This window comes from Mirounga angustirostris, unplaced genomic scaffold, assembly GCF_029215605.1.
Source record: "Mirounga angustirostris isolate CCGP_5_RB_7025 unplaced genomic scaffold, mMirAng1.0.hap1 SCAF_15, whole genome shotgun sequence".
NCBI lineage: Eukaryota > Metazoa > Chordata > Mammalia > Carnivora > Phocidae > Mirounga > Mirounga angustirostris.
Genome location: NW_026991723.1, coordinates 91469115 through 91737315, shown reverse-complemented (window position 1 = coordinate 91737315; position 268201 = coordinate 91469115). Strand labels below are relative to the sequence as shown.

The 268201-nt window shown below is 58.8% G+C and overlaps 2 protein-coding genes across 3 annotated transcripts; both read right to left on the bottom strand.

Moving 5' to 3' along the window:
* Nucleotides 1-93204: 93204 nt before the first annotated feature.
* Nucleotides 93205-100707, bottom strand: LOC123849275 (ficolin-1-like). The gene is given in 8 exon segments (XM_045881894.2): nucleotides 93205-93693; nucleotides 94231-94385; nucleotides 95235-95344; nucleotides 95807-95937; nucleotides 96998-97081; nucleotides 97599-97652; nucleotides 98236-98349; nucleotides 100605-100707. Coding segments are annotated over 8 exon segments (999 nt in total). The 3' UTR covers nucleotides 93205-93445.
* Nucleotides 100708-112213: 11506 nt separating this feature from the next.
* On the bottom strand, nucleotides 112214-261947 carry COL5A1 (collagen type V alpha 1 chain). 2 transcript variants are annotated; one of them, XM_045883480.3, is made up of 66 exons: nucleotides 261425-261947; nucleotides 224493-224660; nucleotides 216430-216643; nucleotides 215006-215168; nucleotides 198874-199005; nucleotides 197935-198072; nucleotides 197302-197541; nucleotides 196199-196357; nucleotides 195985-196041; nucleotides 192094-192135; nucleotides 191814-191876; nucleotides 184161-184235; nucleotides 183247-183339; nucleotides 181975-182031; nucleotides 181044-181097; nucleotides 180653-180706; nucleotides 178275-178328; nucleotides 177375-177428; nucleotides 176290-176343; nucleotides 174255-174299; nucleotides 171746-171799; nucleotides 171194-171238; nucleotides 170587-170640; nucleotides 170330-170374; nucleotides 169532-169585; nucleotides 165229-165273; nucleotides 164313-164366; nucleotides 160899-160943; nucleotides 159169-159222; nucleotides 156782-156889; nucleotides 156014-156067; nucleotides 153613-153666; nucleotides 149203-149247; nucleotides 149040-149093; nucleotides 148051-148095; nucleotides 147565-147618; nucleotides 146600-146653; nucleotides 143880-143933; nucleotides 143059-143166; nucleotides 142305-142394; nucleotides 142156-142209; nucleotides 140771-140878; nucleotides 138489-138596; nucleotides 137547-137600; nucleotides 136637-136690; nucleotides 136431-136538; nucleotides 135228-135281; nucleotides 135032-135139; nucleotides 133875-133928; nucleotides 132975-133082; nucleotides 132313-132366; nucleotides 131966-132019; nucleotides 130726-130779; nucleotides 130033-130086; nucleotides 129233-129340; nucleotides 129105-129158; nucleotides 128964-129017; nucleotides 127903-128010; nucleotides 126391-126444; nucleotides 125339-125374; nucleotides 124876-124929; nucleotides 124033-124288; nucleotides 123635-123747; nucleotides 121482-121550; nucleotides 117733-117966; nucleotides 112214-112913 (listed from the first exon to the last, which is right to left on the bottom strand). In XM_045883480.3, the coding sequence occupies exons 1-66, from the start codon at nucleotides 261537-261539 to the stop codon at nucleotides 112767-112769; spliced, it is 5514 nt and encodes a 1837-aa protein (XP_045739436.1). In that variant the 5' UTR covers nucleotides 261540-261947; the 3' UTR covers nucleotides 112214-112766. The 2 variants fall into 2 exon arrangements, with proteins under 2 accessions (XP_045739436.1, XP_045739437.1); XM_045883481.3 differs by lacking the exon at nucleotides 121482-121550 and adding an exon at nucleotides 121351-121419.
* Between the last annotated feature and the right edge of the window lie 6254 nt (nucleotides 261948-268201).

The following is a 268201-nucleotide window of genomic DNA, read 5'->3' as shown; positions in this document are numbered from 1 at the left end:
TTCTCTGTCCCATTGTTTAGTGTTTAGCCCTTGGAAAGTAAACTCTGTGAAGAAGGCTGCCAGGGGTCATACGGACGGTCCAACCCTCTCCCATCACAGGTGGGGAAAAGGGAGCCCTGGTGGGGGTTACTAACATGTCACCCAGGGAGGTGCAGAGCCAGGACGGGATGCCAACCCCCAGCCTGTCCCCGAGCCGCTGGGTGCTGGAGGAGGCACCCTCCGGGCGGAGGGCGAGGAACTGGGCTCATGCACCTTGAGAAGAGAAGGTGGTGGTGGGGCCACCAGGCCTTCGCTCTCTGAGCGGCTCTGCCATGGAGGAGCCCTTGCTCTCTGGGGTCTGCCCTCCAGCAGGGTGGTGGCCCCACGAGCAGCGAGAGGAGCCGCCATGGGAGCTCTCTTCCTCCACCCCTCCTCCTCTTTCATTGAGTGTTCTCATTGCCCCTGGCCCCTCAGCAACTGGAGATGGCTGGGAGGGGCTGCATGTGGAGCTGGGGGGAAGGCTGCTGCACGCAGAGCTGGGGGGCCAGGGTCTTGTCCTGACCCTTCCAGGGAGTGGCTCTGAGAGCTTCCACTCCTGTAGGACAGGAATGAATGATGCTGGTACCAGCCCTTGCAAGCTGTTGAAAAGACCAAACACAGGACACGTCCAAACATTTTGTAAACTCAGAGGGACCAGGAGGGAGGTGTTGAGGGTTCACTGAGCGCCTTCAGTGCCCCGGGCCTGTCGCCTGAGTGTCCCCTTCAGCTGAGTCTGGAACAGAGGTCCGGACATCCGCGTGCATGGCACCCTTAACCACAATGGCCAAAAAAACTAAACAACTCAGGTGTCCCTCGACAGAAGGTGGATAAACAACGTAGTGTGTTTGCATGCTGAATATCACTCAGCTTTAAAGAGGGAGGGCATTCTGACAGAGGCTTGTGGATGAACCTGGAGGACATCGTGCCGAGAGAAGTAAGCCGGACCCAGAAGCGCACACCCTGTAGGATCCACTCCCACCAGGCCCAAGGGGAGTCGGGCCATCGAGACAGAAGCAGAGTAGAGGCTCCCAGGGGCAGGGGGAGCGGGGTGGGAAGTAATGTTTTCCGAGGACAGAATGTCTGTGTGGGGTGATAAACAAGATCTGGACCTGGAAAGAGGTAATGGCTGCACAACATGGTGAATGTGATCAATGCCACTGAATTGGACACTTAAAAATTAAGAAAATTTTTGGGGCACGTGGGTGGCTCAGTCAGTGGATCATCTACCTTTGGCTCAGGTCATGATCCCAGGGTCCTGCGATGGAGCCCCATGTGGGGCTTCCTGCTCAGCTAGGAGCCTGCTTCTCCCTCTCCCTCTGCCCCTCCCCCGTCCGTGCTTGTGCTCTCTCTCTCTCAAATAAATAAATAAATAAATCTTTTAAAAAAATCATGATGATTTTATGGTCAACATACACACGCACATAATTTTTTAAATAACAACATACCGAAAACCATTGTATTGTTCACTTAAATGGGTGAATCGTGTCCTATGTGCCTTCTATCTTAGGAAAGCAGGGTTGTTTTTTTTTTTAATTATACACTTGTTTTTGTATTGCTTTAAGAAAATAAAATGTAAAGAAGAACATAACAGCAAGAACCACAGAAGCCTACTACCGAGAATAACCAGTGTCATCACCGGGGGGGCCATGCAGGCACCTGTCTGTGCAGGTGTGCAGAGGAAGTAGAACGTGGAAGTGTAAGACCGTGTCCCCTAAGACCAAGTTCCAAGTCCCAACCTGCGACATGGACACATCAGCGTCCCGGGCCCTGCCCTCCGAGCCCCTTCCTGCCCGCTGGGTGCAGCCGGCGGGCCACGGCGTGGGAGACGCCTGGGACTGTGCCTGGCACACACATGCTCAACCGCTAGAAACAAGGGGGAGAGATGAGCTGGCACCGATGCGAAAAGATGAGGTCATCCCCCACATGCTCTGCAGCCTGGAAGTATTAGATCGAACCTGAACTTGACAGAGGATGGGAAACCAAAGAGAAGCAGAAGACACTGGGAGCTAGAAGCTCGTTTACCTCCACTGCACAAGTACCATCTCCTGGAAGAACCTGCGAACCAGGAGAAAGAGAAATCCCTGTGGACCGTTAGCTGTTGAGCTGGATGCGTTTCCAGCCCAAGTTGCCATCCTGACCCCATCGGACAGGTCCTGGTTGAAAGACCGGGCAATTTTCATTTCCTCTTCCCCTGGCCTCCCCTCCCGGCTCTGCATTTATTTTTAGTGCTTCTATTATTTTTACATTGTCAGGGTTTATACTATTTATATCAGGTCCTGCATCAAAATCCCCTTGGGAGGGGCGCGTGGGTGGCTCAGTTGGTTAAGCATCTGCCTTCAGCTCGGGTCATGAACTCAGAGTCCTGGGATCGAGCCCTGAATCAGGTTCCCTGCTCTGCGGGGAGCCTGCTTCTCCCTCTCCCTCTGCTGCTCCCCCTGTTTATGATCTCCCTCCACCCCCCCATCAAATAAACAAATAAATAAAATCTTAAAAAAAAAAAAAAACCCTTGCGATCTGGTCCTAGTTCTGGATCTAAGTGGACCTGGCGCCCGCGCCCCTGCCACCGGCAGGTTCCCGTTGGGCTCCTTTCTTTGATTCACCCCTTTTGGGCTGACACGACCAACCTCTCTGCTGACCAATGCAGATTCCTGTCTTTCTTCTTACCCCCCCAGCCTTCCCGCCCGGGAAATCACAAGGAGCCTGCAAGCTGTGGCTCCAGGAGGCGGTGGGCGCGGGCCCTGGCTCTGAGGGTCCTGCCCGCCCTGCCCCCTCACACCAGCCCGGAGCCCCTGAGCTGTGCCGGGACGTGGCCCAGGGGGTGTGGTGCCATGGGGCGCAGCTTTGCTCTTCAGCTGGGGTGGTAGGTCTCGTGGTACCTCCCCCTCGCTGTCCTCCTGATGGAACTCAGCCGCGCCAGTGAGCGCTGGGAAGGAGCTGAGTTCCTGCTGAGACCCCTCTGGAAGGCAAATCGATTTGCTTCATGCTCCTTTAAGACAAGCCTCCTTCCCCTGCCAGCCTCATTACAATGTGACAGAGTGGTTGCCAGGGCAACGGCACTAACTCTCCCCTCTCCTCTCTGCAAATTTCCTAGCAAATGGGGCTGCTCCCACGCAAGGTGCTGCCTGTGCTCAGAGCCGGCCGGCTGCCCGGCTTCTTCTCGCTCGTCCAGGCGCTGAGCCGAGTGCACCACCTTTCCTTCCCAGCCTCTCTGGGCCCTCGATGACCTCGCTTGCACTGACTCCTGACTCCCAGGAATGACAGGTGTTGATCCAGAGCCCACTGTGTGACAGGCGGGCCAGACAGAGGGCCTCCCCGGGGTGTGGGCACCGGCCCGGGGCGACGGTGACAGGCTCTCACCACGACCCAAGGCCGACTTCCCTCATCAGTTGCAAGTCTTTGGGGAGGAAAGGGTGCCGGTCCTGCAGGGCCTCCTGGCTTCGCTCCTGGACTCGGCGCCCTGTCACTGCTGAGATGCTGGCCACGACAGCAGGAGACCACGCCGCCACAGCATCCTTAGGCCTGAGGGGTGTCTGGCCTGTGCTAAGAGCTTAAACGCGTCTGTCACGGAATCGCGGGGCCTCATGGGGATGTGATGCTCCTGCCCCTTCCCTCTCTTGCAACAGCTTCCCTCTTCCTTGTCCAGCCGGGGAGCCGGGGGCCACGCAGGAGCCACTCTCTGTCTCTAGGGAAGGGCTAAAGAGAGGCCATCCACCAGGGAGCCTCTGCTCCACCCGGGATGGACCGGACGGAGGGTGCACAGCGCAGCATCGCTTTTGGTGCTTGCTCAGAGGGCGTGCGGAGAAGGGCAGCAGGGTCTGCATAGCCTCTGGCCCTCTTCCCTCCCCCTGCAGCTCGAGCCACAACTCCACCCACGGATAGAGACGGTTTACTTCCTCTCAGATCGGTGCGGAGTTACTTCATTCTTCTGCTGTCCCTCTTGCAATGACCAGGACCTCCAGTAAATGCCAAGTGGACGTGGGGACAGCAGGGTCCTTGCCCTGCACCCGGGCTTACGGGGACAGCATTCACCGCAGTGAGGATGATGTTACCATAGATGTTAGTAAACGGGAAGCACTGGTATAAGAACCGAAGCTCCAATTTGGGGGTCTCGGAACTGGGATTTGGGGGAGCCACCCCATTGTGTCCCAGTGAGGAGCAGAAGTCAGCGGTCTTTGCCAGCAAAGTGCGGAAGCGTTAGGAAATGTGCACAAGATGTTTCCAAAAGTGACAACTGGACACAGAATGACATTTCCCGCCTTCTGGTTTCTGGGTGCACTGTGTCAGTGCCTGGGAAGATACGCTTTGCAGGGTGTCCAGTTTTTATCACGAGCGCAGAGGCTGCAGTCCCATGTGTGGTCACATGCACTTGCCCAGTTCAGTAGTTCAGTTCCTGTCCCCAAAACGGGATGAAGTTTTAGTGCCGAAATAGAGCCTCACATGCTCAGAAGTTTTCCGTGGGTTCACAGAGCTGTCCTCGTGGTTCTCTTTATTCTTAGTTGGCTGAGAGTTTTATTATGATTGGAAATTTAATTCTGTCCAAGGCTTTTCCCTGTGTCTACTGAAATAAGCATCTGGTTTTTCTCCTTGATGTTGTTAATATTGGTCAGTTACATTAACCGATTTTCACATGTTAAACCATCCTTGCATTCTGAGATAAACCCTACTTGGTCATAACGGATCATCCCCTTCCACAGGCTGCTGGGTCCCCTGAGCTGTTCATACGCATCCAAGTCCGCGAGGAATATTGCTTTCCAGTTGCCGTTGTTGCTTTTCTTGTGATGTGTCTGTTTTTGTACCATGATTATACTGGCCTCATACAAGTTGGGAAGTTTCCCCATTTTCTCTGTTACCTGAAAGAGTTTGCGAAATTTGATGTTATTTCTTCATTGACAATTTGATGGAATTTACCAGTGAGACCATCAGGGCCTTCAATTTTCTTGGTGGGGAGCTTTTGTTTCTAGTTTAAAAACTCATTTTAAGAAAATGGCTATAGAGATACACAGACTTTCTCTTTCCTCTAGTGCAAATTTTGGCTACTGGTGTTTTCCAAAGAATTTGTCCTGTTAACGAGAAGGAATTTATCAGATGCATAAGTGTGAAGTTATTAATGATACTCTTATCATATTGTTAATGCTGTTGAATGTATTGGCATGAAGATATTAATAATATTTTCTCGTGTTTTTAAGATCTGAAATAGCAGGTTGTCTGGGTAGCTAAGTCGGTTAGGCGTCTGACTCTCAATTTTGGCTCAGGTCATGATATGAGTTGTGAGATCAAGTCCCTCGCTCAGCAAGGAGTCTGCTTGAGATTCTCTCTCTGTCTCTCTCTCCCTCCCTCTGTCCTTCCCCCTGCTCACGGTCTCTCTCTCTAAAATAAATAAGTACATCTTTTTCAAAAGCAATCTGAAATAAGCAATTTTTTTCATTCCTGATATTGATCATTTGTGTTTTTTCTCTTTTTTTTTTTTTTCTTGGTCAGTCTAGCTATGGTTTTAATCAACTGATGTTTTCAAAGAATAGCTTTTGGCTTTGTTGTCAATTTTTCCTATTTTTTTGTTGGTTCCTTGTTTCTCTGATATCTTTTCCTTACTCTTTTCTCCGTTCTACTTACTCTGAGTTGACTTTGCTCTTTTTTTTTTTTTTTTAGCTCTTGAGTTAGAAACTTTGGTGATTGATATTGGACCTTTATTCATTTCTGACAGAAGCCACTAAAAGCTATGGATTTCCCTCTATGCCCAGCTCTAACTGCTAACCCCATAAATTGTCACCTGCTGTGTTTCTGTTATCCCCTCTGTGTGAAATATTTTCTAATTTCCATTGTGTTGTCCTCCTCGAGCATGTTAGATGTTATTGGCATCTGTATGTTTGGGAGTTTCCCAGATCTCTTATTGTTGATTTCTAATTTAATTCTGCTGGGGCCAGAGAGCACACTCTGTCTGACTTTGATCCTTTTACATTTGGTTTATTTGCTCCATGGCTCAGAATGTGGCCTGTCTGGCGAGCAGATCGTGTGCACTTGGGAAGAATGCACATTTTTCAGTTGTTGGGTTTAGTGTTCAATATCAATTTTGTCAAGGTGATGGATAATGTTGTTCAGGTCCACTATGTGTCTATTGACATTTCTCTCCAGCCCCCCCCCTTTTTTTTTTACTATGGGTGTGGACTTGTTTTTCTTCTTTTAGTTCTACCAACAAGTGTTTCATATATTCTGAGACTCTGTGCTTATTTCCTCTTCCTGGCAAATGGACTCTCTTATCTTTATTAAATGTCCATCTTTATCTTTAGCGACATTTTGTGTCTTGGAAGTCTATTGTATTTGATGTGAATAAAGCTACTTTAACTTCTTATCCTTCCTGTCTTCATACTTAAGGTGCTTCTCTTGTAGACTGTACTGAGTTGGGTCTCACTTTTCATTTTATCCATTCTGATAACCTCTGCCCTTTTAATTGGAGTACTTACTTATTCTATTAATAGAATTAATAAGTGTTAGGTGTGTTGTTTTATATTTGTTTTTTTTTTTCCTGTTTTTTTTTTGTGTGTTATTCTTGTTCTCCTACTTTCTCACTTTCTTTTGGCTATGTGACTGTTCTTAAAAATAATTCCATCATAATTTGTCTCTTGACTTTCAAGTTATGCATCTTTGTGTTATTTTAGGGGTTATTCTAGGGACGCAACATATGCTCCCTAGTTTTTCAGTCTACCTGGGTTAATGGTCTGTTCACACCTTCATCCTTTATGTGATCATCATCAAATGTATTACTTCACATGCATGATAAACCCCCAAGACAATGTCTATGTTTTGCTGTAGCCAGTCTTGTGTGTTTCTAAGAACTTAAGGGGAAAATACTCGTTTTCTATTTACCCATATACTTGCCACCGCTGATGCTCTTCATTCATTCCTGAAGACCCACATTTCCACGTGTCATCATTTTCCTCTGCCTGAGGGAAAACCTTTGCTGTTGCTTCTGCTGTAGGGGAAGAGGATTCTCTTAGCTGTCCTTCGGGGGAAATGTCGTTATTCTTCTTTGTTGAGGCTACTTTCATTGGACATAGAATTCTTGGCTGAGAAGGTTTTCCCTCAGCACTTTCAGATTGCTAAGGTGCTATTTATTTCCCCGGTGTTTTTCTCCCTCTTCTTCATATCGGGTGATTTCTAACATCTGGTCTATATTCTAGTTCACTGATTCTCTCCTCTGTCACGTCCAATCTGCTAATTAAGCCCAACAGGTGAATTTTTTCATTCATGATATTTTATTTTTCAGTGCTAGAATTTCCATTTGGATTCTTTTTACATTTTCTGCTTGATTTTCTATCTTTCCATTGATCATGAAGGTGTTTTCTGTTCCTTCATGGAGCATAGTTGCAAATGGTTGCCTTGTCTAGTAATTCTGATGTTGGGTTTATCACAGGGTCTTTTTCCTTGCAAATGTGTCACATTCCTTACTACTCAGGTGTTGAATACTTTTGGAACCTATTGCCTTGTTGTGAGATTCTGGATTCCGCACATCACTCCAACTTACTTGCATAGACACAGCCTGCACACTCGGTCACACCTGTGGATGGCGGGAGTGCACATCTCAGTTACACCCACTTCCCCCCTTCCTGGTGCCTGTGGCTTCAGGGTCCCTCCAGAGAGCTAGTATTTATAGCTGCTTCTGTGGAGAAGACTGGTTTGTGAGTTTGTCTACACTGGAAATGGAACCCCGGAAGCCATCTGTTACTTGTAGATGTGTTTACCATCCAGAGGGGCAGAGAGGAGAGGTTATCTTGTCTTCAGATGCAGCCCATCCCGGGCCCTTATATGGAGCAAGGCCAACCTTCACCTCCTCCTTCTGCTTTGGCATTTTGTCATTGGCCGCCACAAGCAGCCAGGTGGCACTTTAAATATTCTATCTGGAGATTCCTTCAGTAGCTCATGGAGTTTGCTGAGTTTATTTATTTCTGATTTTCAACGAAACCACAGGCAGACTTCTGCCTTGAAATAACAAAGAGTGTGTGGCATCCATTGATGACCCACACCCTGGCTGTCAGTGCTCTGTGGCTCACCAGGCTCTCACATGCCTTCTGCCCCTTCCATGCTTCTCCAGCCTTCTCTTGCTGCCTGGGACCAAAGCCAAACTCACACCTTTAGGTTTGGGTTATGGCAGCCCCATCCACAAACCACACTCTGCCCCATACCTACCATGCATAAGGTCATTCCAACCTGGTGCTTAAATAGCATTAATTGCTTACTTTGCTCACAAATTCACCATTGTAGCAGGGCTCAGAAAGGACAGCTTGCTTTTGCTCCAGACAGTGTCAGCTGGGGTGGCCTGAAGGCCAGAGAAGACTCGAATTCTGGTGCTGGACTCCCCTGAGCACTCGTCACTCACATGTGGGTCACTGATGCTGGCTGTCTGCTGGGGACCCCGCACATGGCCCCTCCACGGGGCTGCTTGGCTTCCTCCCAGCATGGCAGCAGGGTGCCAAGGGAGGCTGTGCAAGAGAACAAGGTAGAAGTAAGGGCATGGTATCATTTCCTCTTTACCCTATTGGTTGAGGTGGCACAGAGTCTGCCAAGGTTCAAGGAGAGGAGACACAGGCCTGGCCATGAGATGCTCATAAGGCCACCATCATAGTATAGAAGGAGCCCAGGAGATGGGATATAGCAGGTGACCACATTTGGCAAATCGATCTGCCACAGGGACTATCTGATGAATGAGTAAATGTTAATAATTATTAATGAATAAGCAACTATTCTGCCTTCTGCTTTAAAGAGCTCAGAATGGATTGTGCAAAACAGTCACTTTTCTAAACAAACAATTTGTTTACAGCACTGTGCTAGGAAGGTATTCCTCAGGGTTCCTGTTCTTCAGCCATTAATAGTAACCAGTTATTACATAAAACAGTACTTCCATAGTAATCACTGTGTGCTGGGCCCCTTTAAAGGGTTTTATAGACGTTAACTCATTTAGTCTTGTACCTGTCAGTTGTATTTGAGATCGACAACCACTCATTCCAGGGTGTGAAGTCTGAAAACCGTGTAGCAGGTGAAAGGCCCCCATGTGTAATTAGGGATCCACATTTTCCACACCAGTGTCCAAGTCACCATGCTCCTCTTTCCCTCATTGTCCTGAGTGTCTGGTCCCCTGGTGGTCTCATGACTCAAAGCACGCAGGACCCAGTGCCCCAGCCAGAGCAGGGGCAGGTTCCAGGGCAGGCCCGCCTTAAATGTGCTACATTTGGTGAGGGCTCAGGGTGAGCAGAACAGGGTCCATGGGAAGGCAGAGCAAAGTGTCAGGTGGGAGGGGCACTTACCTGAAAATACCTGGATGATTCTTCCCAGCTCTCTAATCTGTTCTGAACCAGAACCAGAGAGACCTGGCTCTTCTTGAGTTGGCTATGAGTGGGAGCATTGCACACTGTGGAGGTCGGGCCGTTTTCACCTGCTCGGTGTTGGGCCCAGTGCCTGGGATCTGGAGCGGGTGCTGACGGAGGCTTGCCGAATCAATGAGCACGCACCGGGGGACAACACCTGTCATGGTCCCACAGACTCCTCTAATGTTGCAGGTGCTCGTCCTGGGAGGACCAGGAGCACGGGCTCATCTCTCTCATCCCGCCCGTCCCGAGACTAAGACCGGGACAGAGGGCCTCATTACAGTCACCTGAACCCCCGCAGTGCACAGAGCCCCTTTCTGTCCCTCGCCCCAGTCCATGGCCACCTGGAAGGGGTCTTCCTACCATTCTGGTTTGCACATCTTACTCTTTACTTCAGAACCGTGTCCTGCTCTCTGTGTGCCCAAGGTAAGTGTCGCCCTCCACACCCAGACCTTGTCCCAACCTTCCTGTCCTGGAGTGAATGAGAGAGACCCCACCTTCCCCTGCAAGGGATCGCCTCCGTGACCTGGGCTCCGTCAACAAATGTGCATGCAGAAGCGGTCTGGTGGCCACCCTTGGTGGGTCACGCCTGCATCGCCCACAGCACTATGGCTGCTTCTCTGGGGGGGCGGGCTGCCTGCTCTCTGGTCTCGAGGTCCCCACTCGGCTTTTAGCCTTGCACATGAACCAGAAATTGGGGAGGTGGGGGCCGCTGATGGCGGGGCCGTGCAGTCAGGTGGGCAAGGACCAGCACATGGAGGTGCCCCTGGAGTATTCTGTCCTGCCCATCCTTCATGGACATGATATGGAGGAGAGGTTTGGGGATAGGACTTATTTGTTCCTGGAAATGGGAGCAGAATGAGCATGAACCCCTTGTGATTCCACCAGGCCCGAGGTCAGCAGAGCCTGCCCAACCTCGCTTCTGCAAATAGCAGCCAGACGGGCTCCAGGACCCCATTCCCAGGTCCGCGTCCAGGGAGCGGCAGCCGGCTTCTGTAACAGACTGTGTTTTGTCCCAGAGGAAGAGTGTTGATTGAACAGCTGAATCCTCCCAGCAGGCGCGGGCCAATCCATCCCCATTTGCTGAAAGCGGGGTAGTTATTCTTTTAGCGGACGGTGCTCTCTAACCCACACCACCGTTGGGGAGCAGGCGCATTTGTTGGTCGGCGGGCTTTTCTCCCTGGCCTGTCCCTCAGAGCCTCCTGTCCTCCAAACAGCGGAGAAAGTAGATGTGTGAATTGTCCACCCCGGCAAATTTGGGAGTGTGGAGAGAGGAGGGGAAACAAAGCCATTTTTGTGTCCTTTTGTATTAACTTTTTATTCATGCACTTTTCCTATTTGTTCTATTGGGTTCTTGGTCCTTTTTTAATGGATTTGTAAAGGGACTTAAATGTTAAGATATTAACCCTTTGCGGTATGTTGAAGACACGTTATTCTCGGTTCACCATGTGGTGTATGACTTTTCCTGCCCTGTGAAAAGATCACATTTTGGGGACTGCATGGTTCTGCATCTTTCCTTTCACGGCTCCTTGCTTCTAGGCCCTCCGCACTCTAAGATCATAGATAGAGACGCAGCTGTGCCCTCGAGGTAGCCCTGCAACCCTCAGCCCGTGTGTTCGCCTGTGTGTGGGGACAGGTCCCTGCCCCTGCCTCCGAGGACTTCTCCGCACCGCATCCCACCTACAGTGCCCAGCTCGGTGTGTGCGGCCCAGCTTGGACACCAGCCCCGGGCGGTCAGGCAGCTCTGCAGCCTTGTGGTGGGCACCAAGGAGCTCCAGGACACACGGGTCCCCTGGGCTCTCCAGCCAGGCACCATGTCCCCTGCTCTACTCAGGGGCCACCCCTGGTCCACCTCAAAGCTTGCCTGTCCCGCATTCCAGGCCCTCAAGTGACCCAAAAAGCTCTGTTCAAAGGAGAGCGTGGACTTCTCAGAAATGACCTGTAAGGAGGTTCTAGGCCCTGGGGCGGCAGAGGAGGATCTGGTTTGGACAGGAACACCTCTCGGCACCCTTGGTGACTGTCCACTCCCCATCAGTGCTCCGCAGGCCTGCAGAGGGAGTGGGGACGCGGCTCTGTGCGGTTGTGCCTGTTCATCTCCAGCACATCCCGCCAGCTGGCCCAGCACGCAGGTGGGGGACACACCTGAGAGACAGCAGTGACCGTCCCTCAGCCCATCCCCTCCAGCCACGGTCCTGCCCAAGACCAGCTATTCCCACCAGCTCGCCGCCTGTGACAGTCCCACCAGCAGCAGCTCTGACAGCCGGGGAGCAAACTGGCGCAGGTCCCCCCGTGTACACATCACAAGGGCACTCAGCTCAGCGTGGTGGCCCTCGATAGCAGCTGGCAGAGGCTGCATGCACCTCCTCCCACAGCACAGAGGGGCAGCTGGCCGTTAGGCTGCCTGCTGCCTCCCTGCTGTCCCTGCTCCGTCCACGCCACCAGCCTGGGCGGCCCCGGGGCCTCACACCGACCTGTCCTGAATCATTCCCATCGGCGCAGAAATACGCTGAGCCTCCTGTACCACGAAAGGACAGGGAGAAACGCAAACAGAATCCGTCCACTGCCCGTCCCCCCAGACTACTCCTCTGCCCCTTTTCTACCCCAAACCAGCTCCAGAGAGCGTCTGCCTCACTGACCCCGCTCCCTTCTCTCTTCGCACGGATCCCCTCTGCAGCCCTGCACCCCCCGACCCCTCTCCCTGGCCCCTCCTTGGTCAGAGTCCTGTTGGCATCGGACTCTTTCCAGGGTCATTAGGAACCTCTCAGGCGGCGCTCAGGACATAACTTGCTTGTCCCCACCCTGCTCTCTCCCTCCTTCACTGCTTTCTCTCCAACAGGGGACACCCCCGACCTGCCCTGCCCTGTCCTTCCCCTCTCCCAGAGCCTCTGTCTCCGGGACATGGTCCCTGTCTCAGGGCCTTCCACACCAGTGGCATGGTGGCCACTCCTGGTCCTGTCTGTCCAGCTGGATGTCTGCACTCAGCCCCACTCCCTGGCCCGCTCCCTGCAGGGAACGCTGGCTCTGACCCTCCAGCTGTTGGGGCACAAACCTTAGAGTTGGTCTTGCAGCTTCTCTTCCCACAGCCAATCCACGAGCAGCTCCCCGGTGGCGTTCCTGTCACAATATGTGTCCACCTGCCTCCTTCCACCGCCACCCACTCCGCAGGCCGGCCTCACAGGTGTGCAGCCTGCGAGGCCCCTCCAAGCGCAGGGCCCTGCTCTTGGCTTAATGCTCTCTGGTTGGAGTTTTGAAATTCTTCATGATTTTTGAACGAGGGGTCCTGCATTTTCATTTTGTGTTGGGCCCGAAAACTATGCAGCTGGTCCCGCATGCCGGGGATAAATGACCCCCGCCCTCGTGACTCATCCATTGCCCTCCCAGGGGACACCCCTGCTGTCCAGGCCCGATGCGGCCATCAGAGTGGCCGTTCAAGGCCGGCGTCACGGCCGCTCCCCTCTGCCCAGACTGTCCACTGGCTTCGCATGAGGGAAAAGCCAAGATTCCTGCCATGACTTCACGGCCCCTCAGGACCTGGTCTCCACCCACGTCCCCCGACTCACTCGGCCTCCCCCCACTCCCCAGATGTGCCAGCCCCGCAGCCCCAAACACACAGGTCATTGCCCTGCTCTCCCTGAGCTCCAGCGCCCTGCCCCAGCATCGCCCCCACCCACCCACCCACCTGTGGGTCACCTGTGTTATCCACCAGGTTGTGGCTTCAAACAGCAGTTTATTCCCCACGGTTCCAGCCGTCAAAGTCTGGCATCGGTCCCATCGGGCTGCAGTCAAGGCACGGGCAAGGCTGGAGGCTGGGAGAGATCCAGATTCTCTGCGTTTGCGGGCACTCGTTACAGAAGCCCGAGGAGGCTCACGTCTGCCTTGCTGCACGTTCCACCTGTTTCTCTTCTCCCCCCAGTAGAATGCAAGCTAATAGAACAGGATTCTGGGTCTGTCTGTCCGTGGCTGTCTGCCTGGCGGTACCAAGAACAGCCCTGCTCACGGTAGGCATGCAGCGAGATGTTGTTATTCGAGCAAAGTGGAATGGGAATGAGCCGTAAGAAAATGCGCTCAACCACAGCCTCATCCTAGCGATGCAGACTGCAGGGGCAGGAGGCCCAGTCCTCGGCTCCCACGTGGACACAGTCCCAGTCTGGGGCACCCAGGCTGCCAGCGGGTCGGCACGGAGGTAGCCGTACTCATACCGTGTTGGTGGGGATGTGGTGTGGGTTCAGTTGTGTCCCCCAAAGAGACGTGTCAAAGTCCTAACACCTGGTGCTGGAGAATGTGCCTGTATTGGGGAGGCCATTGAATTAAGGTGAGGTCATTAGGGGGCCGAATCAAAGATGAAGGGTGTCCTTATAAGAGGAGAGAGGTGCTGGGGAGAAGCCTGGCAGTGGAGGCAGAGATGGGCGAGGGGTCTACAAGCCAAGGGACCCTGGGGGTTGTCGGTGACGGCCAGAATCTGGAAGAGGAGAGGACAGATTCTCCTCTGCAGGTTTCAGAGGGAGCACGGCCCTGCTGGTGCCTGGATCTTGGACTTCTGGCCTCCAGAACCCCGAGACGCGCCATTTCTGTTACCCTGGGCTCCGTTCGTGGTACTTTGTCACCGTGGCACACAGTGCACAGTCATGCAGCCCCCGTGGGGAGATCTGGCAGCATGCGGCAGAATACGCCGGCCCCAGCAGGGAACCGTGCAGGCACAAGCCTGCGGGAAGGACGGGGCAAACAAAGACAATCTCTCTATCCCACCCACAGGCCACCAGGACACGTCCAGGCAGAGAAGGGAAGATGTGCGTCCCCAGGCGCACAGCCCCCCGCCGTCTGAGAAAGGGGCTACGGTACAGATAACACTCAGTACACACCCATGTAGTTGCCTACGTTTTACCGTGTGGAAGGGTGAATTTAACAGTCTGGGGAGGTGGTTATGCATGGTGGGAAGAAACGGGGTGGAGGGGCTGGTGAGGGAAGCAGCCTTGTCTGCACGGGCCCTCCTGGGACTCACTTCAGAGAACTTGAGCACAGGATCTATGCCCAGTGGGACATGACTCTTACATCCTCCGGGCAAAAAGACTCAAAGCCATCAAACTGCTTTTGGCGACTGTGTTGTTAGTGAGAATGTCGACCTTGTCCCTCTGAAGGCATTACACGTGTGTGTGGGAGGTGCACGGCCTCAGGGTGGGCGCTCAGAGAGAAGGTGAGCAACGCGCGAGGGGGACACAAATATAAAATGACAGAAATGACACACAAAGCTTTGAGTCGGAAACGTCACTGTGAGGTTGTAACTATTTTCTCACCAAGTTTGCGTGCGAGAGAGAGATTGAGAGAGAGAGTCGGAGCAAGCACAGCGCCTGGAAACAATGACCAGCCCCGCGGCAACCCCGTCCACGCGCCACCCCCCCCCCACCGTGCACTCACCCCCCCCCGTGCACGCGCCACCCCTCCCCCCACGCGTGTGCACGTGCCAAGAGCGATCCGCACGCACCGTTTTCCCACTAGCAGGATCCCAGGGCTCCGGAGAAGTGCTGGGCCCGTTTGGCTCAAGAACTATTCGGGTTGACCCTGAGCATCAGGCTGAAAGCAAGGGGCGTGTGGAAGACTCTAGAGTTTCTTTTAAAAGGACCCAGCCTGCCCTATCCTTCAGGAGTAGTTACATCCCCACCCTGTATTTCCATCATTTTCCCTTTTAATCAGTTACCAGACCTTGAGTCACACAGAGAAAAGGACATTGTAAAGCTGCAAGTCTCCTTTTTTGAGGAAGCCTCTATGTGAAGCATGTTAATCCACCATCCTTAGGTGACCCCGAGAGAGCAGACTTGTGCCTTTCGGGGACAAGCTTGGGAGAGAGGGGCTACGGGGACAGGCAGGGGAGGAGTCCACACAATGTCTCTGTGTGCTGGAAAAGGCCAGCTCAACCATGGCGCCCCTCCATCTGGGGGGCTGGGAGAGACGTGGTGAAGAGGAGGAAACAGGAGAAAACCCAAAGAAGGGGGGCCAGGACACCAACCAGAGCTGCCCTCCCTTCACCGCACGGGGGATACAGATCAGAAACCAACTATTTCAACTCATGGTGTGCGGGCCGGGAGAAAGGGACCCACACATTTCCGTGTCTACGTAGTGCTAGCAGATTTTTTTGGAGGAATTTGTTATGAATAATTAATGTCGAGTTTTTCAGTTTTATGTAATGAAAACATTTTTTGGTCTGTCTTTTTATAATCTTGTTTGTTGGTATGTGCTACAGATTTAAAATGTATGCATATTCGTATTTCCCTTTTTGATATGTTTTTTTTAATCATACTTAAAATAAAATTCTGTACCACAAATGAAAGGAAATAACTTGGTACTTTTCATCTATAAAGGAAGACCGCTAACTAGCATTGCACGCGTGCGTCCTTCCTGCTGGCTTGAGGACACATACTTCCGGCAAAAAGCAGGCACCGAGTAGAATTTGGGGTGATGGTTGAATAGACACGTAACCTGAAACATACCACCCAGAAATCCCGGAGTCCTACATGGTTCATGAGCCGTCACTCTTATTTGGATTGGATTCTTATTGGAAATCCAATCAAAGGAGGGAGCAGGTGAAGTGGGTGGAGGATGGGATCTCTGCTTTCCAAATAAGAGGTCAGCATGCGTTCCAGGTCCTCTGGATCTGGCTGCCTGAGTGGAGGGTCTCAAGACAAAAAGCATGCAGGGCTGACCCTGGAGGGTGATGGCTTCCTCTGCCTCAGGGACTGTCGAGAGCCCCTCCTGAGGTGTGCACCTGGCAGGTGCCTCACCTCTATGCGGATGGAGGCCGGCAAGGAGTCTTCATCTACCCTGACTGCATCCGGTCCTGGGACAAGCCAAGAGCCTGCAGGTCTGGGCAGCCGTGGCTAGTGGCTTGCACATGCTGCCCAGTGACCCGTGGTGTGTTGGGTGTGGGTGTGTCTGGGGCCCACATGCACCTGTGTGGCGTGTGTCCTCGTTCCCTGCACTTTGCCTCCGGCTGGGGACGCAGAAGCGGGAGGGCAGCAGAATGGACTGCCGGGTGTGTGGGGAACTTGCGTGTCCTCAACCACTTTTCTAGAATCTTCTACCCTTAGCTCTGAGTTGTGAGTCGGAGGGGGAGTGAAGTCACTGTCAGCTCCCAGCTGTTCCTGTTCTCCATGGGAACCTGCAGGTGGGAAGTCGCTGGGCTGTGGTCTTGTGGTGGCTCCTTCTGGGCACATCTGCCAAGTGTCCACCGTGGCGCGTCTGCGTCCCTTCCCCTGCCCAGGGTTCCCAGAGGAGGATGGGACTGGGGAGCCTCCGAAGACCTATCCCAACAAAGCTACAGACCCTACAGGGTGACCACAGTCCCCTCACAAAGGACAGCAGGAAGATGCACAGCCGGGACTCTCCTGATGGGAGCAGGTGTTTACCAGGGTGAGAAGGTGAGGCATTCTTTGTTTGGTTAATGAAACCCTCGGAGAGATTATATATAGATAAAGCCTTCATGTGAGACCTGGCTTAATCGTAACCACTGGGCTTTGCCCGGGTTGGAGATGTGCCAGCCACTGCCTCTCCTTGCCTAATTCCCAGAGGCCACATCCTCGGGACCACGGAGCTGCTTCTGGGAGAACCCAGGTTGGATCTTCTCGGCCTGGCCCTGGAGGTGGGCCACAGGAGAAGGAGCACTGAGGAGCCAGAGACATTCAGAGGGACGCAGCATCCATGGACTGGATTGGGGACATGGAAGAGGCCAAGGGGCCATGGGAATGTGACCCATGCGTCCCCATCGGAGATGGGCTTTGGACAAACTGAAAATTCATTCATAAGGGAGTGATACAGATTTTTTTAAAAACAAAGCATTTCTCAGAAGGACACAGCTTGCAAGTGCACCCACTAAGCGGATGATGAGACATTTGGGGCCCCAAAACAACTGTAGACACCAAAACGACTGACACACACCAAATACGTGGAGACCAATGAGCTCAGAGCTATGCCGGGAAGACCATCCTGGTCCTTCTGGACGTGGGTGAACACCGAGGAGAGCCAAGCGTCCCTCTTCCCTTTCCTGTGGGGGCCGAGCCTCGGTGGGAACGGAGCCGGAGGCTGACGACACCCTGGCTCCCCGGCGCCCTGGTGGGGTACAGACTGACCCGGGCCGTGCTCGGCGGTGCTGCCGGACCCTTGGGAGGAAGGCTGATGGGTGTGTGAGAACAGACGGGGCTGATGCCATCTTGGCCCCCAGGAAGGGACAATGAGACGTCAGGTGCCCCTTCCCAGGCAGTGCGGCAGAAAGTGCCCAGTCCCCTGCCCAGGGCTCTTGTTGGGACTCTGGGTCAGAGGACGGTCCAGGAAGGACAGGGGATAGAGGAGCACGAGATGCAGTCAGCAGGCTCCGGGCTTCAGGGGACCCCAGGGGACAAGCGATCCCATTCCTTCAACCAAAGACAAAGGCAAGAATACCACCCAGCAGAGGGGGACACCTACTGACTTGGGGGGCAGCCCGAGCAGCAGAGGTTGGTGTCCAGATCCGGGTCAGGCGAGGCTCTCTTCCCGGCCTGTGTGCTCACCTCGCGGAGAGCGAGCGAGAGATCAAGCAGGCTCTCTGGTGTCTCGTCTCATGAGGGCACTAATCCCGTCACGGGGGCCCCACCCTCAAGGCCTCATCAAACCCTGATCACCTCCCAGGGTCCCACCTCCTCACGCCATCACCTTGGGGTTAGGGCTTCAACATATGAGCTTGGGGACGGGGGACAAAAACAGTCTGTCTAGAACACCTACGTGTTGAAGGATTCCCCAGATTCCCCAGAAACCTGTCGACAAATCAGTGCGGAGTTTGGATCCTAATTCAAACGTACCCACAGCAGAGAAATTTTGGAAACATCAGGAAATGTGAGCACCGTCTGTCAGATGACAGTGGGAGCCTCTGTGGCCCGGGCCTCCCTGTGTCCCCTGCCGCACCAGCAGATACCGGCGGTCCCCTCCCCTTCCCAGTGGCTCGGACTCCGACTTCAAAGCCCCACCACTGACTGTTCCTTGACTTTGAGGGACAATGTCCCCCCGAGGGTCAGCTTCTCATCTCAGCACTGCTTGGTGAGGTAAGGCTCCCAGCTCCCGGGACAGAGGTGGCGCTCGCCAACTCTAGCAGAGACCGCGTGCGTGGGCCTCGTGCACGCAGCTCTGGTGGCCACCCTCCCCGTCCCCTTGCCTGCCTGGGCGGCTGGCCCCAGGGAGGTGCCATCTGTGTGGTGTGGCCTGGGGCGGGAAGGCACCTGCGAGGTTTGTGCTAATGGGCCAGGGGTCCGCATTTAGGTCAGAATCTCAGGATCCTGAGGGCCGGCCCCCAGACCCCTTCACCCCGCAGCTAGAACCCCGTCCGCAGTGTCCTCCTGCTTCCCCAGCGGCCCTTCCTCAAAAGGGGCGCAGCACTTCCCGGCCCCAGGACCAGTGCAGAGACATGACGAGAAGTCCAGAGGGTCTCCTTCGCGGGAGGCTGCAGTCCGCCGTCTGGGCCGCCGAAGACTGGCCAGCCTCAGACGGGTGGGACCCTCATCCCTGAGGGCGTGAGAGGACAGGCACTGTTGGGACCCAGGGAGAGGATTCACAGGTGTGCACGCATGTATACGGGTACGTGCGAGCAGGTGCTTGTATATACACGTGTGTGCCCAGATGTGCACACCCACGTGTCCCAGGCAGCGGAGACCGTGCAGGACCGCACTCCAGCCCCGAACTTTGCTTCCTGGTAGCACTGCCAGTGAGGGCTCGGCTCTGACGCTGGGATCAGCTTGAGAGCCTCTGGTCCTTCTCACCCTGTCCTTCCCCATGGCCAGTGGGACAGACTTCCAGGGGATGTGTAATATACAGGATGGATGCACCAAGCTCTTAGCCACGGAGGCTCCCTCCCACCGTCCTTCCCCCAGAAGGCGAATCCCTGGCCAGCTGAGAATCCTGCGATGACTATTTAGGCCAAGACTTGGGTTGTCCGAGGTGTGCACCCCAAATACTCATTCCTGGGGGAGCCTTCTCCAAACACAGGGGATGGGGTGCACATGGCTTTGGAACAGGTAATATCCCACCATCCCCCCAGCGGCATCTCTGTCCACTCTGATCCCAGCCGTGAGCGGGGCTGGGCGCCGGCAAAGCTGATTAATTCTGGACACTGCAGTGTAGCCCGTGGGGTAAGCCAGCACAAGAAGGCAGAGTGGTTTGCAAATCAAGGTCAACGAATTCATTTATTGATCCAAGAACTGCCTTTTACTTTCCCTCCCATCAAAGATCCTTCCCTTTCTTTGTCCTAAAAGGTCCGCCGGGGTCTCTGGGGACAGGTGAAGTCCACCCTGCCCGCTGCCCCTCGCCCACCTGGGGCTCGCTCCCCTGGCCTCTGCCAAGTTCCTAGACGGCCTTGCTCCGGCCTGGCTCTGATTGCCCGAAGCCCAGATGTGAGTTCTCTCCCCTCCTCTGCTCTGTCTGCACGCCTGTCTCCCGGTGCTCCACAGCTGAGGGTCCTCCCCGGACCCCAGCCACTGGCTGTCCCTGCTTATCAGCCTGAGCCTCACCCCCACCCTCGGTGGTGACCACTAGCTGGTCCCCCCCACACGGTGATGCTCATTCCTTCACGAGTCATTCATTTATTCACCGTTGTGTGCACTGGACAGGATGAGACTGAGGGTGTTCTTGGTGAGACAGGAAGGGTCCCCACTGGGCTGGAGGCTGGGGTCCGGCTTGGGGCACGTCGGGCGCTCATTGGCCATGTGACATGGGACACCTCTAGCCTCCTCTGACCCAAGCGTCCTCTCCGTCAAATGGGATAATGGAAAGATAAAAAGTTAATCCTTCCCCATCTGGGGGAAGAAGAGTCCAGGAGAATACACTGAATCCCAGGAGAGGCATGAGAACAGCAATTAGCAAAACCCCCAAAACAGGCAGTAAATGGCAAGTGTGGCCAGGCTGAGGGGGTCCGGAGCCCTGCGTGCGGGGCAGGCGCTCCGTGGTGCGGCCGCTGCTCACGCCTCCCTCAGAGCATCAGAACGAAAGCTGGCATGCAAGCCTGCCGTCCCACGTTTGTCCCCAGGAGAATCGTAGCAGCGCCTCGCATGGATCCTGGCACACCCACGTTCATGGCAGCAGGATCCACAGCAGCGGAAAGGTGGGCGCGCACCCCGGTGTCCAGCGCTGGGTGATGGATGGATGACACGTCTACCTGACGTGTGTGAGTTTCGGTGAGTCCACACATGGAAGGACTGGACCCACCCTCACTCGTGGTCATTCCTGCAGCGGCTCCACGGAGGCTGCGTGTGGACCCAGGATGTGCGTGCGGGACGGGGGTGGGCGCTGGGGAAGGCACCCTGGAGAAACAAAGTCCTGTGGCGCAAGGTCACCTTCCTCTCGCATGCTTTGAGCAGGCCCAGGAGAGAGGCTAACACCTGACCAGCCCCGTTCGCAGGAGGCCTGTCCTCTGTCACGAGGACCATGCCCCCTGCAGCCTGGACGTCACCCCAAGAAGTGACACGAGTGACCCTCATCTTCCTCGTCCATGGGGTTGCTGCCTGCCAGGCTCTGCACCCAGCGCCCACCGCAGGTCTGCCTGTCCCGGGTCATGCCGCACGGGACAGAAGTCCCTAGAGGACCAGGTCCCCCCGGCACCGCTGAGCCCATGCACGGGGCCGGTGTGGTCGGGGCCCCTGGCGTCACCATCGCTCACCCTAGGGGTTCCTGGTCCCCAGACGCTTCCTCCTTCTGGCAGGTGGTTTGGGTTTTGTGGGTGCCGTGGGTCCCTGCCCAGTCTGCTGCTGGAGCGCTTCACGCCCACAATTCTGGAGTGTTCTTATGTGCAGGACGGGAGCCCAGCGCCCCGATCTGAGCCCATGAAGGGACAAACTGTGTGGGTTTGGCATGGCAAACTCCCCAGGCTGTCGGGGGCGAGGCGAGGAGATAAAGGGTTTTGCCCGCCAGAGGCAGACGCCCCCTGAACGGCACTGGCACTGGCTGTCCCACGACGGTGGCCGGGATGCCAGGCGACGTGGGAGCCTGGTCAGGACCTGACCCCCATCTGGTGGTGGAGGGAGTGCTCCCACTGCGGCAGGAAGTGTCCCTTTAGCAGGGCGGGGGTGGACGTAGCCCCCGCCCAGGAGAGATGGCAGAGGTGGGGCAAACCCAGGCCTGCGCACACATAGGACACCCCGTGTCTCTCGTGTGCCCCACACACTCGCCATGGGGCGAACCGCCAATTCCCCAGACAGAGAATTCGATTGCCCCCCCGCCCCACCGGCCGATGAATTGTCTGCCTCCGAGTGGTTGTCCATTCTCGGCCCATTTGGCTTTTGCAGGAGGCTATTGGAGAGGAGAATCAGAGGCCTAACACTGTGTCTTCTAGAAGCTTCTGGCAGAACTGCAGAAGCTGCTTTGAGGTGGGCCCGGCTGTCTGCATCAGGAGGCAGACTGGCTCCAGCATCTGGAATAGGAGTGTCAGGCACAGGTCCTTGGAGCAAAAGCTCCCCAAAGTGGGGGAGGCACAGGGGGGCGAGGGGCTCAGGGCACCCCAAAGCTGGCGTCCCTGCACCCCGGGACTCTGCGCTATGGACGGAGGTCAAGGTGCTTGCCTAGAGAGGGTTGGACTTGACAGAGGCAGTCTCCATGCATGTGCGAGGCCCCGGTGAGGGCGAGGGCACGGGTTTGCTGGTCGCAGGGCAGGAGCGGCAGAGCTGAGTCTGGGGACCGAGCAGCCTCGCAGTTCAGGCCCTGACACCTCCGTGCCCCCCCATCCAGGGCCAGGCTGGGGTGAAGAGCAGGAGAAGGGGTTCCAAGGCAGGTACCCCCCCCTCCACAGACCCTGACCTGAGCAGTGCTCTGGAACCTCTGGGACCCACAGCCCCTTTTCATTGGGACTTAGGCCACTTGCACTGCAAGGCGGATGCTGCAAGGGACAGCTTCTCGCCTGGATGTGTGAGCATGTCCACTGGCATTGCTAAGGCCGCCTGGGAGCAAGCCTTCCGGACGGACCCTTGCAGCTCTTTCCTGCCAAACTCAGTCTCCTGCACCTCCTCCCCAGTATGGCGGAGCCCCAGTTCCAGCCCCGCTCTTTTCTTAACCTTTGTCCAAACTCACCCAGCTGCCCTCTCTGCCTGCAGGTGCTAAGCGGCTGTCACACGGGGCATGGGGTGCGCTGCCTGTCCCACATCCGGCCCGGCTCGCCCGAGGAAGGAGGTGACGAGCTCCCGGGAGAGGGGGAGGGATCGGGGCATGTACAGGTATCACAGCCCACGGGAAGCCAGTGGGGCTCCGCAGGGAGGGAGAGCAGGGTGGCTGAGGGCTTCTCGGAGGGGGCGGCCATGTCGAGAAGCCCGGCAGAGAGGGTCGCATCTGTTGGCCAGTCGGGGCAGCGGTGGGGGACTGCGGAGCATCTTATCTCCGTGCTGACATCTGGGACTTACCCTTGGAACCTTCTGGAGACAATATCTGTGCCCAACTAGATTTCAGGCAGGCATGCTGTGGGGTCGGAGCACAGAATTTTTACTTGGAAAAGATCTTGTGGTGCCTTTCAAAGCACAGCCTGTTGCATCTTTTGAACCCATTTGCCACTGGCAAAGCTGCTCCAGCCGACCTTCTCCCCGGGGGCAGCGCTGACGGGAAGCATCCCATTTCGACTGCCCAGTGTGATGCGGGGCAGATGCAGGACGGGGCAGCTCCAGCCCACGGTCACGTTCAAACACAGTGCGTGCAGATCCTGCTGCAGCGAGTGCCAGGGCTAACGGATACCCACTGCCACTCCCTCTGAGTCCCAGGAGGACTCGGCAAGTGTGTGGAGGACGTGCAGAACCGGACGCAGGAGCCTTTCCTGGACGAGGCTGCTCGTGGCAGAAGGCTGGCCAAAGCCCATCCCTGTGCGTCTCCAGCAGCCCGAGATGCTCGGGAGGAGGGCGCCCTGGCGCCACTCTCTGGGATTTCCAGACCGTGGAGTGGCTGCGCAGCATCGTGTGTCCCGAGCCTGTCCACGTGGCCCTGGGCAGGGACAGGCCGTTCTCCTTGAAGGGAAGTCGCCATGCGCCGCCTGCCCTTGCTGGAGTGAGGGTCAAGCAGCTACGGACATTATTCGGGTTTCTTCTGCAGCTGTGTCTCTTTTCCCCAGTTTATCGGTTGGTTCTGTCATTTCTTGGGTCTGTGTGGCCTCATGCATATTTATTTTACGCTGGGAGATACAACCAGATACTGCTCGGCTGCAGGCCCTGCCCTCGAAGCGCGAGCCAGGGCGAGGCTTGCTGTTGGGGGAGAGGCCTCCGGACTCACGACACCTCTAGGTCCTGCAGCTGTCGTTCACTCGGGCACCAGCCCCTCTCGCTTCCACAGTGAAGGGGAGTTTTCCTTCTGTCCCTGACCTGCCGCCCCCACACGCCGAGCCTCTCCCAGGGATGCCCTCTCCCTGGCCCGCCCTCCCTGCCAGGACCCGGCCCCGGAGCCCCGGGGGCAAAGCTCTCTGGGACCCTCCAGGCCCACAGCAGCTGCTCAGTAAAATGCACATTGGCTTCGCGGAGACGGGGCAGCGCACATTTGTCAGAAGTTCTGGGAACGAACGCCCTTCACGTTTCTTTAAAAATGCAGAGCCAGTGTCAGGGAAGGCGGTGCCGGCCGACACCATCTCTGCGCTCGCTTTGAAGCACGTAGATCAATATTTCCATTTCACAAAGGCAGCCGCCCGTTCTGTTGTTATTAAGCGGGGCGCGGAGAGCAGGTCGCAGGCCCTGACCGTGGCCAGCCGGGGGCGGGGTGCTCCCTTTGGAAGCACAAGAGTGAGCACGAGGCCCCAGTTAGCAAGGGCAGCCGGGATGCTCTCTGCAAACAGGGGGGAGACGGACGGGCCAGACTCCGGGCTAGAAAGTGCACCCAGGGCTGCTTTCTGCGCTGGGACCCCTGAGGGGCTGAGGGGCGCAGGATAGGACAGCAGATCCTGCTCACGTGGCACCAGAACCGTGCCAGGCAGGGGCCGTAGCAAAGGTTCAAGTTGTTGACGGGCTTCCCGATTTGACAGTAATACACAACCCTGGTAGAATTTTAGAAAATACACACATGGTGTAGAGACGAGCATGAGCTTATAATCTCACCCAGTAGCCTGCGCATGGCTGCCGTGGACTGAGGGTGTGTGAACCACACCAGGCACCATCTCCTGGTCCTCCCCAAACTGTGCAAGGGCTCCTTAACCTCCCTGGCCTTGAGGTACCAGTGAGGAGACTCAGAGCTAGGCCGGGGAGGCACCCCGGTCGCAATCGGACCCCTGGGAGGGCGTGCAGAGGGCTGGATCGCAGCCCATCCCTGCGGACCTTCACCGACTCAGCCCAGGAGGCCTCCGGGGTGCCTGCACTCAGAGCTCGGCCCACCCTGTCTGGTCCTTTCCCTGCCGTGTGTGCATGTGCGTGTATGTGCGCACGTGTGCGTGTGTACACGTGCGTGCATGTGCCTTGTGTGCAAGTCTGTGCCTGTGTGTGTGCGTGTGTACACGTGCATACATGTGTGTACATGTGCGTGCACGTCTGTGTGTGCCTGTGTGTGCGTGTGCACGCCTGTGCATGTGCGTGCGTGTGTACACGTGCATACATGTGTGTGCGTGTGTACACGTGCGTGCATGTGCCTTGTGCATGTCTGTGCATGTGTGCGTGCGTGTGTACACGTGCGTGCATGTCTGTGTGTGTGCACGCCTGTGCATGTGTGTGTGCATGTGGACACGTGCGTGCATGTCTTTTCGTGCATGTCTGTGCGTGTACACGCCTGTGCATGTGTGTGCACGTCTGTAGACACGCACATGTGTGTGCATGTGTACACGTGCATGCACGTCTGTGTGTACGTGTACACGCCTGTGCATGTGTGTGTGCGTGTGTGTGCATGTGTGTGCGTGCGTACACGTGCGTGCATGTGGCTGTGTGCGTGCCTGTGCCTGTGTGTGCACGTGTGTACACATACATACGTGTGTGTACACGTGCGTGCACATCTGTGTGTGCCTGTGTGTGTGTGTTACAGAGCTCAGATCTCCCTGCATATACATCACAGATGTAATACCCTAACATCCGTGCATCCTCCCAAAGATCACAGCGCTGCTGAGGGGCTCTGGGTGTGACCGTCCCTGGCAGCCTCCTCCTGCCCCGAGGCCAGCACTCGCGGGGATTCCACACACCCTGCGACTTCCTGGCCGTCTCCTTGCCCAGGTACAGGCACTCATGGAGAGTCTGCGGTGGAAAGACGAGGCCGGCATTTTCCCGGGAAACCCCTCGGTCCTCGTGTGCCAGGGAGCGAACTGACAAATGCTTCGGGAAGGGGTGCACGGCTTCCGCCTCCGAGCCCTGCTTCCCGACGCATGTGTGCACCTGCCCCTGGTGCCAAGGGAGCAGCGCTAGGCCCTGGGACCCGCGGGCACCGTGGAGTGGGTGAGGCTGCAGGGAGGGCCCTGGGGGGAGAGAAGCACCATCTCCTCAGAATGAAGACAGGGGCGTCTCTGAGGGTCCCCAGAAAGGACATGTGCCCCCCATCAGATCAGGGGTGCAGCATGAAGTTCAACTGCCTCTAGGACTAGGAAGACATTGCTGCCCACAAGCCCTGGTTCCCCAGGCAGAGGGGCCCCCTAGGGGTATCTGGGCAAGGGCTGCCTTTGCCCTGGGAGCAGGGAGGAAGAGGAGGCCCTCGCCAGCCCTCTCTCCTGGCCGCAGGGAGCCCCGCTCCAGGGAAGAAGGGGCCACCAGACAACAGCATCCTGGGGGCAGGGCCTTCAGCAGAGCAGGTGAACTCTCCCAGGGCGAGGGGGAGGATCTGCGGTTCTGACTCCCCTGCTCGTCAAGGTGGTTTCTGAGATGCCCCTGGCTCTGACCAGGAGGCCAGGGCCACCACCGCCCCTGCCTTCACCCTCCCTTGCCAGCCCAACTTTGGGGTATGGCGGGAAGTGGGTGGAGGGCTCCCAGCTGAGCCTGAGTCAGAGACGTAGGCAGAGGACCGGGAAGACCAAGAGAGGGCCGGATGTTGAGGTCCCAGGATGGGTGGAGGGCCATGGGGGTGGGCAGGGATCGGGCCTGGGACCCCAGTGCCGGAGCTCCATCCTGCGCACATGTTAGGCCTTCTCTCTGCCCCTGGGGTTTCCCGCCTCTTCTTCATGGTGGAAGCCGTCATGCCTCCCACATGTGTCTCCAGGGCCTTCTGCAAGAACGAGACGAGATGAAGGATGTGTAAGTGCTTTTGTAAGCCATCAAGCACCACACCAACGTGAGCTAATATTACTATTATTGCTATAATTATTGTTATTCCAAGTGCACAAGGATAACGGATGGCCTGCCGGTAGAGTCCAATCTGCCAAGAAATCCTCATATTTCAGCACCAAAATGCTTTGAAATCCATGGAGGAAAGAGGCTTATAACCAAAGGCATTTGATTATCATCGTATTTGAGCGAATGCATGTAAGACCTAACTTCATACAGGAGGAAGTCGTCCACAAAAAATTGAGTCGGGTTTTCCCCCATCCCTTGCCATATTCAGACTCTGAGCTCAAGAGATAAAAGTGTGGAATGCAATCAGAAAGAGGCTTTCTGCAGCCAGCAAACCACCCTTTCCCCCTAACAGGATCGAGCTTAAGAGAAGGGAACTATGAATTATTACTAATGCCCTTCCAGGGCTAGCTCCCAGGGGCTGCTCGTGGGTGTCCCCGCACCACCCTGCCTGGTGACCGCAGGTGCCTGGAGCCACAGTTGACGGGGTCTGAGCTGCAGGGCCAGGCTGTGGGTTGGGCCCTGGGATGCCCACCACCCATCTCAGAGCCTGAGCTGAATGTTCTCTCCCTGCCGTGCATCCAGCCTAACCATGCAGTGAATCCTCAGGTGGGCATCTGGGGCCACAAAACGCCTCCGTGGCCTGGGACAGGTGTTCACAAGCGTCGCCCACCTCTGGGGATTTGAGCTGAACTGGTTCTGGGGATCAGGAAGCTGTTGTGGGGAGTGTCACCCCACGTTCCAGCAGTACTCTCGCCATCTCCCATGACCCCAAAGCCCCAGCCCCAAGGACCCCGGGGCAGGGCTCTGTCCTTTCCCCTGTGCCCAACCACATGCCCAATCATTTGGGTCCCCGATGACTCGGGGAAGCACCACGTGGACAGGTCACTGAAGGGTTGGACCAGCTGGGGCACTATGACCAGCCCCCAGACGCCCACCAGGAAGCCCAGCCAGCCCCTCGGTCCCCACTGCCGCCATCCCCCTCAGGTCTGCTGGTACCATGGGAAGGTGAGTAGCTGTTCAGAACTCTGTCCGGACCACACCTGGACCACAGCCCCAGCCCCGGACTCGTGGTGCAGCAGGCTGGCTTGCACTGGGCTCCCAGTGCTGCCCAGACTTCTCTGGGCTTTTTTGGGGGAGCCAGCCTCCTGGCTCATCAGCTGTCCGTGCCTGCAACTGGGAAGCCCCCAGGCCATCGGGACAAGACAGACGTCCACTCGAGCCCCAAGAGGCTTCCCCCCAGAACAGTGTTGGCAACAAAGCCCCACAAGCCTGGGGCTTGATCAACGGGAATTGATTATCTCCCATTTGTGGAAGGTACAAGTCTGAAATCATGGTGTCACAGGGCCGAGCTCCCTCCGGAGGCTCCAGAGGAGGGTCCTGCCTGCTTCTCCCAGCTCCTGGTGGCCCCGGTGTCCCTGGGCTGTGGCCGTACCTTCCAGTCTCTGCTCCCTCTGCCCGTGGCTTCTATTCTGGGTCAAGTGTCCCTCTGTCTCTCTCTTATAAGGGCCCTTGTGCTAACACCGGGGCCACCTGGATAATCCAGGATACCCTCCCCATCTCCGCACCCTCAGTCACACCTCAAGGGCCCATTTCCACGTGCTGTGGCATTTACAGGCTCCAGGGATTGGGATATGCTATGGGTGGGCGTTACAGGCAGGCTGGGCTGACCCTATTAATGTCGAATCCTGACAGCACCCCAGTGCATATTTCTCTGCAGCCATTTTTCAGTTTAATTGGTTTGAAATGAATTTGGCTGGAAGGGATGTCCCAGGTAATAAATTGATTTAATAACCCCTCACCGTGAGAGTCTCACACACCGGCTTCCGGAGCCGACACACATCTGTTACCTCTGCAGCTCTCCGCGAGCCATGCAGGGGGCTGGGCACAGCGCGTCCCACCTGCCGGACGAGCCCCCTGAGCCAGCGGGGGAGGACTCAACGTGGGGCGGGGGCGAATGGCAGTCCCGGCTGGGACCCAGCAGCCTGCCCCCAGGCCAGCGTCGCCCCCAGGGACGCACCCTCCTCTCCTGACTGTGTGGATTGGATTTCTTTCCAGTGACGCCCCACGGGAGCCTTAACAGAGGGCACCACAGCTCCAGTGACAAGGGTGTCTGAACACCTGCCAGGACCTGCCTGGGAAGGGGCTGCCCCTCCGAGCCCCGGGCCGGATCTCCCACACACAGACCCATCCACAAGTGTCCACCTTCAGCCCAGACCATCGTGGACGGCTGGGGACCTGGAGATACAGCTCCCTCTGGACATGTCCTCTTGAGCATCCTTCTTCAGGGGGCAGGGACCAGCCCGAGGCACCTGGCACCCCAGCCCGCTGGGGCCGCTGCCTTCCCAGGAACAGGCCTGCGTGTGAGGGCTGGGGGTCTGCAGTACACAGCCCAGGCTCCCGCCCCTGCACTTTGATGGGCCCGGCCCCCCGGACCAACTTAAGGGAGGCTTGTTCCTCCTGCAGTGAGGAGGGGCCATGGATTTGGACTGGAGGAAGCGCTGCTGGGGATGCACCTCTGAGAGGCTGTAATTTCCTGCTAAGGGGTAGAAAGTGCCCCCCAGGAAAAGGTCGTTTGAGAGGGGAGGTTAGAAGCACTTGCAACACTTCTTCTGTTCCCAGGAGGGTCGCCTGGCCCCGAGTGAGGGGCCTGGGCAGAAAGACCACTGGCAGCCCCCAGTCCTTGTCCACCTCACTCACGTTGAGGGGGACAGTGACCCAGGACCGTGTGGACAACATGGGTTTCTGCTGCTCAGAGAGAGGCTGCGGGTGGGTCTAGAGATGCTTTCTGGGTGACGCATGTGACAGAGTCACAGGCAGTGGGACCCTTTGACCCGTCTCTCTGGTGACCTCAGTTGTCACCTGCTGGCCACTCAAGGACCTGACAGGGTCCCCAGAGAGGGAGGTGGCCCTTGGTCTGACAGGATCTAAAGGCCCACAGGAGGCTTTCCGTGAACGAGGATGGCGGGGCTGCGCCCTCTGCATGCCCAGTCTTGTCCGGGAAGGGCGGCTGCTGAGAAAGGTGGGGACACGTGGGCTGGTTTCAGGGACCCTGTCACCCCAACAACACAGTATAAAGAGCGCATGACTGGGCGCCTCGGTGGCTCAGTTGGTTAAGCGACTGCCTTCAGCTCAGGTCATGATCCTGGAGTCCCTGGATCGAGTCCCGCATCGGGCTCCCTGCTCGGCAGGGAGTCTGCTTCTCCCTCTGACCCTCCCCCCTCTCATGTGCTCTCTCTCTCATTCTCTCTCAAATAAATAAATAAAATCTTAAAAAAAAAAAAAAAGAGCGCATGACTCACAGGGCGACAGACGTGGCCCGCACTCCTGCCACTCAAGTGCGAGCTCCCGCAGCCAGGCCCCACAGCTCCGGACGCTCGTTAGCTTAACCGCGCAGGGAGCACCGCGAATCCCTACCCATGCCTTTAGCCGCCATAGCTCCCCGCTGTTGGGGCCCCACATTCAACCCTTCCCGCCTGGCACCGCCGCGGTGGTGTGCGAGCTGGCCTAGCCACTCCAGGCGGGGACCTGGGGAGTGCAGAGGGCCGCTCCTGGGGACGTCTCGGCAAATCAGTGCGGGGAGGATGCGTGTCGGGGCCAGCTGTCAGCAAAGCCGGCTTCTCCCTCCTCGTAGCTGCTTCTTGGAGAATCACTGATGCTTTCCTTTCTCCGCTCAGACACCAGGCAGCGCTTCCTAAATACTGCTTGCCTCGCTCTGACCACAGGGCAAGCGTGCCGCTGAGCCTGGGCGCCGCGGGGGCATGGACACGGAGGCACGCGCCCCCCCCGCCGCAGCCCTGGGCCACCCCCAGATCTGCCCCCCGGTTCCTAAGCTTCCTGCTGGTGTCGCCCCAGCTGGCTCCCCCTGGAGCTCCACCAGCCTCCCAGGCAGGGGGATCCAACCCTGGCCCTGGGGACGCCGAGCGGGAGGGCGCTGACGTCTGCCGGGCGGCAGGTGCATCCTCACGAGGCCCGCAGCTCGTATCTCCGGCTCCTTGTTCCCACCAGGTCCGTGAGGAGAGGAACCCCGTCGTCCACGCTCATGCTCCAAGCCCTCGCCCCTGACCTCAACCAGCCCTTCCCAGTCCGGCCGTCAGCCAGCGCGTGGTCCTGTCCTAATCACGCTGTGAGGCGCTAGGCTCACACCTTGCACCCCCCACCAAAGGGTTAAGCCCACGTGGGCAAGTGGCAGCTTCCCGGAGCTCCGTTTCCTGGCTTCTCTGTGAAGCGTGGGCAAAAGCACCTGCTCCCCCCTCCCGCTGCCGTGCTGGGGACCCCCCCGGCTGTGGGGCTGTGTTCGGAGCAGAGCTCAGGGCCGCCCTGACTCTCTCCCCTCCTGCAGTGGTGCACATAGAATCCGGCTGGCTGTTTTTAACATGTGCTCGGCGCCCATTTTTTCTCCTCTAACAGGTGCCTGGGGTGCTTCCAACTTCAGGCTCTTCCTAATCCTGCCACTCTGAGCGTTCCTGTACGGATTTTGGGTGGACAGTTTTTTTCGTTTCTCTTAGGTGGAGACGCAGAAGTGGAATCGCTGGGCCACGTGGCTCAACTTCAAATTTAGCAGAGTCCTGGACTTTGGTCACTCCGGGCCCCGCCCCCACCTGTGTCTGAGGCGGGTGGGGGATGACCCTCCCCGCTGTGCCAGCAGGCTTCTCCCCTGGGACTGGAACCGGAGCCACCTTGGGAAGAAGCAGAGGCAGGGGCTCACAGGTGGCTGTCCCGTCCCCGGCTGCTCGCGAACCTGTGCGCGGGCCCCTCGAGCGGCCACTGCCTGCACCTGCCCCAACTCTGGGCAAGGTGGCCGGCGGGAAGTGGAGACCTCTGTCCCACCACGGTGGCCCCTGGACCCCGGGCCAGCCTCACCAATGGGACAGGAAACAGGCACGTTCCGTCGTCCGCCCTGGGCCCTCACAAGGAGGCCCCGTGAGGAGGTGAGCACAAAGCAGGGAAGGAGTGTCCTCACACCCCTGAGCTGTCTGAGCCTCCCCGGGCGGCTGGAGCACCGTGCCCGACGGCAGCTCTAACCACAGGCTTACTCCCTCCCAGTTCAGGGGCTGGGAGTCCAGGGCACGGTGCGGGCAGGGCTGCTCCCTCCTTCCTGGGCCTGCAGTTGTCACCTGCCTTCCTGCGGTGACCTCACCCGGCCTTCCTCTGTCTGCCATTGTCTGGGATCCCACTTTGTGTCCCAGGTTCTTCTTCTGATGAGGACACCTGCGGGATTGGACTCGGACCAGCTCTAAGGACCTCATTTGGACTTATTACCTCTTTTTTTGTTGTTGTTTAAGATTTTATTTACTTATTTGGGAGAGAAGGAGAGCGCAAGAGAGCATAAATGGGGTGAGGGGCAGAGGGAGAAGCAGACTCCCCGCAGAGCAGGACCTGAGCCGAAGGCAGACGCTCCACCGACTGAGCCACCCGGGCGCCCAGACTTACTGGTGACACGCTGAGGTCCTGGGGGTCAGAACTTCAAGATGTGGATTTGGGGGACAAAATGCAGCCCGTATACAAACCAAACCGCCAAGTGGCTCCAGGGCTGTTAACGAGGGAAGGGCTGTGTTTCTGAGAAGGAAGAGGATGCTGGAAGAGACCCCTGGAGGCGCGGGGGGCGGAGCATGATGCTGCCCAAGAGAGCGCACATGCCTGGCACCCGGCCTCGGAAGCTCTGGGGTGGGGGTGGGGGCTTCAGTGCTAGACGAGGGCCTTTCTAGATCCAGGATGTGAGAGAACAGCGCTCGCTGCCGGCAGCCCCTCCCTCTTGTCCAATTAAGGGCTGTGGGGAAACAGACGGCTTCCTCCCTCGTTCAGCCCCCGCCTGTCCTCTGTCACTGTAATTGAAGTTGGGGCTAGCCAGGCGTAGACTGTGCCATATTACCAGCATTAAACCAAGCACCCGTTTTAAGATGCAGGCCCCCTGAAAGTGACAAACGGCAGCACTGAGAAATAAATACTTGAAAAGGGCAGGGAAGCCATGAAACCGCACAGAGCATCATCAGCCTGGATTCCGGCACCAGGCGGCTCCATCCCTGACCTCTGACCCACGTCACCTCCGCAGAGCCCGAGGTCCAGGCAGAGGTCCTGGGAGAGGGAGACCAATGGGGCGGAGGGTGCGGGGGGGAAAGCGTGAGGGGGGCAGAGGGTGCAGGGGGCAGAGGGTGCAGGGCAGAGGGTGAAGGGGGCAGAGGGTGTGGGGCAGAGGGTGAGGGGCAGAGGGTGCAGGGGGCAGAGGGTGCAGGGGCAGAGGGTGCGGGGCAGGGGGCAGAGGGTGCAGGGGGCAGAGTGTGCGGGGGCAGAGGGTGCGGGGGGCAGAGGGTGTGGGGCAGAAGGTGAGGGGCAGAGGGTGCAGGGGGCAGAGGGTGCGGGGCAGAGAGTGCGGGGGGCAGAGGGTGTGGGGCAGAGGGTGAGGGGCAGAGGGTGCAGGGGGCAGAGGGTGCAGGGGCAGAGGGTGCGGGGCAGAGGGTGCAGGGGGCAGAGGGTGCGGGGCAGAGGGTGCAGGGGGCAGAGGGTGTGGGGCAGAAGGTGAGGGGCAGAGGGTGCAGGGGGCAGAGGGTGCAGGGCAGAGGGTGAAGGGGGCAGCAGGTGTGGGGCAGAGGGTGAGGGGCAGAGGGTGCAGGGGGCAGAGGGTGCGGGGCAGAGGGTGCAGGGGGCAGAGGGTGCAGGGGCAGAGGGTGCGGGGCAGAGGGTGCAGGGGGCAGAGGGTGCAGGGGCAGAGGGTGCGGGGCAGAGGGTGCAGGGGGCAGAGGGTGCAGGGGGCAGAGGGTGCAGGGGGCAGAGGGTGCGGGGCAGAGGGTGCAGGGGGCAGAGGGTGCAGGGGGCAGAGGGTGCAGGGGGCAGAGGGTGCGGGGCAGAGGGTGCAGGGGGCAGAGGGTGTGGGGCAGAAGGTGAGGGGCAGAGGGTGCAGAGGGCAGAGGGTGCGGGGGCAGAGGGTGCAGGGGGCAGAGGGTGCGGGGGCAGAGGGTGCAGGGGGCAGAGTGTGCGGGGGCAGAGGGTGCGGGGGGCAGAGGGTGCAGGGGCAGAAGGTGAGGGTGAGCAGGTGCAGGGTCGCCTGTCCCGGAGACAACAGCCGGCGTCCCTCATCTCTCCGTTCCCACATCTGCCTGACGTCGGCACACCAGCCACAAGCGGGACATCTAGAGGCCATGGGGAGCCGGCTGTGACGACCTCCCAGGACAGAGCCCTTCTCAGAACCCCCCTGCCCCCTGCCCTCGAGCCTCTCCTGTGTGCTCACCCCACAGCACAGGAAGGAAGCCCAGCCGAGAGGGTCCGGCCCTGCCTGCAGATCGCAAGGAGCCGGCGGGGTCTGCTGGATGCAGAGGACAGCGCCCTTTGTGCAACGCCCCCCCCCCCAGCCACGTTCAGTGGTCATGGAAGTGAAGGGGCCGCTGTGTGTCTCGCTGCCCTCTCTCTTCCCGCTGCCAGGCTGCTCATCACTGACCGGGGGAGGGCCACAGTCAAGGCTGCCAGCCCCACTGCCCAGAGGCCGGCTTCCCCGGGCCAGGGAGGCAGACGGGGTCAGTGGTCACATCCTGGGGTCCTGGGAGCTGGAACAGGATACAATGCCACACGGCACTGGGGGCCAAGGTCGAGCTTCATGCTGCAGAAATATGTCCCAGCCCTTTGTCAAAGATGACTCTTCTCTTGGCTTTTTCTCCCCTCTCGGCAACACAGCAAAGGCTGACATTACTCTCCTTTGTTAACATCCTTCCTGCTCTTCCATGGCTCCTGTGGCTCCCGCTCACCTGCAGGAGGGGAGGGGGCAGCCCTGCTCCCAAGGGCCAGGCGCCCTGCCCCCTCACACTCCCCATGCACACACCGTCCACCCCACGCAAGCCTAAGCCCTCCCAAAGACGTGACATAGCCAATCAAGCCTGTGAGGCCCCTGTCTCTGCTCAGTGGAGGATATTTTCAGCCAAGCAAAAAATACCTTTGTGGGAAGGAATCTTTGAGATCTCCAAGAAAAATAATAATTGCACAGTGCATCTGTTGTGAAGTCTATTTTTGGAGAACTTTTCTGGTGCTGTTACTCCCACCTTAACTAGGGATTGTAGAAAAGCGATGCCTATTTGCTCCTCTAAAGGGAAAACCCTAGCACATTCCTGCACGGTGTACCTATTCGGGGCAAGCAGAAACCTGGGGTCAAGTACACTTGCCATTACCTACGACTCAGCAGAGGAGGACCATTAAGTCCCAGAATCAGGATCCAGAGAGCGACGTTAGGCCACATGGAGGGTGACAGCCACGGCCTTCAATCCAAGTGCTGAAGACAGCCGGCTGTGGGGCCTGGAGGGAGGCATGGGGGCGGTGGGGCTGGGGAGGGAGAACCTGCAGCCAGGGTGGGGCTGCCCCCCTCCACCACCCCCACCCCCACTGGTGCAGACCTCAACCAAGGGAAGGTGGGGGGCTGCCATGTCTCCAGCAGCCTAAGGAGGAAGGGCTGGGCCGCTTGCAGGTTCCTTTATGGGTGTGCCTCGGTGGTCCCTCTCTGCTGACATTCCCCACCTGGTGTCATGATCCTTGGGTCCCACCAGACTCCAAAGGTGTGAGCCAGCGCTGAGCTTTCTCAAGTCTCCCTGGGTGATGCTAACGTGCCTCCAGCTCGAAAGCCTGGGCGGGATGGAGCGGGGGTTGGGGGGCAGACAGGGGCATCATCCTCTGCTCTCTGGATAGGTCCCTCTGGATGCTCCATGGGTATCTCCGATCCACCATATCGAGAATGTTCCTCCCGAGTGCTGCTCTCCCCAGACTCCTGTAATCCATGCAATGGTTCCCAACCGCCAGGCCCCCCAGACAGAAATCAGGCGTCACCTCTCACTCCTACGCCCTCCACTCCCCACATCCATGGCCATGTGTAGCTCAGAGCTAGCCTCTGTGAGCTCCGCAGCCTCCAGAACTCCATGAGCTGGTCCTGCTCTGACACAGTCCCGCTCCCCTGCCACCTGCCCAGGTTTGAGGACTCAGCTTAGAAGCCACCTCCTGGGGAGAACCCCCTGACCTTCTCAGGCTGGGTCACACTCCGGCCCCCCCTGAAGTGCTGCTCTGGCTCCCCAGGGGTCAAGGCCAGGAGCAGGTATCCCAGGGCACCCGGCACGGAGCAGGGCCACCGCAGGTATTTACTGAACAGACAGGAAATGGATGACGTCTGGCAAAATTTTGATCCCCAAAATCCAGGGGTGCCTGGACATGCGTGGTCTCAGGTGCTCAGGTAGGGTGAGTAGTAGGGAAGACTCAGTTGAGGTTCTTCTGTCCTCCGTCCCCTACTGATGGAGCCTCAGGCTGAGCCCTCCTGTTCCGTGTCCCTGTCCTCGGCTGCCATCTCTTTGCTCACTTGGGCTTCTTCCCACACTGCCGGCCTTCCAGCTGGAGAAATGCTCCGGGGCCCGTGATTTCTCCAAACCTTTAAATGCTGATTTCCTGGGGCACGTAAAAATCCCCATACAAATAGGAATTGGCAACAAGCTTCCTGCTATTTGCTTTGTGGTTAATTACTTGTCATCTCAAAGCAGAACTGGGACAGCACAGATTGAGCCTGGAATTGTCCTCAAAAGCTCAAACAAAGGTCCCTCCTCTGCCCACGGAAGCCTTGGAACCATTGGAGGGAGGGCTGGAGACCCGGCCGACGAGAAGGGAGGCGTCTGGATGGGACCAAGAGGGACAGGGGGACCAGAGCGCTGCCCCCCGACCCGCCTGCAGCCCTGCACACACCTGTTCTGCCCCAGCTGTCCAGGGCAGGAGGGGTTCACACGGTGCTAACGGCCCCTTCTGCCAGCTTCACAAGCTCCTGGGGGCTGCCACCAGGGACCAAAAGATCTTTCCTACCAAAGATTTTCAAACTCTGCATCAGAATCTCACACAGTACGTGAAGGAGCAAACTTCCCTTCCCCCTACCCTCCCTGGCAGGCAGGGTCACCAGATTTAGCAAATATAAAGACAGGATGTCTAGTTAAACTTTAAGGTCAGATAAACAATGAATAATTTTTTTTGTATGAGTATGCCCCATATAATATTTAAGATATGCTTACATTAAAAAATTAAAGTTATTTATCTGACAAAAAAATCCGATTTAATTAGGAGTCCTGTGGAGGCGGCCTCCACAGGACCCTCCGGATCCTCACAGCACTGCTTGAAATAAACCCCTGCCCTCTCTAGACCAACTATTCAAGTGGGGAAGCTATCCTAGAGAGTCTAATTGACCTTCCAAGAGCCAAATAACTAGTTGGTGGCAGACAGGGCTATAGGCAGCTCTCCTGATTTAACTCCTACCTATCTGTCCGTTCATCTAACCACCAATATATCCATCCAACCATCCATGCGTCCACCCACCCACCCATCCACCATCCATCCATCCACCCAGCTATCTAACCATCCATCATCTATCCATCCATCCACCATCCAACCACCCATCCACCATCCAACCACCCATCCACCCACCATCCACCATCCATCGACCCATCCATCCATCCATCCATCCATCCATCCATCCATCGATCCATCCATCCATTCATCCATCCACCCACTATCCATAATTCATCCGTCCATCCATCCAACCACTCATCCACCATCCATTCTTCCACCCAGCCATCTATCCATCCATCACCTATCCACCCCCATCCACCTATCCACCATCCACCTTCCATCCATCCATCCACCCACCCATCCACCATCCATTCCCCTACGCATCCATCCAGCCAGTCAGCAAGTAAACACTTTTTCAGAGCCAAGTAGGCTCTGGGCCTTGTACAGCTGCTGGGGAAACAGAAATAAACAAGGTGGAGTTTATGCGGCCAGTGAGGTTCATGAGCCATTGAAGGGGCCGACTGTGGCCTGCCGCTAGCCTAAGCAGCAAGTGTTCTGGTGTTCTGATCTCAGTGGGCGTGGAGTGCCCTGGGAGCCCTCCGGAGAGTCCCAAGCTCTGGTGTAGGGAGGGGTGGTCCCTGCAGGTGGTCCCGGGGCTGTCTCTTAAAGGAGGAGCATCTGCTAAGGAGAAGGGAACCAGGAGCAGCAGGTGAGCGCAGCCTCAAAGGCTGTGACTCCAGCGCTGGGGTCCGGTCCCCAGAGGCAGCTGGGCTGTCTCCAGCATCAGACATTATATTCGGGCAGGGATTCTCCCCCTCAACACGACTGACAGTTTTAGACAAGATTCATTCTTGATTAGCTGCATCCGGCCTCTACCCACCAGATGCCAGCAAAATTGAGGTAACCAAAAGTAACTCTGGTTACCCTGAGTTTGAGGTTAGAGAGGCAAAGATGAGTATAAACACACTCCTTTCTTCCAAGCGGGTTGTGGTCTCCCCAGAAACTCCGTGGTGCTGAAGACGGTGGGCCACAGTTACGAGAAAATGATACAACACACCCACAATCGCAAGGATCGTCATGGCCTCTACATTGCTCTAAACCACAAGCAAACGCCTCGCACACGTACGCCTATTCACGAAGGGTTAACAGCATGGGTTGGACTGCTACTCTCAAACGTGCATCAATAATACATATGTGTACTGTGTCAACAGACAATAGGAACATACGGAATTTTTTTCACAGTTTATCCAGCATCATCTGCAGCTGGTCTGTATTTGATTAAATACCACCATCTTTTATGTACAAGTTACATAAGTAAATAGAAAAATCATTTACAGTCTGCCGCCCCATGAAAAATTAATCTCAGGTCTGTCCTGCACGCGTATCCTGAGTCGCTGGGGACGTCTGGCTAATTGAATATGGGGAGGGGACAGGGTGTCATCTGAGCCGCTGTGAACCTCATTTCTCCATTTTAATAAGTTGGAGGCCTCAAGAATTTTCTGCAGATGTGTGGATTAAAAACTATACTCGATGGTTTTTTAATCAAACAAATCTTGCCGAAGCGTCAAAATAACAAAATATTTAGTACACTGCCAGACAGGAAGCTCCTCTTGGGAAATTATTTCCTTAGTTACAACATCACCCAAGTTTGAAAGCAGGTCCTCCTTGTCGGTGCGGGCCCACCGCACGGGCTTCCGTCTGTGCCTAGTGAACGCTGCTTCAGCTTCGGTGTCGGGGAAAAAGGAGGTGCCAGGCTGCCCTGGGCCGGGAGCACCTCTGCAGGGCCGGGCTCCCTCCGGAGGCTCTGGGGAGGGTCCTCCCCGCCCCTCCCAGCTCCTGGTTGGCCCAGGTGTCCTTGGCTCGGGGCGGCGTCCCTCCCATCCCTGCTCTGTCCTCACACAGCCTGTCGTCTTCTTCCTGTGACTCTGCTATGTCTCTTTTATAAGGACACTTGCCACTGGATTTAGGACCACCCTGACCCAGGATGATCTCACCCTGAGACCTTTAGTTAAATCTACAGAACACTTTTTTTTTTTCTTTTTTTCCATTCCCAGGTCCTGTCTGTCCTTCCTTGGTTCTCAGGGTTGCTTTCGTGGCCTCCTATCATATGCCTGACAACCAATTCCTGCACCCCGCTCTCTGCTCAGGCGCCAGTGCCCCGCCCCCCCCAGAGAGTCCTCCCTGGAACTTGTGGCCGATGCAGCGGGAAGGTGTCCGAAGCTGCCCCGGCTCCCTGGCTCACTGCTCGCCGTCCCCAGTCCCAGTGCCCTCCGGCACGGCCTCGAGATCGGGGTTTGTGGTGGTGATGCGCTTCCTCCACGGGGACTGTGAACTTCTCCCAGGTAGACCCGCTGTGTCCACATGTCCTTCCAGCCCGGTGACTTTGGAGGCCGTGGGGGATGATGGCAGCCACCCGAGAGGGCCGGCCTGGGCCCCTGAGTGCCCAGCCCGAGAAGTCGGCCCAGCAGCCGCATTCCTAGCCTCACTGAGTGAGATGCAAGCACGTTGGCACTTCAGGTGCCCAGGCTTCCGTGCGTGCCCTCGCCCCAGGCCCTCCGGCACTGGGTGCTGTGTGCAGAGTGCTCTTTCCAAAAGGTGCTGTGCATCATGCTGCCACGTCTCTTTAAAACTCTGATGCTGGGGCGCCTGGGTGGCTAAGATGGTTAAGCGTCTGCCTTCAGCTCAGGTCATGATCCCAGGGTCCTGGGATCAAGTCCCACATCGGGCTCCCGGCTCAGCGGGGAGCCTGCTTCTCCCTCTGACCCTCTCCCCTCTCATGCTGTTTCTCTCTCGCTTGCTCTCTAAAAAATAAATAAAATCTTAAAAAAAATAAATAAATAAAACTCTGATGCTGAGGAGCAGCCAGGACAAAGCAACGCTAATGATGTGGGAGAAATACTCGTGGGAGTTCAGTGAAAGCCGCGGGCCGTGTAAAGACCAGGGGGAGATGAGGTTGTGCTCTCCCTTCCTCCACTGCTGCTTGGGTCCCCTGCTGCTGTGCCTGGCCTAAAACAGCCCCGCTTCTGCCTCCCACAGTGCTGGGTCAGAGTCTGAAGTCGAGGCGTCTGGAGGCTCCGCAGAGAACCGCTTCCTTTCTTTCTCCAGCTCCCAGAAGTACTGCATCCCTTAGCATGAGGCTGCTGCCTGTGACCTCCACGTCATCCCGGGGCTCTCATCCCCCCCACCAGCCCCTCCGTTCTTGACCCAGAAACGCCACAGACCCGAGCCCTCTCTCACACCGCCTCCTCCAGGAAGCCCTCCATCTCCTCCTGCTCACTGGCAGCCCCTCCCTCTGCTGGGATCCCAGCTCCCTGTGGCTCCCCGACATGGACACCGGGCCAGAGTGGCACACACAGCCCAGCCCAGCGGGGATGCGGGCCCAGCAGCTCCTGTGCTAAGCCCGGCTCAGACCCCCCCACGGCTGCCGTGGCTGGGGTTCCCTCTCTCCTCCTGCAGCGGCCTCCCGGCCACCGTCCGCCCCCCAGGGCCCCACAGGACTGGCCAACGGAGCCCAGATCAGTGCACTGGTCCAACACCTTCCAAAGCCTCCACCTGCACTCTGGAAACCCCAGGTCCTTGCACAGGTCCCGGGGCAGCACCCCTCCCAGCCAGGGTGAAGCTCTCCTCTCCGGCCACCTGCTCAGGGACATCGAAAGCCACCCTCGCCCAGCTGGTCACTTCCAGGTCAACCTCAGGTCGTCTCCTGGCCCTTAACCCCTGGGGAAGTTGCCTTCTTCATCCCATGGTGTGCTTACTCTTGTCCCTTCCCCTCCTACCCCTTCCTACCTGTCAGCCCGCCCACTCCCTGCTTCTTGCCCCCCTGCTTCCCTGCTCCCCTGCTCCCTGCCCCCCTGCTCCCTGCTCCCTGCCCCCCTGCTTCCCTGCTTCCCTGCTCCCTGCCACCCTGCTCCCTGCCCCCTTGCTCCCTGCCCCCCTGCTTCTCTGCTTCCCTGCCCCCCTGCTCCCTGTCCCCCTGCTTCCCTGCTTCCCTGCTCCCTGCCCCCCTGCTTCCCTGCCCCCCTGCTCCCTGCCCCCTTGCTTCCCTGCTCCCTGCCCCCCTGCTTCCCTGCTCCCCTGGCCCCTGCTCCTTGCACCCCTGCCCCCCTGTTCCCCTGATCCTTGCACCCCTGCCCCACTGCTCCCCAAACCACGAGCTAAGGAGGAAAAAGAAGAGGCTTTAATTTGCTAAAAGCAGCTGGTTTGGCTCAGTTCATGGAGGCCTGAGCAGCTTTAATTAGCACCATCCAACACTGTTCAGATGAATTTTGCAAACTTAGCAGCTCCTGGTTTTTCCTCTTAAAGTCACAGAGATAAAGTCACAAGAGGAGGCCCAAGTAGAGCCCCCAGGGTAACCCTGCACAGTGCCCTTCTCCGTGTGCCCTGCGTGGCCTTGGGCAGCTAAGCAGACTCTGCAGGCTGAGGAAGGAGGGACGGGCGGGCCCTGAAGTGAAGGCGGCTGGTGGAGGCTAAGGACGCTGGGCTCTGCCCACGCGGGGCCACGGTCAGGATGCCTGCAAGCCAGACCCCGCTCACTCACTGCTCCCCGCCGCTGGGAATCTTGCTGCTCCCACCCCACTTGTGAGTTGGGGAAGGTCACATCGCTGGTGAATGGCCAGGCCGGGTGCCCACCCCTGCCCCGAGGACTATCTGCCAGGCCTGGACCCACTCGTCCTTGTATTTTGTCTGGCATTGACTTTCTGCTCAGCCTAATCCCTGCCCGGTGCTGACTCGGCCGCCCAGACGGGGCCTTGGCAGGTTCGTACTTCTTGATGTCTGTGTCCTGACTGTCGGCCAGGAGTCTGAGCGGGACCTGTAATGGGAGCCAGCCAGGGCACTCACACCGAGTGCTCCCTGCGTGCTCCCTGCGTGCTCCCTGCGTGCTCCCTGAACACCTGTGCCTGCAATCCTGCCCAGGGGGCAGACGGCTCCCTCCCCGCCCCCCCGGCAGCAGTGACCACCTCGTCTCACACCTCCTTGTACCCGGGGCTCTGCAGAGGGTGGCTTGGGACTTACGTGTGTATGTCTGGCTCCCGGCAGCCCTGGAAGGCACCAAGTGCGTGGGTCACCGTATTCACGTCCAGATCCTCGGTGCCTGTACAAGGACATGCCACAGGAGGTAAACTCAAAAAGATCGGGGCACCGATTTAAAAAAAAAAACAAAACAAAAAAACAGCGGGTGGTCCCTGGTGGCCGGGGATGTTCTGAGCTCTCTGAAAGACTCTTGGGCAAAAGGAGGAGCAAATGTCCTGGGGCCCACCTGCTGATGCTCTTGTGACCAGTGCAAAGCGACGAAGCATTCATGTTCCCTGAGGACCCCTTTCGGCAGCAGTGAGGCCCACCTCCTGCTCGATGCCCTTTCCAAAGGCCCAGCACACTGGGCAGGTGTGGCCTCCCACCTGGCTGTAGACTCCATGCCGGGGGCCCCGGCTCCGCATCCCCAGACACAGGAAGCATGAAGGGAGACTTGGCCGCTTGGCTGGGGGCCCTGGGGGCTCTGGGGACTTGGGGGCTCTGGGTCCATTTGTTTTCACCTGTCCTGTCTGGTCTCCGTGGCTCCAGGAGGCAGAGACGGGCTCTTCTCTGTTCTTCTGGTTCCTCAGCAGCTCGGTCCCTGGGCCTCGAAGGGCAGTACACAGACGGGTGTTTCCGACTCCAAGGTCCAGGCACCTGTCCTGAGGAGCTCGCCAGGCTGCCAACCTGGAAAGACCCCTCGGCTGCTGGGTGGGGAAACTGAAGAGGCAGGGAGCGGTGGACGGCCCGCCACGGGCCTCGAGGGGCCAACGCCCTTCATGACATTCAAGGCTGTTTCTACGGGAACATAAACACACCCTGGGACCGCTGGGGAAATCTATTTAATTAAGGATTAAGTCTTTAAATTAAATTATGAAATCCGTAAATCCCTTTTGTACAAATTGGAATGAGGATGCAGCTGCAGCAGGGGGTGAGCAGCGCACTGCGGAGCTCTGGGATCCTCCAGGTCGTCAGGGGTGCGGCCCCCAGACGAGGCCCTGAATCAGAAGAGCCCCCTCTCTGCGGTGGCAGCTAGGAAAAGCGAGGGAATAGTGGAGCTTGGACGCTGGCCGTGCCCCGGGCTCCATCATCACCCAAAACCTCGTGCAGCAGGTCCCGTGAGCCTCCCCGAGCACAGAGAGAACCGAGGCCCCAGGGGAGAAGCAGCACCATGAGGGGCCCAGGGAGACACACGCCCCGCTGTCCCATCCACGCTGGGCTGCCGCATGGCCCCTGGGTCTCCCTGGCGTGCCCTAAAAGGCAGATGGCTCTGGCTTCGATGACCAAGTCTGTTTTTCAGAGTGAAGCCGCTTGAACCGAGGAGGGAGAAGTGCTTGTTCTCCCAATGCTGTGAAGCCCCTGATCTTCCACCTCTGTTCTGGAAGCGCCCACCCCGCGGGTGGCCTGGAAGCACGGCGGCAGCAGGACTTGCTGCTGCAGGTCAGGGAGGCGCCCTCGGCACCCCCAGTGCAGGCTGGGGCATGCAGGCAGCCAGGGAGGGGCTGCCATGTGCCGGGTCCCTGGCCCCCCGCAAAAGTGCAAGCGAGCTCTGGGCAGGGAGGGGGCCCCATCACCCTCCTCTCTCTGGAGCGGTGGAAGGAGGCCCTGATGGGTTCGGGGTGGGCTCCAGCAGAGGCTGGGGACCCGCTGGGGGGACGGGGCCCACCAGTCCCGTGGGAAGTCGGATGTGGGTGCCGCCCCTGGCAGTAGGGCAAGGGCTGGGCCCCGACTCGGACAGCTCGTGACACTGCAGAGCTGATAGCAAGGCTGGAACCAAATCACAGAAAACCCAACTTTCCATGCTGAAAACTTGTGCTTTATTCTGTGCGTCCGGACCCAGACCCGTGAGGCCAACAGGGAGCTCCACCACCGGGCCACACGGACGGACAGACCACACTGTGGGCTTTCGAGGGGAGGAGGGCAGAGGAAGCTGGTGGGGCGGCAGCAGAGGCTGATAGAAATGACAGTGAAGGGCAAGGTTAGGGCTGCCCGGCCGCTCAGATCCTCCCCTGGGGCAGTGGTGGAGGCGCCTTTCCTGCGCGCCCACCGCCTCGGACCTCTTCCCGGCCCCTCCTCCTACACAGCCCCTCTCCTGCAGCCTCCACCTTGTACCAGCAGGGGTTGACCCCTCTCCAGGGGACCCTGGAGACCCTCCAGGGACACCCCACCACCCAAGGCAATCTTGTTCTGAACTCTTCTGGGGAACTTTATCCTGTCATTTCTTTCTGGATGGTTTGCATCTGCCCGGCCAGCAAGGGCTATATGCACTGGAGTGCCTTGGGCATAATTTGATTAAGAAGTTGAATCGCCCTCTTAAAAACAAAGTCCTACAATAATCCATATTGACAGCTGGAAAAATGAGCTGGGGCCCCTCACACCCAAAAAGCTAGATGCAAAACACAAGGACACCACCTACATCCCACCACACAGTCCAATTTCCTCCATGCTGACCTCCCGTGCAAAAGCTCTGTGGTTAGCTACTTTTAAGCACTGAAGATGCTGACCCCTTGCATTCCTATCACAGAAACATATCCAACCCTTCATTGCTAGGGTTTCCCTCTTACTGTCAAGAAAGACAAATGAGAGCAAACAGCTACTTATCTCCTTTCCACTCTGCATAAATTCCTAATCCTGGATTATTCAAAGTCTGGCAGCGGAGATAAAAGATCTTTCCATTAAATGACAAAACAGACAACACAGCTGGGAGGGGATTAACTATTAAACAGTGTGGTTCTTAGCAGGGAGCAAAGGAGCTTCCAGGAAGGAGCACAAGTGTGTGTAGGGAAGGAGTTTCCTGGGAGAGGAGGCTTTCACACCAGGGTCTGACACAACCACTGTTTTACGTGCCTACTGGTCTGGGGGTCGGCAGTTCGGGCTGGCCTTGGTTGCCCACCAGCGGAGTCCCTCATACAGCTGTAGACGTGTGGCAGTGGATGGAGCCAGATGGTCCCGACGGCCTCACTCACGTGCCCGGCTGTTAGCTGGGCCTCTCTCCCCTCTGCAACCGGGCTTCTTTATGTGGTGTGTCGGGACAGCAAGATGGAGGGTGCGACCTGCAGCCCCTTCTCCACCCACCTCTAATGGTCAAAGCGGGTCTCCAGGTCAGCCCCAAAGCAAGAGGTGGGGAATAGCCTCCACCTGTTGATGAAAGACCTGCAGAGTCACGTATCAAAGGGGTCTGTGCTCAGGGAGGTATGCGTCCATCAGCCCAAGCAAACAATCTAACGCTCTTGGAGAAACGTCAGCTTTACAAACCATTAGGGTCAGATGGGACCTCCCCAAGACTTTGACCTGGCCACGTTGTCAGGGAATGGAGCAGATATAGACGGGAAGGCACACAGCACCTGCACCATGGGGTGATAAGCCCCAAGCCAGCAGGGCTGGAGAAGCAAGTCCAGGATCTCCACATGGTAGTGCAGGAGAGCACTTTGGCATCAGTTTGAGTGGGAAGGAGGAGGCAGCGGGAATCAAACGAACTGCACGTAGTTATTTGGTGCCAAGGGGCACGTGTGATCCCCACAGTTCTCATGAAGGCCTGCCCAGGGTCTGACTCAGAGTGGAAGGGACTCCACTCCTATCAGTCCCCAGCATGATGTTTGTGGAGTCAATGAACTAAAGGAAAGAATGAAGCAAGGTCTGGTCTGCACTCACACAAGTATGTCCACATTTATTGAGCACTTTATGTATGTAAGCATACTGAATCGTGGCAACAACCTTCCATGCAGCTACTATTCTCATCTTGTCACACACCTAGCTAAGGGCTCCTTCCACCACCTGTGATGTCCCAACAGGTAACCCCTTCTTGCCCACTCTAGGGAGGGGGAACTCACCCCCTGAGGAGGCAGCCTTCAGGGTCTGGAACCAGAGCAGGTCTGTGTTGGGCTTTGGCACATGCTTCAGAAAACCAGCACATTTAAAGCTTGAAGCGAGCATCCAGTGAAGCAAGGAAGCCCAGCCTTTCTTCTCCTATCTCACCCATCTTGTCCTTGCTCAATCCCAGAACAAATGGGTAGAGGCCTTTCTGTTCCCAGCCAACATGGACTCAAAGGACCACAGGGCCCAGTGGTGGACATGGAGATGCAATGCTCAGGTCCCCATAAGGATGGCCTGGATGCTCAGCTTTGGGCAGTGGTCAGCACACAACCTCCAGCCATCAGTGCCCTTGCAGTTCTATCAGTTTCTGCTTTGTGTGTTTTTGAAACTCTGTTATTAGGTGCATAAATGCTGAGGATTATTATGCCCCCTTTTAACTGACTCCTTTATCATTATGAAAAGACCTTCTTTTGGTGCTATCTTTGCTATGAAATCTTATTTGTCTTATATTAATATAGCCAAAACAGATTTCTTTTGAATAGTATTAGCGTGATATATCTTTTCTTATTCATGTTCTTTTGGGCTATTTCTGTCTTTATATTTAATATGGGTTTCTTATAAGCTAAATATAGCTTGTGTACCCAGTCTGCCAATCTCTGCCTTTTAATTGGGGTGTTTAGGCCATTTACACTTAATGCGATTGTTTATTGGACTGGTTTTTAATCTACCATCTTGCTTTTTTTCTATCTATTCCATATATTCTTTGTTCTTTTTGTCCTCTTTTCCAAGTGGTTTTTTTTTAAATCAACTGTGATCTTTTAAAAGAAAATTTTAAATCTTTTGTTGACTAATTAACTATAACCCTTTGTTATAGTATTTTATTGGTTGCTTTGGGATTTATCATGTACACATTTAGCTTGCCAAAGTCTATGTTCAAGTAATATATCATTTCACCTATGGATTAAGAACCTCCCATCATGGTCCTTCCATTTCTCCCCTCCTATGTTATAAACTTCATAACATTTTTTTGGTTTTGATTTAAATAGATTTCCATATGGTCTTATTTTCCTTCTGCTTGAAAACCTCCCTTTAGTGTTGCTTGTAGTGTGGGCCAGTTAGTGATTGATTGTTTCAGCTGTTGCATGGCTAAAAAAACCTCTTTATTTCACCTTCATTCTCTAAAGATAATTTTCCTGGTAAGAGAATTCCAGCTTGCTGTAAGAATCAGTAGCATTTTTTTGTATCTGAACAGTGACATTTCTGAAAACTAAATAAATAATTCAATTCCATTTACATTAGTATCAAAGACAATAAAATACTTCGGGATAAATCTAAGCAAGGAGGTAAAATGTCTCTTACTTTGAAAACTACAAGACATTGATCAAAGAAATGAAAGACACAAATAAATGGAAAGATATCCGTGCTCATGGACTGGAAGAACTGATATTGCTAAGGTGTCAATGCTACCAAGAACTATCTACAGATTCAGTGCAATCTCCGTCAAAATTTCAATGGCATTTTTCTCATGAAATAAGAAAACCACCTTAAAAGTTAGATGGAACCACAAAAGACCCCAAACAACCAAAGCAATCCTGAGAAAGAAGAACAAAGCAGGAGACACCATACTTCCCAATTTCAAGCTTTATTATAAAGCTGTAGTAACTAAAACAGGATGGAATCGGCATAAAAACAGGCAAAAAGACCAAAGGAACAGAACTGAGAGCCCAGAAAAATATCCCAAGTCTATATGGCTAACTAATATTTGACAGGGAACCAAGACTACTCAGTGGGGAAAAGACATCCTCTTCAGTAAGTGATGCTGGGAAAACTGGATCTTCACGCGTAAAAGAATGGAATTGGGGGCACCTGGGTGGCTCAGTCATTAAGCATCTGCCTTCGGCTCAGGTCAGGATCCCGGGATCCTGGGATCGAGCCCCACATCGGGCTCCCTGCTCAGCCTCTGTCTGCCGCTCCCCCTGCCTGTGCTCTCTCACTCTCTCTGTCAAATAAATAAATAAAATCTTTAAAAAAAAGAAATAATGGAATTGGACCCCTATTTTACACTGCTCACTGAAACTAACTAGGAATGGGTTACAGACTTAAATGTAAGATCTGAAACCACGAAACTCCTAGAGTTTTCTTTCTAGAGGAATATGAGAAAAAAACACATTGGCATGGGTCTTGGTAATGATGTTTTGGAAATCACACAAAGCAAAAAAATAAAAAACAAACAAGTGGGACCACATCAAACTGAAAAGCTTCTGTAAGCAAAAGAAATGGTCAACAAAGTGAAAAGATGGGATGGGAAAAAATATTTGTAAATCTTATATTTCTTAAGGGGTTAATTCCCAAAATATATGAAGAGCTCATACAACTCAATAGCAAGAAACCCACAACTGATCCAATTAAAAATAGACCTTTTCGGGTGCCTGGGTGGCTCAGTTGGTTGGGCGATTGCCTTCGGCTCAGGTCATGATCCTGGAGTCCCTGGATCGAGTCCTGCATTGGGCTTCCTGCTCGGCAGAGAGTCTGCTTCTCCCTCTGACCCTCCCCTCTCTCATTCTCTCTCTCTCAAATAAATAAATAAAATCTTTAAAAAATAAAAAAATAGACCTTTTCCCAAAGAGGACATCCAGATGGCCAACAGACACATGAAAAGATGCTCAACATTATTCATCATCGGGAGAATACAAATCAAAACTGCAATGAGATACCATCTCACACCTGTCAGAATGGCTAAAATCAGCAACACAAGAAACAAGTGTTGACGAGGATGCAGAGAAAGGGGAACCCTCATGCACTGTTGGTGGGAATGTAAACTGGTGTGGCCACTCTGGGAAACAGAATGAATGCTTCTCCAAAAGTTAAAAATCGGGGTGCCTGTGTGGCTCAGGCAGTTGAGCGTCTGCCTTCGGCTCAGGTCATGATCCCAGGTCCTGGGATCGAGCCCCGTATCGGGCTCCCTGCTCAGCAGGGAGTCTGCTTCTCCCTCTGCCTCTCCCCTGGCTTGTGCTCTCTCTCTTGCTCACTCTCTCTCTCTTTTTCTCAAATAAATAAATAAATAAAATCTTTTTTAAAAAAGTTAAAAATAGAATTACCATATGATCCAGCAATTCTACTTCTTGGTATTTATCCAAAGGAAACAAAAATACTAACTTGAAAAGTTCTCTGCACCTCCATTTTCACTGCAGCATTATCTACAATAGTCAAGACCTAGAGACAACCTAAGTGTCCATCGATGGATGAATGGATAAAGAAAATGTGGCACGTTCACACACACATGCACACACACACACACACGAATATCGTTCAGTCACAAAAATGAGGAAATCCTACCGTTTGCAACAATGTGGATGGGCCTTGAAGACATTATGCTAAAGTAAAATGAGTCAGACAAAGACAAAAACTATATTATCTCACTTGCATGTGGCATTAAAATGCCAAACTGAGGTTGGATCTGCGGTTCTCAGAGGCCAAGGTTGGTGGGCGCAGGCTGGAGGATGGGGGTAGAAAAGCAGTGCACAACATGGTCAACACTGCTGTACACCGTGGAGGAAAGTTGCCAAGAGGGTAGCTCCTGAGAATTCTCATCACAAGGAGAAAATCCTTTCCTGCTCTTTTTATCGTGTCTGTGGGAGATGATGGGGGTTGACTGAGCCCACGGTGGCCATCATGTCACATGAATGTAAATGAGCCGTAGAGCTATGCACCTGCCGCTCACCATTGATGGATGTCAGTCACTCTCAAGAGTTCCAGCTCGACAGCCCTTCTCTTCTTCCAGACTCTAACGATGCTGATCTTCTCTGCCTGGGGTTGTCCCAGACAAAAGACCTGACCTGTCCTCCCTTCTTCAGTATGCACTGTATCCTTTTGTTCTGCCAACCTGCGAGATATTCTCTGTATCACTGATTGAAAGCACGGGATTGTTCTGTACCGCAGTGTAGCTGTGCTTGGGGTTTTGGTGCTTGGAATTCACTGGGATTCTTGGATCTCTGGGTTTATAGTTTCCATCACATTCAGAGAATGTTTATATTTTATTTCTTCGGATGCCTTGGTGGCCCCGTCTCGTCTCTCCCTCGGAGACGTCAATCACAAATCTGCCAGGATGCGTGCGGCTGTCCCACGGTCGCCACGCTTCGCTAGTGCTTTCTGTCTTGTTCTCTCTCTGCGGAGGCCACACTCTTCCCGGTGTCCCATCTGATGCCCTGTGACTCACGATGTCACACACACCGGCTGATGGGAACAGGCCCCACTCCTGGTCTTGCTTGTGTTCCTAGGACTGCTCCCCATGATCCTTTTGGGTATTTTTTCCCCTTGGCCTCACGTGCTTACTTGCTGAAAACCCACGAGGTTCCTCGGCTGATGTCCCCCCGCTTCGGTGCTCTGCCTCGTAGATGGTGACCACCTGGGCCCCCCAAACTCCCAGCTTCATTTCCTCCAGTGTGCAAGAACTCAGGTGTCCTCCCGGCTCCCCCTTCTTGCCTGCAACCTGAAAACTCTCTCTAGGCAGGCAGGTGCAAGTGTCCTGGGCTTCCTTCCTTTGTCTCACACCTTCCAGGGTGTATTTCTTTTGTTGTTCGATGTCCAAACTCCTGAGAACCATTGTCTGATATATTTTGTCTAGCATTCTGTTGTTTTGTGTTGTGTTTTTTCATTCGTATCAGGAGGGAGAGAGTAATCTGGTTCCTGTTACTCCTTCTTGGCTGGAAGCTACATTAATTTTTAAATTTTCCCAAGCCACGAAAAGGTTTTTGCTAGAAACATTCACTTCAGAAATATTTATTCACCGAAGGTAAATACACCAGCCAGTGGCCTGGGCACGGGGAGGCAGAGTGGGAGCAAGACAGATGGGACCGCTGCCCTCGGAGGTGAGAGAGACATCAAGAAAACCACACACTGACTGTTTAATTACAGTCATGATACCCGAGGGTTATAAAAGCTGACAGCATCCAAGCAGATGCGATCAGGTCAATGTGATTATTCATGAAATGTACGTTTTTGGGAAATGACTTATGATGAGTTCATTTGCAGAATCAGGTAGAAGAACAGAAAGTGGTCCAAACGGCCACTGGCTTCACCAGGCAGGAGCGAGGCGGCACGTCCAGGCGGCAGGTGGGGGCGGAGGACCCAGCAGGCTCTCACTGACTGGGCACATAAGGCTGCAGGTGCATGGTAGGGGCAGTGGTCCCAGGGAAGGAGAGGGACAGAGGGTGGAGGGGGCCGGTGGGGGCCCTGGGGCAGGAGGACGGGTGCGATGCAGGAGGAGGAGGGGGCAGCAAGCGCCCGGGAGGGGCCAGGGGCTAAGCCAGAACTGCCCAGGACCCTGAGTCTGCCTTCACTTGGACAACTAATAGCCTGGAGCACCCACGTGCACCAAGAGCCATCAGGGTGTCTGCTGAACAGGACGCTGGCTCGGGGTAAGGGGTCGGTGAGACGAACTTGGGATTCAACGGGTTAAAGCCCTCATCTTTCTAGGTCACCTCAAAATGGGAGCTGAGCTAGAGAGCATTTCAGCGGGTTGTGTAGAGGCCTTCTGGGCAGGAGGTTTCCACTGAGTGTCCTCTTCCTCCGCCAAGAGTGTTCCAGGCACCGGGAAGCCATCGTGCCCCTGAGAGTCCACCGGCAAGTGACGGGGTGACAGGTGCACCTCCTCGCGTGCTGAGGGCAGCGGCCAACGGGACACGGAGGCGCCCTGGCCCCGGGCAGGAGGAGCGGCTTCTCCCCACCCGCTGTGATCAGGAGCAGGAGGCAGGCGGGACTCTGTGGGGTTGAACGTGCTGTGCTGTCTCGAGGCGTCCATGCCACCTCACACGGGTCTCAGCAGGAAGGCAGAGCAGCTGAGATCCTCAGGCGCTCCGAGCTTTAACACGACTCTCCGGGCCATGCCCCTGGGGCTCCAGGAGACGGGCAATGGGCCAGGACAGCACTCCTCCCTGAACAACCGGGCCCCACACCCAGGTTTCGCCTGTGCTCTGGAGCTGAGCTTGTTCCTCGGGAGGGTCCAGGACCTCGGCTCGGAGGGAGCGCTCAGAGCACAGCAAACTCAGCCAGGCCGCGGCGCCGGGGAGCACCCCGGGAGTGAGGATGCCCCTGTGCGCACTCCTGGGGGGCCGTGTCTCCCGTCCTCCCCCCCACCCCATACACTCCTTGGAAGCCCGGATGCCCCAGCTGTCAAAGCAAAAGCCGCCCCAGCCCGAGGGCACGGGGAGATAACGCAGGGACTTCGATGCCGGACCCCAAATGCCTCCCACCTTGCCCGGCCGGCCAGAGCGTCCCTGAGGCAGGCATCTGTGTGGAGGGGCCGCTGCCCTCTGCGAGGACGCGGAGTGGGGGGCGGGAGCGCGTCCTGGCCTCACTCAGGAGCCCCTGCGCCCAGCCGGCCGGCCCTTCCATTCCCCATAGCTTGGGCGTCCTTGCCCCAAACCGCCTTGAAAATATCAACCCCTCAACACTTGGCCCTTGCTCACAGAACCCACTGCCGTTTATTATTCATACCGAGGAGGTTTTAGGAGAGGCTGGGCACTCATTGACTGGGAAGTGCAATTATGATTTCATTAAAGATTGATCACACATGTGGCTGGTCATTTAAATAATGACACTGCTGACACTGTTAATTGAATGACAAATGATCCCACCCTCACTCCTCCGAGTGATAGCAGAGCCTACAAGAGGCCGCCCGCCAGCCTCCTGCCCGGAGGTCAGGACAGAGTCAGGGCAGGGCAGCTGGAATTCGGGCTGCAAGTCAGGCCGGCGTGGGGGTCAAAGGCACGAGGCCCAACGTTGGGGCCCCCCCATGTCCTCGGACCCACGCACAGCCGCCGGCTCTCCGTCCACGGCAAACGTCTCCAGGAGGACCTGAATTTCAAGGTAGTAAGATAGACACTGTGTGTGTGGCTTAATGTCACTTCATCGCGAAAAGCAGATTGACGGAGGCTGAAGGCGGGGACGGCCCTCCCAGGTCCTGTGATGTCAGGGTCGTCTGACTAGAACTGCACGGAGTCCAGCCTGTGGGCGCCCGAGGAAGGGACCCATCGAGGCACGTGGCACGCACGCATTCGTTCACGTGGGCTCAGTGAATGAACGGGAACAGAGAGCAGGCCCAGCCTGCGCCCCACACCCCGCTGACTGTCCTCGGTAAGTGGGAGAGTAAGACAATTCACAGAGAGCCATGTCAGGGAGACCCCCAGCTCGGTGCCCGCCCCTAGAAGCCCCCAGTACCCACGAGCCCCTGGAGGGCCAGCCCCTGCCCTGGGAGGCTGGTGGCAGCGGGAAAGCATTTCCTGAGGAAGGCAGTGCAGCACCCCCCACCCACCCTCCCCCTGCACCTCCAGGGAGGGCAAGTCTCCAGGCAGAGCTTTCAGCAGACAGGAGGCATGGGAGAAGATCTGAAGTCCTGGGGCTGCAGATCACAGGTGCAGGATGGCTGAAGGGGAAGCTCAGATGCAGGGCATAGATCTTGGGCTCCCTGGAGGAGGTGCCCTTGGGGCAGGGCGGGCAGTCAGCTCATTTCCAAGGGGTTCTGCCCCGCACTCAGTGAGGATCGGGGATGCAGTTCCCTCTGGCCCAGACTGTGCTTTCACTCCCCTTGCCTGTTCCCATGTGAGGTTTCAGCCCAGATGCATGGCCTCCTGGACCCCACTGGGCTTCTCCAGCCATGCAACCCCGGGAGGCCACCTGAGCCCCCTGCCTGGCCCTCTGCCCCCGGCCCCCTTCCCTGGGCTGACCAGGCTGAGTACAGGGGGGTAGGCAGGAGAGCAGGGGTGATGGACTGCAGGGGAGGCAGCGGGCCACATTTGCCCCCAGAGGAGCTGCCCGGAGCTTCGCCTCCGCTCAGAATAATGAGGCTTCTGTCTTTTTCTGCGGCTCTGGCTTACTAAGCACTTCCCCGTTGACATTTCATGCCACACTCACAACCACCCGGCTCCCCTCTTCCAGCTGCAGAAACAGGGCTCCAGGCAAGTGAAGGTCACACGGCTTTCACAGGAAGGAAGCTTCCGCTCCTCCAGATGGCTGGGGTGCCCTCGGACTTCCCCTTTGTGCTGGAGCTGCCTGGGGGACCCCGAGGTGGAGTAGGGAGAGAGGGGTGGCTTCCCCCTGCTGCTTATCTGCTGTGTGACCTTGAGCAACTCATATTGCCTCTCTGGGCCCATGCTGGGCCCCAAATGTTGAATGTTCAGTTCCCAGCTTGGCACCATTTGCCACCACCTTCCCCAACGAGGTTATGAGCACACACATTGCCCTCACAAGATGGAAGGTTCTGGGTCCCGAGTGCCCCCAGCATCCCTCCTTCCTGCGCCTCACCTCCACCTAGTTCTCATTTCTTTTTGCTACAGAAGGCGAGTGGGAAGCCAGGCAGGGGACCACCTGGGACCCTGGAGAAAGAGGCGATGGCGGGACGAGCCTGCCGCCCACATTCTGCTGAGATGGGGTTTGTCTTCTCCTCGGTGGCCATCAACCTCTTCTCCATTAGGGAGCAAACAATCGCTTTTTTTTTTTTTTTTTTGATTTTTTTTTTTTTTTTTGATTTATTTGAGAGAGAGAGAATGAGAGACAGAGAGCATGAGAGGGAGGAGGGTCAGAGGGAGAAGCAGACTCCCTGCTGAGCAGTGAGCCCGATGCGGGACTCGATCCCGGGACTCCAGGATCATGACCTGAGCCGAAGGCAGTCACTTAACCAACTGAGCCACCCAGGCGCCCAAGGAGCAAACAATCACTTTTGTAGAAGTCCACGTCTGAGCTCCACGAAGAGGGAATCCATAGAATAAAGGATTGTCCCAATTACGTCTCTGCTTTTTAAGGAAAAGAAATCCAAATTTAGCACCGTGGGAAATGGAGCTACAGAGAAAGCAGCACGAAAGAAAATCGTTTGCACCCCGGGTAGCCCCCTCCCTGGAGGAGTGGGTGGTGGGATGATCTGGAGCATATGGGGGGGATGATCTGGGCAGGCCGCTGGTGCTGAGGCTACATCCACGCTCGGCCACTGTCCCTGAGCTGTGGGCACAGCCACGTGGGTCCCACCTTGCAAACCAAGGGAGAGATTCTTTCTCATGGAGGGGGCGCTGGAGAGGGGAGATGCCCCAGAGCCTGGAGGTGGCCCCATCTCCTCCCACAAGGCGCCTGCCGGGTACGGGGTCCAGCCACTCATTCCAGGCCCGGCAAGGAGCAGGCCTTGCTGAGTAGCGTTTTAATTTGTCTTCTAAAATTGCTGACAACACAGAAGCATGCTGATCGTAAAGAGTGAACGTGAGGCTGTGTGTAGGGTGAGCCGTGAAAGCCTCTCCCGCCGCAGCCGCCTGCATTCCTGTCCCTAGTCTGGGCTCTGCTCGGCCACAGTGTCCCTGCTTCACATCCGGCAGCCGGAAAGGGCCCCCTTGCACACCCGTCTTCTAGTTGAGGAACCTGAGAGTCGGGCGCTGGCTGCCCAGCGTCCCCAGAAGAGGCTCGGTCATCGGGACAACCTGGCTAGGGGGTCTCCTCCCAAAGTCCCTGTTCTCACCTGAGGTTTGGTCCACGGGTGACCCTTCCTGCCCCATCTTGGGCTTCGAAGTGCTGGGGGCCGTATTTATCACTGTCACATCGGTGTGTCCGGCTCCAGAGCCGTCCCCCGGGCCCATCCCTCCCAGGACAGCTGGGCCCACAGAGTTCGCCCACAGCCTCGGGTCACAAAGGAGAACACAGGGCCAGACATGAAAGCAGGGCCCCGGGTCACCCGGGGCAGTGTCCAGCCCAGACCGTGGGGGATGCCGCCCACCAAGCCCCGCACTGCTCAGGTCTCCAGCCAGTAAACGCGGGGCAGAGCTGACCCAGCTCCAGGCTGCCAGGACTGTGCTGTGCTGATCACCCCCCAGAGTAAGGCTGCAGACCCCGCTGGTGAATGAAAATTTGAAGCAAGGGATGAAGGTCACTCTCCACCACTTAACGTTTCTGTGAGTAACACATGTGGCCTTTAAAACTGGAGGAAGAAAGTTCTCTTTGTCATGACGAAACAGGGAGTTGGACAAATGGTTCTTCTACACACGGTGGCTTCGGGCCATTAAGTGCTTGCGCGGCCCATCACAGAGCATTAGGATCGGCCCCTGGTGGCCTTTCCAGGAAGGCCCATTAGCAGGCGGGGACAGTCCAGTGACAGAGGAGGAGGATGCTCCCCGGCCGGCTCCATTAACCTCGTTTCCTTGGTTTGCAGTCCATTTGGATGAGCTCTCCTTATGGAGCGCGGAGCCCACTTCCGCCACTCTCAGGACTCCGTAAACAAGCTCGGCAGCACCCCGGGGGAGAAGAGGGGACGGCGGGAGCCGCAGACGGTGGCTCATGGCCGGGACGGCAGCAGGGGCCTTGGGATTGGCCCGATTACTCTTACTTTCTTCCCCCGGTTTTAAAGGCCACACGTGTTACACATAGAAGCCTCGAGTGGTGGAGAGCGGCCTTCATCCCTTGACTCATCCTGCAGGACCCGTTGGCTCTCACTGTGCCCAGTGCACAGAGGGGCACAGATGTGGGCACAGGGTTCAGAGAAGCACCAGCTAAGACGACTTAGGCTAAGGTCCTCAGGGTGGTGGCTGGAGAATCAGGAGAGCCTGGGGAGGACAATGAGACAGGCCTGGGGCCACACACCTGCCCTGAGCAGCCGTGACAGGCGGTGGTTGGGGTTTAACACCCATGCGATCAGTTCCTGCCATTGGGCTGTCTGGCCTCAGCTGACTCCCGGGGTCCAGCCAGGGGCTTCTCGGCTTTCCACCCTGGTGGACACAGAGGGGAAGAGGGGGCTGGCAGGGTCAGCATCCCGGCCCTTCGCCTTGCGAAGATGGTATATTAGCTGTCTCCTGCTGTGTAACAAATTACCCCAAAACATAGAGGCCTCACTGACAACCATCTCCCATCTCATGGCTTTGATAGGTCAGGCCTTCAGTGTGAGCTTAGAGGACTGGCCCTGTTCTGGGTGTCTCGGGAGGTGGCCGTTGAGGGTCAGCCAGGCTGCACCGTCTGAAGGCTAGACGGGCCCGGGGACAAGATGGTGCACCCACATGGCTGGGAAGAAGGCTTCAGCTCCTCGCACCACGTGGACGTCTCACCAGGCTGGTTAGGTGTCCTCACCTGCGGCAGCCGGCATCCCCAGGCACAAAAGGTCCGAGAGAGGGAGCAAGGGGCAAGCCACAATTTGGTGACCGTCTCCAAAGTCACACGCTAACCCATCATCCACATTCCCTTCCTTAGACTAAATCCAGGCCACGCCTCTTGGAGGGAGGATTGCCTAAGAAACTACAACATAGTTTTAAATTTTTTGTGAAAACCTTTCCATGTTTCTCAGTGCTTACTTATACCAATGGATATAAATATTCAAATCTTCAGAATTTGGATTCTATTACATCATTTATTATTGAACCCTAACTTCCCCACGACTGCGTGGTATTTCGGGCCACATGACGTCCCAGGAAATGTTGACAGAATACACGGGCACTGGACAAATTCCTGGCGCCACCATTCGATGGCTTTCACTCATGTCCCACATTGGAGTCAGGATTTAATGATCTCAAACAGGCTTTAGGTGGATATCGTGTCAGAGACGACCAATGCGCTATCTGGACTCTCTTCCTCCCGGGCACGCATGGCCAAGTTTCCCAGGTGCTCTTGGTCCCCTGTGACCTGACCCAGTGAACGGAGAGGAGGCGCCACGTTCCACTCCCTGGTCGGCCAGGACACTTCCCAGGTGCGTCCTCCCTCAGCCTCCCTCTCTGCCACCTGAGCCCAGGAAGGTGGGCCGTGAGCCGGGGGCCTGGGTCCCTGAGAGCTGGTGTGGATTTGTGTCCACAGCTAGTTTCTGCTAGAGCCCACCACACCCCTGTGCCCTTATCCGGTGATCTCCCAAGATGGCCTCCAAGGGACCGGGGACTCGGTCAGAGGACAGGCACAGTTTAATGTTGATGCACACAGACTGCCCTGCACAGGGCAGCCGTCCTCATCCTCCGAGGGTCCTGTATGCCCGGCCTCCAGCCCCAACAAGCCCTCCACAGACAAGGCAGGGAGGTAACCACCCCCACCCAGAACCACTCACCAGGGCTTGGGTCCTTCTTGTCCTTAGCTCTTGGTGCCGTCCCCTCCCTCCTGGACTGTGACTTGGCCCCGTGTACTCAGGTTTCAATAAAGGTGTGTTCAAAGAGCCCGCTCTAGCCCAGTCCCAGAGGGGTGGACGCCCAGGGCTGCGCTGCCCCGGAGCCCGAGGAGCTCTGCCCCTGCTAGGCACAACCATACTCCCTCCTCGTGTCCACCACACGCTGGGCCCCCGGAGGGCAGCGCCGTCCGGTCCAGCTCAGCGTGCAGAAGGCACAGGGGAAGCTCATCATGTGAACGAGGGAAAACAAAGATGAGTGAGCAAATGCGTGGCCAAGGTGAGTGTTGGGGCCGAACCGGGTCCCCCCACCCCAGAATCCTAACCCAGGATTCAGAGCCTCAGAACCCGACTGTGTTTGGAGGCAGAATCTTTGCAGAGGGGACCCAGTTCAAATGAGGCCATTAGAATGGGCCTCACCCAGTGGAACTGGTGTCCTTATAAAAAGGGGAAAGTAGGACACAGACGCACAGAGGGATGGCCACGTGGGGACACAGGGACAGGACGGCGTGTGTGAGTCACGGAGGGAGGCTTCGAGAGGAAAACACCTGCCAGCACCCTGATCTTGGACGCCCAGCCTCCGGGACTGGGGGCCAATGGGTTTCTGTGGTTTGAGCCGCCTGTCTGCCGCACTCCGTTACGGCCACGAGCAGTCCAACGCAGAACCCTCCTGGATGGTGCTGGCTTGTCGCTTGGCTGCGGCAGGTGGAAGGCCTTCACGGGGCGGAGGCCGGGTGCCTCTGAGGACCCCAGGAGGTCCCCATGGCAGCCCCGATCTCGAAAGCTATAGCTCGCACCCAAGATCCTTATTTTGTCTAAAACCCTGTAGATGTGCCCTCATTAGCCGTCCTGAATCTCACTTTCAATGGTTTTCTTTCTGCACCCCTGACCTGTCAGCATGGATAGCCAATTATTCCCCATTTGGAGTAATTTCTCAGCATGCAGAACCTCCCTCACAGAGTTCTTTTTCTGTCAAGCAACTCGGAGAGAAGTTATGGCCACGATGTGCTCGTTATAGGGAAATGGTGCCCGCTGATGTGTGCACGTGTGTGTGCGTGTGAGCACTGCGGGAGGTGTGCCCATCCCACACATAACTCGCGCTTCAAGCACCCTTGGGTTCATGAGCCTGTTCACGCTTACAATTACCTTCATGCTTTGGGGTTAAAGAGGTGTGGGCAGAATCTGAGCTCAGCCACTTTCTGCACAATCAGGGGTGACTCAGTCCCTCTGGGCCTCAGTTTTCCCATCCGCGTGCAGAATGACAACCATACCCCAGATGTAGAAAGAGATGGGCTCAGGACCCCACCCACAGCCGGCCAGTGTGGCCGTCCTGCTCACCTCCCCGCAGTGGAAGATGCCCAGCTCATGTGCCCATTACACAGAGCAGAAAAGTGAGGTCTGGAGATGTCAACGGGTGTGCTGAGCCAGGACTCAAACACAGGCTTCTGATTTCAAGGGACAGACAGGATGGAGCCCAGTCTCAGATGGGTGATGGCGGCCTCCTGGCTGGATGCAGCGGGGGCAGAAGGCATCACCCCATGGGAAGCCTTTACAGGGGAGGGGTTTCCTTCCGGGTCTCAAATGGGCGCATCCTAACATCACCTTCCTGTCCTGAGCACGATGCTGGAGAGGCTCTGTAAGGGCATTTATTTGCCTCTGTGTCCTTCAAAAAACTCAGGTGAGGTTTATGGTCCTGGATGGGAGAGCCAGCTTCCTGTTTATGGTAAAGTCACCAATGGAGAGGTCCTGGGGTGCACCCCGCAATCCTCCTCCTGCCTGGAAGCCTCCGGAAAGGACTCTACGCCCAGGAGCAGGTGGGGTACACCCGTCTCATGCTTCTGAGCAAGAGCACACAGGAATCTTAGCTACATGCTGGCATCTGAGCCTCCTGGGGGAGTTGGGAGGGCGTCTGGGGGCAGAGGCGTTCCTGAGTGGGTCACGCACGCCAGCCCCCGAAGGGGCCCCGGTGTTACTGTGACGGCGACCGGAAGCCATTCCACCCCCTGCCCCTTCGAGGGGGTCTGCAAACGCTGCTGGAGGCCATCGCAGACTTCCACTCCTTTTTCAAATTTTTAGCCTCAACCAGGTTTAATCGATACATAGAAATTGCGTGCACATAATGAAAGCATCTTGATGAATTTGGACATACGCTTACGCCAGGTACCAAGCAAGGTACCACGCATACCCGGCACCCCCAAAACGTCCTTGTGTGCTTTTGCGTGTGCGTGCGTGTGGTGTGTGTTCGGTAAGGATGCATTTGAAAGTGCACAACACATGCTGTAAACTGCAGGTGCCGTGTTAGTGCACATAGCTGTGCACCTGACCGTTAGGACTTCGTCATCGGGCATGACTGAAACTCCACACGCGGTGAGCTTCCCTTTCCTTCCGGCTTCTGGCCAAAAGCCACGGGCCCCTACAAACACCTGAGGTAATGGGGTCCCTCTTGTGCGCCGAGCACCCTGGGAGGAGCAGAGACAGACAAACATCCGAGACCTGTCCTCGTGCCTACAACCCGCATAGGGAGGTCAATGCCCAAGCGCGGCCTCGTTCACCCCCGTGCAATTGTGGGTGAAGGGAAGGGAGGCCAGGAGGCCAGGCAGCCCTTGGGAGCGGGAGCAGCCAGGGTGTGGACCGGCTGGGGCTGAGAGGCCAGCCTCTGGGTGGAAACCCCAGAGCCTCAGCAGAAAAGAGGGCTGCGTCCTCAGGACATTCGAGCCTGCATCCAGGAGGCTCCGGGATGGCATGAACGTTGGGCTTTTTAAATGTCACGAAGAAGTCCTCTTGAAGAAACCTACTTGCTGTCTTTGTTGGTGAGTGCTGGTGATCATTAGCATCTTCGCTGCAGCTTCGGGAAGAGCTCTGGACAGAGGACCAGGAGTCCGGGTCCTGGTCTCTTCTCGGCCCCCAGCTCCTGCATGAGCCCATCACAGCTGCTCTGGGCCTCACCTGCCCCCTTAAAGCTACCCGGTTGGGGGAGTTAGTCTCAAGGTGGGCTGACCGGAAAGTCCGGTGATGTAAGCACATCCCTGACATTGGGACGGATGGGTAGCTCAGCCACGGGGCCCTGGATGCCCAGTCGAGGGGCGCCGGCTTGCAAGGACTCTCCCCTCCGTGGCATCGGGTGGCGGCGGCTGCTGGCTCTTTGCCCCCCGAGTCCTCTCTCTGGCTTCCGGAAGGTCAGGGAGGTCCTTCCGATGCTCGAGGCAGCTTCTGGGTGGCTGGAAAAGCCATTAAAGCTGCAATTTCCAAGGCCGTGGGCAGGTTGGGGTGTGAGGTGATGTGAGCGGAACCCGGGGCAGAAGTCCATGTGCCCCCTTGTCGGCGGGCCGCACCCAGCAGCAGACGCTGGCCTTCGTGCTGGCCGAGCCCCGGCCCATGTTTGCTCCTTCCCACAGCTTCGACAGAAGCCCTGCGTGTGCGTGCAAACAGGCCGTGTCACCGCGCCTGGCAGAGGAAGGTCACCGTGCCCTTGTCTGTTTAGCTTGGCTCTGGGAAAATCACTGATTAGAACCCCAGCTTCCCAGGTTGGAATCCCAATCCTACAGCCACACATGCCTTCATCATCTCTCCCTGTGCATCCCAAAGTCCCCGGCCGAGAGGGGAGGGACGTGCTGGTTCTTCATTGGCTGCGTGGTTAGTGTGGCCCTTCTCCTTGGGTTCTCAAAGCCACTGGGAAATAGTGGAGCTGCTCTTTCCAGCTCTCTTTCCAGGGCCACACCACAAAGAGGGGCACCTGGAGGGTCAGGGCGTCTCCCTCCAACCCGCTTCTCACCTCTACCCAAGGAACCCAATTCGGTTAGAGCCCAGCCTGGGCCTGGCTGGGAGGGGGCCGCGTTCCCTCCTGAGAGCCCTGCGGTCTTCGCCCAGGTGTCCCCCCCAGTGGCCTTTGGTCCATCTGCCTCGGATTTGCACACACTGGCCACGCAGCTGATTCCCCAGGCCCCACCCCAGCCCGTGCTGGTGGATGAGCATCGCAGAGGATGCTCCAGGGCTGGCCTCACGGAGGGCAGGGGCCCCACCCCACTCCTCGCCCAGCACTGGGAAGGTTCCAGGCTTGTATGATGTCGCCCCAGCCCTCCCACCTCCAGCCTTGGCATATCTTGTTCCCCGTACCGGACAAAGCCCCCGCACCTGGGGCCCCCCGCAGAGGGTGTGCTGCGGATGCCCCATCAAAGCGTCCCTCCCTTCTGTGAGCCCCACACTCTCAGCGGTGTTCGCTCTAAAGTGGACTTGCACCCTAAGTGTTTAAGGGCACACTGTCCTCCTCCTTGTGGAGGGTAGCTCCGTCACTCGGCCACCCGGCCTATCTCGGCCACCCTTGCCCTCAGAAGTCAGCACTGAATCCATATCAGTTAAAGGAAGGGACCAAGGACCAAACAGCGGTCAGAACCATAGTGCGGCCCAGGGTGGGCACGGGACCCCTCGCACGGAGACAGAGGTGCCCCATGATGCTTCCCCCGAACCTGCAGGAGGGAAACTTCCCAGGATGGGCCCACAAGGAGGGGCTGCATGGCAGGGTGACCGTGGTCCAGATCTTTTCTGTTGACCCAGATCCGAGATCCCCTGGGGCAGCCTGGGGCTGGGGTCACATCCAGGGTAGCACGTGGGGCCCGAGAAGTTCAACCACCCGGCTCTGAGGCATTTGCGTTTGGAGATGTTTACAAGCACCTCCACCTTCGGCTTACGGGATGGGAAACAGGAGCCACCCAACACACGAGCAGTCTGTGATGGTTCAGACACATCGGGAGCGAGGTTGGAGTCATCCATCAGGCAAGGAGCCGCACCCAGCTAAGGTGCGCCGAGGGACGGGGCTACGGAATGGGAGTGGACATGGAGGGTGTAAAGGCCAGGGCGAAGCGGACAGTGGTGGTTACAAGTGTTCAGACGCAGCGCACACCCACATCAGCTGCTCTTCCGTGCCAGGCTCCCACTTCCCTGCGCCCAGCTTCACCTGGGCTACCAATAGCTAACCGTGTGCTCTGCATGGTGGGAGCCAGCAGGATGACCCCTCCTACTGGCGCTCACGGCCTCTGAACCCCTCTCCTCGGATGTGGGCTGTGCTCCTGGCTCCCTGCTAATGAAGGATGGAGCACGGCAAAAGGGAGGGGCTAGCACTTCACCATCGGGCTGCAAAGAGGCCGTGACTTCTGCTTGCTGGCCCCCCTCTCCCTTGCCCCCTGTCTTCTGCAGCCCTGCGCTGAGAGACGTGGGTGCCATGTTCCCGGCAGCCCTGCAAAGAAGTCCATGCAGCAGGGGCCCGACTGCTCAGGCTGGCAGCCCTGTGAGTGGGTGAGGGAGGACCCTCACCATCCAGCATTCAGATGAAACCGCAGCCTGGCTGACGCCTCCCTGCAGCCCCACGGGGTTCCCGGCCACAGAAACTGTGAGGCAGTCAGGTGCGTTGCTCGAGCCTCTGTGTTTAGGGGTAATAGATTCCGAATGCACTTGGTACTGAAGCCACAGGATCTCAAAAGGGGCGTGTGGCTCAGCTGCAGCAGGAATGAACATCACCCCAACATGGGTAAAAGGACTCTGTGCCCTTGTGTTTTCAGTTTTATGGAGGAGAGCGCCTCACATTAGGCAGAAGCCTGGATTTTGCTATTTATTCGGGCATTAAGTCTGTTTACGTGAGCTTGACGTGGACGCTGGCTGACAAGGGGAGGACCGCGGTGGGTCTCCACTGCCCGCAGTGCCCTCAGCTGCATGCCCTGGGGGAGCCTGAGCCCCAGAGTAGCCGTGCGTGGACTGGGACGCCGGCGGCCGTGTCCGTGTTCCTCTTGTGCTGGGAAGGCTGGGCACGCTGCCATTTGGACGCTGGCCCGCCTGTGGGCACGGGTGGCAGCCCAGGTACCTGCCCTATTGTTCCACAGGCTCTCCACCTCCCTCGCCGGGTGTGATACTGCAGCCAGGAGACCATCCTGAGCTCTGCCTGTGCCCGGAGCTTAGGGGCTGCCCCTGCTGGCTTCAGGCCCCACCAGCAGACGGAGGGGAGAGCCTCCCGTAGCCTGTGTAGCCAGCTCCCACAACCGCATAAGGGCGAATTCTTACAATAAAGCCTTTAAATACATCCCCTGGTGGCTCTGCTTCTCTGATGAAAGGCTTGCACAGACCTCGTCCCTGTATAGTGAAGCCCTGTTCTCCTCGTGCTGGAGGATGAGAGAGAAGGTCTCTGTGCATGCAGCCGTCACCAGGAGGACGCCGACAATGTCTGGGGCCAGCCAGACTGCCCACTGAAAGAATTACACGAGGACACCCCATGAAAGTCACAGAAATTGGCTCTGCCCTTCAGAACGCACAGACTGAGCCCCTATATTCAGAAGAGAGGGCGCCCTGGGGTAGCTCATCTCGGCAAAGCAGCACCACGAGGGCGAGGCTTGGTGCCCAGGGCACACGTGTGTGCACGCACACGCACACGCACACATACGCAGTTACACACACAGATACACACACGGATGAAAAAGCTTAGTGCAGCCTCGTTTAAAAGCTTTAACCCAATTCCCATTCAAGGGAAACTGGGAGGCCTTTGTCATTTCTGTTGGTTCTTTGAAATTTTAAGGGGAGCACAGGTCGCGGAAAGTGTTTCTGCAGCCCCCGCTGACAGGTGGAGAAGGTGGGACCCGGAACGGGGAGGACTTCCGGTCTCAGGGTCCGCGGGGGCGCGGGGGTCGTGCTGCGCGCGGTCTTTTCCAGGAGCCGTGGGCTTTGCCCGTGGAGAGCGCACACGGCCCGTCTCCAGGGTCCCCGCGGGTGGGGGGCAGTCATCCTTCAGGTGCCACACGTGTGGGTCAGCCCCAGCTGCCACGCGGGCCAGCGGCACCAGGAGGGCTCTCCTTACCGCTGCGTCCAGAATCCATTCTCACTCATTATTACGCTCCCGAGGACACCCCCGTCACTAACGGTTCCGAATGAATCGGAGGTTTGTTTAAAGGCCAGGCTGACAGGAGAGAACATGTGAGTATGCGTAATGAACCGAGTTTAATCCCCGCCTCCCGCTGACACGGTCGCTTCCAGAGCCAGCCCTCAGGGCTCCGGTGTCTCCAGCCGTCCCTCGGGGGCAGACCCCACCCCAGGCCCCGGACCAGCGTCACATCAGAGCATGGACAACACAGCATGGACCCTCCATCCTCACTCCGCCAGCCGCCTCTCCTCTGCTCCGTGGTCCGTGTGCAGGTGCTCCGTGGCAGGGCCACGCAGCGGGGGCCCCGGGTAGCCCCAGCCATCTGGCTCACCTCACCCCGATGGGTCTCAGGCCCCGGCCCTCACCGGGGCTTCCACGGCGAAGGGACGGGCTTCCCTCCCCTCCACTCTTGCCTCCCCAGTGCCCAGAGCATAGTAGGAACTTAATAACTAGTCCTTGACAGTGCACCTCCAGAAAGGGAACCGGGCACTTCGGTGGGGGAAGAAACACGTGGCATGAAATTTTGCATGCATTTTAACAAAAACTGCCAGAGTCCCTCTTGCTCCCAGACTTCCGTTTCTCCCTCCTGACACCTGTTGGTTGTTAAACCCGAAAGCACGCTCTGTCTGTATCCACCATCCGTCCGTCCAACAGTGTCTGAGTGGCCATTGTGGCATCTGTGGGGTGCTCCCCACTCCTCCGAGGAGCACCCCAGTTACTGGCCGCGGATGGTTCTGCTTGCGGACGTTCGCTCTAAGCCCTCAGGCTTGGTCCTGAGACCCAGCTTAAGGGAAGGATTGAAAGTCGTGTAGGATGCCGCTGGTGGGTTTTGTTCAAAATCTTGAAGTAAGGACAGAGGAGGGTGGTGGGTTAGTGCGAAGGAGCAGAGGAAGAACAGAGGATTCGGGAGGCTCCTGGTCTCAAAGAGGTCAGCTGACAGACCAAGGCACCACTTAAAAATCAGCACGGTGCCCCGGCGGATGTCATGCTTAATGCGGAAAGACTGGACACGCTTCCCCTAAAACAAGGAACAAGACAACACTGCACAGGAAGTTCAGCTAAAGAGTTTAAGCAAGAAAAAGAAATGAAAGGCATTGAGCCAGGAAAGGAAAAAGTAAAACTGAGTCCGTTTGCAGGTGGCACGATCTTGTCAACAGAAAATCCCAAAAAAATCCACACTGACATGCCACTAAAAACCCAAAGCTGATGAAGCGTTCAGCAACGAAGCAGGATACAAGAATGATATACAAAAATCAATTCTATTTCTATACACTTATAGCAAACAATCAAATATGAAAACAAAAAAAAATTCCATTTACAAAAGCATTTAAAAGAATACAATACCTATTGTAAAGTTAGCAAAAGGAGTGCAAGGCTACCCTGGAAACTAAGATATTACTGACAAAAATTGAATAACATGTAAGTAAGTGGGAAGATATTCCATGTTCTCAACAGGGAAAGATTCACTATTAGGATGGCAATACTCCTCAAATTCATCTATAGATTCAGTATGATCCCTATCAAAATCTTGGCTGGTTTTGTGTGTGTGTGTGTGTGTGTGTGTGTGTAACAAATAAGCCGAACCTAAAATTCATGAGGAAATGTAAGGAATCCACAAGAACCAAAACAATCATGAAGAAGAAGCATGTTGGGGGACTCCTACCCCCCTGGTTCAGGACCTGCAGTAAAGACCGCAAGGGATGGGTGCACGTGTAGACAACTGGAGTAGAGTTGGGAGTCTGGAAACCAGCCCTCACGTTTGTGCTCAGTGGACCTCCAGGAAGGGAACTGGGCACTTCCGTGAGGGAAGAAACACGTGGCTGGCTCTGCTGGACATCCACACCCACGTACAGAACGATCCCGACGTGAAGACGCAAGTCAAGATGTAGCAAGACCCAACTGTGAGAGCCAAAGTACGAGAATCTCAGAAGACGTCGGCATGCATCTTCATGACCTTGGATCAGGCAGTGCTTCCTTTACCATGACATGAAAAGCACAAGGAACAGAAGGAAAAATAGATCATCAGACTTGATTAAAATTGAAAACTTTTGCACATCAGAGGACACAGACATGAAACGGCCGTTGATAGAACAGGAGGAGATACGTGCGTATGCTGGACCAGGGGCTTGTATCTAGACTATACAAGGAGCTCTTGCTGCCCAATAACAATTTTAAAAAGGAAAGAGCCCAATTGTTTAAAGGGCAGAGGATTTGAAGTGACATTTCAGTAAGTAATAGACATAAATAGGCAACAAGCACGTACGAAGAGCCTCAGTATCATCAGCCATCAAGAAGATGCGAGTGGAAACCATGTCCCATGTACCCACGGGGACATGGAGACACGGGGACATGGGGACGAGGAGGGCTGGGGTCCAAGACGCGCACCAGCTCAGGGAGGCCATTTCCCTCCTGCAGCTGTCTAAGGCTCATGCAGCATCTCCCAGCCCCTCTGCCCCAGGGAGAGATGCTGGGAGTGGGAGGCCACGGGGTGAACCCAGCCTGTCAGTCTGCCAGACTCTCCCGTCCCACCCGCACAAGAGGGCCACGGGCAAGCTCAGGCCGACGGTGGTGAGGGACACCTGCCGCAGTGCAGTACAGGAGGTCGGCAGGGGTCTAGCAGATGCTCACCAGCCGTAGCCAGGCAACAGTAGGAGCCACGGTCTGCGCTGGAGTCTGGCTGAGAAGGAACAGCAAGGATAATGCAGGGGTGCAACCCTGGGTGTCCCCAGCAGCTGGTGGAGGTGACAAAGTCCCTGGGGAGCACTCGGGGTGAGACGTGAGTCCTGTAGCTGCCTTCGTGGGGAGGAATTCAGGGCAGGCCTGGTGGAGCAGCTGGCGGACCAGCCTGAGCCCGAGCGTGGCTCCGTGGCTTGCTGCCCGCGACCTTCATGGACGCCTCTGTCCTCCTCTGTGAAGCCACCCTGTCCATCCCACTGGCCGAGCGACCAGTGGAAGGCATCATGCAGTAGGACAGCCTCGGGTGGTGAGGAGGAAGGCCCCAGCACTACACCTGCTGGGGTGGGAGATGAGCTCTTTTTCCAGCTCTGTGCGGAATCTTATGGGGGGGGGGGTCCGTCAGGACTGGCGGCAGGCCCACAACAGCCCCCCGAGAAGCCGGGCTCAGTGCAGGTGATCGTGGGGGCTGCACTGGGCAGTGTGGACCAAGGATGCCCCTGGGTGCCGTGAGGCGAGTCTGCTAGCACATTCCGAGGGACCCAAAGCCTGCTCTGCGGGTCCTGCCCCACAGACCCCGGGCCGGGGGCTTTCGGGCGGTGCTCTGGCATCTGAAATTAAGAAATCTGCCCAGGGATTGGGATGCACGCAGGCGGCTGACCAGGGCTCAGAACACTTCATTCCCTTCTTCCTTCCCGAGGCCACACTGGTCATCCGTCAGGTCAGTCCTGCACCCCCGGGCCTGCGGGCTCCCCACGGGGCTGTGGAGGGCGAAGGAGCGGCTGGGCGCGGCAGAGCATTCGAAAGCTGCCCACACGGGGTGGTTGTCACTGCGGGCAATGCCGCCCGTCCGCCCCCGTGCCCTGTAGCGGGAGGACCTACACTCCCCGGCTGGAGGCGAGGCGAGGGCTGGCCAGGCTCGGGGAGCACTGAGTGTCACTCCTGGGCAAGTGGCACTGCCCGGTATGAAGGAACCGTGGACCGTACCCTGGCCGGGCCTGGACTAGCAGGGAGGCTCCCACCAGCGTGACGGGGCCCAGGAGGGCAAGGTGCATGGGCACACAGGCAGGAGAGCGTGTGCCGTGTCTGTGAGCATGGGTGAGGGTGTAAGTGAGGCCGTGTGCCTGTGTGTGCACGCGGTGAGCGTAGGTGTGTCTTTGTGCTGTGTGCGTGTGCGCTTTCTGCCGCCGTGCAGGGTGGGGGGCCTGGGTGCAGCCGGGCCACTGTCCCCGGGACCAGCTCTCCGAGGGGCCTGGAAGTCCTGGGGGGACCAGATTTCTTTCTGTCTCCGACCCCCAACAGCACCCAGCACCTCCACGCTGTGGAGTTGACTTAAACTCGGGGCCAGAAAGGGGCCTCAGGCAGAATCTCCAAGTCGTCCTCATTCAGCAAGGACATTTCAACGCCCCAGAGGAGGCTGAGTCTCAGAACAAAGGGCCGTCTTCAGGGAAGTCCAGACCCGCTGGGGATGCCCGTGTTGCCGCAGACCAGGAGGCGCTCCAGGGGACTCTGGGTGTACAACACTGTGCTGACCCCCCGACCCGTTGCCGCTCCTCAGCATGGCCAAAGCCGGACACCGCAGGGCACCCCGCTCCTGCCCGCCCAGCCACGGCCACAAAGCCATGGCGCGTGTCCCCAAGAAGCTGTCTGGCCACACTTTCATGGTCCCCCAGTGGTGGCATTTGGGACACCTGAAGGGTCCTCCTGGCCAGAGCAGGGGGGAGGGCTTGCACTGGGGCCCGGAGGCCCGTTTGGGAAGTGGGGGCTCTGAGCAGGGAGAGGGGCAGTCGTGGCGAGCCTGCACACTTTTCGGGACTGTTGGCAGAGCTGTGTACCTGCCCTGCCCCCCACGCCCCTGCCAGGCCTGCTGGGAGGCCGTTCACAGACCCAGGTGCACTTGAGTCACCCGTGACCCCAGGCTTCAGACGCACACCGGGTCCGTGCAGGAGCCTCGTTAGCGTGTCTTGTAAATTAGGGATGGGCCAGGGCTCTGGTCAGCACATCCAGGGGCCGGGGGGGTGGGCAGAGGTGGTGAGGGGGGTTCCCCACCCTGGGCCCAGAGCCCTCCACTCTCCAGTAGCTTCCCTGTCCAGGCAATGGATCCAGAGGCTCCTGGCAGAAACCGGGAGCTCAGGACTCCAGCCCACCTGCGTCCAGCCAGGCGGCCTGGATCAACCCCTTTCTCACCCTGTGCCTCGCTTTCCCCATTTGTGCAAGAGGGTCTCCATGTTCTTTGAGGTCCAGGGTCAGATCTTACAAGGGCAAGGGCAGGGTGAGGCCATCTGGTGACAAAAGGTGGGACAGGTGAGGGCTCACTGCTTCTCCCTGGCCGCTCACCATCGGCCCATGGTTTGCAGGCAGTTCAAGCGCCACCTGCCACGGGGATATGGGTGATGCGCTTGCTTCCACCCGGGGGGGGCTCTGCATCCATCAAGGGGAGCCTGGGAGGGTGGAGCTGGGCAGGGACGCATTCCAGGCCCGGGCACAGAGGCACCCAGTATCCAAAGGAAGGAACTATACAGAAGTGGGGTGAGCTCAGCCTTGGGGCGAGGTGGAGCCCTCGGCCCCTGTAACTCCTCTTATGCCTGTGGGCCTCAGTTTCCTCTTCTCTAAAAGGGGTCACAGCCCACAGAGTCATAGCCTGAGTGTAGTGTCTTTCTTGCGTCCCCACGGGTGCGCAAGGCCTGTCATTCCTCCAGAATGGGCAGAAGGGTTCAGCACACCCTGAGGGACGCGCCTCCATCCATGCCACACTGTGGCTCAGCCGTGAGCCCTGGGAACACATTTCTGAAAACAAACGCCATGGCCTGAATCCAGCTGTTGTCCAAGGGGATGTGGGGCGCGGGGCTGCTCACGGCTCTGCTCCTTCCTCCCCTGGGCGGCCGATAGCCCGTGAGCGGGAGATGCGAAGCCCAGACAGAGGCTGTTCCAGGAGAGACCACAGCCAGGGCAGCTGGGAGAGGCCCCGCTGAGCTCGCTTGCAGAGGGGGGACCGTTGCAAGGGAAAAACAGCTTCGCATACTCCATTTATTTCTTCTGCTAGACAAAGTCCTCTCTCCTGGCTCCAGCCCAGGTCCCAGGAAGCCAAAGTGCTTCACCAGCCCAACTCCGTGACCCCATTTGGAAGGATCATCTGGGCACCCAGGCCCACTGAGGATCCGAGCAGAGGACTCCTTCCCTCTGGGCAGCCCCAGGGAGTAGAGGGCAGGACGGGCCCTCCACCCACCTGGCCACGGCCCACCTGGGCAAGGCCGGGCCAGGGGGCAGGACAGGACAGCCAGGCCCCTGGGGGTTGGGACGGAGGTGGAGGCAGAAGCTCCCCGGCCAGCCCTGCCCCCTGGGAGGCCTGGAGCGGGTCACTCCTGGTCAGCCTCCTGACGGCCCCATGGGAATGCTCTGGGACCATTACAAGAGGAGCACCCACAGGCTTTATGTGGGGCAGAGACCTCCAGGTCCCTCCACATCTTTGCTGCTTTAAGCAGACAACCCTCAGCCTGGGCGGGGATGCCCGGGGGGCACCGGCTTTGCTGTCACGGGAGAGGGAGGTGGCCGTCAGGCAGACCTGCTCCTCCCCCCGGGGCCTCGTGCGCCGGGCACCTCATTGAGCCCTCCCGGGGCCCGCTGATGCCCAGCGGTCACCATCCTCACTTCCAGGCCCGGACACCGAGACTCCCAGAAGTCGCTTGAGATCCTGCAGCAAGGCATGAGCCAGGCCAGCGGATCTGCCCCAGCGGGCACTTTCTGTCCAAGCCCCCTGTGGCCTCTGCTTGCACCAGGAAGGACCCTGGGACAGCCGCAGCTCCCGGCCCCCAGCACCCCCAGAGGAAACACCACTTCCCAGGATCTGTGTGAAGCCTCCTAGGGCGGTGGGGGAGCGGGGCGCGGGTTACAGACCTGACCCCAGGCAGACTGGTGGAGAACAGTGTCTGAGGAGAAGAGAGGCTCATTCCAAAAAGCTCCTCTCTGCCTCAGTTTCCCCCTGTGTAAAATGACCAGCGTGGGTAACACACGACCTCTGGGCTCTGAGGATCAACCCTTTATTACTGGAAGATTGCCCGGAGGAAACCTCAAAGAGAAGCCAGGTTCAGGACGCGCTGCCCCACCCCTGGGCAAGTGCCGCTGGCATGACACGTGACCCCCTTTAGTCCCCCTCCGTGGCAGGTACAGAGTCGTCAGCTCCGCGCGCCGTGTCAGCTGTGGGCGGGGGAGCGAAAGAGATGTGTTATTTATCACCCGTTCCAAGAGCGGTGGGAAAATACTAATAATTCTGTCTTGAGCACCGAGAGAATATTATTTACAGCCTCAAACTTTCACAAGAATTTGAATGCAAAACAGGATGTGCTTATATTTATAGCAGTTTGTCCCAATTGGATAGGGAAGCACCAAGCGCTGGAGAGCAAAGAGCACTTTGCTCTCAGCCACTCGCTGAGAAAATGGGGAGACCATCAGCTCTCCGAGGGAGCCTGTGAGCTGAAAATGTGCAGGTACCAGAGAAAACCACCAACAAAAGTGAACCGAAGGAGCCCTCAGTGGCAGCTCTGGACCTAGCAGAGCCAGGTGGCTTTCTTTTTATTTAAAATTACATTTTTATTGATTCCTGCATTTGTGCCCGGCGAAGCTGGAGAAGCAGGCGGTGTGACGTGGACAAGACGCCTCCCAGAGCGTGCCCTACTGGGGCTGTCTCTGCTCCGTACCGAGGGCACACGGGCGGGGGCAGGCTGACTCAGTTTCCCTGCTCTTGGGAAAAGAGCCAGCACTCCCATCCCCGGGCCTGAGATGATTAATGAGCAACCCAGGAGAGCTGTGAAAATGAAAAATATCCTCACCGTCCCAGGGATTAATCATCATATAATGCATGTTCCATAACTGTGCGGGGACTTAATTACCTACAGTCGGCAGAACGATGTTCCCCCTGCTTCTTTGCCGAGCCTGCGGGGCAGATTCTCCGCCGAGAATCAAAGCTCTCCTTTACAGCAGCAGAAAAGCTCTGGAAGCATTTTCACATGAGAAAGAACAGAAGAAGCCTCAGACGGTGACGGGCCTCGCAGGTTCTGAGGGCAGACTGGGGAGAGACAGAAATGGCTCTTCGTTTGTGGTTCTAAAAATGGGATTGATTCTATTTGCACCCAGGCTGGCTGGAAGTGTCCTTGGCCCCACAGGGAGCCTTCCGGAAGGGGTCGGGGGTGAGCGTGGACGCTCCCAGATTTGTTCCCTGCATTGAGTTCTAGCTGACTCCCTCCAGCTAGTTTCTGGGGATAAGACCCTGGTCATGGGAGAGTCTTGGGGGCAGAGACTTGCCCTGTGGACGTTTCCTGATGCGGTAGGCACTGGGCACCCACTTTTTCCTTTCTGAGCACTTGTCATAGGTAAACGTGGGTCAAAGTCCTTAAATTCTGAATGTCACTCACAAGTGAGCGAGTGCCCTCCACGTGCTCCGTAGATAAGAAGGGTCCATGCACCTCTGTTTAACCTGGGACAGTGGACGTCCTTCACCATCTGTTACCCCGTGCAGGGACCCCTTTCTGTCTCCAAACCAGATGTCCTGTCATCTGGTTTACATGAAAGGGGACATTTGAACTAGTCTCAAAGATCAGATAGGACCTGGCAAGAGAGATGCCCAGAGAAGCAAGTTGCATAACCAGTTCCAACTGTGGGGCCAGGAGCTCCAGAGTGACCCCGTTCCTGGTGGTGATGGCAGATAGCCTCCTGCAACAGAGCCTCGGTGTTGTTCCCTGGAAAGTGGGGATAATAACAGGACCTGCTTAAAAGGTGAGCTGTGACTCTCAACAGTGAGCGTCCAGCGCTGGTGGGTCTCCATAGCAACATCCCTTCCTCCTCCTCATCTGTCTTGTGGCAGAGCTGAGCGCTCAATCCTGCCTTTCCGTGAGCAAGACAAGGCCCTGCCCTTCCTGCCCCAGAGCAAGGATGAAAAGCCGAAGCGGACCTCTCTGGGCCTGCGCAGACATTTGACAGGTGGAGAAGCCCGAGGTTTGGATTTGCAGCCATGGAGCTGGGCAGCAAGATGCTGAGCTGACCCGGCCGGCCACCCCGGCTTGTCGCATTCTGCTTCCTGCTTGGACCACATCCATCATTGTCAACTGCAGGGTGGCAGAGTACAGCCCACGTGCCTGCCCCCGGCAGCCCACCCACAAGAGAGCAGGGAGGGAACCGGTGGAGGGCGGTCCGGGGACCACGCCCACCAGCACCACCAAAACTAAACCAGGTTGAATTGGAGGGCGGGGCCTGGCAACATTCCAGAATCCCAAATGCACCTTGCACACTGCCCTCCTGCAGGCTGTGGGCCCGAGTTGGGGGGGCGGGGAGCACAAGGGCAGGGGTGTATGCCTAGAGCCAGGGAGGTGCTCTGATTCAAGCAGTTAAGCAAGGGGGACCCCTCCCTGAAGGGTGAAGCTCATCGCCTTTACAAGAGTGTCAATTATTTCGATCAGGTAATCTTTTGCATCCTTTCAGCTGAGCTAAACCAGAGAGATTAAATCGGAGGAAACAAAACTAATTTGAAGTCTGAGCCTCACAGGGGGGAGCACCCCATGAGACTTCTGGATGCTGGTAGGGAGGACATCCAGGGTCAGTTGGCCCCACCCTGGGGAAGTAGGAAGCTTCCTCCTTGCCGGGCCCAGGTCCCATGCCCCTCCTCTGGCTGCAGCTGGCTCTGTGATCTGTGCCGGCCGGCCTCAGGCCCTTCGAATGTTAACTGCAGATCGGGGATTCCCTCCCCACCGGGTTGGGATGGTGAAGAAAGATGGTAGCGTATTGGCGCCCAGCCAGTCCACGCTCAGCGCGCGTCACCTACTTGGATGTGCTTCCCATAAAAGACGGTTGAAACGTGCACACGGATGGCGCTACCAGCCCTGTGCCATCCACTCCACAGCCCGCCAGCCCCCCGGGTCGGAAGCATGCCCAGGTGACCCGAGGCCCCAGGGCCACCCCTGCCATGGGCACGCCACAGAGCCCCGGCTGCGAAGCCCTCTCCTGGCTGTCTGTGTGGCTCATGGGGCCGCTAGGGGGCTGCTCGGGTCTCTGTCCTGAAGGGAAGGCAACGTAGAATATCCCGATGTCCAGACCGTCCCCGGACCCAGGACAGAGCCCATCAGGACCAGGAGCTGTTATGACCCCTTCAATGACTTGTCTTAGGAGGACTTGCGGGAGTGGAGAGATGGTGGCAGCTGAGACCGAGGTGTGTGTGACTCAGCTTCCCGAACGCCTGAGTGGGGGCAGGGCCACGCTGGGTGGGTGCAGCGCTCCCAGCTGCGGTTTCCAGCCGAACCACAGGTGACTCAGGGATTTGCCTTCTTCTGAAGAAAACCCCACAGGCCGCACTCTGACCTTGTCTTGGTTCTCTTTTCCCGTCCCTTTTGCAACGTCCCCTCTTAAAATACTTAGTGGGGAAATCACCCAGATGAAGGGCTTGAGAAACCTAACAGCTGGCTCATCCAACACCCTCAGGGGGTTTGGAAATTTCTAGATGGATTCGTGTGCTTTGAGTGACCAGCCATCTGGTTTGCCCAGGACCAAAGGGTTTTCTGGGACATGGATCTCCCAATGCTGACATGGGAACAGTCCCAGGCAGGAGGAGCGAGTGGGACCTGTCAGCTCTGCCCCCGTTTCCCTCCCTCATGACGATTGGCTAGTGGCCAGCCAATCAGAGGCTTCCCTGGGAGTTTTCAGTGGGTTGCTGGGTCATATTCTCCCCTGCCTCCCCGGTCACAGGGTGGGAAGGTGGGGACTCGTCAGTGACTGGGCAGGGGTCTCTCGCTCCCACCAAAGCCTCTCGCCCCGAGCCCCACTCCACCAGGCGAAGAACTTGCTCCACCGGTGGCTGCCCGGGATGCACAGGAGGCCACGGAGGCCACGGAGAAGGAATCAATGTGCAATAAATAATTCCCAGCACTTTCCCATAGCAACGCGTATCCCAGATCGTGCTCTATGCCCCCCCACCCCCCGCACCGCAGCACCCTTCCGCAAGGTTAGCCCTGTCCTCATGCAAGTTTAGAAATGAAATCCCCCGCAGTAAACACATGTCGTGGGCAGCCTCAGCCCATTCGTTCACGCGGAGCAAATATGTGTGCACGACAATTCCAGGAACGGAGCCCCAGGGCCGGTAATACGTGTGTTCAACATGGCTTTGGTCTCTCTGCTGCCCGTTTCGTGTGTTATATATATGACAGTCCCAGGCCAGACTCGCCAGCGTGCCAGGAAGCCGGCAGCCGCTTGTCAGCGTGTTAGATCAAGAGCAAATCGGATCGGTGTACGGGTCCCTGGGAACAAAAAGCAGGGGCAGGATTGGGGATTTCACAAAGTAGTTTAGCTTAGGTGAGAACGCACTCCCGGACTTTTCTTGTCTGTTCATAAGCTTTAAAAATACACACAAAACTAAACAAGCGCCACAGAAAACCAAACAGAACAGAGCAAATCTTCCTGCTTCCTGCTCCTTTTCCTCTAGTTTCCAGAGGTGAAAATGACCTCTATCCTGTACAAATCGGGGTGGGGGGGTGCCCCGTGAGATTTGTTTTCTCTGAAGCATTCTGGGGCTTGCAGACTCGATTAAGATATTAAAATGGGACGACGCAGGTATCAGGGCTCCTCCATGGAGGGCTGTCTTTGTTTGTGTCTTCGGTGAGCAGCGCCGTCCAAACCCCTCCAGCCCCAGGGACACCAGAGAGTTCTAACGGGGATTATCTGCCTCCTGAGATATAAATTCCAATTTACTCTGACACAAACTATTACCTGGCTAACAGCGGTCATCTGTCTTCGGGTGCCTGGCAGGTACTCTGCGCCAGCGTCATTATCTTGGGGAAATTAAAGGGGCGCAGGCTGGGGGCTGTCTCCTCCCCGGGCAGGTGCTCCTGCCTCCGCCTGGCTGACCTGACCTCCACCCGGTTCTCTCCCCTCCGCGGCCTGTCCCCCCACACGCTCCTACCACCCACTCGCCCACAGGCTGCTAAGCACCTTGGATATAGGTAGGCCTGGGCCACAGCCAGCCTGGGGGTCCCATCCTGGCCCGCAGCCAGCCTGGGGGTCCCATCCTGGCCAAGGAGAGGCTGACGGAGCCAGAAATGGGATGAGCAACGGGAAGCCAGGTAAGCTGGGCTGCACCGAAAGCGGGGACTCTGTGCCACCCCGCAGTGGCAGAGAAACCCTCCCTTCCAGGTCTTCGGGCTCAGGCCCCATGTCTAAGGCCCTGGGCGGCAGGGTCTGCATCCCCTTCTTCCCAGCTCTGCACGGCCTTTCTGAGACCTAATGCACGCTCCCTGAATCCCCCTGTGCACAGTCCCACGCTTGCTGGCATCCTCAGACCATCCCCACACTCAGGGGATCATTGTCATGGCTGTCCTTGGCTGTCCCCTCGCTGCCCACCTCTCCCCAGCCTCCTCCCACCTGCAGATCTGCTCTCTGTCTCTATGGCCTTGCACGTTCTAGAAGCTTCACATTGTCAAGCTCACCCACGCAGCAGGGCATCAGCCCTTCATGCCTTCCTATGCTCGGATACCAGCCCGTTGTATGGATAGGCCACAGCTGCTTTATTCATTCGTGAACTCACACGCACTTGGGCTGTTTCTGCCTTTGGCTGTGGTGAATAGTGCTGCCGTGACCACGGGCGTCCGAGTTCTGTGTGGATGCGTTCCCAGGTCTCCCAGGGACACAGATGCCTCGGAGCGGAGTTGCGGGGTCCCGTGGTGGCTCTGTGTTCCAGGAGCTGTGGCTGGGTCTAAAGGCGCCTGCCCGTTTCACGTTCCTGGCCCAAAGCAGCTTGTTACTCCGTTTTGCCTCAAGTGTGGAGACAAAGTGCTGTGAGCAAGGACATTTGTCACTGCCCCCAGTTCCTACAGATCTGGGGAACTTTTACCCCAAGCAGGCTCCTCACCTCAGCTGGGGGACTCTCATCCGCCCCACAAGGCTCAAGTAATAGAAACAGAGCCGCACGTGGAGCAGGGCTTTGCTGGAGCAGGTCCAGCGACCCCGGGGTCAGGGCGTGGGGCCTGCAGGGTGGGCAGGGCGGAGGCTCCGGCTTCAGCAAACCAGGCTCAGAAAGGACAGCTGGTGCAGATGCCTCGCTGCAAACAGGGAAACTGAGGCTCTGAGGACAGGGGTGTCCCTGAGGCCGCAGATGCACCTGAAGCTAGGGAGGGAGCTTAGGTTTGTTTCCTGGCCTTGTCCTGGCCCCAGGCTGCCTCGGGGTGCCACAGCCAGGAGGAGAGAGCTTACCTGGCAGAGGGACGCTGTCCTCCAGAGACGTCTGCCATCAGGGCCAGGGGACTAGGTCTGCAACTGCCTTTCACACTTGGTATGCCCCCACCCCTCGCCACTCCGGGAAGAGAAAGGACACGAGGCCCCGGGGCTGGAAGGAAGAAATGCCAGGCAGATGTATTCCTTTACTACCAGGCGCCGTATTTCCCCAGCCGGACCTGAGCGCCTGGCGTGCGCAGCGGACGGAACCTGGCCCCACAGGGCGTCTGCAGGAGAGGACGGGGCTTGGTGGTTTGTGCGTGGGTATGCACACGCCCATGTGTGCGTGGCTGTGCACACATGTGCATGTGCGCATGGGTATGCACGCGAAGAAGGAGTTCTCATTCTAGGGGAAAAGCGAACTGGTTTTTGTCAGGTCCAGTTATTTAGTGAGTCACTGATGTTTTCCTGAGGCAGTAACTCATCTAGAAAAAAGGTCAGTAGACTCAACAGATGTACTAAGTCCGTGCATGTATTGGATCTAAGAAAGGCAACATGCCATTTATTTTCCCCAGTAATGATCAATTAGAAAATATGATTTTTCAACAGGTGCCATTCACAGTAGGAACAGAAGCTATAAAGCACGTAGGAATGAATCTAACCAAGAATTTAAAACTCCGATATGAGGGGTAGAAGCTGATCTGAATAAATAGGAAAGCCTCCTCGTGTTATAATCATGGCAACTATCTCCAAATTAAGCCACAAATTCAATGCAATCCCAATAGAAAGTTTTGTGGGACTCAAAGGGCATCTAAGCCTTACCTGCAGGGATGAAGGGCCATGAATGGCTGTCTCAGCTTTACAAAAAAAGAGCAAAGAGGGTGGACTTGTCCTACGAGAGAGTAAGACATCCCATAAGGATGGGAAGCAAATGTCACATGGCACTGGCCCCAGGCCACGGACTGGAGCCAAGAGCTCAGGGACACGGCTGACCTCCCATATGTGGGATCTGATACCCCAAAGGGAGCACCACACAGCCAATGGGGAAAAGCCAGGGTTGGCATATGGTTGTGGAAACTGGCACAGGATTGTGAGAATCATCACGAATCCCCGGGTGCCAGGGGCTTATGTGGCAAGGAGCATTACATGGAGGGAAGGACCAGGTACAGAAGGAAGACGAAGAAGGATAGCCAACGAGATGCAGGCACGGATCTTTGGGGCTTAGGAGGCAGGAAAGTTTTCGTCAACAAAACATTAAAAGCAAAAATTGTAAGCTCAGAAAACTTACCAGAGCAAAGTTAGTGGAGAGCTGACGAGGGAAGATGTTTGCAGCATCTCACACCAACACATGATTAACGTCTGCAAAGTGCAATGAAAAGGCAGTGACCCTAAGAGCCAAAAATCAGATAAGGCAATGGAAGGGCAGTTCCCGTAAGGGGAAAGCCTTAAAGCCCAGAAGCTGGGCCAGCTGCACCACATTGGACAAGCAGCCGGACAGACAGCCGGAGAGACAGCAGACCCAGGTCTGTGTGGACACAAAGCCAGGGTATTTCCCCCATGAAACAAAGACTTGCTTCTTGAGGGAGACAGCTCCACTCTGGGACCCTGACTCTGTGGACACTCAATCCCCATCCTGGGAGCCCTGTTTGTGCGTGGACCCACGGGAGCTGGGTGATTGCAGTCCTCTCCCGTTAGCGCTCCCGGAGGGCTGTGTCCGCTCTTGCCGGGCCAGGGGAAACACCTGTCGCCAGGAAGGAGCAAGCAGGTCATTGTTCATGGTCTGGAGCTGGAAACTGTTCAAGTTCCCCATTTTGAAAAGTGTCCTCGGTTCCCTTATCCCAGCCCTGCTGTCCTGAGTCGGAGGGAGGAATGTGTGAGCACCAGCCTGGCAAGAGGCCTCTGTGGCTGCCGAGCTGGGCTCCAGGGCCCCGGGTGTCGGGACATGGGTCCCTCCGTACCTGCCAGGGCCCTTGGCCTCCAAGAGCTGCGCCTGGTCCCAGCCTGCCTTGGGCAGTGCCTCCATTTGGACACTAGGGGGGTCACCTATGTGCATGGGCGTGGACACACCTGCCAGCAGAGCCGGCCTGAGCAGCCGGGGCCCAGGAGGGCTGGGAGCCTGTTGATATCCCAGGAGGGCCCCCACGTCTCCTGGGGGCGGGGAAGAGGGGCAGCGCCCGCTCCCAGGGGCTTTCCTTCTGGGAAGGGACTTCTGCAGGAAGCACGCTCCCCCACCACCTGCCCATCGTCCTTGCCCCCAACCCCCCTCTTGCCCCTGGGCTGGGCTGTCCCCTGCCCTCCCTTGCTGCTCCTCCGAGGGTTCAGGTCTGCGGTGTGGCAGAGGGGGCAGGGCCTGTGGGGTCTGTGCACACGCCCCTTAGATTCTCAACTGTGGTGGGACCTCTGTGGTCGCAGGAGGGCACGGGGTCGTGCCTGGGAAGCCTCGCTTTGGTGGGAGTGACCCCTGAAGACTCGGGGAGCAATGAGGCCGCCCTGCAAGGTCAGGACGGTGCACCCGGGAGTCCCAGCTGCAGGGGGAGGGCAGTGGTCCAGTCCAGGAGGAGGGGGGCTGTCCTGCGCGTCCACGGCCCCAGGAGGGAACAGTACCGAACGTGTGCGCTTAGCCACGGGCATCCTGCCCCTGAGTTTCCCTCCTCGATGCCCCCTCCCCCTCCCTGGGTCCTCTCTCTCACTCTTGAACTTCTTCTGGCTTCAGTCTGATTTCTGGTTTCGTCTGCCCTGTGCTGGCCCTCGTGGCACGAAGGCCCTTTCTCCCAGCCAGCATGGGTGGGCCCATGGAGCCTTCAGGAGCCCTCCATCCCCTGACCCAGTGGCTCTCGGAGCCTTGGGCTCAATTCTTGCTATGGTCTGGTCCCCACCCGTGCCTTGCCTTCCAGTCCAGCACGTGCTGGGAGCCCGGCCTGGGGCTCTGGGGGCTCCCTGCCCTGGTCGGCCATCAGTATGTGCTTGGGAGCCCACGTTGGCCACCCGGCGCTGTCTGAGCCCTGGGGTGTGGGACTCCCAAGGTCAGGGTCCCAGAGTGGAGCTGCCTCCCTCAAGAAGAAGCAAGTCTTTGTTTCACGGGGGAAATGCCCCAGCTTTGCGTCCACAGACCTGGGTCTGCCTGGGCTTTGCCAGGTGTGGGCGGTGTGACCTTGGGCCGGTCACTCGACCTCTCTGCGTTCTTTCTCATGTGCCTGGGGGGGAACAGGGTGGCTCTGAGGACTCTGGAGTAAGGACGGTGGGCACAAAGCTTGGGGTCTGTGATAGACTGAGGGATCAGTAATCGTGGTGTGGGCATTGCCTGCTTCCCCCTGCACCCCCCTCCCAGTTCTAAGGAGCCGCCCTCCCCAGCCTGGCCGCGGGGCTCGGGTCCGGCCTCAGCTTCTGCTCTGCAGTCTCACCTGGGAGGAGGAGCCCCTTGGCTTCTCGGTCACTGTTGTAAGCTGCGGCAGCCCCGGCCCCCCATCCGCAGCTTCTCTATGTCCCTGCCCCCTGGCCGCGGGCTGGTCATGGCTGTTCTGCTGGGGGTGTCAGGGGCTCTGCTGTGGGCGCCCCAGGATTGGAGGTCGATGCCACTTCTGTCTGCATCTCTGGCTGCCCACACTTGCCCGGGGGTGCTCTGAGGGGCAGAGCAGAAGCCAGACTGGGATGCTCCCTGAGCTAGAAGGCCTCCCCCTACATGGCGGGGCCCCTGAGCTGTGGACCCCAGCAGGGCCTTGGCCCCCGAGCCCGCTCGCCTTCCACAGGTTTTCCAGCGAAGGAGCGATGGCTCCGTGGATTTCTTTCAAGACTGGGCCGCGTACAAGAAGGGCTTTGGCAGTCAGCTGGGGGAGTTCTGGCTGGGGAATGACAACATCATGCCCTGACGGCCCAGGGTAGGTCCCTGACCCCCACCTGCCCTGGACCTGAGCCCTGGCTCCCTGGAGCCAAGCACTCTACCCCTCCTCCTGCTGGGGTGCATCTGGGCGGGACCCATTAGTTCTATGCCCGCCCATGCGTGTGTGCTCTTAGAACCTCTGAACGTTAGAATGAGAGGGATCAGGGTTATTGGGGTGAAGAGGGTTCTGGTCTCAAGTATCTGGAGCCCAGATCAGCAAGTGAGCCTGAGTTGTTGGGACTCGGGGTAGCCCATCTCCCACATCTGCCTGGCGGTCTTTCCTGGACACTGGGATCCAGGCCCACGGAGACCCCTGCCTTGCCTCCTGGCCTGGCACGGGAAGTCTCCCCCAGGCACATGCACCCCGAGAGGGAGGTATTCACCCCGATTCCTCTGTTCCTAACAGTACGTTCAGGGCTGGTCCTAGAGAAACTGCCGAATTGCAGAGATTTTTTCCCTCAGCAGCCTAGGGGCAGCCTCGGAGGGATGCACCCACGTGCCTCAAATTCTTGCAGAAGACACTACCAATACTGTGGCTCAACCTTGTTGGTGTTTGCGGGAGAACTGACACTTTATCAAAAATAGTCATGCTGCATTCCATCAAATGGACATCAATCTTGAAATTCTGGGCATGGCTTATGGACTAGCTGGGAGGATTCTTCGAATAGGGCACCACCTGGGATGTTCTCACATCAACGGGGGCTTTTCATAGATTCCCCCTTGAGTTCTCCCTGGATGCCAAGTTCACAGATCCCTTAAGAATTTACCCAAATGCGGCACCTCCCATGCCTGGAGGCAGAGGACTCTCAAGGCTGGGACCCTTCGTGCCACAGGAGCCCCCGAGCTCTGTGTCGACCCTGTGGACTTTGAAGACAACCTCCAAGTACAAGTCATTTGCCAAGTACAAGTCATGCAAGATGGCGGGCAAGGCCAAGAAGGGAAGGCTGGTCCTGGGGGCCTTCGCTGGGGGCAGCGCGGGTGAGTGTCTGCCCTGGGCCGAGGGGCCTGGGCTGAAGCGCAGAGGGGACCTGCTTCCCGTCCCGGCTCTGTGTGCCCCTGGTGACCCCGGGCTGGGGCTTGCCCTGCCTGTGTCCCGGCTTCTCCATCTGTGATATCTGCATCTCTGTGACAGTGAGCTGTGTGGGGGGGGGGCCTGAGTTTCCTGGCCCTCGTCCCCACGGGCACATGGAAGAAGACCCCGGTCTCACACCCGTCCTTAGAGCCCAGTTTCCAAACTGCTCCATGACATGCGAGCCCTGTGGGCCATTCTCCGCCGAAAGCATCTCCGGTGGTATGATTAGGGGAGACACTTCCTACAGAATGCCATCCCGGGAGTGCCGTGGGCATTCATTCACTGAAGGCGGGGCCCCTGAGCCGTGGACCCCAGCAGCGCCCCGGTCCCAAGGACGCTGGTATACGAGCACCCAGGCCCAGCAGGAGCCCATTGAACTGTTGAGCCAGGAGCTGTTGAGAGCACTGCGCTCAGGTGGAAGGAGGTTGGGAAGAGGAGCCCCGGAGCTTGCACGCCCTCGACCCACATGGTCTCTTGGGGAGGCCCAGGAAAGCACAGGGCCGGGCCCGTTGCCCCATTTTACAGGTGGTGAGGGGAGGTTGAGGTGGGGGCGGCTGCAGATCCAGGGGTGAGCATCCCGCTCAAGGCTAACGACAGAACAGGCAGCCCCAGATGAGGATGACTGGGGCAGCCCAGGGAGGGGACAAAGGACACTGGCCAGAGGAGGGGGTGGTCCTGGCAGTCCTCAAGGTCCTGGGGGAGCCGTGGGGCAATGTGCTGTGGGGGTAGGTCGTGTGCTTCCTGATCCCAAGGTCCCTTTGAACCTAGAAAACTCTCTTTAAAAAGGGGGAGAACGTTACAAAGGAACATTTCGGCTTCTGACTGTGAGGAGGGGGTCCTTCAAGCCAGCTGTCCCCTGAGAACAGCCGGACCGCCCTCAGAAGGCACCACCGCATCTGCTCTGAGAAGTGGGGCCACCGGCCCACCACGCCCAGTGCGTGCCACAGTCAGACCCCTGCAGCCCTGGGGGGGCCGGGCTGAACGAGCCCCACGGGAGGTGACCGAGGATGGCCAGGGACAGACGCTCAGCTGGGATTTTAGAAGCACCAGACACAAAGGAGCGGGTTGATCGATTCCACCACATTGAAATCAAGAGCTCCTGTTTAAAGAACACCTCAAGAGAATAGAAGGGACGTCAGAGAGCGATAGATTTGCTCCGTCACTCGGACATATGGCCTTCTGCTGCAGCCGCAGCTCATTACCAAAACCGTAGTGACTTAGAGCGACAGAAATGCATTCTGCACGTTTGAAGTCCCGCCCGAGTCTCACTGGGCAGGAAGCGAGTCACCAGCAGGGCCATGTTCCTTCTGGAGACTCGAGGGGGGAGTCTGTTTCTCTGCCTTCTCCAGCTTCTAGAAGCTTGCACTGGCATTCCTCGGCTTGAGGTCCTTTCTCCCAGCCTCACAGCCCACGAAGTCACCTCCCCAGCCCTGCTCCCGAGGCCACTTCTCTCTCTGAGCACAGCTAGGAAAGCCTCTCTGCTTGGAAGGACAGGAGATCAGGTCGGTCCCCTGCATCATCCAGGACCATCTCCCATCTCGGGCTCCTTAACTTCATGCCATCTACCAAGTCCCTTTGGCCTTGTAAGGTGACACATCCACGAGTTCTAGGGATTAGGGCGGGAACCAGTGGCAGGTGGTATATGATTCTGCCCATCACCAACTATTGAAAGAAAAAGCAGTCTCGTATCAATACTTAAAGAAATCCTACAGATCCATCAGAACACTAGAACAGCTCAGTGCTAAGCAGGTAAGAGATTTGGACAGACGCTTCCCAAAAGATGATATCCACGGGGCGGATATATTTTTTAAGAAGTTCTCGGTTTGATTAGTTCTCGGGGAAATGCGAATTAGAACCAGAAGGAGGTCCTATTACACACTTGTGGGGACGGACGGAATTAGGCTAAGCGATGCTGTACTGTGGGGGCTTTCTCACACACTGCTGGAGCGCCAGGAACCGATGCCCCCAACTTGGAAAAGAGCTTGGCATTAACGCTGGGAACTGAGGACACACATCCCCGTAACCCGGCGCTTCTCCCTGGGGAAGAGAGAGCCGTGGCGCGCACCAGGGAGCGCGGTCAAGGACGCAGGTACAGGAGCGCCCGGCCAGGCGCAGCCACAATGAGGCCAGGTTCAGGAGAGCGTGCGCTGGGGACCCCGCTCCACGTAGAGCTGTTCTCCAAAGTGAAGACGGCCTGTGGTGTGTGGGGGTGCACGTGCAGGGGGACAACAGACGCAACGAAAACAAGACAGCGATGGCTTTTGGGGGCGGGACGCAGACGGCCCACGCGGTGCCGGCATGTCCTGTTTCTTCTCCGGGGTGGCGATCTGGTGCCGGCTCCACGGGGATAAAAATACTGGGGCAACACTTTTCATGGTATACACTCTTGTGAACATGCTGCATTCACAGTTGAAAGTTAGCTTTAAAGAACGCACACTCCCTGGGTCCAGGAACGTGAGCGACTAGCCCATCCATCCCTCCCATCACGGGTCATTGACACAGTGGGGTCCCCTGCAGCCCACCTGCTGACCGGATCGCACTCGGTCCTGGCCACAGTCTCCAGGGAAAGCCAAGCGTGTTCACTGGGATGGTACCTTATTCCTTAGGAGGTTAGCATCCTAGAAACCCGGGAAGATGTGTATTAAGTATAGAAATCGTTAACACAGTAAGTCATAGAATTATGACTTTTGTATTAAGGTATCTGGACAGGTTTGACATTTCAGACTTATGTTTAAAGAATTTGCCCTGTTATAGAGAAAGTCACACAAAACCCATCTTAGATGTGTAACTAATTGACTTAGTCTCATAACATTGTGTGGAAATCCTAGTGAGTACTGGAATACGTGAGAGACTTTGGGCTCATTGCATTTCTAAGTGAAATTACTCAGGTTTCTAAAAATTAATTAGCACAAGGACGATTCTGTTCATTAGACAATTGAACTGCCCAAGAAGAAATTTAAATCTATCACACTTTATTATTGCAATTTGAAGTGTTGAGGATAGTTAGTGAATTAAATTTGTAGTGTTCAAAGACCCTGAAAAGTTGACAATGAAGATTTGCAGGTCTTACGAATAGAAAAGCAAGATCTATAAGCCAAACGTAAATGATCAGGGAAGAGCTAAATTTTTTGTTTTGTTTTGTTTTATAGCTTTCAGAAACCATGCATTAACTTTAAAAGGCAAAATAAACCTAGGAAGAGTTTTCTAAACTCAAATTGGCACATTCCGGTGACGGCAAGATCTGCTCTGTATGGGTGTTTGGGGGATGAAGTAAGCAGGAGAAATATGGGGCGGGGCCTTCGGTGCCCCGTGGCAGGGGGTGGGGGGCAGGAGCATCACCGCGCCCCCGCCCGCAGGTGCTGGTTGTGGGCATTCCCGCAGCCTTGTCTCCAAGCGCCTCCTCTCTGCTCTCTGGCCCCCTTCTGTATCCGCTGGGTATTTGCATTACCCCACTTCCCCTCTACCAGCTCACCCTGTGTCCATGCTAGAGCCGCGCATCCACCCTGGGTCTGACCCGCCCGGACCCGCATCCTCTCCTGCCTTTTGTCATCGCTGCCGCGACCCTGTTCCATCCACCTGCCGGGGACCCACGGACACGGACACCAGTGCCACGGCGCTGGTGCAGCCTGTCCGTCCCCTCGCCCGTGTGCCTTGGTCTTGTTCCTTCTTCCTTTCTGTTTTGTTTTGTTTGGGTTTTTGGTTTTGTTTTGTTCTGTTTTGTTCAATGTAGGTCTGCTGATGATAAATTCGGTCCACTTTTGTTTCCTGAAAACAGCTTTGTCTTGCCTCCCTTTCAAAGAGCCTCTTCCCTGGGTGTGAAATTCTAGGTTGGCCGTTTTTCTCAGCCCTTGAGAGTGCATGTCCAGCATTTCTAGAAGCCGTTATTTCTTTTTTTAAAGATTTTGTATTTATTTATTTGAGAGAGCGAGAGAGCAGGGTGAGGGGTAGAGGGTGAGGGAGAAGCAGACTCCCTGCTGAGCAGGGAGCCGCACTCGGGGCTCGATCCCAGGACCCCAGGATCATGACCTGAGCTAAAGGCAGACGTTTCACTGACCGAGCCACCCAGGCGCCCCTAGATGCCGTTATTTCTGCACAAAGTCTTAGGGTTGCTCCTCCGAAGGCACGTGACCCTGTTCCTCGGGCGGTTTATAAGGTTTCCTCTGCCCCGGGCTATGCTGAGACGCATGTGTGAGGCTCGCTCGGACTCTGTCCACCCCGCCCCCCTGCTTCAAATGCTCCCCTTACACGTGCAGGCAATGTGTTCTTACTGTGTGCCCATGTCTCCTGTCTGTTGGCCACATTTTCATCCCCCGCCCCACCTTCAGTCCGCACATTCTCGGCGAGCCTCTCCTGGCCACTGGTGAAGCCCATGCCCTCTCAGCCTCCCGCTTGGCTGTGCCGGGCAGCGGCCCCCAGGAAGACCGGCTCTGTCCCTGCGACATCAGGTCCCCGCGGCTCCTCAGTCTGTGGTCACCTCCACTGCCTCGGAAGAGAATCTCTGGACTTTGGAGGTTGGTCCCTGTCTTCTCATCCGTTCGTGGACTCCTGGGAGCACGTCTTCCGACTGTAGCTATCCCCCCTTGGAGTTCCCACGGTCACCCTGTTTCAATGGTCACCCTGTATTTGTTCGAGGGGACGGTCACCCTCCTACCGGTGGGGACTGGATATATCCTGACTTTGCAAGGAACGCATCTATGCCACCACTTTCCCTCATCTTGAAATTTTCTCCAGAAATAAGTTCCCTGGTGAGCTTGCTGATTCAAAACATTTAAACTGTTCTTTGTAGGGCGCCTGGGTGGCTCAGTCATTAAGCGTCTGCCTTCGGCTCAGGTCATGATCCCGGGGTCCTGGGATCGGGTCCCACATCAGGCTCCCTGCTCCGCGGGGAGCCTGCTTCTCCCTCTCCCACTCCCCCTGCTTGTGTTTCCTCTCTCGCTGTCTCTCTCTCTCTGTCAAATAAATAAATGAAATCTTTAAAAAAATAAATAAATAAATAAACTGTTCTTTGTAAAAGTGACCCTATATGGGAAACACGAAGATCATGACACTGCATGTCATGCTATCGTGCATTAACCGGGTCCCAACTCAGCGTTCTTAGCGCTCGGATTTACTTCTGGCTTGGCTCGCTCCCGCCTTGGGGTCTGAGGACGCGTGGGGGCACGGGGGACAGGGGTCGTGGCCAGTCATAGCGCATGGGCTTTCCCACGTGGCTCGTTGCCAGAAGCAGCAGGAAGCCGTCCACAAACACAGAACCTCTTCCCTGCTGAGATCTTGGTCTCGTAGGTCTGGGATGTATTTTTATCTCTGTATTTTTAAGACCCTCCCAGATGGTTCTGAGGGACAGTCAGGTTTAGGACCCATCACATGCCGTTGGATGATTTGAGGGCAAGCGAATGGAGGCGCCGCTCCCCGTGGCTCAGAGCAGCCAAGCTGGTCCTAGAGGACGGTGGAGCCGGCCGGGAAAGCAGGCCCGAGCAGGAGCGCGTCTCGGCCCTCACGCTGATGCAGCCTGAAGACAGGAGCAGAGGAGCCGGGCCGGCCACCGGGCAGACGCCACTGCACCGTGCCTGAGCTCCTCAGACTTGGAACCCCTACTCGGGGCGCAGGCCGCTGCCTCGAGGGCCTCACCAGCCTGTCCTGCATGGTTTTCGGGGTACTTTTGTTTTGCCTTGGATGTGCATTCTGCCCTTGACTCTGATGTCCTGGCCAGCAGCCCAAAGCCGGCCCTTTATGGGGGTCCTGGATCAAGGACTTTGAACTCCCTGCTGTGCTCTCCGTGAGGCCCCCTCTAGAGCTGAGCTCTGCGGGGAGGCAGGGCCAGTTCCACAAGAGGAGGAGCTCTGATGCCACGGACCACTGCCCCAGGTCACGCTGCACAGGCCGCCATGGGGGCCGTTGGGGGCTGGGGAGCCACCGATCCTCGTTCTGAATGGAAGCACGAACCAGAGCCGCCGCACCTTCTTTCCCATCCCCAGATTTGATGGTTTACTGTTCAACCCTGGTTAAAATTGAGAACGCCCCTCTCGTGATGGAAGGCGCCGGACTCTGGGAGGGCTGTGTTTGATGCTTTGGGACAGATGGACATTTCCAGATGGCTTGTGGCTCTCCCGGCTTCCTGACTGGGACTGCTGCCACGTCTCAGGGTGGGCGGGTGGGGCTTCCGGCTTCACAAGGCTCCGGGAATCAGATAATTGGCCGCCCCCGCCCCATATGGCTGATTAGTCATGGGGACCATGAGGACGACGAGGAGGAGCTCGAGTGTGGCTACAGAAATGGGAAGGGGCCTACGTGGGCTCCACCCCCAGGGCCGGTTTCAGGACTAGAGCACATATATGGGGCTCCTGTCTCCCCTTCCACGTCCACCGTCCATCCATACCTAGGCCACCTCTGTGTCAAGGTGAGTGACAGCCAGCTACTTAACCTTCCTATCCCAGGGCTGTAAGACAAGACAGATGTGTTTCCTGCCCAGGTCACGGTCCGACACCCCCGGGGGCGGGTCAGCGGGGCTGCGAGGCGGCGACCAGCCCCTCTTGTCCTCCTCCTTCTCCATGCACTCCTCCTCAAGCGCTTCTCCCGCTGGATTTATTGCTAATGGACGTGCACACGTCTCTGCCTTGATCGTCGTGGGGAGGCCTGCTTGGGCTTTCAGGCTTGAACACAAAGATCGTGGTGTACCAGGCAGGGCCGCTCTGTCCCTAACATGGTCCACTGGTCTTATCCTCAGGGGCTTTAACAAAATCCCATCTCTCACTGTTTGGGGTCTAGAAATGCTCAGCATTTTCCAACTCTGCAAGACCTCACCTTCCTGGGATTCCTTCCATGGATCCCGCCTGCAAACAGCTATGTTCCTCCGCAGGCCGCTCTTTCCCTCGAGAGGCCTATTCAGCCCACAGATGGGACACACGCACGACCGTCGTTCTGGTTCTCGAGCTCTTCCCTCGGAGCCTCTGGAGCTGCTTCCACATTCCAGGAGGCAAGACTTCGAGGGGACCGCACCCAGACCACACGCCCTCCCTGGTTCCTTTGAAGTGCAACACTCAGGGCCTAAGGCACAGGTGTGGCCTGACCTGTGCAGACGAGAGTGCGGTGTCTCCTCCTCAATTCTAGACATTGCGCCTTCGTTAATGCAGCCTACGACATAATCCCCTTCCGATGAGCATGTCCTGCTTCGCCTGACCTGCCTGAGCCTGAAATCCACCAGATGACCCTTTACAAGTCCTTTTCTTGTAAAATGCCCTAAGGTTTTGGAGGCTTAGAAGAACTTGTGAACGTGGGCGCAGAGGAAGGAGGGATTGGAGCAAGTGGGTTTGGCGAGCTGGGGTGGGAGCACAGTACTGTTTGGGGCCCCTCACAGCCCCCAGAGCTCAGCTTTATTCCGGGGAGTGGGGGATGTTCCTCAGGCCAGGAGAGAGCAAGGGGGGAAGGAGGCTCTCCCTGGTGGATTCTGAGACCCCAGGCAGCCTGGCTTCTGCTCTGCCCCTCAGAGCACCCCCAGGCAAGTGTGGGCAGCCAGAGATGCAGACAGAAGTGGCATCGACCTCCAATCCCGGGACGCCCACAGCAGAGCCCCCGACACCCCCAGCAGAACAGCCATGACCAGCCCACGGCCAGGGGGCAGGGGGCATAGAGAAGCTGCGGATGGGGGGCCGGGGCTGCCGCAGCTTACAACAGTGACCGAGAAGCCAAGGGGCTCCTCCTCCCAGGTGAGACTGCAGAGCAGAAGCTGAGGCCGGACCTGAGCCCCGCGGCCAGGCTGGGGAGGGCGGCTCCTTAGAACTGGGAGGGGGGTGCAGGGGGAGGCGGGCAATGCCCACACCACGATTACTGACCCCTCAGTCTATCACAGACCCCAAGCTTTGTGCCCACCGTCCTTACTCCAGAGTCCTCAGAGCCACCCTGTTCCCCCCCAGGCACATGAGAAAGAACGCAGAGAGGTCGAGTGACCGGCCCAAGGTCACACCGCCCACACCTGGCAAAGCCCAGGCAGACCCAGGTCTGTGGACGCAAAGCCGGGGCATTTCCCCCGTGAAACAAAGACTTGCTTCTTCTTGAGGGAGGCAGCTCCACTCTGGGACCCTGACCTTGGGAGTCCCACACCCCAGGGCTCAGACAGCGCTGGGTGGCCAACGTGGGCTCCCAAGCACATACTGATGGCCGACCAGGGCAGGGAGCCCCCAGAGCCCCAGGCCGGGCTCCCAGCATGTGCTGGACTGGAAGGCAAGGCACGGGTGGGGACCAGACCATAGCAAGAATTGAGCCCAAGGCTCCGAGAGCCACTGGGTCAGGGGATGGAGGGCTCCTGAAGGCTCCATGGGCCCACCCATGCTGGCTGGGAGAAAGGGCCTTCGTGCCACGAGGGCCAGCACAGGGCAGACGAAACCAGAAATCAGACTGAAGCCAGAAGAAGTTCAAGAGTGAGAGAGAGGACCCGTGGGGGGCGGGGACGGGGCGTCGAGGAGGGAAACTCAAGGTCAGGATGCCCGTGGCTAAGCGCACACGTTCGGTACTGTTCCCTCCCGGGGCCGTGGACGCGCAGGACAGCCCCCCTCCTCCTGGACTGGACCACTGCCCTCCCGCTGCAGCTGGGACTCCCGGGTGCACCGTCCTGACCTTGCAGGGCGGCCTCATTGCTCCCCGAGTCTTCAGGGGTCACTCCCACCAAAGCGAGGCTTCCCAGGCAGGACCCCGTGCCCTCCCGCGACCACAGAGGTCCCACCACAGTTGAGAATCTAAGGGGCGTGTGCATAGACCCCACAGGCCCTGCCCCCTCTGCCACACCGCAGACCTGAACCCTCGGAGGAGCAGCAAGGGAGGGCAGGGGACAGCCCAGCCCAGGGGACACGTGTGGCCTGGGCCCAGGCTCCAAGCTGGCCTCAGCCCCCTGGTCCTGGGAGGCAGCTGGCCTCCCTGCAGCAGCTCTGGTGACCTAGAGGAGCCAGGCCTCATGGGGGGCCGGAGGGGGTTGCAGGCACCTGCTGCTGCCAGGGGCCCCCCCAGGGCCAGCTGGTCCTACGGTGGGCTGGGCGGAATAGCCCTTCACAGGCCCACATGCTGCTTACACCTTCCCAAGCCCACCCCCATCCCCGGCCCGAGCAACCACACACGTCTGCAATGCACATGTGTATATAATGCAAATAAATCTGCTATTCCATTAGGTTAATTACACGAGCCCTTTCCTCTCTCAAATATCTTTGCAATTTTATAAGTCCTTTTAAAAAAGTCTTATCAAGTCCTAGAAGCAAGAGAGCATTTATAAATGAAGTCCAGCAAGGCTCAAATTAAATATTTACAAAAATTATTATTTTTACCTCTTAACCTATCTCTCAATTAAACGGATTTTTAGAACAAAACTTAAAAAGAATTTCTTGCTTGCCAGCTCAAAAGGTTTCTGCGTTTAACAGTCTTACTTTTGCCTTGCACGATAATGACGTGGCACTCGAGAGGTTAAGTGCTTTCTCGAGGTTTAGTTGTCTCTTTGCAATCATGGCTTCCGGAAGGAAGGTCATTCCCAGGAGGACCCGGGGTCCAGGGCTGCGAGGTCGAGACACGATGAGATCCTGTGCTCCCGGGGCGGCAGGTGCCCACGTGGCCACTGTCCCACGCCCAGGGCAGGGTTGGGGCACGGCCGTTCCTCCCTGGGGTCGGGGCTGAGGGTGGGGTCCTGCATGGCTCCCCTCAGAGCAGGGGCGGCTCAGGGAGCCCGAGGCCAAGCAGAGGCTCGTGATCCTCAGGACACGGCTCCCTCCAGGAAAGGAGAGAAAACCTCGCGCGCGTTCCCAGAAGGATCTCGGACGCAGCACCACCCCACATGCTCCAAGCTCTGTGTGGTTGTTAGACCAGCTAAGCGCTCCCCCGAAGGGACCCTGGGGGCAAGGAAGGTGGGATCCCCCTTGGGCCCTCCCAGATTCTCTGCAAGGAGACCACAAAGCCTCACAGTGGTCACAAGGGGGCTAGGGGGACCTGAGGAGCAAAGAAGGGCCAAGTGCCAGCCATTGCGGGGACCCGCACCCAGCTGAGGATGGGGTCCCCTCAGGGCGTGTGGGGTGGCGGGGTGGGGAGAGAGGGCTGGGTAGCTTGCTCGGCAGACACAGGCTCCCGGGCTAATGCCTCTTAGGTCTCTCAGATGGCCTGCCCGCCCACGTGGCACCTCTCCCCGCCCAGGTGCCTGCTGGCCAGGTGTGGGGCAGCCTGGCGCTGGACCCTCCGGGTGGAGCGCCCCCCCCCAAGCAGCTCAGAGCACCCACACGTGCTGCCTTACTCCCCCTCAGGCTTGTTCCTGCTCAGGGCCCCCCAGGCCTATGGTCAGCCTTGCCCCACGTCGGAGGGTGTCTCAGTAAGAACCAGGGAAGCCGGGAGTGGGTCGGTGAGGCTGAGTGGGGAGAGCTGGGCCCAGGGCTGGGGACTGGGACAGGCCAGGTCACCTCTGAGCCCGGGTCAGCAGACACTGGCTCATGGGCTCCACAGGGAAGATTTTAGGGCTTGTGGTCGTGGGCACATGGTCTGTGTCTCCGCCACTCTGCTCTGTCTGCAGAATAAAGGCCACGGGACCACCGACCGTGGCCATCGAGCACAGAGCAGCGGGGCACGGCCACAGGCCCCGTGTGCCGACTCCTGACCTGAAACCCCCCAGAAACACCCTCAGCGCCCACGGTGGGGCGCGAACAGACGAACAGAGGCGGCGTGACCAGCGGTCGGGGAAAGGCAAGCGGCAGGGGCCCATGTGTGCCGAGCGTGGAAGCAAATGTCTTTATTGAGAAAATGCGTGGCTGCCAAGATCCGGGGTCCCTGCTCTCACCCTCCCAGATGGGAGACAGGGCGTTAGTGCGGGTGAGAGGCACAAAGCAGAGAGGGTCCCAGAGGGAAAGGGGGAGGGCCCCAAGCCCTTGCTCCCTCCCCTGGGAGCGACCAGACCAGCCCTCGCTGCGGCCACTGTGTGCGTGGACCGCCCTGCGCTAGACGGGCCGCACCTTCGTCTCTGACACCTTGTAGCTGTGGTTGTAGCCTTTCCCCGACTTCCAGTTGATGCCGTTTGCAAAGGTCTCGTGAGACCCCCAGGGGTAGAGACCGTTGAGGTTTGACAGGTGACACTGATAATACCACCAGGCCCCACTGTAGCGCTCAGCACACTTTTCTGGAATGGAGTCATTGTCCTGGTCTTTGGCGGAGAAGGCGAGGTGGTTGTGGTTTGACAGGGAATCCCCTGCACAGAGGGAGAGTGGGCCGTTTCACCTGGATCTAGGTCTAGGCAGGAACCGTCCTGTCCAGGGGTGTAAGACGTGCACTGCACAACTCTCGGGGGTGCCGGTGAACTCTTGCTCTCTGGTACGGTGGCCTTGGCATCCGTCATCCCCTCTGTCCCTGCCAGCTGGCAGGCACCCTGTCTTGGAGGGAGGCCACTCGTGGCCCTGGACTCCTAGGTTGCTCAGCAGAGAGCACCAGCCACCATGAAGCAGGAGCTCAGCTCCACAGAAATGGTCCACGTTATCCCCCTGCCCCTGTTGGCATCAATAATGGCGGTAAATCAGAACACCAGTTCTCCTGGACTTTGTACTGAATGGGTCCCGTGGCCCTCGTCTGCACCGTGAGGCGTGGGTGACATTTCCTTCACGTATGGATGGATGGAGAGCCACGTCGGGCTGCCGCCGCCTCTCTGCCCACAGACGAGGCAGAGCCAGGACGGGAAGCAGGTCCCCTCCGCGCCGCAGCCCAGGCCCCTCGGCCCAGGGCGGACACTCACCGGCACTGCCCCCAGCGAAGGCCCCCAGGACCAGCCTGTACTTCTCGGCCTCGCCCGCCATCTTGAACGAGCTGTACTTGGCAAATTGGCGGTTACCCTCGAAGTCCACAAGGTCTACACGGAGCTCGTTGGTTCCTGGGGCAGAAAGGCTGTGAGGTCCCAGCAGAGGGACCCTCTGTCTCCAGGGCAGAGAGGTGGGAATTGAGGAGAGTGGGTAGGGGCTGTCTGAACTTGGCAGGCAGGGAAGGGCCACACGATCGTAGAATAAGTCCCTGGTTATATGACTTGCAACCCACTTCCCAAGAGCCCTTCTACTGCACCTGAAACCCCCTCCTCCTGTTCGTCCGCTGGAAACCGACGCTACTCTCCATCAACAATGTGCATTTTCCCGCCGGCTGTGGCCTCACTCGCAGACCCATGCCCTAACGGCTTTGGCGTCCCTCCATGTGGGAAGGTCGGCTACTTGCTGGAGCAGGTGTTTCAGGAGTCCGCCAAGGCGTATTGGGCAGGGAGGGGAGACGGCCCACCTGGCGGCCTCCCCAGGACAGCGACAAGTGACGCTCTGGGCAGACGAGCCCGAGGGTAAAGGCCCTGCCCTCATCCAGACCGCGCAGGCTGGGGTGCTGGGCGGGGACACAGGACCAGGAGGAGAGAGCCTCTCTCTTCCCCGAATAGGCACCTCCAGGGGCAGAGAAATGGTGGGAGGTGGGAGGATTGGGGCTGGACGTGGAGCCCACCCCTGAGGCTTCTGGTCCCTCCCGTCTCAGAATCTAAGATACCAGAGGCGCCATGCTTGCCAGAGTCCTTCACCTTGGTCCTTACGTGCTCCGACCTGATGTGTGAGACCACGACAGGGCTCCCACGCATGGGGGGGCACAGAACTAAGGGGTCCTGCTCAGATGCACCCCAGCGGGAGGAGGGGCGTGTTCCTCAGCCCCGCGAGGCCAGGGCTCAGGTCCGGGGCAGGTGGGGGTCAGGGACCTACCCTGGGCCGTCAGGGCATGATGTTGTCATTCCCCAGCCAGAACTCCCCCAGCTGACTGCTGAAGCCCTTCTTGTATGCGGCCCAGTCTCGAAAGAAATCCACGGAGCCGTCGCTCCTTCGCTGGAAAACCTGTGGAAGGCGAGTGGGCTCGGGGGCCCGGGCCCTGCTGGGGTCCACGGCTAAGGGGCCCCACCACCTTAGGGGAGGCATTGTAGCTCAGGGAGCATCCCGGCCGAGAGCCCGGCATGGCTGGGAGGCTCATCTCAGACCCCAGAGGTGGACAGGGCCCACAGCTAAGGGAGGGGGAAACGGAGGAACAGAGAGGGTGGGTGACCACAGCTGGAGGTGTGGGCTCCTTCCGGGCCTCACCCCAAAGTCTGCACTCGCTCCCATAGGGTTTGCCCCCCACCAAGGTGTCTGGTTCACCCCGGCCTGGGCCAGAGGGTCGGGTCGGCCTCACAGGGGGATATGGACAGTTTGACAAAGGCCACACGAGAGTGTCCTCCCTCGGGCGGCCGAGCTGCTCTGGGGGATCCCCAGGCAGAGCCCGCCCTCCCCCGTGCACCGCTGGGCGGTCTCCGGTTCCGACACTCACGGTCCAGCTCCCGCGTCCGTTTCCATGTCACACAGCAGGCTCAGGGGCCTGCAGTCGGGCAGGTAGACGGTGTACCAGCCGCTCAGAAAGTGCCCCCTTGTGAGCAGCTCCTTGCAGGTCCGAGGTGCTGGGGACGGACCCGGAGGCTGATGTCAGGCAGGGAGCCCTGGGCGGGGCGGGGATGCGGGGCGTCTACACGGGTGGAGGGGCACCCTGGGCCTGGACAGGCCCCGAGCCCCGGGTCGCCCGGCCGTGATGGCCATCCCCCCTCCCAGGGCTGCCCCACCGTAGTCCCCGGACCCCTGGCCTTCAGGGGACATTTGAGCTTCTTGAGAACATTGCCAGGTGCTAGCTGCCCATTGCTGAGTAGCCGAGGGAGGGAAACGTGTGTAAGAGTGTGTGGTCCTTGGATTCCGGAAGCCGGGGCAATGTGGGGCTGGCCTCTGGTCCGCGGGAAGCGTGGGGAGGTCGGTGGCATGGTCAGCTACCTGTCACAGGAGTGATGCGCAGCCTCTCCTGTTCGTGGGGAGAGGACGCACGCATCAGGGTCTGGAAACGGGCGCCCCCGTCCCCTCCAGCCGCAGTGCTCAGCGGCCGGCATACAGCACGCAAATAGGATCGGGATCTGCCCGGGGCAGACCGTCCAGTCCCAGGGAGGGCTCCAGCCTGCCCGTCCCCGGGCGCGGGTCTGCTGGGCCCCCTGTGTCCAGCTCAGGGTCACTGCGTGCACCCCGTGCCGGCCATCTCCTGAGGGCCCCTGGGCCTCAGTGGCGCGGTATGGACTCGTCCTGGTCTCTCTGGTTGGTGTCAGCTCCACCCGCTGTCCCTCCGAGCCTCTGCTTGGGGAGAGCACTGGGGGCGTTGGGCATTCGGGTCTGCGCCCCACTCCTGCACTCTTGTACGTGCACGGAGCTCCTGCCTGTGTTTAGAGTTTGTGAGTTGCCTTCTCTGACGCTTACACTTTGATGTCGAAGTGAGAATGGATAGGAGGGAAAGTCCGTGAAGCGTCCCCATTCGGCAGTAATGTTGTCTTGCCATCCCTTGGGCCCTCACCACCCGGGCCATCAAACCGAGCCCTGAGCCAGACCTTGCACGCCTCCCACCGTTTCCCTGCCAGAAGAGGGACTTGGGTCTGAGACCCTCCCCAGGGGAGGCTGCCAGGCTGACTGCGGCTCTGGGACCCCCACAGGGACAAAGCCTGCCGAGGCGCCCCCAGGACCGCGAGCCGGGCTCACCTTTCTCCCCACGTACTCCTTTCTCCCCTCGGTCTCCTGGAGAAGAGACAGGAGGATGGGCCCCCCGATGCAGGGAAGTGTGGTCAGTGAGAGGCCGCGTGAGCACTCTGGACACCACCGAGCTGCTCTGCCCTCGGGGACCAGCAGGAAGGACAGCGGGGGCCGAGCCCCAGGCCTCCTGCTCTGGGCAGGACACCCTCGTTGCTCTGCTGGGTCTCCAAGGATTCAAAGGCCAGGGTCTGCAAGCAGGGGAGGGGACCCCGAGGCCTGGGATCCTGCCCCCGGGAGGGACAGGTCACTGTGGACCAAGTTCCCTGGATCAGGACTCTGGTCATGCACTAGCTCAAGGCTCCTTGGGAATGGAAATATGTCCCCACCCTCCCTGTCCCTCTGTCTGCCTCCCTGTCCCACCCTGTCTCTCTCTCTCTCTGTCCTCCTCCCTGTGTCCCTGTCTCCCCGTCTCCCTGAATCTCTGTCTGTGTTCCTCTCTCACTTCTCTATGGGCAGAGCCCGGGGTCCCCCGAGGGGTCCTCGCTCTTCCTCACGTTGTTACCTTTGGGTCCCGTTGGTCCTGCCTTCCCAGGGACTCCAGGGGAACCAGGTGCTCCTACAAATTCCAAGGACAAGGGCATCATGGGCAAAGGTGCGGCCGCCACAATTCCACGTGAGCTCTCTGCCCCAAGTACTGAGGTCTGCCCAGGGCCTCCTCTCCACAGAACCGCTGCCCCAAGGTGGACGGAGCAGCCCCGGGCACAAGGGTGGGGAGCAGGCCGTCACCGGGAGCCCGGGCCCCAGGGCCGCTGTGGCTTCCTGCCCCTGCTGAGCTCTGCGTGGTGGGCCCAGGCCCATGCTGCCCTCACCGAGCCCAGCCATCCAGTCAGGGGCCCGGATCTCGGGGCACATCCTGGGAGACCCTGACCCCCCGGTCCCCGCAGGACCCGGCCAGGCTCTCCTGCAGTGGGTCCCGGGCAGGGCGAGCCAGACTGGCCCCGTGCCCAGCCCCCGGATCGGGTCATCCCGAGCCCCTCCACGTAGGGTCTGACTCCACGCAGAGAGGAGGCATGCGGTTCTGAAGCTGGCTGTGCACAGGGCCCGAGCTGCAGCCGAGGGGTGCGGGGGACGCCCAACCCTGGGTCTAGCAGGAGAAGGGCAGGCCCCCTGCCACCCCACCCCTGGCCCACTGCACCTACCTCTCTCTCCATTGACGCCAGCGTCTCCCTTGGGCCCCGCGGCCCCGGGCAGCCCCGGGCAGCCTCGGAGGATGCTGAGCTTGTCGGAGCCCTCCAGCCCCACCACCTGCACCTCTGCAGAGACACGAAGTGACAGTCGGTCCTTCCACTTGGGCCTGACGGCTCAGCAGATCCCACAGACGAGCCGGCTGACCCGAGGCTTCTGCCTGCGTGGTGACCTCGGGCCGGGGCAGACCGCTGGGGACGCCTGGACGGTCTGCCTGCAGGTGGGTTTTTTGCCTCTGGTGTAGATAGACTTGCTCTATCCCCCCTCTGCCCTGCTGTGGGTGCTGGTCAGGCCGGAGGGAATGGCCTTGGAGTCCTCCCTGCCTGAGGGAGCCCAGCTCCTCAGTGCTGTGTGTCCCGGGACAAGTCACTCAAGCCCTCTGGGCTTGTGTCCTCTGAGCTCCAAGAGGATAGGAAGAGGTCTATTATTAGATGAGGCACATGTTTATAATCTAAGCAGGGTCCTTGGCATTTACAAAGAGCTTCCTGAACACTGGGCACTTTCAATAAATAATAACGATAAATATTGATAAGAAACTTGGGGAATTGGGGTCAACATGGAAATTTCACCCCAGACCTCGGGCATGTGCTCACGGAGTTTCTGAGCCAGAAAGGGTCCCTGTGGGTCCCTGGAGAGGGACGTGTTGGCTTCAAGGACACAAGGGGCCACAGACCCGGGAGAGGAGGGTTATTTACTTCGTGGAGTTTAATTGTGTCGATATAAAACTAAAATATCCTCGGGCGAGGCCTGAGGTCCGGGGATGCCAGGGGGCCGCCTGGACACCACAGGCTCCTGCAGGGGACAGGGCTGTGCCACCATCTGGGGTCTCTTATGTCCTTACCTCACTGTCAGAACAATGGAGACTTCATTTTTGAAATTCGCTTAATTTTTACTCATTAAAAAAGAACGCTTGGCAATTTTAGACACGTTAAGAAACAAGACGTGCTTAGGGAAACAAATTAACTGTGCCATGATGGGGTCCCGTGTGCGTGTCGGGCCTCACGCGCCGCAGACCTCTCGGGATCCTCAGTTAAGTCGTGTTCGCCGCCCCGCCCAACCCTGGCTAGCCGAGGCAAGTTGTGGCCCTCGGACCCCGGTAGCACACCTGTGCCTGTCCCACCCGGTCCGGAACCTCCCACAGGTCAGCGCAGGTGGAAGGGCTCATGAGAGCCGCCAGCCAGGGAAGGGCGTTCCGGAGCCTGCCCTGATCTGCCGCCTCAGGGACACCGCGGGGCTCACAGGGTGAGGTCCCAGCGCCGGTGCCAAGGGCATGCCATCTGACCCGGGCGGCATCCCGCCCTCTGCCTTTGCACACAACCCACGGGGTGGGACCTGAGGATCACCCCCTTCCTCCTGGACCCTGGTGATCGCCCCCTTCCTCCTGGACCCTGGTGATCGCCCCCCGGCTCGTGGACCCTGGTGATCGCCCCCGGCTCCTGGACCCTGGTGATCGCCCCCCGGCTCGTGGACACTGGTGATCGCCCCCCGGCTTGTGGACCCTGGTGATCGCCCGCCAGCTCCTGGACCCTGGTGATCGCCCCCTTCCTCCTGGACCCTGGTGATCGCCCCCCGGCTCGTGGACCCTGGTGATCGCCCCCGGCTCCTAGACCCTGGTGATCGCCCCCTGGCTCGTGGACACTGGTGATCGCCCCCCGGCTTGTGGACCCTGGTGATCGCCCGCCAGCTCCTGGACCCTGGTGATCGCCCCCCCGCTCGTGGACCCTGGTGATCGCCCCCGGCTCCTGGACCCTGGTGATCGCCCGCCAGCTCCTGGACCCTGGTGATCGCCTGCCAGCTCCTGGACCCTGGTGATCACCCCCCGGCTCGTGGACCCTGGTGATCGCCCCCGGCTCCTGGACCCTGGTGATCGCCCGCCAGCTCCTGGACCCTGGTGATCGCCTGCCAGCTCCTGGACCCTGGTGATCATCCCCTGGCTCCTGGACCCTGGTGATCGCCCGCCAGCTCCTGGACCCTGGTGATCGCCCCCCGGCTCATGGACCCTGGTGATCGCCCCCGGCTCGTGGACCCTGGGGCCCGGAGAAGCAGGATGCCTGTCCAGGGTCCACTGCCAATGGCACAGGCCAGGGTTCGGGCCAGCGGGTTCTGACTTCCGAGCAGCGCCCATCACCTCTGGGTGGGGCTGCCTCTCCTTCTTTGCCCTCCAGCCTCCTCTTCTGGAAAATGACACTTAATGTGTGCTTTCACAAGGACTATGCAGGAACGTTCGTGGCGGGCCGAGCGCGAGGCTGGCATGCAAGTGGAGGCTGCCGGCTTGCCGAGCATCGGATCCATGTGCGGGCGGCTCACCCGGCGTCTGACTCACCTGGACAGCTGTCGGCGACAGCGGCCCAGGCCCCAGTGCACGAGAGCATGATGGCGAGCGTGACGGCGGGCCCGGTGGCCGCGGCAGCTCTGCCCCGCTCCATGGCTCTGGTCTGCGCGGCTGCAGGAGCGCCCTGCCTTCTGTTGGCCCGGCCGCCCACCTTGACCTCTGGCTTGCTTTCTCACGCCAGTGGCCACTTCCTCCTGAGGCGCCAGCCGGAGGCGACACAGCCCCACACCCTACTTAACGAGCGTCCGGTGTAATGGGCCTTGCTTCCCCTGGGCAGGGACACTGTCCCCAGGAGAAGGCCCCCGGGCCGTGTGCGGGGAAGGGCCAGCCTGCCTGTTTGTGTCTAAGGAACGTCCTCTTGCGGGTTCGCCAGGGAGACGCGCAGGGAAACGGGTGTCTTAGCTGCCCCGGGTGGCTTAGCCTGCGGGCCCAGGTGCCATCGTACTAGGGGCAGGAGAGGGGCAGGCCCTTGGGGAGAGGACCTGGCTTCAGGAGAGGGGACCCGGCTTCGGAGGAACCTCAAAGGTCTGGTGGTCTGGGATCGCTGTCTGTGTGTGGGGTCACCCCTGGCCTCCCGGCTGGCTGGCAGAACTCCCGGAGGGGTGGCGTCCAGGCTCCTGGGGAGGACCTGCCTTGAGGTGGGTGAGGCCGTTCAGGGAAAGCCTCTCCCTGCATATCCTCTTTTTCAAGGGCCCTCAAGCTCTGAATAAGCCACAGGCCAGCGTGGCCTATCTTGGGGTGGCGTGTCCTGCTACCATCAACTCGGACTGGTCCGCAGCGGGGAGAGGCCACACCCCAGTGGCGGGGAGAGGCGCGCTCCCTGGGGACCCACGGAACGGGACGTCCCTCGGGGGCCTGCTCTCGAAGTTCGGGGCAGGACAGACGCAGACAGCCAGGCCGTTGGCTCCACGAGCAGGAACTGTCCTCCCGCAGTGTGTAGACAGGTCGAGGGACCGAAATGCGTCGAGCTGATATTGTAGCATAAGGCACTCCACGGCAACTTGGTGTTTTGAGTGTTGGCAACATTGAAGAGAATCTGGCCTGTTAGCCTAACAGCCTGCTAATCTCACTGAAAATGTGACCTTGAGTCTCGGACCTGTTGGTGATTTGAGGAGGAAATAGTCCTGTGTATTTAGCTTTGGAACAGGTAAGGGACCCCTACGTTCCGCACATTCACCTATTTGCATGATCAGACTTCTAAAAATTAGCTGATGCCCCGAAGCTTCCGTTAATGGCAGACAATTAAATGCTAAAACACAAATAGGGATACATTCATTTTGCGAACACGCTAATGATGATTTCAGCCGAGATTTCTTAAGTCAGCCGATGGAACAAGGATTACTCCTAGGCCCCTTAAAGAGAGTCATGAAAACATACCTCTTATATACAGAGTAAATCAAACTTAAAAGCTTCAGGAAATCCTTGGACTTCTGAAGTTACAATTGTAACATACTGAACAAATCCCTTGTAAAGACAGTAGCCAGAGGAGTGGTCATCTCTGTGCAAGAGGCCAAAGAGGACCCAGCCGTGAAACACCACAGAGGGGACTTAAGTCCACAGGGCAAGGGTCAGGCCCAGGTTGCCGCTGCACCTTGGAGGGCGTCTCTGGTCATGGATGCGGGATCTGAGGCCCAGAGAAAGAAGGAGTTTGCCCTGGGGGCCACATAGCCTGTTACCCGAGCACCAGTATTAGAACCCGGCTCCCCAGAGTCCGTGGATGCCCGCGCCCCCACTCCTTCGCCTCCCTCTGTCCTCCACCCTCTGTCCAGTCTCCCGATGAGAGGCGTGCAAGTCTATGCTCACGCTCCAGGTCCAGGGCTCCATCAGCTTGCCGCCCGCCACTCATTGGAAGCCCCTGCGCAGGAACTAGACCGTCCCACCTCCCCTCTGGAGGCTCCTGCTGGAGCCAAAAGGATGCTCGATAGTAAGCGAAAGACCCATCTGGGCTTGAGGATCAAAGCTGAAGTCCTTTCATGGCTGCCTTGCCGTGGGCTCTCCTTGCTCCAGAATATTCCAGAAGTCTGTCACTGTTGGTGACATTTCTCGGGCCAGAGCATGGGGACGCGGCTTGGATCGGCCTCACAAGCAAGAGAGAGGAGGGATGTTTAGTGAGCACCTACTATGTGCCGGGCACTGGTCTGTGCCCTGGGACACCGGGGGAAGCACTCTTGGGAAGGCAGAACACAAACAAGCAGACCAACAAATAAACAATAATAATGTGCTAGGATATGATGCAATTAGAAAACCAATGTGTGCTGCGAAGGATGCGTACACAGAGTATCATCAACGGTGACTCAGCCAGAAACAGGAGAAACCTGAAATCTCTGTGGCTTCCCACCGAGCAGTGATGCCATCCCACTGTGGGGGATCCTGTCTGGGCGCCCCTCCTCCTCGCAGGGACTCCGGGACCCACATCTCCTCCACTGGCCGTCTTGGCCACCTTCCACGTGTGGACCCTCTCCGAAGGGTCATCTTCACTCCAGCCAAGCTCGGAGGACCCCGCAGGGGTGGCTTCAGACTGGGGGCACTTGCCTCCCTCCCTCCCTCCCTGTGTCCTCGGGCAGCCGGGTACTGCGGCCCCGTCCGAGCACCGGGAACGCTGAGGGAGGCAGCCTGGTTATGTGAAGTAGCGGGGGTGGGGGAGTGGGTGTTGCTGAGCTCACAGGACAAAGGCCTGACACTCCCCAGAGAGTGCATTTTCAAGGTCACTGTTTGCATCGTGATGCTTTTCCACTCATTCACTGACTTGCATCCTGATTGTCCCCTGGAGATGCAGTTTTCGTAAGCGGCGTATCACGGGATCCTGGTTTCTCCTCCGTGCCGCTCAGCGCAACCCTCGACGTGGTCGTGCTGTGTCTACCATCTTGCTCTTCACCTGCCACCCCATCGTTGTTCTCTCTTGCCCCGTCTCGTTGGGTTGACCTGGCTTTCTCGGTGTTTCACACTCCCTCTGCCTTGACTCTTTGGCTCTACCTCTTTGTGTGACATTCAGTGGTTGTGCGGGGAATCACGCAATGCAGCTCACATCATCACTGTCCCCCTTGGGTGACTGGCACGCCAGGTCACAATTCACGTATGAATGTCCCACAATCCTTTTCCTGTAGTTGTTATGGATTTTGCTGCTACATATGTTATGAGCCCCTGAAATGCATTTTGATTATTTGTATCTTAAAAATTCAATTGTCCTTTAACAACCTCTTTAAGGGGGAGGCGGGAAGTGTTTTATACATATTTACCATCTCTGCTGCTCTCCATTTCTTCCTCAGGATCTGCATTTCCACTTGGAATGATTTCCCATCTGCTGGAATAACTTCCTTCCTCGTTTCGGGGAATATGGGTCTGCAGGCAACACATTTCCTCTGCTTTCGATTGTCTGGAAGTATCCTCACTTCACCTTCACTTATGAATCCTAGTTTTGTGAGAATTGTATTCTAAGTGAAGAATTTCTGCCTCTCAGCACCTCTGGACATCCTTCTGCTGCCCTTTGCCCTCTGCCCTCTGCCCTCTGCCACCAGGAGAAGTCCCCCACACCCACCACCACCCCCATTCTGGTCTGGCCCCCACCGTGTCCCTGCTGCCTGCTTCTCCTGTCTCTCATCCCCTGCAGTTTCTAGCAGCCTGTCTGGGGGTGATTTTCCTTCTATTGCCCCTGCATGGGCTTCATGGAGTTTTGGGATCTGGAGATTCGTGCTATTGATTGAATGTAGACATTCGGGGCTAACATTTCTTCATATATTCTTCCACCTCATTCCCCCTCTCTGCTTTTGGCACCACCTATACCCTTCTTGCAAGGACGCTTGGTACCTTCCCGTTAATTAAGCTTTTGTTCACTTTTTACAAAGCCTTGTCTTCCACGCTTTGGTTTGGGTAAAGCGACAACACGTTTTCAGAGTTGTAGTGTCCATTCAATGATTTTTTGTATTTCAGAGATGACAATTTTTTATTTCTAATATTTACCGTTGGTTCATTTCTTAAAGTTTCCTTATCTCTTTTAAAATCCCTCACTTCTTCAGCCAAGACATCCATCTTTTCTTATATATTATATGACATTTATCTACTTATTCTGTATTCCGTGTCTGTAAATTCCAACATCTGAGACACCATTAAGTTGTTTCCATTGATTTTCCCTCTTGGTCATGGGTCACATTTTCCTTCTCCTGTGTGTCTAGTAAACCTTGATTCTATGCGAGACATTGTGGACACCATGTTGCAGAGACTCAGGACTCTGTGATGTTTCTCAAAAGAGACCTGAGCTCTGTGCTGGCACTCTGGGTCCTCTTCTGTCCCTAATCCTAGGGGATAACTTTGGTCCTGGGATATCATCCTTTTACTCAAGGGTTCGGTCTTGTGAGGTTTCATCAGAAAGCCTGACGTAGTCATCAGATCCATCGAAATGAATGCACTTGAACTCAAGGAGCCTCTGGGCACTGGGGAGTGCTGATGTCTCTGCTCAGCTTGGCCCATGGCTCCCCTCAGCAGTCAGCCACAGACAGGGAAGGCTGGCGTGACCAGCTTTGGGGGCTTCCCTGCATGGCTTCCTTGGTTTCAGGATTTCCCAGCTCATGCCTCCCCCCCCCGCCCCCCGTAGCCTAGATCTCTGATTCCAAGTCTCCAGCCTGTTAAGATAGCTTCCTTCTGCTGGAGCAAGCTCCCCCTGCCTCACAGGGTTCAGGGAGGGCCCTCAGGAGAAAGTTGGGGGATGGCACATTTATCCCAGATGGCTCCCTTCTCTATGGCTTACCCCACATCCAGTTTCTGCTTTGTGTCACTCAGCACTGCCTTTAAATCGTTTGTGTTTTCATAGATACTCTAGAACTTATTGCTTCTATTGGCAGGAGAGTTAATACAATGTAAGCTATCTTCCAATTTTTAGACACTAGGAGTCTGAAGCGTGAGTTTTCTAAGCTCTTTGTTCCTGAAGAGGTGGCATTTGAGAAGAGAACTGAAAGCCATGAGTCAGATACACAGCATTTCAGGTGGGAGTTGTACAGAAGGGGGAAGAGAACTCAGTGGATCTGAGAGAGCAAGGTGTCAGGATAAAGGAGCAGATCACCAGTCGGAGCCAGCGTAGGGGTGCTGGCTAATGTGGGAATACTGGGTCCCACTCCCGCACCAAACGGGACAAACTGGTTTTGATGACGTGTTGCCATGTTGGAAAAGATCCCCAAGAGGCCTCTGGCCAACTGTCAGTGAAGACCTGGGGCCCTCAGTCCAATGGCCCTCAAGGAAATGAATCTTGCCAACGATGGGAGCAAGCTCAGCAGATCTCTCCCTGGTCAGGTCTCTGGATGAGACATTGGCCGGGGCCAGCACCATGCCTGCCATTTTGTGAGGCCCCACAGTGAGGATCCATGCGAGCTCTGTCCAGATGCCTGATCACAGGCATGAGACTAATACAGGTGTGTTGTTTTGAATCTCTAAGTTTTAGGGTAGTTTTGAGGTAGTAATAAATAATACAAATGCTGAAAGTGGTTTCTTAGTCCGTCTCTCCAGAAACTGGAGTCTTCTAAATACACTATTAAGGTGTTCTCCCTGTAGCACTTCCTACTTTTAAAATGAATTTGAGAAAATCCCAAAGGGAAATCCGGATCCTTGAACCAGAGATCATGTCAGTTCCAATCATACGCCTGCGAACTGGACTTCTCCCAAACCTACGTGATAGCATTTGTCAATGTGGGAAGGAAAAAGAAAAAGGCAGGGTGTTTGGTGCAATGTGGCTTTTGTTGAAGTATTTACTCCTCAGAGATCGCTGGAAAGTGGTATTTTCTTGCCTGGGGCACAGGACCGGACCCCAGTGCCTGCAGAGGCTGGGGGGTAGCACAGCGGTTTGGGGGCAGCAAAGGCAGGTGTGCAGCTCTCCCAGTGCAAGGAAGGGGGCTGCGGGGAGAGGGCCCCTGGCAGCCAAGGTTCTTGTCACCCCTTCTGGAGGGACCCTCGGATTGTTTTCCGTTGAAATCGACCTCATGATAAAGTCTCATTTGTGAGATCATCGGATCAGACTAGGTGATTACTTTTTAATGCTCTAGACAGTTTTCGTTAGGTTAGAAATAGCTAAAGCTCTTGCAACCTCCTCGTGCATTATGTTTTATATATTAAATCTATTATCTGTTGCCTAGGTATTTATATTTTATCCATGTATATAAGCTGTATATAACTTTATGCATAGACACCTCTGACTTTATTCGGAGTGATGTCTTGGGACCCCACTGGTTAGTTGTTGGAGGTGAATTCGTTGCAGAGCTCGGCCCACTTTGTCCTATGAAGGGTGCCGTGGGGTGCTGAGGTGGGGAGGGGTGCCGAGGGCAGATGGGGGCAGGCCCGGAGAGGGGGCTCCACCTGCAGAAGTCTGGGTGGGTGGGATGAACATGGCTGTACCTGCAGGGGTCCAAGTCCCCGCCAATCGCAGCATCTGTGGGTTTCTAGCCCCTTCCACGCCCAGGGCGTCTGGTTTAGAAGGTCTAGGGCTCCACATAGAACCTGCGTCTCTAGGAAGTGGTGCAGGTAATTTCAACGGACAGGCAGGTTAGAGGAGCCGCTGGTGAGCAGACCTCCGTGGACGTCACCAGCGGACCCACGTGTCCCCGCACCCAGTAGTGGCGGCCTGAGACTGGGCCGTTTCCTCCCATAACCATGGTTGTCCCCTGCCCGATGGGCCATTTGTGAAACCCGCCTCCTCTCCCCTCGGCCCCTTCTCCATTCAAGGACACAGGCAGCCCGTCTTAGGCTCTGAGGGACCTCCGGTCCCATAGCAGCGCTGACCCTCATGTGTCATGTGTCCCATCTTACAGATGGGCCGACGGAGGCTCCGAGCGCTGGGCATTGGTGGCATCTGAGTCTGGGTCATGGAGACAGCCGTCCTCACTCTTCTTCTGGCCTCGCCACAGCTGCGTCTTACGTGCAAACAGGTGCCCGCACCTGCACGTGGTACTGGAGGTCTTGTCCCCGAGCCGGCGTCCTCCTTGGGGCTCTTGGTCCGCTCACTGCCTACCTCTCTCAGCAAGTCCTGCAGACTCCACGTTGGAATATCCAGACTGTGACCATTGTCAGCGTGTCCCCGCGTGGTCACCTGTCACCTGCGTGACTGTGGACACTGGCTCTGTCCTAACACGGCTCCCAGGGTGAGCGGGCCGAACACGGGTCCTGCCACATCACACATCACGTACACGCACCCCCACACCACACACATGCACACGCCGCACACAGGCGCCCATTTTCCCTCTCACTTTACCCTGTTTTGTTTATGCTTAGAAAAAAAGCACACTTCGATCCCTTATGCGTTTTACGTTTCCTGAGCACTTGTCCCCCCACAGGCGTCCTGCTCTTCTGTCTGCTTCCGAGTGTTTCCAGCGCAACGGGAGCTCCATGCAGGCGGGACTCTGCCTCTGCTGCCCCAGAGCCTGGCCCGCGGCCGGCAGGCAGCAAACTAGAACCTCTTGGGGGCAAGAGGGGGGGTTGGGGGCAAGGACGGTGGGTGGGTGGTGGGGAAGCGTGCTTCCTGCAGAAGTCCCTTCCCAGAAGGAAAGCCCCTGGGAGCGGGCGCTGCCCCTCTTCCCTGCCCCCAGGAGACGTGGGGGCCCTCCCGGGATATCAACAGGCTCCCAGCCCTCCTGGGCCCCGGCTGCTCAGGCCGGCTCTGCTGGCAGGTGTGTCCACGCCCATGCACATAGGTGACCCCCCTAGTGTCCAAATGGAGGCACTGCCCAAGGCAGGCTGGGACCAGGCGCAGCTCTTGGAGGCCAAGGGCCCTGGCAGGTACGGAGGGACCCATGTCCCGACACCCGGGGCCCTGGAGCCCAGCTCGGCAGCCACAGAGGCCTCTTGCCGGGCTGGTGCTCACACATTCCTCCTTCCGACTCAGGACAGCAGGGCTGGGATAAGGGAGCCGAGGACACTTTTCAAAATGGGGAACTTGAACAGTTTCCAGCTCCAGACCATGAACAATGACCTGCTTGCTCCTTCCTGGAGACAGGTGTTTCCCCTGGCCCGGCAAGAGCGGACACAGCCCTCCGGGAGCGCTAACGGGAGAGGACTGCAATTACCCAGCTCCCGTGGGTCCACGCACAAACAGGGCTCCCAGGATGGGCCCTGAGCTGTGGACCTTCAACCCCCTCTGCAGCCGAGGCCAGGCCGGGACACGGTCATTTCCAGATCTCATCTTTCCCGACGCCGAAGTCAAAGCTGGGGTCGCGTCTCGACTCCCTCTCCAGGGGGCCGGTCCAGACACGGTGGCTGCAGGGGTCTAGCGAGCTCTTGCTGACGAGTCGTTGGGATGTACTTGGGTGCAGGAGAGCGGTGCCCGAGGCCAGTCCCGGGGATGCCCACTTGCAAGGATCACTGGGCTCAGGGCCGTCCCCACTTGCCGGCTTGCGCCCCGTAGCCCAGCTGAGCGGCAGGTGCTTTTGTTTGGCAGGTTTCAAGGATGAAGAAGGATGCACAGAGAAGTGGGGGTCTCCGCAGGACCTCGCCCTAGGCAGGCCTCACTTAGGACCCAGCTCTCAATCCCTGCTCTACACCCGGGCTCAGTCAGCTCACCTTTGAGGCTGAGTGCAAAGCACCAGGCCTCCCTCACACACACCCTGGGGCACTTGGTGTAGCCGCTGGGGCCCGAGGGGCACTGGAAGTCCCAGCCACCCAGGCCTTCAGGCTAGGCTGGTGCGGTCTCTGAAGGACAGCTGTCACAAAGGGTAACCAGCATCCCGCCTGTTGGATTTGAAGCGAAGGATGTGCCGCTCACACCAACGATGGCTGAGCTGAGCCTGGCATGGCCCTCGGTGCTTCTCAGTGTCCACGATGATCCTGACGAAGCCTTGTCTCCTCCGGCCCTCGAAGTCCTGGGTCCTCGCCGGCTCCTGCCAGAGCTCGTCTCTTCCCTGTACCACCTTCCAGTGCGGTCAAGAGCACCTGGCCTGGCCACCGCCCTTCCAGTTCCGGCTTCTTCCCTCGGGAACAACCTGCCTGCAAGCTGCCACAGGGGCAAACAACGGTCGGAGCCACCCCGGCCGTCAGCCACGCTGTGGCTTTGCAAGAAGAGCTTCCAGCTTTCGGGGGCCAAGCCCATCGAGCTCAGGAGGGAGCAGGTAGTGGCCACCTGAGGCCTTGCGTCTGATGCTCAAGGGCCCGAGACTTTGCATCTGTACCGCGGGGACAATGCCGATGCTGCTGGTCCCAGGACCACACTTTGAGAACCACCGGGTCTAGGTTTTGGTGGAGCAGCCAACACTCCTGGATATCCGTGGCTTGAACCACAAACACGGTTCTCTCTCTGTTGCAAATTCCTCATAGTGGGCCGAGGACTCCCTCCAAGTCCACTGGGGACGCAGCCGCTCGGGGGAACGAGGCCGGTGGCACGTGAGAGGGAGCCCCAGCTGTGGACTGGGAGAGCTCGGGGCCAGTGGCCGGATGAGCCCCACGAGCTCCAAGGGGCCGGGAAGTGCGATCCAGAGATGCAACTGGACAGCAGAGTGGGGAGGCTCGGGGACGCGGGCCAGGGCCCCGGGATGAGGGTGAGGTCTGCACGGCCAAGGCCTGGAACCCCAGGGGTGGCGGAGGCGCCCGCAGATTTGGCCCCCCAGGAATGGCACTGGCCTCCCTCCGCCCTCTGTGGCCACCGGCTTCAGACAGCGAGCGGTGCCATGCAGGGGGAGGCCCTGTCGCCCTGAAGAAGACAGCCAATCACGTCTGTTTACGGTGGAAACTGTCAACTCGATTTATTGAGAAACTCTTTCAAGGACTTTTCATCACACAGGTTTAAAATATTGGAAAACGCCCCTTCCTGGGCATTACAGACAAGACTCAGGAACACGTCCATGGGGTTCTTAAGCAGTGGACACGTATCATCGGACATTGTGTTTTTAAGGGCCCGATGCCCTAGAACCTTTCCTGTGGGTTTTCTGTTGATGGTTTTTCCCTTTTCATCAGCCTGTGTCCAGTTATAGAGAGAAGGAGGAACAAGAATTACACCAGGAGAATGTTTGCAAATATAAGAAGTACTTTTATTGCAATATACCATAGCGAAGTGGTCTGGGGAGAACGGGACACGTTTGACTTCCATACGAATGACAACAGCTTTGAAGGGGCCATGAGGATGAGGAGGACAGTGTAAGAGGGGACTCGAGAGGGACGAGGAATCAAAACGGAATCACATGACCTAGACAACACCCACAGGGCACCGCGCGGCAGTCCTCAGATATGGCTTTGCTTTGGAAGAGACAAATGTGAGAGTCATTGGCGCATGCCAGCCTCCTGAGCTTGAAAGAACCTCGAAGCCAGACTTCTCTTTGGCGACAGCAAGACTCCATGTCCACAGGGATGCGGGAAATCCTAGTGGGTGGTTTCCTGATGCCCCGGCGGGGGGGCTCTGCGGTGGTCTCCCCAGCGGGAAGCAGGGCCCAGCGGGCAGGGCAGGCAGAGGACAGCACCAGAACCGTCGGTCACAGCGGCTCCCGAGGGGGCTGAGCAGGGCCTCGGGGCCCTGCCCGTTCCCCTCAGCACGGAAGGAAAGGGCATTGCACGAGGGCAGCTTTTCACAGTGAGGGGGTGGCCCTTCCTGGCCGGTCCATCGGGCCGTCTGCCCACAGAAGGCAGCCCCCTGGCCCTCGCTTGCGGAGAAGCCCCGCCAGCCCAGAGCTCCAGGGCGGCTGAGGCCGACGCCCAGGACACTTGCGGGTGGAACTCCAAATTGCTCGTGGGGGGCAGAAGCCCCGGAGAGACCCCCAGAGTTCATTGCACATCTCCGCGTCTGCACATGCAGCTTTAGCTCAGTGCTGAGCACAAACACAGAAATTAGCACCAAACATTCAGCAAACTGAAGACGACCTGCTCATCAGCACACCACGGACAGAGCGGGCAGCATCTTATATGTGTGCGTGTGTGTGTTTTCAAATCACAGAAGCACAATCTAACACTGGCAACAGGCCTCGCAGCAACCTGGGAGCGCAAAAGCATGTGGGCCCAGCGGGAAGGAAGGGGGCGAGTGTCTACCTCTCCATCCTGGGCAGAGACCCGCGTCCTGTGGAGGCAGAGACCAGGACCGAGAGAGGCGGGAGGAAGAGGCACGGCCAGGTGACCCCAGGGTCCCCTTTCAAGGAGATCTTAAAACAGATAGCACCACAAAGGAGAAGTGTAAAAGTGAGCACCAATTTTCATTTAATTATCATCTACAGAAAGTGTGGTTTCCCCGCCCTGGACACTCTCCCATCAGGCTCTGCGGGGAGAAAAATGGGGAAAGGAAGCAATTAAAATTAATTTATGCCCGCGATTTAATCTAAGTGCACGTAGGAAAGACAAAGCATCAAGTTCTTTTTTTTTTCCTCTCCATTAAAAAAAAAAAAAAAATCCAGAGCTCACCAAAAAATTATCTGAATAGGGGCCCAGGCACCCGCTGTTCAAACGGCAGCGTGCCCTCCTGCTGCCCTGGGCAGACCTCCACCTTATTGCACGTTCTTGGCCAGTGGGGAAGGGGGATGCCCCTTTCTCACCAGAACTGGACGCCCCCCCTTCCCCCACCCCCCCAGTGGGACCGACGCCGGGCTGACATGCGTGATTGAAAGTCGGGGACACTGAACATTTATGACAATACAATACAAATATTTACTTAAAACTCACAAAGACGAAAGCACCTTTAATCCATCGGAAAGGCACATGCAGAATGACATTTGGCCCATGAATGGATCGTGTAGTTGAAAACAGAGGCTCTGGCTGGGTGGGGATGACCTTTACGAGGCTTGCCTCTGAACATTTTTTGAAGGTCAGGGGAAATACACATCTTCAAGTTGAATTAAAAAAAAAAGTGATCTCCAAATACTGCAGCCCCGCGCCCGGGCCCAGCGGCCTCTCCATGCAGGCGTCAGATCGGCCGGCTCGGTGGCAAGAAGTGTGACCCGGTCCTGGTCCCTGCGGCGTGCGGTGGGGACGGAACGGGGCTGACAAAGCGGTGGGGCCCGGTGGCTGGGGGCCGTCTAGGTCATGTGATTCGGCTCCGGGGTGGGGGACTCGGCTCTTTCCCTTTGCTCTCTGTGGGTTTGGGGTCTGGCTCGGTGCGGAGCCGGGCGCAGACGAGGTCGGGGGAGGGACGAGGGGCCTTCACTGTCCAGGACGCCCGCAAACGGCGCGCTGAGGTCACGAGGTTGCTCTTGGGGGCCGGGCTCGCGGCTCCTAGCCCAGGAAGCAAGCCGGCCCCACTTCAAATCCAAATTTCTGTGACGCTTCACCGAAATCATTGAACATGATGTCCACAATGGGTACTTGCTCTACCTTGGGTGTGTCGATCTCCAGGACGGTCTTCTGGTACCCTTTCCTCATCTGGGAAGCAGAAGAGAGGCACGTGTCAGTAAGAGGGGGCGGGGGAGGCACCTGGCGGGGCTGAGCCGCCCCCGCCCCACCCGCCCCGCTCCCGGCTCCCGCGCGCGCCCAGACCAGCTGCGGAGAGAAAGTGGGTTTGCGCCGTCTCTCAGGGCAGGTGGAGGGAGGGACACGTGCCAGACCAGGGAAGGCAGCGCCTCCCACCTCACGACCTCCCACTTAACCCTCGCCCCAGTCCCGGAAGCACGCGCTCCCCTGCCAGCTGGGACACCCCAAGGCAGCCGCATCAGGACCAGCCACAGAAAACGCAGCTCCGCCGGAGTATACCCGGATACCAGCTCCTTGTTCAAAATGAAGAATTCTCAGACAGTGAGGGCTGATGGCCGGTCCTGCCCTTGGCAATCACACCCAGAAGTAAGAGGACTCCACACCCACAAGTGTGAGAAGAGGAGGGAACCTGACCCACTCCCTGGTCTAGAGGAGTACTGGGTAAACTGAGGCACAGAGGGCCAGGGATGGCACAGGGAGGGAGCACTGCGCTGCGGTGAGTCCCTTGCTCGGTCTGTTTAACCTCCACGAGCATCTCGTGTCACCCTCCACTCAGCCCCGGGTCAGGATGCAAGCCCCACCTTACTAAGGAGAAGGGTGAACCCCAGGAAGGTGCCAGAACTTTCCCAGGAGAGGTGTCTTCACTCCCCTGCCTGGCCACACGTCAGAGCACAGGGAGGGGAGGTGCAGGGTCGCCCCGGTCACTCAGCTCTGAGCACACAGGACGCTCCCACCTGAGGCTAAACGGGCCTGTCCTCCCATCTACATCCCCCGAGGCGAGGGTCCCCAGTGGGGGCGTCTGCCCCACAGACCCTCACAGACACACCCCGTCGCCGTCCAGGACGAGCGGCTATCTCTCCTTCCCACCCAGAGCAGAGCCACACTCTCAGTGGGGTCTGGCCCCGGGGAGGGTCTCCCGGCACCATCCACGTCCTGAAGGAGGAACGCAGAGCCTCTGGAGGCCTTATTCCCTCCTGTGGAACGGGGGTCAGGGCGGCCGGCCCCGTGGATGGCACGCGGGAAGCCACGGGAAGTGGAGCAGCCACAAAGTGGCTTCCACTCCACGGGTGGAGGTGTGCACGAGGGCCCCGGCTTCTGGCCTGCCCCCATCACTCTTCGGGGAGGCCACCGGCCGGGCAGCCCTGCGGAGGGGCCCGTGGGGCAGGAACTGAACAGACCCCGCAGCCCCAGGCCAGCGGCCCTCCCCGGAGAGCAGCCCCGTGGCCACACAGCACCGTGCTAGCCACCGAATGCCTGCGTCCCCCCACAGTCTAGGTGTTGACGTCCCATCTACAATGTGAGGGTGTCTGGAGGCAGGGCCTTTGGGAGGTGACTAGGTCATGACGGTGGTGCTCTGACAAGAAGTGACCAGAAAGCTAGCCGCTCTCTCCACCGCAGGAGGCCGCAGCGGGAATGCGACTGTCTGCGGCCCCGAAGCAGGCTGTCCCGTCCCCTGGGCCCGCCCGCGCCAGCACCCGACCTCGGCTTCCAGCCTCCAGAGCCGTGAGAAGCCCATGGCTGCCGTGGCCCAGCCACCAGTCTGGGGTGTTTTGTTACACAGCCCGAGCTGACCGAGACGCTCTGGGCCCGAGCCACCGGCTGAGCCACTCCCAGGTTTCCGACCCTCAGGAACTGAGTCTGACCCCTCCTGACGTGGGCGCCGTCCTGAAGGACTGCTCGGGGACGACCAGGACCTCGAGGCCACGGATGCTGGCGCTTTCTAACCACGTGGCCTGGGCCCGGCCTGGCGCAGCACATACGGGATGGCTCATGCCTCCTCCAGCCACGCCAGCCCCCAACGCCGCCCGCCTAAGCTCTGCCTCTGCCCCTGTCCTCACCGTCGGACACCGCACAGTAGGGATCAGGTGGGACGGCTGGCCCGGCCTTCCCGGCCGCTAGAAGGCGGGGCTGCTGTGGGACCCATGGACCTCGGCTGCGGGCGGCCTGCGCCTTCCCAGCGGCGAGCCGGCCAGCAGGGCAGCGCCCCACCGGCTCTTCCTCCCGCAGGAGGGTGGGCCAACCGGCCTTTGCGGGGCTGGCATCCGCCTCCCCTCCCCACGCAAGGGACGGCGGCGTTTGCTGAGCTGACAGGGTGTTTCTCCTGGATTTACGGGGCCCATGGCTGCACCTATCAGAGCTCTTAGAGAGGGTGTGTTTAAGCAGGCCGCACGCTCACCTGCCGCTCTGTACCCCGTTATTCCGGAGGCGTAAATAACCATTACGGGCTGGAAACGGCCCCCGAGGGTGCACAGAGCTGCACGGACAACCAGATTTATGTGGCACAGCTCCTTGGGCCTCTCGCCAGGTGATGTGTCTGTGTGCAGGGCCGTGCCCGCTCAGGGGCCCCTCACTCAGGCCACACAGCCCAGAACGTCTGAGGGAACCCCGGTTCTTTGGCCCTCGCTACACGACTCCAGCCAGCCTCCCGCGCCCGAGGGCCGAGGCGGGCCTCTCTACCACCAGCGCGCGTCTGGAGGCAGGGGCCCCTCCACAGTTACTGGGGGGGGGGGGGGGCTGCGATTTTTCAAATTGGGCTGAACTTTTTGGGGGCATGGGGTTCGCCGAGCACGACTCCCCAGGCGCGCCCCCATGCCCCACCTCCCTGTTCTGTGAGCCCCGCCCTCCACCCAAATTCCCGGTCCAGCCCGCACAGCAGGCTTTCTGCTCGGAGACCTTTGCTCTCCTCCTTTTCAGGGGTCGGCTCTTTTCTCTCCAGAAGCAAAACCGCCTGAGGAGGAAACGGCCATCTTCCCGGCCCAGCGTCCAGTCTTCCTGTCCCGAGAGCTTGGGTCTCGCCACGGCCTCCAGAGACACGCAGAGGACCGTGGCAGAGTCCAGACTTGACCACCGAGGGGCCAGGGCACTGTCTCCTCCCCGGCAGCACTCTCTCAGGAGTGAAGGTGTGAAGGTGCACGGAAGCCGGCATGCTCCAAGCCCAACTCAAGGGCTTATCCCCGGGGTCCTGCCTCTGCCATAGGAGACTCCTCCTGTCTCCACCTTCACGGCCTTAGCCTCGTGCGCCCCTGTTGTCAGAAACAGTCCCAGGAACGGAGGATTCTTCTGGGGCTTCCGGCGGGCTGAACACAGTCCCAAGCTTTGGAGGCGAGATGAGACGTGCTTCTGGGACAGCCCGATGGAGCAGGAGCCCCACTTGTAGGAGGCAGAGACGCAGGGATAATTCTCCCTGCTGCCTCATGACCTTCTCAAGGAGCTCGGGGTGCACGTCAGGAGCGCAAGCAGATGCCGGTGGCAATCCCTTCCCAGGGGGTTGGACTCCTCTGCTTTACTCAGGGATGAGTCTTGCACATCCCAGTCGGACCGTAGGACTGACCCACACAAATCCCAGGGTGCATGGAAGCAGGGAAGGGGGGCAGGGCACTCCAGGGAAGCCTGCCCGCTGGGTGCCCTCGCCCATAATCCCCAAGGTGGCCCCGGGGTGAGGAACAGGAACGGAGCTCCCCAGGGCTGGAGGGTGCTGCCCAGTCCAAGGGCACCAGCCAGGGTGGGAGGCAAGCGGTGAGCCTGGGTCCTGCTCTCAGCGGCTACCAGGCGGCTCTGCGCGCTCACTTTCCCGCAGGACCCAGATGCCCCGCAGGGCCTTCCGCTCGGGCCTGGCCTGGACGGCACCGGACCGCCACAGCAGACATTAGGGAAAACGGTCACATCCCATGCACGCTGTGACGGGCCGGGGAGGACGCACTAACCCAGGGGCAGGAGCCCAGGGGGTGCAGCTCAGTGCTCGGGCACGCCTCTCCCTGGCCTCAGACGCACTGTGACCAGCTGACAGATGCCCTGACTGCTCTGTTCAGAAGGTGGGGTGGGGGACAAAGGGGAGGGCCGCTGGGCCAACGAGAAGAACTCTCAGATGCTTTGCCCACCTGGAAATCTGCGGGAAGGACCCTGTCTGGAGCTGGTGCTAAGAGGGTCCAGAAGAGCTTCTGGGCCACACGGTGAGAGCACAGCCCCTTCTAGAAAGGGGTATCGTGTGCTGGCCCAGAGGGAGGCCCTTCGAGGGGCCGGCCCTGGACATAGAGCAGGGCTGGAGCCCACGCTAGCCCTGTCCCCGGGGGGGCTGGCCCGGGCACCTCGGGCAGGGCCTCTGAATTCAGAACAGGTGGCCCGATGTTGAGACGGGACAGAAGGACTCGCAGAGACGATGCTTCTTGGCAACCCCACCTCCAGCCTCTCAAAGGCCACACGAGGGACGTGCCTGAGGATTTCAACAGGACCGGACCCCCGGGACATGGCTACAGAGACACCAGGACGCAGCTCAGACCTGCCCGGGTTGACGGCAGCCCCTGGAGGTACGGTCCCGAGGAGCTGGCCCTCGGTGGGGACCCTGGCCTCACTCTGGGAGGCCAGAGGTGGGGGCGCAGAGGAGGGCAAGCATCCCGGGGCCCGGGGCCCGGAGAGCGAACGCAACTCCAGCCCTGACAGGCCGTGTGGGCTGAGCAAGCCTCCTGTCAGGCCTGCGGAGCAGCTCGGCCCTTCCTGGCAGGCGGACGGGGCCCGGGCACGACCTAGCGTGGCTGGGCGACCTCGGGGGCTGATGCGGGCCCTGGACCCGCAGAGCACCGCCCAGCACAACCTGTGTCCTGGCCACTCCTGGGGAGGCGCTGCCTGAGGAGAGCTGCTGATTCCAGGCCGGACTGACATGGGCTTCGGGTCACAGCCGGCCAGGGCCGCAGAGCCGGCTCCCCAGCCTTTCCTGCCAGGGGTGCGCTCTCCCGGGTCCCGCGCCCCGCCCCGCGTAGCTCCATGGGACACTCACAGCGCAGCCGTCCACCAGGGCGCGGATGTAGGGGCTATTGTCATAGGACATCTCCTCGTCGTTAGAGCCCAGGAAGCGCATGGCCTTGTCGTAGCCGCCCGTGGCTGCGTCCTGCCAGGCCACCGACTGGTAGCAGTTGTAGGTGATGTTCTGGTGGGCGGAGGCACTCAGCAGCCGCAGGAAGGTCATCTGGACCACGCCCACGGGGTTGCCCTCGGCGTCCACGTAGGAGAGCTAGGGGGACAGGAGGGGCTGCTCAGCAGTGAGGGGACAGGGCCCCCCTCGCGGCCCAGCCTCCACAAGCTTCGTCCACGTGCTGTCTCCTCCAGAGCGTGAGCCGTGCCGAGGGCACTGCCCTGGGCATGTGCCGCACAACCAGGCCCCCAAGGCCAGAACACGACACACTGGCTCTCTTGGGGGCTCCCTGGAACAGAGGGACATGCACCTCATTTCTTTCAGAGACCTACACAACGCTCCTGTCCCTCCTGGCCTGGCTGGTGCCTCCTCCTCCAGGGCTCAGGTCACGGGCCGCCTCCTCAGGGAAGCCTGCCCGGGTGAGGTGCCCTTCCCCACCTTAGCCTGGCTCACTGTCTATTTTCCCTCCTGGGCTGTAAGGCCCTCCACACCAGCTCTGGAGCCCTGTGTCACAGGCTCCCGGTGCCTGGGCTGCAGCCCTCCCTGGACTATGAGCACCCTGAGGGCGGACACGTGGCCTCGAGCTCCCATCACTGTGCCCGGAGGCCGGCCAAAGGAAGGCACTCGTGGGATTACGGTAATAGATGAAAACCATTCGCTGGGCACCCGTGATGTCCTAGGCCCTGGCCAGGGAGCCGTGAGAACTGCAGATAGAGAGGGCAGGGGGCCCGGGGCTGACTCGGGCCGGCCTGGAGTGATGCACGGGGTGCTAGGTCCTACGGAAGCAATAGGGGCCTGAGCCATCGGGCCGCGAGCCGGAGGGCCGGGGCGGCCGGGTGCCTTCCTGCAGGCAGAGGGGAGCCACAGAATGGCACTCAGGAAAGGCCGTGCCTGCCTTTTTAGGGCACAGAACCCAGGGGGAAGCAGAGCAGGCCTTCCTGGCCTGGGGACGGGGACTCAGCAATGGCCCACGCCGAGAGGGGGCAGCCGGGGGCGCTCTGGGGACGTGACCCTCCCTGGAAAGACCCACCCTCTGACAGCAAGCCCAGAGCAGGGCATCACTGATGACGTGCCCCTTCTCAAGAGCCTTCGCCGGCGTCACCGGCTCCCCCCAGTTATGGGCTACAGAGCTCGACAGGGTGCGGGATGGGCGCGGGACGGGCGTGGGGCGGGCCTCAGTTTCTGCGTCCTTGCAGACGCCAGCCTTCTGAACAGCCCGACACGGCCAGGGACGTGGGTGCCTCCCGCCCCAGACGAGGCTCGGCCCCCTCCCCAGCCGCAGCGCCTGCAGGCCCTCTCCGCGGGAGGTGGAGGGTGCCCGGGAGGTCCCGGGCGTCAGCAGAGGGCAGTCCCTCCCTGCATGGCTGCGGCCACACCACTGCTGTCCCAGGCCCTGGCCCGACGCCCCACGACAGCCACACAACAGGACACACGAGGGCGAATCGAGGCCCATGCTGCCCGCTCACTCACATACGCGTATACAGAACCAGAGGGCGCGGGGGCGGGGGCCCGGCCAGAGACCCTGCCCCTCCCCGCCTGGGCCGGGGGGCACCAGGCTGCCGGCCAGCACCGGCTTTGCACGCAGCGACCGCACACGTCTCGGCCGGACCCTGAGGAGGACAACTGAATACCAACCGGCAATCCGGGCCATCAGGTGCTCCTTCTGGGAGGAAGCTCGACTGACTGGAGGTAGCATGCATGCGTGGGGACAGGCCAGCGAGCAGCGCGGGACACAGAAGGACCTGAAGCCCCCAGGGCTGAGCCGCGGGCCCCGGGTGGGAGTCCCGGGCCCCCGCCGTGAGCCCCTGCCCTCCCAGGGGGAAAGAGGCTCTGCACGATCATCCTATGGGCTACGGCCAGAGCAGCCCGGTCCGGAGAAGGAGGCTATTTCTTCAGGAAGGGACCTGCATCTGTGTCCTGTCCACTAGGACAGTCCCAGAGAGCTGGCAATACGGCAGCGGGAAAACCCAAAGGAAAAGCTGGTTTCCGCTGGGGCCGTCCCTTTGCCTCTAAGCTCCGTCTAAAGTCTGAAACGGGACAGAGGTGGGAGGCGGGCTCCCCGGATCGGTGGCGGAAAGTGGGTGTTGTGAGTGAGGTGCTGGGGTGCGGGGCCACAAGGGGCACCCGGCTGCCCCGTCCGGGTCCCGGGCTCGCCTGACCCGCCCTCACTGGGCCCGCCCGCGCTGAGGGGGCGTCCGAGGCAGGTCCTTCTGTGTGTAGCTGCTCTTTTGGAGGCAAGCACAACAGGGGCGGAGGGAGGAGGAAGAGCAGGGGGAGAAGCAGGCGAGAGGCCTGCCGTCCATGCAGAGAGATGGAAGGAAGTCTCCGCAGACGGGGCAAGGCGAGCGCGGACGCGGACCTTCAGAGTGTCTGCAAAGAGCCCGAGTGGCTTGGAATCAAGGACACGGAGCGCGTGCGGTGTTGTTAGCCATGAAGTGCCTCGAGGTAGAAGAGCGAGGGGCCTTGAGAGGTGGGACAGGGCAAAGGCCGGCTGGAAGCCACCGCTCTGGGAGTCCTTGGGGGACATGGCCTCTGTGTCCCCCCAGGAGGCCACGGTGCCCGCAGTGATGGCACATGGCCTGCGGGAGGCCACGGAGCTTCCACGGCATGGCTTCTGGGTGACAAAGGACCGCCCCCCCCGGGGCGTGTAGCAGGGGAATGACCAGATCTGAGGACGTGAAGGCAAGGAGCACAGTCAGGTGCCTGCAACGCGTCCGCATCCTGGACCCTTGGCCTTTCACCTGCTAGGAAGAGGGCACAGGGCTCCACGTGCTGTTCCAGGGAAGCGCCCGGACCAAACCCCTGGGACGGTCAGGGCAACATGCCCGAGCGTACAGGCCAGCCGCGGGCCTGGTATGAAGGAGTCCGCACGGCTCCATCTCTGGGCCGGCGACAGAACGTCACCTTCGCTCCCTTCAAGGGATGCAAGTGTCTTTCCAATTCTGGGACGGATTACTGAGACCAGCTCCCTGGGAGTTACAGTGGGGACTAACCGAGTCATGTGGGCGCACGGAGCAACCCACGGCCGGGTGGGCAATCAGGGACGGCCCCCTCACCGGGCAGCCGCAGGGGAATGACCTCAGTGGCCCGTGTCCTGGGAAGAACTCGTGGTTTAGTGGTCCAGGACCCGCCTCACCCAACCCGCCCACGAGGACTGAGCAAGATAAAACCCTCCAGCTCCTGGTGTCTGCTTCCAACTCCTGGTGGCACCCAGCTGTGGCTCTGGGCACCCCGAGCACCCAGCTCCCGACCTAGACGGGACTGGAAAACCATCCCCGGGCTCCCGTCCCCCTGCTCCCAGGCCGAATGAACTCTCGTCGTGGGTGGTGGGCGAGGGCGCCGATGCGGAGTCTGGCTGTCATGTGCCGTGGAGCAGCTCGGCCGAAGGGGCGAGAGCAGGTGCGCACACGGCGGCCACGAGTGCCATGCAGAGCCGCGAGCCAGGCCGTGCGGCAAGCGGGCAGCGCCCCGGCGGCCACTTACCAGGGACCCTCGCTTGTACTGACTATACCAGGTAGAAGGTTGCTCTTTGGGCCAGCGGGCCATTTTACTCTGCAAGATACGAAACGGGCGCGTTTGAAGGACAACCACGGAGAAGCCAGAGGCCGCCTTACCAGTTTACCACGCTTGAATTCACTGAACCAGGAACCCGGGTTTTCTTTGGGCCAAGAAGTGATCCTGGCCTAAACATCGAGCGGGGAGGTGGGAGGGAGAGAAACAGAGAAGGACAGGGTTACTTCTCCCACCACCACGAGGAGCACTCGCCCACCTGCAGACATGCCTTCTCCCGCCCGTGCCTCGCCCCCCATGGCCGGGGGGTTCCCGTGGAGTCGGGGTGCTCGCCCTGGGGCAGACTGCACTGAGGACAGGGAGAGGGGGGGCCTGCCGTGCATGTATGCACACCCAGCCTCTCGTGCAGGGCCAGGGCTTCCGAACTGCTGAGCGGTGGACGCCTGCCTGGCACCAAAGGCACTCAGGACAGTAAGAGCCAGCATGGACCCGGACAGGCCAAGGGAAGGACACACAGCCTCCCTCTCATCTACTCTCATTTGATGCGTGTGTCCTGCGTGGCTCTGTGTGGTGGGCAAGGCCTCCCTGAAGACACAGCGTGAAGCTGACCATCGTCATCGGGAGGGACGGCATCTGCCCCCCACCCATGGGAGGGGAGGGCTCCCACTTGGGGGTCTGCTCTGCACGGGGCCCAGGAGCAATTCCCAAGGACAGGCCTAGCACCGAGCAGGCTCAGGAACGCTGTGGGGAGTGAATGCGTGACCCCTCCTCTAAGAGGAGGGCCTGCTGCGGGCTCCAGAGGCAGAAACGGGGAGCCACTCGCTGCAGAGCCGGGGAGCACAAGGGACGGGCCCACAGGCCTCTGCTCTGCCTGGACCTAGTCGTGCACAGCGGGGAAGCAGGACTCTGACTCCCTGTTCTGTCCCCCTGGGCTCCCCTCTGAGCTGGTCGCATGCAGGGGAGGGAAAAGGGCCTGTGGGAGGAAGAGGGGCCCATCCGCTCTCTCGTGTGGGCTTCCAGACCCGCCCATGTCAGCGCTCAGACAACATGCGCACGGCCTCCGCTGGGACCAGGGCCACAGGTGCAGGCGACCGGTGGAGGGTCCCTACTCTCACGGGGCTGAGCCCGAGGAAGAACACGGAGCAGTGGGGGTCACTCAGCCCCCCAGCCTGCTGTCCGCCCAGCTACACCACCAGCTCGGGCTCCTGGGGTGCCCACTAGTTCTCCAGCAGCAAGGCCACGTGTTGGGGACAGACAGCCACAAAAAAGATGAGAAACAGTGATTTTTCCACCTGAACTTCCTCCTGGGGCTCTGCCAAACGGGAGAGTCCCGAGGCTTGTATTTTCTTTTTGAACATCAGGCTGTTTGTTGCGGGCATACAGGTTACCGAGGATTTCAAATTTCAGGTTGGGGAGCGTGTATATAAAACAGGGGTCCCCAAATCGTGCCTGTCATGGTGGAGCCCCTGCCCCCGTGGCCGGGCCTTCTGTCCAGGGGTGCTGGAGCTCCCCACAGTGACAGTGAGATGTAGGGGTGAGGGGATGGCGCCCCTGCAGACCACAGGCCTCCCAGCTCCTCCCGCACCAGGCCACAACCTGCCTGGACAGCCGGCCGCCTGGGGGGCGTTGTGGCGGTCTGAGCAGGCCCCATGCAGACGGCGCTGCGTCGCGGTCATCTTGCAGTTAGACCTTGTCCACCTCACCTGTCCTGCACCCAAGGGGAAAGCAGCCCACGTCCCCACGCACACACACGCCGGCCGCACGCCTGTGTCCCCATGCACATTCACTCCCAACTGCACACACACAAAGACCCCCCACGGAGGGGACTGTTATTCGATGTGCTCGCAACTCTCTGTGCATCAGAACCTCGCTGACCAAGATTCCATCTGGAACAGACTTCAGACACACGCGCTGCCCTCGGGAGAGACAGGAGCGGGTGCCCAGATGTCCGCCAACACCGAGAACCGAGGCAAACGCCAGCCTCTCAAAGATGCATCTGGGGGGCTGTGGACTTGGCCCAAAGGCCACCCTATGGGTTTCAGGTTGGTCTGAGGGCAGACTTGTGGGGTCATTTCAGGAAGGAGCTGAGCACCCAGCGGTTGAAATCCCCATGTGGGGCTGGCCGTCCCCTCACCTGCCACAGCACCAGGCTGTGCCCACCCCGTCCCGCGGCTCAGGTCTACTTCTGGGGGAGAAACCTCGGCTTTGAAACCGTTCCCGCCGTGACGGGAAGGCAGTCGGGGAGGCAGGCACTCACCCCCTCGGACTTCTTGTCGGGGAAGACGCACGTCGCCCCTCCGGCTGTGAAGTTGCAGTAAACTTTGAAGGAATCTCTGGAGCACCCCTGGTTAGGATCCACCCAGTATTCACCTGGACGGCGACAGGGAGAGGATTCGTGAGCGGCTCCCTGCATGGTTCCAGAAGCAGCTGCAACCTGTCAGCGCAGCTGACGAGGGGCCGGCTGCCTTGAAGGGGAGCCTTCTCTTGCCCCCCTTCCCTGGCCTCCCGAGACTTGGTTCCGTCCTGCGAGCCTCCGTCGGCTTCCGGGCGAGATGCCCGGGCAGCGCGTAGCACAGACAGGGACACGGACGCTGTGTCTTTCCCGCCGCGCAGGCTGCCCCGCACCCACCCGCCATGGGCCCCGCGGGCCCCTACCGTCCGGGAAGTCGGGGTGGCAGAGCTGCAGGTCCTTGCACGTGCGGGCGGGGTTCTGCTGCGTGCCCAGGGGCCGCTTCATCTGCTCTATCTCCAGCTTCAGGGAGTTGAGCGAGCCGAAGATCTCCTCCATGCCGTCCGCGTAGTCCACGTAGTTCTCACCGGCCGCGTCATCCAGCAGCTGGCTGGCGTCGATGTTCCGCCGGGTCCTGGACGCCTGGATTGGCAGGGGCTGGATGACCTCGCCAGGGGGACCCTGCGTGTGGACAGGACTGGGTGGGTCCCAGTGGGAGCGGCACCAGGGCAGCCGGGGCCCCGTGATCTGGCTGCAGACGCCCATCTCCTCGGCCTGCTTTTCCTCCCTCTTTCCTGCTCCCGAGCGCCGCACGCCCAACCCCACTGCCGGGCCTCGCCTGCACGCGCACCTCCCTCCTCCGGACCGCGGCCTGGGGTTCGAGCCTCAGCTGGGCTCAAAGCAACCGGCTCTCCCCGGCCTCTGCAGCCCAGCCTGGGGCCACACACAGTGGAGCCACGCGAATGCCTGCAGGTGTGGGAGCCCCAGCCGAGGATGGAGACAGGAATCGAGAGGCTGCACGGCCAACCAGGGTGACCCATGGAGGACGCCCCGCGATCTGGCTCATCACGGCCCCCACCCGTCCCCCGGGGGCCTTGTCAGATGCTGCCCACTGTCACAGCCCGCACACGCACACACTCTCTCCCTCTGGCGCCCAGACTCCCCCCACCAAGCTCTGGAAAGTGAACAGCACACACACATGCTCCCACCACTGCCTCAGTGTCCAGAGAGCCCCCATCCCCACCTCCAAGTCTTCGAAGGCTACTCACCGGCGGGCCGGGGGGTCCTGGGTGGCCCGCCTCACCCTTCGGGCCAGTGGGACCCTGGGAAAGAGAAAAGAGAACCAACCCTCATCACCGAGGCCTGATGGGACCTAAACCCACTCTGCGCTCCAGAAGGATCCCCAGAAACTGGCACGGAGACTGTGAGGGGCGCAGTCTAACGTGCCAGGGGGCAGGATGGCAGGGACCCTCCCATCCCCAGTGCCAGATGGAAGAGCCTGACGCCCCAAGACGGGAACTTAGGGGCACCACCCCGCTCAGGTGGGGGCAATAGCCCACATGCGGTGGTCTGCAGCAACCCCAGCAGGGGACATGCTCGGGACAGCCAGCACTGGAGGAGATGCATGAGCACCAGTCAAGGGGGGAAGAGGGTCCAGGATGGTGGTCATCGAGGGGGACACACCCCCTCGCTCAGGGCAGAAGGGGCCTATTTGGGGTGCACACCACTTACCGAGGAGCCCTTAGCACCTTTTGGCCCAGGAGGACCCTGTAGAGAGTGGGGGACAGAGCATCAATGAGCAGGCACCCCTTCACCTCTGGGCGCCTGTCCTGACCCACAGTCCTGCTCAGGCCTGGCTAACTCTTCACCCCCAGCCTGCACCCGAACCCCCTTTCCCAGGAGTCTAGGCTTGCACTTGCTTGACTCAGGGGGCAGGGGGTACGGCTGGCGCTCAGCCACATGGAGGCAGAGGATGGTCCTGTCTGACCCCAGTCATCCTGCCCCCGTGCCCACCCCAGCCAGGAAACCACAGTTCAGGCAGCCAGACTCGGAGGGAGAGCAGGGGCCAGCATCGGATCGCGGGGCCACCTTGGGTCTCATGGACCCAGGGCCAGCATCAGATCGCGGGGCCACCTTGGGCCTCATGGAGGCAGGGCCAGTGTTAGATCACGGGGCCACCTTGGGCCTCGTGGACCCAGGGCCGGCGTCGGATCGCGGGGCCACCTTGGGCCTCGTGGACCCAGGGCCGGCGTCGGATCGTGGGGCCACCTTGGGCCTCGTGGACCCAGGGCCGGCGTCGGATCACGGGGCCACCTTGGGCCTCGTGGACCCAGGCCCAGGAGGGGCGAGTGGAGGTTCACAGACCTGCAGGATGGCTTTGGCATGCCAGATGGCCCAGCAATGTGGGGGATGCCCTACGGGTAGCCCCCAACCCCTCTTGTCTGGGCCGGGCAGTCCTGCTCACGCCGATGGAGACAACTTCCTCACCTTGACCCAGAATGTCTGTGGTGGTACATCCATGTTTCCTGAAATGCCTGCCTCCCCTGCCTGAATCCAGGGCCCAGAGACCCCACTTCCTTGCTTCTGTCCCTCAGGGCCACGACGTGGAGGTGATGGGCAAATCCACCCCGGACCCCACGTCCACTCGGGGATGGGCCCAGCCCTGGGGCTCCTGACTGTCCCATAATCCTCCCTCTGCGCTCTGAGGTCCACGGCCAAGGCTTGCCTGCCTCCCTGCTGTCCCCAGAATGAACCGGGGCCACCCACCCCTCCCAGATACACACCGGCAAGCCGGGAGGGCCCGGGGGACCGATCGGGCCAGAAGGTCCAGTGATGCCCTGAAAAGGAGCAGACAACCAGTTAGACCATCACACAAGGAGGTTCACAGACGCGCACTCCTGCCTAGAAACTGTGACTCTCTGTGCTCGTGGTCTCTCCCCTAGCTGATGCCCTCCAACGAGGGGCCGACTGCCTTGAAGGGGAGCCATCTCTCCTTATGGGGCCTGGTGGAGCCCGAACATGCGCCAGGAGGCTGACCACCCCGGCCTGGCTGCCCGGGGGCTCACAGCCTCTGGTCAGACCCTCAGTCCACGCAGGCCAGGCCAGCTGGTGCGGCGGGGGATGCACACTACTTTTCATACCCAGCACCCCTGCTGTATGGGGGCCCTAAGACTCATTCCACCTGGAACCCGATCCCACATGACCCTCCCACAGGGGCTGAAGTGACAGCCGGGGCAGAGGGAGGCTGAGAGCAGGCACCCTGCCCCCCACCTCCACCATGGGGACCAGGGCAGCTCATCGTCGTCAGAATCTGAGAGATTCTCGAGCCAGCACCTCCCACCCGGGACGCTGCTGGGACCGGCTTATGGTGAGGGCACAGAGCGGGGCTTACTTTGGGGGCAGAGACCCCGGACATCTTCCTAATTCTCAAGGTCACTGGGCTACCACGCCCTGGACAGCACTCATTTAGGGGAAATGGTCGATGCCACAGGGAGAGCGGTGGCGGATGAAGCAGGGCTTCCAAGGACATCACCCTAGGACCGTATGGGGCCCCACACGAGTCCTACTTCATTCCCCACCTCCCTGGCTCTGCCTCCCGAGACCTGTGTCCTTGCAGGCCTGGCATGGCCCAACAGGGGCACAGATAAGAGCACACGCACCTTGGGAAGCAGTGATTCATACCTGGAATGAAGCCCTCACGTGGGAGGGGCACAGACGTGGCACGCCGGCCACGTGCCCCCGCCCACCTCTAAGGCACCCATCACCCTCCCCCTGACCATGGAGTCCACGTCAAGCAGTTCACTGGTGCAGGGCAGGGAGGAACTCTCTGGCAAAGGTTTGCAACGCTGTGGTTTGCTGGGGGTGCAGACTCAGTCGGCGACTGTGGTTCCCAAGGAAGCCTGGGGCCATGTGTGCACATCCGGGCTCAGGGTGCAGGCCCTGCCCCCCGTGTCTGGCAAACATGGCCCGAGCCTCGCCAGTGACGTGGGCTGTTAGCTGGGTCAGAGGCCTTTGCGTGGCCGTGAGGTGAACCGGCCTCCCCTCTGAGGCCAGCGGGGCCACACGGAAGGAGCTGCTGGTGGCCGGTCAAGCTAGGGCCGGCCACACTTTACTCCTCCCCACTCCCTGTGCACCTGGGCGGGCCGTCCGCTCCGCCATTCCCATCCAGAGCTGATGGACGTGAGGACGTCCTTCCAGCTCTAACTGGCCTCAGGTCCACTGGGCACCAGGTTATAAGATGCTTCTCACCACCTGTGAGGAGCCACGCTGGGGGAGGGGGGCACCACCTGACGCACCTGTTCTCCCTTAGGGCCAGAGGAGCCCTGGGGGCCGGGGAGACCACGGTCACCCTTTTCACCCTGTTCACCTGGAGGTCCGATGAGTCCAATCAAGCCTGGATGGCCCTGTTGGCGAACAAAGGCAGGAAGGGGTGCTCACTGTGGCCACGTCTCACCGCCAACCCCGTGGGCTGGCTGGCTGGGGCAGCAAGTCCCTGCCACGGGAACCACCGGCCAACTCCTCCCGGTGGGGGGACCCACCCAAAGGCAGGTCAAGGGACAAGACAGCAGGTGTGACATGGCTGGACTTCGGTAAACGTCACACCTAAAGAGATGGGGAGACACAGGTCCAGATACAGACCAACGTGGGAACATGGAGTCTTCCCGAGGGACGTTTGTGTGTGTCTTATAGGCATTGTCCAGTTTTTGTATGGTCAAAGTGTGTACCTTTTATTATAGGGCACAGAAACATCTATGGACATCAGTGAAAAAGTTACTGAGTATTACAGATACTGTAATAATTCATTATGATTTTTATTTTTCAAGAAAAACTCTCTACATAGGCTTACACGTGTTTGTTTTACATGAGTCTGCAGAAAGTTCTAGAAGGGCTTTTCTAGAGGTTGAGTGGTGATAGGCACCGTAGTAGAAAAGAAACAGACACCCCAGCCCTTCAGATGCAACTGTCTGGTTTGTGGATGTGCTTTACACTTGTCAATAAATCCACATGAGCAGAAAAAGTCACCCCCAACTGGAGAAAGTGAACGGGCTTTGCCTTGCTGCGGAGTCCCGGCACTTTCCGTGTGGGAAGCATCCCGGGCCACTGTGTCCAGAGTGGGCGCGCTCCTTGGACCCTGGATGCCCCTCTGCCAGGACCTGCATGTGGGCCTCTGGGGTCTCCCGCCGAGGGCAGGGACCCAGTGTCCCACATGGCACAGGCCGGTTGTGGTTCTCGGCCTCCCAGGACCCATCCCCAGCTTGCGGCGGGCACTTGCCGGACAGTTGACTGGTAGTTTGAAACCCCGTGTGTCTGAGGGGCCCCGAGTTACAGCCTCAGAGGCACCTGACTCCCGTCTTACCTTTTCCCCTTTGGGGCCAGAATCTCCTTTGAGGCCAGGGAGTCCTGGGGGACCCTGTGGAGGAGATGGCAGGATCAGAGCTGTCCTCCCCAACTCCACCCTCCACCACTGCCGGGGAGCGTCCCTGGGGTCATCACTCACCATGGGTCCAGGGGGGCCATCGGGGCCCGGGGAGCCCGGGAGACCTTGCTCACCCTGAAACACAAGGGGCCGTCAGCATGAGCCCCTCCCCTGCAGCGGCCGCCCCTCCCTGGCCCCCATCCACTCACCACAGGGCCTGGGATCCCTCGCAGGCCATCAGGCCCGGGCTTCCCGGGGGCCCCCTGGGGCCCAATGGGGCCAGTCTTCCCAGGAGGGCCTTCCAAGCCAGCTTCCCCCTGCAGGGCGCAAGGACACAGTGGGACAGAGATGCTTGAGGCTGTGGCCACCCTGGCCCAGGACCACCGCTCCGAGAACCGCAGACGCCCCCAGATCCCTGGGGCTGCCCCAGGTTCTCCACGTTCTTTACAGGAGCCGCCCTGACCCATTCTTCTTCCCCCTAAATTCCTCAGCCAGCAGAGCTCCCCAGTCTCCAGCGACCCGGCCACCACAGCCTTTCCGGGCAGCCCTGCACTCATGGTGGGCACGGCCACCATTTCCTAGGTGCGCACAGGGCTCGGCGGCTCCCACCCCTGCCTCAGTTCCCGCCAGGACAGCTCCAGGAGGCAGAGCGGGCCATGGGCATCACAGGGAGCAGCCCCTCGAGGACCCTGGGCACCAGGCCGCAGGTGAGCAGCTCGGCATGGGCGCCCCGCCTTCTGCTCAGCCCCGCGGTGGGCATGGCTCAGGGAGGCGGCTGCAGGTCAAGCACCCGGCCGAGTACCCCAGCACCTACTCCCCTTCTTCAGGCTGGAGGGGCCGACGGCCTGTGGGCAAGCTGCCTCCCACCCCATGGGTGGTGAGAGCTCTCCGCTGCCCGTGTGGGGGTCCTGGGTGCACACCTCTCCAATCCCCACCCCACTCGGCCATCACACAAGTGGAGAAGCTTCTGGAAGCTCTGTAGTCCCAGCTGGGCAGAGAAGCACGTTACCTTGGCTCCCTTCTCTCCCTGTCTGCCTTCGGGGCCTGCGGGGCCTGGGGGGCCCTGAAACAGAGCAAGGGAACAGCACGTGAGGGGCTGCTTGCAGAAGGCAAAGCGATGAGCTCACTATCTGGAGGGAAACAGGCCTGGGCTCGACGGGTGGGGAGGGAGGGCCGGGAGGGTGGGGAGGGGGCTCGTGGGCCCCTGGCCAGCCATGACGAGGCCGTCAGAATGAGTCCCAGGGACCCCAGTTCTGGGCAAAGCCTCGGAGTCCATCCGGGACTGCCTCTGGCAGCCCGCAATGCTGGGGCCCCATTCCCAGTCACACACCAGACGGGCCAGCTTCCCACAGCACGGGCAAGGCTAAGTATTCCACGTGTAGAGAAATGCTGTTTCGCCTGCTCGGACTTTGGAGAAAGGTCTGACCCAGGGGGCAAGGCTTTTTCCGGCCTCGTGGGTGCCTTTCCCCCACGATGGGCATGACTGATGGCATCTTGGCCTCTCCCAAAAGCCGGGGGCGATGCGCCTAGCAGGTCCGAGGGCTGATGACATGGCGGGGCTGGAGCACAAACCACAGACAGAAGGCTTTTCCCCACCAGGATGGCCGAGAGCACGCGGGGCTGGGTGGAGGGCGCCGGGGGTAGGGGTGGGGGGCCTCCTGCGGGAAGCTGGTGGGCGAGAACAGCTTGCAGCATCATTTACCCTTTTTCCTGGAGGCCCCGACGGTCCCGGTTCACCAGTAGGGCCTGGGGATCCCTGGTGTCAGAGAGAGAACACAGAGTTTGGGAATCAGGGTCGGTCAGACAGAGGCATGGCGTGAGGTCAGACAGAGCTGGTGTGAGGCTGACAAAACACAGAGTCCCCAGTGTCCTCTGTCCTCGGCCAGCCCTGAGGCCACCTCTCTTCCTGTGGAGCTGCCGCGAGAAGTCCCAGGTGAAGTCATGCTGTACTTGACCTCTGCTTGGACCTCTGCACTGGGGGCTGGTGCCGCAGCTCTGTGGGCAGGCCTGGCTCACATCGCAGTGTGGCCGCATTTTATGTTTTTGTAAAGATTTATTTATTTGAGAGAGAGTGTGAGCACACAAGCGGGGGTGGGAGGCAGAGGGAGAGAGTCCTCATGCAGACTCCCCACTGAGCACAGAGCCCGATGCAGGGCTTGAACTCACGACCCTGGGGCCACTCCCTAAGCCGAAACCAAGAGGCGGACGCTTAACAGACCGAGCGGCCGGGCACCCATGTTGCCACATCTTGAAAGAACACTTTCCCTCCGCACAGCAATTACTCTGGGTACTCGGGGACGGGCTCCGTCCGGACCGCCCCCCCGCAAACATCCCCTTCTACAGAAGTGGACCCCCCGAGGCACAGGGAGGATGAGGGTCATCCCAAGTCACAGGCCAGGGGGCAGGGGGACCTCGGGCATCTCTCGGGGGACCTGGCCTCTGAGCTGGTGTCCCTAAGCTTTCTTTGCTTGCTGCTCATCTGAACCTAGTGGGCCTGCATGGAGGAAATCCCCGCCTGGTTGGCGCAGGGTGGGGGTGAGGGAAATCGGTGACGGATGCCATCCGTCCCCAGGGGAGAACCACTGGGCGCGGCTCAGTGTCAGGTGTAAGCGGTAAGGTCTAGTGTGAGCTCAGCCCCAGGGGCTGGTCTGGGTAGAGCCCTTGGGAGGAGAGGCGCCAGCCCGATGAGGCAGAAATAAGGCCATCCTGACGTTCACAGGTAGGCTTGGGGCGATCACGGACTCCCTGGCGGTGAGTGCCAAACCATGGGCACAGCCTGCAGGGGGCTCACAGTCCCCTGTCATGGTTAAGAGCTGATTCTACAAGGTAACTGGGCTTGGGTTTTTCTCAGAGATGAATAAAGCAAGCTGCAAATCCCCAAGTGCCCGGCATCCCCACCAGGAAGCTGTGCCGGGGTCCCTGGAGCTGACGAAGGGACTCACCGTTTGTCCGGCCTCACCATCGTCCCCTTTGTCACCAGGGGGGCCATCTTGACCCTGTGGGGACAAAAGCAGGTTCCTTCTGCCTCCTGATGGCACCCGAGTCACACACCAGCGCCCTCTGCATCCCCATCCCCTTCCTGAGAATCCAAGTCCGTCTGGGTGGTTCAGGTACAGCAAGCTCAAGCGGGAACGTGCTCTCTAACCAGCACCACCTGGATGCCACTTGGGAGAGCACCGTGCCCCAAAGAGAATTCATAAAAGACACCCAAAGAGAAAGAACTGGGGCTGGCAAAGGCAGGTGGAGGGCTATGGGGGGGGGAAGGGGCTCGGTGGCCCTAAACACCTACCGCGGGGCCAGGCTCCCCAGGAGGACCAGGATCTCCGGGAAAACCAACAGGGCCCTGAAGGGACGAAAACGCACACATGCACAAAACAGGCACATCTGGGCCCTCACCCACCGAGCTGCCACGGCCACATCCCCGCAGACCCCTGCCTCACCCAGCCCCTGCAACACCCTCCATCCTGACACCAGGAGGGCATCACCTCATCCCAGCGACACCACACCCCAGGCAAGATGGGCTCAGCGCTCTGCTTCCGGGCACGCAGAGGACAGGCGCCTTGCCCGCGCTTCTGCTCCCAGAGCTCCAGGCTGAGATGGAGCCCAGACCTTCAGGCTTCTAGAATGTGCCGCCGTGCAGAACCCCCTCCTGAGGCAAAGCCAGGGCAGGCCATGGAAAGGGGGCGTCCACATAGACCGCTGTTCACGCAGCGCATGACAGCGAGCTACCCGGGCTCCGCGCATCAGCCCCCACGGCCGCCCACCCCACAGCTCCTCTTCCTCACCTCCATGGCTCTGGCTTGGCAGCGGGGATAAGACCTCTACACTTTAGATATGTGACCCCAGACCCGTAGCAGTCGGGAGGCTTTAGCGCACTGCCAGTGAATGAGAATAAGCTAAGCACAGAGCTCCAGCAGCTTCAGGGCGCTGGCACATCTTGGAGCTACTCACGGGGCTGCCTTTGGGTCCGTCATCCCCAGGGGGGCCTTTGGGTCCAGGGGGTCCAGCTGCACCTGAAGGGCCTGATTCGCCCTTCTCACCTCTTTCTCCTTTGGGCCCCTGGAGGGGAAGGCCAGCGTCAGTGTCCTCAGAGCCGGGCTCCATTTCCCGAAGCGCAGTGCTGGCCTCAGGCATGGCCCCTTGTTCCCATGCATGGGACAGCAAGTGCCTGACGGGCCCCACACTGGGGGGGACCAGCCACTGCTCGTGCTCCCCAGCCCTCAGCAGCTCCCTACACAGTCGGGCCCCACTGGCTTACGGGGGCCCTGAGAGGTAAAGCTTCTGGGTAGGAGGGGCTAAAGGGACTCAGGCCACTCCCTGGTTTGCAGGTGGAGGGAACAGTTAGAGGCCCAGGAGACCTTTGTCCACCAACCGCCTCCTGGGCCCTAGAGTCTCCCACAGGCTGGCCTGGAAAGAATGCCCATCTGACCTGAGGTCAGAATCTTCCAGATCTGGGCTGATGAGGGGACAATCGTACCCACGTTATGGGTCTGGAACACCACAAATGGCAGAGCAACTCACAGGCTTCGCTCATGGGTGTTCATGGCACTCACGCTTGCACACATGTGCAAATGCATGCACCTACACACAGGCATGCTCATGCACACACATATGCACTCACGCTTGCACACATGCACAAACGTGTGCACACTCAGGCATGCTCGCCCACACAGACACACACATGTATTCAACCCCCATCTCACTCCATTTTGTTACAGTAATTCCAGGAGGTAAGCATGAGGGGAGACTTGGCCCCCATCTCATGGACGGGAAAACTGAGGCAGAGTGTGAGCTTCCCATCCAGCAGAGGTCCATGGTGGTGCTCAACCCCCGCTCCCCGAGTCCACTCACCGGGGGGCCCCCTTCTCCAGGCAGGCCAGGCTCCCCAGCTTCACCAGGCTCACCCTAAGGAGGAAACAGGACATGGTTATGGTGGCACAGGGAGCAGGGGCCTCAGCTCCAAGCATTTAGCAACTCCTCCCTGTTGTCAGGCCCTAGGAGTGGGGGGCCTGGGGTGAGAGAGCGGTCACTGCTCTCTGACAGCCCCCAGGATCAGAGGGCAGACACATCCATGTCAGGAGAAGTGACACTGGCAAGCTCTGACAGTCACATGGAGGAGGTGACCACAGTACACGGAGCGTCACGGACGACGCTGCAAGTGAGTTCTGGGGGAGAATCACGAGAAGCCAGTGGAAGGGCTGGGAGGACAGCACAGGAGGGAAGGGCCAGGCAGAGGCAGACAGAAAGCAGCAGAGCATGCTCAGAGGGTGCAACCGCCAGGCAGAGGCAGGAGCCTGGAAGGAAGATGCCTCTGAGCAGAAGCAGGGCATCATTAATCTGTGGTCTTAGCAGGATACATTTCTCTGTAATTCTCGTATCATAAAAAATGAGCAGTGATGGAGAACTTCTTCCAATTTTATAGGCTGAAGTCAGAAAGTTCTGGAAACAGTGTACAGGGAATGCAAATGAATGGAAGCATGTCAGTTGCATTCCTTTTATCCCAAGGAAGTAGGATAAGTGTTAGAAGAAATGCACACTCATGAGCGCTGCAGGGGAGTCCTGCCCGCCCCACACACGCATGTATGGGCACACACACATATGTGCATGCACAGAAGCCCACCATGCTCACTGAGGCATCCCTAGGACCCACGCCCTAAAATTAATCAGATCAGATAGGACCCCAGGCTACAGGAGTACAGAATTGACCACAATGGGAACAGTAAAGGTAGCCCCCCACCAAAGCAGTTCCAGGGCTGGAGAAGTAGACCCATCAGCTAGATCCCGGAGAAGGGGTGGGGCCTGAAGGCCATGGCGAACAGGGGTCAGAGCTCCCACCTGCACCGCACAGATCTGCTAAGTGTCAAAGTGCATTGGACAGGAATGGCCCAGGCCCACCCTGCGTGTCTCCGTATCCGCAGCTGGACACACACACACACACACACAGCCCCGGGCTCCCCGCGCGCACTCGCGCATCAGACAACGCTACAGCAGGAAGGGGTGAGGCTCACCTTCTCTCCCACAGCACCAGGATTGCCTATCCCGCCCGGAGGCCCTTGCGGCCCATCAGCGCCTGGAGCTCCAGAGGGTCCTCGGGGGCCGGGGGGACCTGGGGGACCCTAGGGGAAGGAGAACCATTGAGCACAGACAAAATGCAAACCATGACCAAATCAGAACAGGAGGTTAGGGCGTCCCGGGCACACTTACCATCTGACCCACGTCCCCGGTCTCCCCCTTCTCTCCGGGAGGTCCCGGCAGGCCCTGGGGCAGGAACACAGCAGAAACTTAGCGGGTCAGCACTGCGCCACCCCAGTACCCACATGGCTTTCGCGGTTTCCCCGCCACGGTGCCAGGCGGCTTCCGAGAGCCTCTGAGCGTGCTTCTAAGCGTGCGGCCAAATGGGAGGACACCCCCATGATGCCAAGTCTCAGAATTAGCCCGAGGACATCATTAGAGAGTACTTGGAGATTTATGGACCAAGGCGCTGGCTGCAGTGTCCCATTAAACAGTAAAACCTAATGAGCCAACAGCAGGGATATGTCCGAATAAATCATGTCGCCACCATATGCTGGCACCCGATGCAGAGACTAAAAGTCACGTCTTCAAAAATAAATAAAAAGGGACACGTCCGAAGCACATTTAACAACACGGAACACAACTCGTAAAAGGAAATGGGAGAAGCTGTGCACAAACTTGCTATACACAAAACGGGATTCAGGTTTTCCAAAAGCCCAATGAAACCACCCATGCACCTCCGAGCACGTGAATACACGCGTGTGAAGGTTCGGAGCTGAAACGTGCCTGAGCGCTCAAGGCCACCCTCCCTGGGTGGTCCATACGGAAGTTTTCCTTTACGTGTTTACAACTGGTCAATCACTTCACTTCCAGCATCTCTACAATGAGCTCTGGGAGTCATATCACTCGTTAAGAGACGCAAATATGGACACGCCTGAAATTATGGGGACTGGCATGGCTTTCAATGAATGAGGAAGTCCTGGGAGGTCCCCAAAGCCTGGTCTTAGATTCCCCACTCTTCTAATGTCAGGAGGAGAGGGGAAGGAAGGGGAGGGGAGAGGGGAGGGAAGGGGAGGGGGAAGGGAGGGGAGGGAAAAGGGGAGGGAAGGGGAGAGGAGGGAAGAGGGGAGGGGGAAGGGAGAGGGGATGGAGGAGGGGAGGGGGAGTAGAGGGTGAGGGGGTGGAAGGGAGAGAGCAGGGAAGAGGGGAAGGGAAGGGGAGGGGGAGTAGAGGGGAGGAGGAGGGAAGGGAAGGAAAGGGAGAAGGGGAGGGGAGGGAGAGGGAAGGGAAGAGGGAGGGAAGAGGGGAAGAGAAAGAGAGGGGCAGACACAGCAAAGATCAGGAGCGTCCGAGGTAGACCAGCAGCCCCCCGCCCCCGACAAACCCTTCAGTTACCTGCAGCCCCACTGGCCCAGGGGGCCCAGGAAAACCTCTTGGACCTTCGTCACCTTTCTGCCCGAAGAGGCCTTGCTGGCCGCGAGGGCCTGGCTCGCCATCGGCTCCCTGTAGGAGAGAGTGGGGTGTGGATGAGGAGAGCTGCCCGTACCCCACCAGCTCAAGGGGCTCGGGATGTAGAGAGGGCCCTGAGCACAGATACTCACGGAGGGGCCTGGCTGTCCGATGGGGCCCTGTGGACCGGTGGGCCCGGGTGGACCCTGTGGGGGAAAGACAGAGATGCGGTTGCTTCCTGGATCACAGCGGAGACCCAGGGGGACCACGGTCCGAGGCCATCAGCTCAGCCCCCGTGTGTGGCGGTCCAGGGAAGAGTCCAGCCCAATGTCGAGGACGGGTTGGGGGGGCGGCCACTGTGCATCATCTTAGCTCCTGCCACACTCCCAGGACATGGGCCCCAGAGGCCCTGTTTTAAAAACAAGGCTGGACACCGGGCGGCTCGCCCACGCAGAGCTAGGACCCGACTGGAGTCCACGCCCAGCGGTGTGACGCCGGCCCCCACGCGTCCCCACACACACTCCAGCGCTGGCACAGGCAGCGAGTGAGAGAGGGAGGCAAGGGGGGGCCGGAGAGCACTGCCCTCGGGGAGCACGCCCAGCACCGGGCGGCAGGAAGGCCCGGCTGCGCAGCCGAGAGCACGCAGGCCCGCACTTCCAGGAGGGAGCCAGCAGCCAAGGGACACACTAGGACTTCCGAGCGGACAAATGAAGAGGCACCGGTCAAGGTGCGGCTCTAGCAGGGTGCCCGCGCCCTGAGCGTCGCAGGGCGGCCGTGACCCAGGCCTACGGAACCCAACACCGCACAGTCGACACGCCCCCCCGGCTCTATTCAACGAAGCCTGCGAATGCTTCCTGCTCGTCCGTTAGCGAGAGATTCGCTCGGATATGAACATACGTGTGCATCTACGCACACACCCCCGAGGGCACGTGTGCGTGCCCACCACCCACACACGAGTTCCAGCGGGAAAGGAAGCCCAGCAGCCGTGTCCTGCTACAGGCTGCCGATGTGGTTGGGTCAAGGACACCGTTAGCCCTGCGGTGAGCGCGCGTGGCCCCGTACCTGCTCGCCCTTGTCCCCCTTGCTCCCCTTCTGTCCAGGCTCCCCGATCTCTCCCTGTGGGAAGACGAGGAAGGTCCATTAGCCCTGAGCTGTCTGCATGTTATCTGCTCCCCGTAATTAATTTTTCTTGGGGATTAAGATTAATCTCCTCTCCAGGCCGGCCCGAGGACGTTCCTAGGAAGAGACGTTTCCATAAACTGAGTTGACTTCCCTTCTAATACCACAGTGAACGGGGCGCGAGGCCTTGAGCTCACACGGTACAGGATTTTAGTGGATCTGAGAATCACAGTGAAAATATTTACTTTGTTTGTCAAGCGGGGGGCGTGCAGAGCAAGGCGGTAACGGGATAGCTTGGCTACTGAGCTCCAGAGCAGTTATTAAAGCCTCCGCATCCGCTGTGCGGAGCTGCGCCCTGCCCCGAGAGGAGGTGTCCCGTGCACACAGGTGACCCAGTCGGAACGGTCACCGGAGAGCCGACATAGATGGAAGGTTAAACCACAGAGCTAAATTTCATTGTCCTCACCGAATGAGGGATAAAATATAAGCTCCCACAGTAATAGCGCTGGAATTATAAAGCAGGCTCCCAACAAAAGGGGGTCTGGGATAATTCAAGTGAAGACATTTAAAAATAGATCCTGAGTAAAACCTCATTACATCGGCTCCACACTCAGAACCGACGTGACGCATCGAGAGCGGGGAGGATTTCTGCTGCTCGGGCCGCCAGCAGCGAATGTCCCGGGCAAAGGGCAGCACGCACGGGCGGGAGCAGTTTCCCAGTGCCCCCCGCACGCCAGAGATCTCATCTATCACCGCGTGACTGTGAGCTTTTCTGAAATCATGCACTGGGCATGCAGGGCGGGCCGGGGTCCCTCGGCAGCCAGCACCTGTCGGCCGCGCTGTGCGTCGTCCGCAGGCAGGAGGACCCGTCCCAACTCTCCTTACCTTGTCTCCGTCTTCCCCAGGGGGGCCCACGGGGCCAGCTGGACCGGGGAGCCCCACAGGACCCTGGAGGCCGTCTCGGCCAGCTGGGCCTTGGGGCCCTTTCTCGCCCTAGAGAGGAGAGAAGATCCCCAGTCAAACACAGCTCCATCGTGGGAATGTCCTGCCACCAGCTCATCACCCCAGAGAGGAGGGGCCCACGGGCGGGGAGCCAGCAGCCTGGGCCAGTGACCCCTGTCACAGTCCCAACAGATTTCAGCCAGCTACGCGGAGGGTGACTCTGAGCCGAGCCTGGCCCCGTGCCACCCACTTCTCGTGCACCACTGTGTTTTATCTGTGCCCGTCCTAAAAAGAGCGCTTCTTTTAGAAATGGGGAAACCGAAGCACAATTTGTGAACAGTGGAGCCGGGATTCAGCCCAGCCAGCCAGATTCCTGAGCCTGTGTGTGGGATCATCTATGTTAGCGGCCAGGAGGGCCTGAGCTGTGGCCTCCACCAATGCTCTTACCCTTTCAATTCTCTGCCAACACCCCCATGCCAAACAGGTATGCACACACCCATCTTTCTTTTCTTGTAATTTTGATTCATTTCCCTTGTAACTGCCCCTGGTCATCTCAAACATCCTTACTGAGGCCTTGCTTTGCTCAGTTTTCCCAATGTCAGAATCTCTCTAGGAGCGCAGAACAAAGGGGTGCGTGTTGGGGGAGGGACATGGGAGAGAACACGTGCACTCGGTCTCGGGATCTAAACGCGGCCAGCATGTACCCGGACGTCACTGCTCCATCTCATCCCTTCCTGCCCATACGATTCACTGCCGGCCCCTCAATTTTGTTCCTGTCGAGATAAATTTCTACCCTAATGAAGCCAGAAAATGCTCAGGCTAACTCTGGCTCGCCTGGAATCTTCCCATCCAATGTTACTGGTCAGGTCAGCTGTGCTTGGAGACACCTGGCCTTGTCCTCTCTCCAGAGCTATTCGGGGAGAATGACAAGCTTTCAAGTGGATAGTGCAACTCTGAGAGGTTTCTGCTCAAGTGTTTACTCTCCTGAAGCAACAAACCTAACTGTTTGCAACCGAATCTGCGTGCGCTCTGTGCACATCGAACGCCCCATAGAAGGCGGGTTTCTGGCACCAAGTTCTACTGGATCGATGTCCAATGGCCTCAGTGGAAATGATTAGATGCCATCAGAACTGCCGATACCAGACTGAATGGATTCTTGGTGGCGTAGACACTCCCAGTGTGGTGTCAATGGGGAGCTCCCGCCCGGGGATGGCCACCGGGCCCTTCCCACCCGTGAACCACCAAGTGAGGAACGTCTGGGGAAGACTGTGTCTGTCCAACAGGAATCCATCAGCATGGGTGTCCGAACTCCGTTGGAGATCATCTATGTGCACATTTGCCCTCTCTCCCCCTGGAACTCTGCTCATGCTGACATCTGAATGCAAAATGCAACCTGGAGCTGAAATTTGTCTCCACGACCATTTGAATGTGGGGCAGGTGGGAGTTTGCAAAATCCTGGGGGGAAGCCAAACACGGGACAGGAGCACGTCGGGGCAGTAAAGGATACTTTGTGGTGATTCGGGGGAAAGCGCTTGGCAGAGGGCAGCTGTTGGCTTCCCAAGAGGGAAGTCTAGACAAGAAGGGGCCCATTAATCTCCTGCGTGGAAACTGAGGCTGGGGCGGGAGGTCTCGCAACGCCTCCACACTTGGCTGGGCCACACGCGTGGTCACTGAGTGGTCGGCTGTTGGGGTCCAGGAAGAAGCTGCTTTTCCCAGCACACACCTCCCAGCCCATCTGTTCTCCATTCCTGCCCCCAGACCAGCGGAGGGGGCTCCCATCCCAAACACCCATCCTCCTCACACCAAGACCAGCCTGGCTCAGGCCGGCCGGAGGGGCTGTGCACACAGCAGGCAACTGGGACCTGCCCACACATGGTGCCCAGAGCCCAGACCGAGGCCAAGACTACACCTGGACACACGCTGTCCCCAGCCCGTCCCTCTGTGTGCACATGCCAGCTCACAGACGCACAGGGACGACAGGCTGGGCCTTGGCCAAGATGCTCCCCAGCACCCCTCCAGCTCGGGTGACTCCCTGACAGAAGCCGGCCAACCCTGGGAACCCACCCTTGGACTCAGTCAGGACGCTGGGAACACACACACTTTCCTGGAGGAAAAGCACGCGCTCCACCCACCTCCCCCATCCCGCAAACCCCTGGGGCACACCCGCCTGTGGCAAGGATGGAGGAGGCTGGCGAGGGCCCCTGAGCCCCCAAGGCAATACTCACAGGAGCTCCTTTCTCCCCAGCTGGCCCTGGAGGTCCTTGGGGCCCGGGTCTCCCTGGGATTCCGATGGGCCCAGCAGCACCAGCCGGGCCTCTCTCGCCCGGAGATCCCTGTGGTAGGCGAGAAAATGGTTCATTTCCAAGGTTCTCAAAATGCATAGATCCAATTTCCCAAAGCGCCACCAGGTCCTCCTGCTCACCCTCCCTCCAGAGCCCTCAGTAGCTCCCAGGGCCCTCGGCAGCACAGACCACTCAGACCAGCTCTGGGGTTCTCTCAGCTCCCCACTTCCTATAATCCCAAGCACATTCCTGCCTCTCCCCCAGGGTCTGAGAACACATCCTCCTTAGGTGCTCCCGTGGGATGATCTCCTCGCCTGGGCTCCCATTCTGGGGCCTGCTTGCCCACAAAGGGCTCCCTTTCTGCCCTGCTCCCCCATGTTCTATGGGCGAGGCTCAGCCCCGGGAGCACCGCCGATGGGTGGGAACCTGGCCTAGTTCAAGGGTCAGCACTGAGAGGCCACAATTGCCTGGGGATCATTCCGCACTGGCCTTTATTGGGAAGAAAGGTGACATTTCAAAGAAAGGCCTGGCTTCCCAGCTGCCATCTCTGAAATAATGCGTGACTCAGTTGGGGAAAGGTAGGGTTATTTTGTGGTCTGCGCCCAGACCCAGACGGGGGCCGGGGCAGCTCCTACAACCCCCCATCTGTGCAGCAGAGTAGTGGCTGTGAGATGGGCCCCATCTGAAGGGCGGGGAGAGTCACATTTCCGTCAAGTGTCAGCCCAAGTGTCCGGGGCAGGGTGGACGCAGCCCCGCCTGGCCCCAAGTCCTCCAGGCCACAGAGGCAGCTCTGGAAACACTGCGTCTTCAGGGCTCTCGTAGCTGGACTCTGAACACTGGAGGGACCTTCAGGTGACAGGCAGCACTCATAGGAGCCCCCAGGGCCCTCAGCTCTGGGGATGGACCTGCCCCTGCGCTGGCTGAGCTCTGCGTGGGCAGCCCAGGCATGCGGGCCATCCAGCTCTCGAATCCACGCTCAGGGGCAGGAGAGATCTGTGCCCCTCCGCTCCGCCCCCACAGCCCCTGGCCCACACCTACACTAAGCACATCAGCGCTCCTTGCCCCTCCAAAGTCATGATGGGACCCCGAGGCCTTACCTTCACACCGCCCATTCTCCGCCTGCCCTCACAGTGCGCCCCTGGCTTGTTGTCACCCCGGCTGCCAGCCCACGGCCCGCCGTCCACTTCCTCCCATGGCCCTCCCTGGACCCACAGAGGGCCGGGGCAGATGTGCCTGCTCTCCTGACCCTTAGGACCCGTGTCTTGCCTGCAGACTAGGTTTTGAGGAAGAAGATGGGAGAAGAGGTCTGTGCTGGCGACAGTACTCACCGCGGGGCCTGGCGGGCCAGGGGGGCCTTCACTGCCTTTCAGTCCAAGTGCGCCCTGCAGGGCAACAAGAGTGTGGTTGGGGCACCATGGGGACAGGCCCCCAGGCTGGGCGGTATCCCGTTCCCTCCCCTGCCCGACCCCTCACTCACCACTGGGCCAGGAAGCCCTCGATCCCCAGGGAAGCCACGTAACCCAGGAGGGCCATCTTTCCCAGGGAGGCCGGCAGGACCTGGGTCACCCTGAAACCAGAGCCATCGATGAGTTTCTGAGCGATGCCCAAGACCAGGGTGGAAGGGGCCGGGGCGGGGTTTCCTCCCCCAGCTCCTCCCAGGGTCAGGTTGGAGCGGGGCCGCCCCGGGCACAGGCTTCAGAAGGAACCTCCGAGTCGTGAATGGACTCGCTCGCTGGCAGGTCCGCGCACAGGAACGCCGCCTGTGCTCACGCCCAGGACGCACGTTCCACGGGCTGGCTCCGCGTGTGGTCTGAGGACAGACTCCATCCCTCCGGGACCACGGTGGGTTGAGCGGCAGCTGAGGGCCATGTGGCTGTGCTGCCCCCACATCTACGCTTTGCATACTTTTGGGGTTCCTCATAAGGCTGCTCGGGTAAAGGAAGGGTGGCAGCATCACCCAAAATGGACTCATCACCCAAGTCACTGGTTCCAAATATCTTCCAGAACTTTCTCCGGGGCCGAACATGGGAGCAGAGGGGGCCTCCGACCAGCACACCCTTGGCCTCTTTTCAAACTCAGAGGGCCCTCTCGGGGACTGGGATATACGCCTGTCGTGCACACGTGTATACGTGTATTTTCAGGACCCACGTGTATTCCAGTGCATATATGTGTGCAGGAGAAAACTTCCCTCAGGCAAGTCTGGGCCGGCGTGGAAGGCCCGACCAACTCACCTTCGTCCCTTCTTTCCCGGCCAGGCCCGGGAGCCCCTGTTCCCCGGGGGGGCCTGGGGGCCCAGGGTGGCCACGCTCGCCCATCGGACCCGTTTCTCCCGTGGGACCCTGTGTGGGAAGTCAGCATCAGCCACAAACGTTTTCAAGAGACATGCCAGGGAGCAACCTTCTCTTCCCAAACTAAGGACAGCCGGGGCCGTGGAGGCCAAGGGCCCACCAAACCCCACACTGCTTTCCGAGTCTCTTCCTTCCCGTAAAAATCCAGGAGGAAAGGGCAGAGCAGACGGGGTGGGATACAAGGGGGAGCTGCGTGCCGTGAGGGGGGCCAGACCGCCGGGCACGAGGTGGGCGGCGTGCCCGCGTTTCCCGCAGTCCGTGGCCGCAGCGGGTCAATATGTCATTTACTGCCACATTAGGTGGGAGCTTGCTGCCCGGTTTTGCTGCTGGAAGCCATTGGTCCCGGCTGCACAGGCTGGGGACACTGGCCGGAGCCAGGGCGGGAGGCCTGAGCGGCTGGGGGCAGGCGAGCAGGGAAGAGCGGGCCCAGCGGGGCCCTGCCCAGGAGCCGGGCCCGTCCTGGCCGGGCCCCCACCGCCCGCGGGCCCTCTTGGCTCTGCCTGCTTGCTTCTCGCTGACTGCTCAACAGACCGTCCCCCATTCTCCCATCCGGTTCCCTGTGCGGAGCTCAGCTCTGAATGTTAACAAGCCTGTGGGACTCGGGATTCTCTGCTGCACCTACACCTTCCGAATCCGGGGGCACCTCCCTACCGCGTGGGCACACGACACAGATGGCCAGTGAAAGCCAGGGGCGCGCCACTCACCTGAGGGCCGACGACGCCCGGGGGCCCTGGGGGGCCGGTCTTGCCTTGGAAACCCTGTGGGGAGAGTCAGCGCCTGAGCTGGCCGAATGGCTCCCATCAGAAGGTTCGCGCCCCAACCCCCCCCGGGGCCCCAAATAGCACTGACTCCCGACTTCACCCAGAGGGCCCGCTCTCCTGTTCCGTTTGCACATTAATTTCATGAAGATAATGACGCCAGACAAGTTCGCTTCACTAGCTGCTTTTTCCGCCGCCGTGTTTTTGTGCTGAGAAATATATTTTAAGACCGTTAATCTTTACAATGTCACTAAGTGTTCATTTTCCCAGCAGACTTGGTGCCATTTCTCAACCTCTGGAAGCTCGACTCGGGAGCTACCTCTGGGCCGTTTCTCCCTAGCGGCTCTGTGAGCCGGTCCCGTGTGGGTCGCTATCGCCTCTGCCGAGTGACAGGGGACCTCACGCGCCCCTGGGCGTTCGTGGAAATCAGGAAACAGCAGGCGCTTGCTGCTTTTGTGATCCGGCCGCTGGAACGTGCCGCGAGCTCGATTCCAGGGGAGTTTCGCACTTCCACCTGCACACTGCTCGTGGGCAACAGCCCCGGCTTCGCTGTGGACGTCCTCTGTGCTACACCCACTCCCTTCAAGGGGAGAGCGGGCTGTGGAGAGGAAGCCTTAATTTCTGGGCGCATCTACAGAGCAGGCACGTGCCGACTCGGTGCCACCTGCAGGTGCCTTGTGAGCTGGCGAGACGCGCGGACGTGACGCCCGGGAAGCCGCGAGCGGCAGCTCCAGGGTCTGCAGAGGGAAGTCTGAAGCACCAGCGAGACCCAGAGGGCGAGTGGACCTGCCGCGTGGCTGATGGGCAAGGGCAGGCCCCGGCATCCCCGTGAGGACGGCCACCGCGCTGCCATTTGCAACTTCACGCTCCGCCGCTGGGCCGTGGGAACCTGTGGCGGATTCCGCGTCTCTGCAAATTCTCAGGGAGCTCTTCTCTTCAGGCCCAGGGGAGTTGCACGCCAGGCACATACATGCCCATTTTTAAAGCAGAATTCTTTGTAGGCAGCGTTTACAGGGTCAGAAACAAGGGGTGGGGACAGGTTGAGGGCACCCCCGCTTGGAGGGCCAGGGTCGAAGTGCCCAAGGGGAGTGTAAAGGCAAGAAGGGCCTCTCTGTTTGCCCCACGGGCAGGACCTTCGCTGGCTGCTAAGGTTGGAATCGGACTCCAGGCCCTTGCCCAGAAACGGGCTTTGGGTTCACATCCACAAGTATCGCTGTCTTGTGTATCTATTTCCTTAAGAGTGAAGTCAACACTCCAGAAAAGACCCTTCTGGACGATGTGTCTGGGCCCCATGTTGGAGCTGTCTGTCCTGGCCGGGTCCGGAGACGGGGGGCCCCCGTGTCTGCGAGGGCAGCCAGGCACGGCATGGAGGCTCCCTGTGCTACTTTCCCAGCAAACAAGCAGCTTAATCATTCTACCAGCCTCTCTTCAGGATAAGTCAGAGGGAGAAAAGCACACACTTGGCAAAACCTTCTATCTCGTCTCCTCGGAACAGCATCAGAGAAAAATATGCAAAGCTCAGATGAAATGTTTTAGTTTTTCTCTATAAACAAAAGAGCAAGCGAATCTGCATTTGTCAGCCAGCCTGCGCCTGCAGCAGAACACCGGGAAGGTGTAATTAAAAGAGGTTTCATCACAATGAACCAAAGAGACAAAGGGATTTTTTTTTTGAGCGAGCACCAAGATGTTAAATCTGGCATTCAAAGTCCCACTGGACGCAGGGACCCCATTTGCTGTGAGAGCCTCTCAGAGATCTGTGGCCACAAAAAAGCTGCGGGGACACAGGGGTCTCCCAGCAACCTCCCCCATCTATCTGGTGACCAGGAGGTCCCCAGCTGTCTGAGCCTGGAGCCTCAAGGTCACAGGTGTACCCCACCATGCCCTCCCCCAGGACACGCCCGCGGTGGACGCGGTGTGTTGGGTCAAATCCCAGGAAGTGACCTTATTTCTGAAAAATGATTTTGGTCCCAACCGAAAACGCCCAGATGACACAGCTTGCACTGGGCTCTTCTAAAGGGAAGGGCAAGGTGGACGGCGGGCACGGGGCGGCAAAGCGGGGGATCGGGAGCATAGCTGAATGCCCCCTGCCTCCTTGAAGGAGCCCTGCACGGCCCCTGCCACCAAGCCCGAGGCCGGAAGCGCCCGGAGAGAGGAGGCTGGGCCCGGCACAAGGCCCGCGGCCCCCCTCTTGCAGCTTCCCGGAATGACGCAACGGACTGCCCCAGAGCCCTCCCGGCTTCCTTCTGGTCCAAACTCGGGCAGCTCGTGCAGGGCTGCACTCACGACGGTTTTACTGAGCAAGAGGAGGTCGGCTGCACACGGTTTCAGCGTGCAGATGGCATCTCATTTGCCACGACGGTTTAAAATGGGGCCTTGGACCACAGTTGCTAGGACAAGGTCGAGGCCGGCACCTGCCTCCGGCACCCACAGCTGCCCCAGGCGCTGTCCCAGGGCCTGCCCGGGGCTGTCCGCAGACAGGCTCACCCCAGGTCAGCGGAAGACAGCCCAGGGCTCAGGGGCCTTCCCGAGGCTGGCCACTCTCTCCCAAGCCCACGGGGCAGAGGAGGTGGTGCCCACGTGCGGGGCTGTGGGAAAGGCCGGGCCAACCCGCGTCCCCGTGTCCCTGTGTCCCCACGTCCCTGTGTCCCCACACTGCCAATACTCACGGTCTCTCCTCTCTGTCCGGGGTGTCCCGGGAGCCCGTCCTTGCCCGGGGGGCCCTGAAGAAAGAAACAAAGGGAAGAAGTTTCATTCGGTTCTGAGAAGCATGCCCCTTTGGGGTTTAATGCCATCCCTGGGGTGGGGGGGTGATCATTTCAGAGAAAATTCCTGTAACAATTTGTCACAGCACCTGTGTGTCACCTCCTAAACCCTCACAGCCTTCCTGAGGGCCACTCTTCACCTCCTAGGGGGGAAACTGAGGCAGGCAGCCCTGGGACCCAGGGCTGTCCTGTCCTGATGGCTGACCTCCAGGCATATACTATGCCTCTTCTGCATTAATAAAGTGTGTCCCCCAAGACACAGGTTCAGTCTTCATCCCCCACTCCTGTGAAGGTGACCTCACTTGGACACTGGGGCTTTGCTGACGTCATCAAGTCAAGACGAGGTCACTAGGGTGGGCCCTAATCCACTGACTGGTGTCCTCATAACAAGATGGAGGTTTGAAGACCCCGAGAGGCCCAGGGAGGAGACAGCCACATGAGGACGAAGGCAAGATGGAGTGAAGGGTGCACAAGCCAAGGCCGGCCAACAACCATAGAAAGCCGGGAGAGGGGCAGGGGACAGTCTCCCCCCGGAGCCCCCAGAAGGAACCAGCCCCGCCAACTCCTTGATTTTGGACTTTTGGCCTCCAGACTATGAGAGAACGCATTTCTGCCATTTTAAGTGACCGAGTCGGTGGTAACTTGGCATGACAGCCCCTGGATACTCATACTGGGCCCCACTAGAAGGTCGTGTTGGTCTCAGTGAGAAAGCGGTCCACACTTCCGAAAAGCAGCTCTCTCCAGCCAGTTTCCCGGCTGACCCCCCCACTCCACCGGCCCACTGGGAGGGGCCTGCATGAAGCCCCCAGGGAAAGCAAACGTCTCCAGGAATCCCTGCACCTGCCCAACATGGAAAACACGTTACTTACAGGAGGGCCCTTGGGTCCAGGGAAACCGGTGGGTCCTTGGGGTCCGTTGGGTCCCTGGGGACAAAGCACAACCAGCTGAGCACAGAAGTCCTTTCCCCAATGCATGGGGGCCCAGCGCCCCCCACCACCGTCTTCCCGATTTGTGGGTTCCCTGAGCAAAATTTCTCTCTGCTCCCCTGGACCCATTCTCCATTTATTCCAGCCCCATCCTCACCAACGTGTAAAAGGAGGTCAGGCTGGGAGCTGAGGGGGCCAGCACAGGGCCGAGGGCCCAGGTTCCTGACGGCTCAGCCACCTCTGAGCCCCAAGACCAGGGCCAAGGGCAGGGGATTGCCGACTTCAACAGGCAGGAGACTTCACTCCCAGTGAAGGCTACCACTGACCTTGAGGGAAACCCTCTCCTCCAGCAGGGTCAAAGGCATGCCTCCCTCGCCCCCAGCCCACCCTGGGAAGAAATGGACAGGGACATTTCCCAGAGATGCTCACCCGTTCACCCGGTGGGCCGGCCGGGCCATCGCCTCCAGAGTTGCCCTAGGGAGGGAGGGACAGAGCAAGAAGGGCTTTATTATTATCCATAGCACTGCTGCTCTTGGGAACGCGCTCATTGCGGAAGAATGCACGGTGGCCTCTGGTGGGCACATCCAGTTAGCCTGGGGGCGGGCCGGCTCTGCACCCCGCCAACCAGAAGGCCCCCGGCCCCGGTGGGAACGCACTTGGGAACGGCGACCCGGTGGGACAGGGAGGGCCTGCTGGGCGGCCGTGCGTTTCTATACGGAGAATCGGGGGAGTTGGCGACAGTGCCCTTGGCGGGAAGTGGGGACGTGTGAGACAGGCTCAGGTCCTCTCCTGAGGCAGAAGAACTTTCTTTCAATTTCTGGCAAAGCTCTCTCTATAGCTTCCAAACATTCTTCAAGAAAAGAAATAGGGGGCGCCTGGGTGGCTCAGTTGGTTAAGCGACTGCCTTCGGCTCGGGTCATGATCCTGGAGTCCCGGGATCGAGTCCCGCATCGGGCTCCCTGCTCGGCAGGAAGCCTGCTTCTCCCTCTGACCCTCCCCCTCTCATGCTCTCTGTCTCTCATTCTCTCTGTCTCAAATAAATAAATAAAATCTTTAAAAAAAAAAGAAAAGAAAAGAAAAGAAATAGGGCCTCCCCACCAGAACTGGATGGTGGGGTACCCAGATGGTTTGGCATTTGTGCGAAGCCCGGTGCACCCAGCCTCCTAGGGCCTGAGGCTGCCGTCTTGGAGGTTCCAGTGTTGGGAGCCCTTCCTGCCTCTGCTCTCGGGGTCAAGGCACATGATTCCATTCAACCTGACCTGTCCAAGTGCTGTTAGACCAGCTCCTTCTCAAGGAAATGTCTTTCTTTTTCTTTTTTTTTTTTTTTTTTGTTTCTCCAAATGAAAAGGCCATGATGACCCACAGGTGCATGATTGTGGGTAGCATGGCAGTCACCCCAGAAAACACTGAAAACCTACCTTGGGGCCAGGCTTCCCAGTGATGCCCCGGGGGCCTCGTTCACCCCGCGGACCCTGCGCAGGCAGGAAAGAGGAAAGGTGAGCTCGAATCATCCCAGCCCTCAAGACCTCCCTCCCCCTCCCACCAAGCGCTCCCTCTCCTGGAAACCCTGAGGGTGGTTACCGTCGGGCCTCGTTGACCCCGTGGTCCCGGCTTCCCAGGCGTGCCCTAGAACCAGAGAAGGGGCTGGTCAGTCGCTCGAGACACGTGCCATGGCCTGGGCGCTGGCCGTCTCCTGGGTTATGGGGAGAGCGCTCAAAGACAGAAGTGAGGAAGACCCTGTCTCCTTATCTCTGCTTCTACAGGAGAGTTTTCAGGCCGAGGCACTCACTGCACATTCAATACACAGAGCTTTGTATTCCCACTCAGGCCTGCAGAAATCCAATTTTCTTCCAGCAGCCTGATGGATGTTTACCACCGCTATCTGGTTTCCTTTCTGCAAGTATAGATGCCCCCTCCGCTCGCCCACCCGCCCTCTCCCTCTCTCTCTCCATCTCGCTCTCCCAGCGGCGGGGGTGGGGTGGGGGGGGTCATTATTGCAAGAGAAGAGAAGAACGTCAACCCCTTTCATACATAATTTACTTTTGCTACAGTTAAGAATATTAGCCATTAAATTTTCAACAGACTCCGCAGACAAGCAAACTTGCAACTCAATATATAAATCATATACCCAAAGTCATTTGCTTCTCTTCTAATAGAATTTGGACTCCTTTTTCTTGTTGTCGTTGTTTTGCATTTTCCAAACCAAGGAAAACAGATGCGCTGCATTTTTTTTTTTCTCTCCGAAGCAAAGCTCTGATAGCTAGTAAACACAGTTTACCTACGGCGTGTGGAAGCGGCAGGCTGAACGCCACCCCGGTGTCGCCACCGCCTCTCGACTGATTTTCCAGAATCTTATCCCACTTTCTAACGATAACACCGAAGACAGAGCTGTGTTGCTAAAGGCCGGCCACCTGACATGCCGCCTCTCACCATCTCTTGCTTGTTTGCTGCCAAGATGAAAACCGCTTTCTGCAGCCTCCCATCTTGAAATGAATGTATGATGGGATAATTATGTTGCATTTTAACAATGCACTCTGGTTTCCCTGCTTTAATTATACAGCAATATCCTTTGGCTTCAAATAAATGTTTGCATACAAAAACTAATGAAGCATTTGCTTTCTTCCAACGGTAGACTTTCACCAGTGTGGACGCCGGGGCCGGCCCTGGATGCTGCTTGATGTTTGTGGGTGTGCCCCAGCTTCCACCCAAACCCCCACCCTCGGCCCCGGCCCGCTCTCGTCCCGCAGAGATGACCCACCCCGGAGCAGACAGCAGGGGAGTCCCAGCCGTGGCGCACCCGGGCCTCCCGGGTCTTCTTTGTAAACTAAGCCAAGACAGAGAGGCATGGACGCTGGTGGACAGAAAGTGCCCCATCCACAGGCTCCTCTGTGGCTTGCCTGTGAGCGCCTGTCCTCACGTCCTCGCCGGGGAGACACAGGCAGCCCCAGAAACAGCCCTGTTCGAGCCGAGAAGCCAAACGCAGGTGGCGTCTCAGGACTCTGGTCCCCCTCGGCCACCAGCCCCGCAGAGCCGCCCTCCTGGTCAGCAGATGGCTCAGGATCGGGGAGGAATAGGCTCCACCACCAGCACCAGGAACTTCTGCTTCTCACCACCTTCCCCACGGCTCTCGTCCGAATCTCGATGATTTCCATCTGGGACTCTCAGGGAGGACGTTTTAAAAGCAGCCAGCACCATCAGTCAAGCGGCAAGATCGTCAGTCAAGTGGCAAGATCGCACCGTGCTCCACGGGGTGGCTTTGAATCCCGGGGATACCACCCCTTCTCATCTCCTCCACCTGCTCACCATCCTCTCATCCCTGGGACAGCCCCTGGCCCTGAGCCCCGCTCTGCCCCCCACTCAGGCCCGCTCCTCTCGGGCATCTGTCCGTCCCTGACCCCTGCCTACCTCCGCAGTGACCCCTCCCTGCCCATCCTGCTCTGTTTTGCTCCTAGCACACACTGCCATCTGCCACGCCATCCACTTTACTTACAGATTTGCCCACTGCCCCCACCTCTAGAAGGCAAGGTCCACAGGGCAGGGACCTGGGCTTCTCCTGCTGTATCCTCAGGGCTCTAAGAGGACCTGGGACACGGGGGCAGGGGAGGTGCTCCATGATTGCTGTTTAACGGATGGATGGATGGACACAGTGACGGGATACCAAGAACAACCCCACAAGTTGGTTTAAAGGGGCGGTGACCAGCCGGACTGCCACAGCCCCTGGAGGGTTGAAAACCACAAGGGCACGGGGAAGGTCACTGCCCCTGGAAGACAATGCCTCCTTCCTTCCCTGGGGAAAGTTCCAGAATACAGACATCTCTCTCTGGAGGAGGCGCCCCGTGGACGTGCGTAATCAGGGCTCCTCTCCCTGCAGGAACATGGGTCCTCCGCCGCCTGTGGGGATTAGGGCATGGGGAGCCCATGAGCCGAGCAGCGAACGGTGCAGGTCTCTGCCAGGACGTGCATATAAAACCGCGCAGGACGCTGGTTCGCTTGTGCGCAGTGCCGTCTCGGACGCTTCCCAGGGACAGATTCGGCTGTGTTCCTCCAGATGCCATGTCCTCTACTTGCCCCTGTGTCCCCAGCCCCCAGGAGGGGCACAGGGACTATTTCTCTCCCACGATGAGTGGACGTGCTGGCCGGTCCGGTTTGGCCGTGGCCCGAGCCATTCCCTTTTGTCAAAGTTCACATCTTTGTCATCCGGGCCCGCCCCCACCGCGGTGGCCACCGAATACAGATATCCCCACACACAAGCTGCAAAATCCCTGGAAATTCCCAGCGTAGATGGTTTCCTCGGGGCGTCCATGCTTCAGGGCCTGGGAACCACGAGCTCACCAGAGCAAGCCCCTGGCCCCACACTGCCCTGCTCTCCAAACACCTCAGTTTCCTCTGTGTCCCCGGAGACCCATGGCAGTGACGCATGAGGACAGTGGCCCATGGGGGCTCGGGGCGGGGGGAGGGGACCCTGGCATCCATCCGGCCTTCTGAGCCCAGGGGTGGGAGGCTGAGCAGCTCGAGGGGCAGGGAGAGGGCAGTGGGGCTTGGACCAGAGTGCAGCCCCAGGTCGCCGGCCGGGCCTCCACAGCTCCACAAGACCCAGCCCCTCAGGGCCTTTATCCCTGGCCCTGCCAGGTAGACTCCTCCATGGACAGGGGTTGTGGTCAAATCGCAAGACCGAATGCTGAATGTCATGACCCCCTTGGAGAGTCTCACTGCAGGGTGGTGTCAAAGGTCATGAGGCCTCCTCCAGCACAGGAACCATCCCCTTGTCACCCCACGCTTCCTAGTGCCCTCTGTGAGTATTCCAGAGGACAGCCTTCCCCAAAGACATCTGTCAGACTCTCCCTAAAAGGAAGAAGCAGATAGACAGACAGGTAGGGAGGTGGGTAGATGAGGGATACACGGACAGACAGACAGGGAAGAGCCACACAGAGAGAGACACACGCAGATGTAGATCCAGACACAGACAGGATCTACGTGCCGATACACAGCAGAGAGACAGATCCAGACCCAGACCCAGATGACAACAGTGCCCCTGTGTTCGCGCTGGGCTTGCACCGAGAGCGGTCCCTTGTTCCCTTTTCTTGTGAATCGGGCAGACACGTTTGTTTACACGGGTTCGGCTGCCTTGACGTCTCTCTCTGTTTTCAGGAGAGCTCACGGTCTCCGCTCAAACACAGTGGGACAGTTTGGAGCAGGTGCTCCGAGGAGGTGGAGGCCTCCACCTGTGCCAGGAACTCCAGTGTGGGGGTGGGGGGCTGTCCCAGGACATGCAAAAGCTGCAGTCCTTCTGAGGCCTGGGGTTCCCCCCAAGGCGTTGTCCGCACACATCTCACCGACCGGCCCCTCTGTGGATCCTGTGTCCCGAGGGCAGCAATCAGGCTGCATCATGCAAGCTCCCTGCGGGAAGGCCTGGGCCAGCAGGGAGTCAGGATGGTGCAGGGGGGTGGGGGGGGGGCATGGCTTCCCCCCGCCAGCCCCTCAGAACGCCGAAGTTCACGCTGACGACAGAGGGGACCACGGCGCACCGCACTGGGTAGCTGCCCTGTGACTACGGCAGCCGGGGAGTAACGAGGGGGAGGAGCTTCCTGAATTTGGATCAGCCCAGTGGGTGACATACAAAGAAGGAGGAAATTCCTTTTTCTCCTTCCCTTCCTTTTAAACTTAGCCTGGAGGAAAAATCACTTGGGTGGAAAGGGAAGAATCCGGGTTTCACTAATGACTGGAGGAGTGTTGGAGTGTTTATTAGAAAGCTCTATTCCCCCCACATGCTTTCCTCTCCTGCTGCCCTTCCTACCCCACCACCACCCAGCCCCATGTGCAGGAAGAGCCTCCGGGGCTTGGAGCCGAAGGCCACGAGCTTAAGGTCAGCTGTCTAGAAAGCAGTTCTGGCAGCAAAGTGGGTAAAAATAAACAAGACGTACTAGAAAATATACCCATTAAATACCCAGGCAGCAGAACAAGCCACCGGATCAGAGGTCAGGCTAGCCTTACCCTGCCACCCTTCTCGCCGTTGGCACCAGGAAAGCCAGGAAATCCAATAGAACCCTGAAAGAGAGGTAATTAATGAAGAAGCATGAGAGCTGGGCCAGAGGATGAGCCAGGCTGCATGTGCCAGGCTGAACAGCCCCAACACAAACTCTACCCACCTCCAACCCACCCATCCATCCACACATTCATCTATCCATCTATCCATTCATCCATCCATCCTTCCATCCATTCATTCATCCACCCACCCATCCATCCATCCATCCATCCACCCATCCATTCGCCCATCCACTCACCCACCCATCCATCCACCCATCCACTCTTTCACCCATCCATCTGTCTTTCTGTCTCCTGTCCATCCATCCATCCACTTACCCACCCATCCACTCACCCACCCATCCACTCATCCATCCATCCATTCACTCATCCATCCAACCATCCATCCACCACTCACCTACTCATCCACTCATCTATCCATCCATCCATCCATCCATCCACCTACCCACACATCCCCTCATCCATCCATCCATTCACCCACTCACCCATCCATCCACATATTCATCCATCCACCCACACATCCATCCATCCACCCATCCATCCAACCATCCATCCACTCATCCACCCACCTGTCCATCCATCCCCCCAGCTATCCATCCACCCATCTAACTATCCACCAATCTGTCTACCCATACATACATCATCCATCCATCCATTCACCCATCCACTCATCCATCCACCCATCATCCATCCATCACCCGCCCACTCAATAAATATTTCCTGAGCATCTCAATAAATATTTCCTGAGCATCATTAGAGTCCAAATCTAAAAACCAAAGCTGTCTTAACCATGCTTCTCTTTTCTCCCTTTCTCTACACCCAGGTCTTCAAAACACTGGTATTTGGGAAGAACAGGGCGCACAGACTCCTGAGATGAACTGGAGATGACGTGTGAATCTCACGTTTATGATATTTTGTTTACTGTGCCTTGTTGTCATGTTTTGTCATCTTCCCAGAGTACCTCTAAATAAAGCATGGCAGCTTATAAAGTCAGAAATCAATGCAAATTTATGCACTGGCTGTAGCAACTAACAGCTATTTCTTTCTAGAGACCTACAAGGGGCATGTAGACAAAAGATGAACTCAGGACTTTGATGTGGCGAATATCCAGACACCTACCGGGTGAGCTTCCCGTGACATGAAGGCGCCCCCCCACCCCTCACATACACGGGAGGTGGTGACTATCTTCAGTGGGCCCCTACTCTCCACGTGGCTCAAAATCCTGACCCGAATGTGTGCTTAGACCAGGAAAAGCTCACAAATGTCCAAACCTTGCACTTTTCACAGGAGCTGAGCATGGCCCACCGACCCCTATGTCCACCTACCAATCCGGGCTGGAGACTGTCACAGATACCTGGCTTCAGGTCCCACAGAGCTCAGTGGCTGCATCCAGTCACTCCCAAGGACTTCCAAACCAGCCAGGCGGCTTCTAAGTTCTACCCTTGCCTTCCAAGGACACTGCCTGAACTTGATCCACACACCCCCAAACTTCTCTCGACTCTGCCCCCCGAGGGACATGTACTTCAGGAGAGAAAATCTGTCCATCAGCCCCTCTTCCTCCAAGACGCGGTGGGCACCACATGACAGCCACGTCCAGCGTGCCACTTTCGGACACGAAACAAATTCCTGCTTCACAGCAAACTGTCTCCCTGCAGATGAGGTGCGGCTCCTTCCACGGAAGGACTGCTCTTTCCTGAGTCAGAATGGGATACCCAGCAGGGCAGCCAGCCCCCAGGGCCCTTCCCCTTAATGAGACTGAGCCTGGAAGTCTGGAGAGGCACTGAAGCCCCGGGAAGTAGGACAACACAGATGCAAACCTGGGGAGACAGGGGCTCTCCTCCACCACTAATTATGTCTCCAGTGCAGGCGGCTGGTTATTTTTTAAGGAAGAACCATGAATAATAAAAGCTGAGATTTGAAAAAAAACAATGTTTTAAATGATTTCCAAAGCCTCAAGGAGCTGTTTCACTTAAAGCAGAACATGATTTTCATATAAGGAAGGTTTCATCTCTCTTTGACACTCAGTTACAAGCAAATAACCTTCCAATCTCCAGGGTGAAGCAGAGGTGAGCGAGCCTGCACAGCGCTCGGTGTAGAGAAAGCAGCGGGCACAGGCACTGGGGACCCCGCGTGCAGTCCTCAGCTCCGGCTGCCTTTGCCCCATTCTCTGAAAGGCTCAACTAACGGTCCCAGCACCTCCTTCCAACTCGGCCAGACTAATGCAGAAGGCTGTGAACAGGGCAGAACTTGGGGTGGGGGGGACACAGTAGCCTCCCCAGGAACGGTGACCGGGCGAGAGGGGGCAGGGCAAGCAGGAGCCCTGAGAACACCTGACATGCTCATAGATTACCTTGGGCCCTTGTCTTCCTGGGTAACCCGGTAATCCCGGCACTCCGAGTTTTCCCTGGGGAGAAAGAAGGAGTTGCATTATCTGGCCAGCACCGTATTTCTCAATCCATTTTCTCTGAGCGGGGAAAGCCGGCATGTGTCAGCAGGGGCCGGAGCAGGATGCGGTTTCCAAAGACCGAAGGACTTGGAGAGACCCCTGCCTGCCCCCGGGGATGGTGTCTCCCGAAAATCCTGCCCTAACTAAAAGCAAAGTCCCCACAAGTAGAGAAGACAGCATGGCTAAAGCAAAAGCAACTGGAGACCAATCTTCCATAAAAGGAACCCTTTATCTTTGAGATTCTGTTTAACCCTTTTATAAAAGAGTCCTAGCCTTGGGGAAAGACAGGGCGGATGTCTGGGGCACTCTGAGAGCCCACTCCTGTGCCAGGGCCGAGGGGGAGGGTGGGGCAGCCCCGAAGGGCAGCGGTAAGGACAGCTACAGGAGTCCCCACATGAAAGACGAAGCCGGGGTTGCTGGGGCTCACAACCCAAGCTCTGGGAACCTCTGGAGGAAGGAGCTCTCCCAGGATGCTGGCAAAGTGCTCAGAAAGACCCAGCTCAGGACGAGAAAAGGATGGACCTGTCAACAGATAAATCCCTTGGGGAGGTTGGTCAGATCACGCCCATCCCCATCTGGGGGCCTCAGCCTGGCGGAGTTACAGGCTGGACAGCCAAGGCCATCAGGAGGGCCTGTCCCCGGGGGATGGTGGGAGCATCCCAAGTCACATACCTTCTCCCCAGGGGGTCCCAGAGGACCAGGGTCGCCATTCGGACCTCCACGACCCTTCGGGCCTTCGGGGCCATCCTCTCCTCTAGGACCAGGGGGGCCGATTTCCCCCTGCAAGTCAGAAAAGAGAAGGTGAGGGAGAACCCCCAGTCTCATCCCCCACCACACGACTCCCACGGCCCTTCTGGGTCTGAGAGTCCAGGTCCCGTGTAAGACCGGGCTGTAGGAGCCGCTCAGCCCGCTCAGCCCAGCAGGCGGCTCAAGCAGATGGAAGGTGTATGGGTCGGACAAGACCAGAGCAGCGTGCAGCAAGCTACAGGGCTCTGCTGAACAGCCACGCCGTCCCTCTGCACAGAGGTGGGTGGCTCTCTTCTCAACGCCACATGCTTCTGCTTCCCAGTTCCCTTCTCCAAACGAGCCCCTCCCGGGTGAGATAACCGGTTAACACGGGAGCTCTGAATCACTACTTCCCCAAATACAGCAGAATAGCAATGTGCAGGGGCCTGCTTTTTCCCTTGAAGGCCCAGGAGGCAGAGGGACAGACCACAGCCCCTGGCTGGGCAGCTGTCTGGGCATGGCTGGCACAGAGAAGACCATGGCACATGTCCCAGAGATGACAGGGTCCCCATACTGCCCCACCCAACTTGCCCACGGTATGGGTGGGGAGGCCTGGGCCCAGACAAGCGCGAGGGTCTGGGGGCTTGCTGAGGTCAATAGCAGCACCCCGGCTGAGCCCACCCTGGCTCTTTGCCCAGTGCTGAGTCTCCCTCTGATCGCTGGCTCCCAGGAGCAGCCGTGGGGCAGCTGTACCACCCACAACAAAAATGCGCACCGCGCGGATGAAGACCAATAGCTCCCCTATTTGTAAGGCCCAGTGTGTCTGCAGGCCCAGGTCCCTCAGGTCCTAACAAGTGTTTTTCTCCATCAACAAAAGAGTCCTTCACACATTTACTGAGCACGTAGAAAATGCCCAGTGCCGGGTGGAAATTTCTCTCGGGGGGAAATTAAGACCAATGACTCCAGCTCCCTGGCTGAGGAGGGGTCCCGGCTCCCAGTCCCACCCTCACCTAATTCCAACAGCAGGCCCGCTCTCGGAGCCTGGCATGTGCCTGCCTATCGTCTTTAGTGCAATCTCTTTTGAAAATGCATCCTCGTAATATGGGCCCCAAATGCAGGCTACTGCATCGTTAGAGACAGAATAAAAAGCACTTTGACCAGCCAAACAGAGAGGCCCCTCCGATGTGGGGAGTCGGAGTCCTGTCACCATGGAGAAAGTTCTAGAACGGCTGTGTTTAGCAGGAACATAACTGGGACATAACTGTGAAACGCATCTTTCTCTTTTATTCCTCCTCCTTTGATAGAAACCAAGATTGCTTCTGCCTTTGGAGGTTGGGACACCGCGCCAAGCGTGTGGGACTCTCACGCCCTGGCGTGTTCTGAAGAGGCACCTGCAGTCCCGGCTTGTCAGGGAGTAATTTCGGCAGCCGCGTGACAGCCCTGTGTCTGCTGACAGCCGTCGTCCAGGTGTGTGTCTGGCTGCCACCGTGGCCGTGCCCACCGGGCGGCCCAGGCACCTGGCTCCCTGCTGCCCAGGCTTGGGCTCACTCTGAAGCTGGAGGGAACCTTCAAAGTGCCCGCACCGCGGTGTGGCAGCCGCCCGCTCCCCGGACACTTCCTCCCGCGTCATCTGCATCACCCTCTCCTCATTTAGATGAAAACGCAGCCGGTGGCTTTCTGCTGGGCGCCTGCCATGTGAGCAAGCCCCCTCCTCCCCCAGCACCGACTGGCTTCCTCTGGAGTGGAGGTGAATTATTCATTAAAAAGAACGGGTTTGCTGCAGCTTCTGCTAGGCCAGGATGAGGTTACAGAACACAGGAGCTGCTCAGGGTCCTAAAAACACGCAAGAATGCTTGGCGGACCGAGATGCTGTGTGGGGGTGGGCAGGGACCCTGGCCCTCCCTGGTCAGAGGGCATGTCTGCAGCCCCTTCCCCTCTGCCCCCCACCACGCCCCCACCCTTCTGAGACAAAGGAACTGCTCTGCTGTCTCGAGTGTCGGCCGAAACATGACAAGTCTCCACCGAGCCACTGTGCAGGGTGAGGACGTAGGGCACAGGGGCCAGATGACCACAGGTGACCCCAATAATGGGGGGTTAATACCAGAAGAGAGCCGCCAGGGCTCTGAACCAGAAATGAGGGGCCAGTGGGGGGGGGGCATGCACAGAGCCAGGCCTCTGGGCCCCCAGCTGTCCCCGCCTGAGGGCCAGGAGCCCCCACAGAGGCTTCACCTAAGGAGAAGCTGTCCTGTGGCCCCAAAAACCCCAGCCCCGCCCCTGGCACCTCCCCATGGCCCCGACACCACCCCCTGCCCCGACACCCCCAAAACACTCACCCGATCACCCTTGATGCCCATGTCTCCTTTAAACCCAGGAAAACCATCTTCACCCTGAAAAGGAACAAGACAATGCCTGGGCTGCGTGAAAGAGCCCACCTCCCAGATGGCCTGTCCCCAACACTCAGCACAAGGCCCCCAGCAAGCACGGGACGGGCCGGGTGGGGGGCTTCTGAGTGCACGAGCCATCCCTCGTGAAGGGCATCCCGCTAACCCTCCGCGGTCGTGGGGCCAAGCTCACGATCCGCGGCCCAGCGCCCCCTGCACAGCTGGGCATAACTGGCCCCTGCGCCCACAGCTGCGTCCGGTCCGGGCATCGCCGGGGCCCAGTAACCGCTGACCAGCGAGCACCGGAGGGGGGCTGCAGGGAAGAGGCCCCACAGAAGCCAGGACCCGTGAGAGCTGTAGGCGAGGGAAGGGCCTGGGGCTCGGGCAGGCCTGCCGTGGGCCCAGGCCTCAGTGACACAGTCCTGCATTTTCTGGGCCAGTGGGACACGTTCCTGCTAGTTGTGAATTTGGGGATTCACACATGTCAATGGCCTGCTGTCCACTCGAGTCCCCACGGAGACACCCTCAGAGACCCTCAGGTGGTTTGCCCAGGGCCACCTGGCTTGCCCTTCTCTCCCAGGGTCCAGGCCCTGCATCCTGATCTCATTCGCCCATCCAGGGCCTGGTCCTCAACACCCAGGCTGGCCAGGGGCTCATACCCAGAGGGAGGCAGCTTTCTGGGACGGGGCGAGAACTCGTCCCTCCCCAGGCCGCCGTGACTCGGTTAAGTGCCAGGGACTCATCCGCAGCAGCTCAAAGGGTGCCACGATTCCGGGAGGTGGTTCCTCACCCCCTTCCCACCCCAGAACTGACTCAGGGACAGCGCAGGGACCCTCTGGGAGAAGAGGCCTGCCCCATGCCACCCAACCCACATTCTCTCAAGCAGCCCTGTCTCTAGCTAAAGGACAAAAGTGACAAGACAAACGTGGCGCTCTGGGGGCTCTGAGCAGCCCCTCCAACAGGACACAGGAATTTGGGGAGATGGGACCTGCTGGAGGGGACATGGTCTGCCCTGCAGGGAGAGTGCATGGCCCTGACCCACCGGCCCTCCGTCCCCACGCTTCAGATGCCCCAGAACGAGGGCTCAGAGGTCTGCCTTGCCCTGGCTGCTCCCCAGAGGGAACTGAGGCAGCCCATCTGTGTCCGCGCCTTCCACCAGGCAGCCGGCTGAGCAAACGCACAGCATGGAGGGTCCGGCTTCCCTGCCATCCCCGTCCAGGGCAGCCACGTGATGAGCCACCTCAGGACTGGCAGGTGCCGCAGGGGAGGACCCATGCCTGGAGCAGCCGGAGGCCATGGGGGCACTGCTTTCCCTCCACTCCCGGCTCCACTGCAGCATGAGGGGCTGCCCCTCCCCCTGTGAGGCAGGAGTGGGGCGTGGGGCATCCATGGCCTCTGCAGGTGAGGGGCGGGCTGTGTGCTGGGCCAGAGCCATGGCCTTGGGCAGGGGTGCAAAGCCCCAGCCCCTCAGCCCCGCCAGGAGGGACACCCACAGCCTGTCCTCTTCGACTGGGTTTTCCTTTTGCAAACAGTCTGGCCCTCAGGGTGCGTCCAGTCCCTGCCGCTCAGAGGCCACAGCAGTCTCAGCTGCGTCGGGCACTGTCACAGTGGAGCCACCCGCCCGAACCCCGCTCTGGGCTGCGTGCGCCAGGCGGCCACGGCAGGAAGGAAGGGGCACTCACCTTCTCGCCCTTGGTGCCCTTCAGACCACGGATGCCATCTGCCCCCTGTGCAAACACAAAGGGAAGGGAGTGAGTCAAAGCCTCTCCAGAGCTCTCAAAAAGAAAGGGTCTACGCCCCCAGTACCAAGGAGGGTGAGGGCTCAGCCGCCCCAACCCAGGCAAGCTCCTTCGTGCTCCCAGTCTCAAAGGAAGGGCTCCGTGGGCTCCCAGAGGCACCTCCCGTCCTCGCACCCACGCGAGGCCCCCCGTGCCAGTGATTCCCAGATGGCCTCCACTGACATCCCACCCTCATCCAGAAACATCTGCCTCTCTGAGGTCTGGGGAGCAGGTGGGACGCGAGGCCTCGGCATGTGCTCTGGAATCAGGTCCCGGCCCCGGCTCGGTGGCCTCTGACACGTCCCAGGTGCCTGGTGTCTCAGTTTCCTCATTTGGAAAGTGGGGGTGAAGACAAGCATTACCCTGTTACTGCTGGTGGGAGGGGAACGCCGGACAAGCCCCCAGGACGTGCCCCAGCACACAATGTCTGCTCAATTACCAATAGTAATGCGCTCCTGTCATTCTGTACTATTAACACATGATCATAGGTATAATCATGCTAATTACCAATTAATAATAATAACAGCACTGCTGACAATAATCAGCTCAGGACGTACCTCATCTCTGTGCCAAACAAGAACTGTAAGGAGGGAGGACATGTCCTCTTCCCTCTGACACCCCCCCACCCCCTGTGCCAGCGCCGTCCCCAGGCCAGGTAAAGCCATCCGTGGAACGGAGTTAGGTGGCCTCCGCCTGCGCCCTCCGAGCAGGGAGCAGAACTGACCGCCGACTCCAGAGGCCTGCTGCCCGCAGGACCCCAGAGAGAGGCCAGGCCCCCATCTGGTTCCAGCTGAGGCTGCCGCCAGGGCAGCCGGGCCACCTCCCACGTCCCTCGGGTGGCCAGCAGCCCTCTTGTGGCAAGAACTTCACACAGACTGTGCGGTTTGCGCCTCTTCCCAGGGACTGAGGAGGGGGCCCTAAGCAAAGCTGGAGCTAGATGCGGAGCTCGGACTGGCCCGGGGGGGCGTGGCCTCCCCTGGGGCCATCTGCCACCCAGACGCACCCCTGCTCTATCGGCCCCAGGCAGCCAGACATCTCAGGGCAGGGGGTGCACGGTTACCCTGAAACCCTGATGCCCTGGGGGCTGTGGCAGCTGCTTCCTCCCTCTTGCCATGCTGGTGGGTGGGCTTCCCCTGCCCACCCCTCCCAGACCTAAACTTCTACCATTTCACGACCCAGGTCCGAGGCCAGGGGAATGCGGCCCAGGGGACAAACAGACCAGGTCTCTGAGCCACGGCACTGCTGACATTTGGGGCTGGGTCACTTCGTCACGGGGGCTGCCCCAGGCAGAGCAGCGGTCTTGAGCAGCATCCCTGACCTCTAGCGATCAGATGACAGTAGGATCCCCCAAGTTGGGACAGTCAAAAATGTCCCCCGATGTCCCCCAGGGGGGGCACAAATCCACCCTGGTTGGTTGAGAACCGCGGGACGGCAGCATCCACTGTGGCCCCCGGGGGCCAGTCCTGGGGGACAGAAAACAAAGGGGCCAAGAGAGGGACAAGGCTTTGCCCAACGCCTCGAGAGAGTTTGTATTTAGGGTCTTCACCAGCCGGCCCGGCTCCTGCAGACTCGCTGAGCAGTGGATGTGACTTTGCTGACAGTCAGGCCTACACAGATAGCCCTCAGGAAGTTCGGGGACATGAAAGCACACGGAGGGGCCCTTCCCCAGAAGGAAGGCAGGACTTGGTGGAGAAGAGCCAGGCCTCCCTTACCGAGGGCTGGCCATCCCTACCAGTGACAGCTGGCCACCTCTCCGCCCGGCACCGTCACCTCCCTTGGGGGCCTGCTGCCCCTCAGGCTGTGAACACCACTGACAGTTTCCAAAACCCGGGGAAGGAGAATCTATTTCTCCAATGAAAAGAGCGTTCAGCTTTGCTTTTCCTCCCACTCTCCGCTTCCAAGTCTAACTGGATCACTCGTGGCATGAATGAATTTTAATCAGATAGACAAGATAAGAGCATCCTCCATAAACATTTTAAAGCAAACACCTTTCAGCACACAGACACAGCGTTATGCAATTAGCTGTGTATGGAGCTGGTAGATGCTTTTGTTCTACGACAAGAATTTGTAAAATAAACATTCGGGAGCTCACATCATCAGCATTTCTGCTAAAAAATCATCCTTGTAAGACTCATTAGGCGTGCTGGTAAGAGCCTGCTTCGGGGAGAAACCAGGCCCTCCTAGGGCTCCTGGCCCCGGGGAAGTCTGCCCGCGGCGGCTCGGGCCCTCGGCAACCCGCGATTCCTGGGACACGTAGCTGGGCGCCTCGGGGTCCCGCCCGGGGCCCTTGGTTCACAATAAGCAGGTCTGGGTCTGAGTCTGACTGAGGCACCGATGTTAGGCTAACTAGGGGCACGTGACTGAGCCCTAAGGTCTTGGCTTCTCCATCCTCCACACCGCAGGCCATCCACACACTCCTGATGCACAAGAATGCTGGGGAGCATTACGCATCCGGAACGATGCGGATCAGGTGCAGGAGCCAATGGGTGTGTTGGTGCTGAAGGCTCAGGCTGAGCTCGCTGTGTGTATACATATGTATGTATTTCCCTTCACAGCAGGTTAAAATCATTTTGAAGGAAAGACTCCATTAGCTTTCTCCAAGCCCCAGAATCACCTAGAGCTTTCCGACGCTACGCCCTTGTTGTTCTCGGAGAAAGCAGAACACCGCCACCCCACCCCCCAGCCCAGCACATGTCCCTCGGGGCACCTCCCTCTCCACATAAACGTGCCCGACGTGTCCAGAGAGCTGGCATGACTGGAGATTACATTACACGACTCAAAGCAAACATGGTTAGCTCTGGAGGAACAGACGGGGCCCATGCGTTGGGTATTGCTCCGGAGCTCTGTGCCCCGTTTAACCAGGTTCCAGGAGGCTTTCAGCGGCAGAAACGCAATTGTGGATAAATGGACACCTCCCACCAACTCCCCCCGCCACTGAGGCGCTCGGTCTGCCTAGGTGTTATCCATGGGGACGGGCTCTCTCTCCGGACGTGCAAAGGCCCCGGAAGCCTGCATGCCAGGCTGTTCACCTCAGCTGAGGTGTGCGTCCCTGTAGGGCTTGGGAGGGAGTGGGCTCTGGGTGACAAAGAGAGCAGCGTCCCAACAGATGGACAGACGGCCACGGTCCTGCTGGGTTGTCACAGACGTGCCAGAGACGTCCCCTGCTCGGGATCAGCCCCTCCTGGCCCCCGACGGTCACTCCCCCGCCTGCCCGGGACCTCTGTCCCAGGATCCCACAAGCCCAGGAGGGCCAGGGCTGCCGTGCCCTGCTAGCCCAAACTTGACCTCCAGGAAGCCGTGAAGCAGCAAGAATCTCACCTTGACTCCTCGAGGACCCGGATAGCCGATTGGGCCCTGGGGGCCAGGCGGACCCTGAAACCAAAGGGGAAAGACCATTAGCTCTGTCTCAGGTGGGCAGGCATGGCTGTGTCCGCCTGGGTGCTCCCCGCACAGCCAGAAAGCTTCCCTTCCACCAGCAAACTCCCCCTGCTCTGAGCAGAGACGACATCCCAGATCAGACCCTCAGAAGAGGCTCCTCAGGAGATACACAGGACCTGCTCCCAGGGGACCCAGCCCCCCCAGGAAAGCAGAAGTACAGGCTGTGTCCCATGATGAGAACACAAGGGACCAATCCAACTGCGGCCCCAGCCCAGCAGGTGGGGAGTAGGGGTGGGGCGGTGAGATGGGGAGGAGGCTCTGATGCTTTGGGAGGGCCAGGCTGCCGTGAAAGCAGCCTACTCCCAGCAGAGGCACCTCAGATGACATGGGACAGCTTCTGGCTGGGACAAGGGGACAAGGGCTGACCATCTGGGAGGGGAAGCCATTGACAGCCAAAGACAGCTGTCCCAGCTCACTGAGCAGGTGTGGACCCGGGGAGGGCCGGGCGAATGAAGGGAGTACAAGTGGACTTTGGCCACAAACAGGGCAGGAGGCAAGTCCCTGGGGTCTCAGGCTGCCTGGAGACTCCATCCCACCTTTAAACCCCCACGTCCTGGACCCCAAACAAGCAATGGCGAAGGGTCATTTGGAGACCCTGGCCCAGGACCTTCACTACCACTCAGCTCTTGTGTGGCCAAGATGATGGGAGTGCCACACCCCATATGCAGTAACCAAGGGTGGGGAGGGGTCACGGGGACCTAGATGAGTGGAGGTCCCCGCCCCCCCAGGCTGGGTCCCCTGGGCACGGACACCCGAGGAAGGGCCCAGCCGCCCCGCTCATTCCCTCTGAACCCACCTGGCCTCCTTTCTCTCCCGGAGGGCCTTCTTTGCCGGGGTGCCCCTGTCAGGAGAGAGAAGGCAGGCGTTAGTCGGTGGCCGCCCCCACAGCTGTTGTCACGTGTGGGAGGGGGAGCTGGGCACCCCCATCTCCTTCCCCCACACCCTCAGCCAGAGAGGCTGGAAGTCAAAGGCATCAGATGGCAGCTGAGTGCGGAGGTCACTCCCAGCCGCGTGGCCCCGAGCCAGTCGTTCAGCCCTGACCCTCGGCTGCCCCCTCTGTGACGTGGGCTCCGTGGCAGGCCCAGCGATGACCCGAGCTGCCGTGGAGGAGAACGTGCTTGGACGCCCACGGGCGGGATCCGCACTCAAGGATGTCACCAGACTCACTGACGCCCAGCCCACCTCCAAGAGCAGGTGAGCCGGAACCATGGCCTCAGGCCCTCGCATCAGGGATTCTGAGCCGAACAAGGAGGGATGAAGTGGGACCAGGGGTCTGGACATGCTGGCCTCCGGACCGGCAGGTGCCACACTGTTGGCAGGACCCACGCTCTCATGCTGGGAGACATGGGGGTGGGGGCAGGCTGGTGCCGGGACATAGACCACATCCTGTCATTCAGCTGGGGTCCCAGTGCGTCCCTAAGTCTTCGGGCTGTTTGCCTCCCAGCCTCCCAGCTGGTGCAGGCTGAAGTGGACGACCTAATCCCACGATATGCGTTCAGAGCCAACACCCAGCAGACATGGTCACGGCCCCCCTGGTCACTGCCCTGTCTACCTGAGCCCCAACCAATCCCATTCTCAGAAATGCGAGCTCTCTGACTTTCCAACCGAGGTCGGTCACTAGTTTTATGCCTTTGAGTTCATGAGGCAAGCCCAGAAATAAAAGCAGAAAGAGAAACACTTCACTGCTGGAAATACCCCAAGGATTCCAGTAAAGAGGCCGTGTAGTGTGGTGAGGATGCTGGCAGGGCAGCGTTGGATTCTAGGCCCGGTTACCCCCCACCCGCTGTGTGACCTTGAGGAAGTCACTTGCTCTCTCTGGGCCTCCACTTCCTCGTGTGTCAAAGGAGAGGGTGGACTAGGTGCTCTTTCAGCTTGAGTGTCCTAAGCATCGAGGACTCCATTTCTAGAACGCAGCAGCATTATGGGGACCTAAATCTCATCTCTCTGAATAAATGATTTGTGGGTGTTCCACTTTATTTGTATTAGTTGTACAATCGGATTTAACGCTGTTGCAAACAGCCTGCTCTGAGGGCCAGGCAAGCAGGGGGCTACAGGAGTTCCTCTGCAGGGCAGGGTGCCCTTAGGGAGCCTCGGAGCATGGGGAGTCTGGGGGTGCCCGCCTTAGGGGGAAATCAGGCACCAGACAGACCACACCTGCCGCTCTGGACCAAGGGGGACACGCCTTCCACCATGCTGCCTTCCCAAAACAAGGCTCACGGCGCCAGCGCCTCATGGGGCAGGGCTGGACCCAAACAGTGCCGAGGAGAAGGTGTCCTGATTCGGGGTGACTGGGTCGCAGTGGATCCTGCCCCCCAGCCACAGGCTTCTTGGGGGGATTTTACTCCAGCATATTTCCATTAAGGACCCCGGGGGCACGGGGAGGCCATCTGGGGGTGCTCGAGCCCCAGGCTCCAAGTGACACACACGCTGGGGGCAGAGCCCACATGGGTCCCTCGGAGGGCAAGTTTCGCCCTCCACGTGGTAATGTCCTCGCTCACGTGGTGCAGATGATCACGTGTCTGCCCCACAGCATCGCTACAGGGAAGGGAAAGAGCAGGTTTGCCAAGCTCTCAGGACTGCGCCCAGCACGGAGCAAACAGCCAACACGCGTCCACAATTATCGTAATTATTAGCATTAATTGAATGGAGGCTAAATGTCTTTAGGTGCATTTTAAGTTGTGTTTATAAAATGAGAGCAACTACGTGGGGGGAAGCACAAAGCACACTTATTAAAATGTCAGAACAGAAAAATATTTAAAGGAAATACATCAAAATAAGAGATTGATTCTCCCCTAGGGAAAAGCCAGGCTGTCTCCCCTCCTTTGCCGTGTGTTTGCATTTTTGCAATACTCTGTAACGAGCATATAATGTGTAATGGAAAAATAATAAAGCTTAAGTTATGTGTATTTGATATTTTTCTGATTAAAAAAGTAATGTATGTTCTCTGTAGCCCATCAGGCAAGAGGCAAAACAGACGAGGTCCCTCATAACCTCACCGCCTGCAGCAACCCTGGCTAATTGTGCTACGGGTCCTCTGATCCACGTTCCGCATGCCGGAAGACAAAACTGGCACCGCATGGTGTGGTTTTAATTTAATATTGCGCGGTGTGCCTTTTCTCATGTCACTGAATACTCGCCGAAAGTCGGTTTTTACTGGCTCCGTAATATTCCTTCGAACCATAATTCACGTCCCCGTTTCCCCGTCGTGGGCTCTCCGGGATGATTTAACCATGCGCTCCAGTATGTGTCGGCCCCGAAACACTCCCTCCTTCTGAAGGGCTTTAAATCAACCTTCCTTTCCGCAGCCGAAGCCAAACCCAACCAACTCGAGGGAAGAAGAAACAAAACCCTCTCTTTAAGGGTGATCAACAGCCCCGCTGCCTCAGTAACAAGAGTGTGTCAAGGTCTCTATCCCTGCGGATTCACAGGAGACAACCGGCCGGCTCGCTGGGGCTGCGGCACCAGTCGCCCCCGAGGTGTCTGCCACGTGAAGCACCTGCGGCCGGCCACACTCAGCCGGGTCCGCGGGGCGTTCCTGTTACAGGTTCGAGTGTTCGTTGGGGGAAGAGAGATGCAGCCAACGGGCCCCACGGTGGGAAGAACACTGGAGGAGGTGTCAGTGTGGGGACGGGGCAGGGGTCTCCCCGGCGGAAGCAGTCAGGTCGGGGGTGGGGGTTTGCAGCCTGCCCCACCCCCAGCACCCTCTCCCCTGGGGCCGCTGAAGAAGCTGCATGGGGAAGATGCACGTAAGGACGCCAGCCCCTCTGCTGTCACGGGTTGGGCCTTGAAGTTGGCGTCAAGGTGGTTTGTTTTGGTTTTTTTTAAGATTTTTTATTTATTTATTTGACAGCGAGAGACACAGCAAGAGAGGGAACACAAGCAGGGGGAGTGGGAGAGGGAAAAGCAGGCTCCCCGCAGAGCAAGGAGCCCGATGCGGGGCTCGATCCCAGGACCCTGGGAACATGACCTGAGCCGAAGGCAGATGCCCAACAACTGAGCCACCCAGGCGCCCCAAGGTGGTTTTAACTTTGTTGTCATTTCATTTACTTGGCTAATTTTCCATAACAAGATGTGTTATTTTATAATCAGAAGAGGAAATTAAGTGTGAATGTAAGTTAAAGGAGGGGAGCGACATGCTATGTCCGCGCTCGCAGACGTGTGGACCCAGGAGGACGCGGGAGGCCCAGGGCAGCTCTCGCGCGGTGGGGCGGGTTAGCCGCCAGCTCGGGGAAGGACAGGGCGGTGGCGGACGTGCGATGCCCTGGACCGGGCCACGCTCCACCTTGGAAAGGGAAGCAGACGGTTGTGCCTTAAACAGTCACCAATCAACTGTCAACATATTGAGCTCTTGCTTAGTTTTTAATGGCTTGATTAGAACAATAAAATACGCCCTGTCTGACACAGGTAATTCATCCAATCTTGTCTGTGGAAACAGGCTGTGTATATGCAGCATCACCTGAATCCTCTTAAAAAAACCCAAATCCCCAAATCCCACCAGCGACTTGCAGAGAGGGCAGTGGGTGCCGATGAATCCACACGCACTCACACACACCGACCGTGCGTCACCTCCCCGCCCCTCCCTCCGACAGCCCAGCCTCGGATTGGACGGGCCACTGGCTCGCTATTTCTAGGCGCCATCTAATTTGGCTCCACAGCTGTGCTCACACAGAGCAAACGCACTCATGAATACCCTCCTTCTCAGTGTGTGATCGATAAAAATACACTCGGCAAACTCGCTGTCCTTCCCTTCAAACACCAGCGACACAGGGACCAGCTTGGAGCCCAATCCACCCTCCTCCTTGGAGTTAAAAATGCAGGCTGGGCTCTGGTCATGAAGCAGCGCCCCCAGTAAATAACTCATGTTCCTATTCATGCAGTCTCCACCCCTTGATTGGAACCCATTATGGAAAAGTGTGTCCAAAGCCCAGTAATTACTGAGCAAGCAAGCTCGCAATCAATCGTCTTCATTTGCGGAGGTGGGAGAGAGGAAACGAGGGGCGAGGGGGGCGGCCGCGGGCCTGGGTGCCAGGTCCCCACCCCTAGGGACCCCCCCAGGGGCCAGGCGGTGTGTGAAGGGGTGAGGCGGGCAGGGTACTCACCGGGGGTCCGTCGGCACCGGGCATTCCTGGGAGGCCTGGTTTACCCAGGGGACCCTGGAACAAACCAGAGACCCCGTGAGCCCTGGGGTCTCCTCTTCCCTAGGCTACCCCACCCTCCACCTGCCCCCAAGGGCACTTCTCAACATTTCTGCTCAAAGAACATTTGTTGAAAGGGATGCTCAGAGGCACGGAAGATTCCAGCAACCGAAGCATCCAGGGCGCAAGGACCCTCGCCCTCTGCTGTTTCCTGGGCCTGCAGGTTTTGCTACCAGAACAAAACACACCCGCCAAGTCCAGAGAGGCGGGGTTCCCAGTGCCGCCTGGCTATCTGAGGTACTGATGACCACACCTTAGAGGCAGCTCTGAGCCAAGTGAAGCACCTGGGGTTGAGCACAAGCTCTCAGCAGGTGCCCGGGATACACTCAGGGTTGCCAGATTTAACAAAAACAAAACAAGATGCCCAGTTAAATTTGGATGTCAGGCAAACAACAAAGATTCAAATTTAACTGAGTGCCCTGTTTTCTTCCTAAATCTGGCAATCCTCTACATAGCTAGACAATGAACGCATGGTGAATTTATGATCAATGAAAGACGAAGATCCCCGATCTTCCCCTGAGCTCATCTGCTCCATGCAGAGTGAGCTGAGCTTCCCTGCGTCTGGGGGAGGACAGAGGCACACACAGGCTGGGGGTGACCAGCACTCCTGAGGCCTGGACCCTGGCGGGATGAGCTTCCCAGGGGCAGAAACACAGCCTGCTGGCAGGTGGGGCCGTCCCTACACCTGCACAGCCCACTCACCTTTTCCCCTGGAGGACCGATGGCACCCTGGGGGCCTGGAAGACCCTAGGAGAGGTGGAGCGGGGCAGGAAAGGTCAAGGAAGTTGGCTCCAAACTCCTCCCTGCCACCCGTCCACCTTCCCCGGCACCCGCTCCCTCATGACTGGGTTCTAGGTCACATCCAGGCTGTAGGTCCCTTTGGCCAGGACTGGCAGCACGGGGCCTAGCACACCCCAGCGGAGACCCCCATCTCCCGCTGCCCATTGCTGCTCACTTACCTGGGCACCTGGATTACCCTGCTGTCCCGGGGGGCCGGGCTCTCCCTGGGGTCCCTAGAGGGGACATAAGCAAGGGCACTGATGGGAACTCCGGAGGGCAGGCAGGGAAACAGTCTGCTCTCACGCCCAACACCAGCGTCAGAGGACGACGCCCAGGCAGGAGGAGGCAGGTAGCCCCACAGCAGGGGGGACCCGGGCCTTGGCACCTGCAAGGCTCTCCACGCTGACCCCGATGCGAGGAACACTCAGTGGTTTCTGCCAGCGACCCAGACAGCCGCCGGGAAGGAGCCCGCGGAAGGAACGGAACAGAAAGTATTCTGTTTGGCAGAACATTCCCAAAACATTGCGCTGAAGTCTCGCGGTAGAGCCGTGAGAACGATCTCTTGTGGGCTTGGCTCACGGTGCATGCTCATCACCAGGGCACAGCGCGGAGAGAGGGCGAGTTCCCTCCGCGCCTGTGTGGCTGTGGTCCGGCTCTGGCGGGAACAAGCCCGAGCTCTCCCACTGCCGGCTCCAGGCGGGGCCGGGGCTCAGGGCCTGCACCCTCCTCCTCGGAGTCCCTTCCGTTTTGTTGGCAACAGCTGGGTGGCAGACCCCAGAGACTTACCACGTTTCCTTTCGGGCCTGGTTGGCCGTCCATCCCCGTCACACCCTGGATGAGATTGAAAGAAAAGAAACACCAAGACAGAATGCTCAAGAGTCCACGATGCTCACAGGGAAAATCCCATCCGACTCAGCTTGGTGTCCTGGCCACGTGTCTTAGGATGGCACACCCTCTGGGGACGGGGCAAGGGTCGATTCTAAAAAGCCCCAGAGGCTCAATCGGCCAGGGCTCAGTGGAGCTGCCGGGCCCTGGCACTGGCTGGGGGCAGGCCCAGGGAATACACGCATCGGGACAGGGCCCCACCAGACCCATGGGCTGCCTCCTCCCAGAACCTTCCCAGAAGGAGGACATGAGGCGTCCTGGAGACTGGTAATAACAGCACATGCCGCGTGAGGAAGGGGAGAGCCGCACAGCCGGCTGGCCTCCGTGTCTCCACCCGCAAAGCCACATGTGCCGGAGGGCTCCTTCTGCCTGGGAGCATCAGGGCCCTGCTGACCTCAACTAGCCCTGGGCAAGTGTCACAGTGGACAGACGTGCAGAGGTGACAGGCCTTACCGGAGGTCCAGGAGGGCCCGGGGGCCCCTTCGGCCCCAACAGACCACGTGGCCCCTGCAAGAGGAAAGGACAAGGCTGTTCACACTTGGCCAAGAATCCCCGCCCCAGCCCTGCCCCCAAGCAAATCCTGCAGCCTCTCTCCTCCCAGAGCCTCGCTCCTCCCAGAGCCTTTGCTGCCACGCAGGTGTCCACATCTCCCCGGGAGGCATGGCCAGTGCCCCGTCCTCACCTGCTTCACCTCCTTGCCCCACCCCACCTCTCCACCTCGGCTCTGGATGCAGAGGCGGGAGCCAGGAATTAAGGGGCGGCTCAGGCCACGGAGGAGGGGGCATCCTCAGAATAAGGGGAGCCTTTCAAGTCAAGGGGGCTCTTTCACACTCGCTCAGGGCAGGTGCACACAAAAGCTCTCCTCACGGAGGCCACAAAGACACTCTGCTGCATGGTGTGCTTTGGTCCATGTGTCCTTACTGGCTTCCTCTCAGATCCCTCCACACAGGGACGCACGACTGCATTTCTGACACCAGAAGGCAGAGGGTCACGCTGATGGGGATGCGGTGGTCAAATGCAGAGACAGAGCGTGGGGCTCAGGCTTTTTCTGGGACACCACGACAGCCCAGAGCTCAGTCCCTCTCTCCCCTGCAGCGAGGGGCACGTGTGGGGACAGCCCCTTGTGCTTACGGAGGGACACTCCTCCAAGACAGCGCTGGCCCCAGCACGGTTCACGAGACTCAGGAGGCCACACGGCAGAGCTGTTGTCCACCACGCGAAGGAGCCCCATCCTGAACCACTCACACCCGCCTTGCCCGCTGGGGAATCATCCAGCCCTTAATCAACGCTTGAGCACCCTAAATTTTGATGGTCACTCGTCAGATGCCGTGGAAGGGAAATCGTTCCCATGCTCCTGCCATGTAACTGTTCCCTTCGTTATTTAAATGCCTGGCCCTGTAAATGCTTTCTAGGAGTTAATAACCCAGAAGGTATCACTTAGACGTGTGTTAAGGGGAGGACTGGGTAATGGATTCTCCTTAGGGGCTAATCAGACATCCAGGGTATAATTTAGTCCCCAGTGAATGTGTGAGTGCAACCCCAGGCTCTCTCTGTGCCATGTTCGCAATATTTCTCCTCCATTGACATCGCCAGATGAATACGGCCGTGGCGACGCAGACAACACAAGTGAGACATTTGAAAAGTAACCATAAGTGAAACGTAAATGGTGTTCTTTGTCACTGAGGAAATGTGCTTGGGCCCTGAACAGAGCTCGGCTTGGGGAAAGAGCTGTTTGATGTCACAGGAGGACCACCCTGATGGAAGGCTCCACTTTTGGGAAGTGTAGACATCAGAAGGGATGGCAAACCATTTGATCAGTCTCTGCAACTGCCCCTGGACACTTGCCTGATGTGCTCTGGATGTCCACCATGCCTGCAGCTTGGACACCCCCATGATGACCCTGGACACCCCCATGATGCCCCTGGACACCCACCATGATAAGCCTGGATACCCACCATGCCTGCAGCGTAGACACCTACCATGATGGCTCTGGACACCCACCATGATGACCCTGGATGCTATGATGGCTCTGGACACTCACTATGATGACCCTGGACGCCCACTATGATGACCCTGGACACCCACCATAATGACCCTGGACACCCATCATGATGACCCTGGATACCCACCATGCCTGCGGCCTAGACACCCACCATGATGGCTCTGGACACCCACCATGATGGCTCTGGACACTCACTAGGATGATCCTGGACACCCACCATGATGGCTCTGGACACTCACTATGATGACCCTGGACACCCACCATGATGACCCTGGACGCTATGATGGCTCTGGACACTCACTATGATGACCCTGGATGCCCACTATGATGACCCTGGACACCCACCATAATGACCCTGGACACCCATCATGATGACCCTGGATACCCACCATGCCTGCGGCCTAGACACCCACCATGATGGCTCTGGACACCCACCATGATGGCTCTGGACACTCACTAGAATGATCCTGGACACCCACCATGATGGCTCTGGACACTCACTATGATGACCCTGGACGCCCACCATGATGACCCTGGACACTCACTATGATGACCCTGGACGCCCACCATGATGACCCTGGACTCTCACCATGATGACCCTGGACGCCCACCATGATGACCCTGGACTCTCACCATGATGACCCTGGATGCCCACCATGATGACCCTGGACGCCCACCATGATGACCCTGGACACTCACCATGATGACCCTGGACGCCCACCATGCCTGCGGCCTGGAGTCCCAACCACAGCCCTCCAGGCCTCAGCTTCTTCCTCCAGGGAAGGTCATATTTGCCCTACCAGCCTCTCCAATGTGCTCCTTCTTTTCCTCCCTCAAGAGTCCCCCAGATGTCTCTGTTTCTCTAATCTATGCTCTGGGTCGGTCCCTGGCTCTGCTCAGAGTAGCCTCCTCAAGCAGCCTGTGGCCATGCTGAGGACACAGAATGCGATCAGGACTTACAGGTTCCCCAGGCAGCCCTCTGGGCCCGACTTCTCCATCGTCACCCTGTGGGGGAGAAAAGAGGCAGGATTTTAGAGACAAGTTCTAAAGCTCGGACAGAGAGACAATGTTCCCTGCAGCTGTGCAGAAGGATGCTTTGTCCTGGGGCTGCTTCTGCCTCTGCCAGATTTACTGGTCCCGGTACCAGCCGGGAAGGCCCAAATGTCCTCACTCCCAGAAAGCTGCAGGGAAAAGGTGGGATCTGGGGCCCTGGGACACTCTGCTCAGGAGGTCACAAACCACAGGTCCAACGAGGAGAAAGCTGCACAAGAAAAATCACATGAGCAAAGGATCTGGTTACCCTGATGGGTAAGAATAGGGATGAATGATAGAGGGATAGAAGCCAGATGGAGACAGAAAATTGGGAGGCGGTGAGAGATGATGGGGAAGGAGGGAGGGAAGGAGGGGGAGAGGGAGGGGGAGAGGGAGGGAGGAAGGGAGGGAGGGAAGGAGGGAGGGGGAGAGGGAAGGAGGAAGGGAGGGAGGGAAGGAGGGAGGGGGAGAGGGAAGGAGGGAGGGAGGGAAGGAGGGAGGGAGGGAGGGAAGCAGGAGAGGAAGGGGGAGCGGGAGAGGAAGGGGGAAGGAGGGAGGGGGAAAGGGAGGGAGGGGGAGATGGAGAGGCAGGGGCAGGGAGGATGAGAGGGACGAAAGTAAATGACAGGCAAGAACAGGAGTGATAGAAGCTGGGGAGTAAAGGAGTCACGGATGGTCACCAGATCCCCCGGGCCAACCCCAAGGTAGCCTAACCTCTCTGCCAGGGCCCTAAACACAGCTGGGGGAGTAAACCAAGATGAGTCTTCCTCCCAGCTGGACAGGGAAATGCTGCCTAGACTCGACTGGTCCAGATCAGGAGCTGCTCGTCAACATGCCACTTCTCGCCAACAACGGGCCGCTCCCTTCTCTTCCCCGCACACGCACGCGCACAACCAGGCCCGCACATCTGCACACGAGCATGCGTGCACACCAGGCACACGCATGAGCACGTGAAGTCACGCTCACACACGTGCGCGCACATGGGCCCTGCGCATGCACACACGCGTACACGCGTATGTATCCACACACACGAGCACACCCAGCCCTGCACACGCATGCGCACACACACGCACACACCTGCTCTGATTCAAGGAGCACAGACGTCCAGGAGGACCCTGCTGGCCTTTCTCAGGGCGCAGCGAACTGTGCTGGGGCCCGGACAGCAGAAGGTGCCCTGACAAAGCCAACCTGGGAGCTGCTGAGGACAGAAGCACAGCCGGGACCTGCCCTTCCGACGCCCCACCTGCTCCCCTCACTCACAGGGCTTCTAAACCTTTTCCTAAAACACCCCTACACCCCCAGACACAGTGTAAGTGACTGGGGTACGTGGAGGCGGGGGCTTAAAAGCCCCCCACACGCTTCTCTGTCGCAGGATAATGGTGCTTAGGTCTAACACTGAGCCTGCAGCCCCAGAAAACACCTGACAAACACTGGGACTCTGTGGAGCCCCCTGGGAGAGGCCCAGCTCCCGGCCCGGCTCCAGCCTCGGGCACAGCATCGTCCCCCGCTGCACACTCCCCGCCCGCTGCCCCACCCCCGCTCCAGAGCCAGGGACGGTCTGTCCCAGACTCTCCACCCCCTCCCCAAATCCCCGGGCTCCGCCACCCACAGCCTCCGCCCGAACCACGGCCGTGCAGGGACACTGAGCTCACGACCTCTCCCGCCACCCCTCCTCCACGTGACCTGGGCACCTGCCTCCCGGAATTGGGGGCCCTCTCTCTGAGGCCGGTGGCAGGTGAAACCGCTCCGCGATGCCACACAGCGTAGGACCAGGGGTCAAGCTAAATGTTTTCACCTGTTTTACCTCAGAAGTGGCTTGCAGGCTGTCCCCACCTCCCGTGGCTTCGCCCTCCACAAGCCCCCCGCCCCCAGCCCCAAGCCTGGCAGCCAAGCGCTCTGCTACCAGCGTTTCCCAGCCGTTTCTGGCCCAGACCCCCTGAGGGGCCGGCAGGCAGGCACGTACCCGTTCTCCGTCATCTCCTGGGAGTCCTGGCGGCCCAGAAGGACCAGGGTCACCCTAGGAAGTCAAGCAGGGTCCGCGTTAGGCACCTGGGGCAGCCGCCCACGACTGTCCCAAATGCCCACCCGTCTTCCTGTGATTCTGACACTGGAAGCCCCGAGCCCGCTGAAGATTCCCTGAGCCTCTGACGTCCATCTGGGAGCTAGTGTCAGGAGGCAGGGCCGGGGGCAGGTCCACGGACACGGGGCGCCCCGGGACACTGCAGCGGGGTCTGGGCCACACCCTGCCAGCTTCTGAGAGCACCCCAGCCCCGCAGGGTCCCCCCAAAAAGGGCTGCCGTCCTGCACAGCAAGTGTCCCGAGGGTGGGAGCTGGGCCACCTCCCACCCCCGGCGGCTTCAGGCTTTGCACACAGTCGGTGCTCAATATGTGCTCATCCGTCCAACGGACGGGCCCTGACCTGGAGCCTGCCTTTGTTCCAGTCTCCATGTCACAGGTGGAGAATGTGGACAACGCAGCTTTGGTAAATCACTGTGGCCATTTCTCAACATGCCGTGGGACGTGATGGGTAACACCCGCCCGCCCCCGACACAACCAACAAGCGTGTGTGCATGCCCGCGTATCCACACGTGCCAAGTATAAAAGAGGTATTGTCTGCTTCAAAGAGAACAGGCAAGGTAGAAAGTGTCCGGTGAGTGGCACAGGGCCGTCGCAGGGAGACCGCCTCCCACGGGAGGAGACACGGGCCTGCTGGCCACAGCACACACCCGCCCTCGTCAGCTGCAGCCACGTGGGCTGTGCAAAGGGCCCTCGGCAGCTCGTGGTGCACCACCAATCAGACAGCGGGTTTCTCCAGGGAAGGCTCACCCTCGCCCTCCTGGGCCCCTCGAGCACGGGCCCTTTCTCTGGGCTGACCTTCCACCAGCAAACGCATCACGTTGGCACTGGCTTTCACCCCCCACACCCGCAAGTTTCTTCAGGGACCACCCGGGACTGGAGGGAACCCAGACCCACGCGAGAGCGCGAAGGCCTCCGGAGAAACAGAACCCATCAGGGCCTCTGCCGCGAGCGCTCAGACAGGACACTCACCCGGTGGCCCTTCTCCCCCGGCAGTCCGGCCAGGCCGTCGAAGCCGCGGTCACCCTGCAAGGGGACAGAGAGGCTGCTCAGACGCCGGGCTGCACACAGCTCGGCCGCCCTGCCTCGGGCCACGGTTCAGGTGGTGTCTGTGCACCCGGGCCCCAGGAACCCCGTGCGCGGTGACCCCAGGCCTCCGCTCACCGCACACCCCGCTGCCTTGGGCCTATGTTCCCGGGCTCTTTTCCCCCAAACACCAACAAAGGCCAGAAACACAGAGGTGACTTTTGTCCTTGGGCCACAGACTCTGAGCCTCGCTGGCAGAGCCGGCATGTGCGCCCGTCTCGCTCACTGCTCTGCCCTCAGCACCAAGCAGGCCCGGCACACGTAGCTGCCCATACTCATCTGGTGGATGGGCCGACGCGGGGCCGCACGCACCCTGGCTCCCCGGCCACCCCAGGCTGCCTCCTGTCTCGTGCATGTGGCAAACCACGCGGGGTGAGGCTGAGAGTAGGCTAATCCAGGCTTAAGATACTTCTGTGGTTGGAAGAAGACCGTGGGCTACTGGGAGAGAGTCAAGAAGCCCTTCTTCCCTCCTGCCGCTCTGGGGAGCCGAGACCAGAGCCTCGCAGGAGCTCAGTGGGGAGCACCCGAGCTCATCCGCAGCAGCTGCTAGGTGAACAGATGTCCGACACCTGGCAGGTGTGGTGACCCATTTTCTGCCCACTCTGGGTAACAGCAGCTCGTCCATATCACAGTGTGCTCGCTGGATGAGCGTGAACGCCATGAGTCATTACTTGTCATCAGAATTACATTCACCCCATGACGGACATATTGGCCACGTCACCAATTCGATGACAGCAATGGCAGCCACGGTTCCGAGGACACCGGGAGGCGGTGAGCGTAGCCTACCTTGGGGCCGGTTTGTCCAGGCATCCCTCTTGCTCCGTCACTCCCCGCTCGGCCCTGGAACAGAGGAGGCAAGCTGTCACCGGGACCTGTGAGTGGTGGCTTCCTGTGAGGCCCAGCAGAGTCGCACAGCCCCACATGGCCGGGCTGGTCCAGAGGACCCAGAGCCGGGGTCCTGGGGCTGCTGCGCGCCTCTCGACGTGGTTCCCGTCTCTGTGAGCCTCGTCATCTGAAATGCCAGATGGGGGTAGGGCCGCCCGTCTCTGTGTCTGGGCTGAGACCATGCTGCAGGAGAGCCAACTGGCAGCTCCGTCTGTCCACGGGGCTGGGGGTCTGTGGGTCTGTGGCTCAGAGAGAGCGTGTCCCTGCATCAATACACAGCTCACTTCCCTTCCACTGTTCAGAAGCCAGATGACAGAATGGAGAGCCACAGACGGCAAGCGCCTAGGATCAGTCCAGTTGGCTACAAAGGAAACTGAGCTCCCAGTGGTGGCTGGTCTCACAAAAGCCACACAGCCGCCCACTGCAAGCACGACACTCCATCTGTGGAGGCCACTCCCCAGCCCATTACTTCCAGCTATTCCCAGGGAACTGCAAGGACAAGGCCACGGCCCCCACCTGACTGCCCGCGGGGACAAAGGGCAGGCTCACCACAAAGGCCCCGCGGTCGCCCCGGGAGAGCCCCGCCAGGCTTGGGGCCACCTGGACGGGGACGGGGACACACTCAGCCAGGTGCCGACTCGCTAACGAGCGATGTCAGGCAGCTGAGTATGAAGGGCTGACCCAGATCAACGTCCTCTCTCCTCCCTGCGTCCGGCGTGCAGCTGATCAAACAAGGCCGTCCCCGGGCCGCTCACCTCCCGGCACAGAACATTTGGAAAGCGGCAGCTTTTGGCCTCAAAGTACAGGGGAGACAGAGCAGCAACAGAGAAGAAAGAAGCCAGGGACCCGGGTAGACCACAAGGAGACAGTCTGCCTCCCCGGGGTTCAAGGTTACAAGGAGCTGCCAGGGATGAAAAGTCACCTCGGGAAAGGCGCCCAAGAGGCGCAGCTCCGGGACGAAACGCTGAAGCCAAGCCAGGCGAACAGAGCGGCTGACAGGGGCCCCCCGCAGGCGGGCACACACTCAGAAATCATGGGAGATTCGTCAGAACCGCTCCCACGACCTCACGGCCCGGCGCCACTCAGCGGGACGCGCAGCCGCTCCCATGTTCGCAGCCCGCGCTCCGGCCCAGCTACGGGGCCTCCAGGGAAGCGACAGACCAGCGCAGCCCGCCCGGCCTCCCGCCGCCTCTCCTCCCGCACACTGTGCGCTCCAGGCGCCTGGGTGCTCTCACCCCGGGCCGCGGAACCCCGCCAGCCACGGGAGGACCCGCTGTCCGCCTTCCCCACCCTCCCATCCCTCCCCTGCTTGCCCGAGGATCCGGGAAAACGGGACACTACGCGTTTACAGAGACTCACAGAAACCTTTAATGAAATACAATTCTTTCCGGAATCAGGTCCAAGATAAACCCCCGACTATCTCCCAAGAATCACCGAATTCCGGCTTTGGTGGGCTGCGTGGAGGCATGGGTCTGACCCTGCATGGGGCCTGGATCCCCCACGCATGGGGGACCCGCGTCCTGACGGCCACACAAGAGCCGTGCCCCCATCACTCCTGCTCAGGACCACTGTTAGCCCCCCAGACGAGTCCTGTCCGCCCCACACACTTTCCAAGCAGAGTGGCCAGGTAGCCCCAGGGGACAGCACCCCTCAGACAGTCTCACATCCAGAACCTTCTCTTCCCTCCCCTGAAGCCTTCTCTGGCTGAAAAGACCTGCTCCTTAGCCATCTTTTTGGTGAGATGTGAGTTCATTAGGTTCTCCCTGGCTTGTCTGGATGGGGATCATTAATTTATACCAACCTGTAAACGCACGTCCTATTCAGCAGCCATGGTCATATGGAAACAAACTCATTCCATCCACTGGAACTGCCCCCCAGAGTCCCGGGGGCCCCGGACATCCGCTGGGCCATTCCCCTGCCCCATTTCTGGAGAAACAAGGCCACCCCAAGGAAAGAAGGCCCACCAATCACTTTGTCTTCTCCATGCTTGCTCCCGGAGGGCCTGGGAAGCTGCCTCGATTAAAAACGTTTGTAAACTGAACGAACGTGCTCAGGACAGAGGCCAGGCCAGCAGAGGTGGGTGAGCTGCACCTGCCCCAGGACACTGAGCACCCGCTGGCTCAGCTCGCGCCCGGGGGAAGGGGATCCGGCCTTGAAAACAGTCGCCCTTCGATGGGAGGGGAGTAGCCAGGCTTCAGGCCTCGAGCCTGGCCCCGGGGACAGAGCAGCCTCCCCGCCCCCACGTGACCCGGCTGTTGGCACTGACCCACAAAACTCACCCTCCTTCCAGGCTTTCCGGCCGGGCCAGGTGGGCCCTGCACACCTCGGGGTCCCTGTCCGGAAGCAGAGAGGGCAAAGGGTCAGGCCGGATCCGTGTTTTTCAGAGGCAAAAGCAAAGCCTTGTCCCCGTGTTCATCAGCCCAGCCGATGGTGGCTCTGGGCCGCAGTGGGCAGGGCACAGGATCTGTGGCCCTGAGTGAGGGCCCGACGGGGCCAGCTTGTCCCCTGCACAGCACAGGTATTTCTGCTCTATGCCCAGCTGTGCACAAAGCCACAACTCCCACAGGCTTCTCTGAAGACACGCAGTGTCGGGTCCCCCATTCCAGCGGTCACCACCTCCAACGCACTGGAGGTGCCCCTCCAAGCAGCAAGAGTGAGGTGCCTACGTACCTGAGGCCCCATGTCTCCCGGCTCGCCCTTCAGACCTCCGCTCCCTGGAGGGCCCTAGAGAGACACGGTCTGGGTTAAGGAACGCTCATCAGACCCCGGGAAAGGGGTCGCCCCGTGGGGCAGGGCTCCGCTGAGAACGAGCAGAGGAGTCCAGCCTGCCTGCCTTGGACAGAGCCTGAGGGACGATGAGTAACTTTCCAGTTGTGCGGATGTCTTCTTCGTTTTGAACAAAATTCTGGACAGCGGGAGCCATGAAGCCCGCACCGTGTTTGCTTCTCTCTCCAGGATGAGTGTGACTGGGGTCTGTCACAGCCCGCAGCTCAGGGCAGCGTGTGGGCATCCTCCGGGCTCACGACGAGGCAGGAGCCGCAGAAGGACTGAGCAGTCCTGAGCCAGCACTGACGGGGAAGGTGCCGGAGGCAGACCCGGGGCAGAGAGCCAAGTCCGCCCCTCCCAGGGAACGGACTGGCGGGTGTTTAAATCTTCCGTCTCCTTGCAAACGGCAAAGGCCGCCCACACTCCCTGCGGATCCCGTTTGCCAGCCCTGAGTATGCTTGGGCACACACCACACACGGCTTGTGCAGCTGGGGAGGGAGGCACGAGGAAGGCTGGGTCTGCCCCCACTCAAGTGCTCTTGACTTTGGAAGTGTGATTGTAAAGAATAAAGATAGCCAGAAAGAAAGGCTCCCTGGGTCACGAGGCAAAATCACAGCCAGAGCAGGTATGGTAGGCCTCCCAGCCCCCGGGCCACCAGGGCCTCCCCCCAACCCCCGCCCAGGGCCCCCATACCCGCTGGGGTGCCGCTGATATATTAGCGGTTGAAAAGAGCTTAAAGGGTGCTCTCTCCGGGTGAGCTGGGAGCCAAAAGGGACTGACAAAGGACTCCCCAGCCCTCACCAGGCTCCCCCACTCTCCCCCACCAAGGACTCACCATGGGGCCAGGTCGCCCGGTAAGACCCATCGGGCCAGCCGGCCCCCGCAAGGCCAGCTGCAAGAGAAAACAGGGCAGGCTGAGGAACAGCTGGGGAACTGGTCCTAGCAGGGGAGGCTCCACTGGGCAGGAAAGGCCCGACGGGGCACGCCAAGGACAGGGGCCTCTGCAGGAGGGGGTCAGATGAAGCTCCAGAAACCCAGCACCGAGACTCCTCTGGGGCCTCTGAGCCAACCACGAATGGAACAGAGGAGACAGAGGGGGAACCCGGGGGGGGTCGTGCCCCCCTTGTAGGGGTGGGTTACCTGCTCCTTTCTCCCCAGCCGGCGCCCCCTCCCACGCCCCTGGGCTGTCACGCACCCTGAGCATGGCTCCCACCTGCCACAGCCCAGCTCAGCCCCCTGTCCTAAAGGATCTCTTCTGCTCCTGTTCTGCGACTCAGTTTCCCGCCCCCTCTCCCCGCCCCAGCCCCTGCACCATGCCATTTTCATTTTGGAAAAGATCTGTGCACATTATAAAATCTTGTAAGCCCATCACCCATTTGGCTCCAATTAAAGCTCTCAGATTAAAAGGCCAGCCAGGCAGGCCCAGCCAATAAATCCAACCGCGGGCAATGGGGTTTGTCATGCACTGTGTTGCATCACGCGGACAATTTATTCCATAGCAACAACTCAATACTCAAGCCGTCCTGTAATTACCCACGCGTTCTGATCATTAACATCACCTCTGCTGCACCAGAGCCACATAAATATTGCCCAAACAAGGGATTATTTAGCAGCTTCCTGAAACGCCCCATTAGCGGCGACGCTCCACTGACGGATCACCCACCCCACCCACCTCACAGAACCGGGCTTTGCTCTTGCCACCTGCAATCAGCAATCTGGAGCATCATCAATTAAAGCCTCGGTTCACTAACCAGCTGATTTGCAGAGAGTGGAGCCGTCAGGAAGAAAGTCTCCTCGGGAACCCCAGGCCAGGCGAGGGGCTTTGGGGCCCACAGGTGCTCGCCCAGAGGCTCCATCTCAGTCCCGCCCCACCACAGGGAGCCCCTTCCAGGCCTGTCCATCTCCGGAGCCCCGCGGGGGACGGCAGACGGCCCTGCACGTCCGTATCCATGCCGAGGGAACCCTGACACCCCTCCTGCCCCTTTCCCAGTGCTGGCCTGGGCCCCCAGCTAGACAAGGACAGGTGCATGCCCCCACAGGGTCCTGATCCCCCAGGAGGCGAGCCCCCGTCCACTGGCCCCCCACCTGGGCCACAGGCACCACTTACCCGGGCCTGCTGCAGAATGGCTTGAGCCTGGGACTCCTGGGCCGACACCATGGGGCCTTTGGAGCCGGTGTCACCGCCCCCTCCGAAGCGGAACTGCGGGTGTAAGACGGGGTCACCCGGGGTGCACTGACGCAGGTGCCCACCCTGGGCCCCGGGGCCTCTTGGGCGACAGCGGAGCCCCGGGGGGTCTGGTCGGGCAACGTCTGGCACCGACCCCTCCAGGGACACGCTGCCCCAGCCCCACTGCCAGCTTCAGCCCTGGGGCCACCTGGAGACCTGGCCCAGGTCCGGGAAGAACTTTCTGGCTTCTGTGGCCCCTCACTCTGAGACCCCCACAGCCCCTACCTACTGCAAGAAAAAGCCAAGGGCCCAGTGCAAAGGCCTGCATTGGGGAGGCCTAGCCAGGAAGCTCCTGGCTCTACACAGAGTCTCCCTGAGCTATGCCCAGCCTCCCGGGCAGCACTGGGCCACCAGTCAGAAGCCTGAGGTCCAGGCCAGCATGCCACACAACGCCCTCCTGGGCCTGGGCTCCCAGTGGAGGAGATGGCACAACAAGGCCAAGGGCAGGTCAGGCACAAGGGGGAACCAGCTGGCGGCATCCCACTTGGGAGATCCAGCGGAGATGGACAGACGCCACTCAGCTTTTTTGCAGAGAGCCAGACTCCCTGCCCCTTGGATGGGCCAGCCCTGGATGCCAGCAGAGAACGGGAGGCCTTGACCACCAGGGTCCACTCTGCTCATCGGCAGAAACGCCCTCAGAGGAGCCCATTTCTATAAGACGGTTGGCCCACATCAGAGTGACTCTGTGGCCAGGGGATGGATCCTCAGACAGAGCCCAGGGCACCCTCTCCACCGCATTTTGAGCCCTGAGCCCTGAGCCCTGGCCACCCACCCCCACAAATAAGGATACTCACAGGCAGCATGAGCATGGTTCCAGGAGGACCAGGCAGCCCATCAGCCCCAGGAAGGCCTGGGCGTCCAGGGGGACCCTGTGGACAGAAGGCCCAAGACAGCTGTGTCAGAATGCAACAGGGATGGAGCAGGGCTGTGTCCAGATGAGGTCAGAACTGCAGCCCGCGAGGAAATGCACAGAGCAGCAAGACCCCATGGCATGGAATGTTCCAGAAGCCAAGCGCAGGGAAGAGAGAGGCATTGGCTGTGGGCTGAGGAAGAGGAAAGGCTTCTGGGGGGAGAGGGATGAGGGAGGGGACCCTGAGCCAGACCTAGAGCGATTTGCAAGGGCAGAGAGAGGTGGGAGACTGCAATCCGGGGACACAGGTCACACTCTGGGACACGGGCAGCATCCACCCTCCAGGCCTGCGCACCAGCAGGCGGGGCCGCCCCGAGGACACCAAGGCCCGAGTCCTCCATCCACCAGCGTGCTGCCCTTCGTGACCCGGTCCCCACCGACTCTGCGTGTGGTTGCTTGGACAGAAGGCAGTCGACGCGTTTGCTCCCTGGGACAGATGTAAAGGACGTCCACGGGACACAGACCCCTCTCCAGCGATTTCAGGAGCCCGTGTGTACACAGCCGACCCCGTGGTCTCCACAGACCCCGTTAATCTGGTCCCTGAGGCAGGTGCCAGACAGACACCTTCTACAGATTCTCTAGAGGGACCCTGCCCCTTTCAGGACTCTACAAACATAAGACAAATAAGACCGTGTATCTTCAAAAAAAACCGTTCTATCAGCCCAGCTTCCTCACTAATCCTGGCGGACTCCCACCCAGCCTGAGGTGCATAAAGCCCGTTTTGCCTCCAGAAGGAGGTTTGACTCCCTCTTCCTGACGGAAAGGGACCCCCATCGGCCGCACCCCGGTATAACTCTCTGCACCTGAGAGCTGTTGTAGAACGTGATTTGTACAAAGCGAGAAGGGGAAGCTCCCTCTCCTCCCCCAGAGTAGCCAGCACCAGCAGGGACGGACGCAGAGCGCGCCCGCGGGGGTGCGGGGGTGCAGGGCGTGCGTGTGGCTCGGGAGGTGCTGCTCCTTCCCCAGGAGGTCGCTCCCTACAACACCGCCCTGCAATCTGCTCTTGCTCTTCGCTGGGCACCGCGGCCTGTTCACGAGCTTAGTGGCCGCAGAGCTGCCCACGTGGGAGGGGCTCCTCATTGACCCCGCCTGCCTTCCGAGGGCGCGCGGGCAAGTGCCTGGAAGCAGAACCCCTGGGTCAAAGGTCTGCTAACAGACGCGGCCAAACTGCCCTTGCCTGCCATTTTGGAAAAAAATCCTCAGAAGACAAGAAGTGTGTTTAAAAAAAAAAAAATCAAGAACAGGTTTGGATACCCGGGGTCTCCTCTTGGAAATCTGGGGTGCTGCTCGCTGCTGAGCCTTGCACCTCGGGGTCGGTCCCAAATCAAACCGCAATTTAAGATGCAGGGTCCGTGTCTCCCGGGGACCTGACGCTGGTGTCTTGTGGCCCTGGAAGCCGGGGGCAGGCTGGAGGCGGCCCCTCGTCCACTTTCCCCTCCCCAAGACCCTCCCACCATGTCCTCCTTCCCTGCTCTTTCTGAGCCAAGGTGCTGGGACCACAGCCTCGCTAGGGCTGGGGAGGCTCTGGAACCAGAACGATGGAGGCAGAAGGTGATGTCCCACCCCCCGTGAATCCTCCCAGAGCTTTACAGTGTGATGTAAGTCCCGCAGAACACCCAACCCATGACGGCTTGCAGAACTGTCAGCAAACCTCTGCCAAGCGCCAAGGTCTGTAACCTAACGCCTCTGTCCCCGAGCGGGAAGGCGGGGCTACCTCCAAGCCAGCCCCCCACTTTTCAGGACACTGACCACAACGTGGCTCACTCTGTTACACGGCCCATGTGGGACACCAAGGGCCGCCCCAGCAAGCTAATGGGGAGGTCACGGGGACCCCACTCGGCTCCAGCTACTGGGTTAAAAGCAAAATAAGAAAGGTCACCTGTTCTGTATGACTTGGTCAGCTGGCCCCCAAATCAGTGTCCGAACTTGGTGGGAGAAAAGTGTTGTGAAGCCCCGGCACCGCGGGGCTCTGGGCCACACCTTGAGCGAGTCCAGAAACAAGGGGGCCGCCTCCGCATTAAGAAATCGCTGTTGTTTAATGGGGGTGTCGTGAGGCCATGCTGGCCCTGCTCTTGCACCAAGATGAAGGGACAGGGCACTCAGATCCTTGGCGAAGCTGCAGATCCAGACCCAAAGCTGAGTCCGTGAGCCCTCAGCTCGGCACCCGGTGAGCCGCCCAGCAGCAGCCCATGCTCCTGCTCCCGAAACAGGCAGTAGGGTGTCGGGGAGGGCCCCCAAAGGCCAGAGGAGTCTTTATACCGAGCTATTTTTGCCTGGCTCTTAGAAAGACCCAGAAAAGGAACCTGGCATGAATCCTGGAGATCCTCAGTAAGTGTGCCGCTTTTCCTTGCAGGACGAGTTCCTGGGCAATTAGAGCTTGGGAGTGGCCAGCGATGCTCTCCGTGGGGTCAGGGGCTGGCCACATGTCCCGCTCACCCCACCTGCCCCCCACCATGCCCGCCCCCCCGGAACAGGAGCGGGTGCGGGTAGGACAGCCCGAGCCATGCCCACGGAGGTTTTCCAAGCCCTGGGCGGCTGCTGGAGCCAGACGGAGGGACTAAGATGTGCCCAGGACTGTTTCTAATTTTGGCCTTGTCCCCTCTTGAGGAGTGCCCAGTAGGCTCCTGCTATGAGAGGGGGTCCTTCTGGCTTCCAGGGATTAACAAGAAGACTCAAGAGGCCCGGCTGAGTGCTCAGCGATGTCTCACAGAGCGGGGATGACCAAGCCACAGAGAGGACGGTGACCCATGATGCCCAGGGAAGGGCCGTGCCCCCGTGGCTTGTGGGCACAGATCCACAGGTTTCCTTTCAAGACACTTCATGTCCAGAACGGAGACCCTTTCCCACAGGGGCGCCTCCCTCCCTGCAGAATCGGATGCACTTCGCACCCTCCGGGTGGTGGGAGCAGCAAGGGAGGCCCACAGCCGTCTGTCCGGGACGGCCTAGTGAGCTCAAGCACAGAGACGCCTGGCTGTGGGGGCACGTGAATAACCAACTGTGGGGGGTTGAATGGTGGTCCCATCAAAGAGGTCTGACTCAGGAGCACTCGGGGGGAGAACAGGTCCGCATGCGTGTCCCCAGGAGGCGGGGAGACAACAGAGAAACCAGCCTGCCCTGCGGGCCAGCAGACGCATCACTAGAAATGGCGTCTGCAAAGCAAAGAGCTTCATACGATCAATCCTCAGTGGAATCTGCCGTCAGGGTGCCAGCGACCTGGCCTGTGTCCGTTCCCCTGGTGCTGGGCGAAAATCCAGCCAGCCAGCAGGGAATGCGGTGGCAGGGTGGGGTGCCATCCCCGAGGTGGTGCTGGGGACGCCGCGGGCACCTGGCAAGCGCGCTTTCCTAAGGGAGGGGGCACTGATGGATGCCCTTTAGAGCACGGCTTACAAACTATGTAAGGCACAGAAAACGTATTCAAGCAAAATCCCACGGGAAACCCCAACCCTTGAAACCTGAAGTGGTCGGTGGGTGGGGGCTGAGACCCTCCCAAATGGGAGACAGGGCTGGCCAGGCAGCAGGACAGCCACGTCCTTATCTCGGACGGACAGGTGTGGCCTCCCTTGCCGCTCCCCTCCCCCCCCCCCCGCCCCCCGCCCCGAGAGTACCAAACGCATCAGATTCTGCAGGGAGGGAGGGAGGGGGCCTCCGTCCTGGACATGAAGCGACTTGATAGGAAACATGCATGTTGAGTGGAGCTTCAGGGAGTACTCAGCCCCACGAGGGAGCTAGCAGCGCCCTCAGGACCCCCGGCTCTCTCGTCCTCAGTTTCCTTCTGAGCCCCAGAGGAAGGAGTGGGAGCCTCCCCACTGCGTGAAGGAGAGCTGGGCCACATCAGCCCCAGCCCTGCCTTGCCTCCCCCTGTTGCTTTCACAATTTCCCCCCACCCCTGCCTGCCTGGGCCTCCCCGTCTGTCACTAGGGGAAGGCGGATGGGGTGATGGCTCAGGCCCCTTCTCTACTGGGACACCGCCCAAGGGCAAGAACAGCTGGGAGGAAGTGGCAACCATCCCGTTAGGAAGCCAGGCTCAGCCAGTCAAGGTTAGATAAGAACTAATTTGTAACTGGTGTCCCTGGGTCGCTCAGTCAGTTAAGCAACCGACTCTTGGTTTTGGCCCAGGTCATGATCTCGGGGTTGTGAGATTGAGCCCCGCATCAGGCTCTGTGCCGAGCACAGAGTCTGCTTGTCCTTCTCCCTCTGCCCCTCCCACTCATGGGCATGCTCTCACTCTCTCTCTCTAAAATAAATAAATAAACCTTTTTTTAAAAAACTAATAGGGCGCCTGGGTGGCTCAGTTGGTTAAGCGACTGCCTTCGGCTCAGGTCATGATCCCAGGGTCCTGGGATCGAGTCCCACATCGGGCTCCCGGCTCAGCGGGGAGCCTGCTTCTCCCTCTGACCCTCTCCTCTCTCATGCTGTTTCTCTCTCGCTCGCTCTCTAATAAATAAATAAATAAAATCTAAAACAAACAAACAAACGAACAAAAAACTAATTAATAAACAGTAATAGGAAAGGCTAGGGAATCCCAGGATGGGGGAACTGGGCAGGGGGGAGGGCAGGATCCTTCCAGATCACCCAGTGAAAACCTCCTACGTACAGACAAGTAAATGAGGCCAAGCCAGTGAATGGGATCAGAATGTGCCACCCCAAAATATGCCACTTTGCTGTGAGGACTATTTTGAGCTGAAGGCAACTGAGAATCAACAAAAGTCCTCTGCCCTCCCCTCCTCTGCCTAAAAGGAGAGCGTAAGTTTTCTTTCATGAGCATGGCATGAATTATCCCCCATCCCCATCTGTACCAGGGCAAGAACAACCCCTATCACTGGAGACAGGGAGCCAGCACGGAGGTAAGTCTGTGTAAGCAGACCTTAGTAAAATGACCCTTACCTTCCATTAGTTCCCCCATAGATTTGCTAGTCACTTCTCCACAATGTGTCGCCCTTGGCTGAAATGATACATAAGTCTATGATACTCAAGTCTAGCTGCTTCTCTGAGTTTTCACTGCCTTTCTGTGATGCCCCTGTACACATGAAACTTAAAATATTAATAAAAGTGCATGCCTTTTCTCCTATTTACACACTTTACTGTCAGTTTAATTTGCATGTCCCAATCACAAAACCTAAGAGGATGGAAAAAAATGTTTCCATTCCCTACAAAGGGATTTTGAGGTCTCCCTAGTGGCAGGTGGCACTGTAGAATCCTGGCTGTGCCTCCAGGGTTCTTTGCCAGGTGACATCCAGGAGAGGAGGGCATTGAGAGGATGCTGAGCTGTGAGCAGAGACCTCTCCTTAGACAACGGTGGCTTCAGTGGGATCCGGAGGGGTGGGCAGTGCTCGGCTCCTGGAATCAGCTCCCACCTCCCCACTTGGAAAGGCACTGGGGAGGCTGGTGGGCTGCAGGTTTCCCTCTAACTCCAGGGACAGCACACTTTATAGGAGTGGGTGTCTCTGCTGACCCCATGCCCAGTCCCCAGGCTCCTAGATCCTGGCTTGAATTTAAGAGACATCAGTGGCTCAAACCAACGATATTCCACTGTCCGGGGCCTTGGGTCCTCCAACAGAGCCGCCGGGTCCGGCTGCGGTGCGCAAGGCCCCAGCTGACCACTCACCACTGGCCCCGAGCCAGGCTCAGCCCAAAGGCAGGGAGCAAGTGGGGAGGAGTCGGCCTCAGTGACAGTCGGCCTGTGCGCTGGGTGGACGGTGGACAGAGGGACGGACACTTGGAGCAACACCGAGGCTGACTGTGGTCTGTCCATATCCATGCACGCTGTCAATAGCGTCCTCTCCTGCATCTAAGGGCCAAGACAGCATCTGCCACGCCATGTGGTCCTCCCTCGCTGACATCTGGACTCGGTCATGCTCATGGGGCCCTCCCACGAGCATCCGTGCGGGCCCCTGGTGGTCGCCCCATCTCACACAGACCTTTGGGGACTGGGTCTCCAGAGCAAGCTGGGGTAGAGCCGGCAGAACTCAAGTGGTCTGGGGCTGGAGCCAGGGGCAGAGCAGTGGTTCCTACATCTGGGGTCGTGACCGCGTGGCAGAGGGGAGGGGCCGGGAGGTGTGGAAGACCATCCTCGTCCATGGAGAAGGACCCCCGTCCTCTGGGGCCCCAGGGCCACCAGCTAGAGAGAAACAGCATGGCACAGAGTCTTGTCTGATGCCCATCTGAGGGGTCCTGAGGTGACCCGGCCACACAGAACGAGAACCCCCTCCTTCGGCCGCTGCTAACCCTAATCCACACAGTCTGAAGTCCACCTCAGCGCTCACCTGCTCTGTGGGCGGGGCAGCCCGCCGCATGGCCCCAGCCCCGCTCCGAGGCCCCAGAGCCCGGCTGCCCGCCGCTGTCCTGCCTCGGAAGCAGACCCTAGCCGCCTCGCCACGTGACCAGACCCAGCCACCGGCCCCATCCACACACCCGCCCAAACCCTTAGGTCCATACTCTCTGGGCAGCGTGCCAAGTCCTGGGGATAAACGTCCATTAGGACACACACACACACACGCTCCTAGTTTCTCCTGTCCACAACTTAGCCATCTGATGACTAGCTCTTAATCTGATTGTGCTCACGTCGATATTCATTAGAGCCGCAGGAATAATCAACACAGGAGAAGAAACGAGCCAAGCGGGCCAAGAAGCCCCAAGGCTGCAGTACCCCAAAGCTCCACTAGGTGTCACAGCGAAATTGTGGCGTCCTGGGCTCAGCCCGCGTTCTCCAGCAGCAACCCGGTGTGGGTCCGTCTGACCCCGGGGGGCGCGTCCCCTTGACAGAGGGAACCCAGGAAGGGTTCCTTTGACGGGGGGACAAGAAGGGTCCCTCTGACCCGGGGGGGCGCATCCCCTTGACAGAGGGAACCCAGGAAGGGTTCCTTTGACGGGGGGGACAAGAAAGGTCCCTCTGACCCGGGGGGGCGCATCCCCTTGACAGAGGGAACCCGGGGACCTGGGACAGGTCCCTCTGATGGTGGGGGGACCCCAAGATGGGTCCTTTCTGACCCGGGGATACATTCCTTTGATCTGGGGACCCCAGACCCAGGGGGCAGGGAGTCCAGGGTGAGTCCCTTTGACTGGGAACCTGGGACGGGTCCCTATGATCAGAGGACCCCGGGGAGGGTCCCTTTGACCCAGAGCAAGCCCTCCCGTTCTGTTGCTTGATTTCCAAGAAGGAAGATGGAGTGAGGGGAAATCGAGGCCCAGGAAGCTCTCATACTGAGGAAGGATCGATGCAGATCCTAATCCCGGGTGCCGTGGACAGCAGTCGTCGCTGGGAGACTAACGCAGGCCGCGGGGCCCTCTGCGAGCCGAGCACAGCAGCCTCCGTGGGGGCCTCGCAGACACCACCTGCCCCAGGCTCAGGGCCGCGAGGGGGTGCCGCTCCCCAGGTGTGTACATGGACACAACGAGGAGGTGCTGTGAGAGGTAACAGGGCCGGGCGGTGCGCACAGGAAGCTGACGCTCCAGCTGCCATCTGCAGGCGTGAGGACACCAGCCACAGAACGGAAAGACACGCGGACACCCAGCGAGCTGAGCGCTAAGCCACCCTTACCCTCTCTCCAGGGTCACCCACTTGGCCAGTGGGGCCCATCGTTCCCGGAGGTCCTGGGAGACCCTGGAATTAAAAACAAAATCAGGACCGAATTCAAAGATACAGCCGCAGGGCAACACCCCGTTCCTGCCTCGCTTCAGGGGAGGGTGAGGGGGGCAGTGCTGGGCCTCAGGGGCGGGTGCGGGGTGTGGTCTGCAAAGGGCAGTGAGTGCCCCCCTCTTTTCCATCCCCCACCCCCAAGCACCTCCCACAGGCCTGAGAAATGAAACACGACACTCACCGCGGGGCCTTCAGGGCCTGGCGGCCCCTCCATGAGCATGCCCTGGAAAAGACAGGAGACAGTGTCTGAGACCCCAGAACCCCATCCCTCCTGAGATCCCAGCATGAGCCTGGACCCCCGGCAGGCCCTGCTGGTGAGGATGACACCGTGAGGACCACAGACTCGGACCTCAGGGAGCATGCCCAGCAGCAGCCCGAGTCCACGGGACACTCGGCCGGCCTCCTACATAAGCCCCTCACCCTGCCACTGGCCCTCACAGTCTTCACCCCCAAGCAGGAACCTTCTGCCCCCCACCCCATCAGCCTGGACCCCAGACAGGCCATGTGGGTAGCAGAGGGGTCATCAGATGCAGCTCCCGGGCCCGGGGGGGGCAGGGTGCCCCCACTCCCGAGCATCCACTTCCAGCCCCTTCCCAGAGTAGGACTCTCCTCTCTCCTGTCCAGTCAACATCCGGCCCGGGCACCTCCAACATCCTCTGTGTCTCATGCCCCTTCCGGGGGCTCTGAGACCATGCACAACCATGCGGGAGGGAAGGGGTCTCCTGCCCCCCGCAGGGATATGATTGCTGAGAACACAGCAGGAATGGCATCTGGGGGTCCTGGGACCAGCCAGGTTCTGCCTGGCCGGGCCAAGTAGGCTTTAGCCACACTCGGGGCCAGCAGAGTGGACACAGCGATGCCCTCCTCCCCAGTGATTCTTGAGACTGCCAGGACAGGGCTCGGGGGCAGACCTCATGCTCCCTCTTCCCCCAAACCAGAGAAAGCAGATTGCTTCCCTCCAGGGATGGTGTGCATCCCTGTGCCCAGACTTCCCTTCCAAAGTGAGTGGTGCCCTTGACAAACGTGGTGTGGCCTCCCCAGGGGGACAGGGGAATGCCCAGCCAAGGCTCAAAGACCCACGCTGGTGAGGGGCACCAGGCTGCTGGGTCCTCCGACCCCCAGCCTCCCCACCAGGGCTCCCCAGTCCCTGTGAAGATGTGTTTACACAGATGTGCACTCAGAGGAGTATCTGTACTCAAAATGTACACAGACAGCTCATGCAAATAGCTTTCGAATTTCCTCCTCGGACAAAAGCAGCTGGGGAGGCTCAGTGGCAGAGCTGGTCTCAAGCGAGAGCCCTCTGGCCGAGGCGGGCCCGGGGCCTGCAGCTGTCTTCCCAGACACACTGGCCGTTGTTCTCAGGGAGCTGGGGCGATGCCGACCACGGATCTCCCGGGAGCAGCCTGGGAAGGAGGCCGGACGCCAGGATGAAGGAGCCCAGCGCAGGGAGTCAAACCTGTCGCCAGGAACCGGACCCGTGGCCATGACCGACGAGCAAGAAAGGTGTCGTTGATGAGGGAGAGTGGTGGTCTTCCTGCGAGGTGCTGGCCCGGTCTACACCCCAGCAGGATGTAGACACCAGTCTCAAAATTCAGTGGGGAAGGTATCTGTGAGTGATGATCTTGGCCTTGGCCCAGCTGAACACAGTGCTCAATGCAGGTGCATCCACCCATTAAACACACACAAAAATGTTTCTTCCCAACCACAGTGGAGAGTAGAGACAGTGATTCATATGCCTCCCAAGGACAGTCACCGGGTACCACGAGACACGGAGTCTGGGGACCGGTCCCTGGAGTCCCAGGACGCCGATAAACCCAAATCCCCTCAGCAGAGAGGTCTGCTGCCCTTTGAAGGAGCCGCTCATCCTGCTGACAATTTACAGGAGGTGGGGCTGCAAGGTCGAGAGGGAGCTGGTTCCAAGGGCTCCACAGACAGGAGCCCCTCTCCCCAGAGGGCAGGTTCTGGAGCAGGGTGGGGACAGAGGAAGCAGCGGCCACCCCGCCCTCTGCGGTCAGCGGTCAGCGGCGAGACCCACGCCGGCCGGCTCCCCGGACTCGGCCATCTGTTTACAGAGTTAAGACTTTGAGAGCATCTCTGGGTTGAGAAATTCCAACTATTTACATGGCGTCCCCAGGGGCCCGGCAAGGGCCCAGAGGACTCGAGGAAAGGGCTGGGGACGGGGCAGGACTGAACACTGGGGCCAGAGGAGGGAGCCCTCCCCTCGCTGCGTCCGGATGCCTCGGTTTCCCTCCCGAGATGAGGTGGACCTGTGTAGACACACCGTCTATGCTGGGCCGGCTCTCCTTCCTCAGTCCCTCCTCCGCCCACCCCGACCCGAGCGCCTGGCAGCCGGGGCACCATGGCTCTCCTCCCGGAGGCGCATCTGGAGGCTGCGAGGGGACAGGAAGCGCGCCCAGAAGGTGCAAGCCTAGCCCCTCCCTGGCACCTGCCCGCGCAAGATGCCCTGCCAATGAAGCCATGCAGGCCTCACAAAAGGTGCCCCAAGTCAAGAGCAGGTGCATCTGGGGACCAGAGCGTCTGGGGAAACGTGTGGTCAGTGAGACCAGCCAGGCTCAGGCCAGCCCCCGCCATACAACTGTGACTCAGCGGCTGTCCTTCTGGGGTGCCCCCACCCCAGCTGCTGGCTGCCCCGCGCTGCCCCCCTGCTCACCCTTCCCCTGTGTCTGGACTTGGTGTCAGGATTTTTCATGTTACTGAGCAAGGGGTCACCGGGCGCTGGCCCCACCCCCTTGGCACCTCTGCACCCTTCCCCTGCACCCCCATCCTCCACCCTCGGTCAAGCGGTCTTCCTTGAACCCGCAGAAAGCCCTGGAAGGGGAATGTTCTCAGCCTGAGACAAGGATGTGTCCAGGGACCACAGCCCCGTGAGGCTGACGGGTCCCATCCCCAGACAGGCCGGGAGGGAAAACCACAAGGGGTTGCCTTCACCATTATCCAGATGCTTCCATGGGCCGGGCATGGGGCCAAACCGGGAGGGCTCCGCTGAAACTCTGCCCACGGGGCGTTCCACCCCAGAGATGACCCATGTCCCATCGGCCCCGGACACGGGGCTTCGGGTCTCTCTGGGGGAGACCAGCAGTTGAGGTTCTAAAAGCACCTTCCCAAGTCCGCGGGAGGATGGAGGCCACAAAATTCCCCATCCCAGGAATCCAAGGTCAGAAGGCCCTGGGAACCCTGACGTCCTATCCCAAGCTGAGCCACCAGGAACCACCCTTAGCCCAGTTCCTCCTTGTGACCAGCCGCAGGGCAGGACACTGGCCTCCTCCCTCCGGCGCTTGGACGACGTGGCAGGGTGGGCCTTGGCCAGCCCCTCCCCGCCATCGCGTCCACAGCAGCTGCCCGGCCCACACCGCCAGGGCCACCACACGCAGCTGCGGAGCCCGCCCCACCCGGCTGATCACGTGGTGCCTCGCTGGCCTGCTCAGGGCCTGACCTCGGCAGCTCTCAGGCCACGGGGTGGATCCTGGTGCTCCCAGCCGGGCTCCCCAGGGGCAGAGGAGGGCTCCCCTGCGCCCCTGGAACAAGCCCCCTCCCCCCGCCCCACTCCATCAGTAGCCACTGCCTCTACTCCCCGTGATCCTGCGCCCAGCAGAGCGAGTTTCCCAAGCTCCCTGGCCACCGGACGGCCCGCCACGCTTCACCAATTTCTACACTCACCCCACACGGTGGCCACGCCGGCCCGGGTGCGGCAGCGTTAAACCCCCCACGCGGCCGCACCCAGATCCGAGGCGCCCCACGAACCCTCTGACCCCTCCGGAGGGGCTCCCCTCCTTCTCACGAGCTCTGAGTCTCTCCCCCCGCTGACAACAGCCGCACGCAGTGAGAGGCTCAGACTGCAAGTACACAGCACAGCGTTCTCACCAGCTGGAACCCCAGGCAGCTGGCCCTTCAGTCAAGGTCTGGAACATTCCCCTGCCTGAGCCCTTTTCTCAAGCCTTGGCAACAAGCGGTGTGTGGTATCCGCGAGGGGTCCCACAGGTCGGGTCTCGACCTGCATCACCCACCGCCCCCCCCCAATGATTTCAGAGAGGGGACAAGAGAGCACCCTTACCGGTTCAATGATGGCAGGCTCTCCCTTCTGACCCTTCTCCCCTCGTGGTCCTTCAATCTGGATTCGCAAAACACAGGTGGACAGAGAATGAGCAGAGGAGGGAAAGGAAGGCCCCTTCTCACGGCCCCGGGGGCTCACCAAGCAGGGGCCGCTCAGAGCCGGCCCTCCCCGGGCCCCGAAGGTGCAGGCGGAAGGAGCCCCCACAGCCCCTCACCCCTTCGTAGATGGTGTCCTGGTTGGCAGGCATGCCCGGCCCTATCTCCGACGGGGAGACGGTGGGGTCGTAGTAGGGGTCGTAGTAAGTCTCGTCCAGGTTCCGGATGGTTTCTTCAGTAAACTCCCCTTCCAAGTCGTCCTCCGGAGGCAGAGCCGGCTGGGAGGGAGGGGGCAGCAGGGGTCACTGGATGACCATGAGGAACTGGACAGAGACTCCCTCCCTGCCCAGTCCCACAGCCTGGGGATGCCAATGACGGGGCCTCCCAAGAGCCCAGGCGAACTCGCGGGGGCCACTCCTGGGCCCCAGTGGCCTCTTCACGTAGCTTCTCTCTCGCCACAGGGAGACTTCACCCCAAACCCCACAGGACCCCATAGCAAGCTGGGGCTACACGGGGACCGCACGCTGTGGGGAAGTCAGTGCCGTCAGGGGCTCCGGCCCAAGGCCTCGTGGTCTCGGGGTAACAAGCCCCCAGTCCCATCCCGCTGACAGAGGGGTCTGGACCCATCAGAACCAGGTGTCTGCTCTGTGATGGGTGCAGTGTGAGGTGCTCGACGCCTCCCCATCCGAAAGCTTGCAACAACCCCTAGAGGAGGACCTGTGAGTGCCCCTTGTGAATGACAACTGAGATCCAGAGGGGACGAAACTCTCCAAAGCCAGTGGATGAGGCTCCGAGCCAGGTCTGCCCACAGGAAAGCCCTGGGCACTAGGTCGTACCGGGCACTAGGGGGCCCCACGCCTCCTCTGCCGGTCCGGACCCCCCGCTCGTGCACCTGTCCTGCCTGGCCCCCTCAGGCCACAGAGAGGGACACTGCGAACACGCACGTCCTCATCCGCCCCCACCCGAACCCCGAGAGCCCAGGCAGGCGGGGCTCATTGTACCCACTTCGCAGATGGAATGCAGACAACAGTAAGACCGGCTCAGTGAGTCGGGGACCCCAAACCTGCTCAGCGCCCCTGGGGGCTGGGCTCTGCTGCGCTGGGGGGCAGGGAGCCAGCCCAGGACCCCCGAGGTCAGAGCAGAGAGAAGAGGGAGCCCTGAGCACTCCCCTAGCCCCTGCCCCCTCCCCTGCCCCAAGCCCACGCGGAAGAGAACCAATTACATTGGAGGAGTTGCCGGTGCTGACAGTGCTGGTGGGGACCTCGGCCCCTGCGCCAAGGTCAGGGGACTGGTCGGGGTTCTCGAAGCCCTCGTTGTAGTTCATGTCATCGTAAGGCGCGGGCGTGTAGTAGTCCTCGCTGGGCATGTAGTCGTAGTCCCCGATGCCGGGGTCCTCCTCCTTCCCGGCCCCCTCGCTGGCGTCGGGCACCGGAGGGGCTGCTGTGGTGGGTGGGGTCTGCTCCTGAGAGCAGGGAACAGAGCGGGAGTCAGGGAGGTCTGGAGAGGACCCGCAGCACGGCCCCGAGGCCAAGCAAGGGCCCTGCGGACTCCATCCAGGCCGGGAGGAAGCCAGACCCCGGGCATGCTGTCCATGGCCTGAAACCCCCGATCCTGCACTGGAACGGGCAAAAGGAAAAGACCTCAGATGCCAAGCCACATGCCCCCCTCATGCCTACGTCTGCTGGTGGCACGGCAGGTGGCGAGCCCGCTGCCCCACCTCCCCGTGGGCACAAAGCACAGATGATCACCTGGCCCCCAGGGAACTGGTCCCCTGCCGAGCTTCCAGCCACCCCATCCTGGCCTCCACACCAGCCACGGCGTCCTCCCCACCATGGCCTGCAGCTCCCGCACAGACCTCGGCAATCTCTGTGGTCTCTCTAGCAGCTTCCACGGGCTTCTTGGTGGGGGTGGGCTCTTTGCCCGGGTCCTCCGTGTCCTCGTAGTAGGGGTACTCATAGTAGTAGGTATCACCTTCACCTTCTCCTTCCGGGTACTGAAAGCAAATCGGGGCCACGTGAGGAAGGCGGGACCCCACCAGGGGCCAAGCTGCTCTCCTCACCGTCCAGGTTCAGCCAGGAAGGGGGGAAACCAGAAAGCCTTGGTTTCGAATGGGCCTCCACCTGCTCCAGCTCTGTGGGCAGCTGAGGCAGCCCCATGGGAAGCATGAGGGAGGGAATGGGGGGCTCAGGGCCCTTTCAAAGAAAGTTGAGTCCTAAAAGGTGCAGACATTCTGATCTTTTAGAACCAAGGGCCAGGACAGCCGCCAAGCTGTGGGGATGGTCCTGTGGCAATGCTGCGGTCCCTCAGAATCCCCTGACCCTCACTGAAGCCCCAAACCACATCGACAGAGAAGGTCTTGCCCCTAAAATGGGGACAGGGGCTCGGCCAGGAGGCCTTGGCTGCAGGGACTCAGCCCGGGCTTGGAAGCCCTGCCTGGGCCATGGGACCCCAGCTTCATGAGGGCCACCCTTCCTTCTCTTCTGACCGGTCGGGACAGAAGGAGGCCAAGAGGACTAATGACAGCAGGGTGAACATGACAGAAGCCGAGCGTCTCCTGAGACCCGGAAGCAAGAGAGGCCCTTCACTTGGAAATGGTGGAGAGAACTATAAGCAGGCTGAACCAGTGCTGCCTGGGGCGGCACAGGACAAACTTCGGATTCTTGCCCAGAGGGTTTATTTTAAAGGGGGGCCCCATGGCTTTTGTGTCCCTCCACCCCCTGCCTGCCTGCCGGACCCGCCCCCTCCCAAGGGGTCTGCCTACAACCCCACCATGAACCCTGGGGGGCTGACTCACGTATTCGTCTGGGTTGGGGTCCTGTGACTGGGGCTTGTCAGGGACAGCCGTGTCACAGTCGGGGCTATAGTGCTCGCAGTAATCGTAAGCTGCCCGGTGGTCCGAGACAAAGAGCAGCTGCTGGATATCACCCTGGAAAAGGACAAAAGCCCTTGAATAAGTGGCACACAGGGGACTCACATGGGGATCCGGGAGGCCAGTGGGGAGTAGCCCAGACACGCCTTGGGAGGAGCTTGTCCTCAGGACCAGCCTTCCTCTCAGCAAGCTGCTATCTCCAATCACCACTCAAGCTAGGATGGCCTGCCCATCCACCCACCCATCCATCCATCCACCCATCCACCCACCCATCCATCCACTCATCCATCCACCCATCCATCCACCCATCCATCCATCCATCCACCCATCCACCCATCCATCCATCCACCCATCCATCCACCCACCCACCCATCCATCCATCCATCCACCCATCCATCCATCCACCCACCCACCCATCCAACCATCCACCCATCCATCCACCCACCCACCCATCCATCAATCCATCCACCCATCCATCCACCCACCCACCCATCCACCCATCCACCCACCCATCCATCCACCCATCCATCCATCCACCCACCCATCCAACCATCCATCCATCCATCCATCCATCCATCCATCCATCCATCCATCCATCCACCCATCCATCCACCCACCCACACATCCATCCATCCATTCATCCACCCACCCACCCATCCATCCATCAATCCATCCACCCACCCACCCATCCACCCATCCATCCACCCACCCACCCACCCCTCCATCCATTCATCAGACACCTGTTGGGCACCTGTCAGGTGCCAGGCAAGGGCTCAGAGATTTTTGTGAACTGTGAGTGAAAATGCAAGCTGTAAACTCCACCCTAAACCTTGAGGGCTTGGAGGTGTGCTGTCTCCTTCCCTATCACCCCCAACCATGGGGTGGGGTGGGATTTATTTTTAAAGAGGAAAATACCATATAACCCAGAAATCCCAATCCTATGAACTAAGAGAGGTAAACAATTCACTCAAAAAAAATTGCAATGGGTATTCAAATAGGTCCATGGACACCTATGCTCACAGCAGCCTTATCTACAATAGCCAAGAGGTGGGAACAGCCCAGATGTTGCATGAACAGATAAACAATTGTGGTCTATTCATACATCGGAATATTATTCAGCTATGAAAGGGAATGAAGTACGGACACATGCTACCACCTGGATGAGCCTACGCTGCCAACCACTGAACATTCTGTTCACTGCTGTGGCAGTCAACAGTCCCACTATGTCAGATAGGAAAAGTATGCAACAATTCTATTTCATATTGCTCTCCTCAAGATGTGTCAAAGCAGACAAACAAAAAGAAACAAGAACCATAAGTCTCACGAATGTTACCAAACATTTGATGTCTCCCTGGCAGAGGATCTTTGGGCCCCAATCAGATGGATATAAACTGCCTAATATTATAGTGATTTTATTAATGATTAATGTTAGATGGTATTTACTATAAATCAGGTACTGGACAAGGAAACTGCTGTCACTCCCTTTGGCCCACAAGAACTCTATGAATTCTGTTCTATTAATTCCCATCTGAAGCTGAGAAAACTGGAGCCCTGGGGTCACCTGCCTGGCATACACGGTCACACAACAGGGGAGGCAGGGCCAGCTCAATGCAGCCTGCACAGTATCCATCACTACAAGACATTCTGAGCTCAAGGAGGGAAAGCAACATGGAGGAACATGCCCAATGTTGAAACTATGTCATTAGAGATGGTGCCCAAGAAAGGATAATTGGGGGCTATGCCAGGTGTTGAGGTCCTTGGCCTGGAGCCCATCCCGCCACATGCATATCCATCTATCCATCATCAATCCACCATCCATCCATCCATCCATCCATCATCTATCCACCATCCATCCATCCATCATCCACCCACCATCTATCCACCATCCATCCACCATACATACATACATCTATCTACCACCCATCCATCCATCCAACCACCCACTCACTCATCCAACCATCCATCCATCCACAAGACATCTGTCCAACCATCCATCCATCATTTACCATCCATCCATCCAACATCCATCCACCATCCATCATCCATTCACCATCTATCTACCATCCATCCATCCATCTATCCATCCAATAGCAATTATTGAGCACCTACTAAATGCCAAAGATGTAGCCACAGCCCAGAACCACTGCCTGGCATTGTTCACACTCTCTCTAACACTTTGCACTTGCCTTGTGCCCCATGGGTAAGATGCATATCCATACCATGTCTTCATCCTGTTGTCATTGATGCCCCGTGAGTCCCATTGTCCCTTTCTGTCCAGACACCTGAGGCTACCCTTGCTCCTGCACACCCACTCTCCCATGGTCCAACAAAAGGCATGTTCTGCTTCTGAAGACAAAGCCATGAGTGAAGCAAGAGAACATGGTAGCCGTGAGCTTGACCCAAAGGAGGCAGTGCTCATTCTGCACATGTCAGAACCACAGGCCCAAACAAGGAAGCCACACCTTCCATCCCCTTCATTTGGTAAAGGTGTGTGAGCCCCTTCCCTGTGCTGGACCCTGACGAAGCTGGACAATGGAGGGCTGGGAGGATGTGTCACTCAAAGTCACTGAGCGTGGATCCCCAGATGGCCTCCTGGGATCTGTGAAGTGAAGTGCCAGCCCCATGCACTGCTCTGAGGGACAGGGTCCATTACCCTTCACTGGCTTCCCAAAGCTTCTGTTGGAAAACTGGCCCAGAGATGGGGTGAGGTGAGGGTGACTCAGTGGCAGGCCTGGGTGAAAGTCTTAGAGTCCAGAAAAGCCTCATCCTACCTGATCCCTGAGACATGGGTCCAAATTATGTGCCCGCCCCACCCCGCCAATTTGGGTTTGAAGACCACGAAGATGAGCAAGGAGCTCAGAACTCTGGCCAAGCTGACCTGTCTCCACACAGGGCTCTGAAGAGACTCCCCTGAAGACAATTCTGGCTCCCCTCCCTAAGTTCTGCTGCGCTCACTCCTTTGACTGGCAGAGCCGCCCACCTCCATCCCTCCCTCCATCTCTCCCTTTCCCATCCCCACTCCCTCCTCTTTGTCCCTCTCTGCCTCTCTCCTTTTGGATGTCAGAGGCTCCCGGCCCACACTGTAAACTCTCCGGCAGACGAGAACCATATGACAGGAACAGTGAACCAAAACCACACAGTTTTATTAAGCAACGTGACTTCTAGTTCAAACTTCATCCAATTCAAATAAACTATTTGCTTCTTTCAACTGGCAACTTGACATCTGAATGTATGTTCTCCGAATGCAGTCTCCGGAAGGGAGAGGAGGCTCGGGGGCCTTTGGGGGTGGCCGTGGCTGCCAGCACCTGGCGCTCCCCTCCGTCGAGCCACCGGCACACGGGACTGCAGCCGTCTGGTAAAGGGCCTGCCTCCCAGGAAGGCCAAGTCCTCGGGCCCTGGCCACATGTGGCACATCTGTGTCCCTGTGCGCCGGGGTGTCCCGCCCAGAACCAGGCCGCTGGGCCCCTGCAAGCACGAAGCTCTCTTCATTCCCAAGGCCCACCCTCCACTGCAGACGCCTACACTTGCGGCCAATCATTTTTCCCACAAACCCCCAAGGGGTTTCCACACCAAAAACATGTGCCCCTTTGTTCCGTGGGTGCGTATCTCAAAGGGCCCCTGCACCTCTGTGAGAAGGGGAAGCAGAGGTGTGGGTCCGAGCCTCTTGGAAGCCCCTTGTCCAAAGCCCCTGCCGTCCCCCTCACCTCTTCCCTGCACATGTGGGAGTTTTTCAGGTTGGGGTGTCAGATACCCATGTGCTCTTTGCAGAGAAGTCATCCCCCACTGAACTTTCTCTTGTTGGGACCAGACACAACCCGAGAATCTTTCTCACCCCCCACCCCGTGCCTTGGAGACGGCATGCCCTGGGGCTGGCCCTAATCCTGTGCACAGTGTATTCCGCATGTCCCACGAATGCTCACAAGGTCGTGACTGTTCTGAGAGCATTTTCACGAGGCCTCCTCTGGCGAAACAGGCTCCAAACCGCAGATCCTGAGGTTCCCTCGGCGACCCCCCCTTTCTCAGCAGGGCCCTTCTCCGTGGCCGCTGGTGGGCGATGCTGGGGGCCTGGCACAAAGGCCCCTGCTGCCCACAGCCTCAGCCCCTCGGGGCCCAGTGGGCATGGTCAGCAGGACAGCCCAGGGCGCGGCGTGTCTGTGCTCTGGGGGGACGAGGCAGAAAGCGGGAGCCAGGGGCCGGCATAGGAGGCCCACCTGCGAATACAAGGAGCACACACAGCGAGGCCCCTGGCCTGCAGCTTCTCAGGACCCAGTGCGGGCCTTTCGGGAGCCGAACGCCAGCTCTGTGAGGCTGCCTGAAGGTCAGAGCTGCCGGCAGGGTCCCTGACCCTCTGGAAGCAGTGAGGGCAGCCCAGGATTTTTCCGATCAAGTGTCCTCTCGGGTGGGGGAGACTCTGACTAGGAACCCTCAACCAGCCTGGCCTTGACCTTGGAAGAGTCGGAGCCCCCTGCCCCGAAAGCAGCCTAGCAACCCCCAAACGCAAAGACTCATGGCCCACTTGTAACATCTGGAGTTGTCTGGGGCTGCGTGTGTGTGTGTGTGTGTGTGTGTGTGTTCACGGGCACGGCACAGGTGTGCACAGGCAATACAGCAGACGACCTTCACGTGACCTTCTAGTCTGGGTGAGTCACTTCTGAACAGAAACAGAAAGAGAGCCTCTGTCCTTAGGGACCCTTGGGAGAAAGTGAAGAGGCATTATCACCTCTGGCCGTGGGGCACCCCGAGCTGCAGTCAGGAGTTATGGGGCGACGGAGGGAGGCAGTGGACACCAGGCCTGGAGCGGATGTGCCCAAGAGTGACTGAGTGCAGCCCGGGGGGCGGGGGGCTCACACCCTGGCCCAGCCACGCTGCCGGCACGGTCACACTCCCACTGGCCCCCGGGGGGGGTGCGGGGAGCCAGGGAAAGGCCACCTGCCAGGCTGCAGGGCTCCCTCTAAAGCCTAGAGGTTCACGCTTCAATGATAGCAGGTACCCTGTCAATAACCAAAACTGTTACTCAACTAGAACCGGGGGCTGTTCGCCGCCATTACTACCAACACCAGCATTACTACCAACACCAGCATTACTACCAGCATTACTACCAACACAACCAACATTACTACCAACACCACCAGCATTACTACCAACACCACCAACATTACTACCACCACCAGCATTACTACCAACACCAGCATTACTACCAACACCAGCATCACCACCACCACCACCACGCCATCGGCCCTAGATCCCTGACAATGTCTCACCAATGGCTCCTGTAGGAAGGTCTGATGAGTCATCATCTCGCTCATGTAACCAGCATCTTTAAGCACCCCTATCGTGAGACTCATGGACACAGAGATGAAGAAATCGGGATCTCTGACCACAAGTCTCAAGCTCTAACGCTTCCCCAGGAGGTGGCAGAGGTGACTGAGTGACTAGCTGCCAGGGTTCAAGGAAGGCATGCTGGGGTGGCTGGCCTCAGAGCTGGGCCCAGGTGGAGGTTCACATCCGTACACAGCCTCTCTGGGGTCCTCCCTTGGCCACCATGTCACCCCTGTCCCCTGGGAGGAGACTCTCCACCCCACCTTGCCCATCCTAGGCTCAGACCCCAGGTCTTCAACTCAGCCTTTGCTGGGCACAGTCCACACCCGCGATCATCCTGCCCTGTGTCCCGAACGCATTATCGAAGCACCACATCGCGCCGCGGTCGCTGATGGGCTCGGCATGCACCGACCCCTCCACCTTCTCCGTAGGAAATGCTTCCCCACCACATCCCCCCAGTCCACACTGGTACAACTCGTTGTTTTGAACCCAAGTGCAGAAACCCACATTCATGCCCACCGAATTTCATTTCTTTGGCTCCAGGGCATGGTCCCAGCCTAGAAGACCTCTCTGAGTCTTATCTGCCAACCAGGAGAGTAACTCGGCATCATCTCTGACAGTCAGGCCTAGCTGGGGTCGCTCTGCACATCCACAGCCACCGGAATGTTCTCACTAACGTGCAGAACACATGCGTCCCTGCTGTGGGGGTGGCAGGGGGAGCACCGGGGGTGGTTTGGAGGCCAGGCTGCTCCGCATGCCCCCTGCCCGCACCCCCCCCCCAAGAAGACTCTGCACCATGATCTACCCTCACTGCAGGCTGTAGCGTGAGGGGCCAGGCATCACGAACAAGGGCCACGTGCCATGACTCCAGCCAGGGTCCTGGGCTACACCCCAAACCTGGGCCACCCCAGCTGCAAACACCCACTACTAGACATAACAGAGACAGGCTGGGTCGGTGTGGCTAACTCATGGGGATAATCTGTGCTCCCCAACTCCTGAGAAGTGGTTTCCAACACAGCCCCCCAGAAGCATTAACTATAGGCAAGCAAGGCCCAGCTCAGCAGAAGGCTGTGTGCACCCAGAGGAAACCACGTCCTCCAGGGTTTGTAGGCCCCCAGGAGGGCCGAGAGTCATCCCTGTGTCCTCAAGCCCTGGCGGCCGGCTGGTCACCCCCAGAACCTTCTCCAGCGTGTTCCTGTGGGCACAGATGGTTGGACTGGCTGCAGCTGGACAGAAGGCACCTGGAGAGGCCTGGAAGTTCCAGCGTAGACCAGAGAGTAGTGGCTCCAGGTTTAAAGTGAATAGCACCAGCACCCGGGCTGGCTGGGGCAGGAAGGAGGAGGGTCTCTCTGAGTGCGGCACTCATAGGCCTTGGGGCCCATAAAGAACTAAAAACCCAGGGGCTGGTTGGAGGGGCACCACCAAGACACAAGTTAGTGGGCAGTGGCTCTGTGGGGCTGGAGGCCAAGTCACCTAAAGGGAGGGACAGAAGTCTGACGCCAGAGGCCCAACACCGCTCACCCCTTCCTCTGAGAACTGGAATGTCCTTCTGATCCAGGACAGGGTCCAGACCTGGGCCCAAAGTCTGGCACTGCACTTCCCTGCTGTGTGCCCTTGGGCAGGTGGCTTTACCTCTCTGGACTCCAGGGAGCCCATGAGCACTGAGGAGCCAACACAACACGCATGTCCCAGGCTGCTCTGCAGAATCGTCTGGGCAATTATCAAGATAAGACTATCAGCCGGAGGTACCCTCCTTAATGCTGGGAGGGGTGTTACTATTATCTGCTTTTCCAAAGAGGACAGAGGGAGGACATTCAGAGGCGCAGCCGCTGCCCCATCCAGGGCCTTGGGTTTTCTGAACAAGCCTCCCAGCTCGGCCTGGTGCCCGGCTCCTCGGACGCCGAGGCGGCACAGTGCAGACCTCGGAGGGCCTGCCCTCCCCAGTGCTGAGAGCTTCCGAACAGAACCGGGGTAGCACAGTGGGAAAATGAGTCTGCGCTGGATTCTCCATGTGCTCAGAGAGGAAGACCTCCAACGAGCGCTCTGCACAACCATCAGAGGCCCCAGCGCCCTGCCCCCAAACACAGGGACATGCACTTAGGAAGGGACCACCCAACAAATGTGCACACGGACGCCCCAGTATCAGAGGCTCTCTATCCCAAGGTGATGTCACCCCCTGGAGGCCCAGGGATACTGAAGGCCCATAGCCAGCCTGGGGAGCCCCTCTGCCGCCCATGCAGTATGCCCCTCGGGGGTCCCACCGCACCCCACACCCTCACAACTGCAGCCCATGGGCTGGCACTCTGCTGGTAAGGGCTGGACGCTAGCACCCCCACCTGCCAGCTGGGCTCGCAGATGTCCCTCTAACTCTCACACCTGCAACACAAGGACGGTAAAGATAGTGACAATCCTTGTCATCACAACAACCGCGGCATTCGCAGCTCCCCTCCCCCAGCGTGGTCCGGAGGGTCTCACAATTGGAGGCCCTCACACAGCATGGATGCGGAGGGACGCCCGGCGCTGGGACCGTCGTCAGGCCCCCTCCCCCAGCACTCACAAGCTTGGCAGCCCCATCTCCTGCACGAGGAGACAGAGTCCCAGGCTAGCCCCAACCCGTGCAAATGGTAAAGGGAGGTCAGGACCACGATGAAGCCTCCCCATGCCCCCTGACAGCTAGCAGCAGTAAAGAAAAAGTCCCCGGGGCCCCCTGCCCTCTGGTCACCCACACGGGCAGCTCCCAAGCTCGGGCATCACTGCAGGCTAGACCGCAGGACTCTGCATCCAGAAGCATGGGCCACAGAGTCCTGCCCCTCCAGGAAAGCCGCCGATCCTCCCCCGTCCACTGATGGGCCCTAGCCCGTGCCCACTGCAGCCCTGCAGGTGACCTTCAGGTGACATGCTCTCCCTGGAGCCCCGGCGCCAGTCCTCCCCAGGGACCTGCACATCAGAAAGTCATTCCACAGGTGCCTGGGTGGCTCAGATGGTTAAATGTCTGCCTTCGGCTCAGGTCATGATCCCAGGGTCCTGAGATCGAGTCCCGCGTCGGGCTCCCTACTCAGCGGGGAGCCTGCCTCTCTCTCTGTCTCTCTGTCTCTTATGAATAAATAAATAAAATCTTTAAAAAAAAAAAAAAAAAGAAAGTCATTCCACAAGCCGGGACTCCCAGCCCTGCATCAGCCCACGGGGCCGGCACAGGGGCCGGCGGCTTAGAGTTTCCATGGAACAAACCTGAAGCCCTCTCAGGCCAGGAAGCAGGGCCTGCCTGACTCTGTGGGGTCTCTCTGACCCCTCCTAGCCGCCACCCTCCCAGCTGCTTGGCTCAACAGGGATCATGAGGACCCAGCACAACCCCGGCCAGCTCCAGGAGCACATCCTCAGAGCTCGGTCCCCACCCCAAGCACCCTGACCACTCAAGGCACAGCCCCATATGAAAGCCCCTTGGCCTGGGCACCAACATGAGACCCGCTGCCGCCCTGCTCGGGCCAGCCTGTGCGAGGCAGCTACCCCAGCCGACGTCCAGCTGGTCACTGGCCCCCAGCCCGCGGGCCGCTGGCCACTGCGCAGGCAGAAGTCCAGGCCCAGGCTTGCCCACTGCCCAGCCCTTCCTGGACCTGAGCTGGAGACAAAAATATACCTCAAACCCTCTGCATACTGTCCTCATTGGCCAGGCAGTCGCCCATCCAAGCCAGGAGCCACGCTCAGGGCTGCCCGTGACCGCCCCCTCCAACTGGGAAGAGCTAACCATCCTGCCTCCTCGGCCAGACCCGACTCAACAGCCCGAGAAAGCCTCCATTTGAAACCAACCAGTCATGCCCAGAGACGAGCTCTTCATTAACCACACATGCCCTATAGGAATTAATGGGTAAACCTCCTTCCACACTGCCCGCAGGGGCGGGTTAAATAGCGACCCCAAAACATAGCTCCAAGTCCTGCTCCCCAGACTCTAGGAATGGGACCTTATCCGGAAATGGAGTCTTTGCAGATGTAAGGAAGTTAAGGGTCTTTCAAGACGAGACCATGCTGGATTAGGGTGGGCCTAAATCCCATGATAAGTGTCCTTAGGAGAAAGACAAGGGGCAGACAAACGAGAGGAGGAGAAGCCGCGTGCAGATGGGAGCAGAGCCTGTAAGGACGCAGCCCGAAGCCAAGGAACCCCGGGGCCACCAGGAGCTGGGGGAGGCAGGAAGGACCCCCACCTAAGGTCCTCGGGAGGGAGCTCAGCCCTGCTGACACCTTCATGTCAGACCTCTGGCCTCCAGAACTGGGAGACAATCAATTTCTATCTTTCTGAGCCACCAAATTATGGAGACTCGTGGGGACTGCAACATCCCTGCCCTTCCCAGGAGTTCGGGAAGGTCCCCGGGAAGTGGGCAGAGCCAAAGACCCGGTCGAGAGGCTCCAACCTTGCTCACTCCTGTCCTGCAGCATTCCTTGGGGTCCGCCTGAGAACTGCATCAGCAGGCACAGGGCTGGGCCTCACACAACGGTAAAGGCAGGGAGGTGCTCTCAGGGAAAGCTCAGACGGGCACTGAGGAGGGGCAGGGTCCTGTGGGTCTTGGGACGGAGCAGGACAGAGCACGACGGACCAGGCCCTTCAGGTGCACTCCGCCTGCTGCGGGCCCCACCCAGGACATGCCATCGGCAGCCAGAGGGCCTGGGTTTGAGCTGCCCACCCTCTCCCCCAGGGCCGTCCCTCGGGCCCATGACTTAGCCCCGGGAGCTCCCACATCTCCATCTAAAGTCAGGGCACACGGGCCTAGAGCAGGGACAGCATGCCATGCAGACAGGGGTCCCCCCCTGCTGCTCCGCGTGCCTGGGAGGCCCTGGGACTCAGTGGGCCTGCACACGGGGCCACCGCCAGCCCGGGCAGGGCAGGGGTGGGGGCCCCGGGCTCAGAATGGCCTGCACTGTTGTGCCAGGACAGCAGGAGGACCCTGTGTGGCACAGCCCCGGACTGTGGCACCTATCCCGCAGCAGGGCAACAGAACAGCCTGGCAGGTATTCCAGATGGAGCCATGGTCCCTGCCGGGTCCGGCTGCGGAGGCTGGTTCTTCCTGTTCCCAGCATGGGTCTAACTGGCAACACCAACTGCAGAAACACCCCTGGACCGGGAGGGGGGCGGGGGGGCGGGGGACACGGGGGCTTTACCGGCAGCACCCCAGAGCCTCGAGCCACAGTGTCCGGGCGTGAGCTCAGAGCTGGCCCCACCAGCCCCACAAATGCACCACCTTCCCAGGATGGGAGAAGCACACTCTAGAACACACTCGCAGTTCCTCTCCACAGAGAAATTTGGGTCAACATGACAGCACTGCAGGGATGCTGATGGAAACAGAATGAACGAAAGTGCTGCTTCCCAGCCCCAGAGAGAAGAGATCCTCCAGCCAACAGCCTCCAGGGTCAAGGGCCCGGGGGTCCCAGGCCTACAGCTCCCCAGTCACAGCCCACGTGCTCCACTGGCCCTGGGTCCCCCACGTGCACCCCCCGCATGCGTCCCGTGGCAGGTGACGGGATGGTCCCTGGAGGGGCCTGGGAGCTCCGAGGTCGTAGCCCGGGCGGTGAGAGCCAGGATGTGGACCCAGGCCTCCGAAGCCAAGCCCACCGCTCTCTCGCCTTCGAGACACTGATGCTAGGAACCGTGCACACAGAGGGACAGTGGCTCTGCGCTCCCCAGAGGGGTCCCAGGCTGCCTCGTGGATGGCCGAGAAAGCCCAGCCCGGCAGAGGTCCACTCCTGCTCCAGGAAAGCTGCATTCCAGGAAAGAACAGGTCAGTGGAAAAGCCAGGCCTCTGGAAAATGGGAATCAGGGATGAGGTAAACCCTTGTCTTTCCAAATGAAAGGTGGGTGGACAGACGGGAGGACCGTCGCTCGGGTGTGATGCCATCTTCTTCCCGCCGGCACCCAGAGACGTGCAGAGAAAGCCCCAGTTTACAGTCTGTTTGGTCTTGTTGCCCCTTGAAACATCCAACAGCTTAGAAGCGGGTTTGGCGCCGGGCTCAGAACTCCTGGCTCCCTGTCACCTGGGGTGGGCCTCCCTCTGTTCCCGGCTCACCAGAGAGGAGAGTCCTCCCACCACAGAGGCTCGCCCCCCAGCCGAGCCCCACCCTCCAGACCCCTCCACCTGGAACACCCACCAGCTCCAGGCCCCACAGAGGAGCCGAGGGTAGGGAGGGGGATGCCGGTCCCCCGGATCAGCCCGTGTTTCCGAGCCAGGGCCGGAGAGAGTGCTCAGCAGGCTGGGCAGGGAGGGCCAGCTCTGGCCTGCAAACGGCTTGTGCTGGCTCCTCCTGGAAGGTTCTGGGGCTTCATTGACCCCACAGGCCAGGGCACTCTGATGTCCTGGGGACCTGTGTGGGACCACGGGAGCAAGCACCCACCGGCATCATCGGGACCACCCGGGATTCACCCTGGCTGGGGAAGGTCGTGACCCAGTTTCTGAAGTCCCAGTTTCGTTGGTCAGGTGGACAGAGAGATGCACGGGCAGCCGGGAGTGTGGCGCCCGCCCTACAACGTGACACCAGAGCAGGACTGTCAGGCTCCCGGCAACAACAGGTCCGGGGACCCACCCTGCTCCCCTGCAGTTTTGCTGGGCGACCTTCTGCAGGTTCTTCACCCTCTCTGGTGCCAACGTCCCGGGAGTGGCGAGGGTTGATGGCAGGGCAGAGCACTTGGCGGGTATCGTCGCGGGCCCGGCTGGCCAGTGCTGACCTGGCTGGCCTCCTACCCAGCCCTACCACGGAAGGAAAACAACCACTTCCCAACTCCTGCCAGACATAATAGCTTTCCCTGGCACTCTCGTCTGTGTTTCCAAAAACACAAAGCTCGTTCCTAAGCCCTGGAAGAAAACAAGACTTTTTCCTGCATGGGGAGGCCCACAGGACCCCTCTTCTAAAGAACAGCTCCCCATCTCCCCTCAGCCTGCCTGGCACCCAATCCACCCAGGACCCCAGGACACAGGCACATCCCAGGGGAAGGAACGGGACATGGGACACCCAGCTCCGCAGGGATACCAGGGTGAACAGCGCCCCAGAGCAGCCCTGCAGAGCGTGCAGAGGGTCTGGGGCAGTGTGGTTCTCTGGAGCCTGGAGGGTGCATTTTACTCAGATTCCATCCAGAGTGTGGACCTCCTCCACCCATTTTCCAGATGAGGACATTGGGCTTGGAGAGGCTTAGCAATGGGCTCCAGGTTATCAGCTAGAAAGGAAGCGGTTGAGGCCCAAAGCCCGTGGGACCTTTGCATGCACTTCCTCCTGGGTTGGCTTCAGGAGGGACTGGACTGTCCTGTCCCCTGTCCAGCAGGGCGGACCCGTCACAGGCTCACACCGGGGCTGGGAGACCAGGGGCTGCCGACCTGCACAACCAAGCCCAGGGTCCGCACCTGGGAGGAAGGGTTCACTGCAGCTCCAAGTCCCTATGCCAGGCTCTCGCCCTGGACGGCACTTCATTTTGGACAAGGGGGTTTCTGTGGGGCCATGTGCACCCCAGGAAAAACCCCAGTGCCCCAACAGGCTCTCTGGAGTTTAGTAAACCCCTGTCTGGACGCAGCACTCAACACAGTACTCAGTGTGTGTGCCCGTGGTGATGGGCGCCCCCACCAAAGTCACCCCGAATCCTTCCAGCTCACCCAGGCCCTTGCAGAGCTGTGGGACAAAGTGGCACTTAATGAGGGAAAGATGTCCTTCCAGCGGAAGAACGTGGCGGCTGGAGAAATCGTTTTCAACGTGCCGCCCCCCCTCCCCAGTTTGAAGAGCTTCTAAGAGAAGCCCAGTGGTTCACATGGGGAGTGCCGTTATTTGGAATCTGGTGGAAAGCAAAAGAGTTAAATCACTTCTATTTCAAAAGAAACAAAGACTCTTCCTCTCTTGCCCTGAGGCCCAGGGTGTCTGGGCCTCGAAGGCCAACGCACCCAGCTCGGTCACTGCCCCGTGAAGAGAAAAGCCAGACAGGAGGCTCGGGGGCCACTGTGCCACTGGCCTTCGTTGCGAAAGCCAGGTCACATTTTCCAACGTGAGCAAGTCTAGCAGCCAGGAAAGTCCACGTCTGGGAAAACACCAACACCTCGCGGGCCCCAAAACCTCCTGCTCCTGGCAGCCACTCTGGCTGGAACAGCAGGAACACCGCGGCCGGCCATTCCAAGCACGTTCCTGACCTGCGCCTCGATGCAAGGCCGGCCCGCCCCCAGCCGCACAGGGAGGCCTGCGCTGCCCCCCACACGCGCACCGCGGGCCCCACGTGGCCGCCATCCCACGCTGCAGATGGGGACCCTGAGTCTCGGACAGGCCAAGCAGCCCAGCCAGCGTCCCCCAGCGGGGTTCAGGCCCTGACCTCTCCCGGGGCTTCCCTACAGCAATGCAGTCTTCATATCTTGTGCTCCCAGGAAAATAGCTCCTTCTGGCTCAGCCAGAATATCCAGGAAGTAGTATTTGCTTTAGGATCCCAAATTTTTTTTTTTTTTAAAGGTAGAGAACACTTGTTCCGGCCTCTTTACAAAGACAGGCACACCGTGAGCCCAGCCGAGGCACGAGAAATGACGCGGATTTCCACCTAGCACAGAAAAGCTACCACACAGTAAATGAATCCAAACCCGTGAAGCCACAGCCCAGCATTGGCACACCTCCCGCCTCCAGATCCAGAACTTCAACCGACAGGAAGAAGGCCAGTGTCCACAGTGACCCTGGCTCCCCATCATGAGCAGGCACCCACGTAGCTGAGCCCAGGTGAGCCCCCAACACCCCTCAAGGTGCCATGACTAGTCCCCACGTTAGACAAATGAGAGTCCCCAAGCTCAGCAACGTCACCTGCTTTACCTGGATCCTGCCACCAGCGAGGGATCTGTACCAGCGACAGCTCAATCCCAGCCTGTGTGACCCCCGTGCCTCCAACACCAGCTCCCCAGGAGAGCCCCTCAGCCACGCCCGGCCTGGCTGACAGCCCTGGCCATCCTGCAATTCACCCCAGGTCTCTGGGCAAGTCGGGTCAGAAATGTGCCCATGGGGTGTGTCTCCAGAACTTGCAAAATTTGGCAGCACCAGAGGGCTCCAGGCTCCCCCCTGCCCTGCTGTCCCAGGACACACCAAGGGCGGCCATGCCCAGCAGGGCCCACGGACCCACCTTCACAGGCTGGCTCCCCAGCCTTCTCTTAGCGGCCCTCCCACCCCATCTCCGTGTAGACGTGTCTGTTCTGGGCCTTGCTCGTCCATCGTCCCACATCTCCACCTGCCTTGACACGGAACTCAAATCAAAACCAAGCTACTAATACCGTCGAGCGCCTACTCTGAGGGTCGCCATGTGCCACAGCCCCAGGAAGTACCGCGTTCATGATCCCACTGCACAGACAGGAAAGCTGAGGCTAAGACACGGCAGGGCAACTTGCCTGAGCCTCCAAATCCAGCACACGAGAGGGGGGGCTTGCACCGGGCAAGCGCCCTCCTGAGAGGTTTTGTGGTCATGCCACATGCACCGTTGTGACTTTGCAGAAAGATGAGACTTTGGAAAAGTCACTCTTCACCTGCTCAGCAGCAGACCCTCCCCACCGGCCAGCCCTGGAATCTGCAGAGACATCACTCCATCTAGAATAGAAATGGGAGTAACAAGCACGCAGTCTCTCCCTCTGGGGCCCCCGCAGTGCACAGGGATCCGGTCGACACCTGACCAGCCTGGGGGTCTCCAATTCACCGAGTAGATGCACGGGCCCGGACACCCTACCTCAGGTATGAGCACAGGGCTGGAGGGCATGGAGCATTCCTCTCAAACATGGCCAAGTATGTGCACAGTCCCGGGAATTTCGAGAGGAAACGCTGCCCCAAGGATGAAATCCCAGAGCTGGGAGAGCCCTCAGACCATCCAGCATGGTGGTTTGCAAACACACTTTAGCCACAGAGCCCTGGGGGCAGCCAACGCTCCTTCCACAAAGCCTGAATATGTAGAAGAAAGAAGTCCAGCGGAGGGGTCCTGGCTGTCACCTCGCCCAAGCCAGGGAGACCACCACCGGTCACCTGAAGTGCCTTCTAGAATGCAGATCCCAGGGCCCTGCCACAGGCCTGGGGCCCCGGCACCTCAGGAAGCAAAGCCTAAGCATCTGAATATTTAAGATCCCCAGGGGGTGTGACTGCACTCTGCTGGGGCACCTGGAAACCGCTGGTCCCCTGCAGAGCTGACCTGCTTCTGCAGGACAGAGTTCTTTAACGCTGTCTTATACTGAACCCCAGTCTTCAAGGGAGAGAAATGCAGGACTCTGCAGGTTGAAGTGGGGGCTCCCAGGGCCCACTCTGCTCAGCCCCCTTCTCCGTCCCTGAGGCATTTCCCGGGGAAACCGGGTCCCAGGCTGCAGGTGGGCCCCGCCAAGGGACAGCACCTCCGAAGGGTGGTGGCTCGTGCCTTCCTGCAGCACCCCGGCCTCTGGTGCTCCCAGCCCCAGCTGCCCCCTTCCCAGGACCCTCGGACACCAGAAGGCAGGAGTCCACGTGTGTCCATGAGCCCCAGACCACGCTCACCAAAGCCCGTGCCCTTCCCAAGCTCGTCCCTGGGCCCCTTGGACAAGGGTGGACGCGCTGTCCTCACAGAGCCTCTCCAGTCCCACAGGCCACAAACAGGCCTCGGGATGGCAGCAGAGGCCGCAGCCAACAGGAACCAAGGCCACGCCAGAATTCCCGCTGTCCCCGAGAAGGAGGCCGCATCCAGGAGGGACCCCTCGCCAGCGCCGGTCCCAGGTGCCCGTGGGACAGCCTCCCCTCGTCTTACCTCGAACACTTCCTCGTCCAGGATCCGGGTCCCAAACACGATGATGCCGTTGACATCTATCATGGGGTGGTCACTGCGGGCGAGGTGTTTGGTGGTCTTCTTTTTACAATCCAGGATCAAGGTGACATTTTTCTTGTGGATACTGAGAGCGATCCTGTGCCACCTGCGAAGAAACAGCCCGGGCAGGTGAAGAGGCCTCGTGTCACAGAGGACCTGCAGCAAACAATTACTTCTTGCACGGTCGCGGGGGTGCTGGGCAGCTCCTAGCCCAGCCTCTGCCATCAGACCAGGCTGGCCACGGGTCTGTTAACCTGAACCCCGTAGCAAACTGCAGGCTGCTGGAGAAGACAGGGTTTGCTGGGAAGTGGGGGGATGGATGGATCGATGTGAAGCTCTCCGTGAGAAACACAGGGACCACATCCTGAGGGGCTTCCAAGATCAGGCCCACGGCCTCAGATGTGTTCGCCATGAAAGAGCTGACTTTCAAACTACCAGGGTTTAGGTATGCCCCCAGTAGAAAATTCTGGAAAGATTTGTCTTTTTTTTTTTAAATCATTCACTCCCACATCTAATGTGTCCATATCCTGAAGGATATCATACGTCCTTTAAAGAAGATGTGGTATCTATACACAACGGAATACTAATCAGCCATCAAAAAGAATGAAATCTACCATTTGCATCGATGTGGATGGAACTGGAGGGGATTATTCTAAGCGAAATAAGTCAGTCAGAGAAAGACAATTATATGATTTCACTCATATGTGGAATTTAAGAAATGAAACAGAGGAGCATAGTGGAAGGGAGGGAAAAATAAAACAAGACGAAATCAGAGAGGGAGAAAAACCATAAGAGACTCTTAGTCATAGGAAACAAACTGAGGGTTACTGAAGGGGAGGGGGGTGGGGGCTGGGGTAACTGGGTGACAGGCATGAAGGAGGGCATGGGTTGTAATGAGCACTGGGTGTTATATGCAACTGATGAGTCACAGACATGTACCTCTAAACCAATAGTACACTATATGTTAATTAATTGAATTTAAGTAAAAAAATTAAAAATAAAATAAAAGAATATCGTACATCCTTTCTGGAAGGAGTCGGGTATAACCGCACGATCTTCGATGTCCCTTTGAGACTCGGAGCCTAGCATTTGAGATACTTTAGTGCATTTGAAGGGGAAGTGGAGACCCAGGGAGAAGTAAGGGCCCCCCAAAGACGCAGAAGACAACCCAAGACCAGGACCCAGGCCTCCGGACTCAAGCCCAGTCCTCTCTCGGCCTGGTGCCCACCTGTGTGCGTGGTGGGACCATCCTGCTTTTTTATCAGGTGCATCCTGCCATGGGTTCCTTGCCAGCCAGCAGGCTTTAGGCGGCCTGCCCGGACCCCCCAGCAGGAGTAGGACAGGGTTGCTGAGCAGTGCCCACTTACTTGCCATCGGACAGGTTGATGCCCCTGAAGAGGGGGTAATCCTCTGGCCCTGGTTTCCCCGTGTGGTCCTCATAGAGGAAGACCGGAGAGCGGCCCATCTCCAGGCCGATCTGCTGGATGCCCTGCTCATTGTAGATGGAGACCAGGAAGGCCTGGCTGCCTTTCTTGGCTTTCACAGTGGTTAGAATGGAGAAATCCTCAGGAAATGAAGATGCTGTAACAGAAGACAGAGATAAGAAGGCAGTCAGGAAGCCCTAACTATACCCAGCCACAGCTATACAAACAAACCTGCTCGGGGACCTGGCAACTTTTGGTGCATATGGTGGTGCACAGCCATCTGCTGCACATCTGCCCCTTGATCAAACTGTTCCTGCAGCCCTTCCCTATCACCACATGACCAAGCCTACCCTCTTGGAGGCTCAGTACAAATACAGACCTGACTGGTTCTTCCAGCAGTGAGTCTTCAACGTCATCTCCTCAGTTCCTATACCTCAATACATCTGTGTATAAATCCTAATTAGAACCTCCTAGAATGTCAGCTCCCTCTGGGCAGGGGCTGTTTTCAGATGCATCTCCGTATGTACCCTCCATAGCGCCTAAGGCTATACCTAGCAGATTGTGTCTCATTGAGTGCCCTCAGGAGGGAGGGGGAGAGAGAGAGCAGGGAGAAGGAAGGCCCGAGGCAAGGGACCACATCTCCGGGCTAGTATGCAAAACAGAAGATAAGTAGAAAGAAATCGAAAGACTTCAACCCAAATTTTAAAAAGGAAGGAAAAAAACAAACCCCATATGTTAATGGCAGGGAATGCTCTTTAAAACTCAGGACAGAAACAACACGAGGTCATTAAGGACCAGGCCCACACCAGCCTGCCGAGAGCCAGCGCGGGCCTGCCCTGCCTGCTCCAGATCTCCCCACGTGCACGCACCCTTCCCCGCCATGGATCCTGCTGGCCCAGAGAGCGTGGCGGGTCCCTGCACAGGGGAGCCACCCGGAAACGCTCCGCAGAACCGGCCAGAAGGAGCGGCATCCGGAGAGGTGTTGGCATGAGCACCCTCACAGAAGAGGGGCTGTGAACCTGGCTTACGGGCCTGGATAAGGAGCGACCCTGTTGTCAGACCGGTAACAAGGTCAAGCGCTGGCCCCAAGGCCTGTGGGGCTGAGCTGGGGGGAGGGCAGCTTCCAGAGCAGACGCTATCCGTGGGCGCCCTCTGCTGATGGAAGCGCCGTGCGGCCAGGCAGCTCGCCCTGCTTCTGCTCAAGGGAGCAGAGAGCCACAGGGTGCCATGCTGGGGACAAGGGGACCTCCAGGGCACCAGGCCCAGGGCGTCCTAAGACTCCCGGGGGGCAGGAGGAAGGGGACCACCCGCTGTGGCTTCTGTGACCTCTGAAGGACTCAGGGTGAGGAGATGTTGCCAGGACGAGCCAAGGGCAAGAGAGGCCACGGCTGCTCCCATCAGGGAAACCAACTGGCCCCCAAAGGCCAGCTCAGAGACTCGTGTGAGGTCCCAAGGCGGAGACAGAAGGCCACTTGAGAAGTCCACCCCACGGGTCCCAAAACCCCAGCTAAGGTGCCCACGGGGGGACAGAGGCCCGAGGACCCCAGCCCCAGGGCTCAGGCTGGGGTCTCCCTCCCCCAGGGGAATGGGCAACACTGGGCAGCGCGGCCACCTGTCCCAAGACAGGCCGAGTCAGGCCGCCCTTCCACATGGACGGGAAGCCTTTGGGAAGAGGTGTCCTGAGATCACCACAGTCTCAGAGCCCTCGGCTCCACGCTGTCCCTCCACTCGAGGGACGTGAGGGGAGTCAGAGGGGCATCTGCTGGGCAGGCCAGAAGAAGCCCCCACTGCAAGGCCAGGGCAGGACCTTGGGGCCCCACTGGGTCCCTGGGGGTGAATGGGCACCAAGGGGCCCAGGGGATGTTTGATCTGAGGCACCCGGAGGCCACTGCCCACATCCAGGGTGGCAAGGTTACAGTCCCTCGCTCTCATCTCGAGGGTCACTGCCCCATCCCCAGCCCAAGACGACCCCACGCCATATACATCCTGTCTGAAACACAGAGAAGAACGGGGAATGAGGGCGCAGCCTGGGGAGAGCCATGGCCCCATCTCTCCAGCTCGTGAGGACGCCGTGTCCCAGCGTTCACACCTTCGTGAGAGCAGATCTCAGCTCAGAGAGCCTGAGAGGATAAATTATGTCTGACATGAATCTCCCTGCTGGTGAAATAATATTGGCTTTATTGTCACTCCAGAGATGGCCTATTCCAGGCGTGACGTGAGCCGGACGCTGACACGCTCCCTGACCCGTGCTTTCTGGGCTCTCTGTGGGACTGCGTCTGGGTCCCACTCTTCCTACTCGATTTCTCAAAGTCACGGGGAGAGGCAGGTTCAGCAAGAGGCCCAGTTACTTCCTTAGGTCATTTCCTTTTCCCTTCTCTGAGGCCAAAGGGCACTGCGGCCATTTGGGTATACAGTAGGAACTTAATAAAGGCATCACTATTAAACTGAATCCTACTAAGCCAACGGCTTCTGGACAAGATGGTCTGCTGGACGGGGGCTGATCTGGAGCGCCAGGCCCGCCTGGAGGGAAGGTCTGGGGCGAAGGCCAAAGGGGGCAGGGGGACATTGTCATATCCCAGCCCTGCTTCAGATCCTGAGCATGAAGGGAGTCTCAGTGGCCCTGAGGTTACCAGACGGAGGACAAAATGGAGAGAGGACCCCAATCCGAGGCACGAGAACAGAGGAGGGGGCCAGTGATCATGGGGAGGCCTGCTGTGTCCTGGGGCCCCAGGAAGTCGGGGCAGCCCAATGGAACACACAGTCTCCTGCATTCAGGAGGATCCACGATGGCATCTTCTAGGGTCTCAGGCCTGTCCTCCCGTCACACTATGTCCCCCCGCAGGCAGAGGGTGGTGAGGACCGGAGACCCCCAGGCAAGCAGGGTCACCCTCTCTGGCTTGCCCCCCAAAGCATCCCAGTTCTGGGCTCTGCCTTCGTCCTTACAGCCTGTCAGGGCCACCCAGTGCCAACTGTCAGGAAAGGTCCAGGCCTACAGTTGAGCTGACCTCAGGACCCGGGCCACTGAGTGTGAGTGAGAGGAGGAAGACCCCTCGGAATCAGGGGGGCGCGAGTCTCCGTCTGGCTAGCAGGTGCAGACACCACGGAACTGCCTACCTGCCCCCCTGGAAGGAGAGCAATCCCACTGCAGGGTCCCCCACTGTGCCACCCTGACTTCCCAGTCCAGGGAAGCTGGGACTGCAGACCATCCGTACAGAGCTGCCGAACAGGTGAACGGGCGCAGTGGGCGCCACGGGTTCGCCCACGTCAGGCGCGGGCTGGGGGAAGAACACGTCCCCACAAAGGATCCCCAATAGCCGCTCGGCCTTGGCCACCGAGCGCTCCTCCATGAGCCTGCGAAGGGGGCCCTGCGTCCTCGGAGCAGCTGGGCAACTCTGGGGTCTCCTCGTGATGGCCATGAGTCACCCAGACATGGACGTCCCTTTGCTCTAAGACTCATTCAAACATGTTTACACTCAGCTCTGGCCGCCTGACCACCCGGCCCGTCCAGCAGACACAGGCATCTCCCCCGACCCAGAGACGGGCCTCCCAGTGAAAAGGTCAGCCGGAGTCCAAGAGAGAAGGGACAGAAGCCATGTGTCTCCTCAGACCCGAGGCCACAGTCACACGACACTGGCCTGGAAGAATGTTCCCTGGCCGCTTTCGCGGACTCCACACTTTGGGATTTGGAGAAGGGACCCCCTCGAAATTCCTACTCAGATCAGCCCGAGGCCACCTCCGGCTTTATTTGGCTTTGATGAGGCGCTGGTTCTGCCTGGACCCGTTCCACTCCTCACACTAATTGTGACCAGAAGACCCTGTCAGAGCGTTTACACTCTAAGTGTCTAATCAAGTCCCTAATTTGAGAGCTTAGGGAAAACGAGATCTGAGAAACTATGCCCTGTCTTACAGCTGAGGGATCCACACTGCATCTCCCATCACGAGTCTATCTTCTGGGATCCCTGCAGTTTTAGGAGGGCGGGGCAGACTCTCACCCTGAGCTGGGAGGGCATTGGGGGTCAGAGTGACGGCAGATCTGTCCCAGGCAGGACGCCTGGCTTGCCCAGCGCGGCCTGGCCGGGGGACAGCACTGTGCATGCCCCGCACAGCCGTCAGGGCCTGAGGCAGCCACCCCCTGGAGCCCTTCCTTTGTGCCCCTCAGTCTCTAGGACAGGGGACGGAGGGACGGGGGGACGGGGGGCAGGACGTAGGCAGCTTCTGGGCGGAGATGAGAGCGAGCATCTGGTGGATGATTCTAGAAGACAGGCTCAGCCCCATAGGGGAGGAAGTGCTCTGGGACATGTGGAATGTTGGCCCTGACAGCAATCTGTGGGTTATAAGCCAGGGGACCTGACAGTGACCTGGTCTGCAGCCCAGGGCAGCCGGGCACGCAGAGGTGGGCTCCCGGGAGGTCTGGAGGGGACCCAGTGCCCCTGACTGACCTCATCTACCCGAAGTGACCTTCTTGAATAGGGCCGATCCAGCCTCTCTCAGGGACAGGCACCTAAGGGCCCCGTGGATTAAAGGCAGGCTGAGTGCAAGGGGCATCGGAAGCAGGCACAAAGCCCCTGAAAGAGCGTGTCCTTTGGGACCCTCTGGGGACGTGGGAGCACAGAGACACCGCGACTTGTCCAAAGACTGCCCAACGTCGGGGTCCCAGCCAGGTTACCAAAAAGTGATGCACAGTCTTCTACTGATGACAAGGGTATTATAGCACATGAAACGGGCACCTGCCCAGGAGAGCATGACTGCCTGGTCCCCTGGCCCCTTTCTGATCTGAATCACGAGCTCATTTAAGGCGGCGGGGAGAAGTGATCCATCATGGGCTATTTATCCACGTTCAGACAAACCCTGAGGGTTTGCCTGACCCTGGGGTGTGGGGAGGGGGTGCCACAGTGTCCACAGCTGGGTGACAGGGACAACTGGGACGCCACATCTTAGCAGCCAATGTCGCCCCCTACCCTGGGCATGTAATTCCAAGCAGAGATCTGGCGCTTGGCGATTGCTTCTCAGGAGAAGCCTGCACCCTCTAGCTGGGAGCCCTGATGCTCGATTCCTATGTCTCTCCAGGTCATTGCCCCCAGTTAAGCTTCCGTGTGGGAGCGCTTCCTTTCCCATGACCCGGGGTCTCTCTCAACCATGTCACAGGGGAACTAGCCATCACCTTTTTGCATGTGGAGTCCTGGCAGCCTGTCTACAGCTGGAGACACACCTGCTCAGAGAAGCGAGGGGAGCAGATGAGGCCTCGCGGGCCCACACTCACTGGTGGGTGGGGATGGCCGCTGAGCTGCTTTCACTAGAATGAGACCACAGCAGGCTCCTCAGAAGGGCTTCCTGGAAAACCAAGTGTGCTTCTGCCGCCATACGGTCATCCCGCCCTGCGCCCTGGCTGGAGGTGGGGGGGTGGAGCCATACCCATACCCAGCATGTCCGTCCCCACCACCCCGCACCCGGGACACAGGCTCAGGTCCCGCCACCCGGGACACAGGCTCACCCAGGACACAGGCTCAGGTCCCGCCACCCGGGACACAGGCTCAGGTCCCACCACCCCGTACCCAGGACACAGGCTCAGGTCCCACCACCCGGGACACAGGCTCAGGTCCCACCACTCTGCACCCGGGACACAGGCTCAGGTCCCACCACCCGGGACACAGGCTCAGGTCCCACCAACCCGGGACACAGGCTCAGGTCCCGCCACCCCGTACCCAGGACATAGGCTCAGGTCCCACCACCCGGGACACAGGCTCAGGTCCCGCCACCCGGGACACAGGCTCAGGTCCCACCACTCTGCACCCGGGACACAGGCTCAGGTCCCACCACCCGGGACACAGGCTCAGGTCCCACCAACCCGGGACACAGGCTCAGGTCCCGCCACCCCGTACCCAGGACACAGGCTCAGGTCCCACCACCCGGGACACAGGCTCAGGTCCCGCCACCCGGGACACAGGCTCAGGTCCCGCCACCCCGTACCCAGGACACAGGCTCAGGTCCCACCACCCGGGACACAGGCTCAGGTCCCGCCACCTGGGACACAGGCTCAGGTCCCACCACCCCGTACCCGGGACACAGGCTCAGGTCCCGCCACCCGGGACACATGCTCGGGTCCCGCCACCCGGGACACAGGCTCAGGTCCCGCCACCTGGGACAGAGGCTCAGGTCCCACCACCCTGTACCCAGGACACAGGCTCAGGTCCCGCCACCCGGCACACAGGCTCAGGTCCCGCCATCCGGGACACAGGCTCAGATCCCACCACCCCGTACCCGGGACACAGGCTCAGGTCCCACCACCGGGACACAGGCTCAGGTCCCACCACTCCGCACCTGGAACACAGGCTCAGGTCCCGCCACCCCGTACCCGGGACACAGGCTCAGGTCCCACCACCCAGGACACAGGCTCAGGTCCCACCACCCTGCACCCAGGACACAGGCTCAGGTCCCGCCACCCGGGACACAGGCTCAGGTCCCGCCACCCGGGACACAGGCTCAGGTCCCGCCACCCGGGACACAGGCTCAGGTCCCGCCACCCGGGACACAGGCTCAGGTCCCGCCACCTGGGACACAGGCTCAGGTCCCACCACCCCGTACCGGGGACACAGGCTCAGGTCTTGCCACCCGGGACACAGGCTCAGGTCCCACCACCCGGGACACAGGCTCAGGTCCCGCCACCCGGGACACAGGCTCACCCGGGACACAGGCTCAGGTCCCACCACCCGGGACACAGGCTCACCCGGGACACAGGCTCAGGCCCTGCCACCCGGGACACAGGCTCACCCGGGACACAGGCTAAGGTCCCGCCACCCGGGACACAGGCTCAGGTCCTGCCACCCCATACCCGGGACACAGGCTCAGGTCCCACCACCCGGGACACAGGCTCAGGTCCCGCCACCTGGGACACAGGCTCAGGTCCCACCACCCTGTACCCAGGACACAGGCTCAGGTCCCGCCACCCGGGACACAGGCTCAGGTCCCACCACCCCGTACCGGGGACACAGGCTCAGGTCTTGCCACCCGGGACACAGGCTCAGGTCCCACCACCCGGGACACAGGCTCAGGTCCCGCCACCTGGGACACAGGCTCAGGTCCCACCACCCTGTACCCAGGACACAGGCTCAGGTCCCGCCACCCGGGACACAGGCTCAGGTCCCGCCACCCCATACCCGGGACACAGGCTCAGGTCCCACCACCTGGGACACAGGCTCAGGTCCCACCACCCGGGACAGAGGCTCAGGTCCCGCCATCCGGGACACAGGCTCAGGTCCCACCACCCTGTACCTGGGACACAGGCTCAGGTCCCACCACCCCGCACCTGGGACACAGGCTCAGGTCCCACTACCCCGCACCTGGGACACAGGCTCAGGTCCCACCACCGGGACAGAGGCTCAGGTCCCACCACCCCGCACCTGGGACACAGGCTCAGGTCCCACCACCCCACACCTGGGACACAGGCTCAGGTCCCGCCACCCCGTACCTGGGACACAGGCTCAGGTCCCGCCACCCAGGACACAGGCTCAGGTCCCGCCACCCAGGACAAAGGCTCAGGTCCCACCACCCTGTACCCAGGACACAGGCTCAGGTCCCACCACCCGGGACACAGGCTCAGGTCCCACCACCCTGTACCCAGGACACAGGCTCAGGTCCCACTACCCTGCACCTGGGACATAGGCTCTGGTCCCACCACCCGGGACACAGGCTCAGGTCCCACCACCCCATATCCGGGACACAGGCTCAGGTCCCACCACCTGGGACACAGGCTCAGGTCCCGCCACCCGGGACACAGGCTCAGGTCCCACCACCCAGGACACAGGCTCAGGTCCCGCCATCTGGGACACAGGCTCCGGTCCCGCCACCCAGGACACAGGCTCAGGTCCCACCACCCTGCACCTGGGACACAGGCTCAGGTCCCACCACCCAGGACACAGGCTCAGGTCCCACCACCCTGCACCCAGAACACAGGCTCAGGTCCCACCACCTAGGACACACACACACACACACACACACACGCCTCTTACCAGGGTACAGCTGCTTGGTGGGTGCACTGAGCTGGGCATCCTTCGTGACTCTGTAAGCGACATCTGGACCTTTGGAAGATCTCCGCGTGGCACAAAAGCCTGTTGTCTTTGTTATTCCATCGGGCAAGTTGTGAAAATCTAGGACCTTCAGGAGATCTGCTGGCTGAGCTGAAATGGCAAAGGGAGGTGGAGGGTTAGCCCCAGGCGGGAAGAAACAGCACACAGCACAGACCACCTGCCGGGGAGTGCACGGAGGGCTGAAGGGAATGGGAACCAGCTCAGAACCAGCTGTGACCAGGGGCTCAGGGGCGCGGGGTGGCCCACTCTGAGAAGTGCACACGTCTGGGTCCCCAGAACTGCGCTCCTGGCCCAGCTCCTGCCGCGGCCACGCACCAGGAGCGAACTGTCGCTCACTGTGCCCCTTGTGGCCTTCCCCCCACCAAGTTTGCAGACTTGGCTTCTCCACTCTGTCATCCTCCACTGGCAGGTGCTGGATGGGTCCGGCTCCCAGACACCCTTTCCCACCCCGTCATGGGAAAACCACCCAAATGCAAGCCGCGAGGCTGGTAGGACCCCGCTGCTGATGGGAGTGGCCGCAGAGGGAGGGAGGTCTTCCGGAGTGGGACACTGGCAGCTTGTGGGTTCTGCCGTGCGGCTCTGGGGTCGGCACATCCCGTGTGACCAAGACGAGAACCGCAGAGACCGTTGGCGCATTTTATCCCCCATAGTCACCCGATGAAAATGTGATTTCCCCATCACTGTTTACAGCAAGAGCCAGTTTCCATTTCCCCCAGAAGACCTCTGCCTACCAGGTAAAACAGTGCAGAACCAAGGACAAGGGAGGAGCAGATCAGTGCATCCCTTCCAGAAAGTTCCAGACCCTCCATCGGGGGCTCCTCAGAGAAGGGCAGCAGGGCCTGAGGGCATTCCCATGGAAGCCAGGGCACTTTCTTCAGCAAGAGCCGGCTTCCCCGTGCCCATGCCTCCTCCTTCACATCGGGAAGAGGGGGGACCTCCAGGCTCTGAGGACCACACGCCTGGGATCCACACACCTGCCCCAAACAGGTGATTTCATGGGGAAAGCTCCCATTACTACAAACAAGAAGCCCCACTGGTCCCGGCAGAGAAAATAAACTCCAACTTGGAGTCAGAGTGTCAGGCCATGCGAGCAGCAGGTGCCACCCTGGGGTTTCGGGGATCCCAGTGTCCAGCACCCACCTGCCTGCAGGGTGGGGGTGGGGCTGGGGCTGGGAGTGGGGACTGGCCCCGCCCCCACCGCTGGGCACGTGAGCCCCACTGGGCCAATCAGGGCACAGCACCTCCCTGTCCCAGGTGGTTGGTTCCCCAGGTGGACCCCAGGTGGCCTGACAAAGCTCCATCCTGGGTCTTTTCTTTGGGAAAGAAGAATCCTCTGTGCTCTGCTGGCCCCACACATGGACTATGAATTGGGAGCTGCAGGCGGCCCTCTCCTGGGAGGGAGAGACAGACTCCTGCCACACTGCTTGAGCCCCTGAATCAAGCCATGCCTGAAGAAGATGCATCTACATTAGCCAGTAAGTTTGTCCTTATATTTAGGGCAACTCGGGTGAGACTCTACCACCTGCTACTGTAAAACCAGCACCCACTGCGGGGGTGACAGAGAGGCTGACAGCAGGCTCTTCAGCCCCCCGGCTCACCGGCCTCCCTCCCCAGAGGGCTGACTACATGCCTGAGACTCACTCGAGAGGGAAGTCCCACATTGCTAACAAGCGTGGAGGATCTGGAGGTGAGAAAGGAGCCCCACCACCACCAGCATCGGTTTCCCCTTCTCCAGTCCCAGGAATCCTGCAGCCAGCTGCTGCGCCTGGAGCTCAGCATAACCATGGGGGGCACGTGGGGACCCTGAAGCCTGTGCCCCCTCCCTGCTCATCCAGCAAGGCCCTGACAGAGGCCCGTCGCCCAGGAGGGCAGGCCTGGAGCAGGGCCGGGCTGTGGCATTCAGGGCTGTGGACAGTGCCCTGGCAGGTGCAGATGGCACCGTCGGGACCACCCTCGCCACACCATGACTCGCTGGGATGGGGAGGACAGGAGCCTGGGCCAGGCCCTGAGAACACCATGCTACCCAGATCCCAGAGTTCTGCGCCCAGCACTGTCATTTCTACAACTCAGCTGTGCTGCAGAAACCCTTAAGGAAGGGACAGCGTGGGGACCCAGGATACTCCCGGTCCAGACTGACCTCCACTCATGGACAGAATCATGGCCTCTTGTGGCCTCTGTGATTTTCCAGGGTGGCTCTCGGCTCCCACCCAAGGCCCGGCCGCCACACAGGGTAGTCAGCCCCTCCTCCAAAGCACTCGGCACCGGTGACCCCTCCTACGGGGTCCCCCGCAGCCCTCGCCAGATGCCCGTCCACCTGACATCAGACACAGGTGCCGGCAGAGGCCAGGCCTGGACTCGGGCCGTGGGAAGAGACGGGCCATGCCAGCCGCCAGCTCACCTGTCACAGTGACACGGCCCCAAGCTCTGGCTCATCTCTGAGACTCAGTTCCAAGGCGGGCAGTGGCCAGGGGAGGGATCAAAGAGCCCGGCTGGGGTTTCTTGGGCTCGCATCCCACTAGCTGGTGATGCTCTTCCCAGATGGGCAGCTTGCAAACCTGTTTTCTCGATTGCTGATGGGAGAGAGCTGTTTTCCAGAAGCCTCAGGGACATGTTTATAGGTCTCTGCTAAACAAGTTGAAAAGGCCACCAGGCCATTCAGGCCCAACGCCACCCCTCCTGCCGGCCAGGGGCTCCCTGTGCCAGAGCTAAAAAATATCTTTAAGCTTTATAAAAGGTGTGGGAAGGGCCTGGGAGGCATCTGGCAGGACAGGACTTTCGTGGACTTTCCTTCCATTGACAGAGGAGCCTCCTCTTCGAAAGGCAGTTTCTTGGGAAACCAGGGCACTTGGCGCCTCTCAGCGTGAGAACGGCTGAAAACCACTCCGCGGACACCCTGGCCGGCAGCGGGAAGGCTTGGGGGGCAGGCAGGGTCCTAGCACTGGCGCCATGTGCCCACGAGGCAGCGCGAGGACCCTGGAAAGAAACGCAGGGGTGACAGCAGTGACCCTCAGATACAGAAGCAGGGATCGACCAACTGATCTGCCGGCGAGCAGGTGCAGGGGCGAATGGCCCAGAGCAGGACGAAGAGGGACCGGAGACACATTTTACAACTGGCGGGCACACAGCCGGGGGCAGTGTGTCCACCAGCCCCACTAGGATGACCTCTGCCACCCCCAGAAGCATGTTCCACAATCACTCTGCGAGCCAGCTGCCCGGCGCCCCTGCAGACCTGGAACGGCGGGACTCCACGCCACAGGGGGCCGAGGACACGAGGCACCAAAGCAGCCCCCATCGGCGACCGCAGGGCCCTCGTGGCCTGACCACCAGCGGGTCACACGGCTACCAAGCCAGCGAGCCTCCAGGAGGCGGCACACGGCCCCACCTTCTGCACGAGGCTGCCGCACGGGTGCCGGCCTTGGGCTCAAAGTCCTCTCCTTTTATATTTTATTTTATTTTATTTATTTTTTTGCTCTTCCCTAAACAAGCTCCACGTATTCCCAAACACTTGCTATGGGCAAAGACTGCATCTGAAGCCCTGGCTCTGTCCCTCCGCGCCGACGACAGGATGGCTTCTGGTGGCCTCCGGGTTGTGGGTTATCAGAACCTGCTCTCCGGGCCTGGAACCGTAACGTGCCTTCGGATTCCACCAGGCCACTCAAGACCAGAGCCGCCATGGGCAGGGACCTTTTCCTCCGTCCCCCGAGTCCTGGGGCCCCTAGGCCGGAGCAGTACCCACGGCTGCTCTGCCATCAGGGAGTCCTCACCAGTGCCGTCCTGTCCACCTGCCAGATCTCCAGGACCCTGGGTCCCTTCTCAGGTAACAGGCCTCCAGCAGAGCCCAGGCCCGGGGCGGGATGAGCAGGGGCATCGCAGCACCTTTACCTCGTCAGGTGACCATCAGCACTGTCCCCCACGGTGATGGGCTCCAACAGCCCCTGGGCTTGGGGATCTCTGGGGACACGTGCTGGTCTGGGCTGGTCTGTCTCCATCCCGTGGTCACCTGCACAGCCCCTGTCTGCACCCCTGCCTTCCTGGGGCAGGAAGGCCATGGCCCTCCTGTGACACAGGCTCAGAAGACTCAAGACCCCAGATTCCAACAGGGCTGCTGGGAGGTGTGAGGCTCGAAGCCTGCATCCTCAGCACCCAGCAGGAATGCTGCTGCCCTGCACCCTGCAGGGACCCCCAGGCCTCCATGGCTCACCCTCCAGAGGCCACAGCCCAGCACTGCCAGCAGCAAGCCCCCTCGACAGAGACCAGGGCCAGTCCCGCCAGGTGTCTGCAGGGTGCCGGGTGAACCTAATGGGATGAGCCCAGAGGAGGGGGCGGGAGGGGAGGAGGCGGTTCTGCATGCTTCAGACTCAACATCGTCATCGCCAAAAGCAAACATGAGAGTTCTCTAAATAACCACTTTCAAAATCCTCAGAACTGTCTGATTTTAGAGCTAGAAGGGACCATAAACAACACGGGGCTAGGGCCCTTTATTTCGAAAGTGAGCAGGTGTGGAGAAGGGGAGTGACCATCCCAGGATCGCAGGGCAGACTGGTGCATAGCGGGGGCCACGACCCAGCCACCCTCAGCTTCTGATCCACGCCAGTCCTGACAAACGGCAGGTGACAAACGGAGCTAACGACGGGGTCCCCGGGGCACAGCACGTTCACCTCCGACCCATGTGCGGTGACCTTGCTGCCCTCGTAGATGCGTCCTTCCATGAGCAGGGGTAACACCCCTGTGTCACGTCCCTCTGCTCTCCTGGGCTGCAGACCTCAGGAGGACCCCGCCGTCCTGGCGCTCAGGGGATGCTCCCGGCACCTGCCACCGAGGGCTGCCCCAGGTCCATGTCGGCGGAGCACCACGCGGCTACCCGGGGAAACACACCTGCCCTCACTCTGTCCTCTCGAGTTCCCTCCTCTGCTTCCAGAAAGGACACACCGGCAAGGGGGTGGGCAGAGGCCCCTGTGGCTGAGGGCTGAGGCCCTCCCACCAGCACTCCGTGGCCCCATCAAGGAGGCCAACCCAGCAGGTTGAAAAAACAAACAGGCCTTTGGAGGCCACGACTGAAATTCCTCTTCAGTGACCAAACTATGGGAACAAAGCAGAAGGGCAGGGGGTGGCCAATGTGCTGAGGGCCTGGGACAGGCCGTCTCCAAGTGCTTCCCCTCCCCCACCCCAGGGCTGTCACCTCGGGGCAGGCCAGGCTCGCAGCCGCGCTGGGAACACCGGTCCCGGAACACCCTTCAGTGGCTCCCATCACCGAGAACTGACTCCTCTGCCAACATCACGGCCCGGTCCTGCCCGAGAGGCCCAGTTCTCACTGGCTGCCGCCCCACCAAGGCCACGGCATTGCACGGACCACTCCATCATGGTCTCTGAGAACAGAGTCCCGGGCTTGTGCAGTGCACAGCATGACCACCCTGCTTAAGCCCCCAGGGACCCCCCCAACATGGCCTCAGCACCCCTAGGCCCCACTCAGGCACTTTTGTGGCTAGAGGGGGCTGGATTCGAGCCTGGCTCTACCCGCCCAGCCCTGTGGGCCATGGAGCATCCCGTGCAGGAAGGGACACGAGGGCCTGCCTGGCGGGGAGCTCACAGCCGGCTGGGGCTTGCTGTCCCCACCCCTCCAGCTGGGACTCCACCAGCCTTCCCTACAACATCCCTGACCACCTGTCAGTGTCTGTCTCCCACGGGGACGAGCCCAGCACGGGTCTCACAATGCTCAACATCACCGTGCTCATCAGTTACTTCTGGCCTGTTTCTCAGTTTCTAAGGCAGAGCTCAGGGCCCACTGACACGGCCTCCTAGGGGATGCTTTCTGCTGAAGGAGGCAGCTTTGTTGTGCATGACTGTTTGTGCAAATCATTTGTGCAGCATCTGTCTCCTGGACTAGACAGACAGCCAGGACAGGTCCACCTGATGCCGCCTCCCCGCGGGCCTCCAAAGGCCCTGGGATTAGGGTTTGGCAGACGTGGTTCTGGTCCCAGCCCCCCAGCCACCAGCCCCGTGGCCCTGGGGAAAGTGGGCTCCAGCCCAGAGCCTCCCTGCCACCATCTGTGAAAGGGAAGGGACACAGTGAGGAGTGACCAGCACTGGGATGGGGGGCGGGCGTGGGCCTGGGGCAGCATCAGCCTGAGATGGGACTGCTGAACAATGCCAAGCACCTCCCCACACCCCCCACACCCACCCCCACAGTGTGCAGGGAGGAGGGTAGGGACGGTGGGGAGCAGGACATGCTCCCCGGGAGTGCTCCTTCCGTGAGCCCACACGGGAGCCTGGAGATGGCGAAGGGTGGCCCGAGCCTGCTCCTCACTGCACCTTCATGGAGGCATTTTGAGGGTGAAGGGTCATCACGGCGACGGGAAGGATGAAATAAGAGCTGATCAGAACTGAAAGCCTGAAGGTATTCCAGACAGCGAGGAACAGAGGTGACCTCGAGCCTGTCACAGAGCCCATCAGCAGGTCAGGGCCAATTGCAAGACGCCCCCCAGCCTGGCCTCACTCAGTCGGTGCACACGCCAACCCCTGAGTTCTGGCTTATAAGCAGGATGCCCTCAGCCCACACACCCCACCCGCCCGGCTGCTAGGAAACGCTGGCCACCCTATCCCTTTTCCATCCTCCTGGGGCCCAGAAGCCCCCCAGGCCACAGCTCAGCCTTGGGAAAAGCCCCAGGGGCCATCAGCTCCTTCACAGGGGCCTGGCTGGCCTTTTCCTCCCAGCAAATGCCCATGGCATTCCATTCCACTGCACTTGTCACCCTGGAGGGGCGACACTGAGCTGTCATCACGGGCACCCAGCTGCCCAGCAATGCCCGGGAAATGGGGAATCGGTGAGGAAATGATAGCTGCCAGGAGGCACAGGCTCTGCAAGCCACAGGAGAGCAGCAGGTGGAGAGGGAGGTTCAGCCTCACTGAGCGGGCCCCAGCTAATACCCCTTCCCCAAAGGGCCTCCCAACAGATGACACACTGGGGCTGCAAGCCAGTGCAGTGAACCTGGTGGGAGGGGAGATAGGGGAGCAGTATGGGCCTGAGCACCCACTATGTGCCTCCATGACCTGGGGAGGGGGTCAGCTGAGGCCCTGGTGCCCACTGTGCGCTTACATACCCTGGGGAGGGGGTCAGCTGAGGCCCTGAGCACCCACTGTGTGCCTATATACCCTGGGGAGGGTGCAGCTGAGGCCCCGAGCACCCACCATGTGCCTCCATGACCTGGGGAGGGTGCAGCTGAGGCCCCGAGCACCCACCATGAGCTTACATACTCTGGGGATGAGGCAGCTGAGGCCTTGGGCACCCACTGTGTGCCCACAGGAGCACAATATTCCTAAGGAGGGCCACAGTCGGGAGGTAATTCTCCTGGTCTGCACCATGAGAGGTGGGACTGGTCTGAAATTCGCTTCCTAGGCTGGGACCTTCGTCTTCCACCTCTGGACATCTGGCATCTCCACATCACCCCACACTGTGGCCGAATGCTGGCCAGGTGCCCTCCCGGGGCTCAAACATATGTATGTGCCACAACCTCGGCCGAGGGCACCTACACACAGTCCAGCCTGGTGACCCTCCAGATGAGAAGGGGACCTCAATACACACACACACATCACTGGGAAGAAGTCCCACTACCGGCAAGGCCTCCCATGAGGAATGGCTGGCAAGGCAGAGCACATGGGAGGGAGTCCTGCAGGAGGAGTGGACAGGAGGGTGGCGGTCCTATGGGAGCAGAAGAAGCCCCTCAGGTTTGTCTGGGGCCACACGAGGAGGTAATCCACCCACCCAGCAGGGCAGCACGGGGACGTCCATCAGGGCACAGCCAGGCCTCACGAAGCAGGCTCGGCTCCTACCTTGCCAAAGACCAGACTAAGACTCCAGCACCCTGAGGAGTGGAAGCAAATGTCACAACCAAGGAACAGGAGGCATCTTCCCGCCAGCCTAGGAGGAGGGAACAGAGCAGGTACAGGGGTCCTGCGGCCTGCTGCAAAGATGGCGCGGGCTAGAGGAGGTGGCCTGGGCCATGCGGGCACGGGCGCTGCCAGCAGGAGCCAGTCCAGGAGCGGAGCCCCCAGGCGTGATGGAGAACCAGATGATTAATCTTAGTTTCCTCGGAGGTAATTTATCTCCTTGTTCTGGAGGAGAGGGGTGGGGATGGCACCAAGCGCCAGATTCCACCCGGCTGGGGTTGGCTGTTTGCAAAGGCAGGTTCAGCCCACCTGCTTCCAGGAGGTCCAGAGGGTGGGCTGGCTGCCATCAGGACAGCTGGGGTCACACTGGCAGGGGGCCCCCTGCATCCACGGCCTCGCCCAGGCCCAGCACCCAGGGAGTGCTCAGGGTGTGTGCAGAGAAGGGTGGGCGGGCATGGGCCAGAACTGCACCAGCCCCAGATCAGACACACAAACGGCTTCGTGAAATGGATGAGTAGTACCAGTCACCGGGGTGCTACGGGGCCTCATTCATGCAGCAATATTCTCTGGGGTCTACTGGGAATCAAGCACATGTGGAAGGTCTGCATCATTTCTGCACTAACCCTCCCAACATTCCAGAGTCCGGGCAAGGCCTCGGCTGCACTGGCCTGAGCATTTCCAGACCACTGGCCCCCCCACCCTAGAGGTGCACACGCTTCCTGCATGTGTGTGGGGGGGGGGGTGGTTGTCTTTAGGACTCAGAACTAAATAAACTGACATACCATGGAATCAGGTACTAGCACACCTCAAAACCCACAGCAGCTCCACCACACTGAGCCTCAGTTTCCCTGCTATAAAGGGGGTATAATAACAGGACCTGCCTCTCCTAGGAAGCCATGAATGGTAGCCAAAGTTAGTAGACCAATAACACGGGATTCTCAGGCTCCTTCCCTCCCTAAAGAGTTATTATGACAAGTCAAAGTGGCATCCGTAAGAGACCCCTTTGCTTAATGAAGGTCAAGGAGAGCAAGAGGCCCCACCATAAACTGTGACAGCCCAGCACCACACCACAGCCTGCACACCATTCCCTCCCACCACTGGACTAGCAGGAGATGCCCCAAGGGACCTACCATATCCTGGAATGTGAGTTCCTTGAGAGAAGGGTGTCACCCATAATCACAGTGAGAGGAGAGAGCTTAGCCCAGAGTGGATACATAGTACAGTGAATGGATGAACCAGCCTACCAACTAACCAACCAGCCAGCCAACCAACGAACCAACCAGCCAGCCAGCCAACTAACCAACCAGCCAGCCAGCCAGCCAACCAGTCAACCAACCAGTCAACCAGCCAACCAACCAACCAACAAACCAACCAGCCAGCCAGCCAGCCAACCAACCAGCCAACCAACTAGTCAATCAGCCAACCAACCAACCAACCAGCCAACCAGCCAACCAACCAGTCCACCAGCCAACCAACCAACCAACCAACCAGCCAACCAGCCAGCCAACCAACCAACCAGCCAGCCAACCAACCAACCAATCACCAACCAACCAACCAGCCAACCAACCAGCCAGCCAGCCAACCAACCAGCCAGCCAACCAACCAACCAACCAGCCAGCCATTAAACAGAACTAACCAATGTACAAGTGAAGGAAATGTGTGTTTTGAGGACTCTAGATAAATCCAGTGAGGGAGGAAACTGTGGAGACAATTTCACAGCATCCCAATTAGGACGCACACACACATTGACCTGCCATTCCCCCCATTAGGGCTTATTCTTCAGAAACCTTGCAAAGGTGTAAGGATGTCCAAGGCAGTCATTTGTAACAGCAAAGAATGGAACCAGGTAAATGCCCACCAGGTGGGAGCTGGTTAAATAAACAGGCTGTGGGGTATGAAATCCTCTGCAGAGGCTGGACAGGAAGGGGCTGGTCTCATTGGCCTGACCTGGGGCAGACAGCCAAGACATATGAAAAGAGCAAATCACAAAAATATTCACAGAGCGCCATCCCTTTCATGTTAAAATAAATAAAAGTTGTCTCTGTAACCTGAAACCATGTCATGTAAATGCACACACAGAAAGGCTCAGAACAATACCCACCAAAGAGTGAAGGGCTTCCATCTGGGCAGGGGCCGAGCCCTGGTAGAAGGTGAAGGGGGATGTCTGCTCATCTCCCTATACACTTCCACTTGCGAAAAATGCTCTAAGTATATATAGCCACACAAAACCTGCATACTTGTATTAACAACCACAACAAAATACCAAAACACATTTTTTAAGTGTGGCAGTTCTAAAATGGCCACAGATTCTTTAACACAAGTGCCCATTAAGAGGTGGTGTGTATGTCCCTCCCTTGAATAGGGGGGTTCTGTGACCACATGACCAGTGGGGGCAGTGGAGGTCCCAGCTTGAAGCAGCTTGGAATAGTCTTTCTGGGAACAAGACTCCATGCTGCGAGGAAGCCCAAGCAGCCCCTCGAGGGGCCCAGGTGAAGGGAACCCAGGTCCCCAGCCAGCCCCAGTGGAGCAGCTCAACCAGACATCGGGGGGCAGACACCGGGTCCCTGTCCACCGGCCCCACTCGCAGCCTCCCGAGCCCACTAGATTGCTAGAGCAGAGGACTGTTATTAAGACAGTAAGTTCTGGGTGGTTGTAAGGCAGCAAAGGATAATCACAAGAAGCCAGCAACAAATAGGGGCTGAGATTTATGACAGCAATACTCCTGATAGATGCCTATGAAACTCTTGCAGCGAAAAAGGAGGAAAACCAACAAATAAATCATGTTCGATGTCACTAGTCACTAAATAAACCCAAATTAAAGCAAGATTCTTTTGTCACCCATCAAACTGGCAAACTTTTTTTTTAAAGTACTACATTTTGGCAAGGACGCAAATTCTCATTCAGTACAGATGGGAGCCCAAACGGACACCTTCTAGGAGACAGGGTGACACTGTCACATTTGCGTTCACTCCCTCTGCCCAGTGGGAATTTACCTCCAACACCAAGTGATGCAAAAGTATAAAAATTTAAAGACCCTCACCACAAAGTCACGTGCAAAACCAGAAACGTTGAAAGAAAGTAAATGTTCCACCCGGGGTGGGGGGGGGGCAATCAAACATATTATTGTACATCTGAATACCAGAATATCATACACTCATTAATTTATTGTTATATTAATGTTAACTAATGTTACTAACATTTAATTAAGTGATCACTAACACCAGTAATAAAGGGATATTCAATCATCTGGGGAAATGCTCCCAGGTTTTCTTTTTGTTTATTTTTTTTAAAGATTTTATTTATTTACTTGAGAGAGAGAGCATTAGCAGGGGAAGGGTCAGAGGGAGAGGGAGAAGCAGGCTTCCCACTGAGCAAGGAGCCCAATCCGGGGCCCAATCCCCAGAACCCTGGGATCATGACCTGAGCCAAAGGAAGACGCTTAACCCACTGAGCCACCCAGACGCCCCATTTTTTTTAAGTTAGGGTTTTGGAGGTATAATTTGCATGCAGTAAAATTCATTCTTTAAAACTCATTCTTTTTAAGTATACAGCCCAGAAGTCTGACTGATGTGTGGTCTTCTGACCACCCACCACCATCACAATAGAAAACATTTCCATCACCTCAAAAAGCCCCTTGTGTCTCTCTTCCACCCCCGGCCTCTGGCATCTATTTTCTCATCTTTTTTTCTATAGTTTTGCCTTTTCTTGAATGCCATGCGAATAGAATCATATCACATATGGTCTTTTGTGTCTGCGTCTTCCACTTAACATAACCCTCCTGTACCCGCATAGTTCATGTGCCCACTCTGACTATTGCTGTGAAGGACTCCACTGCATGGGTCAACCACAATTTGCTTCACCATCTCCGCACTGATGGGCACTTGTGTTGTTCCCAGTTTGGGGTAATAAAGCAGCATGTGAACATTCACACGTATGTCTTTCCACAGACATAGGTTTTCATGTCTCTTGGGTAAATGCGTAGGAGTGGAATTGCTGCGTCCTCTGGTAAGTATGATTGACTTTATCAAAACCTGCCAAACTGTCCTCCCAAGTGGCTGCACCAGCTTGCATTCCCCCCAATACTGTACGACAGTTTCTCCACATCCTGGCCAATGCTTGTGTGTGTGCCCTGGTACCTGCTTGTGGTTTTCATTTGCATTTCCCCGTTGACTGCAGCTGTGAAGCATCTTCCCATATGCAAATGCACCATTCATACATCTTTTTTGATGAACTGTCTGTTCGACTCTTCTGCCCAGCTTTAAATTGGGTCATTTATCTTTTCACTGTTGAGCTATATAACATTCCTTTATCTCTTCTAGATGTGTTTATCACATATGTGTTTTGCAAACATTTTACTCCAATCTGTGGCTTACCTTCCCATTTTCTTAACAGTGTCTTTTGAAGAGCAGAAGCTTTTAATTAGATCAAGTCCAATGTGTCAAATTTTTTTATGGTTCATACTTTTTGTGTACTTTCTGAGAGATCTTTGCCTAACTCAAGACTTTTTTAAAAGGGTCTTCTTTCTTGTTGTATTCTTTATACTTTTAAAGCTTACACTTGCATCTATGATCCATTCTAATTTTTATGTATGATTTGAAGTAAAGGGTCCAGGTTTATTTTTTTTTTGCAAATGGATGTCTAATTGTTCCAGCACCATCTGTCCATAAAGACTACCCTCTCACCACTGAAATTTCTTAGCACCATTGTCAAAATCATATAGGAGTGAGGCCATTTATAAACTCTCTTCTGTTTCCTTTCTCTGCATGTCTATCTTTATGTCAACACCAGAATGCTTTGATCATGAGAGTTTTATAGTAAGTCCTACAGTCACATAAGAGGAGTCCTCTAAATTCTTCTTTTTCAAAATTCTTTTTGTTACTTTAAGTCCTTTGCCTTTCCATATACATTTCAGGATCATCTTGTCCATGTCTACTTTTCTAAAATGCCTACTGGGATTTTAACTGGCATTGCACTGAATCTGTAGATCAGTTTTGGGGGAAAATGATACCTTCACAATATTAAATCTTCTTGTCCATGAGCATGGTATACCTCTCCAACTCTTCAGAACTTCTTTAATACCTCTAAGCAATGTATTACAATTTCCAGTGCACAATTATCCTGTCAAATATATCTCTAAGTGTTTCATATTTGGTTGCCCCATATAGTGGCTGCTTAAATTTCTATGTCCAACTGTTCATCTCTACGCTCTAGACATACTAAGTGACTTTTTGTATTGACTTTGGCTCCTGTGACACTAAATTTACTTATTACTTCTGGAAGATTCTTTTGTAAAGTCTTTAGAATTTTTAATGTGTCGACAATCATGTGGTCTGCAAGTAAAGACAATTTCACTTCTCCCTTCCCAATATACATGCCTTGTATTTCCTTTTCTTGCCTTATTGCACTGTCTAGGATCACCACACAGTGTTGAATAGGCATGGTGGAAGCAGATGTCCTCGCCTTGTCCCTGACCCCAGGCGGGGAGAGAATTCAGTATATAGATTTTACATCAATGTCTTTTATCAGGTGGAGGGAATTCCCTTTTACTCCTCATTTACTGAGATTTATGCATATTTTAAGTTGAAAATTATTACAAAGTGACCTGCAGTCCCAATTTTGTAAATGCAGGCATGGAACAAATACTATGGAAAAATAAATACATCAAAATGTTCAACTGGTAATTTATTTGGCTGCATGAATAGAAACCATCACCAGGATCATGGTGTAAACAAGGAAGGGATTATGGTTCATTTTTATTTTCCTCTTTATACTGTTTAGTAGCTTTTCACATTTCTATGATTGGGGTGGGTATTGCTTTTATAATAAATCAATGGAATAATAAATGCCAATTAGTGTCCCACAGGAAATGGCATTATGATTAAATAATTGTCCTCTCCCCATGTCCACCTAAAACTAAACCTGCAGGACTGTCACAGATCTTTTCACCATTGCCTTGATGGTGGGCAATTTTTAACTTCATTAAACAAAACTGTGTTTGCACTTCCCAGGGATGTGACATCTCCCAAGTCTGACATTTGGAGTGGGCCACCCCACACCACACATCCTCACAGGGCCCCCCTTGGTAAGGCCTGAGTCCAGCTCACCCCTGCCCTTCCGGACTGAAATGTGGACAAAAGGCAAATGTGTCTGCTGACTCACTGGTCTTCCAGCACTGACACTGGTTGGTGTCTGTCTTGAAATTCTCGTTGGAAGAGACAACTTTAGAAACAGAGGAAAATTAGCCCTTGGAGATGGTGTCACACCTATTATGTCACAAAGCAAACAATGTGATAAGTGAAGTTAAGATGAATATTTCCTGTTACAAATTAAAGCCAGCGTCTGTCCAATCAAGGCCTGCATACCCACCTGAATGCTCCTCACAAGGCCCAGATGGAACAGCTTCCAGAGCACAGCCACGGAAGGATCCTGGTGCCGTTTTGTTGGTTCTAGGTCTCTGGCGCTGAAATTATGTTATTCAATTATGTGATCCAAGTAAAAGAATATTGCACTGGGTCACTCTGACCTTTGGAGAAATATGTTTTGTCACTTCGCCCAGGACCAGAAGGCATTTTTCAATCACTAGAGCCAAGCAAGTCTTCAGAACACTCTAACTATGACTCAAAACCAGCCACATGGACACAAAATGAGCACAGAACTGTGCAAAACTGCTCAGCTCCCCTGAAGGAGGCATCATGAACTGGTGGCAGAACTCAGAACGGGCCTGCGCAGCCATTGCCCCTGAGTCTACACCACCAGTCCCGCTGAACTCCCTGGGAGGGTTGATGAAGTGGAGTTCCAAACCCTGCCCCCACCACCGCAGATTCCATGCCCACAGGCTCAGTCTGCAGCCCCAGACACTGGCAAAGTACAAGAGTGGACAGGGCTGTGCGGAACCCACTTTCACTACTGGATGGTTCATCCGCAAGAATCCAGCGAGGATATTGCCCAAATGAAAGCGGGCCCTTCCCTTCACCCCTCAGCCTGTCCCTGCCCAGGCTAGCCCACTTTCCCACCCACCCCTGTGGCACCCCAGACACCAGCTCCAGCCCGCCCCCCTCACCGGGGCTCCAGTGCACACGCATTCCATGTGACGGACTGGTGGGGAGGGAACCCGGAAACCCTACAATCAGCAGGGCCTGATATCACCATCTCCTCAGCGGGCCACAGCAGGGACTCAGCAAACGCACAGACCGCCAGAGAGAGGAAGGGGAGCACAGGGGACACAGTGAGCATCTACTGATTGTCCATTTGGTCCCAGAAGATTCCCTTATGTCTTCTAAGTAGGAGGAAACATCTCAAGCTCTGGATGCACGTGAGTCATAAGTGTTATTAATAACCCACTTCTGAGGGCAACGCTGTGGGGTAGGAAGTACTGCTCTGTTCTCCAGATGAGGAAACCCAAACCCTAAAGACCTAGGCAGCCCAGCCAAGTCCCGGACCTTACATGACAGCGCCCTGCTGCCCCCCAGAAGCACAAGGGGGACAGTGACCGGTTCCCGGAGGGCAGGCAGCCCCGCTCTATTACACGGGCCCACCTGGGGTTGGTACCTGGGGATAATGCTGCCCAGGGCACAGTAGCTCCAGCAACAAGCATCCGCTGTTGGCTGGAATGACATCTGCAATAAAAGGGCTTTAAAACATTCCTGTGTTCTGATGCCGTGAGTCAGCGTCTAGGAATCCACCCCAAGGAAATAATGAGAGGCAGAAAGGATTTACCAGAAAGATGTTCATCCAGGTGTTATTTATAACAGCAAACAATTGGAAACAAGACAAGTCCAACTCAAGGGGAGCAGAGAGGTAAACTCCAGTGCAAGCATACAGTGAATGAGCAGTGGCCATGGGGATATTTACAGTTAGTAATGACATGGGAAGTGTCTGTGACCAAGGCGGGTGCAAAGCTGTTTCTACCTGCGCTCAGCCAGGGAAAGGGGAAAGTGTGAGGGCAGTGCTACTAAATGCTTGTGTCCCCCCAAATTCCTATGGTGGCTCCAGAGAGCACCCTCGCCCCTTCCACTGCATGAGGACATAGCAAGAAGGCAAAGGCTATGAACCGAAAGAAGCATCCTCCCCCAACCATGCTGGCTCTTGACCTTGGACTTCCCAGGATCCAGAACCATGAGAACTAAACTTCTGTGGGTTATAAGCCACCCAGTCTGTGGTATTTTGTTACAGCAGCCTGAACAGACTAAGACAGACTAGAAAAGAAAAAGGCAGTTTTATATTTCCCAAATTTGCTGTGGTAAGTATGCTTTACTTTTATAGTCAAGAAAAGTTAACAAAGGTATTTGGGAAATTAGTAGAATTTCTGAATCTACAAACAAACATCCTGAAACATGGACTCTCTACCTCCCTGTTCCCTAGACAGCGTTTCTCTGACATTTTATCATCAGCCACACGGCTTTCCCCATCCTTGTCCCGTCTCTGCTGAGAGCCTGTTCACCTCCCACTTCCCCAGCTAGACCAGGGGCTAGGCCATGGGCCCCCCTCCTCGGTGAACTCCTGAGGCACGGTCAGCACCTCATTATTATCCTGGCCGCACTCGGTGCCGCGGCTGCAGCCGCAAATATCCTGTCTCTCAATTCAAGCCAACACACACAGCCTGAGAATCTGGTTGTGCCTGGTCCTTTGCTAAGTAAGCACTCAGAAGCTGAAGTGAGTCAGCCTTTCTTCCCCCTCAAGGAGCCCCAGTGTGAGTGTGGAAGTCTGCAGGGTCATACCACCCTGACACTAAAGTGGAACATGGTGTGGTGGAGGGGGCAGCCCAACATCATGACGGAAGAAGGGATGGGGGTGGGGGGGTGGATTCATGGCCTGGATCAGTGGGTGGATAGACGGATTTGTGGTCTGGATGGGTGGGTAGGTGGTGGAATGGTTGATAGCCTGGATGGAGGGGTGGGTGGAGGAATGGGTTGATGGTCTGGATGGATGGGTTGAGTGATGGAATGGGTTGATGGTCTGGATGGATGTGTGGGTGGTGGAATGGGTTTAGGGTCTGGATGGGTGGGTGGGGGGTGGAATGGTTTGATGATCTGGATAGGTGGGTGGGTGGTGGAATGGGTTGACGGTCTGGGTGGGTGGGTGGGTGGTGGAATGGGTTGATGATCTGAATGGATGGGTGGGTGGAAGAATCGGTTTAGGGTCTGGATGGGTGGGTGGGTGGTAGAATAGATTGACGATCTGGATGGGTGGGTAGGTGGTGGAATGGGTTGACGGTCTGGATGGGTGGGTGGGTGGGTGGTGGAATGGGTTGATGGTCTGAATGGATGGGTGGGTGGAAGAATCGGTTTAGGGTCTGGATGGGTGGGTGGGTGGTAGAATAGATTGACGATCTGGATGGGTGGGTAGGTGGTGGAATGGGTTGACGGTCTGGATGGGTGGGTGGGTGGTGGAATGGGTTGATGGTCTGGATGGGTGGGTGGGTGGAGGAATGGGTTGATGTCCTGGATGGATGAGTGAGTGGTGGAATGGGTTTAGGGTCTGGATGGATGGGTGGGTGGCAGAATGTTGATGGTCTGGATGGATGGGTGAATGGTGGAATGGGTTTAGGGTCTGGATGGATAGGGGGATGAGTGGGTGGGTTAATGGCATGGATGAGTAGGTGGATGGATGGGTGTGTGGGTACACTGCGTGGGTGGATGTGCAGATGGATGAATGGGTGGATAAAGACAGCAATACACCTTTGCCTATGTAAACTGAATTATAGGCACCAAAGCTTCATCTCTTGACAATCCCTCTTCTGCCACTCTGTTCATGCTATTCTCCAGTCATGCCAGACCCCAGATTCAAAGACCAAGGTCACACAGCATCAAGGGATTGCACATCCTGTTTCCCTGTAGTTGGAATCCTCCTGTTGCCCCAACCACCACTCCTAGTGAATCCCCACTCATCTCACAGACCTCAGTTTAGACATTGTCACCTCTAGAAAGGCGTCCTTAGGCCCCCATGCTGGACCGGTGGCCCTCCTCTGTTCTCACTCTTGGAGTTCCAGATTACACCATGCGAAATGGCTGCTGGACCATTTTGGCCCACAACACGGCACTCCCCCATGGTTCAACCAACAGACCGATCACACACTCCCGTGACGGTCCAGGATGTGGGGCTCAGGGGCAGGGAGCCCATCCATGCTTTAGTGTCAGGCATTTGGTGCCATGAAGAGCCCACGTGCCTGGCACGCCCGTAACACTCTCAGACGAGTAAACAAGGGGGGACCTCAGTTCCTTCCCCCCACAGTGCCGTGCTCCACCAGGACAGACCAACCCCCTGTGAGAATAATAGTGGCTGAGGTTTGGGGGCCAAGATTTACCTCCCAGCAGCGATCTTGTAGAAACAAGACATGAAGGGCCCGAGGGCACAAGTGGGGACGTCAGCTTTTCTAGGGCAGAGGACTCCCTGGTGTCATGTGACACCTGACTCACCGGGGGAGGGACCCTCAAAGCATCATGCCCAGGCTGGCTTTCCAGGAGGTGGGGGAGCAGAGAGCTGGCAAGCGAGACTCCAAGGACCCTTGTGACTTGCAATGCGGAAAGGGGCAAACCTAGTGACAGCAGGTGGCTCTGCTGCTGGACAGCCTCGGAAAGACTGTGCCCTGCCCTGGCCTGGGAGCGCAGGGAGATGATGCAGTGAGTGACCACCCAGCCGGGACGGGGCTCACGGGGTTGGAGGCCAAGGGCCACACCCACCAGCACACCACCACATGCTGAGCTCCAACACGATCGCACAGAACCCTTCCTATGTCAAAGCTGTCATGTCCACGGCCCTCTGGTTTCTTCCTACTGGCCCGTGAGGGGCCCCCCGACCCGCGTCTGCAGGATGGTCCGGGGGCAGGTGCCATTCACAGCTTGAGAACTGCCACCTGTGCAGAAGGTACGACGCGCGAGCCTCCAGCCCCCAGGTGGGCACACGACAGGCGAGGCGCCACCCACCGTGGTGTGCCAGGCTGGGGAAGCCACAGGGCCGGCTGAATCCTAGACCCCGTGCTCAGCTGCGCCACGCTGGGCAATTCCTTCGTGTTTACCAAATGAATGCATCATCAGCACCTCCCTGAGAGGATTAAAACCGACAACGTCTATGGACTCTGCCCCCAACTTGCTGTGTGACTCTAGTGAAGTATGGACCAGCCTCAGTTTCCCCACCTGCACAACGCGTGGATGGGGGTCATGGAGGACAACTTCGGCTCTGTGAGTACGTGTGCCTACCGTCAGAAGATCACTATTATATGCACAGTCGTCTGCTCAGTCCCTTCCTGAATAGCTTGTTTCTTTCCCTTTTTTTAACCACAGACTTTTTTCATTACTAAGGCATTCCAGCCCAAAGCAGCTGCCTGCCAGCAGGAAAGGCCCAAGGCTCCCCGAGCAGCCGGCCCGCACCTCCCTGTCGCGCCTCTCGGTCAGCGACACACCTGCCCACCTCGCAGCCACCCACGTGCTCCTGCAAGCCCGCCGGTCGCCCACCTCACAGGATGCCGCGCACCCAGCCGCCCACTGCGGCAAACACCACCAGTCCCAACGCTCGTGTGGGCATCCTTATCACCTACGCGTACACAAGCCGAGATGTGTGTGATTTTCCTTTTCATAGAGATGGGCTCACACCACGGGAAGCATTCTTCACCTGCTTCCCTTTATTAACGTATCCGGGAGACCAATCCCTTTCAGGAAACGCAAAGCCAAGAAAGCCCCTTTCTCTTAGTTGCTGCAGAACATTCTTATCCGGATGGCTCTGGTGACGGGACCGGGTCACTTCCATCATTTGCTCTTCCAGACGGTGCTGCCCAACCCTACAGGTGTCCGCACACACGTGTGTGCGTTCCGTTAGGGAAAATTCCAAGACCCGGCTGAGCGGCCAGGTCCAAGAGCACGTGCATTTTAATGTTTGCATATTCGGAGAGAGATTGCCTCTGCCTGTCATCGAGGGGCTACCTAGGAGAACACCCACTGCCCCTCACCGCCTGGAGGCAACAATGCGTGTTGTCGGTGTTCGGTCTGGCCAGGTGGGGGGAGGGGGTGTCTCCCTGGGCTTTCACCTGTGTTCCTTTCCAGGGAGTAAGCCTCCTCTCATGCATTTAAAACTATCTATATTTTGTTTCCTAAGAACAATGCACGTCTTTTGTCCATTTCGGGGGGGGGGGGGAGTTCCTGGACTTTTCTTATTGATTTACAGGAGTTTTAAATATTACAGCTTATCAATCCCTTCTCTGTGATCCATATTCATATTCCTTTTCTTTTTATGCTTGTTGGTTGTTTTTGGTTTTGCTTTGGCCTGAGAAAAACTCTTTGACTTTTGTGGAGTAAAACTTTTTTTTCTTTTCTAACTTCTGGGGTTTCTGTCCTACTGGGAACAGCCTCCCCACCCCCAGGTTGTGACACCCAGTCTCCCACGATTTCTTCTGGTAGCTCTATGGTTTCATTTGCGAAGTTCCCATCTTTGATCCATCTGGAAAGCATTTTGGTGCAGGAGGAAGGTAGGGTCTGGTTTCTCTTCCCCAGATGGTGTCTTCGCTCTCCCAGCCCATTTCAGTGACTAATCCTTTCTTTCCCAGCCAACGTGAATGCTGCCTTTATCAAACCCTGAATTCGTATGGGTGCTGCGCCTCAAGGGCCACAAAGCACAGGCTGACCAGCACCCCCAGGGCCGGCCGAGGGGCTCTGCTGGCCCAGCCCCCCTCACAGCCCACGTGGGGTGGGGGCGGAGCTCTGCTGGCCCGGCCCCCTCACAGCCCACGTGGGGTGGGGGCGGAGCTCTGCTGGCCCGGCCCCCCTCACAGCCCACGTGGGGTGGGGGAGGGAGGGGCTCGGCTGGCCCGGCCCCCTTGCAGCCCACGTGGGGCGGGGGAGGGAGGGGCTCTGCTGGCCCGGCCCCCTCACAGCCCACATGGGGCGGGGGCGGGGCTCTGCTGGCCCGGCCCCCCTCACTGGCCCAGCCCCCTGGGCATGCTCCTCCCCCCCGCACCCCCCCCGCCACAGGGCAGCCGGAGAGAGGACACCCCAGTGTCTGAGATGGAAGCAGCTCAGGCAAAATCCGAGGCATGCATGCCTCAGGAATGCCCGGGCACTTACAATATCAAAAATGGAAATGACCCAACTTCCAATCACAGGAGACACTAGAAGTGAGTCAGGCTTTCTGCAGCAGTCATGACGAAGAACAGCATGCTGTCCTTATAAAGCGGAGGGAGAAAGTGCTGAGGAGCTGTGCTGGGACCCCACGGCCCCCCCCTTCAGGGAGAGGACACTGGGTGGGGGCGAGGCCTCCCCGCTGCGTGGACTGCACCCTCATTTCCAGGCCAGTCACCATGTGCTTCCCTCCGTCCCTTACTCTTCGCGCTCAGACCCAGTGGAGTTTGAGTTTGGGGGTTATGGGTGATTTTTATTGTCTTCTCTATACTTTCTGTGTTTTCCAAAATGACTATAATGAAAAATGTATCCTTTTTCATTAAAAAACATACATAATTACAGAAAGAAGAGGAGAGGGGGAAGACCTCTAAGAGACGCGCACCCCTCCCCACCCGGCCTGGTGGGGGCTCCCCCCACACCTCCTGGCCCCGCCTCTCCTCTGAGCATCTGCACATGTCCCCTGGACGCCCTGGGCATCACAAGCTCACCCCCAAGTCCCGACTCTGGGTAAACCAGCAGCCTGGCCCCAACATGCCCTCAGAGCCACTGTGCGCAAACCCAGGAGGGCTGGGGAAGGACGTGGAGGGGGACACGGAGCCAGGCGGATCAGGGGCCAGCCTGGTCCTGGCCCAGCCCCGTCCACCAGCGGGGGTCCCCAACTGACTTCTGAGCCCCTGTGTCCCCAGCAGCCCACAGGCACTGCCCTTCCTCTCCTGGGGTGTCAGGACAGGGCAGCACAAGGGAGGCAAGCCAGGGGTCACCATGCACTGACCCACGGGACTGGGAGCCCAGGTCCACCCCCTCCGCCCCAGGGCCAGGCCGTGTGCCCTTCAAGGGGCGCTGTGTCCAATTCGCAGTGCACAGACCGAGGTGCTCAGTAAACGCTGACCTGCATTTTAGGAAGGGCTTGTCTTCAGCCCCCCGCCCTTCAACGCTGAGGCACACAGCCCTCGCTCACAGCCCCGGAGCTCGGTTACACACGTGGACACAGAGGTTGTGGCCCAGCAGAGACGTGATTAATGCCAGATCCAGGGAACCATGTCTGAGCCAGAACGTTCCGTGAGAGTCATCTCTCGCCCATCCAAATGGGCAGCTGCCACAGTGCGCCCTCCTTCGAGCACTGTGACAGCCGAGGCCGGGACCGAGGCACCAAAAGGACGTGAGGGCCCTGGGGCCACGGGACATGAGGGTGGAGAGGGACTCCTGGAAGCTCTTCCAGCCCGGCCGCTCTCCCCCTTGGTGCTCACTCCCCCCACCCTGTCCCAGGGCCCATGGAAGGGGCGCATCCCCGGGGGGCCCTGGGCACACAGCATTGTGCACCGAGCCGGTCTGGGGAGGGCGCTGAGAGGGAGCTAAGCCTGCACAGCTGGGCCTGGCTGGGCAGACACAGCAGCCCAGAGTTTCCCCAGGCGCTGGGAAGCCACAGTGGGGAGGAAGGGGCAGCAAGAGGGAGAGCCAGCATGAGTCGTCCGAGAAAAATGTGCATGCCTTGAGCCTGACATACCCCAGAGATGGGCTGCCCAGAACAGCACGGTGTCTCGGCCGTTCTGGGGAGCAGTTACTCACTGGCTGTTTATACTGCTGCAGAAATCAGATCAGGAAATATTTTAATAAGGGACTAGAAAAACACCAGACTACCCCTCTTCAGAGGATTTTCGTTTTTATTTTCTTGCCGAGATATTGACCAGGTTTCAATGTTTATGGAGAAAGGCTCATTGCCTGGAGCCCAGTGCTTTCGTTGGGGCTTAAATGCAGCACGGGGAGGGCTGGAGCAGGAGAGCCGAGAGCTGGACCCAGAGGAGCCAGCCCAGGCTCTGCAGAAGTAGCCGCCCGGGGGGAGGTGGTTTGGAGTGCCGCGCCCGTGATCTTGGGCTGCATGTGCGGGGTAGGGAAGCAGGAGGTGGTACCCTTATGGCGACAGGAGCGACCCCATCACCCACCTAGAAGGCCCGCAGAACAGAAGCGGTGCGAGGTACGTGCCCAGAAGAGAAGAAGTGCTCTGGAGAAGGGCAGGCAGAGCTGACAGCATGTAAGGAATTCCAAAACCGGGCTGACAGGGTTTCTGGAAGTTATTTACTGGGAACTAAAGGAGTGTGAGGTGAACAGGACTGGAGAGGGTCATCTGGAGAGATGGCAGCTAAGGGGCTGGGTGACAGCTGGGAGATTATCCAGAAGACAAAGCAGGAGGGGGTTCGGCAGGAGGAGGTGGTCTGGAGTGCTCAGAGCCATGTTCAAATCTCAGGTCTGCTCCTTGTTAGCTGAGTCGCCAGACCCATCCCCCCAGTGCCGACCTCCCGGGGTTGTTGGCTGAAGCAAGCAATGCTGAGCATACAGCCCTCGGCACACAGGACGCATTCGGGGCACCAGCCAGCTCTGTGCTCCCGGGATGGTGCTCACGCCTGCGCACCCACGCATGCACACGCCCTGCCACAAACTGGTCATCTGCTGGGGGCGCCCTCAAGAGACCTGGGAGGGTCGGACTGCTGCCTGAAGCATGGTGGCACTGGCCGAGCGCAGATGGATGTCTGTGTGGGACGAGCCTGTGGAGACTCCGATCCAGCACCCAGAGGAGGTGTTCTTCCACACCTGCATGACCGAATCCCAAATCCTCCACCTCCTCTCTCCCCTAGCCCCTGCAAGGGTATCGCACCCCACATCCCCACCTCTGCCAGCCAGCACGGTCCCCTCCTCCTCCCCCAGAACAGCCCAGGTCCCTTCACGCCTGCGCACCGTCCTTCGGAACGCCAGCTCAAAACACATCAGCCAACACCCTGAGTCTGTGACGGGCTCTGCATTCAAGGCCACAAGCACACAGAGCCCCTCCTCCGCCACACGCACTGCGCGAGGCCACCAGGTCCAGACACCTCGCCTGCTTTCCCCGCTCTACACCGAGCCTCCTGAAACTGTCAGCACCAACCTGTGGGGGCAGCATCCTCAGCGCCATTGTGCACGTGGAGAAACTGAGGCACAGAGGATCGAGGGCACACCAGGAGAGGGGCAGCACCAGCCACCCCAACCCCGCCTGGATCTCCGCGTGTCGAGCAGGGACTCTGGGTGAACCACCCCCATACTTGGCCTTGAAGTTTGGGTCTTCATGGCAGTGGCCGTGAACATGGGCCTTGCTCCCCCACCGCCTGCCCCCGTGGACTTCTCCGCTTCCAGACGCGGCCCCCCACGAGACCTGCCCGGGACCACATACACACTGTATGCCCTACTCCCTTGGTTTCAAATAAATTGAGATTCCCTGAACTTTTCCAAGTCAAAGCCATCTGGCCGGCGCATGCGGGATGGGTGTGCTACCCAAGCAGCAAACTTTCTGAGGGACTGAACAATTCTCTAGGACTCATGACCCATCTGAAGAGAAAACCAATTGATCCTGGTCCTTGGCAAGCCTGCACACTCTCCCTGGCTTTTTGGATCCATCCTAGGCAATGTGCTAGTAAGATAAAGGGCAGGCTCAGCAATCAGGCCTTCGGGCATTGGCTCTCCAGGGCTTTTTAGTTCCTTTACTGAAATGTTGATAGTTTAAAGATGTGGGTCAGGTCCTTGCTCAGCTTCCCCAGCCAAGGAGAGGCCGCCGGTAGGCCGCACCAGCTTAACTCTTAGGACATCGGAGGGGCTGCTCGACCCCCCACACGGCCCTCAGAGGGAAGACTGCTTGAGGCGAGCCCACCCTTATCTTTGAAAACATTTGGCTTGCACAGACGCCCCCACTCCTCTTTCATCATGTGTCGGCTGATAGGAAGCAGGCAAGACCTACCTGGCTATAATCCTCTCCCCGTTCTTTCCTTCCCGCTGACATGGAAAAACTGACTCAGACCGGGGCAGTTCACCCCCTCCTACAAACACTCTCCCCGGGGCCCAACACCGGGCCATCCAGGAGGTATGGGGAGGACGTCGGGGGCCCAGGACCCAGTTCCTCCTGAACGCGCCAGGGCCTTGGGAGACAGATGACAGGCAGAGAGGTCATCCGCAGTGGCCACCAGGCTTCCCCAACGTCCCCCCGCCAGCCCCCTGCTGCAGGGATGAAGGTCCTGGAGAGGAAGGAGGCAGCCAAGTCCCACCTCCCCCGCCATGAGGTCTGCCCTCTGAACTCTGCCGCCTCACGCTGGGGCCTGTTCCCAAGAGGCTGCACAAAATCAGATTCCCGTAACCGAGACCTATTTTAGAGGCCACGACTCTGCCACTTACTAGTGGCAGGGCTTCTGTGGGCCTCAGTCTTCTGGCCTATAGAATGGAGGTGAGACCTTTCACCTTGGAAGGATGTCATCCCGACAAAACGGCGCACAAAAGGAAGAAAACTCGTAATGAATCTCACTCTTTACCTTCAGAGAAACTTCGCAAGCAAGCGCACCTCCCTCCTGCTGCGCTTACGTCCCTTCACCAGGAGAGGACTGTGGGGTGCTGAGAATCCCCCCGGCCCAGAGCCTGACTGCCCCCCCAGCGGACCTGCGGCCCAAAGAAACGGGGGGCGGGCCCGAGAACCTAGAGACCAGTCAAGCCGAACAGCCTGTCCCCATGTCCCCAGCCCTCTCGGGGGAGAAGAACCCCCCACTGTGTGCCTTCCAGCCCCTGGACAACAGCATCCCAGGGCCAGGCTGCTGTTTGTAATGGGACAGGCCCAGGAAGGGGAGGTGGGAGCCTGTCCCCACAGAGGGGCCCAGGGCGCTGCAGGGAGGGTCAGGATGGGCTGATTCGGAGCTGGGGGGCCCCACTCAGTCCTGGCCTGCACTGCCCCCACCGGGCTCCTCTCCCCAGGCAGGTCCTGGTGGCATGGACACAATGGGGAGCTGTGAAGTGAGGAAAATGGGGAGTGTCTCCACTTCGAAGCAGCGTTCACTATATTTCTGGTGAGCAAGGAAGCTTTGAGAAGTTGGAAAGCCCTTAAAAAGGTGGTTTGTGGCAAGCAGGGCTCTGGAGGCTGGGTTCTGGCACTTTCCACTCCAGGTGCCGTCAGCCACCAGAGGGGCCCGGCAAACAGTGGCCATCAAACCTGCCTGGGACAGAAGGAACCCTGGGACACACCTGAGATCCTCCAGGTTGCAAGTCCCAGGACGAATCTGCCAGGTTCGCACACCATCCCCCCGATGGTAGAGATCCAAGACCACGGGGTTCCCCTCCCAGCCACAGGACAGCAGGCAACAAAGCCTGCCCCAGGGGTCTGGCCCCCCCACTTCTCAGCAGCCTTCGACCCCAGGAAGCCTCAAGCCCTCCAGTTCTGAGTGGGTTCATCAGCAAAACCACCCCAAGGCCAGAGGGCAGACCACTGACTCCCAGTAAGACATCCAGTTCCTTCCCCAGGAGCCTGGGCCTGTCTGCTGTCGGGCCCCCCCCCACCGAAGTAGCTCCCCCGTATCCAGTGCAGAATCTTGCACAGCAGAGCTCCCCAGGGAGTATTATCTGTCAAATGCACCCCGACCCCTCCTGGATTCGCCCCTCCATCACTAGCTGGGCCGTCTGCACTAACTGGTCAGCTGCCTCTCTGGTCCAGCTGAGCCCTGAACTCGCACGCAGAAGCTTTGTCCCCACTTTCCCCCTGACGACTCACTCGTGGCTCCCTGAGCTCTGCCAGGGCACAAAATAGCAACAGCGATATACAGTATTATTACGACATGCTAGTAACTACAGTGACAACCCTGAGCACAGACGTTACTGTTACTGATGTGAGTCTGTCTGCCCTGCTGCCCCGAATGCAGGAGGCAGGACACCCCGTGAAGGGCTCTGTATCCGCACACAGGTCACCAACGCAAATCCCCCCAGCCGCCTTTCTGCGTGCTGCCATTGCCTGTGGTTTGGAGATACGCTGACTCGGATCAGAGAGGTCCAGTAAAGCACCAGAGGTCACACAGCCAGGGTCCACACCCTGCTCTCTTGGCCTCCGAAGCCGCTGTCCTCTTCCCTGTGTGCTGACTCATCAGTGCTTCCCACCCTCATCTTCTGAACTTCCCTTTCAAAAGTCAAAGGAGGGTGCCTGGGTGGCTCAGTTGGTTAAGCGACTGCCTTCAGCTCAGGTCATGATCCTGGAGTCCCTGGATCGAGTCCCACATCGGGCTCCCTGCTCAACGGGGAGTCTGCTTCTCCCTCTGACCCTCCCCCCTCTCATGTGCTCTCTCTCATTCTCTGTCAAAAATAAATAAAATCTTTAAAAAAAAAAAAAGTCAAAGGAGTGGTGGGCTGCAGGAGGGACGGGGTCCAGCCCTGGGCTCCACCTCCTGCTCTCGTCCTCGGGGGTCCCCGACTGAGCCCACTCAGAGCCCCACCTCACAGGAAACCGGACCTGCTCACCCACCTCCTTTGCTCCCAGTCAACCCCAGAAAACACCAGGCAACCAGGCCAGGGCCCCAGACCCAGGGAGCTCCAGTCTTCTGCAAAATGCTGGCAAAGCTGCTGTCTCGGGACCAGCCCTTGGGGCCAGGACATCCCTGAGGGGTGGGGGAAGCCTGCTCCAGATGAGGTGACTGCACATGCAGCTGGCTGGGGCCTCTGATCTCCCTGCGGTCCTCAGCCACAGCCTTCAGGCCGAGCCACGCCTGGCCGCACATCGTCCTCGGCTCTTTGGCCCCAGCAGCCTGAGTGCCCCGGGGACACAGAGCCACGCCTGAACAGCACACCCAGTGTCCTGTCTCAGGAGTGTCCCATCAGGGCCTGGAGCAGGTGGGAGCCCAGAGGCTGCCCCATGAGCCTGGCCCACATCTTTCTTGGCCTAAAGAGGACACAGAAGGGTGCTGCCTTCTCTCCTGTGGCACCTTAGCAAGTCCCAAGCGGCTCAGCGCCGAGGCCTGAATGAGTTCCCCCCTATCGACCTACATGGAGGCCCCATACTCGTCCTGCACTGGACACGCCACAGTCATGACTGTGAGAGCCAGCGCTGTGATGGTCCTTAGGCAGATCCTGTGCGAGTTAGTTCCTCCAGTCCTTCCAGCAGGCTTCTGAGACAGGCACGGTCTCTATGCCCATTTCACAGATGGGGAAACTCAGACACAAAGAGTGCTCCTCGGTGTGGAGCCCAGGCACTCGGCAGAGGCAAGATGCAGGCGCCCTGCCCTCCCTGCTCCCAGGGGAGCTAGGAGCCTGGCAATGTGCAGTGCTACAGCTCTCTGGCCCAGGACACTGAACTCTGAGCTATTCTCTGGGTCCCTCAGGTGGGGAAGCTCATCCTCCCTCCCACACAGACACGGTCCAGAGAGGGAAGGACTCGCGCTGAATGTGCTGGGCAGAGTCTCCAGCTGATTGTGACCGGACATCAGGGGTCAGTGGCACAGTCCCCGGGTGGAGGGCGGTGGGTAGGGCTGGACGGCATGAGGTTAGCCATGGGCAGACACTGGGCGACCCCACGTGCATTGTGGGGAGTTGCTGTGCTACCTTTGAAATTTCCCCTGATCACTGCTTCTTGAAGGTGAGGCCACCCTGAAGAAAGTAGGGCAGACACGGGGATGGGAGGCCCTGCCTCCCCTTTTCCTTCCTGGCCCTTCTCCCCTCGTAGGTGCCCCACCACCACCACCATTCATGTTGAAACCTGCAGCTTACCTGTTCAGGGGAGGGAGGATGACCCTGAGAGAGCCCCGGCCTCCCCCACACCCTCCCACTCTGGGCCAACTCCAGCTCCTTCCCGGGGCTCGCTGCTTGCGCCCCCCATGCCGGCCCCACCACACCGGTTGCCCAGGAGGCCCCACAGGTTCCCCGCGTTCAGGGAAATGTAGCCACTGTCCAAGCAGTAATTTCTGAGCTAAAGGGCCCTTATCTAAACTATGAACCTGAATAACTAATTCCCTAGAAAATAATTCCATTTGGAAATCCTGTTGCTGATCTTCCATCCTAGAAAGGGCTGGCCACTCCTGCCCTCTGGTGCGAGCATTTTCAGTCTGAGAGGCACTGGAAGACACCGTCCCTCCCTCCCCTGCATAAAACCAGCTGGGATGCGCTACTGTCTCCTCAGAAGGACAGCAGTGTCTCCTCGGGGCGCTGGTACCAGAGACCACCTCCTCCGCCTCCCTCCCCAGGAGCAAGCTGGAGCTCCCCCCAGCACTGCACGCTGTCTCCAGAGAACAAGGAACAGGGAAAAGCAAGGAAGAAACCCCGCAGGAAAGAGGTCCCAGTCACTTCTCCCCGCAGACCTGGAGGATGTGAGAGGTGAGGCTCAGGCTTCCTGCAACCAAACCGAGCTCCGGGGCTGAGGGGCGGCCCTTCCTTGTCCACATCTCACTGCACGGCCCCTGTGCAGGGCTCTGGGCTCCCGGCTCTCCCCACGCCCAGCTCCAGGAACCCACCCAGCTGACCCGGGGCCCGCTGGGTGCACAGCCGCCTGGCTGTCCTCCCCAAGAGGGCCTTGGCGTTCAGCGAGGCGCAGTGCGGCGGGAAGTGAGCAGCCCAGTATCAGATGAAGGAGACAGGCCAAGGCTCCCAGACTACCCACGGTGGGCAGGACGCGGACCTCGCTCTCCAGCCCAAGGACAGAAACAAAAGCCCCACGCTGCCAAGGCCCCCTCGCCTGGCTTGGAGAGTGGCAACCCACACCAGCATCTGTGATGGTCCCACACCAGCGTGGCTGGAAGGTGCCTCCCCTCTGATTGGCCAGCACCCCATGGGGGCTGGAAGGTGCCTCCCTTCTGATTGGCCAGAGCTCCATGGGGCTGGAAGGTGCCTCCCCTCTGATTGGCCAGCGCTCCATGGGGCTGGTAGGTGCCTCCCCTCTGATTGGCCAGAGCTCCATGGGTAGGTGCCTCCCCTCTGATTGGCCAGCGCTCCAGGGGCTGGAAGGTGCCTCCCTTCTGATTGGCCAGCGCTCCATGGGGCTGGTAGGTGCCTCCCCTCTGATTGGCCAGAGCTCCATGGGGCTGGTAGGTGCCTCCCCTCTGATTGGCCAGAGCTCCATGGGGCTGGAAGGTGCCTCCCCTCTGATTGGCCAGCGCTCCATGGGGCTGGTAGGTGCCTCCCCTCTGATTGGCCAGAGCTCCATGGGTAGGTGCCTCCCCTCTGATTGGCCAGCGCTCCAGGGGCTGGAAGGTGCCTCCCTTCTGATTGGCCAGAGCTCCATGGGGCTGGTAGGTGCCTCCCCTCTGATTGGCCAGCGCTCCACGGGGCTGGAAGGTGTCTCCCTTCTGATTGGCCAGAGCTCCATGGGGCTGGAAGGTGCCTCCCCTCTGATTGGCCATTGGCACGCCCTACCTGCTGGTGATTGTTCCACTCACTACCTCCCACTTTGTGCGTCACTGGACACAATCACCGGGGCGGGAGTCTGATTCCCCCACTGCCCCAGAAGCTCCCATGCTGCCGGGACCCTCACCTATTGCTCCCCCGTGCACTTGCCGCCCGGTGCCCGGCACAGATCTGAGTCGCGCTGGAGGTCCCCCAACACTTCGGGCATAAGCGCCGCCACCCCACACGTCTCCAGGCAGGGGCCAGCCTCTGTGCGGGTCCCTCTGACCCCTCTACCAAAGGAGCGGCCACCGGAGCTGCCCACTGCCCCTCTCCGTCACCCGCGGCAGAATGGCAGACGATTGCTTCCCACGTTCCAGTTACATTAAAGCGCTCACTCTCTGTCATGGTGAGATCGCTATTTTTCCAATTCAGGCTCAGAGTTTTAACGTGTAAATCCCTGTGCTGCATGCACACATTCTGATGGCATTTGGGGGCATTCAGTAAAATAATAAAGAAGTCATCAGGATCCCTATTGCCAAGGTGCGGGTGGGGAAGCCCAAGCCAGACAGGGCCGTCCTCCAGCCCAAAAACAGGGGCTGCAAACAGAAAACAAAGGGACCCTCCAGCTCACACACAGAGACATTGCAGCGCCCCCTGGAGCTCTGTAGGGTAAAATTTTGGAGAATCTGGGTCAGACTGTGGTTCCATTTCTTGAGCCTGAGTCACCAAAGAATGGCGACGACATTTACTTCTAATGTGGGGTTACTACTAGGTTGGGGATCTGCCAGAAAACGACTGGGTGAGTCAAAGCTGATGGGCCGGTGCCTCAGATGGTGTGACCCCCGTGACCCACACCACCCAGCCACACACACCCACTCACAGCCAACCCTGCATTCGTTCGTCCCATAAACGGCTCTCCAGCCACCTGGGCTGGCATGGGTGCTAACACAGCATCTGAGCGGGCAAAGCCCCCACCAGTGCACCCCCAGCACCAACACGTCCAGCGCACCAGCCATCACTCCCGGTCACGTCTCGGAGGCAGAAGACCGGAGTCCTTGAGGTGGGATGCGGGCAGGTCCGTTCCCATCTCTGACTCCAGTTGCTCCTTGTAAAGTGGGGGTGGCCCGAGGAGGAAAGGGAGCAACCTCCACACCCAGCCTCAACACCACAGGAGTCCCGGCAAGTGGTCTAATAAACCAACCAGGGGACATTTTCTGGGTCACCACTTCTGTTCCTCCCATGAGGCAGGTGCTAGTGTGACCGTCCACAGGAGAGAGAGGGAGCTGCTCATGCAGCCAGCCAGCGAGCAGGGCCGGGAACTCAGCTCCAGACCCCATACCTGCTGCCTCGGGGTCTGGGAAGGAGAAGAGGTGGGCTCACTCTGAGCTCTGCACACATTATTCACTGAACCCCCACAAAGAACCCTGCAGGACTTAGGATCATCACCCCCTCCTTAAAAATAGGGAAACTGAAGCCCAGTGGTGCTAAATGCGCAGTTGGTAGGAGTGGAGCCATAGATATGGCCGCCCTGAGCATCACCCACATGGGATTCCCCATGCCGTACCCCCAGCAGGGGTAGGTCTGCCTTCGAGAAGGGCCAAAGCCAGCTCCACCTTCAGGATCTCAGGATCCCCGTGAGCCAAGACAGGCCACAGATCTTAGAAGGGACATTTGGCAGAGTGTGGACACCAGAGTAGCTTCTAAGGGGGAACCCAAATAAGGGGGAACAGAGAAAGTACAGTATCACATCTCCACCCTCCTGTGAGTAGAAACATCTCGTCAAAGGATCAGTCCCAGCAGGACCCTGATAGCCCTGCTGAAGGAACCCCACCTCGTGGTTTCCCAGCGGGCTCCATGCATGGCCACAGTTCATCTCCATGCCTCCCATCCAGCCGGGGGCAGGGGGGTGGCGCTCATGGTAAGGAGAACAATGTCACCTTGCCCCGGGCCCCTCAAACACAGAAGGGCCTCGGGAAACCACAGGCACACGTACACCCACCTACACACACAGACAAATCTGCACATCACATGCATGCCCTTGCACCGACAGGTACGCTCAGAAACACAAGCGTGTGCCCGCCCCTCCAAGGGGCTTGTTAAGTGTGTTCACGTATGTTGTCTCATGATCCATGCAAACGGTCCAGGAGGTGATGAAGAGCACACGAGGGACCCACACTGACCCAGCCTGTGGGTGACAGAGCCCTCCGGGGATGGTGCCTCCTAAGACAGCCACACCTCCCACTCCTGGGCTGCTTCTGGGATGGCCCGGTGGCGGGGGGCGCGGGTAACACCATGCTCTGTTCCTTTTGCAAAAATACCAGCCTGAAAAGCAGCCATGGCATGTCCTCCCTTACTCAGGGGCTCACTCTACATCAGGCATCCCACACAACCACCCCTCAAAGCAACTCTCCCCATTTTCCAGACAGGAAAGATGAGGCAGGATGACTGGCCCAGACCAGCCACCCGAGCGGGTCTCAGAAGCACTGACCCCACAACTGTCCACGCTGCCCTGGGGTTCAGCCACCAGATATCCCTTCCCACTCCTAACTGCCTGTCCCCCAGCACAGGAACCCAAAGTCGTGCCCAGAAGACCCCCACCCCCAGCCAAGGTTGTCAGTTTGTCTGCAGAACTCATCCAACGGCTCTGGTGCACCAGCCTCGCATGCAGGGGCAGAGAGGGTTAAAGAAGCCCCCAGGTCTCCATTCACCTCCCCCCCCCCGCAGAGACCCCCTCTGTCTCACTGCAGCCACTTCTGCTGGCACAGCCGTCCCAGGACAAGCGGAGCTGGGGGCGCCCTGCCAACCGAGTTAATGAGGGGCTTTCCAGCCAAGGGAAGCAGCCCCAGAGAACACCGAACACCAGAGCAGAGTTTGGAATGTCCTGCCAAGAAGGAAGGGCGGACAAGGGTAAAGCCAGAGGTGGAGGAGGGCACCTGCTAAGGAAGGGGAAGAAGAGGCAGAAAAGACCAAGTTTAGCATCACCTCCTCCAGGAAGCTTCCCCAGATCTCCCCAATGGGGCCAGCCCTCCCAGACCACGTAAAGTGGCACGTGACACTTGGCACAAAAATGAAGAGTGAAACAAACCCGTCCCCCCCGCCCCCCGAAGACTTAAGAGTTCCTGCAGTGAGGAGCCCTGCCCCCTTCACCTCTGTCCTCCCATAACCCTCCAGGTCAGCCTGGGTAGAAGGCAAATGCCTCCAGGGTCCAGCCAGGTCTTGAGGATGAGTGAAGAGCCAGCTAAAGAGAAAGACCAGGAGAGTGGAGACTGCAGTCAGTCTGGTCCCTCTCAAAGGCATTCCAGTGAAAAAGGAAGGAGGGGGGAGGAAGGAGAGGAAGGGAAGGGGGAGTAGGGGGAGAGAGAGGGGGGGAGGGAGTGAGGGAGAGAGGGAGGGAGGAAGGAAGGAAAGAGGGAAGGAAGGAAGGAAAGAGGGAAGGAAAGAAGGGAGGAAGGAAACGGGGTGGAGGCAGGAAAGAAGGAAGGAAGGGGTGGCAGGAGGAAGAGGAGAGGGAGGGAGGAAGGGGAGGAAGGGGGAAGGAGGAAGGAGAGTGGGAGAGAAGGAGGTAGGAAGGTAGGAAGGAAGGAAGAAGGGAGGGAGGAAGGAAGGAAGGGGTGGAGGGAAGGAGGAAGGGTGAGGGAGGGAGGAGGGAGAGAAGAAGGAAAGAGGAAGGAAGGAAGGAAGGAAGGAAGGAAGGAAGGAAGGAAGGAAGGAAGGAAGGAGTGGAGGCGGGGGAGCAAAAGCAACAGGGCCCTCACCCTGGGGCCACAGGGGGCAGGACCCTCCCCCGCACTGCTGCTTGGGGCACCAGGTCCCTCCCACGAGAGCTGATAAATGGAGGGGAAGAGGTATCCCCCCCACTGACCCCCCAAGTCTGAGGCACTGAGGCGTGGCCATGCCAGAAGCAGAGGTCAGACAGACCCAAAATCTGGGGTTCCTCAGATGTGTCCAGGCAGGTGCCAGCACATCCATTACCATGATTACCAGGTGCCAGGGTCTCCCGGGGGAAGGACCCTGCCTTGCTCCTTAAATGCAACCCCAGGGCTCCAGTGCGGGCTCGACCCAGTGCTTCAGGGGTGGGGGTGACTCATCCCTGACCTCAGGGGCTCAGCGCTAGTCTGGCCTCTGCTGTCCCGTTATTAAGTGGGGGGCGGGGGTCAGTGGGCATCTGCTCCCCGCCTCCCCTGGGCTCCACCCAACAGTGTCTGCGATCCAGGGAGGAGGCGGGGCCAGACGGCCAGAAGGCAGGGGCGGGGCAGGCGGGCATCAGCTGTGCGGGGCTAAGGGCGAGGCCTCGGCGCCTGTCCAGAAATATCTGCAGGGTGGGGTAATGGGGCAGGCTCTGGCCAGCACCCCAGAAACAGCCCCAGAGCGGCATCCCAGGAGAAGGCACTCTGTGCTCCGGCCCCGGGGAAGGCACTCCTGCCCGCGGCCACTGCCGGCTGGTCACAGCCGCTGGGCAGTGACCACAGCTCCAGCCCCTCCAGCCACTGAAATCTGGACCAGATGAGGGAGAGGGCTCCGCGGAGCCAAGCTGGCTCCTGAGCTCCTCCCACTGACTGTTCTCTTCTGGGGAGGAGGGGAAGGGGGAAGGATGGAAAAGGGTGTCTTTCCAGCCAACTTGATTGAGTCAGAGGAAATTTAACCATTTCATATCTGTCAGGCCCCAGAAAACTTGGACAACTCTTCCCACAAAATTATTGCAAGAAGCAGTCACGTGAGCGGAGTCACCCAATGCCAGGCCGAGGAGATGACCTCAATTTCCAAATATTGGGGTCATGTTTCATTTCACATACTCTCCTCCGCCCCTTACAACGTTAACCGGCCCCAAATGCAATCTTACTTTTCATTCCTTCACACACTTGGCCAAGGAGAAGGTAGGAAAAAAGAGCCATGTTCAGAGAAAACTCGGAAAACATCTGGCAAGTCCCAAAGTGGAGAGAAGAACAGGCTCCCACCTCCCGCATCTGGGGTGCCCAGCCGCCCCCTCTGGCCCCGTGCGGCCCTGCCCTGGACTTCAAAACCGGCCTCACCCCGGGAGGTGGGGACAAGTCTGGGAACCCGCTCAGAAAAGTGACTTCTTCACATGCTTTCTAACTGTCTTTCTGACAAAAGCCAAATGTGCAATTCCTCAGCCCTTCTGCCACGCGTCTGCTTCCAAGGGGCTGCCCTCGCCCTTGCCCTCGCCCTCGGGGAAGAGGGGCTTGGAGAGGGGGCAGGGACCGCAGAGGCAGAACCCAACCCAAAACTGCCAAAGGCATGCTCCCCAGGCAGCACCTAGCCCCAGCTTTTTGGGGTGGAGACTCCCCTGAAGGGTTCCCTCCCATGTTCCTGGGGAAAGCCCATCTGAGGAGCAGGACAGGGCTAAGGCCACCATGGGGCCCCCTGACCACATCCCCCAACGGACTCCAGACCACTTTCCTGGAGACCACGACTGTCCTCCACCTTCAACTGACCCCCAGGGACAAACGCAGAGTCAGTTAGCCCAGGATCTTGGGAATGCTGCTGGCAGCCCGGGGATAAGACACCAGGTCCCCAGAGCTAGGCGAGGCACCCTTTGTCTCCCCCAGCCCCATGTTGGCTGGACACCCTGACTCCTGCTCATCGCCTTTGGCCCACCACACACCCATCATGCCAGGAAAAAGGGAAAGAGTATCTTAACTGGCAAGCGGAACATGAAAGTGATTCTTCCCACATGACTTCAAATTACAAAGTGGAGGACAGAAGGGGGCGGGCAGTGGAGCCCTTGGGCCAGCTGGGCCAGCTGAGCCCACCGCCCCACCCCCGTGCCCCTCACTTTCCCTGACCTCGCACCAGCAGCTCTGAGCCTTGTCTTCCTGCCTGTTAATGGGGACTCGGGGGGTTTTCTGGGGCCTCTGATGTCTGAGGCGATGTGAAGACCCATCCCACAGGTAACCACCAAGGTGACGCTTAGATCCACTGTCCCATCAGGAGGCTGAGTTGGAGGGAGCGGGGAGCTGTAAGACTCCCCATGAGAGAGAGCTCCTTCCAAGTGAGACCTCTGGCAGGAGGAGTGCCCCATGTGGGCACCATCTGAGCCACTCAGCCTGACCTCCACCACCATCTCCCGGCTCTGCTCCGCGAACCCCATCTCTGGGAGGCAAACCAAAAAAAAAAAAAAAAAAAAAAAAAAAAAAAACATGCCTCCCAGGGGGTCAGGAGGTTTGGGGGTGGGATTAGGAGCAGGGCTCCCCAGGATCAGGGAGCACTTAGTGGCCAGGATTGCAGGGCTCCTAGGAAAGCAGAGACCCAGCCTGGAGTGGGCCTGGGGGGCGGGGGGAGAACAGGGCTTGGGGGCTCAAGCTTCTGGGATTCCCCCCCACCGGTGGCCAGTGCCCTCTCACCCCAGGAGCCCGGCCGGAATTGACGGGCTGTGACTCTAGGGGGCGACCCTTCCCAGGTTTCAGGAGAGGAAGCTCTGCGGCCGGGCGCGAGTGATGTGGGAGAAGCTAAGTTTCGGGACAAAGTTTGCCGGCCTCGTGGACAGCCCCTCTGGCTGTTCCAACGCGAGGTCCTTCCCTGGCGCGCGCGACAGCCCCACCCGGCCGGCCCTGTGGCGCGCGGGGTACCGTGCTGGCGCGTCTCCCTCCCCGGCGCCCAAGGCTGGCAGTCGGAGAGGCGGCCCGCGCCGCCCCCGAGCCCGGGACCGCGCCGGGGAGGCCAGCGGGGACCGGGGATGACAGCCACCCCCGCGCCCGAGCGCCTTACCTGCGCGGCTCAGAGGCGGCGCCCACAGCAGCAGCAGCAGCAGCAGCGGCGGGGACAGCGGCGGGGCGCCCGGGCGCGGCGCGCGGCGCGCTTTCCAGCGGGTGTGGACGTCCATGCCGGCGGGGCGCGGGTCGGGGCGCGCGGGGACGCACGGGGGCGCGGGCCACGGCCCGGGAGGGAGCGGACTCGGCGGGGGCCGCGCGCTTTAGGACGTCATGGGGAGCTGGCGCCGGCGTTCTCTTTGTGGCGGTGGCTCTGGGGCAGGGGGCCGGCTGGCGCGCTCGCCCACGGGCGGGGGGCCGACCTTGGCCCGCGGGGCGGCCGGGACCCCACTCGGCTTCGCAGCCCTCGCCTCCTCGCCTCCTCCGACTCCTTCTCGCCGCCTCCTCGCCGCCGCCGCCCCGCGACCCGCTCCCCGTGGGCGCTCCGCTCGAGTGAGGTCCTGCGCCAGCCGCGGGGACGGGGAGTGCCGGCCTCGCCTTGGGCGCCCTGCGCTTTTCCCCCCTTCCCCTCCCTCCCTCTCTCCGGGAAGGCACCCGCCGAGGCTGTCGATCCCCCGCGCCCGCAGCAAATCAGAGCGCGGCGCCGCGCTCGGCCGGGCCGGCCCCCGCCTCCCACTGGGCGCCGCGGGCGAGGGGGTGGGGCCAGCGGGCGAGTCGCGGCGAGGAAGGGGCTGGCCCGGGGCCGGCGCGGGCGCGGGCGCGGGCGCGGGGCGGGGGCGGCGCCCGTCTCCCGGCGAGAGCGCGCGGACGCGCCCCGCGGCTCTCCCCCACCCCCGGGCCCCGACTCTTCCCGCCGGGTGCCCGCACCTGGCCCGCCCCCAGGAGCCACACTGGAGGGGCCCCGAGTTTGATCACTTTGGGTTAAAAAAAAGACCCAAAAAACAAGAAGTTGCAGCGCAGCCCAACTTTTTCTTTTACGTGGAGGAGTTCCGAGCTCCTCTTCTGGGTGGAGACTGAACTTCCAATCCAGCCAGATCGGGGCGCCCAAGACTGTGGCCATCTCGTCCACCCGCCCAGAGGACCCGCCCTCCACCTTCCCCCTCACTGCAGATTGGGCATGGGAGCCCAAGTTAGGGTCTGACTTCCCAAGGGTCCCAGAAGGAGCCTGAAGGTTGCACATCTGGGATCTTAATCAGGGGAAGTTGGCCAGCAACCCCCCACTCCCCTCCTCACTCCCGCCGAGTCCCTGGTGACCCCTCTACCGCCAAAGGAAACCAAAGAAGATGCCCCTTGGGGAGGTGACAGCGGGCAAAGGAGTGAGGAGTCAGGACCTGCTGCCCTGGGGACCGCTGCTGGGTGCCTGCCCTCTCATCTTTAGGTCTTGGGGAGGTGCCCCTGGAGCAGCGAGCTGCCCCTTCTATCAGGGCCCCCAGGCCCAGAAAGCTTCCCTTCTGGGAGAGTTGCAGAGCTGGTTCTTAAAAAGAGAAAGGGTGAAGGTGGATCAAAGGACTTGTCTGCCCCCCTGAGCCGCCCATCCCCACCCCCTTGAGCAAACAGTCTTCCTGCTTAGGTGCTGGGAAAGGGCTGGGGCCCAGGCTCCCTGTCTCCAGTTACATCTCCAGACTGATGGGACACTCCCCAAATGCCTTTAGTCCCCATGGTTCCAGAAACAGGGGGAAAGTTAACTTTGCTGGGACGGCCACATGCTGCTTCTTGAGGCAGGTGGCAGGTGGCTGTTGCCAACTTACCAGCTTGACTCCCCGTCTGCCTCATGTGCCCTTCCACGTGCTGACGGAGCATGGAGAGGGCCGCACAGACAGATGTCGAGAGGTGTGAGATACACTAAGTAAAGCAAAATGTCCTTTCTGGTTTTTATAGTTCTTTGTTATTGTTTTGGTTTTTCTTTTTCTTTTTTTTTTTTTTTTTTTTGCAACCTGTATAAATCATACATATGATCAGTGGAAGTGTGTGTGTGTGAGTTGTGTGCATGCATTTATGTATGAGGGAGGGGTGTGTGTGTGTGTGTTGGTTAAGCTAGAGCTGGTCCTTTACTTTTATGCACCTTAATGAGACCTTCCACCTGATACTCCTGAGCACCTAGCCCCTAGCCCCTAGCCCCCAGGCCTGTCTGGACCCTAGAGTGCCCCCCAGCAGTGGGAAGGCCAGCTTCCCTCCTTGACTTGGGGTGCTTACATAGGTCAGTGGCCTGGCTACCAGGAAATAGTACAGAGGACACGGGGCACTCCTTCTCAGACACTCAGATGGTCCATCAGGCGCCCACCCAGCCTTCCTCTCTGCAATGACAAGAAGGCTTGCACCTCATAGCCGTGAGCAGGCAGGACAGATGTATTTTATCCTATCCCTGGAGAGCAAGGAGTGTGATGTCTTGGCCAAACTGACAAAGGTGGGTTTCTTCTCCATCCAAGCCTGGAACTAAGTTAGGAGGCAAGTTTCCATCCCACCAGGAAACTCAGAGAAAAGGCCCCAAACTGAGCAGCCTGACCCACCAGCCCAGGACTGTAGGAGAACCTGACCATCTGGACCACAATTTGAACGTCAGGGGGCACAGTGAGAAGGTCAGCTGCCCTATAGGGGACCCAAAAGGGTCAGGGACTTACCCAAAGTACCAATTCATCTGTGCTGGAGCCAGATTTCACACCCAGATTTCCCTTCGGGCCTGAAACACGCTGATCACCTTGCCCAGATTCACACAACAGTGACAGGTGGTAGTTGACCCCAAGCCCAGCATCCCCCCCACCCCCCACCCCAGCCCTCCCACAATGGATTAAAACAGAGGGCCAGTGAAAACTGTTTATTTTGCTCTTGGCTCTAGAGAGTCTGCGGTGAGCAAGACACCAGGGTCCTTTCAGCATGGGCCTGGCAGCTGCAGAGACTCGGTCATCCACCTGTGCGGGGAGTGGCCCCCTGCTTGCACTTGTCCTTCCCGCATACCAGCTTCTGGTCCCGCCCATCCCGGTGCCTATACTTCTAGTCATGGGAGGGCCTCGCCACCATCCAGGGCTCCGTGCACCCCGGCCATTCTCACCGTATGTTTCCCACGGTGCCCAGCAGAGAGCAGGGCAGGCCAGGTGTGCCCCGAGCTTTGCACCTGGGATCTGACCACCCAGCCTGCCCTCTCGTTGCTGTGAGCTTGTCTCACATACTATGCAAGCAGCGGAGTTGTGATTCTCGATGGAGCATCCGTGCGAGCACCAGGTGTTGCCCCCAGCCCCGGGCTGTTTCAGCCCCCAGCCTCCCATCTTAAGGGGCCTCTCAGCCTCCCAGCGTCATTGCCTGGCTGGGAAATGGCGGGCCCATTCCCAGGCGAAGCCCTCCAAGGCAGCCAGGTTCCTTCTCTCCTTCCCCCTCTGTAGGAGGGAGCTTCAGGCCCCTCGGGTAAGGGGGAGGAACCCACGTGTCTGCTTGCCCTCCAAGAGTTCAGGGTCTGCTGGGGCACCGAGGTGGGCCCAGGATGTCTGGGGGGGGGCTGCTGCCCAGTGGAGCGAGCAGCTGGGCTGCCCCCACACCCACCCACAGTGAGGGGTAGCCTTGGGTTGAGTCCCTTTTGGCTGCCCAAGGAGGACGCTCTAAACCTGCCTCCCATACCTACAGGTGGTGTCCTGGGATGGAGCCACAGACTGAGCTAGGACCCCAGGGGCAGCCACAAGTGAGTTCTCCCCTGAATTGTGCAGCTGTGGCTCTCAGCACGCTGGGCCACGCTCTGCCCACCGCAGGGCTCTCCTTCCACCCCCGGGCTGGTGCTATTAATCCCAGGGTAACCTCTGAACAATTACTAGCCAAAATCATCATCTTAAAGGCCAAGGACACAGCATGTCCTTTGTCACCCCATTTTCAACACGTTCCTCATTCAACGTGGACTCAGCAGAAGAAGGCAGGGAGAGGGCTGGGTGGGCCCAACAACACGCCCCGGGCCAGACTCCCCCCGACAGCCGTCTGCTTGGACGGCCAGCACAAAGGGCCAGGGGCTGGGGCGTAAACAGGGGAAGCTAGTCTCTGATGGTCCTGGGGCCAGAAGTCCCAGATGAAGGTGCCGCTGGTTCTTTGGAGGCCTCCTCTGGGAGTATAGATGGCCTTCTCCCACTCCTCTGTCCCTGTCCTCCCTTCTTGCCTGTCTGGGTCCTGAACTCTTCCCATAAGGACAACCACTCATACTGGATGAGTTCAACCTAAAATGAAGAGGACTTTTTTTTTTTTTTTTTTACCTTAGTCACTTCTTTAAAGGACCTGTCCCCACAGTCAGTCATTTTTGGAGGTGCTGGGGGTTAGAGCTTCAACACAGGAATGAAGGGAGCACAATTCAGCACACAGTACCTTGGCAATCCCAGTCCGTGGGCCTTCTGGAGAAATCCAGGGCACTGTGTTTCCCAGAACAATACGGGCATTCTGACGCCCATGGGGGTGAAGGTGGGCCCATGTCCAGCAGGAGGGACCTCCGATGGCATCTCACCCTGGCTGCTGGTCCAGCCCTGCCAGTAATCTCGCTCGTTTGGCACATGGAGTTGAGCATCTAGTGTGTGACGCTGTCCACACTGGGTGGGAAGTGGGGGACAGCACACAGGCTGAGACACGACCGCATCCTGGGAAGGCTCCTGAGTCCTTCTCAGAACCTCCTTTCTCCCTCCCTACCCTTTCTGTGAGCCAGTGCCCGTGGCCTGCTTCAAGAACCCCAGAGGAACACGGCGCCATCTTCGTGACCGTCTGCAGGCAAACAGGTGCACCCGAACATCATGGGTGGGAGCTGGGCCCCGGAAGCCCGCGTGGCTACACACACCTCTCTCTCCAGCTCCAGCAGGGCAGCGGCGGGGCCTGGTGTTGGCATCCCGGGCCGGCCCACCGTCGGATCTGCCGGGTGCACCAGACAGCGTGTGGGGCTGTGCGGGAAAGAGCCTGCTCAGGGAATCAGGATCTTGTGCTCTGGTCCCAGTTCTCACTCAGAGCTCCAGGGCCCCCTGATGCCGCCTCAGATTCCATGGGTTTACTCAAATGGCTTCCCCACGAGGCTCTCCTCCACACACATCGAAACTTCCACAGCTCTGAGAAGGGAAGGCCTCTTCCCACGCCCACCACCCCCAGCCAACTCAGAGCCCTGCTATTTCGGGGAGCCATTTGCTCCCAGAGCTCACACCCAGGACCCAAGGGTGCCAGGACTGCCACCCTACAAGAGCAAACCGGTCAGGGTCAAGGGCCGCCATCATTCAGACCAAACACACAAGCCTGCTGGAGGCTAGAGCTCTTTCATCGGAGAGTCCGAGCACCAGCCAGAGGCCAGGACGCAGGTTCTCTGCAGCCAGGGGGCTGCCCCATCCCCACGGAGCACCGGAATAGGGCGGTGTAACTGGCAGAACGCGCAGGGGAGCGTGCCCAGCCCCGGCCAGCCGTGCCACGGTGGGTGAATCCGCTGGGGCCAGTCTCTCGCGGGGCTTTGCTTCTGTGTCATATGCTCACGAAGGCCTGGTTTTACTGAACCTCGATGTTCCTATCAGGGGCCAAGTAAACTTGAAAAAATAATAGAAATTCCAGGCGAAACAGTCCATGATGGACACCCAATAAGACTCTAAACACAGAGGGTGAATTTGAAAGTATCCAGACAGTGGGATGCAGATACGCATCTCCCAGACTGGGACTTGCGGGACTTCTTACCCTCCTGGAGAATGTTTTGTAGATAAAAGTTGGGTTTGCAGCCCAGGAACAATGTCCATTGGAAGCATCTCTTCAGTTAACTCTTGTAAAGAAGATCTGTACAGATGGAGAGAGCTGCCTGGTGGTCAGTGGGCTGTTCCCCAGATTCCAATAGCATTTCTAGGGTGCCCGTGGTGGCACCCCACACGGGATCTTCCCCAGCACACGACCCCCACTTTGGGAGGCGGAGGTGTCTGTGAAGCCCGGAGCAGAGGGCCTTCTGGGTGTGCAGGGCTGACTTAGACGGCCCCTCGTCTTCTTAAACAAGCTCCCATTTCCAGGGCCCACCTTCAACCCACCACAGCCCTGGAGCTGTCCCATCATCCCCACTGATAAGGCCAAGAGGACACGGGAGCCAACCATGGTGTGGGACAAGGGGTCAGTGGCACCTGCTGTGCAGCCCACTGCCCGTGCAGAAAACCCCCTGTGCTTCCCGTGTCCTGAGAGCAGGGGACGTCCCCAGCGGAGGGCTCGAGCTGGTGAGAGGAGAAGGGGGCCCAGTGGAACCCTGCGTGCGTCGGCACATTGCCCGGGCGTGCCAAACACCGTCCGGGATTGTTGTTTTTTCCAGTAGGGTCTAGTTTTATTTGTTTTCATTTTTAGTATTAAACCAATGTTTTTAATGGAAATAGCTCCTGCATTAAATTTTCTTCCATAAGAGGAAATAAAAGGGAATATAGAAATTTGAACGAGTCTCCCAAACTGGAGTCCAACCCAGAAATCAAACTCATTTGCTCCTCAGAACCTTTGAGCCGAGCCCGTGAGCTGGGCCAGTGAGAGGACGCAAGTCACGTCACGTGCGGGTCAGAATTCAAGTTCAGAGCATTTTTGGAAATGGGTCCCCAGCGCCATCGGGTTCACCAGTGGAGAAGCCAAGGTCTCATTCCAGACCCGTCCACACCAGGATGCACGCTCTGCCCACACCGCCTTCCCACAGAAACTGTACAGATCAGATCTGCCCTGAGCCTCAGGACTGGGGCGGGGCGGGGGGGCGGGAGGGGAGGGCGCAGAGCACGCACGAGGAGTGGTACAGAACTAACGGGGGACCCCAGGTAGGTCTGGCTGTGGGAGGCTGAGAGTGGTTCCCAAAGACAATTCCATGTCCTAATCCCCAGAACCTACAATGTGACCTTAT

Excerpts from the sequence above, each read along its gene's own strand:
- COL5A1 (XM_045883480.3), bottom strand. The coding sequence starts at position 261,539 with ATGGACGTCCACACCCGCTGGAAAGCGCGCCGCGCGCCGCGCCCGGGC. Across the intron at positions 170,641-171,193 it reads CAGGCCCGAAAGGAAACGTG|GGACCCCAGGGAGAGCCCGG; the intron begins GTAAGTCTCTGG and ends TGTCCCCTCTAG. Across the intron at positions 142,395-143,058 it reads CCGGGAAAGAAGGGACGAAG|GGTGACCCAGGTCCTGCCGG; the intron begins GTGAGTTGGTCG and ends CTCTGGTTTCAG.